Source organism: Adiantum capillus-veneris, chromosome 17, assembly GCF_014529385.1.
Source record: "Adiantum capillus-veneris isolate H3 chromosome 17, ASM1452938v2, whole genome shotgun sequence".
Lineage (NCBI taxonomy): Eukaryota > Viridiplantae > Streptophyta > Polypodiopsida > Polypodiales > Pteridaceae > Adiantum > Adiantum capillus-veneris.
Genome location: NC_140947.1, coordinates 2,412,069 through 2,700,426, shown reverse-complemented (window position 1 = coordinate 2,700,426; position 288,358 = coordinate 2,412,069). Strand labels below are relative to the sequence as shown.

At 42.0% G+C, this 288,358-nt stretch overlaps 1 protein-coding gene, 1 long non-coding RNA gene and 1 pseudogene across 2 annotated transcripts; 1 reads left to right on the top strand and 2 right to left on the bottom strand.

The window, feature by feature from the left end:
- Positions 1 to 76,030: 76,030 nt before the first annotated feature.
- On the top strand, positions 76,031 to 77,367 carry LOC147436722 (uncharacterized). Its single transcript, XR_015184701.1, has 2 exons — positions 76,031 to 76,288; positions 76,372 to 77,367. It is a non-coding gene; the product is annotated as an uncharacterized LOC147436722 (long non-coding RNA).
- Positions 77,368 to 97,911: 20,544 nt separating this feature from the next.
- On the bottom strand, positions 97,912 to 100,891 carry LOC147436721 (transcription factor MYC3-like). Its single transcript, XM_086486163.1, has one exon. It carries the CDS (start codon positions 100,595 to 100,597, stop codon positions 98,144 to 98,146), a length of 2,454 nt encoding a protein of 817 aa, XP_086342289.1. The 5' UTR covers positions 100,598 to 100,891; the 3' UTR covers positions 97,912 to 98,143.
- A 60,878-nt stretch (positions 100,892 to 161,769) lies between these two features.
- LOC147436720 (uncharacterized) lies at positions 161,770 to 288,092 on the bottom strand (annotated as a pseudogene).
- Between the last annotated feature and the right edge of the window lie 266 nt (positions 288,093 to 288,358).

The window sequence follows — 288,358 nt, the reverse complement described above, 5'->3', positions numbered from 1 at the left end:
GGGTTAATATAAATTATCAGGGCTCACTGATGCAGCAATAAGGGATGCACATCGTTGGTTCCTGGAGGCAATTTGGTTGCAAGCCAAAACTTATACAATTTTGGCCAAAGCACGCAATGTATTGCATTCGGCCAACTTTGGGCCGGTGGCTTGGGTAGCGATCATCAGGGAACGATTGCTAGCAAAATGCCAAAGAGTGGTGGGACAGATGGGGCGTAGCACCCCAGCAAATACCAAGGTCGGGCAGCTGCTTACTTTAGTGTTTCCCTTGAGGGAAGTTTTTTCGCTCACCCTTCGCCCTCTGTGCCACTTTGAAGATGATTGATTTGTAGTACGTGGTACTACGCAGTTGGCACAAACTCAAAGCCAGGAAGTGCCTGTTGTGAGGGTGTCTCAAACACCTGCTCGCATAGTGGATATGTCGGGTCCATCAATTGAAGTGGTCACAGGAGATGGCCATTGCAAGAACATCAAGCTGAAAGCGAGGATGGGAGGAAATCCTGTTTTTCACACACCTCGTCTTGCGACATCAACTTTGCCGGAGGATTCCGCTATTGCACGCTGGCGACACAGAATGCACGAGCGGGTGGCAACCTCCACTCCGGTTGGGATTGGCTCTGCGAGTGTGAATACTTCCTTGCAACCAAAAAATTCCGGTGTTACTATTGCGGCTGCTACGGCGGAAGGGACTCTTCCAATAGTTCTACCCTGGGAGACGACTGCCACAAACCCCTCTGATCAGCTCCAGGCATGCAGAACATTTTGCAGCGCATTGCGGAGTCATTGCATTCGACCTAGCCAGCTCCAATGACTAAGGCACGAGTCATCGAGCTTGAAACGCAGGTGACGGCTTTCCAGGCTAGCATCGCGGAATTGACAAGTCAAAATGCAGCATTGAATAATACAGCTCAGCAGTAAACTAAGGAAATCCAGGCACTAAGGGGGGCTAACTCTGCGTTTGTCGCTTCTATTCAAGAGAAATTTATTCAATTACGAAGGCAGAATAGCTTGGCCACTTATTTAGCATCTCATCCTGGTGATGTGATGATCAACATGAATGATCTTGATGCCTTAGCAGTGGAGATGCAGCAGGACCTGCACACTTTTTTGGAAACTCAAATGCAGAGTTGGAGATCAAGGCTATCTGTCGAGGTGATAACGCAGCAACCAACTCAACAGGTTGTAGTGAGGCAATCTGAGCTGCCAAATAATGACAGAGGTAAGAACATTGTGCAAGAAGGTTTTGATATTTCTGATTGGGTGAAAGCTACAGAAGAATGTGCTGAGGCCCTGGCTCATGTCTCTCATTTGCAGCGAGTGATTCATCACCTTTGTAAGGAGCTTCGTCGAGTCTGTTTTTTGGTGGAGACATTAGCTCATTCATTTTCACTCAGTCTTTTGCCATGTCCACCTTTTTGGCCTGCGCTAAACAGATATTTGTCTCGGTATTATCCTCTTCATACACCTCTTGCTCCTTTGCCACACGCACCTCAATTTGTTTCCTTGCCAACGCAATTCATTCCAAGAAATCCTTGGCTGGAGAAACCTGAGATAGATCCACAGCTGTTGGCAGAGGTGTATCGGGCTCATTGGCAAGATTTTCACGGGTTTGGCTACATCAATGTTTCCTCCTCACCGAACAGGACGAACAGCAACCGGAACCTTTGACACGGAGGGTCTAGAGCTGTGGGTTCGCACAATCCACCATGCGTACCACGTGTTACGGCATAAGCCTCACATTGCGGTCCTGCGGATGTCTGGACATTGAGGATTAGGAGTCATGTGGCTTTGGGACAATTCTTCATGGGATATCATGAAATAGGACGGGGTTTTGCAGCGTTCTCGATCTATGCTGGAGCAGCGGTTGTATATGGGGGGCATACCAGTCTTTGGGGATATCTCCAATGTCATGTCATCAATATATTTCCCTCTTGTACTCTGTGTTTGATTACATATCAATGAAGAAGACAGGGTTCCGTTTCTGTGACTTGTCTTCTATTCTACCTTCATGTGTTTTGATGTTTATATAATGTAAGGTAGTGTGAGGGTATTCATTCCCGTAATGCTTATTGCTCCTCTGCGAGGCAATAGACATTACACCAATTTTGAAACTTGCAACGTGTTCCTTGTTCAATGCTCTTTCCTTCAAGTATGTGCATTGTCGATTCTGCTGTGATTTTTGACTACACGTTAGTAGACTAAATCTGCTAATTTGAATGTGTTAATGAGTCTTTTATAAGATTCAACTATAGAAGAGTGTTCCTAGACCCTAGGGCGACCATTTTGATGTGTTTTGTTGCAATTTTTTAGACCTAAATTATGATGGATCGTGATTTTGGTACCTCCTTAAAATGCGACCGAACTTGGTAGGTTAGTGTCCCTGAGTGTCCTTGACCTCCTCCTAAAGTTTTATAGCATTTGGACTCCGTTCGAGTGCCAAAACAGGTTGATGATTGAGTGCCGTGATGTAGGACATAGTTACATTGCCAAGACTAAGAGCGAGAGATTTGCATGTGTTAGAGATAGAGTTATCCTGTCGGTTTACTTCTTGAAATTGACATCCTCAAGAGTCTCCGTGCCCCATCCGAGTCACTTCCCTGAGTATTGACATTAAGTTAGTGCCGGAAAGCTATGCTATAGACATTCGTCGCGGCGACCCGTTCTAACACGAGACTACAAAATAGAACATTCCAAACTACAACCAAGCTGGAGCATATGAGAGCATAGATCTTAAGATTTAAATGTTAGGTTTACATTAGTTAATGAAATTAAGTATATCGCATTTGGGAATCCAATAGATAGATCTTTATGAGAACAAGATCGGCTACTTGATTTTGCTCCCTTTCAAAATGCTTGATCTACACCACTTTAAAAAACTTCAACAGCTTCTTATGGAAAATAATCGATTCCATTAGGAAGAGAATGGGTTTGAGGAAAGCCTCTTTATTTGGAAGTTTAAAAGATTCATTTAGTATCAAGAAAGCAATCAAGGGACAAATTTTGAATTCAAATTTCTCCTAAAGAAAAATGTAATATCTGGCGGGTAAAACAATATCATGTAGTACATCTATGGAAAGAGATCATTGCATAATTTGCAGTTCTATAATCTCCACTCAAATCAAAGATTGTATGTTGGAGTTATAAAAAGTTGAAAGTCACAAAATTTTCCACCTCCTTTTTGGGGAAAAAAGTGTATCCTTTGAACACTTTTACACCTCTCTTACACACCCACCATTGTTGCACACATGGCGTGCATCTTTTAATCAAAATGTTAGTCACGTCCATAATCTCATGGCAATAAACAAGCCCTCTTAGACCCCATCCTCTTTGTTTGACCATTTGAACATATGTGTGTCCACCGCATTTTTGATATATGTGTACTCTATTAATTTTCCAGTAGCTATACTATGTGAATCTTAAATCGAGAGTAGCATATCTATTTTGTGACTTATAATTCTTTAATTATATTTATCAAGGCCCATGTGAACCTGGCCACTGACCATTTAGAAAGACCTAGGTATAGAAGAGAATAACCTTGTATGAAAGGGAGGCTTATTTTTTGAAAAACAAAGGAGCTTTGTGTACGTGCTCTCCAAGCAACCCTAACTTGTAATCGACTTTTCTAATGATTGAGTAATGCTATTTTGATTTTGAAATTAGAATTGTGTTCCGTGTCTCTTGAATTTTCATTTGAGTGTAAGCATTGTCGATTTTGTTGAAGTTTTTCATGAAGCATTTCTTGGATTTATCTTCAGATTTGAGTGCTTAAAACTCCATTTTATGTTTTTTCAATCATAGGGGGGTGATATTAGACCTTATGACCACCTGCTTGAATGCTTCTATTGTTGCAATTTTTATGACTTGGTTCATGAGGATCACGATTTTGTACCTGTCAAAATGTTGTCAAATTGTGTAGACTTGTCTCCTAAGACCTCATATAGCATTCCCTAAAGTTTCGTGGCTATTCACGATATTTAGTCAATGAAAACACATGATTATTGAAAAACGATGAGATAGGACACATTCAAATTTTTTTACCATTGATGTGATGATTAGCTTGTAGAGGCTAATTATATTGCTTATTAGGTTCATTTCTTGAGGTTGACACCTTCCAAGAGTCTTTGTGCCCCATCCGAGTGACTTCCATGAGTATTGGCATGAGTATATTAGTGGTTGTCATGCCTCTCAATCACCTATTGAGGTGGCCTCTTCACATAGACACAATGAGAGTGAGATGTACACAAAGCCCATGCAAGAGGCAGGTCCAGTTCACATAGAGCAAAATATTTTGAGCATCTTTCCCACAGGTTTGATAGTCTACATTTGTTTATCAATACTCATAGCATTATTTAACTATAAAATTTTCTTAGAGTTCTTTGTATGTAGGTACGAATGTCACCATAACACCATGTCACCTACCATTAGTGTGTAATGCTAAATTGAAACTGCATATAACTTTGACAAGTTAGATAGGTACAACAAGTGAGTAGTGCTCACTAGTATGTCTTTTTGCATTAGAAAGAGGATGGGGTCTAAGAGGGCCTCTTAATTTTCCAAATGATATTATGAAAGGGATTAACATATTAACAAATAGATGTTGGATATATGGCCTTTAGACTATTCCACAACATGTTGGTGTGTACCATCTCTACTTTATTCAACATCTAGTCAACAAGAATGAGAGGTCCCCAACCCAAACACTCTAAAGTTGTGATGGGGTCCTTGATGGAGATCTAGGCCTAATAAAAAGCAGTCACTAAGTAGGAAAAAAGCTAGGGAATAGGCCCTTACAATTGACAATGGTTTGAGTCTATAGCCCCAAAAAAAAGACATAGTTGTATCTCGCAAGCAGAGACCTGACAAAACCTAAAAGACCTAAAACCTTTTCAGCCCTATAACCTCTACAATTTGGCTAAGGAGTCCTCTTTCACCGCTTTTTTCCTTCTATTTGAGCAAGGACATTAGTCGATCTCCACTTACCAACCCGCACTCACACATGATTCTTTATTTTCTAATCATTACCACATTCTTTCAACACTTAAAATAATGGTTCCTTTCAATGTTTAACTGCAGTGATCCCTTAAAACAAATTTTTGAAAGGTATATTGAAAATATTCTTTATCAAACATACATCTTTAGACTTAAGACAAGGTATTGTCAACAAAACAATGATAATAACAAGCATGAAAAATACTCCTCTTGTCTCAAGATCACCTATACAGGGGTGAAAAACGACATTGATTTCTTTTTTCCAAAAACTAGGGTAGAAGAAGACATCACCCAAAAATTTAGGTGCCCATATATCCTACCTAGTTGCCCATACATCTAGGCGGCTCACATAGGATAAGAAAATGATATCCTAACTTATGTAGAAACATCAAGACGTGAAAATAGTAGAGACTCATTGTACATGAAAAGGCTGAAGTAAAAGTGGCCCTATAGCCATCACTGTTCATCACCTAAATAATAAAAATATATCAAGGAAACAGAGGTGATCTTGAGATGAGCTATCTCAAGGATGATCAATCATATCTTTCCTAGTTCATCCAGACTAACCAAAATATTTCTTTCATAGCTTAACAAACAAGTGCACGGTAACAAAATGCAATTTTATAACTTAAAAAAGACTTATACAAAATCATATAGATCAGTCGTGCAAATTAAGTTATAGACTTATACAAACAGATTAGTCTTGAAAAACTTGTACCCGAGTGAAATTAGGTCGCTATAGGCCGCCAAGTTGAGAGACGGGAGCAAGCAGAACAGAGTGTATCCAAATGAAACCATGTCGTAGCAGGTTGCCAAGCTGAGAAACGGGAGTAGAATGGGATCCAACAAGTGTAGAAATAGGACCAAGCGAGTGCACGAGTGTCACTGCACCTTCTACTTGACAAGGCAGTTCTCTGTCTAACCCCCTCCTAAGCGCATCGCCCCTACGCCCACATTGGAGTAGAGAGATCATGACATAAAGATTGCGCTAGGGTTGAGAGAGAGAGAGAGAGAGAGAGAGAGAGAGAGAGAGAGAGAGAGAGAGAGATCAAAGAGTAAGAAGTTGAAGAGAGATGGGGTGGTGGCAGAAGAGAGAGAGAGAGAGAGAGAGAGAGAGAGAGAGAGAGAGGTAGATCATTGTGTGTTTACGATGACTCTCTATTGATGGGTAGCAACATACAAAGGCAGGGAGAGAGTTTTAGAGAGAGAAAGAGAGGAGAGATCAAGAGAAAGAGCATTGTGTGTGTGGGTGTGCACTTGTACGAATGCACAATGGCTTTGGTCTACAAAAGGTGTCAATGAGGGGACACAACCATTGAGAACATAGGGGAGGGGTAGTTGACATTCATAATGAATGCTTCTTCCCTTTTTGTGGAAAAAAATCACTTTAACCATCTCCCCTCTCAAGAGGGGTTCTCTCATTTGGAGAGACAAGGTACCTAGAGCTCATTTATCATGACTTCATCTAATAGAGCCTCTCTCTCTCTCTCTCTCTCTCTCTCTCTCTCTCTCTCTCTCTCTCTCTCTCTCTCTCTCTCTCTCTCTCTCTCTCACACACACACACACACACACACACACACACACACACACACACACAATCCTGTACCACGTGAATCTTTGAGTAACCCCCCCCCCCCCCCCCCCCCCCCCCGCGCCCTCTCTCTCTCTCTCTTTCACACACATACATGCACACACACCCACACACAAACCCACATATTGTCACTCTACTACATCCATTCTACCTTTCCTTCAATCTGAACACTCACCTATGTAATGCAATTTTTGTCATGCTTTGGTGCCTACACTACTACAATGTTAAATGTCTCATGCGCATAACTCACGAATGAAGATGAATCATACTAGTATGTGACCTGCGCGATGCTACAGCCAAGAAGAGGATGCTACGATCTTGATAAATATCCCCCCCCCCCCCCCCAAAGGCGACATCCAAGTAGTCTCTATGTATGAGTGCTTCATTGTGAAGCTCATGAGATCAAAAATATTTTTGAGTGGTATTATGGTTTTCCATCGTCTATCGTATTTCTTTTAATCATTTAATCATTTGTAATGTAAATTCAACTTCTTATGCCGATGAAAAGTGCAAAGAAAATTGAACCACAACTAAAGTATGTGACCAACTATGGTACATAGCAGAAAATATTCCCATCAATGCCATTGAATCTCTTAAATCTATCGCGGAACTTTAGTTTTACTCACTCATTCATGCATACAAAGTACGCTAAAAAAGCATTTGTAATGGTTGCAATTTACAAAAGCATCTGTAGCACAAATATAAAAATCTAGAAGAAAAAGGCAATGCCTAATTTTGACATTCTCAATGTCTTTTTTGGAAACAAATAAGTCCAAATGTGATGCCAATAGACTTGCAAACAACAAAACATGTGATTCATACTGACATTGTATGTTCCATGCAAAATATCTTAGAGAACGAATGAAAGAGGCAGTGGCATATCATTATCATACAAAGGATGCCTTGGTGGAGTCGCAGTTGGTGGCAGATAATAACTGAACAATATCCAAATTCCCTATACCTATCATACATTGTCCACCCTTCTTGCAAACAAAATCCGTCAAACTCTATCGTCCACCATTCATTTGATTCTTCCACAAGGTTTACATCATATACGCCTTTTGAATGCACATCATAATGTTCAATGGACTGCTCCATGATTTTCAATGCAAAATGTTCCATAGGAGGAACTCTACTAGTTACAAACATTGTGAGGTCCCCAACCCCGAGAAGATAGGGGCAACTTGATAGATGGCCTTTCTTTATTCTCCTTTTCCATTGACGACACCCTACTCTATTTCCACAAAGTAGAGATACAAGCAACAGAAGAGAGGAAGTCCTCTATCCATTGTTTACATGGTTTTAATAAGAGTCATATGCCACAAGCCAGGTCAATAACTCTAGGATTCTAATGTAGTTGTTTCCTAATATAAAGATGAAATCCCATTGACATATTTAGAATCCATAAACAACGCCTTTTTTTCCACGTTTAAGAGGCATGGCCGCCATCCATAAACCATAAATATGATATGAGACTTAGTCTAAACTAAATAGTAATTTTATGTCATGTACATCTCGACTCTTGGCACAATGAGTCTCTAATTTCACTTCTCTTAATAAAAGGGAGTGGAGAGTTTCTCAACTAATCGAGACCACCCATCCTTGACTGGCAACCTAAACCAGCCCCAACTTTCCACCCCACACTCACACTTTTTACCACATTGTTTAACGTATACAAACAGTGTTCCTTAATTATTTCCAAACACAGGTTCTTTTATACAACTCTTTAAACAATTCAAACAAATCCTAATGAAGATAGCCCTATTATTCAACAAAAATAACTTCTCCAATTTCTCATGAGTTGTCGCTACCCGCGGACTTTCTGTGTCTAACCAATAGAGCCTTTGCAAAGGATTTATTCGCTAACCGCGATTGTGCAACCTTCCCATCTCGCTAACCGTGGGGCATCTTGCTAACCACCAGGCATCCCCCTACCCGTGAGGCATCCCGCTAACCACAATGTATCCCGCTACCCATGAGGCATCCCGCTAACTGCGAGGAACAAAAAACAGTCGATAACCTCAGCTTAATCTCCGCTAACAGTGGAATCATCTCGCTACCCGCGAGGAACAAAAGATATTCTTTCAACAATTCTTTCTTTAAATGATTCTTCAAACATGATCAATCAGTTCTTAATATCAAACAGAATCCACTTATCAACAATAAAAATTTGTTAAGCAATAACAATTCAACAAACAGTGATAATTTATCAAACAGTGCTTTCACAAATCTATGAAAACATATGCTTGTTTCTTGTGATATATCACATTTCTCGGACGGTTTAAGAAAATCCCTATGCTTAGCTTCCCAAGTCAACATAAATAGCAATGCAAAATTATAAATTTGTCTTATTGGATTAGCCACATGTTCGATTACCTCCCGTGTTTGAGGTTGGACGGCTTTGACTTCTTTCGCAACCAATACCTCCGCTTGAGCAACGTTTGGAGTAGTTGATGCCTTCCTTTGCACCTTCCTTGGAGGTGGAGCGACATGAGTGTCCTTCGAGCTTCGAGTCACTCGCTTCGGAGCCATCGTATCTCGAAAGAGAAGAGAGAAAGTGAGAAAGAGAACTCAAAAATTTGAAAGGTAATACGATGATGGTAGAGAAGAAGTTGGAGATGGAGATGGCTTGAGGGTAAGAGCTTGAGGGAGAGAAGTAACTCCGACGTAAAGGCAAGAGAGCTTTCGCTTCTGAGAGTGTGTGTCTGTGTCTTGAAAGTGAAGGGAGAGGGCTCTTTATATAGTCTCTCAAGGCCAGCTAAGAATAGAGGGATAAGTTCGCGTACGTTCGCGGCTCCCAAAAAAAAGTTTTTATTATTATTATTATTATTGCGGACACGGATTTCGATGCACGATTTCGGTTCTCCAATTTTTGAAGAAGCTTGGGCTCCAATACAGAACTCTAAACTTAACTCCCTCCTCTTTCTTTCCTAAAAATACTCCTCCTTTCTTAAAATTACTCCTTCTTTCCCAAGAGTCAACTCTTATCTCTAGATACAATCTTAAGTTTCCCATCAACCTTATTGTTTTCAAGTGAATAAGGGTCATAATTAATGGTTCTAAAGTCCGATTTTTTATCCGATCGTTCCATTAGAATGCTCTTTGACTTAATAAAATGCAAACCTCAAATATTTGCAAAGTAAATGAAATACTTTTATTGAAAAATGTTGGGTACATTACAATCTCCCCAACTTAGGGATTCGAGATGTCCTCATCTCGAGGAAAAGTGAGGATACTCCTACTATAATTACTAGCGACCATCATTATGTCAAAAAGGGTGATGTCTTTAGTCTACTTCACTTGCTACTGTTGCTCCATTAGTCAGTCGTGGATAAGTGTTCCGATAATGTCCCAACTCTCCACATTCAAAGCATCAAACATTCAAGCGTCGAGAATCTTGTGCAGTAGCGGCATAAACCCTTTGTGGTTGTCTATCGTTGAATCTTTGATTCTGTTCGATTCTTCTTGTAATCCCTTGTTCCTTCATCAAAGGTTAGTTCATAGTAAAGCATCTTGTACAGTGGTAGGCTTCACGGCTTCCAATCGCGAGGTAATTGGTTCTCTTAAACCTTGACAAAAGCTAGCTATCTGTTGCTCTATGGTCACTGATGGTGCGAACGTATAAGCCTTACAAACTTTGAGTAGTACTCTTCCAAGGATAAACTATATTGTTTCAAGCTAAAGAACTCATTCATCTTTATCGCTTCATCGGCAGGAGGTAAGTATCTTTCCTTCACCACTTGTTTGATTTCCCACCAACTCTAAGAGTTCTATAATACTCCCATATCACGACAATGTTGTTTCCACCATGATTTCGCTTCCCTTGAGAGACGAAACATCCCTAACATCGCTTGATTTACAGGTGTGGTCCTTGCAGCAGAGAAGTAATCATCTATAGCTTCAATCCATACTTCTGCATCTTTCTCAATATCATCACCCTCTCCTTTATAAGAAGGTGGTTGCATCTGTTTGAGCAACAATTTCTTCTCATGAATCTCCATATAGATAGCATCGTTCTGAGGATTTTCCAACGTAGAAGTGATTTGAGGATTCCCTTGAGTGTACATCAATGTTTATAATAATTCAAGTCAATATGGTACTTTCTAAACTTAGACTTATCCAACCCACTAAAAGCTCAATCGTATGACTTAATCAATTCTTACTTATCCGATTCATTAAAACACAATCACATGACCTAACCAATCTTGACTTAACCAGTCCATCAAAACTTAGTCACATGACTTATCCAGTCCGTCAAAACTCAACCATATGACTTAACCAGTCATGATTATCTCAATCACATGACTTAACCAGTCATGGTCATCCAATCACATGACTTAACCAATCATGGTTCATTCAATCCACACAAAAAAAAACTCACTTACATAACTTAACGAGTCAAACAATTTCTTTGTAGAAAAACAACTCAATCTTCTAATCATAAAGTCATCAAAATGTCATATAGGGGTCTAGAAAAGATCTCTCCAAGAGCAAACATAATAGAGGTTTCAACCATAACTATGGTACATGTCAATCGGCATAACGTAATATCTCTGCGAGTCAGGTAATGGGTATAGAAAACCATACACATGAGAAAGCTTAAAGTAGTCAATTTAATCTCTTTAACCTAGGCTTTGACACCAATTGTGAGGTCCCCAACCCCGAGAAGATTGGGGCGACTTGATAGATGGCCTTCCTTTATTATCCTTTTCCATTGACGATACCCTACTCTGCTTCCACAAAGTAGAGATACGAGCAACAGAAGAGAGGAAGTCCTCTATCCATTGTTTACGTGGTTATAAGGGTCATACGCCACAAGCCAGGTCGATAACTTTAGGATTCTAATGAAGTTGTTTCCTAACATAAAGATGAAATCCCATTGACATATTTAGAATCCATAAACAATGTTTTTTTTCCCACGTTTAAGTGGCACGGCCGCCATCCATAAACCATAAATATGATATAAGACTTAGTTTAAACTAAATAGTAATTTTATGTCACGTAGATTTGTGTCATCTCGACTCTTGGCACAATGAGTCTCTAATTTCACTTCTCTTAATAAGAGGGAGTGGAGAGTTTCTCGACTAATCGAGACCACCCATCTTTGACTGGCAACATGAGCCATCCCCCACTTTCCACCCCACACTCACACTTTTTACCACACTGTTTAACATATACAAACATTATTCCTTAATTAATTTCAAACAGAGGTTCTTTTATACAGCCCTTCAAACAATACCAAAACAATTCAAACAAGGCCTAATGAAGACAGCCCTATTATTCAACAAAAATAACTTTTCTAATTTCTCATGAGTTGCCGCTACCCGCGGACTTTCTGTGTCTAACCAACAAAGCCTTTGCAAAGGATTTATTCGCTAACCGCGAATTGCGCAACCTTCCCATCCCGATAACCGCGAGTCATCTTGCTAACCGCCAAGCATCTCGCTACCCGCAAGGAACAAAAGAGAGCCGATAACCTCAGCTTAATCTCCGCTAACCGCAGAATCATCTCGCTACGTGCGAGGAACAAAAGATATTCTTTCAACAATTCTTTTTTTTAAATGATTCTTCAAACATGATCAATCAATTCTTAATATCAATCAAAATCCACTTATCAACAATAACAATTTGTTAAGAAATAACAATTCAACAAACAGTGATAATTTATCAAACAGTTCTTTCACTAATCTATGAAGACATATGCTTGTTTCTTGTAATAAATCATGTTCCTCGGACGGTTTAAGGGAATCTTTATGCTTAGCTTCCCAAGTCAGCATGAATAGCAATACAGAATTATAAATTTGTCTTACCGGATTAGCGACATGTTCGATTACCTCTCGTGTTTGAGGTTGGACAGCTTCAACTTCTTCCGCAACCAATACCTCCGCTTAAGCAACGTTTGGAGTAGTTGATTCCTTCCTTTGCACCTTCCTTGGAGGTCTCCGGGAGCAACATAAGCGTCCTTCGAGCTTCGAGCCACTTGCTTTGGGGCCATCGTATTGCGAAAGAGAAGAGAGAAAGTGAGAAAGAGAACTCAAGAATTTGGAGGTAATACGATGATGGTAGAGAAGAAGTTGGAGATGGAGATGGCTTGAGGGTAAGAGCTTGAGGGAGAGAGGTTGAGGGGAAGAAGGTAACTCTGACGTAAAGGCAAGAGAGCTTCCGCTTCTGAGAGTGTGTGTCTGTACCTTGAAAGTGAGGGAAGAGGGGTCTTTATATACACTCTCAAGGCCAGCTAAGAATAGAGGGATAAGTTCGCGTACGTTTGCGGCTTCCAAAAAAATATTTTTATTTTATTTTTTTCTTTTTTGCGGACACGGATTCCGACGATTTCGGTTCTCCAATTTTCAAGAAGCTTGGGCTCCAAGACAAGACCTCTAAACTTAACTCCCTCCTCTTTCTTTCCTAAAAATACTCCTCCTTTCTTAAAATTACTCCTTCTTTCCCAAGAGTCAACTCTTATCTCTAGATACAATCTTGAGGCTTAAGTTTCCCATCAACCTTATTGTTTTCAAGTGAATAAGGGTCATAATTAATAGTTCTAAAGTCTGATTTTTTATCCGATTGTTCCATTAGAATGCTCTTTGACATAATAAAATGCAAATCTCAAATATTTGCAAAGTAAATATAATACTTTTATTGAAAAATGTTGGGTACATTACAAACATGAGACAAACTTCAACCATATACATATCATCATTGCACCCAAAGACCTACTAAAAATAATATAACATAAATTACCCTTGTCTGAAGTCGTCTACAATGGTCATGACAATCTCAAGGGGTTTGAAAGGCGCTACCCAATTATTTGGGACTGTAGAAAGCATACTAATTCTACAAAAGTAAGAAAATTTCTACCTGAAACCCAAAGACAAATGTTACAAAGAGATTCAAACAGTATAAAAAATAACCCAAGATCTGTCGAGCTTCTAAGTACGTCATCTCAACCCTGAAGCTTCCCCTACCAAAGAGTGCCATATCCTAGGTAGGCAAACCCAAAACAGTACTTGAAGCCTCTTTTTTATTGACCTTAAATTTTTCAACCCACAAAGGTAGTACTTCACATTGTTTTGATGCAAAGGTCATCTAAACCAAAACCTAAAATATCAAGTAAACTCTACACCTTTATGTCATGCACACAAAGCAACACAACCATAAAGCCAAACAAAAAAACATGGTCATTACATTACTCTACCAACACAATTCAACGCAATGTATGCTTTAGTACATCACACAAAAGTAAGTGCTTGAGTTACTCATAGTAGCCAAGAATGAAGGTACTTATATGGTACGGGCATCAAAAGCTAGAGCCATCTTTGTCATAAGCGCATTCATTCGGTTCAAGTGGACTTTGAGCTTTGTCACCTCTCCTTCAAGAGCACGAACTTGCTCCTTAAGTGCATCAATTTGTATTTGGCATTCCCTACCGGTCAAGTATGAGTATCGATTCAAATTGTTGTTGCTCTAGGTGTACCAGCATGTCAGACTGCATCTCTTCAATGTGATTCGTTCCATCATCAAAACACTATGTACATAAATGCACCTCATTTCGAAGTTGTACAAATTGTTGTCCATTGGTTTGTTGAGTCACATCCAAAAGAGCCTCTAAGTGGCTTTCAAATTCCAACCGTCTACACTCAACACGAGCAAAGAACTCCCACATTGCTACCAAGAGTTTCTCAATCCGATCATGTACCACTGGATCAGCAGAAGAAGATCCAACAGTGCGAGCACTTCTCTTTGCTGCTCGAACATTGGAAATCCTTGGAGGAGTGGCCTCAATTCCATCGGATCTAGTCTCAACGATGACGTTGGTATTAGTGTTTTCCATAACTATACCATTAAACATCACAATGCATACAAAAGGTAAACTATGTTTTAACTGCCACAAAGGGGGTAGACCATTGTGTAATATATGCTAAAAGCCCAACATTTAATCGTGCCAAAAGAAGCGTATACTACAAAATGTCCAAATCAAGTATAGCAAGAGTGGAGATACTTTCTAGTCTACCATATACGTCTTCGCAATGTACATGGTTCTCTCTCTCTCTCTCTCTCTCTCTCTCTCTCTCCCCCCCCCCCATAGCGATAGACTTCTCTACAAAATTGAGGATCAATGCATAAAATTGACATTCTTAAAAAACAATGTCTACAATAGGAACAAAATACTCTGTATTAGAGAACTAACATCTTTCAAAAAAAGACTCACTACATAGACAGCTAGAAAAGTCACAATAAGCATGAAGACCTTAACAAATTTATCAAGATATCTAAAGAAAAGTTTAATGACCATGGTTGAGTTCTCGATATAAGTGACAAAGAAACAAACTCATTGAGGGATACTATTGTGCCACAAAAATAATTTATGAAACAAAATTAAGGCAACTCGCTTCATCATGTAATTGACAATTGTCTTGAAGTTTCTCCATCCCTAGATTAAGGACCGTTTTACCATCCCAAGGCTGATTATCTCCTGAACAAAACAATGAAAGTAGTGAAAAAAGAAAGATTTTTTTCACACAATTCAATCAAAGCACCAAACTCTAACACTTTGTATGCACCAATTATTCTAGCCACGTATGGCAATGCTAAGTGTGCAAGTTGTTTAGGCAAGTAAATTTGGTAGATGAGCTCAGAGAATCTGGAACTTTGAAGGTATTCCCAATCATTGAAAATGGAGTATCCTTCGTACATCGCAAACCATTGAACGTCATCTCACTCATTGGAGGAGACACACTCCTTCCTAACTGAGTATGCACCGCACTCAATGTCGGATGAGTATGCCAAAATATGAAACATGAAAGCATCGATTGATGGAAGTTTCCTACAATTCACAACACATTAGAATGGATCAAAACCATTCATCTTACTTTATGGTTAGCCAATTCATAGTTTCATGTGCACACACCTCATCTTGTAGTGTTTGCGGATGGTCTTGAAAATTTTTGCGTGTGACAAAGGTGCACATGAATACAATAAACATCACACAATGATTTAATGGACAAAAACATACCAGGATATGTATCGTTTTCTATGTTTATATCAAAGGATACCTCAGAGATGTACTTGTATTGATCCATGACCTATGCAACAAAGTGGGGGAAAAAAAAGGCAATGAGAAGATGGGATGGAACACTCACATGACAGAGTATAATATGCCATGGAGCGAAAAGATAAAGTAATTCACAACATATAAATTGGAACACAAAATAGACAGCAATAAGGAGAAGGAATGGAGCCTTCACATAGCATTGTTCAATATCTCTTTGTATGCAATGTTCGTTGTTAATGCATTTATGCCATTTTCATCAAAGTTCCCCAAGAGAATCTTCACTCCAGTAGTTGAATGCACACGTGAGAGTGCAACGTATAATTGTCCATGAGTGAAGATTGGAGTCACCAAATAAAGACCCACCAATGAAATGCTTTGGCCCTGTGACTTATTTATTGTCATGCAAAAACCAATCTGACTGGAAACTGTCTCCATCTAAGAACAAATGGCAAATCTGTACCAGAGTACACAAAACATATTCTAGGAATAAAAACCCTGGTCCCAACATGCGTATCTATGATAACTTCTGTCTCTAAGACCCTGCCTTGAAATCCCTTGCACACCAATCATGTCCCATTGCATAGACCCCGACATGGATCAAGGTTTCGTAGAAAAATTATGGGTGTATTCATCTTTATCTCCAAGCAATGTGTTGGGAATCCACCACCCAAGGTGAAACTATTCAAAAACTCCACGGAGTATAAGGACGCATGTTGAGTGGAGTTTCCCATCACAGAGTCAGTGCTAAAATATGTCACAACATTACCTTTCATTGCGTACAGGGCCTTATCATTGAGACTATCAACCTCAAAGTTTTCTGGAGAAAGGATGGCACGCTCTTTGAAGTATTCAGCGTGATCCACATCTCTAACCATTTTTGAATAGATGCAACCTATCAATCCATCCACTGAAGATGAAGAAAGCACCATGTGATGGGGGATCACTATTCTATCTTCACCATCGCTTACCAAAGTCTCATTTCCTATATCTATCAGCCATTGTCTGTAGGCAGCATTTGCAACATCACCATCTCCCACACGCATGTTACATGTCAATCTGAGAATCTTCACAAATGGCCATAAGTGTGATCGACAAAGCGTAGCATCAACAATGTCAGCACGTGTTCCCTTGAACACCACTGGCAAGATTTGTCTAAAATCTCTCCTAAGAAGTATCACCTTGCCACCAACTGGCCTTTTGAACACATGATGTCTTGCAAAGACCTATCCAAAGCTTCAAAGGCATATCGATGCGCCATGGGAGCCTCATCCCACACAATGACCCTACATAGTCTAAGAAATTCAGCAAGCTGACCTTGAGCAGGGATATTGCATGTACTACAATTGTTTAACTCCAAGGTTGTTTTGAATCTAGAGTGAGTGGTGCGTCCATTTCATAATAGCAATGTTGCAATCCTTGAAGATGTTGTGGCCAATGCAACATCTCCTTGTCCACGCAATTGTGACAACAAACAGTTATACAAATATGTTTTTCCAGTCCCTGCAGACTCCAAGAAGAAAATAGCTCCACCATTAACAGTCAATGCATGCAAAACTGTCTCAAAAGCATTCCTTGATTTTCATTCAAACTCTGCTCCATTGCACGTGATGTGGAAAGCTCTTTCATGGCATAAAAGCATTGCTTGTGGAAAATCAAAGTATTATCATGAGGCGGCAAAAAGCGCTCATCAGGCATTGGAATTCCAGGATATTTGGATAACTTCGTCCAAATGTACTAAGAATGTTTTGCAAATCTCGTGATGCACACCCTTCTGCAACCTGTGCACATTCATCCAAGGACTCATATCTCCTCTCCAATCTGTGTCGATAGTCATCAGACAAAGACTTGTGAAATCTCTCCCATAAGAGATCAGGGGAGGAAGGCTCACAAAACAATACGATTGTCACAAACAAATTCCTCAACTACAAGCTTCCTCCATGCCAGCAAACCATTCCCCATCATCCTCCAGGATACCTCTTGCAATGCATGTTGCCTTGAAGGTAGGGAACAATACACCATTTAAAGAACACAAATCCTCAAATGATTTACATCCTTTACAAACAATCAAAAGCAGAAAAACATAATACCATTCACCTGCAGAGGACTGCACAAAAGACATTTAACCAATGGTGTCTCCACAGCATCTCCTTGTCCATTTTTTGGACCTCAAATTCCACATCCACTTCTGAGGAAAATCAACGTATAAAGTATCATTTGCATCAAGATTATTCGAGTTAAAGGTGAACCACTCTATTAGGGTGGTCTTCTCCGTGCCCTCCCTTTGCAAGACATTGTTAAGGTTGTCATTATCTCGAAATGTCATAGTTTGACCAATCGGAACATGCACGCGCAATCTCTGTACAACTGGTGCATCAATGTGTAAAGGAAAATCAAAAATCCTCTAGCAAGCCTCAGATGCAGATACATAGCGGACATCCATATACATATCTATCTCGTCAACATTCTCCCTTTTGACATCTTGCATTGATGTATGAAATCTTATAGTTGCCCTACCATGCCCCTTGTAGATGTACTTTACAGCTGAAATCATGGAGCATATCTCAACATTTATATATGCATTAAAAAGTGTCAACAATATAGGATTATATGGCACCACCCATCGATTATCAATAGTGGAACCGCTAACCTTGGCAGTGGAGCCATTGTTAGGTCGCACATAAATGGGGTAACCATTGTTATGTTGCTTGCTCACAAATTGGTCGTGGATATCTTCTGATGCATCGTCCGTCAACCATGCAAGGAGATGAAGTGTTGAACTCACCACATGGACCATGAATGTTACAGTTGACAATGATATCTTGTAGCAACGAAAATCGGTTCTTATCGGGTAACTCTGCACAAACCATCTTATCGTAGTCAAATGTTGATTGAGGCTTACATCAAGGATCTAGAATTAGCAGGGTGTGAGAATGTGGCAAGCCCCTCTTTTGGAACTCTACAATAGACATGTAAGCCACCACTTTCCCAAAAATTTCTTCTTTCAATATGTGCTTCATCATACTGGAGTGTTTCTGAAAGAAAACCTTGGTTGTTATGTCTGGTCGATCAGTGGAAGCCTGTCCTGGCAACAATGACTCATTTATTTCTTGCCAATTAGGGTTGCATGTGAACGTGATGAACAGGTCCCTTTGCACGCACAATCACCATTGCATCTTGATACAATTGGTACATGTGTCTAGGGCCACCTGTGAAAGATGAGGGCAAGACAATTCTTCGACCCACACATCGACCAAGGAGAGCATCATTCTCAGATGAATGCACCATGTCAACTAAGCCTATGTATAACTCTTCCTCAATGTTTGCCGATTGTTACAAACCCACGAAAGGCAACAATCCTCAATGGCACAATATGCATCGACCATAAATTACTGAAGTAAACGACCACCATGAAGCAAGCATAGTTCTGTATCAGCACAATACTGCCTAGAAGTATTTCTTTTCACAAATTGTTATTTTGATCTCGACACCAGGGCTATCACGTAACATTCTGCCAACATTATAAAAGGCATCCGCATATGGACTACATGATTGCATCATTACCATCAATGCATTAAGAGTAGACAAATCCAAACCATCCAAGGCATTTGTACGATTCTGAATCTCATGCTCAGTATTGTACACATACATCTATGCAAATTTTGGAGTACCTTGTCCATGTGGCATCAAAGAACCAATTCAATGGTACATGCCACCATGAATACAGAAACAATATGCACCAGATCTACCCGTCAATGTCTCATCAATGCTAGCCCCAAGAGAACTATTGTAACTCTTGATGTTCCTTTTGAAAGATCTACTTGAAGCATCATTATTATTGAGTAGTCTCTCCAATATATCCAGTGGTCTTGCAAGAGGAAAGAGAGAAACTTTCCCTCCCTTGCAACAATATTTTCCAATGGATGGTGTCACAACTTCCTTCATCTCACATTGCCAGAGGCGTGCACCACAAAACTCACAACATGATGACATAGTCCCTATACGTTCTGTATGTAAAGACACATGTGTCAACGGGAGCATGGAAGAATGAACTCCTGCTATACACGGGTAGGTATGTAGAATGCAAGCCATGCCTCCAAGTGAGCTATCATGTACATATGGGGTGTGCTCCTCAGTTTGATCATCTATGAGAGGACATAAGTGGCCATCATGTCGATGGCGTCGCACTCGTATACTGGAGGTTCGTTGCCTTGCCCGTTGTCGACGATATCTTCTCGTCGCATCCAAACATGAGAGAGTGTGTTTTCTTCTTCGATGATCTTGGAAGACAGTTGGCAAGTCTTGTGGACTGGTAACATCACCATGAAAACAACCCTCTACAAATGGAGAGGTCTCCCCTACCATGACCATGGCCATTTGTGGTGAATGGCACGTATGGAATGCGTTGTACAACAGCTTGCCGATGATAATGTCGTGCAACTTGTTGACGTGCACGTGTACGTGAGTGTTCACTCGAGGAGTTAGGAAGACAAAGGCATGTATCCCCTATCCTCATTGATGCTTTTGTTGAGCAAAAAACACCAATTATACAATAAGTACATTAGTTTTTTTTTTAAACCTCCAAAAGTAACCTCAAAATATTATCACCACATTACAATATTGTTGGACTATTACACACAAGGAAGAGAAGAGAAGGCACGGTGCACATAAATTAAGAATTATTAGAAACCTCCTTTCGTTAGGTTTAGTACACCTATCATTTCACGTGTTTCTCCATCTCTTCCTTAAGCAAGGGATATTGAGACCTCATAAGACAGTCTCTGACCATCTTCCTATTGGCAATCAAAACCACCCCTTTGATGGGGTTCTCTTAAAGACAGCATGCTTCAATGTAGTTAGAAAGGTTGAACAACCAAACTATGGCCCAAGTGTTAGGAGTTGCATGTGAAAGTTTTCCCCCCCAATTTGGCATATTCTCGCTTCGTCTTCCAATAAGCTAGGTTGTTTTCTCAAATGTCTAAGGAGAAGGATACATGTATAGGAGGGCAAACTAATTGGATAACTTGGATTTGTGCAAAAATCTAAGGTATTTACCGAGATCTCTACCAAAAATGCCCAAAGTGTGACTCTAAAACTTAATGTCCTATTGGATCATAGTCAGGATTTTCACCTTTAACTGTAAAAATTACTCCTTATCAAAGAGGGCTCCCAAAGACAGAGAGAGAGAGAGAGAGAGAGAGAGAGAGAGAGAGAGAGAGAGAGATTTCACTGACGTACTAATAACAAAAAAAGATGGGGAGAGAGTCTTATACTCAAGATGTAATAATGTAGAGAGAGAGAGAGAGAGAGAGAGAGATGATAGGGTAGAAACAATACCCGAATATGTAATTCAAAAAAGTAGGTTTTTAACATGCACAAAAGCGGGCTATGTGACACTTTCATGTGATCTAACATACATCGAAAATCGTGTTCAAGGTTTTCTTTTAATGATAAACAATGTAGAAGTTGGATCACATAGCGACTGGACGAAATTGGCAAGCAACGTTCTTTTTTGGCAATAAATATGAAATCAAAGCTTAAAATTGGCAAGCACCATTTCTTTTTTGCAGCAAATGTGAAATTGAAGAGTTCGGTACTTACCTTGTGCCTCGACAGTGACTCCCGCTTGCAAAGCGCACCCACCCTCACCCCTAGCTATGGTTTTAGGCTACCTCGGCTTGCCCGCAACACCAATTTTAGCATCCCTCGCCTTTTCTTAAAGTAATAAATACGGAATTAAAACGTAGAAATGGCAAGCAACATTCTTGTATTTGCAGTAAGTATAAAATCGAAACGTTTTGCGCTTACCTCGTGCTCCGAAAGTGAGTCCCACCTTGCAAAGACACTCGCCTTTGCTCCGATTGTGATTATATTCTTCTTTGCTTTTGCTCTCGCTCCACACCACCACCACGAGATTGAGTTAACATTGTTTGGAATCGGGCTCACTGCACAGGTACCTACTATGTCAAAGGTATAATCACAGAGGCAGACACACACACACACACACACACACTCCCAAGGTGAAACAATACAGTCTCTTGCAAAGCTTGAGCATGTGAAAATCTTTCTCTAAACTCTCTCTCTCTCTCTCTCTCTCTCTCTCTCACACACACACACATGTGTAATAGCACGGGTATGCTCATTGCCAATGGTGTATCTTTGTGGAGTGGAACCAATGGATTTACATGTAGAAGACATAATGGGGATAGTGTGATTGACTATATGCTACTCTGTGAAGCCATCATGTATCGCATAAAGAGTTTTATGTTTGGTCAATGGACCCCGGAATCCGACCATCGCACCTTATGTATTGACCTTTCATGTGGAGAAGCAACTAAGCATGATAATCTCATCCAAAGGAAAGAGAAGTTATCACTATGTATGGATTTCAAATGGGCACCAATGTACATTGAAATGGTTGAGCAAAAATTATGGATGACAAAGCTTCAATGTGATGCACCATTGGAAACTAAATGGGAAGCGTTCAAGAAAGCTATTTGTTCTTGTGCGGAAGAATGCTTTGCCATAAAGCATCTCCATGGTATCAACAAAGATAGATCACGCAAAAGGTGGTTTGATAAAGAATGTCAAGATGCTCGAAAGTCCTTGATAAAGCTTGATGCAACTATGGACAAAGACAACTATCAAAGTCATTTGCATACGTACAAGGCATTGATTCAAAAGAAGAGAAGAAGATGGGAAGTAAAGCAACAAGAATTTCAAGTCCAAGAAAAGGCACATGCATGTGGAAGATTTTGGAGAAACTTGAGAGGCAAGCGGGTTGAGAATTTTGGTAACTTGAGTCTAGTGGATATGTACACACATTGTAGGCAATTATATGAGCAAGAAAATACTGAAAAAATGCCATTTTATGGTTCACTCCCATGTATGCCGTCTTTTTTTACTATTGAGGATGTATGCGGTGGGCTTGAAAAGTTGGCCACTCGCAAAGCGGGAGATCTTCAAGGTATCAAGCCGGAGATGATCAAATGGACGGGAGATTTTACCCATGAGTGGATGTGTGATATGTTCAACCTTGCACTTCAACATGGTATGCCTTATGATTGGAGTACTAATTGGGTTAAGCCTTTGCATAAAGGAGGGGATGTAAAGAATGTAAGCAACTACCGGACTATAATGATTGGGTCTCTTATGGCAAAGTTGTTTGGATGCATAATGGAGATGAAATTGAGTGATTGGGCTGAAGAGAATGACAAGCGTGCAAAGGGACAAGCGGGTTTTCGTCGATGCCATAGCACCATTGATCATCTTGTCACTCTTCGTGTTCTCATGGAGGAAAGTCGGTTGAAAGGCAAGCGATTGTATTGTTGTTTGGTGGACTTTAAGAAAGCCTTTGATATGATTCCACGTAACAATTTGTGGAGAAGGATGGAAGAACTCCAAGTGCCAAGTGAGTTTATGCTTGCGGTTTCTCGAATCTATGAGAAGGTGATTTGTCAATTGCGCATGGGAAGAATTTCAGAAATTTTTGTAAGCACTATTGGGGTTAAACAAGGATGTCCATTGTCACCAACTCTCTTTGGTCTAAGCATCGATCAATTGGAACAAATGGTACTTGACTTTATGCAAGAAGAAGGCATTGAAGAGGTCACTATTTGCAATGCGGTAATCATGCTTTTGTTGTATGCGGATGATGTAGTGCTTCTAGCACACGCTTTAGAAGATGCACAAAAGCTTATGGTTGTCCTTGAGAACTTTTGCTTGCATAGTGGGTTGATTGTAAATGAATCCAAAACAAAGGTTATGCTTGTGAAAACCAACCATAAGGAGAAGCCATGCATTGTGTGCAACAACGAGACACTTGAAGTTGTTGAGAGCTTTAAGTACCTTGGCCTTGAGGTTCCATCCAATCACAAGTGGCATGAATGTGCTATGCGTCGTTTGGAAGCGGGAAAGAGAGCATATTATGCATTTGAGAACATGTGTAATGCGGGAAACATCAAGTGTTGGGTTCTCAAGAAGTATCTTTTTGATGCATTGGTGACACCGGTTCTTCTTTATGGAGTTGAAGTGTGGGGCGGGAGCATCTCAAAGTCCAAAAGCGATTACAAACTTTCTCCAAGTTAAGACACAAACACCATATATGCTCCTACTTTTTGAGTCGGGATCTCTTCCAATTGAGGTTATGGGCATGGAAAGGGTTGTGGAGTACATGATAAAGATGCGTCAAAACCCCTCACATCGACTTCCTACAATTGCATGGGAAGCAAGCAAAAAAGTTCAAAAGACGCATAAAAGCAAGATCTTGAGCACGGGATGGATGCAAGACATAAAGAAGTGGTTTGGGAGATGGGATGCATTACACTTGCTACATGATGCTTCAATTGACTCTCAAGTGAATGAAGCTTTTCTACAACGCCAATGTATTACGGCTTGGGAGAAATCCGGTGGGTCACGCTTCATATATTACACCACCTATATTGCCCCCAACTACAAAACCATGTTCTTCACTGAGAGAGGAAACCGTACTCACACTTACATGCTTGAGCCTATTCCCTTGTCCACGATACGCACTATCGCAGCAATTCGGCTTAGCTCCCATTTCCTTCGATGCGAGATAGGGCGTTGGGGCAATGGAGAAGAGTCAAATCGATTGTGCACATTATGCTCACTGCAAGTTCGAGAGTCTAAGTACCACACACTACTAGAGTGCTCAGCTTTTGATCACATCCGAACTTGCTTCTCTCACATTTTCAGCCATAACTTAGACCTACACACTTTCCTCTCTCAGCCAAAGTGTGGGCTCTCCATTGCGACTCTCATCACTACAATTTTGGAGCATCGAGAGTCACTCATCAGCCATACACATACTACATCACATGTAACTTTGGTCCCATATGTCATATTTGACCTCCGAGGACGATAATAAAATCTATCTATCTATCTCTCTCTCTCTCTCTCTCTCTCTCCCTCTCTCTCTCTCTCTCAACAATGGGCCAGTCACACTATTAGATCCACCAACATTGTAACAGTTTGGTCTCACAGGTTATTTTGGCCTTTTAAAGTTGTTTAATATAACATTTCATTTCATATATCTCTCTCTCTCCCTCCCTCCCTCTCTCTCTCTCTCTCTCTCTCTCTCTCTCTCTCTCTCTCTCTCTCTCTCTCTCTCTCTCTCTCTCTCTCTCTCGCACACACACACACACACACACACAGAGGTTTTGCGCTGAGTGAGGGGGAAATAGTTGCGAGCTGAGATGAGTTGCGGTTGCACGCGCGTGAGGCGACGAAGGTGGCAAAAACGCAGGATAGCAGGTTGTCGACGCGTGGTAGCGCTCAGCTTGCGAGTTTTATTGTGGTTCCTTGTCTGCCATACATTATGAAAGAAGAAGTATCTGACGATCTGAGTGCTGACGAGGAGTGCAGGACTACCTGAATTTTTACCTCCAAGGCATAGGTCAGTCTTGAAAAGGCTAATTTTCCATGTTCTCTGGACCCACTTGTATACTTTCCCTGCGAGGCCTTTTATGGTTGGGCAGTCCATGAATAGGTGGGCCAAATCTTCACTAGCTAACCTGCACCCCAAGCATCGATCTGACCCAATCCCTCTCTCCTGAATCTTCACCCCTGTCGGTAGAGCACCCCAAATAACCTTCCATAAGAAAACCTTCATGTACTGCGGAACCTTTGGCTTCCATATGTTCTCCATTACATGCTCCCACCTTTCCTCCGGCCATTGCTTTTTCCATAGCTTGTTAAGGGGGCTAGACCAATTCTTCTTTTGCATCATTATCTGATAAATGCTTTTAGTACGGGGTTTCCACAAGAGACTGCTTTCGGTCCATTTCCAGGCATTCCAGTCCAACTCCGACGAATCACAGATTGGCATCACTAGATTGTCAAGCTCTTTCATCACTTTGTGGATAAGCAAGACCTCCAAGCTATTAAGTTGGTACTAGGCAACCATAAGGTCAATGGTTTTCCAACTCTTATTGACACTGTCCCAAAAGTGCTCAAGTCGGTTCAGACCCTTATTATTTAGCTTCTTGGCTGTCTCAATCCAATAGGGAGTTTTCAAAACCTTGTAATTTTTTGGGCTGCTCAATATGATCCACTCACAATTGTGAGTTTTGAAAAAAAAGTTCAATAATAAAGTAGTATAGAAGTAGGCATCTAGAATGTGACACAAATTCCTTTTGGTAGGCTAAAGGCTTATTTTAGAAAGCCAAAAGAGTCAATCAAAGCTCCGAAATCGAAGGACCCATTTACGAAGGGATTTATTTTTCAAAGCTCATATGCAAAAGTTAGGCCCAAACAATCACCACAAACCAAACGGATGGCTAAAATGAATGGCTAAGAAGAAATATCCCTAACATACCTCCTATATATGTCCTTTTTTGCAAGCCAAAAGAATTGACTTATAAAAAAGTACTTAGCACCTCTCTTGACATTCACACTTCAGGGTCTCCTCTCTCCATTGGTACCCTTGGCTCTCCAAACTTGGAATGGGTTTCTTTAACCCTTTTTGGAGGGAGATTGCTCGGTAGGTAAGCAACAAAGGGATCTCTGAACTACACATTTGGGATGACAAAATCCTTTGCTAGAAGAATGTCGAGCTTTTAGTATTGCAGCATAATTTGAGTTTGTACGAAAGGCTTCTGGTCAGCAGACTCTTGGAAGTGTTGTCTTCATCTCCATCACTTGTCTTTGGGTCTGAGTTCGACTGGAAAGCCTCGCATTTGCCAAAGATAGAGTGTTCTTTCTCCCCAAGATCCAGGATACCTATAGTGAGCTGGTATACAAAGTGGATTGGCTTGCCCCACTCATCACAATATGGAAGAAAATTTGTCAAAAGAGCGTTGGCAGAGAAGTGTTACTACCATCTGGAAGATCAAAATGGCCTGCTTACATGAAGTTTTCTATCTGGAAGGTGATTTGGGGAGCCTTGTCGACTAGGGTTAAGGTTCGCACTAGAGGGATAGGCACTAACATCTGCTTTGGTTGTAGTTTGGCATTGGAGGATCCCCTACATCTGTTTAGCAAGTGCCCTGCCCTCGTGGGCTCTAGCTGCTAAAGTTTGCAAATGGGTATAGAAAACATGGAAGGGTATCTTCTTTATAGATGACCTGATCATAAGAGAACGTAGATCCAAAGCCAACCCGTTTTGGTGTGCACCAAAATCACCAAATTTTATTACCTTAATCAAGTTTGGAAGTCTAAGAACCTTGAGGTATTTGAAGCTAAACTGGTTGTGGCTTAATATGATGATATTGTGCATGTGAGCTCCTAACTTATTCATGGTGTAGGAGCTAAAAGAGGGTTAGTAGGTAGTGGTAAGGGATGGCTTCATGCACTAGGTTGCCTTGATTTCTCCAAAGGATCCTCATAGCACCCCTGTTTTGATTTTGGTTGTGGATGTGTGCTAAGCTCTGAATCGTTGCCACTCAAGGCACATGTTGTGCTCGAGGGCGATTGTATTCTTTTCAAGTTAATATAATTTTCTCCACTCACAATGGTGAGAATGGCACGAAAAAAAGTACTTAGCTTAGTGTGATTTGCTGAAGATTTTTGGCTTTACTAAAAGAAAGCTTAGAGGAGAAAAGAGTTTAAGTGGATATTTGAAATTTTAGTGAAGAAGTTTATATTAACTTAGCAAAGAATGTGCATAGAACCTCAAGCAAAACATGTGCCTTGAAAGGACAACTTTTCTAAAAGGGTATGTACAACTTTGATTTCCTACTTGTGCTACCATTATAATAATCCAAGAAAGTAAGGGGACGATCATCGTCATTGAGAATGAATCAAGATCGGAGGAATGGAATAAAACCATCAACATTGCTTTGGCTAACTTGCTTGGGTGAAGAGATGGACTCATTCCTTTCTCTTTGGTGGCTCCTCTATCAGCCGATGTAGTTATGTCTCGTAATAGTTATCATCGTTCGTCACAAGTATGACAAAAAATTGTAAATTTTTTGAGTCGTGATAATATGATCCACTCACAATTATAGTTTTGCAAAAAAAGGAAACTTTGATTTCCCTTGCCGTATACCAATTGTTTGTTCTCCCTTTAAGACCATATAACCCAAGTAATCGATACAATTTAATGCATGAGTCCATTCTTTGGCTATAGTGCTAGTTCCTGCTCTGGATTGTACTAAGTAAATAAGGTCAATACTTTCATACACGATTTCCTAGGATTGGCTATCAAGCTTTCCAAATATGTGCACGCTACTAATCAAGTACTTACATATGGAAGATTTGAAATTTTACTTTTTCTGTCTGGTACGATTTCGTTTTCAACGAATCAACCAAGATTCTACAAATCTTTGTGAATGAAAGAGGGAGGGAGATGAGTGCAGCTGCCGCGGAAAGCAATCCAACAAGGCGGGCAGTGCCAAGTGGTGAACCAGGGAGGACGAATCTCACACAGTAGCGCGTGAGGCCACGCACTGGCTTTGGGGAGGGCGTACTTGCTGTACTCCATTCCTGTTTAGGTGGAATTAAGGGAGATTCCACTTCTTTTACAGCCTTCATGTCAAGTCTGGGCCGATTATGTAGACAGCTATCGATCTCGAACTCATCGCTTTGGCCACTCGAAGAGCATTTTCCCGTGGGCCACATCTGGCGTGGGAGGCTACTTGTAGCGTATGTGCAACTCTCATTATTTAAAACAAGTGAAAGAGTCACGACGGCTTTCAAAAACCATAAGAAAGTGATAAAATTGTTAGGTTGAATTAAATTGGTATCAGTGTTTGAGAAAGGATTGCCTTAGCTCAGTCTTGAGCCGATTGGAAATCGAGACTAGCTAGCCGCAAACCATGGTAAACGGAAGAAAAACTGATAAAATATGTGAGAAAGTCGTCCAAAAGTTTTGCAAATCTTAAGATTTGTTTTCGGTTTTCTTCTGTGTGAGAAAAAAACTCGGTCAGTAGCCGCTTAATAAAAGAGACTTTCTCGAACGTTAACACTGATTTGAATCAAGCTATAAAATGAAAGAAATGTAAAATGATGTAAACTTGTGAAATGAAAGGTGAAATTAAAAGAACTAATTAATATATGTGTGTGTATAGAATTTATTAGAATTATGCAAGGTGAAGCTTCACTTTAACATTCTAAAACAATAGAATGCAAAAAAAAAAAAACATGTGTGTGTGTAAAATTTATTAAAATTATGCAAGGTGAAGCTTCACTTTATCATAATAAAATAGAATGCAAGAAAAGTAAAGACATGTCGTGATGTGAAATGAAAGGTAACCCAACACAACACTAAGGGTTTCTTTTAAAAAGCCAAAAATTGCATATGGGTATTTTTTTCTAATACGTGTCGATTGGATCTATCTTTTCGTGTGAATTAAATGATTTGTTTTTGTTTAATTTATCGATGAGTCTTTTCATTTCACACCCGAAATCACTTCTCAATAATGAAAAACTTGTTTTGTTTAAACTTCAGCTTGTCCATATTTCACTTCTGAAAATGACCAACTTGTTTTGTTCATTTTCAATGGGTCTTTTCATTTCACACCCAACTTTCTTTTCATTTTTGGCATGTTGAGAAAAGGCCTTAGTGTCTTGGGTTGGGTTGGGCGTACTTTGACGGATCGCATCCACGTGGATGGTCAGCATGTTTTTAGGTCTTTGGGTGAAGGCGGCAATTCACAGCAGGGACTGAGGGACGACATGACTCGGTGCGAGAGAGGAGGAAACGTGGGCAGGCCTGATGAGGTGTGCAACACTGTGGAGAAGGCATGCACGTGCAAGTTTGTGCTTAGAGTCCTCTGTGTTACTGCCTGACGATGTTCGCCTCGTGAGCTCCATCGCCAACTCACGTTTTGTTGCAGCACGTAGTAGCATTGCGAGTTTGTTCTTAGAGTCGTCTCCGATGTTGTGTTCCTGACGCTGTCCTCGCGAGTTCCATCAGCTCACGTTTTGTACAGCGTGCAGCGTTCGAGAAAATTCATTTTTCCAAGCATACAAACTTCCTATCTTTTCAGCTTTTCACACTATTTTTCTCGATTTTTGGGCAAAATTTCTCCCTTTTCTTTTGCCCTTAACCGGCATATTGGAAATTGAAACCGGCACGATATTAAGCTGAGAGTCAAGATACAATTTTTCACAAACACTGGTTGCAGGTGTTCATCGAATCAAAAAGGCACTTGGACCTCATTTACCCTTGCATCGACAGCGTTCGCACTTTTTGAAATTCCTTTCCTTCCAATGCTCAAGAAAAATCATTTTTCCAAGCATGCAAATTTGCTTTCCTTGAGTTTGCCAAGAGGAAATTTTAGAAAATTAGCGGTGTTTTTCAGGTTTTTACCCTATTTTTCTCTTTTTTGGGGAGGAAATTATCCTTTTCCCGTTGCACTCATCTGGTAATTTTGAAATTAGAAACGGCACGAGACTAACCTAAGGCACGTTTCACACTGTTTTCTTCAGGGGATATTTTAGGAAATTAGGGGCATTTTGTAGGGTTTTAGATTTTTTTTTTCTATTATGGGGTGGAATTTCTCCTTTTCGCCTTGCTCTCAACTACAAGTTTTGAAATTAGAATTGGCAAGCGATTAAATTGAGCCACATTTTCCTTGGCCATCATTTAGGCTTGCAACAGTGTTCGAGAAAAAATCATTTTTCCAAACATGCAGAATTGCTTCCCTTGAGTTTTCCAACAGGAACGTTTAGGAAAGTAGGGGTATTTATCAAGGTTTTACACTATTTTTCTCTATTGTGGGGTGGAGTTCTTTCTTTTCCCCTTACTCTCGAACGACGCTTTTGGGATCGGAAACGACACGTTCTTAAGCTCTTCCGAACACTACTTGGCAAAATGTGCAACACGGATCCCTCCCATTCCATACAGTGAGTTTGCAGAGTTGCTACGCTTGTAGTGGCTCACACCGTGCAAATGACTTGCTCGCCTTTCGCAAGACTCGCGAATATGCACCCTCTCTCTCTCTCTCTCTCTCTCTCTCTCTCTCTCTCTCTCTCTCTGATCTCGCTCGTTATTAGCTGTTTCTTTGGTTTTCAATGCATGAGCATGGTGGGAACCCTAGACCACCAACACACACTCTTGGGTCTGAATCAACTTGGCACCTCAAATTGCACAGTCCGTGGACAAGAAGAGTGTGAATAGGATAAAGTTGGGGTACCCTTTGTGATTGTTACCATATACATGTGGTAGTGATGTGTGTGAACACACTAGGACCGCCGAGGCATTTTTTCCCTCTTTAGGAGGTTTTTTCCCCGTGCATTGTATATACGCCCATCACTCTAGGGCTATCTATCTTTCCATTGCACACTAAGTAACATACTCTCTATTGTGTTCCTTGAGCTTCCTTTGTCTTCTCCAAGTTGTGTGTGTTTCTCTACAACCCTAATTCCAACAGTGATTGGTGTACCTTTGTCCACTAGTTCATTAATGCTTTTGAATTTGATGTTCTCTTGCATGTCTCTAAATATGTGTCAAATCCATTGAAAAGATGTGATAGGAGGTTAGCCTTAAGACTTTGTAAACATTGAGAAAGAGAAGGGAGGATTGTAGTATGTAAGTAGTGTTGCTCCTTGAAAAATCCCTCTCTCTTATTGATCTTAAGGTCCTGTGACTATGACTGTGACTGTGACTGTGACTGTGACTGTGACTGTGACTGTGACTATGACTATGACTATGACTGTGACTGTGACTGTGACTGTGACTGTGTGAAGTATTGTTTCTATGAACTTTTTTTTTTTGTAAAACTCACAATTGTGAGGTGGATTGTTTCTATGAACTTATTTACCATTTAGCTCTCTTTAGCTAAAGGATGTTCTTTTCCCTTTGCTTCTTTCAAACACGTCAAGTAATAGTTGTGTAATCATTATTTACCACTCTCTCTTAATATGGCTACCTCGTCCTCCTCGCAAAATCCACTCGATGAACATTATGATGGCAACGATGACAACATGGAACCTATGTGCAATGAATCTAGTGATGTTCGCTCCATGGAGTTTGAAGATGGTGATTCAATAGCTTGATATCTTATAGAAAATGCTCGATGTATGTTTGGTAATAATGCGATTTTGCTTTTTGTTTTTTCATAGTTGAACAAGATAGTGCATCGTGATGTGGTTGTTTCATTCTTGGAAGCCGATAGTAAGAGCACGTACACTTTTCAAGACTTGCGAGGAGACAACGGAACTAAGTAAGGCTTGCTTGCGTCACATAGATATTCTATTGTTGTGTCCATCCCTTGCAAGTTTTTTCTTTTGTTGTGGTAGCCAAACCTTGTATGGAGGGTCCACTGCCTGCAGCTACAAAAAACGAGAGCGTTACAAAGGGTTCCAAACTAGATGAGCATACTGCTATTGAGTGGTATCATGAGGATGTAATGCCCGCTAGTTTACCTTCTCTTGTGCCTTATATTCCCACTAAGATCCCTCTATTGAGCATTGTTGACATCACTAAGACTTGCCCTTGTATCCCATCGAGGGGTGCATATTGAACCGATATGGGACTTACAAACAAAGCCCAGAAGTCGTTGAGTATATGCGCTACCTTAAGGTAGACCTAGTTGATCCACTCAACACTGAAACCATCACTTGTGTTGTTAGAGATCAATTTATTGCACAATTCATTGACAATCTTACCATAGGAGACTTTGTGCACATTGAGAATGTGACTGTGAAAAAAAAAAAAAAAGTTAAATGGTTGCACATCTCCTTATGTACTATTTTTCAACGCTTCCACGGTTGTAGAGACAAAGCCTTTTGAAGTCAACCTTAGTTTCTACCCAGAGAGTAAAGTGCGTCAATTTTTGGATGAGGCACAATCCTTGCATGCACAGGGCACCCGTACGCACTTTGGAACTGTAGCTTTTGTTGTTATACAGGGCAATGTTAGCACTTCAAAAACTCTTGTTTCCCAAGGTGATCTTGTCGTTGCAGATGGCTTGCAGCTGAGGATCGTGTCACTGTAAGACTGCCTTATCTTTGCCATTTTATAGATTTGTTTCTTTCTAATATTTTCTCTTTCTTACCATCACAGCTTAGCTTCGTGAATTCACGCAAAGACGATTACCACACTATCGTTCGTGCTCTTGAGAGCGATGTGCATCCTATGTTTGTTGCACGAAAATAGGTTCCTTCACAGGCCGGAGAAATACAATCTTGGTCTTGGATATTACTACTAGCACGTGTCAAAAGTCTTCATCTCAAGCATCATTTGCAAGAAGCATATAAGCCCCATAATTCTTGATGTCGGTCACAATCAGGAAGTAAGTATTGCTCTTGCTTTTCCTTTTTCACCATAATAGCTCAAGAAAGCTCTAACTTGTCAAGTGGCTATACATAGGTGACTGGCACATTGCACTTTGTGAATGTGAATTCAATTTTGGTGGAACGTTTTTGTGGTCAATGAAAATCTACTAAGATTCATCACCAACAAGAGGCATACTTTTGCTCTATCTACTCAAAATCTACAACTATTGTTTTGGTGCCCAAGCTTGAAGGGACCAACAAAGCTTCCATAATTGATGTTTCCTTAGCGGGTGACACAGTGGACAAAGTGTTGCATCTTGACAAAAACTTTATTGATTTATATGCTTCTGATATACTAGATGCACGTGAGATGGTAGCCTCCCTTGTCCGAACTAGTAAATTCACTATCAACAAGTTAGGTCTTGTCACATCTTTTGTCGAAGAAACAAAGTAGCACTTCTCCTCTACAATATTCAAGGTCCATCATCTCCACGCAAAAAAATACTCTTTTTAATATATTGCTTTCATCCATTGCTCATCTCTCTCTCTCTCTCTCTCTCCTCTGTGTGTGTGTGTGTGTGTGTGTGTGTGTGTGTGTGTGTGTGTGTGTGTGTGTGTGTGCGCGCGCGCGCGCATGCGTGTTTCATTTACTTGTCTTCCTCCCTCCCCATAGCCCAAGGGGGGAAAAAATGCACGTACATGGGTTCCTCAAGCAACCAAAATGCATCTTTCGAACAACTCATTCAGAATTATATTGATAGTACGTTTCTAAATAGTCACCCATGGAATAATAATGTTGTCTTCGTGCTCAATAAAATAATAAAGTTGCGCTCGTCATTGCAAAAAGTTAACAAAATCATGGTAGACGTGGTGAGAGTATCATTGGAGTGAACGCCAATGATGACACTTTCTTTGGCGCGTTTGGCTTCTAGCAGACATGATTCCTCCATTTTGACCCAAGTATTGAATAGCCACATATCATCTTTTGGTATTGCACTTGATATTATCCATGTATTATCTTTTAGATTTAGATTGCACGTGACGTCCATATTTACGGTGTGCCAATACCTTCACCCAAAAGGACAACATTCAATAGTGGAGCCAATTTAACAACATTCCACAAAATCATCATTGTTGATAGAAGTGGTTGCCTATTTTTTTTCTTGGGGGACAACCAAGACTTGTGCAAATGCAAGTATCGTACCTGGGATAAAAAACAAATGAAATTATTGAAAGCTTTGCTTCTCTAGCAACCTAACAAACTCCCTATCTCCATCGCGAGGCAATTTGCTTGCTTGGGTGACAGAACCACCCTAGAAATAGGTGCAATAAGAACAAAAATTAAAAAACTTAAAAAGCAATAACATCCCACAGTTCCTTGAACATAATCATTGAACGAGCCTCCCCACGAAACAAAGTTATACAACATTATACAAAAACAGCAAACGATGTTCCTATATATCAATGTTCTACATGTGGATGTTTAATGATTTTCTCGCAATTAACTCAAAAAGTGCATAGGTCGGCACTTGGGATATCTAGAGATACATGAGAGCTATGTTTGCACTTCCTACGGTCGTAAAAGGCAAGACCATGGTGCATTGCTCACCCGATTGAACTCTATAGGATTTAACTCTCCCTTGGATACAATAGACAAGTTAAATCATTTAGAAAGCCGCCTTGTCAATGTCAGGCTACCTTTCGCCAAAATTAGGGAGCTTACATACGATGGTCAATTTGGATTACAAGGTAGCGTTGTTAACGTTTTGGCATCCTTGGGGAAAACTCAACAAATACTGTCGAGGTTTATTCATGACGAAGCCTCGATACTAGTGGGTATCAAGCGCCATCTACAGTACAACCATTGCTACCTTTTCGAAATTGTCCGTCCATTGCTTACAATGAAAGCCATTGCTTAACTATTGCAAACATCTTTATACAAGAACGAAAAAATTACTCTTAACAACGAGTGGCTCACCCATTTCCATAGCCTGCATTGCCCTTTGCCTAATGATTTTGTCGATGACAATCAACCACAAGAAGAAGATGATCTAGCCACAGATGTCATGCTTCATGGAATTGAGTCATCGCAACAAGTAGTGGATCACAATGACAAAGTCTTCTTTGTAGCTCCTACAGAGGGAAATAGTCCTTTGTGTATTTTCAAAGATGAATACTATGATGAACTTAGTTTCCCTACTATTTTCTACAGTGAGCCCTGTAAATACCATGCACTTGCTAAGCATAGATATCAACATGTGGCTTAATGGGAGCTTATGCACAGTGATAGAAGATTCTCACTAAATATAGAGTTTTTTTTTTCAAAATAGTCAAAGTAATGACTCAAAAAATCATAGGGTCCATTTGGATCCGTATGCACAAAGGCAAGCTGAATCGTAATACACTATTGGCTGCACAAGTTGTTGGAGGTACTAACATTGAGAAGGTCTTGTCTTTCGAGCTTAGATATCGTGACTTTGAGGCATTGCAAACATCACCTGACTACAAGGACAATTTGAAAAAAAATGCCTTTGCTATATTTACGTAGCTTGGCCCACTAACATTCTTTGTCACATTTTTTGCGGCTGAGAAACGTTGGAAACCTTTGACTGGAGCACTTGCTAAGCTCAACCCCATTGTGCGTGCAAGAACACAAACAAAATCATCATATATACGAGATTTGGTCATAATTGACCTTGTAACAACAGCCCGCTTTTACTTAAACTGGTTTAACGGGACGAAGAATATGGTAGCCAAGGGTATAACCATATTAGGAAAACTCAAAGATTACTTTTTCGTAATTGAGTTTCAAAACCGAGGTAGCCAGCATGATCATGGGCTACTATGGATAGAAAATGCTCCTATTTATGGAAAAGATCCCAACAAAGATATTGCAGATTTCATTGATAAGTATATAACAACTGATTAAGTGCTTCTTCCTATAGATTTACAAGAGATTCAAACACACAAGCATACAAAGTCTTGCTTCAGAAGACGAAAGGAATGCCGATTTGACTTTCCTCGCTACCCAATGCCTTTGACTATGATTTTAGAGCCTTGTTGTTCTCACCACACCAACATCCAATACAATAAAAATAAACACAAACAAATCAAAGATAATCTATTGCTACTAGATTATAAAGCAAATATTTCATTCAAACAATGGCTTCTATCTATGGACCTTCGCTTTGAGGAATACATCCAAGCTATAGCATCCACAATCTCATGCCTAACACTTCTGTTGAAAAGAAATATCGAAGATATTTACACAAATAATTTCAATCCAACAATTTCAAAGCTTTGGGATGCGAATTCAGATATACAATACATTTTAAATGCACATGGAGAAGCTACCTATTGCACCTCATATATAACAAAATTTGATAACACACTCATCAAAGCAATCAAAGATCGGTTCGACTCTTGCGTTCAAAACAATGCAACTACATTTGATAGAGTTGGAAAAGTAGGAAACACAATACTAAACACACAACAAACAAGCTCGCAACAAGCATTATATATTGCACTTTCTCTACCTCTCTACAGTGTGAGTTGAGAATTTATATTCATAAACACAAACCCTCCCCACGAGAGAACGATGCTTCTCAAGCGAAAACATCTCCTACAGCACATAGACCCGACTAGTATAGAAATCTTTTATGAGACAAGCATAGACAAATACCGTGTGCGTCCTGCCCAACTCAATGCCATATCATTGGTAGAATTTGCCTCCATATACACTACAACAAGCAACACATACAAAAAAGCGTACCAAACCAAAAAATATACGATATGTCAAATATACTTCCGCAAAGAACCCAGATAATTATTATAGAAAACAGTGTCTTCTGTTTCTACCATGGATAAATAATGAAAATCAGCATCTAACAAATGGACTCACATGGAAAAATGTATATAATCAAAAAATGAATCTAAATACAACAAAACCACAACAGTGAAAGACAACCTTAACACCAACTCATTAGATATCAATTCACCTTCGACATCTATGACACTCTGATATTTCCTCCCATATTCATGTTGACATCACACAAGACCTAAATATGCAACACCGCCAACTGCATGCACACACTATACCAGCCATAAAAATACTACTCCAACCAAAAGATATTTATTACAAGAGCATTTTACTACTTAATGGCCAACAAAGGCTAATATTCGATGAAATTATGCTGAAAAAACGTATATTTCCCACAAAAGCAATCCACATTTTCCTAACTGGAGGCACAGGCACAGGAAAAACTTTCACCCTTCTTTTGATTATCCAAGGGCTTCTATGTTCCTATAACCATAGATCACATTCCAGTTCAACAACAACAAAAGATTTGCTAATGGTATACACGGGAAGGCTACTTTTAACATTAGTGGAACCACTATCCACTCGGCCCTCCACTTGCCACTACTCACATCATCTAACACTTCCAAGTTCCCTATCACCTAGAGGCTGAATGAGCTACAACTGCTTTATCAAGACGTGCAGTTAGCCTTTTTTTTATGAAGTCTCCTTGATTGGAACCAACATCTTCGCTATGACAAACTCTCAGCTGCACGCAATAAAAAACAACTACGACCTGCCATTTAGTCAAGTACGTGACTCTTGGATTTTTTCTAGAAAACCTCAATTGCTCGAAGCTATCTCACCCTCTTTTTGGCATGGCCACATAATGTCCTATGAGTTAACAATCACCATGAGACAATCATCGACATACTCAACAAGATACGCGTTTCAAAACACACTTATGATGACATGTTGTTCCTCAACACGCATTACATGCGCATTGTACCTCATCCAGCCATGGTGTCCCACCTTTACTATGCGAACAAAGATAAAGACCTGCACAAGACACAACGGTAAAAACTTGCAGCACAACTATTCAAATACCAATAGATCCAAAGTTGACAGAAGATCTTCACAAAAAAATTCACTTAACCAAGCTTAATTGTGGAAATTTGTGCTGGAAATATTGACATTCTAGATGGCCTAGTCGATGGAGCCTACGGTATATTCAAAGCAGTATCACACAAATCCATGAACAAACCATCTGGATTCACTTTCAAGCCAATAAAGTAGGCCAAAAAACTAGATATGAAAACCAACAACTATATGATATATCAATAAACAAACAATGGACACCAATCCAAAAATAGCACTTGAGTTTCAAATAGGAAAGAACTTCCTAAACACTATTACTAGAACACAATTCCCAATTCAACCTAGAGCTGCTAGAGCCATACATCGTGCACAAGGCTTGACACTAGACACCTTGGCTTTCAATCCAACCAGCATTCAAAGTCACGATCTTGTATACACTGCCCTCTCTCGCGTAAGAGATCCTAGCAACCTTTACCTCTTGACAAAATTAACTTTTGCCCATATTAAAGTAGACCAAATAGTTCTAGATGAGCTGCACCGCTTCAAAACACATGCCACTTGGCAACCTTCACAGCTTGACCTCCGCTCTTTGTCCGGCAATCACTTGATAATACAATCTCCTAATATTGTGTCCCTTAAGAAACACTACAACAACCTTATTCATGATGATAACTTAATGGCTTCCCACATTCTTTGTCTCCAAGAAACAAAGCTACAACATGCTGATACAGTGGCAATGCACAGTTACACACACACACACTCAAACAACTGGCCCCATGGGAGTGTCCCGCTTCACATTAAAAAAAACCATACATCTACAACCCCACAACATCATTTCCACGAATGAGATAGAATGCATTACAATACTCCTCAGTACACCACATGGTCCACCAATAACCCTGATAACATTGTCCGCAGACCCTCAATTCTAGTTCCCTTGCTCCTAAAAACATTAACCACACTACTCACACCTCACCACTAGCACACCCCTACCATTTTACTCGGTGACTTCAATATCAATACTTCGGTATTTCTAGCCTTCTCTCCACACACAACATGACACAACATATAACCCACATCACAACAATCTACAATTCAACTTGGGACTACATTTGGACTACAAATTCCTTGATGGCATAACAACAAGCACTAACTTCTCATTTTGGTCAGACCGCTCCACTATTTACTTACTTATTGCTTCCACTAAACTGCAAAAACACATTCCAATGTCCCCCCTCTTGCTGCTTCCTGAGAACACCTTCAAGAATCCTTTCATTGGCATGCCCCCGTGATACCTTACCTTGTTAATGTGAGCTTCGTGATTCTCGGAGAGAGATGGGGGCTGAAAGGGAGCTAAAGGGAGGTGGTCTGAGACCTATTGAGTTGGAAAGCGATAAGCGATAGGGACTCAATTTTTTTGCTTGTAGATCTTGTGCAGCTGCAGGTTTAGGATTCTTGGCATCTTTTGCATCTTGGGCTTGCCTTTGTGTGGTAAGTGAAGTTTGAGGGGCCTTGGATCTCATGAGTGTGGACTAACTCAGAGTGTGTGCTCGCTACATCACATGTGCTGGTGTTGAATCTGCATACCTGGCAATTCCCATAGCACATAAACCACGACATATGAGAACAGAGAGAGACTGAGAGTGAGACAGAGCAAAAGAGCACATGTAGGCGCACCTCCTAGAGTGGAGTGCTACGCCATCATAACCAGAGAGAAGAGAGGAGAGGAGAGAAGAATAGACACGAGCACTGGGTGCAATCTCCCCCCGTGCAAGAGTCACCATTTCCCTCTTGCACGTATTTCATTTATAGATTTTTTGAATGGTCAAATTGAGTACAAACTGGCCGACCGGTCATAAATGGCCAAAGCTCATAAAAGAGCACTTTAATTGTACAATATATATATTTCCATTCGCATAAGCCTAGCTCGGTCCAGTATTTTCCACCTGTCAACTGCAATAAATAATAAAATATCAATTCCATAACATACCTCTCCGTTGGAAAGTAGCTGTCCTCAGTTGCAACAATAAAAATTTGCAAACAATACTTGTCAAAAACAAGGATTAGAAATCTGTATCAAATAGTAAAAGAAAAATCCATAAAATGAGAAAACATTGCTTATGCATGCCGTCATCCACATACTACCTATTCTAGTGTCCCATACCACTAGAATAAGCAGTATATGGCATACCCTGATGAATCGGGATATCATTGGCCACACTCATCATTCAATAATCAATTCTCATCAATCGCAAGTCCAATTCCATAAATACTGTCACGACAGAAAAGCATCATAGACCCATTCCAAATCCAAATATCCTTCATTTTGTATACGCGGGTAACAAAATCATACCAGTTATAATGGTGGTCAACCACTGTAGCATGGTTTTGTGATTGGAGTTGCCTAAATCAGTGAATCTACACCAATAAGACGTGCTGCCTAAATCAGTGAATCTGCACTAATGCTGCCTAAATTGGCGAATTTTCATTTAGATTTTTTTAAAATAATGAATTTGTATTTTATCGGTGTGCTGCTTAAATTGGTGGATCTACACAGACAATTGGTGTTGCCTAAATCGGCAAATCTACACCAGGATGAGTGTGTACACACTGCCTAAATCGGCGAATATGTGTGCTTGTGACCAATGGACTAGACAAGACATAAAGGAGAAAAACATTTATTATGTGTTAGATACCATTTTGGGTAGTATAACAAAGTATTTACAAATTGTTGTTCAGTATCTCAGAGCACCTTAGCTCACATGAGTAGCTGCATAGATTATAGACAAATCATCTCAAGAAAAATTCCTTTCAATACAATTAGAAGTGATGATCGTATAGCAGTGTTTGAGCATTCAGTATTGGCAGATGCGGAGAGGTACAAGTATGTCAACTAGCAAACGTATACCAAAGCATAGCGGACAGATCCAAAATGTGTTAGTCTGCGTTTAATAATTAGTCATGTAAACTTGCAATAATAACAACTACAACCAAGACAAGTGTGAGACAACTGAGCACAAAGAAAATTTCTACGGTTCTAATTTAATAGCATAAATCAACTAGTGCCACTAACCAAAATGTAAAAGATGTAAGGATGACATTTTGCTGGACTCATTACATGAATCGGATAACTCAATAGAAATACAAAACTACGTTGACTACTTACCAAAGTCAACTATGACTAGCATTGGAAACTATGTGTGTGTGTGTGTGTGTTTTTTAACACTTAGATTGTGTAAAAAGATTATGTAGCCATGTCTTGTATAAAAGTGTTAGTATACTCAATAGGATAAGCACCTTTGGCATTAATGGTATGCTTATAATGAACTTGAAAGGAAACAATGCTCATTATGGTATTCATACCTCTCTCTCTTTCTGATGGAACAAATAGGGAAAATAAGAAAACAATTAAAATGTGAAAATGGTGAGCAAAATCACGTGGGTCAAAGCTGGTTAGACATATAGTGATATTGCCCTAAAAATGTATGCATATAATTTAGATATCAAATGTTGTTTAGTTTCGACATTGTAGGATTGTTTCATGATGTTGCATACGCAGGGTCTTCAAGTAGCTTTGAGGTGAACCAACAGAAATATTTATGTATTTGAAATGCTACCCGCCATGAACATAATCAAGCATATAATCTTCACATAGTAAGGGAACCATACGATCTTGAACTTTATTAAGCTCTACATTTAAGCGGAAGCTGGTGTAAAAAACCAAAATCATGTGGCTTTTGCAATGGTCGAGCGACTATTACAAGAAGATAACTATATAACAAGGGAAATGATCACTGCCACATGAACAAAGCCTACTATGGCAATAACTGAGGCAATAATCATCAAAGCCAACGAAGAAAGAAAACTCGAGATCCATCCGTAAGATTGGACCTGATTCCAAACATGCTTCCATATTGACGTGTATAACTTGAGCTAACATGGCTTATAAGGTTATGCCAGGAGGAGTTGTTCTAATCAAAACTGAAGGGAAGTGATGCAAGGGTAGAGGGCTTCGAGAGGGCCAAAGTCGCGCTCCTTGTCAGTAGAAGAGGCCGTCACCATAGCTTCACACGATGCACCACCAAGATCGCAGCATAAGCTCACAAAACCTGTTCACTTTGGCTGTTGCAGGACAAAAATTGTGAGGATGATGAAAGGTGGTGAGATGGTATAGATTCGACGTTTGCTTAGTTTGTGAGGCCAAGGTTGGCAACCGATATCGACCTGTGTGAATAGTTGGAGAGGGACAGGAACTATGAATCTCATAGTAGAGAGAGAAAGAGAAAGAGAAAGTGGTTAGGTAGTAAATAGTGAATGGAAGTGCGATAGAAATTAGAGAAGGGTGTTGTCATGACAAAAAAGGGGGGGAGTCATGTGGGACTTTGAGGTTGTACGACGGTGAACTGGAAGCCGATGTGTGTCAAACAAAATAATGATAAACAAATTGAAGTCTGCATGGCTACCATAATCGGGAGATAGAGAGAAAGTAGGTGAAATAAGAAGCAATGGTTAAGAATGGTGGTTGTGAGGGCTGCTTAGATAGCCATGACCTGGTGTAGGCTCTACAGGAGGGAGTCACACACACACACACAGAGTTGTTTGTTACAGCAGGAGAGAGAGAGAGAGAGAGATGACAATTGTAGAGAGCAAGAGAGAGAGATAGTTCTAGTTCGGATGACAATTGTAGAGAGCCAAAGAGAGAGATAGTTCTAGTTCGGATGTTGGACGATTGGCAAGCATCGTCAACACAGTGCCAGAAAAGGAAAAAGGGGCAGTACCTAGTGGTTGGGAGGGGGTCGATGTAGATGGCCATTGAAAACTTGGCATGCGACTGTGGTTGGTGAGTATGGATGGCGGAGTGCATCACCAAAGGGAGAGAGAGTGATCCTTGGATGGTTGCATGAGGCTAAAAGAGAAAACCGGGTAGCTACTATGACATAAGAAGCAAATCAACTGGTTAAGAGAGAAAGATAAAGGGAAAACCAGTAGCCACATGGTGATTAGTGGGGGATTGGCTGCATAGAGCCGCAAAGGTTGGTGGGAGATTGGCTACATAGTTTGATGGTGCATGGTAGGAGGTGCGGTGTTTGGTCACTGGTAGACGTTGGTTACGTTGTGCATGTAGTTTGGCATGGCCAACTTCCGATAAGTGGAACTGAAAAGGGGTTGGGTAGCTGGCTATGAAAGTGATCCATCCCTTACTGCCGATTATGGCGGCTGCTGGTCCCTGCATTGTTGACATGGGGCTACAGATCCTGACGCGTTGCCGCCTTCATCCAATATCGCTCCTAGTGGTGCGTGAGAAGGGGCTTGGAGTGTTAATGAGTGGTAGTTGAGAAACACCCTTAGCGTCGTATGTAGATAACGTTTGCTTTGCGAGGATGAAAACACGTGGACGTTCAACGTCATGCAAAGCAGGATTGGCAACCCATGTTGTTGAATGGTGCTTCTTGCTCTGCCGGAAACAAAACTGTGTATGAAATGCGGCCTTCAATTAGCTTCTGCCGTATAGTCGAAAACAATTCTAGTGCTCAGCATGGTTGATTTGAACCCTATCCATACGATGCCCATTGTCGAAGATTTATTTTAAGTCCAATAGAGAATACTCTCCCAAAGGATTCTAGCAATTAGCAAGCTTTTTCTTTTTTTCCCTTCTTCTTCTTCTTCTGTACCTTCCTGTTTGAAAATCTACAAGGATTTCTCCCAATTCTATTCCCTTTTCTTTGCTTGCTCAATACTCAATATTCTACACATCATTCTAATGTCAAGAATTCTTTTCTTTTAACTTCTTCTATCAGGTGTCGATCTTCTTGATCTTATACATCTATCGCCATTAATGTATACCAAACTTCCCATGTGCCCATTCCTCAAATAATTATTCACGTGGATGATTTTGTAAATGAATTTAAATGCTAACTAATTATGTATTGATTCTAATATAGCTAGCCTTTGCTAATCATAAACAATTAATTTCTTCGTGATGCAGTTCAAGCAACGATGCATTGATGTAAAAAAAGAAAAACGTTTATTTTGAAAACATGATGCTACAAACTTAGCTTCGTTATTTGGAAGTGATATGACAATGACCATAGCCATAAGTTGGTTGCTACATCTTCCTTTTGTTGTTCTCCACAGCATGTAGGAGCGTTTCCTTGAGCTCTAATACCACTGCTACAAACGGAAACATGGCTCCCTTGCAAAATGCCCAAGATAACACAATATCTAGCATAAACTAACAAATCTGCATACCTGGCGATTCCCATAGCACATAAACCATGACATATGCGAACAGAGAGAGAGTGAGAGTGAGACAGAGCAAAAGAGCAAGTGTAGGCGCACCTCCTAGAGTGCAGTGCTACGCTAGCACAGCCAGAGAGAAGAGAGGAGAGAAGAATAGACACGAGCACAAGGTGCAATCTCCCCCCGTGCAAGAGTCACCATTTCCCTCTTGCACGCATTTCATTTATAGATTTCTTGAATGGTCAAATTGAGTACAAACTGGCCGACCGGTCACATAAATGGCCAAAGCTCATAAAAGAGCACTTAAATTGTACAATATATATATTTCCATTTTCATAAGCCTAGCTTGGTCCAATCTTTTCCACCTATCAAATGCAATAAATAATAAAATATCAATTCCATAACATCAACTTCTCAAGCATGGGGGTGCCATCAAAAGTACCACTTACCTCGCCAAGGGATTCTGCTCAATTAGATTCAAGGATGACTCTAATGTCTTGAAGATTCTTGAGAAAGGGTTTCTCATTTTCAACAAGACAATAGTGTGTGTGGTTCCATGGGAGCCAGTTTTTGACTCGACGGAGTCTCTCCAAGGAATCCATCCTGTCTGGGTCGAATTTGTTGGGTTGCCTAGTTGGCTCTGGGACAACATCAAGATGCTTTCTAGTCAGCTTAGAACCCCGCTCTTTGTTCCTAACAAGAGGTGTCTAGGTAGGTACTACAATCGGGTGTGTATAGGTTGGAACATTTCTAGATATCCACCTAAGAGTATGGTGATCAATGTGGGGGTTAGACTCATAACAATCCCTCTCAACTTCGGGACCTACTTTGGGGCTTGCTTTGAATGTAACAAATTTGGGCACTTTGCCAAGGACTGTCCCATGAAGGCTAAAGTAAATACCATTCCTAAAGTGCAAGAACCCAATCTTGAGGACATTAATCAAGTTCTTGTTAAGGGAAGAAACTAAGGAAGAGAGTGAGAAACAGACGAAGAAAAATGAAGAGACAAATGCACGGGAGGAAAAAGAGGTCATGCTTTGTGATAAAGAAGATACAAAAATGAAGGAGAAGTCGGTGCCCACGCCGCCTCTAGGCTTGACAGAATCCCGTCAATGCTTGCGATGAAGGTGATCTCAACAAAAAGACTATCAGATCACATGCCCTTACACATTCTACTCAAGAAAACTAAAGGGAAGGAACAGTCCCTGTAAGGGAGAAAAATATTCTTATAATAGGGACACACCTTTTCAGAGACTGCTTTTCCAAAAGCCTCACCAAGAAAGAATTGGGTAAGCTCAAGAAAGGTATGGATCTCAATAAGTCTAATGCTTGGGATCTTTTCACTCGAAGCATCCAAAAGCGATCAGAAGATCAGGCCCTCATAGTAAAAAATCCAGTGAGGCACACCTCAAGCATCTCTCACTGGAGGTGGCTCTCTATCCTCAAGAAAGGATGTTGGGCTAGCTACTGAGGATGAGCATAAGAGATGGCTCAAAGCTAAATCTAACCTGGATAATGAACAACTTGAGGAAATCAAGAAGGCAAGATTGCTCTTTAAGGAGACCTTCCCACAATCAGAAGCCTCTAATTAATCACATTTTTTTAGGGCTTTAAAAGTCAAGAAGATTCGAGGCAGTGTCCTCTCGCTCTATGATGAGATTGGGAATACAATGCAGAACCAAGATGAGATGGCTGGTCTAAGCCAGATTATTGGCTAGCCAGAGACCTAGTCCCAGGAAGTGGATGATGCCAGAGTGAATTTGCTTGAGAGTGTTGACAAGAAGGTTCCCCAATCGGAAGCCAATTGCTTGGAAGTGGCATTCTCCAAAGACAAATGTTCACTAGAATTACAAGCTCTTGGCAAGGATAAGTCCCCCGACTGGGATGGGCTGATGGCTGAATTCTTCAGAGAATCCCAGTCACATGGTTGGCTAACCAAGCCATCACCGAAGGGTCGTTGGATACGAGTGTGAAGAGATGGCTTATAAAACTCATCCCCAAACAAGTTTGCTACTCTCAACTAAAGCATTGACGCCCTATTACTATGATGTCAATAGATTACAAAATCAATGCCAAGGCAATCTAGCCCCCCTACTAAACAAGATCATCTCTCCCCATCCGCATGGATTCATTAAAGGAAGATCCATTTATGACGACATCTTGGCAGCAATGGTGGGCATCGAATACGCAGCTTCCACCAAGCAAGAGTGCATTCTGCTATAGCTAGACCTTGACAAGGCTTATGACAGAATAACGTGGTCAAATATAGAAGTTTTCATGGAAGATTTGGGCTTTGGGACTCGCCTTTGTCACCTCATTCACACTTTGGGTGCTAGCAGCCAGTCAGAGCTCTTGTTTAATGACAAAATTGTGGGCTCCTTTGAGGTCAAAAGGATATTAAGCAAGGATGCCCCCTAGCCCCCTTGTTTTTGCCATCGGATCACATCCTCTCATCACGATGCTTGAAGCCAATGTTGTGTGAGGGGAGAGACAAGGCTTGATTCTACCAGGAAATGACTAGCTCCTAGCAAAAGTGTTTGCAGATGACTCACTCCTCTTCTTGAAGGCGTGCCCCCAAGAAAGCTTTGGATATTGTGCAAACGTTTGCCATGGCCTCGGGATCCAAGTGTATATAGAGAAGTCGAGTCTGATCTCCTTGTTGAAAAACGACTCCTTTGACCCTTTTGACTGGACAGGGGAGATTGTCTCAAGCACCTGGGAGCCCCCTTGGGGGTGGAACAAATATTTCATTGGGTCCTTGAAATAGTCACAACAAAAATTAGAAGGTGGGAGTATGCTCTTCTCCCATTCTCGAGCGTGATAAATCATTTATGCTCCCTTATATTGCCTTCAATAGCCCACTTCTTAAGATGTGAAGTGTCACTAGAAATAATTCTTCACAACAGTAAAAAGATTTTTATGGAAAAACAACACAAAAACCTCTAGACCATGGCAGTGGGCCAAATGGAAATCAGTCACTCGACTAGTGGACCAAGGAGGTCTCAAAATTCTTAACTCAGTTGCCCATGATGTTGATGCCCTGTGTGCCAAATTTATGATCTCCTTGGCTCAACACAGGACCAAGTTTGGGCTGTCATGACCAAGGAGATGTTAGATGCATCTAATCTTGGTTTGAAAGGTGGGAAGTGGAAAGGGGTGAAGTTCCACGACAAACTCTTAGCCCCAACATGGTCTAGCCTAAGTCTAGGTGGCATCTCATGGGAACTCGTGAGGAAGTACAAAAGAGCAACTGGGGTATTGGAGTGGGGGGGGAAAACCAGGTATTTCAAGAACTCCATCTTGTACTGGTCCCCCTAGCTTGCTAAATTCATAGAACCACCACAAAGCCCCTATTGGATAGAAACTGCCAGGAAAGTGAATAATAAGGGTCTGCACCAGCTTGATCAATTTTGGGACGATAACAGTAAGAGCTGGAAAACCATTGACTTGGTGGCAACCCAATTTCAACTAAATGGCTTTGAGATATTGCCAGTCAATAGAGTAATAAAGAGCTGCACAAGATTGTAATGCCAATCTGTGAATAGAGTAATAAAGAGCTGCACAAGATTGTAATGCAGCTGGGGGGGGGGGGGGGGGGAGAGAGACAGAGAGAGAGAGAGAGAGAGAGAGAGAGAGAGAGAGAGAGAGAGAGAGAGAGAGAGAGAGAGAGAGAGAGAGACAAGTGCAACTATGATGATGTTCTTTCAATGATGGATGGGAGTTGGGCCATGGGTCCATGACATTCCCTTCTATTGAAAGACTCGGACGATGCATGGCGACATCGCAGCTGGGGGAGAGAGAGAGAGAGAGAGAGAGAGCATGTCTACTCTTTTTAGTCCATATCATACTTCCAAAATAGAGTGACAAGTTCTACCTGGTGTTTGGGAGACGTAGTCACCACAAACATGATCCTAAGTATGCAAAATTTGTGCACAAAACATAAAAAGAGAGTCTTATAAGACAAAAACATGGATCATTTAAAATGCATTTCTTTTACATTTGCTTACTCTTTTGTGTCATTGTAAGCATCATTAACAAGGTTCATATTATCCCTAAACTATGTTCTTTGCATGCATTTAGCATCTTTGAAAGGATAATTCTTAACTTAAATAAGGTATTGTCAGTAGTCTTACCATTTCTTAATACCTTGTGCTCGTGTCGAAGGATGAACTTGGGTTGGAGCTCGTTTGCTTCATCCTCGGTCTCTGATGGGTCTTCATTTATAACCTCTATTGCTGGCTCTTCCTTAATAAGGCTCAAATAGGCTCTCATGAAAAATGATATATATGAGCCAGTAGTTGGGCAACTTTAATTGATAAGCCATCTAATGAATGGGCTTGAAATTTTAGAAGGAGCCATAGTATCTTTGTGCTAACCTAGCATAATACCTTTAATGGCCCGTAGGATTCTTGTGTGTAATTTGCCTTAGATGAGCCTTGGGGAAGTTTTCTTTTAAGTAAGACCCAAAGAAAGATTTCTTTTTTTTAAAAGGATAAGGCTCTTTTGTGCCTAATGGCAGGAGCCTTTTTTTTCCTAGCTAATAGATGGATATAGCCTGTTTAATCTTCTAAAAAGATTCGTTTTGATCTCGGCTATACTCCTTTGCAATGAAGATCTTCCCAGGTACCTTAAGCTACAAGGGACTTTTGGATCTTCCGTCTTTAGCCTCGAAAGGTACTTTCCCATTAGAAGTGTGTTCATGTTATTAGAGACATATTGTTGTTAGGGTAAGTACTTCTCCCATTTTGAGCATTGATCTACTTTGAATCACAAGATTTTATTAGATCAAGGATCATTAGTTTTATGATTTTACTTTTGGCCATCCGTTGGAATAGTAGGCCAACATAAGAGGGTTACTCTAGTTCTGATAGAGACTCCATCAGTAATTAGTGGTCATGCGAGGATTTCTATCCGACACAATTAGATGTTGGCAAGCCATGGTCCTTCTATCATACTTCATCTTTTGGTATACCATACATTTTGAAACATACTCTTGTATGTTCTCGTTTCTTGGTAAGCCAATACAAGTATGTTTTTACTCCTAGCAGAGTAAATTTGAATTCCTCTTTGCCCCGCATATGGGAGGAGCATGGGAAGTAACGAAGATATAGCCTATTGAGGTATGGAAGATAACCATCCTCTAATGTGAGTGGTTCTTTTTTTCTTCCATTTGTAAAGGCTATTATCATATCCCTAAAGCTATTATCATATCCCTAAAGCCTGGGTTAGAAGAATTTTTAACTATCATAAAACATAGTTCATTGTAAGTTGCTATTGATACCCTATCTACCCTTGGCCATCGGGAAAGTGCATCGGCTACATGTTGTGCTTGCCAGCAATGTAAGCAATGTAAAATTTAAATTGCAAAAAGAAATTTTCCCACCTCATTTGATTGTCGAAGAGCTTGGTTCGTATCATGGATGGAGTCCGCAAGAAATACTTCCATGTGTCAACGGCATGTAAAACAGCTCGTAGTTCCTTTTGTATGTGTCCAACATTCGCTCATTGGATTTGAGTCTTTGAATCTTGTATTCTATGGTATTCCCTTCTTAAAGAAAATTTTTGCTTGAAGGCATGCATCCACGCATTACATTGGACCTCTAATAGCTTTGAGAGATCCCGTAGTGTAAGGATAAGTTGAGAGATAAGTTTCTCTTTGAACTTTTCAAAAGTATTTTTCTCTCTTTGTAGTCTCTGTACACTTAACGTTCTTTTTTGTTAAGTCATGTATTGGACGTGCTAGAAGCATGAATTTTTCCTATGAAGCATCTCTAGTATGCACTCATACCTTTAGAGCTTCGCAACTCATGTAGACTCCTTGTATTAGGCCATCTTTTTATTACCTCTACCTTTTGTGGATCCATACAAATACCACCTTTAGAGATAATGTGACCTAATTATTGAATCTCTTGAAAAAAACACTTTTCTTTTGGTTAGAGGAAAGCCTAACCTCTCTCAAAACTTACGAGTTCATGCTATTGCCTTTTGAAATCCTCTTGTGGAGCTTATAAAGCTCAATAAGGAGGCTTATTAGGCAGTGAGCTTTGTGGTAAAAGCTCCATTGCATGGTCATTGTCCCCTCATTGTGGAGATAGCTCACAGGGGTGTCATCAATAAAAACATTTTGGAATCCATTTAGGAATGTAGAAAATTCTAATTCCTCTTGATTCCCGTCTTTTTTTTAAATTGTTATTGGTTGAAACATTGAATTCATTTACAGACTTTTCAACAAAAATCATGTATATGAATATATAGATTTTCATTAACTTACGAAAAGCATGCATATTCACATGGTATAGGATGCTACCCGACTCATAAACATGTATGTACATATCTCCTAGCTTAGGGAAAACAAAAGCCTTTTTCTATGAGCATCCTCTTTTGGAGTTTCCAGCATAGAAACTCAAGGTGGCTTGTTGCATGCATTTCTTTGGGGACAAGCACGATAGACATGCCCTTGTTGTCCACACTTGTAGCATTTGTTATCCTTACGATAACACTCTAGCTCTGTTGGAGAGAGTCTATTCTTACCTTTGTAGACGCCTTTCTCCTTAGCTTTGTTATCGGTGTTGCTAGAGTTGCCTTTGGAGGAAGTTTGAGCATTATTCCTTCCTCTAGGCTCATTTTGATCCTTCACTTCCACGGGCTTAGAGTTTCTCTTAACTCCTTGTTGAAAATTGATTTGAGAAGCGACCATAGTATGGTGTATGACCGCCGATATGGCATTAGGCCTTTGTGAGTTAATATACTGGGCCATCTTGTCAAAAAGACCCGCACAAAATTGTTGCTTTCGCTCCTCAAAGCCTATCTTTTTGTAGACACTGGCTTTGAGAAGTAAATCCCAAAACTTATCTACATACTTCTGGATAGACTCGTAGGGAGAGAGTTTTAAGCTTTCCCATTCTGTAAGGACATTGTCTTTAGTGTTGCTTGCCAAAAATTGTTTCATGATGGAGGCTCTTAAAGCCTTCCATGTCCTTGGAGCTTTCCTTTGGGCTCGTAGGCTAGCCCACCATTCACGAGCGGAGCTCTGAAAATGCATAGATACCTGACGCAGTTTAGAGGACTCCATGAAGTCCTCATCACCAAAGGCCACATCAAACTGTTGGATGAAGGCCAAGATCTTGTCTGTAGCACCAAAGGTGCCATCATAGGTAAGAAAAGTGGTGTCCTTTCCTCCCTCCTTGAACTTCTTCAGCTTCTCTCCATACCGGATAGGACTTGCGATGGCCTTTCCTTTTGGGCTCTTTGAGAGAAGAGCCGCTACCTTCATTGGAATATGAGGAAGGTGATGAAGATGGAGAAGAGTGTGACCTCTTTCTCTCCTTTTCCTTCTTTTGGTACTTCTCTTCCTTTTCGTGATAACGAGGAGGAGGACTATGTGGAAATCTTTCCCTCTTGGGGGGAGTTGGAGATCGTTGAGGCTGTCGTCTTCTTGGAGCCACATCTTCGGAAGTATTGGGAGACTCACTTCTTTCTCCTTCCCTTGGTGAAGGGTCTATAGTAGAGACTTCACCTCTCTTCTTGGATGGAGGTAAGCCCGCTAGTAAACAACGCTTCGTATGGGTTCTCCTCTACTCTCACCATAGAGAGCCCTCTCTTGGAAATCTCTCGAAGAGACTTCTCAGGTGCTCTCTCTTTTGGGGGAGTTTGGAGAATCCCATAACTATGAAGTTGTTGGAAAACTTCACCTTGTAGGGATGGGTTTCCCATAGCTTGTTGCAGCTTAGAAACAAGACAATTGATAACCATGGGAGCATCATCATTAGCACCTTCATGTGCAAAATCAAAGTTATTAATGTTCATTCTACTCTCTTGATTATTGTCAGCCATGTTAACAAAATTTATGTATGTACTTAGTGTATGCTTTAGCAATTCAAAACCTTAGTTGCCACTCCTCTTAGCCTTTGAAAATTGGCTCTTAAGTATCTACACCCATGGCTCAAAGTGGTTAATTATAAAGAGTAGAGGAGTAGGTCTAACATAGCAGAGTTGCCGAGGGTTAGCTCCTTTTGGACTTCTTATGGCTCAATAATGGTAAAGCCGTAGGCAAGTCTAAAAAGACTCCATAATTAAGTCCAAAGCTCCCGAGGTGTGCACCATATCCCACATAGTGGGCTCAACAAAACCGATAATAAATCCCAGTTTCACTTACCCTAATATAATTAAAAACATCAACCATTTCTAGGCTACTTAAGGACCTCTCTTCTTAAGCAAGAAAAGAGAAACCAAATGCTCTGATACCAATGTAATGGAAATGGCCTATGAACTTAGAGAATAGCGGAATTAAGAGAATTAGAGTGAGCAACTTTGAGAGCATAGATGGTGGACTTAATTGGTAGTAGCAACTTAATCATGACACTTAATTAACTAGGCATGAGCAATAGCTTTGCGAGAGAGAGAGAGAGAGAGAGAGAGAGAGAGAGAGAGAGAGAGAGAGAGAGAGAGAGAGATTTTAGAGAATATCACAACAGTTGAGGACTGGATTTATGTGGAGCCGGTCCCCCCTCCAAAAGGCATTTGTATTATAGATTCTCTCATTAAGAGAAACTTGGTACAATACAATATTTGTGTTCCTTGAAACCTCTTTGGCAGTATGGAGATGGAAGCTTCATACACCAAGCTTTAGCATAATATCAACAATCAATCTTAGCTTGAAAATAGTCAAGAGCTCGTGAACATCATTAGTCTTTGTGTTCCCTAAATCATTTGAGTGCATGAAGATGTATCTTTTTATGCATCAACTTGTGCCTAAAGCAACAATTAATCTACCTTGCAATACAATTAATCTACTTGCATTAAGTAACTAATCTACTTGCAATAAACCATTAGCCTTCTTGCAATAAGCATAACATGCACTTTGTGGAAAGCATTAACTATCCCAAGCCTCAGTCCCAAGACCTCAAACACCTTCGAAGGTGGAGAGAGCTAGCAGGGAATGAGGGTAGGGAAGAGGAAGAAGAAGTATTCCATAGGAGAAAGAAATAATTCCTCACTTATCGTCACTCTTCTTGCTTAGCATACATAATAGCATAGTAATGAAGAAGGAGAAGATGGAAAGCTTAAGCATTGAAGCATAGCTCTTGGTTGGATTTGCATTCCATAGCCAAGAGTGTTGGTGTAGGCTCTCAACTTCTCAAGGAGCTTGGAGAAGGAGATGGAGCTCTTGCACCTTGACTAGCACACAATGAGAGTGTTTGTGAGTGTGTGTGGGTGAGTATACCTTGCAAGCAACCCCCCTCCTTGCTAGGTCGACCCCCTCTTCTAGCTCATCATTGAAGATCATTGGCTCATGCCAAGCCTAGCCAATCACAAGCTTGGGCCATTTCTAGCAATAGATGTAGTCTTGGGACAAGTGTCCCCCTTTCCCCTTAGAGAGAGAGGACTTGATAAATGCAAAAACAATTAGATAATTGTTGTAAATTATCATTGGACCCCTTTTAATCCTAGCCAATAGGGTTCAAGCACCTCATGGAGGTAACATGGGTAGGGGCTTGCCATGTGTCCCTGCTGCCTCTTTAAGCTTGGGATTTCCTTGAGAGTGTGTGTGTGTGTTCTCTCTCTAACCCCTAAGAAAAGGGCTGGCCCCCCTCTTTGTAGGGATCTTTTTGACCTTTGGTGCTCAAGCACCTTAGTCATCAAGCATGACTAAGCACTTGGACTAGGGGTGTTCCCACAAGCATCTCAGGTAAGCATGTCAAAGCACCTCAAGCACCTTAATCATGCAGCAGGTCAAGCACCTCAAACACATAATCATGCAATAGGTCAAGTACCTCAAGCACCTCAAGCACGACAAGCACTTCAAGCAGGACAAGCACCTCGAGCTTGGGCCGGGTTCCCACGGGTTCCCACCTCAAGCTCAGACCTTGACTATGGTCCTAGATCTAAGGACTTTTAACACACATTATTGGAGGTCTTCAATGAAGCTAACCCTAAGGTCTTATGCTCCATTGGTTAGCCTTGCTCTTTGATAGACCATCTCTCATTTGGGCTCCTTTACCATTGGGCCCGTGTTGAGATAGATCTATAAGCACATGTCTATATCTTAACCCTTGTTCCCGTTTATTCTCCCACATTAAGTGATCAGTTTAATATGAGAAAATCATTTGGGTTGGTTAGATATTAGTTTTTATGACAACAAAATGATACTCTAAACATCCGTGATGACAGGAATCTTCCATGTCAATTAACGTCAATGTGTACTCCACTAGGTAGAGCTGTTCGATCTTGAGAACAATCATTCAAGGAATACAAACAATTGGATCTTAGATTTAACAATGGCTCTTAGCCAACGTGTGTGGCTCATAGCCCTCATGGAAATTAGTGTTCAATCATCGAACCAATGAAGACTAATGTAGATGGCATCTTATCCAATTTCTAGCTGAGAGTTAGAGCATCTTGGCTCAGGAGGACTCACTAGTGAAACATGTAGCAAAAGCTTCTTAGAAGATTTTCATTATTCCCTTAAAGAGAGAGAGAAAGAGAATAAGAGCATGCTGGGCTGAGGAACTTTCCTTAAGGTTTTAGAGTGTGTACCCAAGCTATGTGCTCTTACGCATCTGATGCCTAAATTGCAGCTTATCGTATAAGCATTCCACAGTTTTTCGGTATGACTCTGTCATCGAGAGAGGTAACTGAAGAACAGAAAACTCATTGCCATCCACCTACCATACAGTGAGGATGACTTAGCATTGGCACTTTGCCCACCCGTCCATCCTTAGTCCGTCCTTGACAGAGTTGCAAGTGTGATAGCGGAGTGTAATGTATGAAGTGGTAGAATTGAATCCACCTCACTAGCATGCCTTGCATGCAGAATTGTAAGCCCTTGCGGAGAGTGATGGCATCAACCGTGAGAGCCAAAACCATAAGTGCCGTGCATAGTTTAGACTGGTAGGGGTTTTTGTGAGTGATATTCCCTATTTTTCCAGTTCCTTGAAGCCTTGCTTCATATAAAATTGCCAAAGCACTTTGGTTTTCACAATGACAGTAATTGCCAAGTAAGGTGTAAACAGGGAAAAACAAGAAAAACTTAGACTTGGCTAACCTGGTCGTCGTTGCTGCAACCAATTGTCCTGAAATTTGGAAGAAAAAACTCATTGAAAAACGGCCCATAGCCATATCTGCACAGATGCCTTCGTATATCCTATACACCCATATGGTACATAATGTTAAGTATGGAGCCTGATTTACCCTTGTAATTTTCTGTGGTAAAAGCGCACATTTGTAAGGCCCCCATTATGAGGAGAAGCCATCGTGCGTGAAGGAAAATCACTCACCGGAAACCAAAATTTTCACGGACAAGAATCAGGGGCAACTTTAAAGGCCTCGGGGGTGGAGGCCCCCGAGATTTTTTTATTCGCCGGAATAATCCTTTTCGCCGGAATATTATGGCCGGACGGCGGCCGAAAAGTGGTCGGAAAACAACCGGTCGGTTGGCCGGTGGTCAGAAGTCAATGGCCGGTGGTCGGTGGTCGAAAGTCAATGGCCGGTGGCCGAATTCAAAAGCGGACTTGTCTTCTCAAGGGCGAACACACATGGGCAGATTGGAGGGTCCGATTTGGACTTATTCGCACAAGGGCGGCTACACATGGTTGTCTCTCATAAGAGAGGGCAGCCCTTTTGGCCTATAAAAGGAGGCCATTTCTACACACATTTCATAGTGTGAAGTTGATGCAACAAGGTGAGTGTGAGGTGGTGAGAGTGAAGCAAGGCGGGAGCTCCATTAAGGGTATAATCCCTTTGTAAACTACTTCTTGTTTTGAAGTACTAAAGCCATTGAGTGGCTGCTTTCCCGTGGACGTAGCCCACATTGGGTGAACCACGTATATCGTGTGTACTCTCTCTCTCTCTCTCTACTCTATAATCTCGTGTATATAAATCTGTCTCTCTCCATTAAGTAATCTACTCAATTATCTATTTAGCTACGTCTTATTTCCTAACAATTGGTATCAGAGCAAGGTTTGCTCGTAGCTAAATTATCTCAAGGAAAGGATTCCTTGAATTGAGTGGGAGTTATGGCGGAGGAAGGGAAGCTCAAGATTGAGAAGTTCAACGGCAAAAACTACCAACATTGGAAGATGCAGATTGAAGACTATCTCTACCAGAAGGACCTCTATTTGCCACTGGGCGGTCTTGCGAAGAAGCCCGCAACAATGGCAGATGAAGCATGGATTGTCCTTGATCGAAAGGCACTGGGAACAATCCGGTTAAGCTTGGCGTCAATGGTGGCCTTCAATGTTTCGGAGATGAAGACCACGGAGGACTTGATGAAGTCACTTGACGACTTCTACGAGAAACCATCGGCATCCAATAAGGTATTTCTTATGAAGCGCTTGTTCAATCTAAAGATGGCAGAGAATGGTTCAGTTGCAGAACACCTAAATGACTTTAACACAAACATAAGTCAACTTCGATCAGTGAAAATCAATTTCGATGACGAAGTGCGAGCTCTCCTTATACTATCATCTCTACCAGATAGTTGGGACAGCCTTGTGATGGCTGTAAGTAATTCTATCTCTGGCACAAATACTCTTAAGTTTGATGATGTTGTGGGTGTTCTCCTAAGCGAGGAAATGTGAAGGAGAAGCACAGGAGAATCATCAAGTGCTGCACTATCAGTGGAAACAAGAGGAAGGCTTAAGGAGAGGTTCAAAAACCAAAAGGGTCGTGATCGCTCAAGGCGGAGCAAGTCACGCACAAAGTCAGTTCTTGAATGTTGGAACTGCGGCAAGAAGGGCCACGTCAAGAAGGATTGCTGGTCCAAGAAGAAGAAGGAGACAGAGTCTCAAGACAACAAGCCAACATCGGAGGCCAATGTGGCAGGTAAAGTAGAGCAAGATGCTCTAATTCTCTCATTAGACAATGTGTCTAATTCCTGGATAGTAGATTCCGGGGCTTCATTCCATGCGACACCACACAAGCAACATTTCCAAGACTACACCAAAGGTAATTTTGGGTATGTATACTTGGGAGATGATGAAGCTTGCGAGATTGTCGGCAAAGGTACAGTTTCTATCAAAACTGCTAACGGAAATGAATGGAAGCTTAAAGATGTTAGGCATGTTCCTTCTCTTCGCAAAAATTTGATCTCTACAGGACAATTGGACGATGAAGGTCACAACATTGCATTCGGAAACAAACGGTGGAAGATCTCAAAGGGATCTTTGGTGGTTGCCAAGGGTGAAAAAGTCGGTACACTTTACTTGTGTACTGTTAGCACACAACCTTCAGCTTGTGCAGCAACTACAGAAGTTGACAGCGCGGTGTGGCACTACCGACTTGGGCATATGAGTGCCAAAGGAATGCAAATCCTTCAAACAAACAAGCTTTTACCAGGTTTGAAAGAAGTGGACTTAGAGTTCTGTGAAGATTGTGTTTATGGTAAACAAAAGAGGGTAAAATTTCAAAAATCAAGAAATGAAAGAAAAAATAAAAAACTTGAGTTGGTTCATTCTGATGTTTGGGGTCCTGCAAGTACACCATCACTTGGTGGCTCATTGTACTATGTAACATTCATAGACGATGCGACTAGAAAAACATGGGTTTATGTCATGAAGAATAAATCCGATGTATTTTCCATATTTCAAAGGTGGAAAGCCTTTGTGGAGAATGAAACAGGTACCAAGGTTAAATGCCTCAGATCCGACAATGGAGGCGAATATTGCAGCCAAGCTTTTGAAAGCTTTTGTGCTAGCAATGGCATTCGGAGGCAAAGGACAACCCCAAGGACACCTCAACAAAATGGGATGGGGGAGTTCCAGAAGAGGCCTACCGCTTGAGCTTTGGGCGGAAGCTGTAAGTATGTCTGTGTACTTAATCAATCGGTCACCCTCAACGGCATTGGATGGGGGAGTTCCAGAAGAGGCATGGACAGGTAAACCGGTGAATTATGCATTTCTCAAAGTGTTTGGGTGTGAGGCTTTCATGCACATAGATAGAAGCCTAAGATCAAAGTTAGATGCAAAGTCCAAAAAGTGTTTCTTCATTGGCTATGGAGAAGGAGACTTTGGGTATCGCCTATGGAATCCTGAAGATGGTAAAATCTTAAGGAGTAGGGATGTAATTTTTAACGAACAAAATATGTACAAAGATTACTTGGAAAGAAAACAAACAAAAGAAACAGGTGATGAGTACATGGAGCTTGAGGACGGTGAAGACTCAAGGACTGCAAACGGTGACAATGTGCAACAACGTCAACCAAATGAGGAGCCTCAACCTATTCCCCGAAGATCTACAAGAGCAAGTAGACCTCCAGAAAGGTTTGTTCCTTCCTTCAACCATCTCTTGATCTCAGATTCTGGAGAGTCGGAATCATATGAAGAAGCTATGCAACATGAATCCAAAGAAGAATGGACGAAGAGCATGCAAGTGGAGATGGACTCACTACATCGCAACCAAACATGGGAGTTGGTTGAGTTGCCTAAAGGTAAGCGGGCACTTCAAAACAAATGGGTGTACAAGTTAAAGGAAGAAGAAGGTGGGAAGAAAAGGTACAAGTCTAGGCTTGTGGTAAAAGGTTTTTCTCAAAAGAAAGGTATTGACTTCAATGAAATATTTTCTCCTGTTGTAAAAATGAACTCAATTAGGCTTGTCTTAAGCCTTGTGGCTGCTCATGATCTAAATCTCGAGCAAATGGATGTAAATACGGCATTCCCTCACGGTGACTTAGAGGAGGAAATCTACATGCTTCAACCAAAGGGGTATGAAGTAAAAGGTAAGGAGAAAATGGTTTGCAGATTAAAGAAGAGCTTGTATGGTTTAAAGCAAGCATCAAGACAATGGTACTTGAAGTTTGATCGATGGATGTTGGATCATGGATTCACAAGATGCAACTCGGATCACTGCGCCTACACGGAGAATTTGGGAGATGGGAAATTCATCATCCTAATGTTGTATGTTGATGACATGTTGATTGCAAGTGCTAACATGCAGGACATCAAAGACCTAAAAGAGGAGCTGTCCAAATCTTTTTCAATGAAAGATTTAGGTGCTGCAAAGAGGATACTTGGTATGAAAATATCAAGGGACAGGACGAAGAAGACAATAAAGCTATCTCAAGAAGATTACATCAAGAAGGTACTAGAAAGGTTTGCAATGCAAAATGCAAAACCAGTTTCTACACCTTTGGCTGGTCATTTTAAACTAACGAAGGATATGTGTCCAAAGACACAAGAGGAGATAGCCTATATGTCTAAAGTTCCATATGCTGCAGCGGTAGGTTCTATAATGTATACTATGGTCTGGACAAGGCCAGACATTGCACATGCAGTGGGAGTTGTGAGTAGGTTCATGGACAACCCAGGTAAAGAGCATTGGCAAGCTGTGAAGTGGATACTTAGGTATCTAAAAGGGACAACAACAAATGCTTTGTATTTTAGAGGAACTGATATTTTTCTAGAAGGGTATGCTGATGCAGATATGGCAGGTGACAAAGATACTCGAAGGAGCACTACTGGCTATGTGTTCACGGTTGGAGGCACAACAGTAAGCTGGGCTTCAAAGTTGCAGAAAGTGGTTTCACTTTCTACCACAGAAGCAGAGTATGTAGCAATGACGGAGGCAAGCAAAGAAATTCTGTGGCTTCACAGATTCTTAGAAGAGCTTGGATTCAAACAAGACAATTGTGTCTTGTACAGTGATAGCCAAAGCGCTATCCATCTTGCGAAGAACTCAGCCTTTCATTCAAGGACAAAGCACATTGAGGTGAGATATCACTTCATACGCACTCTTTTGGAAGAGGGACAACTAAAGCTAGGAAAGGTGCATACAAGTGAAAATCCTGCAGACATGTTTACAAAGGTGGTCAACAAGGAGAAGTTGAGCTTTTGCTCATCTTCAATCGGCATTCAAGGATAAGAAGCCAGAATGGAAAGCAGTCACAGGTTTGGTTTGGAGATCAGTCTCCAAGTGGGAGATTGTTAAGTATGGAGCTTGATTTACCCTTGTAATTTTCTGTGGTAAAAGCGCACATTTGTAAGGCCCCCATTATGAGGAGAAGCCATCGTGCGTGAAGGAAAATCACTCACCGGAAACCAAAATTTTCATGGACAAGAATCAGGGGCAACTTTAAAGGCCTCGGGGGTGGAGGCCCCCGAGATTTTTTTATTCGCCGGAATAATCCTTTTCGCCGGAATATTATGGCCGGACGACGGCCGAAAAGTGGTCGGAAAACAACCGGTCGGTTGGCCGGTGGTCGAAAGTCAATGGCCGGTGGCCGGTTTCCGAATTCAATGGCCGGTGGCCGAATTCAAAAGCGGACTTGTCTTCTCAAGGGCGGCCACACATGGGCGGATTGGAGGGTCCGATTTGGACTTATTCGCACAAGGGCAGCTACACATGGCTGTCTCTCATAAGAGAGGGCAGCCCTTTTGGCCTATAAAAGGAGGCCATTTCTACACACATTTCATAGTGTGAAGTTGATGCAACAAGGTGAGTGTGAGGTGGTGAGAGTGAAGCAAGGCGGGAGCTCCATTAAGGGTATAATCCCTTTGTAAACTACTTCTTGTTTTGAAGTACTAAAGCCATTGAGTGGCTGCTTTCCCGTGGATGTAGCCCACATTGGGTGAACCACGTATATCGTGTGTACTCTCTCTCTCTCTCTCTACTCTATAATCTCGTGTATATAAATCTGTCTCTCTCCATTAAGTAATCTACTCAATTATCTATTTAGCTACGTCTTATTTCCTAACACATAATGAAATAACCTGCAAACACATTGCCTATTCCTTCCCAATTTTGTATGCTCATAGCACATGCCAAACGTGGCCTTGCATATAGATTTTTAAGCCCTTGGCGAACGTGATGGCCGCAAACGTGAGAGCCAAAACCATTAGTGCCTTGCACAGTCGAAACTGGTAGGGATTCTGTGAGCTTGTGTGTCATTGCCCGTGATTCCAAGTCAGTGGGCATTACCTTGGCACAAGGGAGAAGCCTTTCTTCATGGAAAATTGTCAAAGACTTTGCTTTGCCCCAAAGCATTAATTTCCAATGTAAATGTATAAACATGGAAAAATAAACAATATTGAACATGGTCTAACCTGATCATCCTGCTGTAACCAGTTGTCTGGAGATGTCGAAAAAAAAAACTCGTTCAAATGTAGTTCATAGCCGAAATGGAAGTCTTGCTTCCGATAAGTACTTTAGCGTCCTTGTAGACGGGGGATATTTCTGGGCGAGCAGTTTCCGGCGAGCGCTTTTTAGGAATCAGGTGAGCAGATTCCTAAAAAGATTCTCCCTTCCTCTTTGTGGACTATCTCTCTCTCTCTCTCTCTCTCTCTCTCTCTCTCTCAGAGAGAGAGAGAGAGAGAGAGAGAGATAACTATAGGTATGGAAGCTTGACAAATTGTTTCAAAAACAATATAGACAGGGGTACTTAAAATAAGAATTCCCATTAATAATAAAAAAGTTACATTTTATTAAACTTGCATTACATAAACAAGAAGTGTTCATCTGTTGGAAGGCCCGGTTTTAGTAGTTGATGTGCTACCTTCAATTGGCATATTAAGATTCACCACGTTGCTTAGCTGCTGCCTCATTTCCTCCTCATCCTCCTCTATGATGAGCCCAATTTTCTTCCAGCAAGAGAAAGCTAGTTGTCCCGTCTCTTTCAAATTGATTAAGCTCCGCATATTGAGTTCCTTGCGGCATTGATAGAGGCGATACACGGTGATCGTTGCCTTGAGAGCCTGACGAAACCAGTCGGCTCCATACAATGCCTCTCCATTTGGAATGGCTTCCATGGCATCCCAGGCAGACTTTATTTTACTCGCAAGATCGTCGGACATAGTGAAAGAAGGAGAGGTGTGCTAGGAAGCTAGTGGACGCTTTCACAAAAAATAACTCAAGTTATGGCAATTTATAGCCACTGTGGTAATATTATATTATTTTATACACGATTTGACACATAAACAACCAGTACTCAACCATGAAAAAAAGTTGCAAATGAATGTATCCCAATGTGACCATCCTAAGATAAAATTAGAAAGTAGTACAATTGTTTAGGTAAAGCATACTAAGAAGAAGTGAGCATTGTCAAATGCTATGCATCCATGCCTCGATAAGTCCGGCTTCGACTTAGTGCCCTGAAGATATCAACATCTGCCAGGATTGGTTGATGGATAAACATGTTCTCATTTTGGCTTAGCCCTAGCACACGCAGATAAATAAAATACAAATGTTTACATGCAAGATATGGTTTTTGCTTTGACACCCGTTCCATGAAGCCTGGGCATGTGCACGATGGCTGGTTTCTAATACAAAATTTGTACATCCCGACATGACCATCTTCACTGTTCGTCTCTAGTTTGAAGACCTCACTAACACCATCTGCTGCACATATCTCTTCTACGACCTTCGCTCTCAGGGCTAGTGCTAGACTGATCTTGCGAGCAGCATCCTCAGAAATGGAAGTCCGATACCGTACATGTAGACCATCTCGCATTGTGGCTCTTGCACTGCCTTCAGGAGTGAATGCATCTTTTGACTTGAAAGGAGAGTTTGTCATATTTTGTTTTTGAGCAACTGGCATTACATTACATACTCCTTCTTTGCTTAGCTCCACTTGATACCCCCCTTCATGCAATATTTGCACCTCATCCTCCGATAGGTTGGTGCCCACATGCACAGGCCAAGTGTGTGGTGGATGAAGAGGCTGCGGCTCAATGTTCTGGTCTACTATATGACAATGCAAGACATGATCCGGACAAAACCAAAACCATTGACGCACCACACCATTTGGATGTTTCCGATATCCTTCAAACGATGGGGCTAGTATACCAAGGCTAGAACCTGCTATACTGCATCCACACCTGCGTCCGCCTCTTGGTGTGCCACTACATGTGACCCTACTACCTTGTGGAGTTCGACGTATGGCCCACATTGCCTCATTGACCTTGCGCTCAACTACATACTGCCCACTAGAACCTATACTTCGTTTTGGGGTTTGTGATATCCCTTCTTCTGCAAAGTTGATCTTACGTGGTCTTCCACACTTCTTGCGATCTTTGGTGACCAAGTTGTACTCAGGCCTATGTGATGCATCATCTTCCACGTTGATAACCTCATTTGGCTTCCATTTTTGCCTTGATGTCTCCTTATCTCCTGTTAATGGAGTTGGTTGTTTATACATTGGAGTGCCCTCAGTAGCCACATTCATTGCTCTAATCACTTGGCTAGGACGTTTTTCATGGCGTTCCGTAAGCTTTTGTATTGATGGACCCTTCCCAATGTGTTTTCCATGGCTGTATGAAATGGCCTTTGTGCTCTGTAAGATGGAATTTGCAAGGTCGGTTGTACATGCATCATATAATGATATGCGTTTACGGAAACCCTCCCCTGCTAGCCAGCTGCCATGCTTGCTCTCCGCAAGGTTAGTGCGTGGAGTGTTTGGTCCATCACAGCTACTTTCTACGCATGTCATAATGCCACCCCAATGTGCAATACGAATTTCCCACCAACTAAGCCATGAATCCATGTATGGAATGTTACTGTCTATGCAATGACCGTTACGCCACCATTGACGTATCAGACGAGCCTCTGCTGCTGCAGCCTCTTTTGTTGGTGCTTGCCTCCACTTCTCACACATTTCTTTGTGTGTGTGTTGAGAAGCTTGCACCACATACTTCATTGTGTTTTGATTCAAGCTTTGCTTCCAATGGAAAAGACAAGAACGCTCTCGGCCGCTCATTGTATTGGTCTTGTCACCACCATTGAAAACAATTCGAACTGCATTCCAATTTGCTTGAGCTTCATCAGCCATGTAGCCAAAGAAATTTGCTTTGTCACACCCACATGATATCATTACATCATTAAGGCACTCCCAAAACAAACATTGCATTTCCATGTCTTCCTGTTTCATTTCACAAGTTGCAATAGTCAAAAGGTCCTGCATGCTGCAAACAAATTGTTTTAGAGAGAGTAAATGGAAATCCACAAAGCTCTTAAGATAGGCCATGTACCTTGGATCATAGACATGACAGGCCATAGTCACCCAATCGTTAACACGTCTGATGTGATCAAATTGGATCCACGCACGTCAAAGATCACCATCCCGGTCTTGTCTCATTCGGTTGACTAGGTCCACACCGGATGCTGGACCAATTGTGGACATTTTGAAGACATAACATTTCTCCCCCTCCATACCTTGACTAGGAAACCGGCTTCCATGGAAAAACTCATATGTGCAGTCTCGCTTCAGTTTTAGGAGTGCATCAATGCCAAAAGATTCTTTGTCAACCTCTCTACATAAAATAGATACTGACCTCCGAAACCTGTCAATGTTAAAAGTGTTTACATTAAAAAATAATTTAGCATAGAGTTTTGCATCAAAATAAGAATCTACGAAATGCTCATACCAGTTATCTTGCACCAACAGGCCCAACTCCTCAACGATTGCAAATAGCTGTTGCTCGCCTAAAATACCTTCGTTGGTGTTGTTGCGAAGAAGTGTTGTACTTATAATTTCTTTTGCCAAACACATTTGAACCTTCCTGGCTCCTGCGTGTGGGTCAACAGTCAAAATCCTTTGCACCATCAGCTTGGTGTTGTCCGTTAGTGTTTTGGATATGCCGCTGCGCACATCGTGTCGATGTGTGCCACGATGAATCATGACTCTAGTGGCAGTCTCATCGGATGGCATGACATAGTATACTACACAATCACATGTTGCAATACAAAAAGCAATTGCCTTACAATAATGGCATGTAAGGCTCTTATCTCCAATCTTACAATATTCCCCAGGTCCAGTTGCTTTTTGTATGTACCCGTTGAAATGACTTGTATTGGGAATATGGTAATTAACCAAGCGGACACATTGTTCATTCATGCACTTGAGAGATCCTATGCAATGACTAAGACGCACTACACCTGCAAATACAATATTGGATGTAGTAGGCTTCGACCACAAATGAGGATCATACTTATGCTCCATCGCATCCATATGGTGCAACTTTCCCATGGTAGGTGGAAATTCTAGAACGAGATCGCCATTGTAAGACCTTGGAATCTCTGTAACTTGTTCCACTACTTTGATTTGCATTAACAGCTTTGTCAATGTGACCTTCTTCTCGGCCTGTAAGAGCTTTTGTCTTGTACTCCTTTTGAAGCTATTTAAGGGAAAAACTCGAGGGGGGGTACATAGATCTATTAACTCCTTCGGACCGAATTGCATCTCTGACGGACTATCCACAATGGAAATAGGAATCATGCTAGGTGAGCCGGCATACTGTGTTTGATGAGATACGTTGACTTTGTATTTACGTGAAAGCTGCTCATCCAATACATAGATGAATTCACCCAAATTGTTGAGAGTCCTCTCAAGAGGCAAATTCATTTCAATATCACCTACTTCGATAACAGCATCTAAAGTTGTAAATTGCATTGGAGAAATTAATTCTAAAAGAAATAATTCAGATATTATGAATTTACCATTGTAAAAAGGATAAGAAAACTCTTTACCCAAGAAATATAAAGAGCAAGCCATAATAATATGCTAAGCAAATAATTAAGCACAAGATCACATTGTATCAGCTAAAACAAATTGATTATATACTCACGTCTAATAAGTAGCCGTTAAAAATTAAAAATTAATATTATTTTATTAAATATTTGTTTGTGACTGTGTGTGTGATCACGGGCTGGAGCGTTTTGCGTGGACGAAAGCACGACACTAACGCAAGATGGTCCTTTTGTTGTTGCATTCGCTTAGAAAGAGGCAAGGTTAGGCAACTTTATTTATGAAATGCTAGACAAGGTTAGGCAACTTTATTTATGAAATCCATCTACTGGTTGGAAAACTTGAGGGGGCGGGATGAGGCGGGGGCGGGCGGAGGCCGTAGGTTGGGTTTGGGGGGGGGGGCGTGGGTCCCCCGGAGGAGGCGGGGGGCGGGATGAGGCGGGGGCAGGCGGAGGCCGCAGGTTGGGTTGGGTTGGGGGGGGGGGGGGGGGGGGGGGGCTCGTGGGCGCAAGAGCGGAGGCGGGGGGGGAGGGGGAGGACTCGCCCACGGCCAGAGCGTTGGCCATGGGCGGGCACACGCTCCCGTGTGGAGCGTGTGCCCGCCCATGGCCAACGCGCTGGCCGTGGGCTCGTGGGCGCCCATGGGCGCCTCTGCCTCTGGCCACGTGTTGGCCAGAAGCAGAGGCGCCCGCGATCCCACGCGCGTGGCCATGGACACGCAACGGGGAGGACTCACCCATGGCCAGCGTGTTGGCCATGGGCGGACATACGCTCCACACGGGAGCGTGTGCCCGCCCATGGCCAACGCGCTGGCCGTGGGCGCCGATGGGCACCACTGCCTCTGGCCAACGCGTAGCCAGAGGCAGAGGCAGAGGCGCCCGCGGGCCCACGCGCGTCCACGTGGGCATGCAACGCAGGTAGCTGCGTGTCCACGTGGTTTGGCCACGTGTACCGTCGCCAACCGACGGTACACGTCGCCCGCCACGTGGTCACGTGCCCTGCCACGGAGGCAAAACCGACGGTACACGTCGCCCGCCAACCAACGGTACACGTCGCCCGCCACGTGGTCACGTGCCCTGCCACATGTATTGTCGCTTGGCAGGGCACGTGGCAGGACACGTGGCCACGGTTCTGCCTCCGTGGCAGGGCACGTGACCACGTGGCGGACACGTGTACCGTCGGTTGGCGACGGTACACGTGGACACGCAACGGCCACCTGCGTTGCGTGTCCACGTGGCTAGTTACGTGTGTGTCCACACACACACGCACAAAAAGCGTGTGTGTCCACACACACGCGCGCAAAAAGCGTGTGTGTGTGTGTGTGAACACACACACCAACTTAAACACGCACACGTGTGTGTGTACACACACACACGCTGGCGTGTGTGTGTGCACCACACACACGTGCCTCTGTGTAGCGTGTGTGTGTGTGGCGCACACACACGCGCCTGCACACACACACACACATGCTGCACAGACGCTGCACACACGCAAGCACGCACACACACACGCTGCACACACACACACGTGCACGCGCACGCGCACACGCTGCACACACATACGCTGCACATACACATACACACACACGCTGCACGTACACACAAAATCACACGCACACACGCACGGACATAGCAAAACACACACAAAGAGACACATTATTTTCTCTCACACACAGTCATTAAAAAAAAAAAAAAATTAATTAAAAAATTAAAAGCTTTATAAAGTGACCTTCTCTTCTTCATTTTTTTTCTTCTCTATTCTCTTGTGCTACACAGATCTCTCTCTGTCTCTCTCTCTCTCAAGTTCACATCTCAAACTTCCAACCTACAAATTCTCAAAAATCATCCTATATCTATTTCTTATACATTATTCTTCGTTCTTGCAACCATGAGAACAAGAAACCAAACAAAAAATACTAGTGCAATTGATGAGGTGGATGTTACTACCTCACAAGAAGTACCTCCGTTAGGCACACAGGATACCCAACAATCTCAGGCAATTAGTTCTTTGGATCGTATTGTATCCATTGTAACTGGAGTGGCTGGAACATCACAATCAAGCGCCGGACCCAGTCATCTTGTGGAAACAGGTACCGCTATTGAGAATGTCAAAGACGAAGTGTTTGGAAATGTTGTCGACAAACACATTTCTTTGGGTTGGGTGGATTCTCACAGAGTACCATACGATGGGAAACTTCCACGATTGCCTCTTTGTCGACTTCTCTCAAACCCCGCCATCCGCACGCATGATGACCATGTGACCGATTTGCAAATCTCTATTGCAAACAAAAGCTACCAACCAACGATGGCAAGATTTATTGTTAGTGAACGAATTCTTGGGGAGGATCACAAACAATTTACTCGCCGTGGTCACGCTGCGAGGGATCTTGCAATGTCATATGATTTGGATGAAGAGCTTCGCCAAATCCCGGAGCTTAGTCACATGGTCGAAAAGTACTTTGTGGTTTAGGATGGTAATCACCGATTGGAGGCATGGATGCGGTGGATGAACGAGAACGACATTCCAATTGAGAAAGCGCCAATGGTGGAGTGCGTTCTAGTCGACTTTCAGCCACATGAGGCAGCGGAGTTTCTATTGGTTTTGGGTATGATCAATAGGTGAGTCCTTTTTTTTTTCTAATGTAAATGCATCTTACTTGTAAACTATATAAATTACAATCGATTGTTAAACAGGGCCACGAGGGTTTCATACGACTGCTCATGATATTTTCATGATGAGAAAGCTAGGGTTGGCGGACCCTACATCACTTCTGCAAAAATTCCCCGAAAGAGCGCGTTTGGCAGCCGAAAGGGCTTTAAATTTTAGGGGTCCAAATAAGTCTAAGTGGCTAAAATTGCCAATGGCTGTCCTTGCGCAACTACTTTGGAAGGTATACTTCAAACCAATTGTATATGAGAATATGTTTTGATAACGAAATTTTATTAATTGTATTTTGATTGAGTCTTTTGAAAATAATAGGAAGAGTTCGATCATATGTTTAGTAGTAAAACGAAAGGGCTACCATCAAAAGGGAGTTTTGACTACGAGTTGGCACCTGACGCTTACGAGGAAAGCATCAATCTAGCGCTTTCTCAAACGCAGCAATACTTTACGCGCAAAGGGCTAGAGATAGCCACCATTGCAAATCCAAAAAATGGCAGCGATTTCTTCCAAAAATGTATTTCATTTATTGGTTGGGGCGAGAAGACCACGAAAATGATACCCTCGAGAGTGGCAGAGGTAGCGCGCACACGCATTGGCCCAACAGAGTAAGTAATAGTCGTTTAAATCATTGGATATATTTCTTTTTTTCATTATGTAACAATAAAAAATAAGTCTCGCGTTTCCTTTGATAGGAAGTGCCGAGTGCTTGATTTACTCCAAGCCGGTGATGCATCCTTGAAGGAGAAGGGCATCGGTTTGACGGAGAAGGCCTGGATCCAGTGGCTTCGATATCATGTTTACTGGTGGCAGTTGGAAAGGTTAGATTTCTCAAACATTTGCACCAGCTAGCAGTTTGTTATGTAACTTGTGACTTATTATTTGCTGTTGCAGGAGAGTGCTTGAGATGGCCGAGAAAATGGAGGCCGAGAATCATGATGTTGCTATCCAACATGAGAAGGCTGAAGGTAGGCATGGTTGCACGCTTGCCCACACATTATTGACATACAGACGCAAGCACTTTCAGAAGGCCTTCAAGAAGTGGAGTGCTCGGATCAAATCCACACATGAACCCGAAGAGCAACTCCATTTTGCTTGTACGGCACGACGCTTGTTGTACAGGTTGGACATCTTTAATTGACTAATTAAGACTGTAGTAGGATACACTAATCTTGTTCTATGCAAATGAAAACTTTGTGGTCTGTCTTATAGATGGTGGAGAGATGCTCTTGTCTTTCCCATTCCCGAGCACCCCAGTGATGCATGGTGCAGGTCGGAGAGAGAGGAGACGGGATTATATCCTGACGAGTGGATAGATGACTTGCGGCCAAAGGGAGCGTGGCTCAAGTGTCCTTGGTGGCTAGACTACCCGGACAAGGAGTACCCACCCGAAGAGGAAGAGCTATACATAGGTATGCCTCTATGTATTTTTTACCTTTGCCATGAAGCAATAGAATATGGGCTCAATAACTCTTCTTCTTTTAATTAATAGCGGAGCATAGTGCGTCACGGAAGAAAGCGGTTGTGATAGAAGATGCTCTATCTCCAAACACATCAAAGAAACCAGAGAGGAAGAAACAGACCTCAAGGAAAGACTCGCAAGCACAACAAGATGACAAGCAACGTGGGAAGAGAAAGAAGAGGGCTGTAGTTTCGAGCGACAGTGAGAGCGAGCATGTGGTTGTTGAGTATTCTGTAGAAGTCAGCGATAGTGCTCATAGCCTTGGTGCTATGAGTCACAGTGTACCGACACTATCCTTCACTCCCAAACCAGTGGGGGGCATCCAGGAGTCCCCTCCATGTTCACCATCACATGGTAGGGCTGCAGAGGACTTATCAGACATGGCCAGAGTTGTGGGAGATAACCATCCAGGTACGTGAAAATGCTTAATGTTGTGTTGTTCTCTTTAGCATTGCTTCAAAGATATATTTGATCTTATGTTGCTATATACAGATATGCATGTAGAGCCACGCCACCTTGCAGTGCATGCTAGTGCCAAAGAGTTGGCAAAAGCTATTCCAGATGTGTTGTGCAATGACAGGTAAGCCACACTTATTTACAATCATAGTTATGTGCACACTTATAGTGCTAACAAAAACTGCATGCAGTTCTATGCAGTCACTACGTAGATTCTTGGGCTCTCTATCAGGAACAGGGCAGATGAACCCCACCTTGAGATTGGGTGGTGTACGTTTGGTGTACATGGACTTTCCCTTACACACTAGGCCACATGCAGCTAGCACGGGTGGGGTTCCTATATGGAACCAATGGGATAGTGACCTTGTGGATGTTGCATTCCTTCTGGCATCCGAGTTTCTTTTGGTGGATGGCATGATTGTGGCGACATGTCGTGCAGAACATCTTTCCATCGTCACTTCGAAGGCAAAGGGAGCTGGTTTCCAGCTGTTGAGGATATTGTACTTACGGCTACCGGAGGCTAGTTGTACGACTGTTCATGACTATTTAGAGGGGGTATGTTGTTTTTTTATTTTGATAATGAATAGTAACTTCGATGTTCGTGGGTCAAAAAATAATGTTTTACTTGCTCCCCGCAGGTTGGTACTTTGTTGCTAGCCATTTTTTCACCCCCTAGAACTGGTGGGTGTCGGCTTCCGAGGTACGATCGAGAGGATGGAGAGATTGCAGCAAATGTACGTGGCTTCTCTGCAGATGACGACATGTTGTGGGAGAAGCTACCAGGATTAGTTTCCACACAGTGGACGCTTGATCGTATGGGTCGGCCTTTTCGTAGAGGTGTTGAGAGGAGTCCAGCGTTTGCCAGGTGGTAGAACTTTTTTGTTAGCTGTTTTTATTGTTCCTATAAAATTATAGATATAATAAATATTAACGTAACTTTTTTTGTGTAGATGTCTACTAGGTACCTTCACAGACATGGGAGATGCTGTGTTGGATTGTTTTGCAGGAGTTGGGACATTGGCAGCACAATGTTTACTACTACGTAGACATTGCATCAGTTGTGAGAAGGATTGGGCAGTTTTCAATGCTTGTTTGGAGCCAGCTCAGCGCCTACCTTCCGATTTAGGCTCGACATTGATGTTTCATAGGAGTGTCAGAGCTCAGGTAACTGAGAAACCGCAGCAGGTGTCCGAGCAGCTTCATCCGCTTGACCCACCGTTCCCGACACCACTCAGCAGTCAGGGCGGGGCAGTAGCAGCACCATATCCCACTTTCACAGCCCCATTTTTGGCATGGCGTGCAACTGGACCGTCTCCCACTACATTCATTGCCTCCACATCTGAGGCCCCACCCGGGGTTGATCCATTGCCTCTTTCACTACCTGCAGCCCCCCCACATATAGTTCACACCCTTTGCCATTTAGAGTAGTTCCCCCTCCATTTGGTGCACTGCCCCCGTTGGCACGACCTTTGTTTCCTCCCAGAGGATATGGCCCCCCACCGCCCTTCTTTCCTCCACGTCACCCATGATGTATCAACCCCCATATGTATTTACTTTGGATGCAATGGAACTCATAGATTTGAGGTTTGCTATTTGAAATAGACCGTAATTGTGTGTAAGGAACTTTCTCTTATTAATAGTGTATTGAATGATTCCATGGTGTTTTTTGTTTGAATGTAAGTTGGTCATGAAATGACAATCAAATTTTAGTTGGAGAGAGAGAGAGAGAGAGAGAGAGAGAGAGAGAGAGAGAGAGAGAGATGGGTAGATTGTCCCTTCTTTTGGGAATCCGCTCGCCCGATTCTTAAAAAGCCCTCGCCAGAAATTGCTCGCCCAGAAATTGCGTCCCTTGTAGACTGAGGTGTACGTGATAAACTGGAGCCCTTCTGGCTCATAGCCATGGCTTTCCGTAGATAATGAATGCCCCTTAGCTTCATGCATACTGAAAGATCCTCCATAAATACTTGCAAAGTTCCGTCATGTCAGCACTTGGAAAATCAATATGCGAGAGATCGAAAATCCCATCTACCGTCCGGCTGTTGCAAATGGTGACAAATAGTCGTCCATGCGGAACATATTTGGCATCATCAATCAAGCCTAGACGTGAGTAAAAGAGCTTTGTCGAGTCGACAAAGAAGCGACCATGCCAAACAACTTTGTACCCTCGAGCAGTAAGAGTTATCGGCTGTGCCAATCCCTGGAAGTATCAGTTCCTTTTGCATGGTTTGAATATTGTGTAGTCAAGCCATGCTTGATGTTGATCTCTCAACCAAACAGTGGCTCTTGTAAACAAACCAGTGGAAAAAAATTGACTACGTATGGAACTTGTCACAAGATGTGCTTGTGCCTGCATGCAAGAGCTCATAGCATGTTTGAAAGCGTAATCAAACCAAAACAACAGCTATTGCATACCTTGGCGATGATCTCCGTAGACTCTCGAGTCGTGCTTGAGGACTCGATTGCCGCCTTGTCGGGTGTTGTATATCTGTAATAAGCTTTGCTCACACAAAATTTTGATAACAAACTCTTAATTTACCTCAATCAACGCTTCTTGCATCAACCAATAACATCATCCTTGTCGTTGCATCAAAGATTAATCTTTGAAATGCTAACCATATAAGTCTGCAAAGTAAAATTTCACAGAGGAAACCCTCATAATTTAGGAAATTGCAAACCTGATTATTTTGTCAGTCGCCCGCTATTGATGCCTTATAGGAAATTTGCCATCCATGGTGACGTTGGAAGCCTTGCTTCCACAACATCATGGCGTACCCGTTCATTCTCTATTGCATTTCCTTGTTTGCCTCCATGCATGTTTTGGATCGTCCGTTCAATTCTGACATGGAGACGTTTTGAGAGATCGAGAGATTCCGATATAAATTAATTTTGTGTTCCTTCAAGTCGCAATTTCTTTTTTGTGCAGGAACGTCTCCATCTCTGCTGAAACCTGGCCGTCATGGTGCTACAAAGCGGCATGAGGACTCTACCTCAATGCATGCCTTGTAGCCGTGGGGCTTGGCCCTTACTAGTCCTAGGGTTGCCCCTTGGGCGCCCAAGGGCGGCCAAACATGAACATTTAAAAAAAAAAAAAAAAAACGTGTACCGTCATGGCGGCCGCCTGTTAGCAGGTGCGCCGAGGAAGAAGGCGACCTAGCCATCGCTACAAGCCCACCCAGGGCGACCTCTTGTGTCAAAAAGCGATTATCTCCCCAAGGCGCAACCATTGAACCCCTTAGCTCGCCGAATTAAGCAGGTAAAAAATAGTGGGTTTGTGTGTGTAAGACCCCCTTCCCGCGAGCTTCCATGTCGACCTTGCTCGGCTTTGCAAGGACCGTTTCTTGCGGCCGGGAGAGACAAAGAGACAGATAGAGGAAGATACCTTGCCATGCATGGCCATGCAACCATGACCCTACCTTTCCCCTCCATAGCTCTCTCTTCCCTGAGCTCTGATACCAATATAAAATCTAGGGGACTAAGACGTCGGATCCTCCTCCCTACCGCCCTTTATATAGGCCTAGCTCCTAGCTCTGGCCCTAAGCGGATCCCCAGTCCAGGCCCTTGGCCTAGGTCCCTGACTTCCTAGGTTGGGCCTTGCCCAGTAGGACCCTTGTCCTGACACTATATTTTTTTGATAAAAAGATTGACGCTACATGAGAAGCCCACTCATGTAGCTTCTCTCTGTCTCCATGATGAGTAGCGTTTTTGTGCTGGCTATGGGACCGTGGCATTGCTGGGTGCGCCAATCGTGCTTGCTGGCCCACTCGCCACTACTACCACCTCAAACAACCAGGAATCCTATTGCTGCCAGATGGTTGTGATTGACAAATGGAGCATTTCCGTTTGAAAGAAATTCGAACGAGCTTTAGATTCTAAAAAATTGGCCCACTAACTTTTGCATTATCTTTTCTACTCTATTATATTATATAATGTATTATATTAAATATATTTACCATATTATGGAGAAGCCTTTTCAGGAAATCCATGTGGTAGAAACCGGGGAGCAACGTGGTGGGCAGCCAGGAGGTTGACCAATGAGGAGGTGATGGCCGGGGAGCTGAAGAGGCACTATTGGAGCTGGAGAGAGAGAGAGAGAGAGAGAGAGAGAGAGAGAGAGAGAGAGAGAGAGAGAGAGAGAGAGAGAGAGAGAGAGAGAGAGAGAGAGAGAGAGGTGATGATCAAGATACATTTGTCCAAGGTTTCTTGAACTTGAATATGAGGTGCAACTAGTAGCAAGATGGGCGTCATCCAATGTAGCCACTGTGCCCCAAGAAGCAGCCCTAGGTGATGTCATAGGCCACAAGTAGACCCCGATCCATGACGCATTCACCCAAGTATCACATTTTACCTTCATGTTTTCCTCCATCAGTAGAAGATGAGCTCCTTCTGCATTAAAGGATTGGGGAGCGGGCCACTCAAAAGCTCAAGAAGTGGCATGTTGATGTTGTTAGCCCAGAGGCTGCACGGATAAAAGTCTTCCGATGATATTTGGGAAGAAGGTGAAGGCTTTGCAAGATCGTGAGTACAAGAGGTCCTCCTCACTTGGATGTTCTCCTTGAAATTTGAACATCAAGCAAGGATTTGTATATACCATAACGATGTAGTATGCAAACCTAATGGATAGAAGAAGGCATGACATCTTGCTAAGGAGGAAGAATCTTTGCCAATGAGCTACTTTTATGTGTTTCTCAAAAACTCCCTTGACATTTTGTATATATGCTGCTGACAAGCTTTTGTTGTGCTTTGTCTCTCTCCAAAAAAAAAAGAGAGAAAGAGATTAATGGCCCTCTGTCAGTTTTGCGAGTTTGTGCACGAGCAGCCAGCACCCCCCTTTGTTGGTGGGCAACAATTGGAGCCCCTAAGTAGTCTGTCTCTCTCTCTCTCTCTCTCTCTCTCTCTCTCTCTCTCTCTCTCTCTCTCTCTCTCTGTGCTATGGCCGGTTGTCATGTTGCCAAGTGGTGGGACTCCTTTTCTCTCTGTAGGTAGCAAACGTCTCAATCCAAATGTGCGTGTTCCACATCCAAGGCTTAGGCTCAATTAGCCACCCGCTATATTGCTTAATGCCTCACCACCCAAGGCTCAGACTCCATTAACCAGGAGGCATGCCAATGTCCCACCATGGCCAAGAGGCACGCCCAAAAGTCTGTGTGAGCCTACAACAAGGAAAGACATGCGTGTGGAAGGAGGTATATTGGCTAGCAGTAATCGCCAGCCTACAACTAGGGTTTGATCTCCTCTGTGTGTGTGTGTGTGTGTGGATGATTGGGGTCATGCATCGTCGCTCTATGGCATCAGTGGAACAGCTCGCGGAAACAAAAGTGCCAATGGCTCTCCTAGCAATGCAAGTGGCTACCATGATTGCGAAGCTCCACTTTATATGTGGAGAGTAGGCATTGCCAGGGTGGCTTAAAAGAACACAAGGACAATGATCATGGAATTTAGGAATTACCGAGGGTGAGGCTAGGACGTGGACATATGCAAAGGTTGAGGCCACGAGAAGAGAGGTGGACACATTGGTGGTGCTATTTGTGGCCAGCCATAGGCACCACTAGGGGATGGGATGGACGAGGTGATACAGGTAGGTAAGCACACACAAGGGACCTAAAGGAATAGCAGGAGTCGTAGTTGGTGGTGATGGGGCATGCAAAAAGTAATGGCATGATGGTTGACCTCGTGCTTGCAACAACACCTCCTCCTCCGCTTCCTCTACAACAATAGCTTTATCAACGTGTATTTTTAGTGGTGGCCTTTGTATGCTTGGAGACTCTCTCTCTCTCTCTCTCAACGTTCCAAATCTTGATATCCGTGCCACTACCTAGCTATGGTCAGACATATGACCAAATGTTATATAACAATATCTATACTATTCTATTGTGGAAGATGGGATTCAGGCATGCCATATGGCATAGGAAGAGGGTGAGCCGGTGGCTTTCCTACATCTATTTACTCTATTATGGAGAGTTGTATTCATGCAAGGTCATGTGGTTACAAATAGAGAAAAGCAGAAAAGTAGGTATGTACACATGTACATACTCACATGAGCGAGCTCCAAAAACTGTATGGGATTTCCCTGTTGGTAAGAGCGATCACGACCCACCGAAGGCGGGTCGTGTGAACTCGTAAATGTAGATATAGTGTGTATCCACCTATGGCACGCTGCCAAGTGGATGCACGAGAAAGATGGTGACTTTAATTCTTGTTAAAACGTTTTCTCAGCGCCGCTCCTATGCGTTTTTGAATGGTTTCGTCTGGAAAGAAACTGCTGCTGCTCCACCTCCACCTCCACCTCCTCCACATCATTTCAATCCAAGCAGGTATGCCTTCTACACCTCTGTTGCGAGGAAAGATTCCCGTGTCGGTCATCAAAGCATACCGTGTGTTGATTTTCATTTCTCAGAATTTGAGGCACACTTTGCCTGGAGATGTACATACTACAAAGACATATGGCCAAATGGTAACACGGTTTGGAGGTGCACTAAAAAATCTACAGCATCGATAGAGCCTACTCCAAAGAAGAGGTGTGAGGGATCTACACACAACTCACAGAGTTCTTCTAGGCAAAGGCTCAAGCTCTGTTTTTCTTTCTCTTTACATGGTGTCAAAGCCTTGTGATGGAGTGAGGAGATGCGATTAACAAGCAAGAGGAGGCAAAGGCATTGAGGGTAAGAGTTGCCTCCAAACTTGGGAGCTACTGGTATCTTCTCCTCATCATCTTCACCATGCTGAGAGCCATCATCCAATGTATCATCATGAGATCGTGCATCACTCTCCAAAACCTGAGGGACATGAATTGGAGAAGAAGGTTCATCATCCGAAGCGGAGGAATCATCATCTAGATCTCCACGAAGAGGCAAATCAGGGGTTCATGTGGAGCGGAAGCCCCTTCTGAAGCAATATGCTTGTCGAAGACCACATCTCGACTCACCACAATCTCCTTTCTCTCTAGATCCTAAAGTTGATAGCCCTTGAAAAGAGTATTGTACCTGAGAAAAATAATTCGGTTGGACTTAATATCAAACTTTCCTTGTTGCTTCTTTGGTACATGGATGTAGGGAACACTCCCAAAATTCTGAAAATGAGAGACATGTGTCTTTCTACTGAAATAAACGGAGTCAGTCAAGGAAGCGAAATTGTAGGAGACTGGTTGAGAGTATGAACTGCTTTCACAACTACCTCCACCCACAAGGTTTCTGGTAGATCTCTACGCTCGTGCATTGTTCGCGCCATCTTCACCATAATCCTATTCTTCCGCTCCACAACTCTATTCTCTGAGGGCAATTGAGTATTTGCAAGCTTCTGCTTAATGCTACTGTCCGCACGAAATTGTATAATGGCATTGGAGGTAAAATCTTCACCCTTGTTCGTACGAATTGTCTGCAACTCCTTTGCTGCACTCGCTTCTCCACAAGTGTACAATAATGCTTGAAAATCTCAAAAGTCTCATCCTTGTGCTTGAGAAGGTACATGCAAGTAAAATGGCCAAAATCAAATACCAGCACTTCAAAAAGACCATTGATAAAAGTTGCTCGCTACCAGCTGCTTCCACCTGCGCGCCCCTCTTCCCTTTGCCTCCCCCCCCTCCTTCGAGCTCCGCACTCCGCTCCCCATCTCTGCCCACCAGCCCCCCCCGTCTTCCCTGCTTGTGGGTTGTTCTCAGCTTGCTAGCATTCGCTCCAGCACCGTCGTCGTCCTCCTCAGCAGCAGACACAAATGGAAGCTCGCGCTCCGTCCCAGAGAGACTCATATGAAGCCCCCTCACCCGACCCCGCCGAGCTCACCAGCGCCTTCATGACACCTTTGTCAACTGCAAGATTATTGGCAGTCGTACCAGTCGTGGAAAGGTACGTGACCTTCTACAGGCCCGCCTTTTAGCAGAGGTAGGGAAGATCATTGTCATTCAGTTGCTCGGGCGAGGATACTATCAGAAGACTCCCGAGATGGATGCCAAGGTCATCTTGATGAGCCCGCTGGCCATCCCAGCAAGGCTCACTTCCGATAGTGGCGCCATGGTTTCGATCCAGCATTGGATGTTCTTTTTGACGCGGCAGACTTGCCTATTTCGGTCTGCTTTCCTGCCTGCGGAGGGAGTACATACCGCTTCTGTCCAGGATTGGTTCTGAGATCGGTACTGTCACAAGCCGGTGGGCACCACATGCCAATAGAAAAGAATAGACTAAACAGACTTTTAGCACTTCAATAACAACTGAACTGAAAAAGAAAGAGCACACGCGACACGGAGTGGTGGAATTCCATCCTAAAGAGTATTGGCCCCAAGCCTTGGTGCCCTTTTCGGTATTTCTTTATATTACTTTGAACTCAATACAATGCTGGTCCTCGCGCTCTGCACCTTCTCACTGAAGCGTGCCAGAGATTGAGCCCTATGCACTTATTTAAAGGCCCTTGGCCTATGAAAAGCAATTTACATGAAAAGCCTTCAAACTCAAAAGAATCTAGTCGAAAAGTAGATGCCCAAAAGCTGCAAGCGTGATTTACGAAAATCCGTACAACTGCCACGTCAGCATCGCAAATCGCGGAAATCCGTACAGGCTACCACGTCAGCATGTCAACGCAATTTGCGGAGCGTTCGTACTACTGCCACGTCACCAGCTGCGTTATTTTAATGTCTTTGGGTCACTTGGGCCCCATCAGACGAGGTCCCATAAGTTGGCAGGAACTTCTCTTTAAAAAAATAGTCCACTCAGCAAGACTTTGCAAGTTGATAAAACTTCTTCTGCTGCTTCTGCTTCTTCACTTAGGGTTTCGGCCCCTCGGCCGGGATCTGCAAGTCGGTTCTATTCTTAAGTGACTTGACACACCAACAATTTGTGACAGGGACAATCTTGGAGACCCCACGTACGGCAGCTTCACTTTCAGAGATTGTAACCAACACATCCACCCTACCCCACCCAATAGTATCATTGTCAAGCTCCTGAATGGCTAGGATAGGAACATTGATAGCAAGAAGCCTCGCCCTTCTGTGGGATTGATTTTCGATCTCATAGGAGAGTGTGACATGATACAATAGGAGAACCTTGCAGAGCTTGGGGACGAGTTCGTGACAAAGATACACTTATCTTCTTTGACTCGAGGTCCGCCAAAAACTTCATTTCTACTGACATGGCCGCTCGACGAGGAATTGACGAATACGCAAAAGACAACTCAATTGAAGCCCAGATGGCTACTGGCATTTACGGTTCTAGTACACCTTTGGTGGGCTCGCTCCGAGTCCATGTCCAAGGATTTTTGGATGCGGTTGATTTCTACATTATAGTGTTAGTAGGATGATGTGATGTTTTGTTGGGGATGCCTTGGTTCCATTAGTATGATGCTCTCCTTCGCGCTCGCGAAAGAGAGATCCTAGGTCCTCCTCCTCCATCCATTTCGCATTCAATGCCGGATACTTCTTATCTAAGAACCACCGTTTACTTTAGCTTTCTCTTTCTTTTTGAGTATCTGTTCTGGAATCAGTATCTCCTCGTTCTCTTCCACTTCAGGTTCACTCGAAGCTGTTACTGCTCCAAAATCATCATCGTCATCTCATTCTTAATCCTGTTATCTGTTCACAAATAGCAGATCCTTGTGTAGCCATCTCATCCCGCAGGAATTCTTGATGCACTCACCATAGTATCCAGTCATCTCATCCTTCAAATTCATTATTCTTATCTTGAACCGACAGATCCATTCTTGAGCTTCCGTTGCTCCCGATCTCACCATCTCATCCTGTAACAAACTTGGACACCCCAAGTCTAGATTCTGTCGCGAAACAACAAAGATTCACTTCAAAAATTCACAATTCAAGAAAGTAGACACGGCCCGGCCCGGGGCGTAGTTCCGTGCCAAGAGAGATTGGCCCCAAAGATTGGCGCCCCTTTTGGTTCTTTCCTTTTATATTAATCTCTGAGCAAAGTACAACTCCCGCGGGTGCTTGCTCTCAGACTCTGCGTCCAGATACTCTGAGAAGTGAGCCCCCTTGGGTCCTTATAAACATTACAAGGGGTGCTAAAAGCCGCTAAAAGCAGAGCTCCAAAAGCATGAAACTCAAAAGAAACTCAATCTCTAAAGTTTTAGGCCCAAAAACTGCCAAAAAGCAGCCAGCGTGATATTCAGAATTCTGTACAAGCTGCCACGTCATCAGCCAACGCGTTTTGTGGGGGTCCGTACTGTTGCCACATGGCATTGCTTTCGTACAGTCTGCCACGTCAGCATATCTGCTGTGTGTGTGTCCGGGCAGTGTTGCCACATCATCATTTTGTGACATGTAAAGTCCTCCCGATTCTACTCACAAAGGATAATATTTTCGAGGCTGACAAATTTGTCCAAGACTTAGATATTGCCTATTCGAAGGTTAAACAAGCTTTACATGTCACGTGACACATCCCAACCCTATGTGTCCGTGGACAAGCTACACCACAGCAGGGTTCAGTCAAGTCTAGATTAGCAGTGATCTGGCACTTTTGTGAGTCTATTCGTAGACCGTGCATGTCCAGTCACTTAGCATAGATGCATATCCTCCGGTTGCACACAGCATGATCATCGGAATTCCCATCAGAATCCATTAGCATCAGTTAGGGAATTTTCCAGTGCATTTAGCTTATTTTCCTATTTATTGGGATTTTCACTTATTATTTTTAAGTGACTTTCCTACAAAAGTAGGTAGGGCAATTTTGCTAAGTTTCTATATAAGCAAACCAAAGTTCACACTTTCTGGCAGAAGAGGCAGCAGGAGGTTCCCGCTCAACAGGCAACTTCTCAGCAGTACCCCCCTCAGCACCCCCAGCGTTTTTGGACCTCCATCATCGCGGGCAAGTTCCCATCCCTGGCGTTTTCCATAGCAGGCCATCGCCATCACCCTCAGCATCATAGCGACAGCAGATGCTCATGATTGCCATCAGAATTCCCAGATTTGATGGCGTTTTTCCCCAGATCAGCATGGGCGTTTTTGCAAGCATCATAGCGTTTTTGATTTGCAATTCCAGATCAGCACCAGCGTTTTGCTAAGCAGCAAGAAGCCTCAGCGTTTTTGATTTTCAGCCATACCGCAGCAGAAAATGCAGTTTTCAGCCTATGCACAGTAGCAGATCAGCCCCCAAGTTGGTTGCAGATGGTTCCCCATTTTCAGCCATAAAAACACAGCCCAAAACAGTCATTTTCAGCCACCGAAACAGTCCCCGAATTCAGCGATTAGAAGCCTACAGATTTCAGCTATCAAGTCGTCGTCGTCGTCGTCATCGGCATAGTCCCATTGCATCAGTCCATTGCATTAGCATTGTACACCTTTGTGCAATCAAGACATAGACCACTCTCGCCGACGAGAGTGGGGCCTTCGGAGGAGGGTTTTACAACCTCTCGGGTGTCGTATCTCTTCTCTCTCCTTCTCTCAGTCTCATTCACTTGCACGCACAATCCACTCACTTTGTTCGTGACCACAACACTCTACAAGACGGAAAGCTCTCTCTTTCCCTAAAGAACTAAAAGGAACCTTGAGCAATAAAGATCACTAATCTTGAGAAAATACAACATTCATTCCGCTGCACCTAACATTGGTATCAGAGCTTTGGAAGTGTTCTGCATTACTCAAGGAAAGAACCACAAGAACCACAAGAATTTTTTTGCTTGTTGCAATTGCACAAACCCAAGTTTACTTGGGCGTGGCGATTCCTAATCGTGTTTTGTTGAAGAGTGACAGGAATCCCAAGAAAGAAGGGCTTGTCCAGCCTCCCCTTGTGTCTCTTTTCACTCATTGAGAGCGGACCGTGCACTTAGCGGCCGGCCAATCGACGTGAGGTGGGAAAAAGCAACCTTGGTGTGAGCGCAAGGCCGCCAAGGGGTGCGCCCGCAGAAAAGGGTAGAACTCGGGTGAAGAGAAGATCCTTCTCAACGCGATTTGCAAGCGAAAGAAAACCTCAAGAACCCCAAGAACCCAAGACCCTCAAGAACCTCAAGAACCCTCGATTCTCACGAATCGAGGACCTCAAGAACCTCAAGGCCCTCAAGAACCCAAGTTCCTCGCGAACTTCAGAACCCAAGATTATAGTGCATGGTCGTTACCCGAAGCGGAATGGATACTTCACATACAGGTGATGAGCATGAGAGAGGCGGCGAAGATTTTTCCCCACCAGGAGACTTTTTCGACCCTCCCTCTTCGCCATCTACACCACGAGTCACTCCTATGTAGATGATGGTCAAGTCGATGTTGGACATGATGGCACAACAACAAGAAACGAATCGAGTTGCATTGGCACAACTCGCAAGCAAAGCAGAAGCACAAGAAGTTAAGGACCGCGAGCGCGATGACAATCGATTGCTCAAGAACGTGAGCGCATTGCTCTTGCCGCAAAACAAGAAGAAAATCGGCTTGCTTTCGAATGCGAGCGCGATGAACGAGAGGCTCAAAGGGAGATTCTTCATCAAGAATTTATTTCCCACATCCTAGCCTCGAAGACCGAACCACCCAAAGATCGTGGAAGTTCGTCAAGTGGCGGAAGCCACGATACGGATTCCAACCATCCAGTTACAGAAAAGTTGACTTTCAGTAAGTATGACGGTAAGATGGATGCTACAGTGATTCATTCTTGGTTGCATCAATTTAATGCTTATTTTGCGACAACTAAGAAGACAGGGAATAGCAAAGTATTGACGGCAGCTATGTACCTTGCCGGTGATGCCATCGATTGGTACCACGCATGGCAGGAGGCACAGCTAGCCGCGCACCTAAAGAATTCTTCTAGTGAATCTAAGGGTAAGGCTAACGCAATTGCTAAACCTAAGTTTACTCCAGATGAAAAGGTAGCACAAGGAATTGTAGGAGGTTACATCACTTCGGAAGAACAAAGCACTTATTCTAAGGAAGGTCGTTGTTTTCATTGTCACATTAAGGGTCACATAAAAAGAACATGTCCTAAGCTTGAATCGAATGAATCTAAAGAACCCACAACACCCACTACATCTGACAATGCAATGAATGATAACACGATTGTGCCCACAGTTTCTCAAGACTCTCCCATTGATGATTCTCTCATTAAATGTTATGGTCGTACGTCGGGGCACCGTTTTGTCATATTGTTTGACCCAAGTAGTATGCATGATGTGATCAGTCCCTCTCTTGTTGAGAGAGCCCGCCTCGAGGTTAGTCCGAGATCTCCTATCGAGGTCTCTGGCTTTTGTCCCGATATGGACGCTCTCATCACAGAGGAATGCCTTGATGTGTTGTTTGCAATTAAACAGACTGCCTTCACTAGAAGATTTGTTGTTTCTTCTCTCTCAGGATGTGATATGATTTTGGGCATTCGATGGTTTCGTGATAATGACGCTCTCATGGATTTTCTGACTAACACTATAACTCTCAATGCCAAAAGTGATTCTCCTATTGTCATTCATGGAGAGGACATTGCTCATTCTCCATCCCTCATTGCTACTATGCAGGACAAGGTTGAAAGGATTTGAGATAAGGAGACTCTCTTAGTCTCTTTTTCTCCACAGTATGACACACAGGATTTGCATGATGGTGTGAAGCATGATGATGATTTGATTGATAATGATTTGCATAATGATTTGGATGACAATCACAAGCATGATGAATTGCATGAAGAGAATGTGATTGTTCACAAGGATGATGTGTTAGTGGATGATTTTTCTAGCAGAGCTAACCTCGTTGTAGATTCGATCACCAATAATCGATCTTGGCTTTCGAGTCGAGATCCACAGATCCCCACAAGAAGATTCCATAGATCCCGAAGAAGCGATCTTGGCTCTCGAGCCTTGGTCCAAAGAACCATCACAGGAAGTATTATGTGTTCGCATGATTGATACACACGCATTGTTCGAGTGTTTCATTCGTGAAGGTTTCCTGTATTTTAGTCAGCATCGTTATGTGATCCCTTTTACTAGGCATGACATACTGTATGTTGAGCACGTTTCTCTCATGGATGAGCACGAATGTATGCGGATTGTTCATGAAAAGCTGAAAAGTTTGTATGTAAGGAAGTCGCATTCCATGTCTCTTCCTTGGCATGACACAGTTTTCGAACGAGCACATGATTGTATGAGCACCAAGCATGGGCATTTCCATTGTGATTTGCCACAGTTGATTGATTTCGATCAAACAGAAAAGATTCGACCTCATTGTTTGCATGTGTTTGATGAACGGGTTGTCACTCCGTCTCTATGTTTGTCTACATTGCATACACAGTCTTTAGAGAAGACAAGATTTATTTCCTTCACTTTACATGGAATGGGTATGTTCATGGTTTTGTGTTGGAGATGGTTTCAGGAATTTTCAGCCATGGAGATTCTTGAAGACGAAAGAAGCAGGACTCTAGACGAAGTTGAAGCAAGAAAGGAGATTCTGAAGACTTTGAGTCGCTTTCGGCGCGGCCCAAAGAAGCAAGCGTTGCAGACCTTTATGAAGTTCAAGTACTGCATGACCCACACATCAGAGTGGGCCAGCGAAGAGTCCCTTCCAGGATTCCAGATGCTGTTGGCGATCTCTCTCGACGCCATTAAGTTCGGTACCAGTACCTGGGATGTCACGTGACACATCCCAACCCTATGTGTCCGTGGACAAGCTACACCACAGCAGGGTTCAGTCAAGTCTAGATTAGCAGTGATCTGACACTTTTGTGAGTCTATTCGTAGACCGTGCATGCCCAGTCACTTAGCATAGATGCATATCCTCCGGTTGCACACAATATGATCATTGGAATTCCCATCAGAATCCATTAGCATCAGTTAGGGAAATTTTCCAGTGCATTTAGCCTATTTTCCTATTTATTGGGATTTTCACTTATTATTTTTAAGTGACTTTCCTACAAAAGTAGGTAGGGCAATTTTGCTAAGTTTCTATATAAGCAAACCAGAGTTCACAGTTTCTGGCAGAAGAGGCAGCAGGAGCTTCCCGCTCAACAGACAACTTCTCAGCAGTACTCCTCCTCAGTACCCCAGCGTTTTTGGACCTCCATCATCGCGGGCAAGTTCCCAGGCATGATTACGAAAAAAGAAAGGCAAAGAACAATTGTATCCGAAACTCACTCAACGATATAATTGTCAGTGGCCCAATCAAGGTCAATTAGAGTATTGATGATGTTTCTTTCCAATTAGAATTACCTTCTCATTGGAAAATCCACAATGCTTTCCATGTCGGCCTTCTTAAGCCATTCAAAGGAGGATTACCTACTGTGCCTTCAGATGACGCTCACCTAAAGGTAGAAGAGGCTAAAGAGATTTTGATCCTTGAATAGATTTTGGCTCATAGGGACCGCACCACTCGGGGAAAACAACACAAAGATTTTTGGTGAAGTTCAGAAACTATCCACCGATCGATGCTCAATGGATGAATTCCGTTATATCATGAGGTAGATGTTCACTTCATGTGACTCTCCACAGACTTTGGATGAACGATCGCATCCAAAGAGACATCAGTTGGGAACATTGTCACGTGACACATCCAACCCTATGTGTCCGTGACAAGCTATAGCATGATCAGGGTTCAGTTCAGTCAAGTCAGTCTAGAATAGAAAGTGATCTGGCACTTTTGTGAGTCTGTTCGCAGACCGTGCATGTCCAAGCACTTAGATTAGATGCATATCCTCCGGTTGCACACAACATGATTATCAGCATTCCCATCAGAATTCATCAAGGGAATTTTCCAATGCATTTAGCCTGTTTTCCCTATTTTTGACATTTTTCACTTGTTATTTTTAAGTGACTTTTGTTGGAAAGTAGGTAGGGCAATTTTACTAAGATAATGTATAAGCAACCCAGAGCTAGCACTTTCTGGCAGAAGAGGTAGCAGGAGCACCTTTCTCAACAGGCAACTTCTCAGCAAGACCAACCCCCCGCGACTACTCTGGCGTTTTCTACACAGAAGACCTAACGTTTTTGCATCAGATCAGCCTTGGCGAATGGTGCACAACAGATCAGCCCCGGTGCCGTCAAGACACAGTAGATCAGCCTAGCGTTTTGCATTTGCAAAACATCCAGCGACAGCAGCAGATTTTCAGCCCTTGCGTTTTTGCATCTGCATCACACCCTAGCGTTTTGCAGATTCTCCGCGACGGAACCTCAAGAACCATCAGCGTTTTCAGTTTTCAGCCCTTAGACATCGCAAATCAAGTCCCGAACCTTGCAGATCTCACCTTCCCGCAGCAGTTCCTCGTTGCACGGTCAGTTTCCGCAAGGTTTACAGTTTCAGCCCGGAAAACGCAGATTTCAGCATTTGCGTTTTCAGCGCGTCGTTGTCGCCATCGACATCGTCTCCAACACAGAGTCAGAATTCAGCAGATAGAAGATTTACAGATTTCAGCCATTAGCATTTTCAGTTGTCAGCCCGTCTCGTCGTCGTCCTCATCGTCGTCGACATTGTCGGCAAGTCCAAAGCATTGTAGAGATTTGTGCAATCATAAGTAGACTGCTCTTGCCATAGAGAGTGGGGCCTTCGGAGGAGGGTTTTACAATGTCTCTGGTGTCGTATTCTCTTCTCTATCTCTCAGTCTCATGCACTTTTATGCACAGTGTCCATTCACTTTGTTTGTGTCCATTGCACTCTCTCATTAAGAACGGAAGGCTCTTCCTTCCATAAGAACAAAAGGAACGTTGAGCACAGTTCGGAGCACTCATCTTGAGCAAAGTTCAAACATTCATTCCGTTGCACCTAACATTGGTATCAGAGCTTTGGCAGTGTTATGTATAACTCAAGGAAAAAACCACAAGAACCACATAATTTTTTTTGCTTGTTGAGGTCGCACGAACCCAAGTTCGCTTGGGCGTGTCGATTCCTAATCGTGTTTTTGAAGAGTGACAGGAATCCTAGGAAAGAAGGGCTTGTCCAGCCTCCCCTTGTGCCTCTTTTCACTCATTGCGAGCGGACTGTGCACTTAGTGGCCGGCCAATCAACGTGAGGTGGGAAAAAGCAACCTTGGTGTGAGCGCAAGGCCGCCAAGGGGTGCGTCCGTAGGAAGAGGATAGCTCGGGTGAAGAGAAGATCCTTCTCTAACACAGATTGCAAGCTAAAGAAGAACCTCAAGAACCTCAAGACCCTCAAGACCCGCAAGAACCTCAAGAACTCAAGAACCCCAAGAACCAAGATCCCCAAGAACCCAAGTTCCTCGTGAACTTAAGAACCCAATACCACAAGAACCCACAAGAACCCACGAACCCACGACTTCAGAATGGTCATCACTCGAAGCGGAATGGATACTTCGCTTAGAGGTGATAAGCATGAGAGAGGCAAAGAAGAATTTTCCCCATCAAGAGGTTTTTCCGACCCTCCCTCTTCCCCATCTACGTCAAGATTGCACCAACTCCTATGGATGCTTTCGACAAGATGGTGATGGACATGAAGTTAGACCGTGAAGCACGAAAAGCAGAAAGAGATGTAGAAAGAAAGGCCTACGAAGAAGAGATGGCAGCCATAGATCGTGACTACGAAGAAAGCGTGGCAGCCATAGAGCGTAAGTACGACTTGGAAGCCAAAGAAAGTCAAGCCAAATTGGATCGCGAGGACAACGAAAGAGAAGCAGAATTTGATCGCGAGAACAATGAAAGACAAGCAACATTTGATCGCGAGAACAAAGCAAGACAAGAACAGAGCGACCAACACATGAAAGAGTTCTTGCGACTCTTTTCTCAAGCGCAGGCGCACTTTGCACAGAATCAGGAAAAGGAAAAGGAGACTCTCTCAGTCTCTACTTCTCGCAAGCATGACACACAGGATTTGCATGATGATTTGAATGATAATGATGAGCATGATGATTTGGATGACAATGACACGCATGATGATTTGCATGATCAAGATGTGATTTCTCACAAACATCATGATTTGCATGAAGATGACGTGATTGTTCACAAGGATGATAAGTTAGTTGATGCTTTTTCTAGCGAAGCTAACCTCGTTGCAGATTCGATGAATCACGAAGGATCGATCTTGGCTCTCGAGCCTAGGTCCAAAGAACCCTCACAGGAAGTCCAAAGCATTGTAGAGATTTGTGCAATCATAAGTAGACCGCTCTCGCCATAGAGAGTGGGGCCTTCGGAGGAGGGTTTTACAACGTCTCTGGTGTCATATTCTCTTCTCTAACTCTCAGTCTCATGCACTTTCACGCACAATGTCCATTCACTTTGTTTGTGTCCATTGCACTCTCTCATTAAGAACTGAAGGCTCTCCCTTCCATAAGAACAAAAGGAACCTTGAGCATAGTTCGGAGCACTCATCTTGAGCAAAGTTCAATGTTAGGTGCAGTGGAATGATTGTTTGCGCTTTGCTCAAGATGAGTGCTCCGAACTGTGCTCAAGGTTCCTTTTAGTTCTTATGGAAGGGAGAGCCTTCCGTTCTTAATGGAAAGTGCTATGATCACGAACAAAGTGAATGGACAATGTGCGTGCAAGTGAATGAGACTGAGAGATAGAGAGAAGAGAGATACGACACCAAAGACGTTGTAAAACCCTCCTCCGAAGGCCCCACTCTCGTCGGCGAGAGTGGTCTACTTATGATTGCACAAAGTGGTACAATGGGTATGCAATGGACTGATGCAACTTGGACTATGCCGACGACGACGACGGTGATGACGACAACGACTTGATGGCTAGAGTGGTCTACTTATGATTGCACAAAGTGGTACAATGGGTATGCAATGGACTGATGCAACTTGGACTATGCCGATGACGACGATGGTGATGACGGCGACGACTTGATGGCTGAAATCTGTGGTCTTCTATCTGTTGAATTTCGGGACTGTTTCGGTGGCTGAAAATGACTGTTTTGGCTGCGTTTTCATGGGCTGAGAATGGGGGTTCTTCTGCAACCTATTCGGCTGAATCTGCTGCGTTTTCATCTGCTGAAAATCTGCGTTTTTATGGCTGTTGTCGAGGGCTGGAAACGCTTGCTTGTTGCAGATCTACTGCTGCGTTTTGTGGCTGAAAACGCTAATGGCTGACCTTGCTGACGACCAAAAACGCTGAGGATTGGAGGTTGCTGTAGGTGTACAAAAACGCTAATGAGACTGACTTCTGGCGATGGCTGCTGGTGGGAAAAACGCCAAGGATGGAGAGATATGGCGCTAGGTCTTGGATCTTGCTGAGAGAGGGAGGGAACACCTGTTGCTTGGAAAAGCATGCTGTGCTCCTTGCTCATCTGCCCAATTGTGTTAACTTGGGTTTGCTTATATATTAACTTAGCAAAATTGCCCTACCTACTTTTGTTGGAAAGTCACTTTAAAATAATAAGTGAAAATACCCAAAATAGGTTAAATGCACTGGAAAAATCCTCTAACTGATTCTAATGGATTCTGATGGGAATTTTGATGATCATGCTGTGTGCAACCAGAGGATATGCATCTATACTAAGTGACTGGGCATGCACGGTCTACGAATAGACTCTCAAAAGTGCCAGATCACTTCTAATGTAGACTGACTGGATTGACTGAACCCTGATCATGCTGTAGCTTGTCCACTGACACATAGGGTTGGATGTGTCACGTGACATCCCCTCCTTTTCAAAGTGAGGTACTGGTACCGAACTGTATGGCGTCGAGGGAGATCGCCAATAGCATCCGGAATCCTGGAAGGGACTCTTCGCTGGCCCACTCAGATGTGTGGGTCGTGCGGTACTTGAACTTCATAAAGGTCTGCAACGCTTGCTTCTTTGGCCCGCGCCGAAAGAGACACAAAGTCTTCTGTTGCTCCTTCCTTCCTTCAACTTCGTCTTGAGACCTGCTTCTTTCGTCTTCAAGAATCTCCATGGCTGAAAATTCCTGAAACCACTTCCAACACAAAACCATGAACATACCTATTCCATGTAAAGTGAATGGAAAAAATCTTGGCTTTCTCAAAGACTGCGCATGCAATGTGGATGAACAAATAGATGGAGTGCCAAACCGTTCACCACATACACGCAAACAATGAGATCGAATCTTTCTCTTATGATCTAGAGCAATCAACTGTGGCAATTCCCAACGGAAATGCCCAGGTTTGTTGCCCATACTTCCATGTGCTCGTTTGGAAACTGCGTCATGCCAAGGAAGAGACATGGAATGTGACGTCCTTGAATGCATACTTTTCAGCTTTTCATGAAAAATCCGCATACATTCGTGCTTATCCATGAGAGAAACGAGCTCAACATACAATATGTCATGCCTAGGAAAAGGGATCACATAACGATGTTGACTAAAATACAGGAAACGATCACGAATGAAACATTCGAACAATGGGTGCGTATCAATCATGCGAACGCATGGAACCATCGAATGCCCAAAATCATATCACATCCTGACAGAGGAGAAACAACAAATCTTTTAGTGAAGGCAGTCTGTTGAATTGCAAACAACACATCAAGGCACTCCTCCATGATGAGAGCGTCTATACCGGGACGAAAGCCAGAGACCTCGATAGGAGATCTCGGACTAACTTCGAGGCGGGCTCTCTCAACAAGAGAGGAACTGATCACATATGCATACTACCTGGGTCAAACAATATGACAAAACGGTGCCCCGACGTACGACCATAACGTTTAATGAGCGAATCATCAGTGGGAGGGTCCTGAGAAACTTGGGACACACTCGTGTTATCATTCATTGCATTGACAGAGGAAGTGGATGCTGTGGGTTCTTTAGATTCATTCGATTCAAGCTTAGGACATGTTCTTTTTATGTGACCTTTAATGTGATAATGAAAACAACGACCTTCCTTAGAATAAGTGCTTTGCTTTTTCGACGTGATGTATCCTCCTACAATTCCTTGTGCTACCTTTTCATCTGGAGTAAGCTTAGGTTTAGCAATTGTGTTAGCCTTACCCTTAGATTCATTGGAAGAATTCTTTGATGAGAGACTATTGGAAGATTGGTTAGAAGAGTTATCATTCTTACCATTCTTACCGTTCTGAGGGTTTTGAGAAGTCTGCGAGGTACTTGTGGAAGTCTTGTTCTCCTTAGGCTTTCCCTTGTTGTGCTTCATCTCTTGTGCGAGAGCAATCGCTACCGCCTTGTTGAGATCGATTGGATCGAGAACCTTGACATCGTACTTGATATACTCGTCCAATCCAAAGATAAAAGCCTCTTTGCGCTCATCATCCGATTTTCGTAATTGAGTACCTAGCTGCAAAACACGATTAGAAAAAGACATAACCGGCATACCATTTTGGTTGAGAGAGCGCCAATCGTCTTTCAATCGTGCGAGGTACTGAGGTGGCATAAACCGCGCCTTGAGCTTGTCTTGGAAATCAACTCAATCGAAGGAAAGGGGTGTGAATCCATCGGTTGCCTCTAGGTGCGCGGCTAGCTGTGCCTCTTGCCATGCGTGGTACCCATTGATGGCATCACCGGCAAGGTACATAGCTACCGTCAAAACTTTGCTGTTTCTTGTCTTCTTAGTTGTCGCAAAATAGGCATTAAATTGATGCAACCAAGAATGAATAACCGTAGCATCCATGTTACCGTCATACTTACTGAAAGTCAACTTCTCTGCGACTGGATGGTTGGAATCCGCATCGTGGCTTGCGCCACTTGATGAACTCCCACGATCTTTGGGTGGTTCGGTCTTCGAGGCTAGCACTTGGGAAATAATTTTTTGAGTGTGTAGCTCCCTTTGAGCTTCACGCTCGGCCTCCAAGGCCGCGCTTCGTGCTGCTGCTTCCTCCTTTCTTAGTTCTTTTCTTTCTTTTCTTGCGTCGCGTTCGCGTTCTAAAGCAAGGCGCTTGTCTTCTTGTTGTGTGGCAAGTCTGGCGTTTTTTTCGTCGCGCTCACGGTCCTTGGCTTTTTGTTCGGCGGCAATTCTTGCAATTCTGTCGTCACGCTCACGGTCCCTAGCTTCTTGTTGTTCTGCTTTGCTTGCGAGTTGTGCCAATGCAACTCGATTCGTTTCTTGTTGTTGTGCCATCATGTCCAACATCGACTTGACCATCATCTCCATAGGAGTGAGTACAACTCGTGGCGTAGATGGCGAGGGGGAGGGTCGAAAAAGTCTCTTGGTGGGGAAAAATCTTCGCCGCCTCTCTCATGCTCATCACCTATATGCAAAGTATCCATTCCGCTTTGGGTGACGACCATGCACTATGATCTTTGGTTCTTAAGTCCATGAGGAACTTGGGTTCTTGAGGGTCTTGGTTCTTGGGTTCTTGGGTTCTTGAGGATCTTGAGGTTCTTGAGGTTTTCTTTCGCTTGCAAATCGCGTTGGAGAAGGATCTTCTCTTCACCCGAGTTCTACTCTTTTCTGCGGGCGCACCCCTTGGCGGCCTTGCGCTCACACCAAGGTTGCTTTTTCCCACCTCACGTCGATTGGCCGGCCGCTAAGTGCACGGTCCGCTCTCAATGAGTGAAAAGAGACACAAGGGGAGGCTGGACAAGCCCTTCTTTCTTGGGATTCCTATCACTCTTCAACAAAACGCGATTAGGAATCGACACGCCCAAGTAAACTTGGGTTCGTGCGACCTCAACAAGCAAAAAAAATTCTTGTGGTTCTTGTGGCTCTTTCCTTCAGTGATACAGAACACTGCCAAAGCTCTGATACCAATGTTAGGTGCAGTCCGAACTGTGCTCAAGGTTCCTTTTAGTTCTTATGGAAGGGAGAGCCTTCCGTTCTTAATGGAAAGTGCTATGATCACGAACAAAGTGAATGGACAATGTGCCTGCAAGTGAATGAGACTGGGAGATAGAGAGAAGAGAGATACGACACCAGAGACGTTGTAAAACCCTCCTCCGAAGGCCCCACTCTCGTCGGCGAGAGTGGTCTAGTTATGATTGCACAAAGTGGTACAATGCGTATGCAATGGACTGATGCAACTTGGACTATGCGGATGACGACGACGACTTGATGGCTGAAATCTGTGGTCTTCTATTTGCTGAATTTCGGGACTGTTTCGGTGGCTGAAAATGACTGTTTTGGCTGCGTTTTCATGGGCTGAGAATGGGGGTTCTTCTGCAACCAATTCGGCTGAATCTGCTGCGTTTTCATCTGCTGAAAATCTGCGTTTTTATGGCTGATGTCGAGGGTTGGAAACGCTTGCCTGCAGATCTACTGCTGCGTTTTATGGCTGAAAACGCTGGGGTCAAAAACACTAATGGGCTGACCTTGCTGGCGACCAAAAAGGCTGAGGATTGGGGGCTGCTGTAGGTGTACAAAAACGCTAATGAGGCTGACTTTTGGCGATTGCTTCTGGTGGGAAAAACGCCAAGGATGGAGAGATATGGTGCTAGGTCTTGGATCTTGTTGAGAGAGGGAGGGAACACCTGTTGCTTGGAAAATCCTGCTGTGCTCCTTGCTCATCTGCCCAATTGTGTTAACTTGGGTTTGCTTATATATTAACTTAGCAAAATTGCCCTACCTACTTTTGTTGGAAAGTCACTTAAAAATAATAAGTGAAAATACTCAAAATAGAGAAAATAGGCTAAATGCACTGGAAAAATCCCCTAACTGATTTTAATGGATTCTGATGGGAATTTTGATGATCATGTTGTGTGCAACCAGAGGATATGCATCTATACTAAGTGACTGGGCATGCACGGTCTACGAATAGACTCACAAAAGTGCCAGATCACTTCTAATCTAGACTCACTGGATTGACTGAACCTTGATCATGCTGTAGCTTGTCCACTGACACATAGGGTTGGATGTGTCACGTGACATTCAAACATTCATTCCGCTGCACCTAACAAACATAACAGCCGTTAGAAATTTTCAAGAGGCAAAAACTCTAAGAGAGATGAGATTGCTAGAGAGAACATGTTGCGAGGAGAAAATGGTGGATAGAGGGTGCGATTGAGAAAAAAAACGCTAGAGAGTCGGAAACACTAGAGGGAGAGTATTCCGAATGTTGGCTATCACTATGCAATGCATTAGAATTGATACTATACAATGGGGGGGACGAAGGTCCCTGTATAGGGACCTCGGGGTCCACATAAAGAAACTACATTTGTTGCTGAACCCACAATAGAAACTCCACGGCCCAAAATAGGGAGGGGAAGGGGGGGGGGTTTGTCTTGGAAAAAAATTCCACATCCGCTAAAAGAGCTAACAAACTGGACCAAACCTAGTCCCTGACCGGATAAACTCAATAAAATTGCAGAAAACTGAGGATGTGAGCCCGGGAAACCCCAAGAACAGGGGATCCTTCCTCATGCCAGCCTAGCAGTTGGACATTATCATTTTTTGAGGTTTCAGGTATGTCTACTTGATCCCGGCCACTTTCCGGCGCTTAAATAGGTCCCTTAGTATGCCACATCATCACATTGTGATATGTGCCTAAGGACAGTCTATAGACGATGCTTTGATAATTGTTGCTAAATCAGTTTTATCTAAAGGAAATATAATTCTAAATGAATTATTGGATTTATAAGTGAGAGTTTTCTCTCTTGAGACATTTGAGTACAGATATTTCTAGTGCGTCATTCAGAGAAATTACAGGAGCTCACATTGGATGGGTTTCATAGAGCATCGAGAAGAAGGATTGGACCATCCAGAATGGACATCTCTGATGCATCATGGGATGGTGACAAGCGAAGGAGTTGTTCCATAAGTTTGGTCAGAAAGGACTAAGTGATGGGTATTCTTGATGCGGCACATGGTGGAAGATGGGAGCATAGAAAAGGGAATATTCCATAGCCAAGAGGTATTCAAAACGGAGATAGAATTGTGCACTAGAGATGAGACAAGCACTTGAATGAAGATGGGTTTAGCGGAAACTTTGAGGAAATGCAGTTGCTTTCTGAAAATGTGGGTTGCTTTTCGTATACCATATGCTTTCCCATAAAGAATTCTATGTCCGCATTGCATCTGTGCATGAGACTACGTTCAGGGACACTTGGGTTGTGATTTTGTATGCATGGTTTTCTGATTATAAGTTTTTATTGAGTTTTTAGCAAGTTCATACCATTTTTTTAAAGTGCCCGACCGCCCACATGATAAGTGGACAGCCCCATATAGAAAAAAGCAACAAAAAGGTGGCCCCATTCTCTCTCTTCTTAGCAGAAGGAAAAATCTCTCTCTCTCTCTCTCTCTCTCTCTCTCTCTCTCTCTCTCTCTAATTTAGGCACCTCCTCTCTACGCTAATTCTACTAAGGAGGACCCACTCTATTCTTGTCGGCTGCCGGAGGCTATGAAAGCCCCCTCTCTCTCTCAAGAAACAGAAAAGCCAGGACCAGAGGCAACCCATGCTGCTGCAGATTTGAGCCAAGACGATGATGTCACAAGGGAAGAAAAGCAAGGCACCAGTGTTACCCCCATGCTGCAGCAGATTTCAGCCGCCAAGATGATGTTGCCGATGACTCCTATGGCTTGCTAAGACCAAGTAGGTGAGTTCCATCGCGAAGAAGTGCCTTCAGAGATTGTTTCCGTCGCAACAAGATGCTGTTTTTCTATTTTCAGCCGATGAACGTCGTAGACGATGCTGATTTACGAGAAGGAACTCAAGAGCACACCTCTTCTGTGTGTAGGATTGGAAGAGAGGATTCTCTCCATAAAGATCTCTTCTGAGGAGCTGCTTTTCAGGAACGGAGTTGTGTTCCGAGTTTCGAGACTTCATAGGTGATGTTTTTCATGTTTTGATCTATGAGTGTTTGTTTGTGGGTGCACTTCCTCTACACGAGGAAGTAGGATAGTAGAGTTGATGCTAAGATTTCTATGGAAGGGGACTCTTGGAATAGAGTCGGAAAAGAGTTGTAGGGATGCCATGCCCTGAGTTTGGAAGGTGAGTTCCGAAGGTGAGTACCTTGGTTCTCGAGAAATTTGATAGAGGTCCCTAGGAATAGGAATTTTCCCTGAGAATAGGAAGTCGAGGCTTCTGAGTACTGTCGAGTGTTATTTAGAACGAATGTGGTAATATGTTCAGTCCAAGTGCTCGTATAAAGACTACTCCCTAGTAATAAAGATACCAATAGAGAGGGGGGGAGGGGGGGGGGGACAACCCATCTTCTGGTCCTGTACCATGTCGATCCTCTCTCTCTCTCTCTCTCTCTCTCTCTCTCTCTCTCTCTATTATATATATACAAGTTGGCTTCAATATTAAATGTTAAAGTCTATTTATCAAAGTATATTTGATATTCCTTTGTGACACAATCACTAATGGAAACATTGAAAGGCAATGTGAGAGAAAGGCAGTGTTGAAAAAGCTGCTATGACGATCAAAGAGAATTGCAACTCCGGGGTCGTTGAGAAAACGGTCTCTGTACTTTTCAAATCCTTCAAAATAACCCCATTATCCTTGACCATCATTCTGGGAGCAAGGCTGTTCCCATTGATAAAGGTAAAGCTAGTAGGGACTGCAATTTTTTTTAAAAGTGTTTTTTGAGCGGAATAAAGACAGCTTCGCCTTAATAAACAAAGGTACAAACTTCAGTTCTGTCTTGCATTGCCAATGGGACTCAATCTCTTTGCCTGCAATCCAGCATGCAGCTCCTCGCACTCTCTTGCCGCTCATTTGACACACTCACAGACCTCCCACAATTTGGTAGCATTGATGCAAATGGGAACACAGGGCAAAGAGGGGTGTGTGTGTGGGGGGGGCTTTTATAGCCGCTCACTAGCATAGGAAAGTGAAAATGCCATGGAAGCAATTGCAGATGGTGTCGCAGGCAAGAGTACCAACAAAAGCAGGAAGAAGCTTTGCTTGCTGTTGTTCATAGCGGAAGGGTAGGATTCTGAGAAAGCACATGTGCAGAGGAGGCACAAGCAGATGAGGGTGGATCATTGGATGAGGTACTGCAGCCAGATGCCGTTGGGAGGGAATATTCTTCAATAATAAATTCTTTTAAAGATGCGCGAGGTAGTAGTATGTGTTGTGGGCACGACGTCAAAAATGGGCTTCAATAGGGGGTATCTTACAAGATCCCCCTTGGTGATTGAAGAATGAAGCAAAACAAAAACGAGCTATGAGAGGGTGCTATGCAATGGTAGTGTGCATCTCAAGCACTTGAAAGTAAACACCCTTGGGAATGTTAATGGTATTGCCGCTAGCACATCAAGCCCAACTCAATGTGTGCCTGGACTCTGCTCTCTTAGTTAGTGGCCACAGCTCTTCGAAGTTCGCAACCTGGTCATCCCTAGCTAAGCAGAAAGACCAATATTGACCTTCTCATTGAGAGTTGGTGGCCAATGAATAAGACCCTGACATAAACGAAACTAGACTCAAAACAAACCACATATACATGGGGAAGGCAACACCAAATGTGCAATGAAAAATATTTATTGATATAGACACCCTAGCGAGACATACAGCTCAGCAAGGCCAATCGTACGAACAAGGCCCGTAACAGACATCCTATCCCTCTGAAGGCCATGGTCTCATAGTAACAGGGAATGGCCGTTTTCAGGTCTCCGTTCCCCGTTCCCATTCCAAGTTCCGGTTCCAAATCCCACCCGTAACAGGGAATGGCATTTTGTTCGGCGTTCCCGTTCCGGTTTCCCGTTCCTGGTAACTATGCGATGGTCTGAGGGGGATCCCCGCCTTTCATGATGTATTGGCAAACTCATAATATCATACCATTTGACGTTCAAATACTCATCGTTAAGGAGAAAACAAATAATTTCTCAACAATGGAAAAGTTGGCTTCGAGATTGTATCAAGTTAGGGGTGTAAAGAAAGTTAACAGAGTCCTTGGTATAGTGCCTTTGGTAAACTCCATGCCAGAAAGTGTCATTCTGTTCATCTATCCTCGCATTGTGTATGTGTGTTATCTGATTCTAATCTCTAGTCACAGGCACTTCCATATAACCAAACATGATTCCCAGATGAATGAGACCTTGGATTCCACTAGAGGTGCACATTTAAAAACAAAACCCTGAGGTGCACATTCCCCCCTGCGGAACTCACGTGGTATATTTACATGATTATACATTGGGACCCCGAGCCGAAATGATGACTACCATGCTTCCTCATCCTCAGGACTAAATAACACGGGGTCTTGAATGAAGACCCCATGATGGGATCTTCAGTAGCTACACACAAATGGTAAATAAGTAGATGAAAGAAAATCATCATTATCTTAAATACCTTACAACTGAAGCCGCTCATCTCACATGAAACAGACAGTTGCTAATCAAGGGTTTGTACAAGTACACGATACAAGCCAGTCAAGCATGGACACATTAAGCCTTCGCCTTTCTCTCGGCTTGAGATGATTCCTACTTTCCTAGGAGCCACAATGCTCTGTCATCTTTGCTCTTCCAAACGATCTTCCAATTCTAGAAATTCAGCAGCAATTTTCACAACTGCCCACAGAGCCTTTTGCTGCAATTGCATCTACAAGCTCTTCTTCTGAAAGGAATTGGGAGTCTGGAAGTTGCACTATTGTAGACTGATGCACACGAAGCCCGTCTCGAAGAGATACACTCGAATGGAGAACTTCAAGCTGTAACACCTTCAAAGCCATTGCAACCCTTGCTGCAGGATGATCTTGCCTTGAGCTCTCAATTTGGATCAAGGCCTCTCTTGAAGGGAGGAAATGGACTTTTATGTCCAAGCTTCGATGCAAGCAAGGAGGAGAGCTCAGCGCCTTCATTTCCAGGCTTGTAGATGCGTCCTGTTCCTTATCAGTGGTTGGTTCGTCTGCAGCAGCTGCCATGACCTCGGAAGAGCTGTCCTTGCTGTTGGGGTTTGCCCCATCAAGAATCTGCTTCTTCCCATGCTCTAGCTCCTGAACCTTGCTCTTGAGCTCCTCTATATATGCTACCGCATCACCAAGAAGTGAGGCTTTGTCCATCTTGGAGACATTTGGTACAACTGCCCTTAATGAATAGAAGCGTCTGTTCAATTTATCTCTTCGCTGTCGCTCAGCTTCCACATGAGTTAAGGGCTCCTCTCGGCCATTGGCAGGCTTCCTGCCTCGTTTACGAGGCTTGTGTTCAACAATTGGGATGCAAGTCTCGATATCTTTGAAAGACAACTCCATGTCTGAATGCTCTGACTCCCTACTAAAAGGGTGGGAACTGCTCAAGCGCATTCCTAGTAGGTCATCTCTCCTCCCATTACTGCTGACCACACCTTGTGAGGGCGCTTGTTGATGGATCTGGGCTGGATTCCCCATCCCCTGTGGCAAACAATTCATAGGAGGCCGAGTCTGACTAGAACTCTGATCAAGTGCATCAACCTTATGCGTGATGTCGCGCCTTTCAATACCTTGCGGAACAGGTTTGGGTTTCATAGAAATGCAATCTACTGAACTTACTGTGGACACGCTGATGCTTTGTGTAGAGTAAGAGGGGAATTGGGGTTTTCCGGACATGTTGTGAGGTTTCTGAGCTCCCATCTGTGGGGTTGTTATGGTAGCCATTCCATTGTTGAACATACGGGCTGATGTAACCATTGAAGTGAGTGGAAATGGCACAGCATTCCCTGAGTGGCTTCCCATGGATCGTGAATTCTCAGGGAAGCCCAGGCTCACCTGCTGGTAAGGATCACCCTTCAGCATGAGATTTGTGTCCAGGGGCTTGCTCACTTTGGACATCAGACAAGAGGAGCTTTCGTCTGAAAATGTGAGCTCACTTAAGGCTGAGAATCTGTCCTGATTATTCATCCTCTTACCTGAAGAAAGCAAGGATGTGAGTTGGACGCCGTTGTTAAGAGGTGCTTGAAGAGGGGCATTGAAATTGTGTCTCTGATTGGGCACCATTCCATTTGCAACAGAGCCACCATGCTTGCTAGGTGGAGAGGGATGCTGGCTAGGATAATTGCTCAGTTGAGGAGGCATAGAAGTGAATGGAGAATTCTTCACATGGCCTGTGGCATAGCTGCTTTGACCAGAGGAGACAGCATCTGTGAAGGAGGGTATGCAGCTGGTGCTGGAGACAGCAGATTCCCCTGTTCCACATGAAGGCGATGGCATAATACATGGACGGGACAAGGGCAGTGGTGGATGGAAGCGAGTGGAGAAGATGGATGTGATGCCACGAATCAGAGTTGGATCTTCGGTTAAGAGACTGGTAGATCCGAGCTCAACCACCCCATTGACGATGGGGATGCAAAGGATGGTCCGAATACCGAAGCGCTGGGCAAGCTGGGCCCTGGGGCAAGGACAGTCGGGGCGGCTTTGAGCGCCATGCAACCATACATGACCCGAGCTTGCGAAGGCCTTTCCAGGAGTTCCTATTCCAAGGGGGAAAGAGTAGAGCATTGAAACAAGATAAAACCATTCAGTATCAGTGACATCTGCATCAAGGGCATCGAAACCAGCAGCAGCCCCTCCATCGTCACCGACAATGGCTTGGAGCTCTCGCAGAATCTTCCTCCGCAGCTGCTGGTCAGCCTCACTTACAATTGTTTGGCTCTGCTCTTCCAATGGGTTGAAATAGCCATCGCCCCACCCCAACACCTGCTGTCCTTTGCCAGACACGGTGAGCTGCCAAAAGATGGCATAGGTCCATTGAGGCATGCAGCTTTCCACAACCAATTGGAGGCGCTGTTGGAAGCTGTTGTCTGCCAGGGCCACTGGTGCCCCGGGTGTCCTGGCTGTGCCCGCATCTGGGCGTGCAGCTGGTGAAGCAGATGGTGCGGGCACATTCACAGCAGGTGAGGATGAGTCCTCAGTGAAAATTGGGTCATCACAAGAGCCAATGAAGGCTTCAAGGAAGGCATGGTCATCGTCGCAGAGCTGGTCGAAGCCGGAGAAGAGATCAGGGGAGGCAAAGCATGCAGCAGCTGCTGCCATGGAGAGGTATAGTGCAAGGGAGGACTGAGAGTGGTGTGGATGGGGTAGGAAGGGGCATGGGAGGAAGGGAAAGTGGTTGTGAAATTTGGGGGAGAGAAGGGTGTGGGCGGAGAGGATATAGTTGGGGGGGGGTTGGTGTAGTGCAGGATCGATGGGTACCCTTTGGTACTGTTTCAGAGTGCGAGTGCGTGCGTCATTGCGTTTGCGATCATGTGGTTTTTGGTAATTTTTAATTGTATGTTTGTGTGTGTGACATGTGAGAGAGAGAGAGAGAGAGAGAGAACCCAAGGAGCGCGAGCGACAGAGATGGTGGTCTGCAGAACAGAGAGCAGAACAGCGTAAGGGAGCATTATATAATGTAAGCGTCATATCTCTCTCTCTCTCTCTCTCTCTCTCTCTCTGTTTTCTGTGGGTGATTTTGCGTGTTCACTGTTGTGTGATTTGTGGGCACTTATTGGAGCGTGAAGTGTAACTTCAGTTGCATTGTGTGGATTGCTGCTTTCAGTGCTTTCCCTTCTGTTGTGGGCCGCGGCCATTGGGGGAGAGAGAGAGAGAGTAACAGTGTCTGATTCGGACAGCGTCCAGGTGCTGTTCCGCTCTTTGCTGGAAAAGGCGCTCTCTCTGACTTTTGTTTTGCTTACGGAGTCGGGTAGCCGGGGTAGGGCACGCCCTGCCGCTCCCCTCGTACACCAAAAAAGGCGCTCTCTCTTACTCTCTCTCTCTCTCTCTCTATCGGTTCCCTCTCTTCATCTTCAACGCTGGCGACTCGCAGTGACGAGTGCTGGTTACAATAGGTTAATCACCGACGCTTATCACACCATCAAGCCATCTGAACGCAGTGCATAATACACATCGCTCTCTTTGTTGCTGGAAAAATCATTTGAGCTTGCTTTCATGTGCTAAGCCTCCGTGGATACGGACGTGGAGGCCAAACGCTACTTTGCCGACCTTAAACAGAATGGCTAAAAACCTGCTTGCCTTGCAAACAATAGACTTAAATGACTCCAAATAATGCATCGCAGGCTCCAAACATGATTGGCCAGGAGCCTGTTTACACTGCAGACGATATACTAAGAAGTAAAATGTGTAAAGGAACACGGGATTTTTGAGAAATACACCGGAGTTTCAAACAGTTGGGTCACATGTCAAAGCAATATACTGCAGAGTTCTCACCTGTGTGGGGATGTGCAATACATGTCATCCATTCCTCCAACTTAGTGCCTGGCTGTTTCTCTACTTTCTTGTACTCTCTGTGTGCTTAGCAACCTCATTATAGTTTATGTACAATACCTTTCATTATCCAAGACCAGACTCCACACTTTTGTTCCCCCCCCCCCCCCCCCCCCCCCAAAACCAATAAGGGCGAGAGCAGATTTATATTAAAGGAGTGAAATTACAAAAAGCTACCACACATGGTATTGTTCGGTCAATAATTACAAAACATAATTGATGTTCAAGATCCATTTTTAAGCTTTTGGTTTCACAATTCCTTGACACCTGGCTTTCATTAACTTGCTTTTCTTGATAAGTAGGCACAACAATGCATCATCCACGAGAAGGAAACTCGTTGGCGACCGTTGCGAGACCATTTTCATGTGTGCTTACAGTTGTAAAAACCCCTTAAATCATGGGGGAATCCCACGCCAAAGTCTCCATACAATGTTGTGGCGCCCAAGTCCCAATAATGGTCTCTCTTTTCTTTTGTTTGCGGTGTACACAACAAGAAGTTGAAAGATGCCTCTGGTTATCGAACCTAGGTCTTCATGCACCCACACATCCACTTTAACCACTAGGTTACCATCTTGTCGGTCGGTGACAACCTCTTGTCGTTTTCGTGCGTTTGTACAAAGAACTTGTGTTGTGTGTAGTCCATGGCTTCCCAACCTAGAAGTTATTAGCATCTTTCGATCTTTTGTGCCTCAATTTTTGTTGTAACAATGGGCTAGGTCGCGTGCGAGTTGCCCTCCAATGACCCTACATTGCCATCAAGTTACCCACAGGTGAAGGCCGCGTTATGATTGCAGTCAAAAGACAAGTCAAAAACCCAAAGTAACATCCCAAAAAATGCGTGCCGTTCAAAAACCTTGGCGGCTGTTGTAATAACGCATATTACAACACAAGAGTTTTCGATTTTTCTTTGGCTAATGCTCATTATATATTAGACGATAGGAGACCGTCGATAAAAGAAACAGGGTAGAGAGCTAGAGGATAGGGGCCATGTGACCTAGCCCTATTAGTTTCTCCATTAGAGTTACCATTTGAAAAGCATTGTGGACACCAGACTACCCTCGTCACTATATGGCACGGCTCTGGCTCAGAGGGGGTCTAGGGCCCAAATTTGGGGGGGCAAGGCGGTTTTAATCTCAGCCGTCGGATTATGCAGTGAACTGGGGATGAACTAGGGGTAGGTGAACTGTGGGTGAACTAGGGGCGGGTAAACTAGGGTGTGATCATGTGCCATGCCAACATGGGTAGCGACGTGTGCTAGCGTGGTGGTAGGACATTCGTGTGGCAACCGAGACGTCCCTGGTTCGACCCACACCCCTCGAGGCGGGTGAACTAGGAGTGAACTCGGGGCGCCATTTTTGCCCTGAGTTCACCCTTAGTTCACTCCCTAGTTCACCGGGTCGACGAACGATTCAATGACATAATTTGTTCTTCATACTTGAAGAGTGCTACGGGATTTTAGTATTTCATCGGGTAAAAATACAGTGGACCCAGTGCTAGCTCTCATCTCGATTTTAAGAAAACTAGCACGGCCCATCGTCTTCGGCGGCCTCTCCCTCTCTCTCTCCCTCTCTCTCTTTATCGCATGCACAAGGCCTTCTCTCAGTTTTGGAGTTTAGCCTTCATGTCGCAGATTTCGACACGTGTAAATGGCTCCCCCTTCTGTCATATTATGTTAGTTTAGATACATCTATAATATGTCTTAGTAAGTATACCATGGAAGCAACCTGAAACCCCCATAAAATATGCTTCAGAGAAGAGAGAAGATATGCTTCAGAGAAGAGATGCAACATGCTTCAGAGAAGAGAGAAGAGATAAAACATGCTTCAGAGAAGAGATAAAGGCTTGTAAATTTTTGAATGTCTTACTTTGTAAAAGTCCCTTCATTTCATTTCAGGGTTTTATAATGCCAATATGAGCTTTTACCACGATTAAGTTTAGACGTTGCTGTTCTTTTATACCAAGGTAACTTTTCTAGTGAAATTATATAAAAGTTGGCTGTACCTTAAACTTAGGCCCAAGGTTATGGTCACGCGAGGCTTAGCTATCAGTTATTTGAATAAATAACTAAGCTTCAATCTTGACCATACATAACAAGGAGCATTAAATGAATAACTATGCCAATTTTGGCACAATTGTGAAGTTCAAGGCATAGTTGGGAGGCTAAATGAATAACTAAGTCTCGTGTGAGCATTCAAGAGGCTTAGTTATTCATTAAATGCTCTGTCTCAGCATAGTTGGCATAGTTATCTATAATTGATAACTAAGCCTCGCGTGACCATAGCCTAATAAGAGAAAAAGCCCTTATAATAAGCATTCAACCTCCCCTCTAGAAGAGGAGACAATCCCTCCAACGTAGCTTAAGAAATGGTCTCGAGGGATCCATTTCTCAAAAATATTTATAGCACGTGCATTCAAAAGGTATTTATAAAACTCTTCCACGTACACATTTCACCATAAATTAAAAGACGTTTTTTTTTCATGAATTCATATATTTTTTCTAATACAACAATTTTTACATTATGTGAGATATTTTTATTAAGAAAAATAAGAAACATACAACATTGTCCATGCAAAGTTGTCTTGCCATGGGTACAAAGAGACCACACTTACCCTGCTTTTACATAGAGCCAACAACCTATACAACTATAAACTTAATAGACCAAAGGGATGATAACTACTTCTTTTTCTTCTTCTTTTTGACCAAACTGGTACTTGTAAAGGAACTAGGGACATCTATAAGATGACTAAGGAGATAGAGTTTTTTTCCCTTGAGTGGCTTCATCGATGATGTTGTGCATTAAATTTCCTCGATCGTCAAGACCTCATGCAAGGACCCTTTGAGCAGGGTCTGTTCCTTCAGGTGGCTAAGGAGGTCAATCTTTTGTCCAAACTTAATAGACCAAAGGGGTGGTAACTACTTCTTTTTTTTCTTCTTTTTGACCAAACTGGTACTTGTAAACAAACTAGGGACATCTATAAGATGACTAAGGAGATAGAGTTTTTTTCCCTTGAGTGGCTTCACCGATGATGTTGTGCATTGAATTTCCTCGATCGTCAAGACCTCATGCAAGGACCCTTTGAGCATGGTCTGTTCCTCCAGGTGGCTAAGGAGGTCAATCTTTTGTCCAAGTGGATCAATCCATTTGTTAGTTTTCTTTTGGGTTCACTGGCCAACAAGGCTTCATGGGAGGGCTTGTAGACTTTGTACTTTTCCTCCTCTGATCAAACCTGTAACTTTTTCATAAATTCTTTTCCTTAACCCCTCTTGTACATGTAATTTTTTAACTCTTTTGAATATAAAAAACCTTATATTTTGAGGTGGATCCCTCTGAAAAATAACATTGGATTGTTGATATTTGTAACGGGACAATTGTTGGATTTGTACTTCCGACTTTCCAATATGGCTTTGTTGTGATTCTGTTAGAAATATAAGCAAAGAAAGCCTCTTGCATTCCTGTTGTTGCTAACTTGCTAGTGGTCTTAGCGGCTCAACAAGCTTTATCACTTTATGATCATGACTCAGGTAGGACCCATCTTGAATTTTTACAAAATCAGTACTCTATGGTAATTCTTTTCTTTGAAAATCCAATGTTTTAGTATAATGCTAAGCGTTCTTGTTTTAACATCCAAGAATCGAACATGGAGGCTTTGACTCTTTGTAAAGTGGGGAGACAATAAAAGGGGATTGCTTGGGGAGGTGTTAATTTTCTCTTGTATTGTTGAACATGGTAATCCTCACGACTTCTATGGCAATGTGCATTGCCATACAAGGTGTTAGACTTTAGTTTTCTCTTGTAAATTGTTGAACATCGTAATCCTCATGAGTTCTATGGCAATGTGCATTGCTAAATCCTTTTCTCGATAGTCCCAACTTGAGGTTGAGTTTACTTACCTTTGTGCAAGGTTGTATGTATGTAGACTCCCTTTGACACTTATGAATCTTGACTCCTTTCTCTTGGGCTTTTTTATTTGTCCCTTTTTAAGAATGGTACATTGCATTTCAACCTGTATTCTTGTCTTTATGTTCAAGATTTAACTTATTCTTCAAAGAAATGCCCCTTTTAACACACATACTTGTCTTGAGTGATGAGGAACTTGTAAACTAGTTGAAGAGCACGATAAGATGCCACATCAGCCCTATTGTGTTGGAGGAATCGATAGAGAACTAGTATGTGCCCCGTGCGTTGCTGTGGTAATAAAATTTTAAAAGAAGAGTCGCAAAACCGTGGGTTTTTTAAGGGCTTTGTGGTTCTTAAAGCAAAGGCAAGGCTTCATGGCTTAGGTGTCTCTAACATTGTGGATTAGCAATAACTATAGAAAGCTGATTTTAGGACGTGATCACACGAGACTCAATTATAAGTAAGTTGGGCAAATAATTGAGTCTCCTGAGTGAAGCAACCGAGTTCTACTATGCCAAGACTGTTGTAAGTATTCAAAAATCGATATAGTTGCAAAGGCCTATCGCATGTACCTTATTTTTTTTGCTTTTTTAAAGCTTGCGCATTTTGATGACGTTGTGTGCACCTCTTTAAGAGAGAGAGAGAGAGAGAGAGAGAGAGAGAGAGAGAGAGAGAGAGTCGGTTACACGACCATGAAAACTGCAGCACATGCATAGCAAACATTTTTTCGTGAGGCGCATCCAAGGCCAACTATCGGCTTGTGGGTGGAGCTCAAACGCCAGGTGGCCGCAACGCAGGTTCAGTTTTGGCTCAGTCTTTTTGCGCGACCATGGAGTAGGCTCAATAATCATTGAATTTCTCAAAATAAAGCATAGTGGGCACAATTATCAATTACTGATAGTTGTGCCTCGCGTGACCACCACCTTAAAGGTGTGGCTTGCTCTATGAAATGTTGCTTAGGTAGTGTATATGAGGTTGGGACAGTCAAGGATTGTTTTGTATGTTGACCACATTTCGTGTGTGTGTGTGTGTGTGTGTGTGTGTGTGAGAGAGAGAGAGAGAGAGAGAGAGAGAGAGAGAGAGTAACAAATAACAGATTATGAGAGTTTAAATCTCTATGAGAGAAAGTTTAAATCTCTTTGAGAGAGAGAATAGAAATAACCAATTATGAGCATTAGTTTAAATCTCTTTGAGAGATAATAACAAATCTCTCTCTCTCTCTCTCTCTCTCTCTCTCTCTCACACACACACACACACACACACACACACACACACACACACACACACACTAGTATACTGGTCATAAGTCTTTAAAAGAAACCAACCCCCCCCCCCCCCCCCCCCCTCCCCCCAATTTCTTGCATAATAATGATACCCTTTTGCCATGCCAATGAAAACTGCCTTATAATGGGACATTACCCCCGCTTAATCAAAGCATGAAGAAATGAGTGCTATCATCACACGGGGTAGGCGGCCCCTGTCCACTATCTAGCGCCTTTCCCAGGCGATGGCACTTATAGGCTCGCGCAGTTGAGGGCGGCCGAATGCATTCAACCTACTGGCTCTGGGAGCGTGCACACCATCCTATATAAACTGAGGTGAGGGCACACTCTGGCCCTCACTTAGCCTTAGAGTAGGTCTTTTTTCTGCTTATTTTCGCCACTGTCTGAACTTGCTAAAGAAATGGAGCTTGCAGCTCAAGTAACACAGGTGTTATATTCTACCTTACTACAAGTTCCGGTTTTGGTTTGTTTGTTGTTACAGTACTATGCATGGTTGGTAAAGAGTGATGCCATCTGATTTATACACTGTTTATTAGTCATAAGCATAAAAAGGACAAATTATTGAGCCATGGCATAAATGGCTTAGGATTTGAGACGATTTATGGTTTTTCTGTTAAAGGGAATGCCTGCATGTAATCTGGGGGTCGGCTCTGTAAAAAGCCGCTGCAGAACTTCACCCCTGCATAAATTGATATATGGTTGTGTGTGAGTGTATGTAGGTGAGTATATGTATGCGCGAGTGTGATTGTTTGGCTTGGCCTGATGGCCGTTCTCAACATTTGCTACATCTGGACATGAATATTGCTGGACGAGGAACTGTTGTTTTGTCCCGACTGTGTAAATGGAAGCAACATTTTGTGATGGCCGATTGGTCGTAAGGCTCTCATTCTAACCGCTGCAGGGCTTTGCAAAAATCAGCATAATGACTGGTTTTCTTTGCAGTTTTAACTCGTTCTTTCTCATAGAGTCATTTGTTGGATGGTTACACAATATGGAAAAAATAAACTAAAGCCTTACACGAACTTGGCCGGATATTACCTGTCTTTGTTAAAAGGATGCCAATAGCTGGTATAATGAAATCATGGGTCTATTAATTCTGAAGGTAAGTATAGCTACTTTGGGCTCTTGGCATAATAACTGATCTACTGTTCTTAATTTCTTGGGATACTACTGTTCCGAAAAAGTGGTTAATGACTTATGGATATCTTGGGAAGATGAAGGTAAGTATATAGCTGGTTTTTTTTCGGCTTTGGTATAGCTTGCAAGCTATTGCTCTTAAAAATAAGGTTCCACATTGAGAAGAAGGAGTCTTGCTACTCTGCTGACCGGTTGTACTGGTATCTTATTTGGTTTTAAAAAAGAGGTAGTCATCACCCTCATCTGATACCTTTGGTTGACAAAAAGTAGTCGGATTTCACATCCCTTTGTCTAAAAGGGGTACCTTTGATACCATGGGATTGCTAAATTCTGCAGGTAAGTATATGATTACATAGCTACTGAGCTATGGCTCTCGAAATAGTTTGACTCGTAATGGACTTCACCATTTAGAAAGTAGACTGTAACACTCATTTGTGAAGTAATTAGAAAAGATTGCTAAACATACCAGGTCTAATGAATAACGTAGCTTGTCTAAAGTAACTAAAACCTATAAGATGGACATGGATAACAACTGATATGGTCCATTGATACCTGTAAAGCATATCCAAGGCTAACTGAATTGTTGTCTTGTTTGGATGGATGTAGGTAAGGGCTCTATCCTATCTTGGAGGGTTTTCTTTTCTTTGGCAAACAACCTTACTTTAATGAAGTACTCACTCAGGAATGGGGAAGGTCTTTTACTACTGGTCCCCGGGGGATTCACCATGGAAAACTTACCGCACCACGTAAGTGCAAGGGAGGGTTTTTTTTTTTACAAGTTGCATAAGCGTATAAGTTAGGAGTAGGCCCCCAATAATTTATCTTCCAAGCTTAAAAATAAGGGAGGGGGTATCATATTTAGGGGGGGGGGAGAAGCGAGAAAAGAGGCAAATGAGAGGAATTTTTGTGTTTCAAAATCATGGATTCCCAAAAGAGTCTGCTCTCAAACTTGTGAGTCAATAGCTACAAAGATACATGTTCATTGGTTGAGGGATGAAAGCTATAAAGACTCATTGTATAGATGCAAATTTACATGGAGAACCTAGCACAACTTTATAACCATGTTTTTTGTGTAATTTAGATAGATCAAAATTAGACGAGTATCTAGAGTGCAGGCTGAACGGGCACATAGTTTGAAATTCAAACTAAGACACATTGAGGGTACATCTAGTTATCAACAGATGTGGTTTCTTAGTATGTTGCCAGTCACTATGCTACACGATCTTTGAATAGTTTTACTCAGTTAGATAATGTGAGACCTAAATTTTATATGTAAGATAGGGGTATGATAGTTTTTTGCATTGATTGTCGTATAAGCGTAGAAAGAGGGGTCATATTCCATAATATGAGTCGTATATAGGGGTTTTATCAAAGTTGTCCGCTCGCAGGTGGCGTCCCGTTTTGTATATAGAGTGAATCCCCCGGGTACTGGTTTTATTGAAAGAGGATCTCTTTCCTACAATCATTGTACCTAAATAATTCTGATACTGAGTTATTTTTGTACATATCTGTTCATTATTCCTTGGCCAGCTGTCTTTGAATGTAAAAATTCAATTATGTTTTATTAGTTAAGATTTAAACAGCTACACACACATCCTATACATAAGGTTTTTCCTTTCCGAGGGAAATCGGGATGCTGGCCTAGGAAATTGTCTTAGGAATGGAGCTCTAATTTGGACCCACAGTCTATAAATCTTTTATTGATAGACTGGTGTTAGGTGACCCCTTTTAGACTCTTTTTCTGGTTCCCTGCTCATAGCTACCATAGTCTTTGACTTTGCCGGTTGAAGGTTTGCAGGACCAAGTATACATTACAATCTAGACACTTTGCTAATTTTTATGTCACCTCTGTTTCAGGATTGCTCAGGTTATAGAATGACAGTTCGCATGAGTACTAATCACAACCCTGAGAATCATACAAAGATTCTTGATTAGATTAAGCTTTACCTTAAAGACCATACACCAAAGAATGCCTTGGCTACTAGAACTAGACCTTTCCTTGCTAGGAAAGCCAAATTATGTATTACATACTATGGCAAGAAAAAGTAAACCTGACATCACTGTTTTTGCAGACTCTTGCTCTCTCTCAAGGATTGGAACTAACCTCGGAGCCCCTCTCTGTGGCCTCCTCTCTTGTCCTCAGATGTATTAGTAGCTTGGATGCTTCACAGCTTATTTATGATTCGGCACTTGCCTCTGATAAAAAACTATCTGTCTTGCATATGTTGTCATTTAATGACTGGGTTAAATTTTGGCTACATTGGACAAAGACCCCCTAGAAGGTGTTAATTTGTTGTCTCAATATATTGCCCAACTTCCTGTCCTTGCTTCACAATATCAGCAAGATCTTGCCCTGTTCTCCTCATCTGGAGCTGAGTTGTCTAACTTTCTTAAAAAAACTATGTGGGCTTAACCCCTCGTTTGTCTGCACTCCAAATACCCCCTCCATCCCTCCAACTGGTGGCATCTTCTGTCGAGATAGTGCAGCACTAGAAGCAGTAAACGAATTTCAAAATAATCTTTGCTCTCTCAATGATGTTAACCTCCTTGAGATGGTACCAAAAATCTCTCAAGTTTTTCCTGTCTTACTAGTAAGACAAATAGAAATTGAATCTCTCGGAGTTGACCATCAATTGTGGGTTCTTCCAAACAAAGCCTTCCTCGCTCTTATTCTTAGTGAAACCTGGGTGTACCTGGCTAACCTTCCTGCCTCAACTGTGGAAGACTGTAAACTCAAGATTCTTAAAGGTGGACAGTTCTTGGACAAAGGGGAACTGATTAAAGCACCCTTTAACCTTCATCTCATTGACCACTCCAAATGCCCCTCAAATGTAGGATTGTACATACGTACTAAGGGTAGCATGGAATTTGCTAAAGTAACCCGGATTTCTACACTGAGTCCATCTGGAATATCTTCCATCCCTATGTGAAATGTGCTTGCAGATTTCTTGACCCCAAAGCTTCCTGTGAATCAAGCATTATGTGGTTTGATCATGCAATATGGTTTATCCTCAACCATATGGATTTATTATTCCCAGAGAAACCAGTCGACTTTCATCTATCCCTCATCTGCTCATGGCTAGGTGGACATGCTAAGTAGATTGTGATTGCACAAATTTCCTTTAATATATTCCGTGGTCTTATGTATGATATTCTGAAAGAGCTTAAAGTAGATGAACCCGGTCTATACCTCACCACTTATGCTAACTTTAAAGAGGTCAAGTTCATCACTAATCTGCTTAAACCTTGTATTGAAGATGATGATTCTCCTGCCCTAAAAAGATCTAACTCCTTGACTACTCCCAACTCTTTCACCTCGTTTTTTACACCTAGCTCCTCATCTAATTGAGAAAAAACTCGTAGCTTTACAAGAGGGAGAGGCAGAGTCCCTGCTATCAGAAACTTCCCTGAAATCTAACCCATGAATATATTGCAGGTCTCTACAAACCCGTGTGGAAGAAGAATTCTCAGCAGAGAAGATAAGAAATGTGGTGCTATCTACATACACTGTCTCTTTCACAATGTACTTCTCGATTGGATTCCATCAAAAAATCTTTTTTGTGAGTGCTTTGACTTACTTTTTGGGAATCATAAACTGCTTGACAATATTCTCATAGGATGGAAATATCACCATCCTATAAAAGGATTAGTTTTAAATAATGACTTTCTTAGACAAGAAACAATCCCTTCTTATACATGCATTCATTTTGCCTCATTCTGCAGGAATTTTGAAGGAATTGGTAACCATGTATATACCCAGGATCTCAGCATTATTGATAATGTCACAATACGTAAGTTATTGGCCAAAGGGCTCAATCACATACCTAACTATCCAAAAAACCCTTACCTTGCCCTATCAGCTTTACTTAGCTGCCTCACTGACCTTGTCAATGCTCTCCGACTGGAGATGACAGTCCTACCGGACTTAAAGGAATTAGTGAAGGAAGGCTTCCTTCATAAAATTTCTCTACTTCCTAGGAAGTGGCTTTCTTCTGATAGCTATTGGCTTACATCTCAACTAGCTCTTGATTTTCAACTAATCTCGGATAAATGGTTTGTGGTCGGGCTTGACAAAAGCTCCAACTATCCTTTTGTTATGTGCAAATACCTGGCTTGGAAAGCAGCTTGGGATCGAGTATCCGGTAAAGAATTATGTCATACTCACAATACGCCGCAAAATATCTCTAACAAGATTTCTAAACATTTAGGACAACTTGGGTACTCAATTAGTAACACCAGGTTACCAGTACTATTTCCTACATATAAATTCCACAAGCATAAGTTCAGATGGATATCTAATGCCTCCAACTGTATCTTCTCACATATCACCAAAGATATTACTCTTTGCCTTGATCTTATTCTCATAGAAGTTGAGCTCATTTGTGCAGAGAAGCAGAGAATTTGCAAGGATTTCCTAAATATCCAATATAATTCCTTTTGGTTAACAAAAAACGCTACAGAAGTCACACTTAACCTTCCTCAACATATCTTCCACGTCTTTACAACTGATATTACACAATGCTACGAAAACATTTCACTTAATAGGGATCTCGGCCTTAAGACTATTTTAGCCAAGGTTTTTAATTTAGCCTTTACCAATGCTAAAAAGATAAAGTATCGTTTTATCTCCCTATCTAAGAAACCTAGATGGATTCAAGCATCTCACTCCGTACACCCTCTACACTTCAATGAAACAAAACTTTGCTCCTATATTTCTTGGCTGTTGAATAACTGCACTATTATTTCAGGCGGTTGCTACTTTAACCAATGCCTTGGCATCCCTATGGGCTTCTCTTGCTCACCACTTATGTGCAATATCTACCTAGCTTTCTTTGAATACAGATGGTGTCTTAAGAACATGGAAACTAACCATAAAAAACTTCCACTATTTAATTATACTTTTAGATATATGGATGAACTGCTTAGTATTAACAATAGACTGTTCTCTAATGAGATTGATCTAATTTACCCCCACTGCCTAAAGATTGAGCCTATTTCCCTCCCAGATAATTCGACTTTTTTTGGGGAATTTTGCAAATCAGTCCTATTTCTTAACCTTTCAATATCCCTTCACTCCCCAATATCCCTTCACTCCCCATATACAGGTGGATATGACCTTAGATTTATCTGGAGAAAGGATCTTCTTAAGCTACCTGACGTAGAATTCATTAAAAGAAATAGCAATAGGCCATACAAAGCCTCTATTTGCTCCTGTATTGGCCTTCTTTACTTAATCTGCTACTCTTCATCTACCCCCTCTTTGGCCTGGGAAGAGATATCTGTACTAGTTAAAAAATATTGCTATAACGGATTTAATCAGAATCCGATTCGAAACACTCATACAAGCTTTCATTCGGCATAACTGGCATGGACTATTATTTCAGAAAGAGAGTCTCACCTCTCTCATAAGGTAGTAGGCCCATACCCAATGGGCCTACTACCGACCCATTGTGTGTGGTGTCTGGGCTAGGGCGGGTACACACACACACACACACACACACACACACACACACACACACACACACACACACACACACACACACACACACACACACACACACACACACACACACACTAGTATACTATTCATAAGTCTTTAAAAAAAACCAACCCCCCCCCCCCCCCCCCCATTTTTTTCATAATAATGATACCCTTTTGCCATGCCAATGAAAACTGCCTTATAATGGGACATTACCCCCGCTTAATCAAAGCGTGAAGAAAGGAGTGCTATCATCACACGGGGTAGGCAGCCCCTGTCCACTCTCTATCGCCTTCCCCAGGCGATGGCACTTATAGGCTCGCGCAGTTGAGGGCGGCCGAATGCATTCAACCTACTGGCTCTGGGAGCGTGCACACCATCCTATATAAACTGAGGTGAGGGCATACTCTGGCCCTCACTTAGCCTTAGAGTAGGTCTTTTTTCTGCTTATTTTCGCCACTGTCTGAACTTGCTAAAGAAATGGAGCTTGCAGCTTAAGTAACACAGGTGTTATATTCTACCTTACTACAAGTTCCGGTTTTGGTTTGTTTGTTGTTATAGTACTATGCATGGTTGGTAAAGAGTGATGCCATCTGATTTATACACTGTTTATTAGTCATAAGCATAAAAAGGACAAACTATTGAGCCATGGCATAAATGGCTTAAGATTTGAGACGATTTATGGTTTCTCTGTTAAAGGGAATGCCTGCATGTAATCTGGGGGTCGGGTCTGTAAAAAGCCACTGCAGAACTTCACCCCTGCATAAATTGATATATGGTTGTGTGTGAGTGTATGTAGGTGTGTATATGTGTGTATATGTATGCATGAGTGTGATTGTTTGGCTTGGCCTGATGGCCGTTCTCAACATTTGCTACATTTGGACATGAATATTGCTTGACGAGGAACTGTTGTTTTGTCCCGACTGTGTAAATGGAAGCAACATTTTGTGATGGCCGATTGGTCGTAAGGCTCTCATTCTAACCGCTGCAGGGCTTTGCAAAAATCAGCATAATGACTGGTTTTCTTTGCAGTTTTAACTCGTTCTTTCTCATAGAGTCATTTGTTGGATGGTTACACAATATGGAAAAAATAAACTAAAGCCTTACACGAACTTGGCCGGATATTACCTGTCTTTGTTTAAAAGGATGCCAATAGCTGGTATAATGAAATCATGGGTCTATTAATTCTGAAGGTAAGTATAGCTACTTTGGGCTCTTGGCATAATAACTGATCTACTGTTCTTAATTTCTTGGGATACTACTGTTCCGAAAAAGTGGTTAATGACTTATGGATATCTTGGGAAGATGAAGGTAAGTATATAGCTGGTTTTTTTTCGGCTTTGGTATAGCTTGCAAGCTATTGCTCTTAAAAATAAGGTTCCACATTGAGAAGAAGGAGTCTTGCTACTCTGCTGACCGGTTGTACTGGTATCTTATTTGGTTTTAAAAAAGAGGTAGTCATCACCCTCATCTGATACCTTTGGTTGACAAAAAGTAGTCGGATTTCACATTCCTTTGTTTAAAAGGGGTACCTTTGATACCATGGGATTGCTAAATTCTGCAGGTAAGTATATGGTTACATAGCTACTGAGCTATGGCTCCCGAAATAGTGTGACTTGTAATGGACTTCACCATTTAGAAAGTAGACTGTAACACTCATTTGTGAAGTAATTAGAAAAGATTGCTAAACATACCAGGTCTAATGAATAACCTAGCTTGTCTAAAGTAACTAAAACCTATAAGATGGACATGGATAACAACTGATATGGTCCATTGATACCTGTAAAACACATCCAAGGCTAACTGAATTGTTGTCTTGTTTGGATGGATGTAGGTAAGGACTCTATCCTATCTAGTAGGGTTTTCTTTTCTTTGGCAAGCAACCTTACTTTAATGAAGTATTTACTGAGGAACGGGGAAGGTATTTTACTATTGGTGTTACTGAAAGAGGATCTCTTTCCTACAATCATTGTACCTAAATAATTCTGATACTGAGGTATTTTTGTACATATCTTTTCATTATTCCTTGGCCAGCTGTCTTTTGAATGTATTCAATTATGTCTTATTAGTTAAAATTTAAACAACTACACACACACACACACACACACACACACACACACACACACACACACACACACACCCCAAAAGTGTTGCAATGATTGCTTCAATGAGAGCACCTTGGTTGGCATGGGCGGTCATCACATTTGTGATAAATGGGCCATGTTTTGGTAAACAAGTAAGCTTTTGATGGTGTGTATCATGTCAATGCCAAGGGGTTAATGCATGCTATTTCTCTATGCTCTCACTTTACACCATTGCAATAAGTTCAATGCAATGGGTAATGCAAAAAAAGAAAAACATGTCTCCGTATTTTTATAAGAACCACTATGAAACTTGTCAACTATGCTGTTTAATAGCAAAGAAAGACGATGAGCAAGAGAAAAAGGTATTTTTAGAGGGTTGGATGCCCTTATTATATTGTCAATATCTATGAATAACATATTCTTTTATATGATTCATATATGAATGGTAGAGTTTAGCGGTCTACTCTTTTTTAAGCATACATTAAGTCACAACCTATGATCCTTCGTAGCTTATCCAAACTCCAGATTCCCACCAGCTTATCTGATTCATGCATGTTATTGCAATGCCAAGAATATTCTAAACCTTCCTTAAAGTATGTACATTTTGATCTCAATATAGTAGCTTTGATAAGCAACAAACACAAACTTTATCAGCTTGCCACCATTTCTCCTTTGTGAGTTTGTCTTTGCCTCCATCCATTGTATGGATTGTACTCAATCTTTATGGCTATATAGACATGCACATCCACACTTTGCTACAATTTACTCCATTTTGATTTTATCCGCAAATCTACTTTGCCATAGGTTTTCCCTCTTATGCCTGCATCAAAATGCATTGGCCTCACTATTGGCTTGAATATGTCACCATGCCTCACATGGACCCCTTACATATTGTTATAACCGATAGCGAAATCCTTCTTATTCTTCCATATATTGACATAGTGCCATATGAGGTATCTTTTTGGTTAGCTTCCTACCTTACCTAGTCCTCTATCCCTTTTACTCAGTTCCCTTTTATACATACACGAGCTTAAAATTATCTTTGAGTTATCTTCCCCTTTCTTGAGATAGTACCTACGTGTAGGCACCAAACTTGGTTTTTCACTTAAATATTGAGCTCATAGTCCTTAGTTTGTAAACAATTCCAAGTTCTTTAAAATAAATTTCAGATCCCAACAGAGTCTAAACTCACTCTTCATTATATGTGTTTTTTCTTTTAGGGCTTTCTATACCATCAAGGCCCGATCTTTCTATCGTGGTAACACATAGACACTTTCCTATCTTGCTTCCACTTCTAAACAGGTGTCTTTTGCCTTGGGAATAGTATAGATGTCAAAGTATTATATTTGAGGGCTGGAGTTTCTTCATGGCCTTCAAAAGAAAAAGTAGAGTAACCCTTTAAGTGACACATGGATGCCTCTAGGGCTCATCTCTCTCTCTCTCTCTCTCTCTCTAACACACACACACCCCAGTGCCCCATGCAAGGGTGTAGCAGATTTTCAATAGATGTGCTAGGGGTGGTTAGAGAGTGTTGGAATTAGGGTTGCAGAGAAATGCACACAGCTTAGAGAAGACGAAGGAAGCTCAAGGCACACAATAGAGAGTGTGTTTCTTAGTGTGCAATGGAAAGATAGATAGCCCGTATATGCAATGCACGAGGAAAAAAACCTCCTAAAGAGGGAAAAAATACCCCGGCGGTACTAGTGTGTTCACACACATCACTACCACATGTATATGGTAACAAATCCCCCCTGGAGTGATGAGGTGAACGAGAGCTGGCACATGAATAAAGGGAAGTGCCATGCCCTGAGGACACGATCAGCCCACAAAGGGGAGTAAGCCCAAAGCTTTGTGGAAAGCTTCAAGCTTCTCACGAGACAATGCCTTTGTGAAAAGATCTGCAAGGTTGTCCTGTGTTGGCACATAAGCCAAGCCGATCTCTCCTGCTGAGAGTCTCTCCCTGACATAGTGGTAATGCACCTCAATGTGCTTTGTGCAAGCATGAAAAACTGGTTTCCTCGCAACTGCCAATGCGCTCTGACTGTCAATGTAGATAGTGTTGGCAGTGTCCTCCAACACCCAAATCAGCCATAAGGCGTCTGAGCCATACACACTCAACCGTAGCTGTGAAGACTGCCATGTACTCAGCTTCACAAATAGAAGTGGCCACAATAGGTTGCTTCTTGATCAACCATGATATACATGAACTACCAAGCATGAAACAAAAACCACTTGTGGATACTCGCGTGTCAAAACAACCAGCCTAATTTGAGTCCCAAAAAGCATGTAAGTCTGGTGGCAATGATCCCCCCTTGGGATAAAACAAGCCAAGACGTAAAGTGACACTAAGGTAGTGGAAAATCCTCTTGACAGCCTGCCAATGCTTAGACCCTGGGCTATGCATAAATCTGCTGACCTGTGAGACTGCAAACTGAATATCTGGCCTCGTGTTGCATACATAAATGAGGCATCCAACATCAGTTTGGTAAAGAGTGACATCAGCAGGATCACCAGCGTCATGAAGAATCAATTTTAAACCTCTTTCCATGGAAGTGGCAATAGGTTTGCAATCCTCAAGTCCAAAATTACATAGCAATGTCTCTATGGAACTTTTCTGACACAAGGCAATACCACCATCACACTGCTTAAACCGTATACCCAAGTAATGATGGAATAGCCCCAAATCTTTTATCTTGAAAGTAGCATTCAAATCAGCTTTAAATTCAGCAATATGTCTCTCATTTGGTCCAGTGATCAGCAAATCATCTACACAAAAAACCACAATGAGAAGCACATCACCCTCATGCTTTCTGTTGGATTGTTACGAAAGCCTTGTTTGACCAAATGAGTGTCAACTTTCTCATACCAAGCACGAGGAGATTACTTCAACCCATACAAAGCCTTCTTACATATGCACACTTTGTCCTCTTGTCCTTTCTTGACAAAACCACGAGGCTGCATTACATAAACTTTCTCAAATATGTCACCATTCAAGCAAGAAGTAACAATGTCTGATTGATGTACATTCCAACCAAAATGAGCTGCCAATGCACATAGAAAAACGCACAGTAGTCATACGACAAGTGGGAACAAAAGTTTATTCATAATCTATGTCTTTTTGCTGTGCATAACCCTTTGCAACAAGTCGAGCCTTATGGCAATCAACCTCACCATCCAGCTTGCGTTTCAACTTGTAAACCCGCTTTGTACCAATGGCCTTTTTGCTAGGAGGCAAATCACATAAAGTCCATATGTCATTTTCTATAAGTGCATCATATTCTGATTGCATGATGGCAGCCATCCAATTTTCTGAATTTTGTGCTTCATCAAAAGACAAAGGTTCCTCAAATCATGTAAGATAGACACAGCCAAATCATAACAATGTGATGCATAAGATGCATGGCAAGAGCCTGAACGAGTACGACTAGACAAAGGTGCATCCAGTTTACTGTCATGTAAAGTGTGCACTAGCCACTTTGGCATAGCTCTAGCCTGCTCATTTTCAAGCCTTTCCTCATCAAGTACATCATGTACATCTGCATCAGTAATAGGCTGACCTATAACATTTTCGGAGACCCCCATAAGCTGTACATTTGCCTCATTGGAATTTACATTCGAACTTCCACCACTGAAAAGAGGCAACAAAGTGTCATAAATGTCCTGTGAGATTACATTACTGTCTCTAGTAAATGACAGCAAGGGCTGAACAAAATCTTCCACAAACACTACATCCCGTGAAACCAAAATACGCTTTGTTTGCGGATGATACAACCTATAACCTTTTCTTTCAGCATTATAACAAAAAAAAAACATTTGACAGCCTTATCATCCAATTTTTTGAGTTGCACTTGTGGCACTAAACCACAAGCCAAACAACCAAAAACATGCATGTGCTTAATAGATGGCTTCCTATCATGCCATTCTTCATATGGAGTCATAGACTGCAACGCTTTTGTAGGACACCTGTTGAGTACATAAGCGGCACACATGACAGCTTCGAGCCAAAATGAGTGTGGTAAAGCTTGACTCTTGACCATACATCTTGCCATTTCCGTAAGAGACCTGTTTTTCCTCTCAGCAACACCATTTTGCTGAGGCGTATATGGCACTGTACATTGGTGTTTTATCCCACGACTAGCGAGAAATGCATTGAATTCATGAGACATATACTCCCCCCCTCGATCGGAACGGAGGGTGCCCATAGTACATTTCGATACATTTTCAGCCATAGCCAGAAATTGTTTGAAGCACATAAAAACTTCGGACTTCGCTTTAAGCAGAAATACCCATGCATGCCTGGAGTAATCATTAATGAAAGTCACGAAGTACATGTAATTGCCCAAGGACGGAGTTTGGATGGGCCCACAAACATCACTATGCACAAGCTGCAACTTGCATGTGGCCCTAATTGAACCATCCTTTGGAAACTTAGAATGCTGCATTTTACCCAAAATATAGCCTTCACAAACATGTTTGATAGGTCTTCAAGAGGCGGCAGAGAAGCAACCATAACAGATTTCTGCAAACGCAGCAAACTGGCAAAATTCAGATGCTCAAAACGTGCATGCCAAAGTTTTGCATATGAAATAGCCCTTGAATCTGCATTTGCAAAATTTTGTCCACACTTGTCATACAAAGTGAGCTTATACAGCCCACGGCACAAAAGGCCAGATGCAACAATTTCATCACCAAAACTGAGATCATGAACTGTAGATCTGTCATCTAGAAATTTGACTACAAGTCCAAGTCTAGCAAGTGCGGATATAGACAAAACATTCTTCTTGATCCCAGGTACATAAAGTTCATCAACAAGTGTGAAAGAACTGCCATTTGCAGCAGTAAGCACAATATTTTCAACCCACTGAACCGGATAAGAGGCATTGTTGGCATAAGTGACTGAATTCCCATGAGAGACAACAGACTCAAGAGAGGTGAACAATTCACGATGTGAGGTAATGTGCTTTGTAGCACCGCTATCGAAATACCACACATATGAATATGTAGCAACTGACAAGCATGCATCATGAACAACAGGATTGTAAGTGCACTCTGCACTAAAAGCCCATCCTGCATCAATATCAGCATCATAGTCTCCTTTTACAGAAGACTCAACCAACATTTGTAGTGGAACCACCCTCTTTCTTCTTAGCCTCTTTGGCCTTCAACTTAGGACATTGCTTGATCAAATGATCATTAGCCCTACAATAATGGCAACGCATCTTCTTTTTGCCCTTATCACCAGAATTTCCAGACGAGTTGCTGCCAGCAGAAGCATTAGGAACAAAAGTTTTGCCACTCGCAGTAGAACCATAAGAAGTGGTTGCATTGCTGTTACCACCCTTTCTTTGAGAAGCAATAAAAGACTGTTCAATTGCACGTCGCCTAGTCCTGTTTTTTCACGAAAGTGACTCTTGCAACAACAATGTGCATAATGCATCAAACTTGACAACTTCAGGATTTCCTTTGTTCATTAGTCTCCAGTACTAGCAAAAGTCCGGTATGAATTTGATAAGGTATCAAAAACTTGACAACTTGAGGATTTCCTTTGTTCATTAGTCTCCAGTACTAGCAAAAGTCTGGTATGAATTTGATAAGGTATCAAAAACAGTCTGCACAAGGGAATTGTCTGAAATGACTTCACCTGCAGAAATAAGTTGCTCATTGATATCCTTAACACCAGCAAGGAAACTGTCCATATCATCTTCCTCATGCATAATCTTCGATTCCAACTCTTTACACAACAAAGCAATTTTAGCCTCATTGTGGCTTGCATAAAGACCTGCTAGAATATCCCAAGCCTGTTTTGTAGATTTTCTTGAACGAATGAGGAACAATGGTGTGCTTCACAGACAACGCAATCAGTGCATGAGCCTGCGCATCCTTTTACATCCCAACGAGATTGTTCTGCCGTAGGCAAAACAACTCTAATAGCAGTAATTCTTGCAGCAAGACCTACAACATCCTCAACATCGCCTGCATCCTCAGAACTAGGACGTACATCAATGCCTTGCACAATATTCCAAACACCCTTTGGCACAAGAACATGTTGCATCATGTAAGCCCACATAGGGTAATTGTCCCTATCCAATCTGTCCCCAAGAACAAACATCTTGAACACATCTGTGTTCTTGTCAGCCATGGTAAATGCTGCACCTGATGTGAAAACTGCCCGAAAAGAGGAGAAAAGAAGCGGGAACAACACATGCTATATAGCACAAACCGAAGAAGATTGTTAGGCACCTGTTATGCAGAAAATGACACTGACAGAATTTTTGCACGAAATGACGAAATAGCCTATGTAGTACTACCTGTAGTGGAAACGGAGGCATGAGCCCGAATCAGAAATCTGAGCAGGCTAAGCACTATGAGCACTCTCGAAATTTTTGTCGACTTGTGAACGCTCGCCAGAGCTCACAGAAATCGGAGAAAGTGAGCAGGCGTGTGCTGGAGCTGCTGACGGCTGAGCCCGAGAGGACGCAACCTGCTCTGATACAATTTGTTCGAATTAGGGTTGTAGAGAAATTCACACAGCTTGGAGAAGACGAAGGAAGCTCAAGGCACACAATAGAGAGTGTGTTTCTTAGTGTGCAATGGAAAGATAGATAGCCCTAGAGTGATGGGCGTATATACAATGCACGGGGGGAAAAACCTCGTAAAGAGGAAAAAAATGCCCGAGCGGTCCTAGTGTGTTCACACACATCACTACCACATGTATATGGTAACAAAGAGTGATCATGGATGTATTGGGCATTCAACTTTTCTATGTCTATCATGCTCTTCTAATTTGGGCTCATGCTGTCCCACATAAGGTGTAGGTAGTGCTAATCGATCCCGAGATCATTCGACTTTGACCCTTTGTGCAAAGTTACAACATGCAATGTGCACATTCTCAGGGCTAGAAGGAAATTATACATGAAGGTGCCAAGTGCGAGATTTTAGCTCAACACTATACAATGCGTGAAATCTTTGAAAGTTCTACATTCTTTGAAGCTCAAGTATAAATTTCAAGATTAGAAAGAAAAAGCTCCGCACACTCTAGCCCGAGGACATCCCAATGGGATCGACACTGGGGGTCATTCGAACCGTCAAATTTGGATTGTCGAGTAAATTCAAGGCAAAAAAGTAAAGTTGGGCTAGTAAGTAAATTTGAGCTAGTCAAAGCTGACTCACACCTTGCACATCAAAGCCACGACTTGCCCTATTCAAGGCATGGGCTCTAACCACCACGCTCACATGCTTTCACTGAAGATCATGGTACTCCTATGCATTACATTGTAAGTGCAGACTAATTTGTAAATTTGGGTGCCGATCACATGGTCTACAATGCATGCATGTCATGATCTATCACCTCCACCCTTGATCCCATTTAACCATGCCCATGCCATATAGTGTTCGGTGTTCTTTACGACCTTCAAAATGCAAAGTAGAGCCACCCTTTACAAAAACAAAAGTATTCAATCTTAAAAATTGAAGGCTGGAGTGAAACTCCATGGCCTTGCTAAAGAGTTTAAATAATATAAATATAGCTATAGTACTAAGTACTGTGACTTTGTGACTTTTTGACTGAGAAGTCAAAACTAAGTTTTTCCATTTTCTACCATAGAGTACTTGCTACTTATCCTTCACTTTTAGATTTCAAACCAAATGTTTTTTAAGGTTCTTGAAATGAATGAGAGAGTGACACATAGATGCCCTCCATTGCTTGAAAATTTTGACCTCAGTTATATATAGTATAGATGGTTGCTTTAAAATGCCACCATTACTTTGAGAAGAATTGTGTCTCTCTTTGAGCCTAAGGTATTCTTGCCTAAGTGGAGTTATAGGCAAAGTGTTGTACCAAATAGTTACAACTACTTCAACTTGATTTCCTAGCCCATGCTTTCTTGTACTTTAAGACATTAGTCTATTTGAAGGGCAGTTGATTTGCGGGTGGCAGCGGTGGATCAATTGGTGGCAACCTGCGGCTTTCTTGTCCTCCGGTCGATGGTGTGAGGCTTGCCAGAATAGCCCGTTTGCTGTTGGTCTTTTGCATGTTGGTGATTTGGTGTCTAACGTCTTTTGTTTCCTTATTCAGGTTCCATATCGGCGTTTGAAGGTGGTTTTCCCAGGGCATGAAAGGGCTAGTGATAGTGGCAATGGCATGGTGACACCTCAAGTAGCCCCTTGGTGATGGGGACTTTGCCCCCCCCAACAATCGGCTTTATCTACAGGTTGTCACGATTGTGACTATATTACATTATTACATCTACTCCTAGTTGTAGATACGCAAAGTACAATGCCAAGGAGAACCCCTACGCTTGGATGGTCACGACCCTTCGCTCAAGAGACGCGTTGACGTCCCTCTTCGCCAAAAGCCACACTCCTTCGACGATTGGTCACACCCCTTCGCTCTACGGTTGTGACTCTTCGCCCAATGGTTGCAGCTCTTCGCCGAAAGGATATGTCTTTACATCTAAAGTCGCGTCTTTTCACCATGAGATGTGTCTTTTCATTTGTGTCTCTTCGTCTCCTATATAAGGAGCCCATTGTACTCAATTTTGAGGCATTCATTCAATCAATTAAACACACATTCAATCTCTTGAATCTCAATTTGATCTTAAGTATGAAGTTTTAAGTCTTAATTATAAAATTAGCACCACTAATCTTCATAGTTGTATCAGAGCAATTTGTTTTTCCGAGACCCGAGGGTTGTGAGCCTCTCACCCTCGCCATTACACGCTACCTCTCTTTGCTCCTTCTTATGATGGTCTTGTTTTTCATCTACAGCTTTATGTATCCTAGTGATGGTTTGATGGTAAAAGGGATTGTGTATTCTCCTAAGTGACAACCTACTTTGGTTGTTTAGTGGTGGTCTACCTTGTCCCTAATTTGTTTTGTACTTCGGTTAGGCCTCCGTGTAAAAATCCGTGAAGTGGTGTTGGTCTTTGATTCTATGATGCCATGGCTCATTATGATCATTATGAGCATGGCTACTCATGTAATGGTTTTTGGTAGATTTATATATATACTGCTCACTATTGCGAGTAGTGAAAAAAAAAAACATTAGTCTATTTGGAATCCAAACTTTAGCTCTCTACTTATTTCACCTTGGTACTATGCGTTAGGGGGCCCTAGACAAGGTGGGGTGGGATTAATTGTTATGAGTTAACCCCTTCCTCTCTCCACTGAGTGCACCTCAAAAGCATCCAATTAGACTTGGGTTTCTTAGCGCCCCCCCCCCCCCCCCCCCCCCCCCCCCCCCCCCCCCAAAAAAAAAAACCAAAGGGGAAAAGAAGGGTGAAGGGGTGGGGTGGGGGTGCAGGTGTAGCGATGCAAAAGTCTAGCAACACTTCTATGAGGTGTAGTTATTTGAGGGGAGGGGGGTAACTAAAAGCAATTACCCCCTCCTCGTGTGGGGGTTCCCTTACCGCCTCCTGATCCTCGTTTGTGTCACTTGAATGTCAATCAATCTACGTTTGCAACTTACCTTGCCCCTGTGGGATACCTTAGTTTCTCCCTCAATTAGCAACTTCAGCTACAATCAAATAAGTTTCATAGATTACTCTCTAGAGAGTTTACCTTGAAACCATGGATGGTTGTCTCAAACTCAAAAGCATGGTCACACCATGACATTTCACACCTATTGGAGTTAATAGTCTTAGATAATGGGAAGTATCAAACACAGAAAAAGCACCAAAAGTAAGTTGTTGTAGGAAAGTCATTTTTAAATAAAGATGTGGTTCTATTGACTAACATATGCATAGTAAGAGCTACAATATTGAGGGCAGTATGGGAGTCCAAAAATGTGTTACTTTTTAAAGAAAAAGTGTGAGCCTATGGACACAAATTCTTTTATGGAGTCATGTTGGTGGAATCTCTTTTATAGAAGGAATAAAAATTTCAATCCTAACAAATAACAGTAGTTGAGGAAGTGCGTCCTTTTTTTTATGGAGTTCCCTCTGCAAAGGATATGTCACGGTTGTTTGTAACTTTTTGTGATTAATGCAATTCAAGCTCTGAAAAAAACTCTCTACATAAAATCACCTATAGGTTGCCATACCTTGCACACTACAAGAAATAGACCATACCTCTAAAACCACAACTTCAAAGGGGTCACTTTAAATCCTCCAAAAATATCTACAACTTTTGCAACAAAAGTATTATGCGCGGCCAACTTTGAATATACACAGCTATTAGCATTATTTATGCAAGCAAAAGGCTGCACTGACAGGACTACATATAGAGCGAGCAAGATGTACTTGCTCATTACAGAATGGTTACTCTGTGCGAGAAGCGTCTCAAATAACAGACATACGAGGACATACAATGACCTACCAACAAACGCTATAGAAGCGAATTTCTTTTATGTACATATGCTTATTGAAGCAACATAAAAAGCGCATAGAAAGATACCCCAAACACTCATGAGTCAATCCAAATCAAATCCATTTGTGCAAATTTATTAAAAATCTAGGGTCTGAAAGTGCGTGCAACAAATGAAAAGAAATTAAAATGCCTTACGTTTTGGATTGTCATAACGATACCACTATCTATAAATGATAAGGTAGAACCAATAGCAAGGTCGCATCTAAAGAAGGAAGTTTTCAGATGTATGGACATCCACCTACAAAAAATGCTAGTGAAGTTTTTGATTTCGAGACATTTCCACAGTAGGTGTGTGAGGGTTTCATTCGGGTGCTTGCATCTAACACAAGTACCTTCGGCTAGCCCTCTTGCTTTTGCTTTATCTCCGGTTGGCACACATCCAAAAAGAACCTTCCAAAGGAAGGCTCTCTCTCTCTCTCTCTCTCTCTCTCTCTCTCTCTCTCTCTTCGCATTTGGCTTTCCATATATTTCCCATTACTTGAGACCATCTGCTTGCAGACCACTTTTTAGACGAGATCGTGTTTAGGTGTTCAATCCAAGCCTCTGAAGAGCAAAGATTTTCATAAATCGATTTAGTTTTGGGCGAGCAAAACATTCTTTCTCGAGGCCACTTCAAGCTTTCCAATCCAATGGTGTGGAGCACGGAGGAAGGGTTTTATGTAGAGAGAGTTTTGAAAGCTTGCATGTATTGTGGAAGATATATGATTTCAAATGATATTAGGAAGGTGACTCGTGAAGGAGTTTCTTTTTTTCTTGAGGTGTGGGTGATTGACATTAAATTCCCAAGGGGTTGATTGAGTTATCATTTTTGCAAAGAGGATTTGTGGAGTCTTTTGTTAAATAGAAGGATTTTTTGTGTTTGGATAACATCGATATAGAGGGGTCACAATTGTTTGTTTACCCTAAAGTGTTTTGGGGTCCGAAGAGGAGATGTGCAATAAGTACGTAATACGCACAAGGAGTTCTCACATCATGCCATCCTTGTTGTTTATGTGAATTGATGGTGCTACACATGCCAAAGATGATCAGTCTAGCAAGGTTGATGTTAATGAGAAGGAAAAGAATGTTATCAAGGTTCCCATTAAACGTGCATGGGGATAATTGAGATGTGATTGCCCTTGTTGATGATTCAATGTATAAAAATTGAAAGAAGAGCATGCGTTTGATTCTAAAGTGGACGTTGAGTGTCCGTTCCCTAGGTAGATATGTGAATGAGGGTGAGACTGACGAATTTTCTCAAGTGCATGTTATGATTGAGTCTATATCAAAGAGTGATGATGTTACTAAGCATGTTTGTTGACCTTGTCATTGAGGAGGTGTTGGACGGATACGCCGCGACGGACGTCAACACAACGAGAACTCACCTAACAAGTAATGTCAGCTCAGGACGAAGCTCGACCCGCAGGCGCGTGGAAGCAAGCATAAGGTGTCAACCTACACTCGACCGACTCCTAACTAATTCCTACAAAGAGGTCCCTACCAATTGTCTAAGCCACATTCTTCAAAAGTGCAAAAGAGGAATCTTCTTACAACGCTTGCTAGAGCTGAACACCCATCAAACGCTTTCGAAACACCATAGAACTTGAAGGAGACCCTACTAATACCTATAGGCCGCTCTCCCTAAGGTCTATAAACCAAAATCACGACCCAAAACACCCGGTGCAGAAACACGTAGGATGTCTGGCCGAAATCTGCAAGTCTTTGTTTTCGAAATCTGAAGTGCCTAATGTGTAGCTCTACTCAATGTGAACGCGTGGATATGCTGCAATGCGAAATCAGATAACGTATGCTCACCCAAACAACCTATGAAGCTCATAGAAGGATCTCCCAAAGCCGGATCGTACGCGCGCAATGTTGGTATCGGCTCGTAGCTCTAGTCGGGGGGAACACGCTGCACTCTTCCACACCCGATTCCGACCACTGTAGCACACGTAGCGTCAAGACGAAGCTCACACTCTCTCTCACGTACACAGTACGCTCACTCACAGACTTAAAACTTGTTTAAAATGACAAAAAGGTTTCTCATTAAGGTCAAAAAGTGGTATATATACCTTACAACTTCTCAAACCCTAAAGTTCCAAAATCAACCATCTACTCAATCTAACTATCAAAACTGGGATACAATCTGGAAACTTTTGTAAGTCCCAATATGTACAATGTGAAAAATCGGGTTTTCCTCAATGAATGAATAATTACAAAAATAATAGTCCGCCGAGTAGTTAGATGCGGTGGGGTGTGTCCAGCTTCTAATATCCCCCTCCTCCTTGTTCATGTCGTCCTCGACATGGCCTTGATCTTTTGCTTCATCTTATGGTCTCCCGCATCTTTAGCAGTGATTCGTACCGTGCATGTAGATTTAGCATTGTTGGGCCAAAGATATCTGTATGCATGGTGAAGAACCCCGTGTAGAATGCTTCTTCAAAAGCTTGGAGGTGATAGGATGGTAGAAATATAATTCTTTGATACAACGCATGTATCACCTCCTTGGAAGGCTGACCTGACATATCATAAGCACATCTTTATGTATTCTGGAAGAAGAATATGCTGTCAGTCACCTGGCCTGGCTTGAAGGTCTCGAACACTGCTAGGATGGTTCTGCAGATCTTTCTCATCATAATGCATGTAAGGTCAGGAGAGATAGTGAACAACTTTATGGCGCCCGTTAGGGTTTTCACCATGTATTGTACACTTATTCTCTCACCTGCCTTTACACCCGGCAGCTTTGGGTAGTTCAGCCAAGTGGGTTGGCTTCTTTGTAAGATTTCTTGTGCTTTCCACATCTTAACCCTTGGTAGAGGAGAGAAGCTGAGGCTGTCTCTGATGTGTTTAGGTGCCTCTACCAAGTGTATTAGGTATTGCGGGTACTTGGTAAGCGAAGCCTTCCTCCACTTTGGCTGAGAATCCACTATGAGCTTTACTCCCTCTGGCCTCGAGGTGTCTGCGTTGTAGAGAGGGACCGTTGGCTCTTCTTTGATTCGCCTGTTTATTATTGCCGCCTCATATTTCAGCAATGGATATGGGAGAGAGGGTTGAAGCCATTCACGTCTGAGATTGCTGGCGTCGATTTTCTGAATTGTCATAGATTTGAAAACCCTCTGTTCCCATTCCAAGGCTTCTTTTGTGCTTTCTCTGAGCTCTGCCTCTATTGCTTTACGCAATTTTTCCTCCTCTTCTTGTGTTAGATCCTGTGGCTCTTGAGAGGATCCTGCTGTGCTTTCCTTTGGCATGGGTGTGTCCACAGGTTCTGTCACATTGTCGAGGTCGATGCCCTCATTGGCAGCTGGCCCTGAGCTTTCTGCTTCTGCTTGTTGCTGGCCTTTCAACTCCTCAATTTTCTTGAGGAGTGTCTGCTTTTCCGCTTCGGCTTCTCCGCCCATAGTCACGAGGAGGTCATTGAGTTCATCGTTTACTTTTTCAGCTTCCTCGAGCTTTATCTTTATGCTCTCCAATTCTTCTTATAGGGCTTTTTGGCTGTCCTCCATTCTGGTTTGCATTGCGATAGAACCTTCAGCCATCATCAACCTTTGCTTCTTCTCGAGAGTCAGCTCCTTCTAGAGTTCTTACATCTGCTCTTCATATATTTGACTCTCGAAAATGATTTGAGTCGAGCTCATAGCTCTAACTCTAGCGGGTGATGCTCGCAGCCTCTAGATGGTTTGATCTTTGACTTTTAATTGGTCCTTGAGCTCAAGGACTTCATCCAGGCTTGCTTCTTGTTCTATCGCCGCCTTTTCCTTGGCATTCCTCTTGGCCTCTACTTCTTTATTTTCTTCAGCTAGCTGGAGCGTTAGATTATCCCGTTCTTTTTCGGCATCTCGCAATGACTTGCTGAGTTGCAGACACTCTTCCTCAGCTGCTTGTAATCTTTTTGCTGCTGCCTCATTTGCTTCTTCCTTTGCTTGGCAGTTTTGTAGAGCCGTTGCCAAGCTGGCCTGGAGGTCAGCTTCTCTCTCTTTTTGTCCTTGGCTTTGTGCATGCAGAGTATCCCTTTCCATCTTGGTCTTTTCTTCGGTGGCCTTTAGAGTTATCAAATGTTCGTCTGATGCCACAGATTGTGCTCTTATTCCAGCTAGCATTGTCATCACCACGTCCCAATCATTAGAGGGCGGGTGCAGGTCTACCGTGTCTGTAGTCATTTCCTTTAGCTCAACTAGCCGGATGCCTTGCATTTGTTCTTTATGCCTTGTCCTTGCCAAGTCGAATGCGACTATGGCGGCTTCTTCCCTTGTATAGCCTGCAGCTAGCAGGTCCAAAAATGCATAATATGCCTCATCTAGTCCTTTTTGCTCAGACGCAGGCTTGGCCTCTTCTTTGGGCTCAAGTTCTTGCCTTTGCTCTTGCTCCTCAGCCTGGTGTTCTTCTTGATTGTCCTCAGCCTCCTTATCTTCTGGTGGAGGGCTGCTAGGAGGTGGTGATGGCTGTAGGTTGGGTTTAGGGCTATCTGGTAAAGCTGCAGGTTTGCCCTTTAAGTCTTTGTCTGCTTTCGTTTTTCTTTCCCTTTCTTGGCTTTCTTGTTCATCTAGCAATGTCTGCCTTATGTGCTCCACTTCTTCCTCGGTGAAAGGGACATGGGGAATGTTTTCCGCTGCAGCATCAAGAATCTCGAAGTTCTTGATATAGTCTTCAAAGCGGTCTCTCTGCACTCTTCTGGATGATCCGGACATAGACTCGAGAGATGGCTTCCATAGTTCGTTTAAATCACCCTTGAGGGCTCTTTCTGCTTGGAAACTCTCCATCAGCCTCTCGAGTCTAGCCGCTTTTTGTGATCTTGTCTCTTTGGCCGGCACTTGAGCAGATTCCTTTTTTCCTTTCTTCTGCTCAGGTTGCTCCTCTGCAACTGGCTCTAGCCGTCTCTTCAACCTCGTAGCCACCCTTGGTGCTCGTTGTGGCTCGTCTTCTTTATCTTCCTTTACCCTTAGCCAATCATTCTGAGATGGGGGGTCAGGCCACCTTCCTTTGGCGTGTAGTGCTGCATAAATTACTTTGGTTATCATTTCTCCTGGCACTATGTAGGTTGGCTTTTTGTTGCCCATTTTTACCAAGCTGTCATGTATGTATGTCGCATAGTTGATTATCTTTGGGGTGCCTTTTGTCATTGCCCAAGTAAACGTTGTGGCAATTGCACCTGGCGGCATCCTGTACTTCTGTGGCCTCTTCGTGCACATGTGGAAGTACTGGTTGTACAATTGGCTCATGATCGCCACCTTTGGGTTGGCGATGTCTTCAAAGGTGTAATTGGCCTTTTTCTCTTTGTACACCTTGAATTCATCCCTTCTTTTTGTCACACTGTCTCCCTGATTGGAGAGATCTAGTGCATGGGCTACAACCCGCTTCGTGATAATGATCTCTGTATCGGGTCTGCCGTGCAAATCTGTCACCTTGGCCACTCCATCCTCTTTTATGCTTGTTACAAATTCCCATACTCTTTTGACGTCCACCCCTGCTGGTATTGCTTCGAAATAGTTATGGAGGTCAATTTTCTCCAAGTAGCCGGCCATTTTGCTTCGGACAAATTCATTGAGCTCTCTTGGCAGCATTGGCAGCTCCATTACATTGCCTTCATTGTCTTTGAACACCCCCTGGTAGATCTTTAGGTCGTTTGACTCTAACAGATCTTTCTGTATCCAGGTGCTGGTGGGCTTTAGTGTTCCCTCTGGAATGACAAAGGGTCCACCTCGTCCAGGTAATATTTGATTGTCATTCTCTTCTTCTTTGCCGGTGAGATCCTGTTGCACTCAGCAGTCCAAAGTTAGCGTTTTTTTCCATGTCAGCTGCTAAACTGAGTTTTACTTATCCAAATGACTTGAAAATTGAAATTATAGCTTAAAAGGAACTTGTGAAGCTGTGCATATGCTCACAGTGCAAATCTGGCCAAAAAATTCCATCTAGACATCCTACGCGTAGGATGTCTTTTTCTTCAGAATTGGTTCATACTTGACATGCAGGTAGTGTAAGGCTCATGGAACATGGTTATAAGCTTGGGTTTGAATTTGGATGACAAAAAGTGGATTTTTGGGCTGATTTAGGCTTTAGGTCACAATTTGGGTAGATTGTCCATCATGGGTAGCAATTGATGTCCAAATGGGTTGAAAATTGGTATCTGGGCTCAATGCATCATGGTATTGGCTCCTATGATGTCATTTCTTGCACAGAAGGATAAATTTATGCTGAAGATATCCTACGCGTAGGATGTATTTTTCATCAGAATTGCATGAAACTTGTTCTCTGGGTTGTCCTTGGCCTATGGAACATGGCCATGTTCTTGGATTTGAATTTGGATAAGATTTGATGCCTGTAGGACTCTGTGAGGTGTTTTTGGGCTCAAAAAGTGTATCTTGAAGGTGTTGGGGATCAAAAGTCATTAGAATGGCTTCAAACTTGACATATGGGCTCTTGCTGATGAGGTAATTAAATCTGGAATGACAAAGCTTTCCTTCCATGCCAAAAAGGTCCATTAGACATCCTACGCGTAGGATGTCTAATTCATCATTTTTACTCCCTGACCACATAGATGGTTTGGTGATGTGTATGTGAATGTGTTGTGCAAGTTTCATGAGATTTGGTAGGTCAATGGCCCATTATTGCCTCTATGCCCTAACTTTGCGTTTTTTCCATGCATATGAGGTCAAATCTGATCCAAATGTGATGAAACTTGGTGTAGGGCTTGCAAATGTCATTCAGAACATGTGCATGACAAAAATTGTTGGGTTTTGTGCCAAAAAGTGCCCTTGAGACATCCTACGCGTAGGATGTCTCCTGATGATTTTTTCAGTGTTAGTGCTCCCAGTGCTTGCCCTTTGCCCCCTTAAGTCCCTTTTTTAGCCTAATTTCAACAAAAAAGTCAAATGGATAGAGTATAACTCCCTGTGTGGACTTCAGGGCCTCCGAGCCGTTTTCTGACTTTTGGAGTGATTTTTGGCGATGAAATTTCTCGATGTTGGTCTCCATAGCTTCCCAATCCCTTGGGGTTCCTTGCCGTATGGTTTTTGTCGACTTTGGCTTCACCGGAGCTTCATTTGGCAATTTGTCGCTCTAGAAGCACCTGTGATTATGTTTACATACCTTTGATGATTTGTGGTGGTCTACCACCATAGGACTTGGTTGTTGATGGTCTAGGAAAGCCGCTCGTGAAGTTTGGTAGCAAACGGACTTGTGGTTTGGCCGCAAGTGCATTTTGACGCTTTGTGTGTCTGATGCTGTTTCTGAGGTTTAGTGCCGCTTCGGGTCTTTTTTTGGTCATGCAGATCATATGGACTTGTCGAGCATGTTGAGATGCTCCTACCCATAAATTTTGGTAGCATTTGGTCGCCGTTTTGCCGATTTTCCATTTGGTGGCCTCTTGCGGGTTTCTGGGAATTAGGGTTTTTCCGGTGGTCTCCCACTGCCTTTGGCTATCCAGGACTGGTCTCCTAGACTAGGGTAAGTTGCCGATGAAGTCTTGTTGCTTTCGGGTTAGCCGTTAGGCCGCCGTCTCTACTTGCAGGTCTCTACCGCTCGCTTTGTGTGTGGCCTCTACGTTAGTTTTCGCGACATAATGACAAACATGCGCGAAAAGCTCAAGGTGGTGAGCCTACCTCTCATTTTTGGAGCTGGTCGGGTAGACGTGCGCGTCGTAGAAGCTGCTGGAAGGTCGATCCGCTCTAGGTGGCAGAAGCTCTCTCCACAAGGTCAATAGTGAGAATGAGCTAAAAATGGGGTGGAAATTTCTTATAATGGAGGTCCCCGAACCATTTTTCATGAAATTTGACATGTGGTTCTATCTTTTTGCGAGATGCAGTTTAGGCTCAAAAATTTCTTGATTTGGACTCCATTTGCCCTGTTTACCAGAAATTTGTCATTTCGGTCAAAACCTGGCCAAAACACGCTTTCCGTTCCAGTCTCATAATTGCACCCCCACTGTACCATAGGTTTTCCTTTAGTAACTGGTCATCCCCATATTTTTTGTTTTTCATTACGACTGTTTTTCACCTGCTTTTTGTATTTTTGAAGTTTTTCTGCCGAAAATTAGAAAAATTAAAAGGAAATAGCAAATCAAACCCAGAAAATTCCCAAAAATCATAATAGATCACAAACATCACCGCAACACATTATATACACTCACATGCAATTTTTATGGCCGGATTTCTCCGTTTTACCAATATTTTGCCTGAAAAATGGCTATTTCTACTTATATACACACACCTAGGGGCTTGATTTGGCGTTTGGCTCCCTATACCTATAGCTTCATGCTGTATGTGGGCATCTATACTTGGGTTACTCCAGAAAATTTCACAATCAAACGTCAACCCTTAAAATAGTCGAAAATCATGCCCTTTTTTGCTATTTTTGTTATTGGTTCCGCATTGAGAATGCCTCCCCCCCTCCTAGCCGGAGTTCTCCTGGACTACAAGGGTTCGCGTCGGAGTATGTGCCGTGCATAGGTTGAAAAAGTTGTGCTAATGCCTGGCCGATTAATGTGGCCCTATTTTATGCATACTCGGTCAGTGCATGGAAAAATTAATGCTGTGCAAGAGAAGGAAATAAGCAAGATGCTTATTGGCATTCGCCGTCGAGGCTTCCTGCTTTCTTTGCAAGTAGCAGCTGTAACTCTACTGCTCTCTATTTAATTGTCTTTTTGGCAAGAGGCAATTGCTTTGCCGACACGGTTAATGGAGTCGTAGCTGTTTCTGAGGATAGAATTGGCTGGGATGTGATAGCTATGGGCCTTATGGCCTTGGCTTTCCATTGGTAGTTTGGTGCTGCCAACTTTTGTAGATGGTTTGGCACTTTCTTCTTTGCCACTGGTTTGTCTGTCATCGGCATCCACATATATCGGTTCTCCTTGTTGACCTGCAGATGTCTGCTTTCCATTGTTGCTTGTACCGTAGGGATTTCCTTTGGCTTTTGCTTTGGTATCGAAATGTGATTGACAATTTGGTTATGGCTAAGCAGTTTCTTTGGGATCCATATCTGTTTTATGACCTTGGTTTTGGGTTGCACTGTCTGCTTTGTTGGAGTCCGGTTGTTACATTGTTTTTTTTCCGCCATTGCATTTCTATCCTTCCGCATCCATACTCGTTTACCTTGTTTTGGTAGTCTAGATTTTTGCATTGTGGCCAGTGACTTCAGCTGTCTGTGATTAGCATGGTTGGCTTTTACCTGGTTATTGGTCTCAGGTTTCCTCGTGGTCTTTGTTCTTTTGTCTCTGTTGCCACTGATTGCATGACTTGCAGTTGATCATGATGGTATTTCTGAGCAAAAGCTATCACCTGTTGTTCATGTTCGTGCTAAATTTTGACCGCCTGTGTTTTCTTGTCTATCTAGAGATTGTATGCTTTTTGCCAAGGTTGCCCTAGCATCATTGGGTGTTGTGTGCTTTCATCTGTCACCACATAGAATTTGTGTGGGTAAATATATTGATGTAGCTGTACATGCAATATAGTCCATCCTAATGTTTTCAATGGGCGTGATGTGCTACTTTCCAGCACTTGGGGGGTAGGGTGAAGTTGATCTGTGACTTTGAGCTATTGGTATAATCCGTAAGAGATCAAATTTGCTTGAGCACCCGAATCAAGCAAGGCTGTTGATTCAACTTGATTGTTGCCCACTTTGACTGTAATTATTGGCTCTACTGTTTCCTCCTCCAAGTTCATCAGTCGAATGGCATTGATTCTCAATGGTGGTTTACTTTGTTGTTGTTGTCGCAGAAGCCGTCTTTTTGTAATGCGTTCTTGTGCTTCGGCTTGAGCTTCCTCCCGTACTCTCTCTTTTTCCTTCATTCTTTGCTTTTCTTGATGAATTTGTTGGAGCATCTCCTGTGTGAGGGGTAGAAGATATCTCCTCAGTCGACACCCACTTATCCAGTTTGGTATTTCTTCACCTGCTAATGTAGCAAGCTTGACAACTCCACTTTGTGATAGATCGTGAATCACAAATGGTCCCATCCCTCGCTTTTTAAGTTTCTTGGCATGGTGCTTCAAGGTATAAACAAGTACGTAATCACCTGTTTTGAACTCTTTGGTACGCACATGTTTGTCAAAAAATTCCTTTTGTCTTCTCTTTTTAGCATAGATTGAAGCGACAGCTCGTAAGCGGAGTTTATCTAGCTTTTCAAGATCATTAATTCTTGAAGAGAGTTCATGCCCTGTCCATTCCAAACTTGTTGCTACTCGTAGAGTTGGGATTAAAAACTCTATGGGTAGTATAGCATTTAGCCCAAACACCATGTTGTATGGTGCTGTTTCTATTGATGTTTTGTAAGCTACCTTGTATGCCCATAGTGTTGAGTGTAGTTGCTGATCCCAATCGGTTCTTGATTCTGACACTATTTTAGTGAGAACCGTGCATAGTGTTTTATTTGTGGCCTCAGCTTGCCCATTGGCCTGTGGATGGTATGGTGCTGATTTCCTATGTATGACCATGAATTCCTCTAGTAGATATTCAATGACTTCATTGAGGAAGTGTGTTCCACGGTCACTGACAATTTCTATTGGTAACCCGTAACGTACAAAAACATTCTCATACAAAAATTGAGCCGTGGTGCGTGCATCAGCTTTTTGTGTTGCTTTGGCTTCGACCCATTTTGTGAGATAGTCCGTAGCCACAATGAATAATTGGGTATGGGTACGATATGGCAGGACGGTGATATAGGTCCCACAAAATCGATGCCCCATTTTGCAAATGCTCTTGCCCCCATCATTGGCTGTAATGGCATTTCATCTCTTTTTATTGGTATCTTGGTGCGTTGACATGCATCACAACGCTTTACAAACTCATCGGCATCCATGTGCAATGTAGGCCACCAAATTCCTGCGGTTAAGACAATTTTTGTTGTCTTATCGCCCAAAAAATGGCCTCCACTTACTCCGCTATGTGCATGTTCTAGAATCAGCAGGTATTCGAAGTTGATTGTCATTTTCCCGCTTATAGAGTTGATTTCCAATTATCTGAAAGTCACGAGCTTCCAGCTCTATAGCTTTTTCTCGTGCTCTTGTAATGTTCTCAGGGAACGTTCTAGTGGTTAGGAAGTCAATGATATATTGACTCCATGCAGGTGCTATGTTCACCCGAAACAAATTTGCGTGATTCACTGGTCATTTGGCACTACATATTGTACAATTGGTAACATAAGAATGTGTATCCGCATACATAGTTGGCCAATAAACCCCTAATTGTTTCAGTCTCTGGTGTGTTTTCATTGTCAAACAATGAAGTGCACAACCCTGAACATGTGCCTCTTCAAGGTAGCACTCGAATTCTTCCGGATTTATACATAATTGTAGGATTAGGTCAGATTCAAGATGATACAGTCGTCTTGCTATCAGCTAGAAGTTTTTTGTTTGTCGAATTGTTTGCTGTTTGGATCTACTTCCTATATTATCAAACTCACTTCCAAAGGAGAGAATGCTAACTATTTCCTGAGACCATTTGGGTACCATTTCAATGTTGAAAAGATAAGCATCTGGTATGTCATAATCTACCCCTTGAGGAGCTTTCCCCGTTGTGTATTCTTGAAAGATGATCAGCTCGCAGATGGGTTTTACCCTTTTTGACCACCACTGTGAAGTCAAATTCTAGCAATATAATAAACCAGCGTACGATTATCCCTGTATCGCAAGGTTTATTTACTAGGTACAAAAGAGCTTGATGATGTGTGAAGAACACAAATTTGTTTGCAAGCAAATAATGCCGAAATTTCTCCACCGCATAAATCATTCCTAACCCTTCCCTCTCGGTGGTTGTGTAGTTCTTTTCTGCACTGTTTAATTGTCGACTCGCATAGCAAACCGGAAAGTCCATTGTTCCGTCTCCAGGTTGAGCTAGAATACTTCCAATGGCATATGCTGAAGCATCAATGTGCACATGGAATATCTTTTTCCAATCTGGTGCCTTTAATACATGTGCTGATATAAGGTTTTCCTTCAGCCTTTGGAATGAAGTTTCACACTCCTTGGTCCATTCAAAATTGACTAGCAAACGATACAGAGGTTGTGCGATAACCGCATACATGTATATGAATCTTCGATAATATCCGAAGTGCCCCATGAAGGATTGCACTTGTTTCGCATTAGTAGGCCTGGGCAGGTCTACAATGACTTTGATTTTTTCTAGGTCTGTGGTTATGCCGTTTCTTGAGACAATGTGTCCTAAGATTCGTCCTTGCTTAACCATAAATACACACTTTTTCGGGTTTAGACAGATTCGATATGTTCTACACTTTTCAAAGACCTTTTGCAAATGGTCAATATGTTCCTCTCGCAGAAGAGAGTGTACACACAGGTCATCCATGTAAATTTCTAAGAATATTCTTAGGTATTTCTTGAAAGCGTGAGTCATTAACCTCTGGCAAGTGGCTGGTGCATTTGTTAAGCCAAATGGCATAACTCGATATGCATAAATCCCCCATTCTGTGGCAAAAGCTATTTTGTGTTGATCCTCCCTTGCTATTGCCAGTTGGTTGTATCTTGAAAACCCATCCAGAAAGGAATAAGCCCGTTTCGCGGCCACTCGCTCAAGGACATGTTTTGTAATTGGCAAGGGATAATTATCCCTTATGGTTTCTGCATTCACCTTTTTGAGGTTTACACACACCCGCAATTTTCCATTCTTCTTGGGAACTACCACAATGGGTGACACCCAATCTGTATGTTCAATTTCATAGATGAACTCTGCTTCCATCAGTTTATCAATCTCTTCTTTGATTCGTTTGGCAAATGTGTCATTATATGTATAAGGACGTTGTTTGCTAGGTTTTGCATCCGATTTCAAAGGAATTGTATGTTGGCATATCAATGGATCAACTCCTTTGAGGTCTTTATAGGACCAAGCGAACACATCTTTATACTTCGTGAGAAGTTGTTTTAGTTGTGCTTCCTCCTCAGGTTCTAAATCGTTAGCTATATAAACCGGCTGAGGCTTTTTACCTGGTTCTGTGAGGTCTATTCTCTTTGCATTTTCAGGCCCATCGTAAGATTCTTGGTTGGTCCTCTCCCTGATTGGTGGTGTCATGATGATTTTTCTATCTTGGATAGTAAATTTCCGATAGTGTGCTAGTACGTTCATGTTGCCCTTTTCTGACTCCCCTTTACCATCACTATCTTCTTCAGTAGTCCATATCTCTCTCAAAGACCTTTTCAGTTCTTGGTATTTCTGTTTACGCTCCAGTTGGTCCACTCTTGGTCTTTTGTTGTTTCTTTTTTTGATTTTTCAGATTTTTGTGATTTTGTTTCAGTTTTAACTTTTCTTACCTGTTTTATTTCTTCTCGCGTTCGTTCTTTTCTATTTTCTGAGAATTTCCCCGATATTTGATCCTTCACACAATCCTCTGCTTTTACAAGCATCAAATAGTGAGTTTTACCTTTTATCCTGGGCATCAATTCTCTCTCGCTTTCCTTCCTGCTCTTTTCCTCCTATAGCGTTCTTGGTGTCTATGGTATTGATTAGCAAAATCATAAAACTTGATATTCTCGGCTTCATTCTCACGCTCACTTGAGGTGTCTGAACACTCATTATCTGCCTCATCATTTACTTCCAATTGTTCAGAGGAGTTGTAAAACTCTTCGTGTTCTGGAGGTTCTACCGTCTCTTTCTCTGGTATAACGCTTACCATGTAATAGGGTAGCACGTCGTAGCCATCCTTATCACAAAATTTTGTTGTTGGACTGTCGGTAATGGTACAGACATCTAATGTTGCCAGTATGTGTTCCCATTCTAGAGGTTCCAAGGCATCTTCAGGGAAAGGTTCCGGAATATACTCCTTGTCCTCAATTGCTCTTTCTAAGACGCATTCCTCTTTTCTTAAGCTTCCACAATGTGAAGCTCCGCACATCCATAGCTGTTTTGGTTGCCCTAACCATGCTGGTAGTTCTGATCCTGCTATTGTATCCGAATCAAACTCTTCCACTGGTGTTTGGTTTACATCTTTGTAACTATGGTCTTTCAGATGTATTTTAGTTGTCGTCTCGCCATGTCTGAGGTATATGTGGTCATAACCCCAATCTTGGACCATCTTCAGTTGTCGCATGAATGGTCGTCCCAAGATTATCTCATAATTGTTCTTTTTGTCAAAATCGACTATTGCAAATGTATGCTCGTACTCGATTCCGCACGAAGTGACAATTACTTTTTCTAAGAGTCCTAGAGGCTTCTCCATGAACCCATCTGCCAACCGCAGCTTCATTCTGGTAGCCCTCAAAGCTGGTTTTCTCCATTTTTTCCAAATTTCCTTGGTGGCGATAGCAACTCCTGCTCCACTGTCAAGAATAGCTTTGGAAACTACTCCTTGGAATTCTACCGGTAGCGTCGTGTTTCCGTCTTCTCCCTCGCAATATTCTCCAACCTTATTCAATGGTACCGGCCTAGTGTTAGGCCTGTCCAACTCCTTGATTCCTTCTTGTAGCTTCAAGGTGGGGTCTTTCACTCCAAATTTTTCTAGGCATTTTCCTACTAGGGTCCATATGTTTGGCCTTAACCTTAGGAGTTCTGCTAATGTGATTGTGCATGCCACCGGGGTGGATAACAGCTCAATCAATCCTTGTGAATCCATCACCTTGTTAGAAGAAAGTCTTTGAGATGGGATTGCTCTCACTTCCGACTTAGCTTCATATTCTCCCAGGTAAGAGGGTAAAGTTCTCAAAGAGTCTGGTTGGCTGTGCCCCAAACTAATAGATCCTTGGTCTCCCCCTTGTGAATGTATCTCAAAGTTCAGTTGTGATCTTGCCTCGAATTGTTCAATAGGAGGTAAGATCACGTTCTTTTCTTTTCTCGTGCTATTCATGTGGTGTCTCATCATGGACCCCGTCACTTGCCTCATCGGTGGTATTTGGCACTATGATAGGCTCTCCTCTGGACTCATAATCATTAGTGAGTCTTTTCTTTTTTTCTTCATGTTTCTCTAACGTTGGTTGGATAGAGGTTGGAGATGGTGCATCATGACAATTTGCCAGTTTACCCAATGGGTCTTCCATCAATGATTGAGCCGTCTCGATCATCTTTTTACACATATCCAACCTTTGTTTTTCTATTTCTGCATACGGATAAGTCATCCACCTTTGCTCCTGGGTTTGGTTTTTTTAAAGTCGAGCTTCATAAGATTTTAGAAGCGCATCTAGCTCCTCGTTTACCTTGTCTGCCAGTACAGATCCTCCTGATCCTGCACTTTTGGGCTCTGCTATTTCCTTGGGTGCTATGGCTGCTGTGGTGTGTGAGCTTAAGCTAGCTAGATCTTTTAACCGCTCCAATCTGTTCTTTGTATGTTTCAACTCATCGGATAGGGCTGTTTGCTCTAGTTCTTTCCTGGCTTTCCTACGTGTCTTTCTCGATTTCCAAGTGCTTCTCTGATTTTTCGTTTCTGAACCTTGGGCATCTGTTTTTGGTTCTTCTATTATGGGTTCGTTCGTCGTTCTTTGGGCTTGTGCTCGTGTTACCGCCTGAATAGGTATGATTGTTTCATTTTCCGGTCCTCCACTGGAAGGTACTGTTTCCAACAGGTTCAAGGTGGTTTTTGCTCCTTTGCTCGGGTGTTTAGGGCAATCTGGAATCAAATGAGTAATTCCACATTCTGGGCAATACACATTGACTCTAATGATTTCATCATGAGGACAATCTCTCAGCCAATGGTCTCCGCTACACTTGTAACAGGGGCCCTTGGGTTGTTGAGGTGCTCCTTGAGCCCCTCTTTGCTGGTAAGCCTGTCTCTGTCCGCCCATGCCTCCATTGGCTATGAACAACAATGTTCGTTCATCTAAGCTATATCTTCCTTCTCCTACGGCCTGTGCAGCAGTTGGAGGTCCTTGATTCCCTATCATGCTCCATAGTTCTGGTGTCGAAGGTTCTTCCGGTGGATAATAGACAGGGTTTGCCACATATCCATTGGGATCTTCATAATATGCATGCATAGGCACCAAAGCCTTTTCCTCTGATTCAGTTACCATTGGTGTGTATCTTATACCAACTGGTGGTAAACTTGGTAGGGGTGGTTGTTGCCCCAACACCGGTTGTGGTCTTTCTACACCTACAGGTCTAGGCAAGTTGCCTGCTTGATATCTAGGGATCGGTGGAACTTGAGAGGAAGCTACAGGAGCTTGGGGAGCATAAGGCCTCTCCCTCACATATCCCTTGTTATAGTAACATTCCTCGGTCCCATGGTTTGTCCATTTTTGTTCAATAGCACACCACTTGGGCTGTTTAGCCTGGGGTTTGACGTACAAGTTGATCTTTTTTAGCACCTCATCTACGAGCTGCTCCTGGTTTACCGCTATTTCTCCTTTCAGTGTTGTCTTGGAAGACTTGCTCCCACTTTGCTGTGAAGATGAATCGTCATCAAGGTCCTTGAACTCCCCTTCTTTGTAGACCGCACAATTGTCCACAAGGTACAGAGCCTCCTTGGTCAACTCATTCAACGTCGTGCTCCTCTTCATATGTAAGTCTTTCTGGAGATCTGCATTCCTTAGTTCTTGGATGAATATCAGCATAAGTCTGGACTGAGTGGCAGTTCTTCAACAGGACAGAACTTAACATATCTTTTTAGTCTTAGGGCTGCCTTTCGTACAGATTCTCCATCTTTTTGTTTGAATTTATGGATTTGTGAGACGGTATTATGAGCTATTCCCCTTTGAGAGAATTCCTCAATAAACTCGTTAAACGCTCCTCCATCAACTCAAAGTCTCTACGCTCCACAGAGTCAAACCAAGTTGCAGTATCATCCTCTAGGGTTAGTCCAAACCCTGCAAATTGGGTAGGAAAGTCTAACACCTCTTTTGCTCTAATTACACGCACAAAGGCTGCTACATGATCTCTTGGGTCTCTGTTTCCTGTGTATTTCTTGTTTACCCATTTTTGCACTTGAGAAGGTCTAATTCTGCGATGGTCTACAAACCTCATCATTGGGTCACCCCGTCCAAATATATACACCTCCTCAGGCCTTCTGTAATAGGCTGGTTCCCCTCCCAACAGTGCTCCTAAGCCATAATTTCTAACGGTTCTCGCTGGAGGTGGTTCTTCTCTTCGAACTCGTTCGATGGGTGGTCCTCCAAGCTTGGTCGACCCTTGTGTCTTTGGCTGACTCTCTACTTGATACCTTGAATAGTGTGGTGGTTCTTGCAAATCCCTGAGCCCTCATACATCTTGATAACCATCTCGGTTTTGGTCTGGTTGCATTGTTGCACTCTGTCAAAGCCATGCCTCCAATGATGGCTGGTTTGCTGGTTGGTCTTGGTTGTTGAATGCTTGCTGTCTGGTGGAATGTGAGGTAGTGTCATACTCATCTGAAAATGGATTTGTTGACTTGCTTGGGGTGTGGGCGGCTCTCGACATTTCCTCAGGGGCATATGCTGATGCTCCTGGACCTGTTGCTCTTTCTACTTCCTCTGGGAGAATACGTTGGTATTCTCGCCCGTATCTATTAACAAAAACTATGCCCTTCTCCGTAGCAATTTCATAAGAGAATAAGTAAAGAACCTTGTCTTTGCTTAGTTCGTTTACGTATGGTTCTTTGCTGCGAAAGTAAGAGACAATACCCTCGCTCTCGTTTTTGTAGATTCCCACATTCTCGTTATAAGTTGGAATCCTGATTGTTTTCTTATCGTACATAAAAATAGCTCCGTGCCGATCAATGTTTGGTGGCGGCTCTTGAGTTTCTGAAACCATTTTCCCTTTAGCCACGTTATCTCCATATCTGTTGTAATCTTCAAGGTTGCTAACTATTAAATAATGGTTCCCCTTTTTGTCTCGGAATCTATCTCCATTATCATACACGCGGATTATCTCCAATCTTTGTGCTGGCCTCTCTTCGATACAAATGCACTTGTGGCCTCGATAGTCAGAATAGACTAGGGCTCCTCTTGAGTTTGTTCCCTCTAAGAAGATCACCGTAAGCCTGGAATCATTCAAAGGATTTTGGGAGGTGCTTCCTCCTCGCATAGGTCCATCATAGGTGAAACCTCCTGGCTGTTGACTACCCATCATGAAGAAAGATTTGTCTGACGAAGTGTCAGTATCACTACCTTCCTCAATAATCGGTGCTAGCGGATCTAGCCTTGCCTGAGTTACACTCTCTTCAGTGGACACTAAGCTACCTTGGTCACCTGCCACCTTCTGGTCTCTATCTTCCTGATCTTAAATTCATCAAACTTATCAATGCAACTTATCACAAATTCAACCACTCACCTGGCAACGGATCAGTTTTTGCACAACTTCTTGCTTTGTTGCTGAATATACCTGTACACAAGAGTTTTAATTTCGGCAATTGAATCAAAGCATTTATCTGCTAGAGGTTATCTTAGTAATGATTGGTATAACTGGAGAGTTAATCTCAACCACTACTGTATTTTATACACTGCTGAAGTTCTGGATTAGGTTGCTAATTTGAAATGGTACTTCTCTCTGATGTTGGCCAATTTACGTGAAAAAGTCTGAATTCAGTCTTTGCTCTGTCAAATGGGCAACCAAGGTCCAAATTCACTTCTGAAAGAAGTTCTGGAACCCTTAAGCCAAATGCAACCTCACTGTCTAGGCCAGGTCAAATTTTCTCTGCAGTATGCCCCAATAGACATCCTACGCGTAGGATGTCTCCTGCTGTATTTTGCCTGGATTTTTGTCCTGTTGTTTCCCTTTGTTGTGCTAAGCTTACAACTGCTTTTACTTTTTGATTTGGACTTCTATAAGTTGGTCAATGAGTCAGAAATCTGTTCCGACGGTCCGTTGATGGTATTGTTTAGTCTAATCAACTCCAAATTGGACCAAAATTGACTAGCAGGCTTGCCTTAGGCCATATAACACCTTACAATGCTCAAAGTCAAATTCTGGCTTTATTTTCTTGCATTAGACATACTACGCGTAGGATGTCTTTTTCATCAGAATGGCTTTAAACTCAAGGCTTAAGCTCCCCTTGAGTTGCTAATCACCTTAGTATACTCAGATTTCAGTTTGGAGTCCCCAATCACTCAGAAGACATCCTACGCGTAGGATGTCTTTTTGGCCTGTTTGACCCCAGATTTTTTCCACAGCTTCCCCTTGATGTCAGTATCCCAGTGGTATGCTTAGATTTTGATTTGGATGTCAAAAGTCCCAAACTTCATCTGTTTTTGCTTTTTTAGTCAAAAGCGCTAAAGTCCACTTTGAACCCAATTTTCTTACCCAAAGGAGGTGAAACCCTTTTGAGTCACTCAATATATCATGCAAGACACACTCATGCAGCCATCTTATGGTTTTGGTCTCAAGTTAATGTTTTGGTACTATTTCGGTAGGATGTCTTGCAATTTCAGTCTATCTGGACTTATCTTGTCAAGATATAGCCAAATTTCCACTTTCCAGTTGAAATTAGGGTAAATCCTACCTTCTAAACACACTGGTCAACTCAAAATCCCAAAATTCCTTCCAGATTGGCCTGTAGACATCCTACGCGTAGGATGTCTCCTGGCTTAAAATTAAAATTTTTTCTGACAGGAATGCCCTTGATGCTCTGAAGACCTATCAGAAACACTCACCGTAACTTTTGGACTTCAATTAGGCTTTCCACCACACTTTTGCGTCTTTTACAAACTTGTAATGATTCTACCAAGCAAGTGTACATGCATGGAATGCTCTAGAACTGAATCATGATGTCCTACTTACTCTACTCCTACCTATCATGAAGAAATGGTGATAATGGTGTTTTTGGTTTCTTTTTGGCCTCTCCAGACTCTCAAGCTCACCTCTCACTGCTTCTACCACTCCAACTCCTACTCTAGAACTCAACTACTACCTAAAACTACCTAAGTCTACCTCCTCTACCTAAGTCGAAGGATCTAGGTCAGACACACGCTTCCTAAACTCCCTCTAAGACCTAGAGATCCTGTCTAAATGTAAAGCGAGACTCTTGGCAAGCCAAAAATCCCAATCCTCAAGGATTAGTCTCGGTCACCTACCTAAGGTTTTCGTCCTCGGCAGCAGCACCAATGTTGGACGGATACGTCGCGACGGACGTCAGCACAGCGAGAACTCACCTAACAAGTAATGTCAGCTAAGGATGAAGCTCGACCCACAGGCGCGTGGAAGCAAGCATAAGGTGTTGATCCGAGCCTATCACAAATTTTTGTTTATCATATTTTGTTGGTTTTCCTTGCTTCTAGAGGTTTACAATAAAAGAAAGAGTGAGAACAACCTCTTGGAAAAATTTAAAAAAAATGATTTTTTCTTGACTAGTTCACCGGAGGTGAAAGGTAGAGGGAGAACCTAGTGGTAAAGAGAAGGGAAAATATGTAAATGTGAAAAGAAAAGATATGATGTGGTTGTGGAGCCATGCACCCATGATTCAAGGGTCATGAGTGGCTCATATCATCATGGCTTTGGAGCCATATGATGATTCAAACAAATGGGACCCAAGTGGAAGACTTGGTAAAGGAAGAAACCAGGCACATGATTTTGTTGAATTTTTAAAAAATACTTTCACTCCGATCCAAGAAAAGTTGTCTTCATCAAAGTTGTAACTGACGAGCTGAAGATTTTGGCCATATTTTTTTTATAATTTTTGCATCTACGGTCTAGGAGATATGGCCAAAATGGTGGACGGCAGTTTTTTCAACTGTGGTGGAGACCACCCCCCTACCTTTACACACACACACCCTTCCTTTTCCACATTGAGACCTTCTTTTAAATCAGCCATTAGTCTTCTCACCCTCCTCTCCTTCCTTCTCTCTCTCAAGCTCAAAAACCCATCAAAGTTCCTCTTCTAATCACCTCTCAAGTCATGCTTAATCTTGTTGTAATTCATAAGTTCTCACTCAACCCCTTTCTATTATTACTAGATATGTATTGATTTTATGTAGATTCTTTACATTTTAAAATAAGGAAGCTCTTGGACTCAAGCTATGGAGGAAGGAGTGAAGACAACACAAGTGATGATGGAGCTAATTGGTCAACAAATCACTTGGAAGGAGCTTCTTCATTGGTTGAATGTCCCTAATCAAGCTTCATTTGTACAAATTACACTTGTATCTTAACCTCACTCCTAATCACTCTCTTTCCTATATAAAGAGGCCTTCCCCTTTGTAATTTCAAGCCTCCCTCAGCCCATTGAGCCTTTGTATCACTCACCATGAGCCCATAAGCTCATTCATTCACTCTATTCTTGCACATCCTAGAGTGCAAATTGTTTCATGCTAGTAACCTCTCCTCCTCTTACTTGTGTTAATTAAGTGAAACGTTGTATATGCGTGTGAGGGTGCTTGATGTGATCTTGGCTAATCCTTGAGTGATTGTTTGGTAATCTATATGCTATTTGTATTGGGAGTGTTTGAAGTCATCCATTCCTTGTGCACACACCACGGTTAATGCTTCATTCATAGTGCTCTCTCTCTCTCTCTCTCTCTCTCTCTCTCTCTCTCTCTCTCTCTCTTTGTGTGGCGGTCCTAGTCCACGCTTCCAAGACTAAGTGGTGCCCTCATCTCATTTCCCTTGTGGCGCAATGGAGTTTGTTTTGGTGTAGAGGCCGCCATTCCAAATTTCCTTCGTCATAAATTGGTGCCCCCACGGAGGAGTTCTCAAGCAGCGCTCTATCAATCCTATGAAGGAAGATCCATCAAATTCTCCAAGACTTCCACTATGGTCTCCCCAAGAAGCTCGAGAAAAGAAGCGTCTTTATCTACAAACGGCACGTATGCGGGTAAAGAGAGTTAACTACACACACCCTTCTTTGCTTCAAGGAAAATCTTGTAATCATCAAGTCCCTAGGTCAAAAAACTGTGTTGAGTGCTTTGTGGCTAGTGTGAAGACACTTCCTTTGAAGCCTCGACTTCAGGTGGTGAAAGCACTCTCAAATTCGGGTATTAACAAGTTTTTGGAGGGGGAGCTACACATCAATGGGGTGCGGTACTGGCAAGAGGCTACATATGGTGATGCACTCCAACTACTACTAGCAAGAAGGCTCAAGGTGGTTGAGAGGGTAGCCATCGAACCCTATGAACTCTACAAAGCTGAAGATGGTCACACCAAAGCTAGGCTAATCACCGGTGAGCAAATTCTTCGCATCTCTCAAATGGTGGGATCCAAGAGAGCTCAACTTCAATGAAGTGCTTCATGGAAGGTTGTAATTAATGCACCAATGAATAACCCCATTTTCCACAACTTTCAATCAGTTCAGAATATTAGGGTGAATGTGCGCATTGATAGGAAGATTTTTTTCCAACAAAGATTGGTCTTCTATTTTGGAGCTGAGAGGTTGAGAGAGATATTGTTGTCCCCTGACCCTATAATATTTCCTATTTTGGAGTATAATGTATCTTTTGATGTTCACATCTTCATCTTGCTTTAAGCATACTCCATGAATCATAGGGATTTATATGGACCTTTCCAACCTCTTGCTAGACAAACTGTGCATATAATAGCTAGCACAAAGCTTAGGTTCCAAAACATCATAAGGGACTTACTAGGCCCTCATCGTCTAGCTGAGATTAATGCATCTATCAATCCATTTATTCTACCCTTAATAAGATATGATTTGGGCCTAGACGTTTTCATCTTTGTGCTATATTGAGAGGAAGGCAACCCACTTTTATGATGGCTTTCCCAAATTTTTTCGGGCGTAGTGGGGAAAATGCTGGGGATTTTTTGGATAACTTGGAGATGGCTTTCCTTGTCTCCGGGAGGGATGACGAAGCATTGAAATTGAGAGCTTTTCCTTTGGTGCTCAAAGAAGAAGCTAGGGTATGGTTCTAGGCTCTAGATCCAACCCAAAGAATTGATTGGGAGGGATTGAAGGTGGCTTTCCTACGAAGATTTCAACGAGCCAATTCGGCAGAAGAACTATGGCAACGACTTCTGTCCCTTCATCAAGTTGACCCTCATGGTTATGCAACCTATGAGGAAGGTTTTCTGAAACTTTGGGGGCAATGGTCAGACTCACTAAACCCTGGTGAGCGAGCTCCCAATTGCCTCCAAAAGGATCGATTTATCTCAGGTTTGTACCCCTTGCTAAGGGAGAAGGTAAAGGGCAAATTTCCAAATGCTTTTGAAGATGCCTTAAGAATTGCTAGGGAAAAGAATAGAAAGATTCTCTATCAAGCCCAAGCTGGCCAGCTAGCTTTGGGAGGCAATATCACAACTATGGAAGCTTCTCACATACCTCCAAATGTGCCTAATGCACCAGACCTCAATAGAGGTCAACAAGAAGATATGCTCCAACAAATAAACAATCTCACAAACCAGCTAGAGGGGTTGAGAGTAAATCTTGTGCAGGGTGTAAGGAGGCCTATTGAGGGAAATGGTGGGAATCGGCCACCAATGCGACGTCAAGCAAGGGAAATGTTGTGTTACAATTGTGGGGAAATTGGCCACGGCATGTATAATTGCCCTCATCCCAGAAGATATGACTACCCTGTCAGAGGTCCTCGACAACAAGTAAGTCCACCCCGTGCTAGAGCTCAAGCACAAGAGCAACCGCAACCTCAAATTTTGCAGCCACCTCGTGCTCAAGCTCAAGCCCCTGCTACTCAACCAAATGTGAGCATCATAAGGATGGAGGAGGTCCTCAAGGGCAGAAGCAACCAGGAAGAAATAGCTAAAGGGAAGATGAAGATAGATGAAGTGGCTACAATGCCTATCAAACGTGTGCGTGTCCAAGATGAAGTAGGTAAAGAAACAAGCAAGGATGCAAGCAATGAAGCAAGTACATCTCGGGCAACTAAAGATGAAGCCAAGAAGAGAAAGACCCGTACTAGGTCTCAAATTGACATCTCTGATTTCCCTATGGGATCTCGGACACAACCTTATGACTTGACAGCTGATGTGAGTTCTCAAGGACCAAAGATTACTTGGCCACAACTACTTCATATCTCCCCAAAGCTTCGACGACAATGGTCAAAAATGGTGAGCACGAGGGCAAAGCGAAGTAAGCTAGTAAGTGTAATCAAAGCATATGGTCTCAAGGATATAGTGCCTTTGGTGGAGGCTCAAATCAAGGGACAACGGATTCCAAAAACTTACATTGACAGTGGAGCAGAGGTTTGTGTCATGACAGAAAAGCTAATGCATCAATTGGGTTTAGAGGTAATGGAATCATCAAACTTTAGGGCAAAAATGGCCAATAATGTCTCTATCACTTGTGTGGGTGTAGTGAAAGCTTTGAGAATTTCTGTTTTTGGAATCACTACAGAGGTTGATGCTTATGTGATGCCAGTAAAGGGAGAAGGATACCCCCTTATTTTAGGACGACCTTGGCTCATGGGTATAGGAGCTAGGCAAGATTGGGCAACAGGAGACTTGGAGTTGAGGCCTCGCATGGGTGGCCATAGTCGGAAGGTGGTTTATAACCTAAAGAATGGGCGACAAGAGAACCTTGAACTAGAGACGTCAGCTGATGAGTGGAGCTCAAGTGGATGCTCCTCATCCATGGACGAGGAAGAGAGTTCAAGTGAAGAAAGTGATAGCACTCTCGAAGTCATGGGCGTCACCATAAAGGAAACTACCTCACCAGAAGACAACCCAAGGATCCAAATGGAGAATGTGTGGGATGCCAGCCTAGAGGAGATGTTATCCAAGGATATAAAGGAAGAAGAAAAGGAGGGTTATGTAAATGTTCTCAAGAAGCATGCATCATTGTTTATTTCTGATTACACTCACATTACAGGTGTCACTGCAGTGAAGCATCATATCCATCTAAAAGAAGGGAGCAAGCCAGTGGTACAAAAACTAAGAAGATTAGGAGTTGTGCAACAAAATGCACTGTTGTCTGAGGTGAAGAGACTCTTAGAAGCAGGATTCATATACCCAGTAGAAGATTCAGAATGGGTCTCCCCAGTAGTGGTGAGGCCAAAGAAGAATGGTAAATGGCGAGTGTGCGTGGATTACAAGCCACTAAATGCTGCAACAAAGAGGGACCACTTCCCTCTCCCATTTCAAGATGAGATTCTAAATGAAGTAGCAGGCCATGAGAGATACACAGTGTGTGATGGCTACTCTGGCTACTTTCAAATACGCATTGCAGAGGAGGACCAGAAGAAGACTACTTTCATCACACCATGGGGATGTTTTGCATTTCGAGTCATGCCTTTTGGTCTCACCAACGCTCCAGCCACCTTTCAACGATTCATGAACATGGTCTTCCAACCTTACTTTGGTAAGTCCATAAGGGTTTTCATAGATGACTTTTGTATTTACAGCTCCAAAAGTATGCATCTCGGCAAGATTGATGAAGGATTTACTCGTTTAGCTAAGCTGGGTGGACAACTAAACAAGGACAAATGTCACATTGGGGAAAGCAAGGTTACACTATTAGGGCATGTAGTGTCCATTGATGGAATCGAGGTAGATCCTGAAAAGATAGAAACATTGCTAAATCTACCTTCCCCAACTTCCATCAAACAATTAATCTCCTTCTTGCAAAAGCTAAGATATTTGAGTAGATTCATACACTTACTCTCCCAAGTGATATTTCCTCTACAACAGCTGACTCGTCAAGAGACGCTTGTTTGGAGTGAAGAAAGTGAAGGGCATTTTAGAGAGATTAAAAAAATGTTAGGGTCACTCCCTGTAATCCTCCAACCTTGTTGGGAAGAAACATTCTTTGTAAACCCTAGTGTGGGAGAAGAAGCCATTGGTGCTGCCCTCCTACAAAAAGATCCAAAAACCTCCTTTATGAGGCCTGTGTATTTTGCTAGCCGCCTCATGGAGAACACAGAGAAGGCCTACACCCTAATGGAACAACTAGTGTTAGCTCTCATGTTTGCGGTAACCAAATTTCGGCCATACTTGCTGCCGAAGAGGTTGGTAATTATCACTGTGGAGGATATGTTTCCCTATGCACTACAACACATGGAAATCTCTAACAAAATAGCAAAGTGGGTGGTGCGACTTCAAGAGTTTGATTATACAATACAGGTTGAAAGAACAACTCGAGCATGCTTAGCCGACATTTTAACAAACAAGTGCTATGAAAAAGTTTGCCATTTGAAGAGAAAGGAACTTCCGCCACCTCCAGCTCTAGAGGCTTTGGTCAATGCTTATAGCCTCTACTTTGATGGAGCATACAAGAGAACCAAGGATAAGGCAGCTGCAGGCATCGTGGTCTTATCCCCATTGGGAGAGAGGATCCATGGTGAAGGGATCACTCTAGAAGATGTCCACTCCAACAATGAAGCAGAATATCATGCTCTAATTCATGGCCTTTGTTGGTGCCTCGATAATTCAATTAAGAGATTAAACGCTTTTGGTGACTCCATGCTTTTGGTAAGGCAAATGCAAGGTACATGGGCTTGCAAAAATGCCCGTCTCTCTACTAAAATGAGAGAAGCAAAAGCTCTTATGAGGAGATTTAGGGAGGCACAAGTACATCATGTACCAAGAGACCAGAACAAGGATGCAGACCACCTAGCATCATCAAAGTTAAACGAATCAATAGTGGGAGCAGTGGCCATCAAACTTCCACTTCAGCAAGGCAAGGAGGACTTGGAAGATATTATGCACATTCTGGAGCAAGGAGAGGCTCCTAAACACTTGAATGCAGGGGAAAGGCGATGGTTAGCTAGGAAGGCTACCAGGTATCGCATAGTAAATGATGACTTGTATTGTCTTGGTAAGGATAGTGTGCTTAGGAGAGTTCCTTTGAAGAGTGAAATTGAAGAGATTTTAAAAGCTTGTCACGATGATATGTGCGGAGGACACTTTGCACACGACGTCACTAGTAGAAAGGTTCTACAAGCTGGGTTTACTTGGCCAAGTCTTCATCGTGATGTCAAATATTGGTGTCAAACATGTGATGAATGTCAGAAAGCAGGACCACGACGGCTCATAGCTGAACCTCAGAACCCAATAAAGGTATATGGGCCCTTTGAGAAGTGGGGAATTGATGCCATAGGGCCTCTACCACGCACTCAGTCAGGTAAAGAGTACATCATCATGGGAGTAGACTACATGACTAGATGGGCTGAGGCTATGCCGACCAATAGAATTACTGCTAAGGATGTGAGTCAGTTCATCTTTGACCACATCTGTTGCCGGTTTGGCACCCCTCTTGAAATACTATCTGATAGAGGACCAGGGTTTAGAGCAGACTTGGTAGGAGAACTCATGAAGAAGCTAAATATTCAGCATCAACACTCTACTCCTTACTACCCTCAGTGCAATGGTTTGGTGGAAAAGGTAAATGGAATCATTTGCAAAATTCTCACCAAACAGGTACAGGCCAGGCGCCAAGATTGGGACAAACACCTGAATGGAGCTCTATGGGCCTATAGAACCTCCTTCAAAACCACATTAGGGTACACACCCTTTCATTTGGTTTATGGAAAGGAGGCGCTTTTGCCCATTGAAGTCAAGTTAACAAGTCTTCGAATATTGGGTAGCCAGGTAGGCTCTCAAAAGGAGAAAGTACATCAAAGGATCATGGATCTAGAGAGGCTGCAATTGGATCGTGAAGAAGCCATCAACCACTATTCTCAAGAAGCAGAGAAGCGCAGAGAAAAGTTCAACAAAAAGCTAGCATCCAAAGACATCAAAAAGGGATCTCTGGTGCTTCGTTATGACAATCGCTTCGACACTCGTAAGGATGGAAAGTTTCTTTTCCGATGGGAAGGCCCGTTCTTGGTCACCAAAAAGTTCAAAAATGGCTCTTACAGACTTCAAGACATTGATGGTAAAGTGCACAAGACCAGGACAAATGGATGGCGTCTAAAGCCTTATCACATCAGGATAAGGTCAGCTCAAGATCAAAGAAAGTAGGCTAGAGGCATAAATACCCCTAGCCAGGTTTGGGGGGGCTATGATCCGAGCCTATCACAAATTTTTGTTTATCATATTTTGTTGGTTTTCCTTGCTTCTAGAGGTTTACAATAAAAGAAAGAGTGAGAACAACCTCTTGGAAAAATTTTAAAAAAATGATTTTTTCTTGACTAGTTCACCGGAGGTGAAAGGTAGAGGGAGAACCTAGTGGTAAAGGGAAGGGAAAATATGTAAATGTGAAAAGAAAAGATATGATGTGGTTGTGGAGCCATGCACCCATGATTCAAGGGTCATGAGTGGCTCATATCATCATGGCTTTGGAGCCATATGATGATTCAAACAAATGGGACCCAAGTGGAAGACTTGGTAAAGGAAGAAACCAGGCACATGATTTTGTTGAATTTTTAAAAAATACTTCCACTCCGATCCAAGAAAAGTTGTCTTCATCAAAGTTGTAACTGACGAGCTGAAGATTCTGGCCATATTTTTTTTATAATTTTTGCATCTACGGTCTAGGAGATATGGCCAAAATGGTGGACGGCAGTTTTTTCAACTGTGGTGGAGACCACCCCCCTACCTTTACACACACACACCCTTCCTTTTCCACATTGAGCCCTTCTTTTAAATCAGCCATTAGTCTTCTCACCCTCCTCTCCTTCCTTCTCTCTCTCAAGCTCAAAAACCCATCAAAGTTCCTCTTCTAATCACCTCTCAAGTCATGCTTAATCTTGTTGTAATTCATAAGTTCTCACTCAACCCCTTTCTATTATTACTAGATATGTATTGATTTTATGTAGATTCTTTACATTTTAAAATAAGGAAGCTCTTGGACTCAAGCTATGGAGGAAGGAGTGAAGACAACACAAGTGATGATGGAGCTAATTGGTCAACAAATCACTTGGAAGGAGCTTCTTCATTGGTTGAATGTCCCTAATCAAGCTTCATTTGTACAAATTACACTTGTATCTTAACCTCACTCCTAATCACTCTCTTTCCTATATAAAGAGGCCTTCCCCTTTGTAATTTCAAGCCTCCCTCAGCCCATTGAGCCTTTGTATCACTCACCATGAGCCCATAAGCTCATTCATTCACTCTATTCTTGCACATCCTAGAGTGCAAATTGTTTCATGCTAGTAACCTCTCCTCCTCTTACTTGTGTTAATTAAGTGAAACGTTGTATATGCGTGTGAGGGTGCTTGATGTGATCTTGACTAATCCTTGAGTGATTGTTTGGTAATCTATATGCTATTTGTATTGGGAGTGTTTGAAGTCATCCATTCCTTGTGCACACACCACGGTTAATGCTTCATTCATAGTGCTCTCTCTCTCTCTCTCTCTCTCTCTCTCTCTCTCTCTCTCTTTGTGTGGCGGTCCTAGTCCACGCTTCCAAGACTAGGTGGTGCCCTCATCTCATTTCCCTTGTGGCGCAATGGAGTTTGTTTTGGTGTAGAGGCCGCCATTCCAAATTTCCTTCGTCAGTGTCAACCTACACTCGACCGACTCCTAACTAATTCCTACAGAGGTCCCTACCAATTGTCTAAGTCACATTCTTCAAAAGTGCAAAAGAGGAATCTTCCTACAACGCTTGCTAGAGCCGAACGCCCATCAAACGCTTTCAAAACACCATAGAACTTGAAGGAGACCCTACTAATACCTATAGGCTGCTCTCCCTAAGGTCTATAAACCAAAATCATGACCCAAAACACCCGGTGCAGAAACACGTAGGATGTCTGGCCGAAATCTGCAGGTCTTTGTTTCCGAAATCTGAAGTGCCTAATGTGTAGCTCTACTCAATGTGAACGCGTGGATATGATGCAATGCGAAATCAGATAACGTATGCTCACCCAAACAACCGATGAAGCTCGTAGAAGGAGCTCCCAAAGCCGGATCGTACGGGCACAATGTTGGTATCGGCTCGTAGCTCTAGTCGGGGGGAACACGCTGCACTCTTCCACACTCTATTCCGACCACCGTAGCACATGTAGCGTCAAGACGAAGCTCACACTCTCTCTCACGTACACAGTACGCTCACTCACAGACTTAAAACTTGTTTAAAATGACAAAAAGGTTTCTCATTAAGGTCAAAAAGTGGTATATATACCTTACAACTTCTCAAACCCTAAAGTTCCAAAATCAACCATCTACTCAATCTAACTATCAAAACTGGGATACAATCTGGAAACTTCTGTAAGTCCTAATATGTACAATGTAAAAAATTGAGTTTTCCTCAATGAATGAATAATTACAAAAATAACAGTCCGCCGAGTAGTTAGATGCCGTGGGGTGTGTCCAACTTCTAACAGGAGATCATCTCTAAGGGATGTTATGATTGCATCTATGATGATATATGTAGCCATGCCTTGATTGATGAAGTGAATAAGGAGGTTTTTGAGGCTGTAGATAGCCATGGAGTGTGAAGAATGATATGCAAATATTTGAGGATATAAAAATGGCTGAGATGAAGGTAAGTGGTTTCTTGGAAATATTCTAAAGGGTTAATTGCACGACATGGCAGTGGAAGAGCCTATATTTGGTATTCAAGGGGAATTAAGGGGAACTCTTATTCTTGAAAGAAGATTAAGTGGTACATATGATGCATGATTTCTCCTATGAAGTTGGATCTTGTGTTCTATGGCCTTTTGATCGAGATGAATGATCACTTTCGATGCTTCTTGCTACTGCTTAATGCACTAGTTGATAATGTGGGTTTTGCAAATTATGTTTGCATGAATTTTGAATGCCTGTAAATATGGGCATGTCTTGAAGGAATTAAAATAGTGTTTGACGTATTCATTTTGTGGGATTTCTATCTTGCTTTTAGCAAACACATGTACATACAAGGCAAGTCACATATGTAGTGGAAACTGGTGGGTACTTTGTGTTCTTTACTTCTATTGTTTGAGGTGCCATTGTTACAGGTTTTGGTTGTCAGTTCTCCCTCTCCTTCTTTGATGATAGTTTGGCCTCTTGCCTTGTCCTCTCTTCCCGTTGTGGTGGCAGGACAACTTCCTATTTGTGGAAATTTTGCACATAGTTGTGTGAAAAATCAAAATTGAGCATGGTCGTAGATCTAATTTTGAATTTAGCTTTGATGTGTTCTATGTGGAGCTTTGATGAAAAAGATAGGGCTAGTTGCTTGCAACGTTCACTATATGACTGTTTTGGAGCGCGTACATGAAAATTGAGAGGGAGAGATGGTTTTCAGGTGTGGAATGCTTGAATATATGAGGAGTCAATCTTGAGCATGTTTAGAGGTTTTTTTGGTGATTTTTTGAAGTTTTTCTCAAACTCTAAGTGTTCCATTTGGAGCTATGATGCACAAGATATGGTTTGTTTCTTACTGAGTTCACTCCATGGAAGCTTCGAAGGTGTTATGTGTAGCACGTGGTGTGTGCCTATGCAAGAAAATTGAGGAAAATATGTTGTGGAAAAATTGTTTAGGTTGTTGAGTTGTTATTTAGGCATGCTTTTTGGATTGGAGAAGGCCTTAGTAGAGGGTTTTATTTTGAGTGCAATTGTGGACCATTGGATAAAGCTTGCTGATTATTTCCAATAGAGTAGAATGCTATATTTGTGAGTGGGTTAATGAATGTCACGTTTGTGCTTTCTTGTTACTACACATAAAGCCTCTCAATGCTTTATTCGAGATAGATAATTTGGACAATTGAGATTTATGCAACTATCTATTGAACAATAGATGTAACTAAAATACCAAAATTTGGACCTTGAAATCCAAAATGGAATATGTGTGCACTATTTACAACACAACTTTTGGGTAAATCATAACAAACACTTTTTTCTAATAGCAATACTCACAACAAGTCAATATGACCACAATTCTGAGAAAAGCCTTTTAGAGGCAAATCTTTAAAAAGGATTACAAAGGCAGCCATGCTAGACTCTAGCCATGGCATCCCATAGCATCCATAACCTGGCTACAAAGGGAGCCAAATAGATAGACACAGGTAAGTCATACCACAGACTTAATATGAAAAATTTATTGTGACTACTCCAACATGTTCCGTTCTTGCATCAAAGATGTTGTCACAATTTTTGTTGTCACACTCATTTGTACCTTTCGTACATCTACATGTTTGTCTACATTGAGGACTCGTGCAACCATTTCTTTGGTTTTATCAGTGAGTCTTTTGCACATATAATCCCTTATGTCATGTTGGTGATTCCCCAAGCCATGCTTCTCTTTTTGGTTTGGCATAAAAGCACAAAAATTGCTTCTCTTTTGGGTGAACTCCAAAAGGGCCCTCATTACAATAACCTTCTGTAAACCATACATCCTGTAAAAATGCATACCCCACAAACTTTATTTAGGTAAGAGTCCACCCATGCATTAAAAAAAAGGTCCCCTACCAACATAGCTTGTGAATGCATGTGAAAGGCAGTCAACTGTTTGTGAAAGGGATTGGACATGCTATTAGTCAATGGAAAGTGGAGGGATTTCATATTACTATAAAAAAAACACTGTAACCGCAGAGGTTACAATATGAGCTTTCAAAAGTTTCCTTAGTCCAATAATATATTGATAATATAATATACTCACAATTGTGAGTTTTGGAAAAAAATAACCCCAAAAAAAGCAACTTATGCCCCTTTTTTTCTGGCTTCCGTATGTAAATTAGTTGGCCGGCTCAAAAAGGCCGTAAAGAACAAGGGACTAACAAGTGCATTCATTCATAGGCAACCTCAAGCTCTTGCTTTGTCTTCATTGCAAAAACTGTGGGTGACAATGAGCCTTAGGGAGCATACCCCAGTTATTAAATTTATGGGAAATATGGAAAATGAGGAAAATTTTGATTGGACTGTGCATGTGAAGGATCTATGATGATGCACGCTTTGGATCCTTCGAAGGAGGGCAAAGATTTTTAACGACACCTTAACACACTATATTATTTTCTCGAACCTCTTTACACCACAATATGTGACGGTACTATGGCACACTTGCACGAAATGCTGTCTCCTTATGTGTAGCACACCGACGTTGTTTTACTAACTTGCAATGTGACTTGTTCTTCTTGACAAGAATTGCTACAACCGATGACCTCGACACCACCACCACCCCCGCCCCGCCCCGCCCCGCCCCCCCCCCCCAATGACAAGTAAACTCATGCCACATTGACATTAGATTTTCACAAAGTTAGATAAGAATTCTCTTTAGAATAACAACAAATCATAAATGATAGCTTCTCAAGATCTAACCCACCTTAATTATTGCGGGCATTGCATACTATTTTCATACAACTAACATAAAAACTACTTTATTTTTGGATATATTAATTCAAATAATTATGCCATGCATGTTATCATCGTACACTTTTAAAAATGCACACAAAAATGTGAATTTGGGTTTAATGAAAAAAAATTAACTTAAGTTGACTCTTTACACTTAAAGCATATGTTTTGATATGCCATGAGTGAGACTCATGCCACCTACGGTCGCAAACGAGAGAAGCTTTTTCAAAAGAGAGTACATCATGACTCGGATGATTGGATTTGGGCAGCACAAGCCATTTGATCAAAGCCTTTATGGTTGTAAAGTCTGATGTAATATCCGCCTCTCAAGGCTCGGTCTGGGTTTAAAATTGATCTGTAATTTTCTGTTCTCTTTTTAATACAATCACTCACAATTGTGAGTTTTGCCAAAGAAAAAAGAAAAAAAAAGAAAATAATTATAAAATTATATTTCTAAAAACCAATAGGGGGTACCAACTTAGATAAATTCAAGAAATGGTGTATTAGTGTGGAAAGGAAAGAGGAAGGGCTTAGAGGCAAAAGAAAAGGGAAGGGAAGCGTGTAGGAAAAAGAGGGGGTAGGCCACATGGAGACCATGTGCCTCTCTTTTTGTTTTCATATCTCTCTCTCTCTCTCTCTCACAGGTTGCTCACCTCTCGCTCTCGTCTCTCTCAGCTTGCTATCACAAAGGCTTCTTGCACACGACCTCTGCAAGAGAGAATATTCTCTCTCTCTCTCTCTCTCTCTCAACTTTGTGCTGATACAGTTCATGATCAACGTTGCAGGTGGGGAGTTAACGCAAGAGAATGCGGCTCAAGGAGACGAGTTGGTGAAGGGTGGGGAGCTGAGTCACTGACATATGATGGGGAGCGAATTAGAGGCTGTTGAGAGAGAGAAGGGGTTCGACTGCATGGCGAGAGTAGAGGATACAAGAGGTGTTGCAGACAGAGGGGCTAAGCGAAGGGGAGAGTAGGGGGTGTTTGTTTGTTTTTAATGCTTAAATAGTGTGAATCTTTAGAGTAACTAAAGATTTTATTTTAAGTCTCCTAGTAGTAGTTCTAAGTAACCATTAAGTCTCAAAAAACTAAAAATTCTTTCAAAACATGTTAAGTGCATAACTGAAGGGTGAGTTTAGGAAATGAAACGACTGAAGGGTGAGTTTAGGAAATGAAACGACGGGTGAAGGGTGAGAATGAAGGTGGAAATTCAAAAGACCTTTTGTGTCGATATAAAGACGTGTTTCTTTTTTTTTATTTTCTTTGTAGTGTTTTCTTCTTTTTAAAGTGTTTTCTCTCTCTCTCTCTCTCTCTCTCTCTCTCTCTTTTTCTCTCTCTCTCTCTCTCACACACACACACACTCACACACACACACACACAATTGTATTCATCTTTTTTAGCTAATACTATTACAAATCTACGTGCTTCGCCATTGTCTGTTGTTACGTGCTATAGTCGAGCGTATCGTTTTTGTTGTTGTTGAGAGAATCTTTGAATTAAGAAAAAAAAGGAATACCTTTTAATTTTTTTGAAGCCATTAGGAAAACCATAACCTTCATCCACCATTGCACTTAAATTGTACAACAATTCCTCTTCTTCGAGAGTTTTAATTATAAACTATAAACTTCTTCAAGGGTTTTAATTATAATCCTTGAGATGAACGAAACCCAAATATACAAATTTGTATGTATATGTATATATAGATGTACGGTAAATAGATTGTATATTTTTTATTTTTATTAAGTCTATCTTTTCTAAGTATCACATAGATCTTGTTTATTCTCATCTCATAATCTTTATTTACATTTTGTTCTATTTCACATAATATGAGTTTACTTGTCTTTTCTCTTTATAACTTTTTTTTTCACAAAGCTTGAAAAAACTTCTTGGAGGGAGAGAGAAGAAGAAGAAGAAGGAGTCCCAACATTTTCCTTCTCACAAAAAATCCTTACAAAATAGAGTTGTGAGTGAGAGAGAGAGAGAGAGAGAGAGAGAGAGAGAGAGAGAGAGAGTTTTCTTCCTTATTTGCTTTGAGAAAGATGCTCCCTCACTTTCTTCTTCTTTGAAAGGGGTGGGAGATGGCCACCTTCAAGAGCTTTGCAAGCCTTGCTCTAGGTGCCATGGGTGCTTTCTCAAGCTCTAAAATGCATCTGCTTAGCTTTTACGACTACTTTGCCTTTGGTATCTCCCTCTATACCTCTTCCGAGATTGTTTGCAAGTTTGTTTTGCGACGCCCATCACTAAAAGTGATTGAATGGTGGAATTCGAGAGCTATCACAAAAACAAGGTGAGATTTCACGATGGCTTTCCAAAAAGGAAATCAAAATATGAGGGAAATAAAAATACTATATATATATATATATATATATATATATATAGAGAGAGAGAGAGAGAGAGAGAGAGAGAGAGAGAGAGAGAGTCACAATCACTTGTTCTTGTGAAAAAAGCTCTTTACTCTTTAAAAGCTTTAAAAATAAAAAGGTACACAAAATAAAAGCAATGTAGTCCTATCTTAAGAAAAAAGAACAAGTATAAATTGTGTGTTCATGTTGAAAATAATATAAGATAAGCAAGTACAAAAAAATAAACAAGGCAAAGTCTTAAAAAGCCTTGTGAGGCTATGAAATGAAAGGGACCCATTTGACAAACTCCATCAACATTTAAGATGAGTCTCCATTGTTGGCACTGAAAACATTGGAAGGATGCCTAACTCGACTCAACACTAAGGCTTCTTTTAGAAAGCCAAAAAACAATGTGAACACCCCCCTTGCAAACTTCCATCATTAGTCCTGGATAAACATGCAATACACAAGAAACAAAATTAAACAGATTGAAGTGATTGAGTAAATGCTCAACGTGTATCACATGTACTCCTAGTTTTGTTAAGGCATCTCAAGCTCATTGGGATTGCAAAATCATTGAGAATTTCCCAACGCTTTTGCTATTTTTACTTATACCTACATGTAGATCTCCATCCATTTTGTGTACTCATCTTGTCTTATCTTAAAAATCTCTCCTCGTGCTCTTGTAGCTCTTTTTCATCTTCTCTTCATGATCATGCCTTTCCACCCATCACCTAGTGCATGAGCAAATGTCCCAAGTGATACATGCTTAGGCTCCTTCACTTTTGTGATCTTACTCTTAGTACCAAAACCTCACTGATGTATTGAACCGTTGTACCATTGCTTCTCTCCCTAGTTATGCCACCTAACTCCCCATCCTTGTCTACATCCACCTACCGCTCCGTCTTACCATCTCCCTTGCCATCCACCTCAAGGGTTTGTGAGCCTAAACTATCAAATGCTCCTAGCGTGCCTACACAACGTGGCATTGCTTACCATAAGGTGTCAAGAAACTCAAAATTCTCCAAAGTGGACCTCATCCCTCCTATGGCAATTGTCTTCTTCTCTTTTTTATATCTTTTTTGCAAAGTGTCTATTTTGTTCTTTACTTGCTCACAATTGTATTCCATCTCAACCTCTTTGCTCAATTGGTTCGTTACCTCATCCCAATCTTTTGGTCTCAGAGTACCTTTCCTTACATGCACCCACCACTCTTTGTAATGCTTAATGCATGTTGCGGTAGCAACATCTGTACACTTTGCATCGACTTTGTGGGGCCTCTTTCCCTTGTTTTGTGACCTAGCACTATCCGAAGGTGCTATGCTTTGACCAGACATGGGAGCAACTGAGGAGGGTCTAACACTAGGAGGAGGTACTATGGGTGCACTAGAAACTCCCGCAACATGAGGTGGAGTTGCTACAACATGGGATGCAATACCAAGCTGTGCATTCGGACATCCACTACCAACAATAGAAGGCCTAATTGATGCACTAGTAACAGAAGGCCAAATGGAAGCACTAGCAAACAGTAAAGGGCTCCCTCCAATAACTTGAACATAATAGCCCGATTACCCACCAACTAGGAAGGCCTAAGAGGTAAGCTTTTGTCATTGGGAGCACTTATTTGCAGTTGAGGCGGTTGACCAAAAGTGGCAACCATAGGAAAGGTTTGGGGCTCAATAAAGTTTACACTATGGTTTTGGGATCTGGAAATGGTCTTGTTAACCTAAGATTCCATCCAGTTTTAGCCTGACGCATACTCAAGAAATTATCATCACTCCCCAATTGTGTACCGAAGACTATGTCTTCATCATGAAACTCTCTCTCTTCAACCCTATCAGGCCTGGCTCCCACCTGGTGCACGTTTTGGTATGTGAACATTGAAATGGCTCATTGATAACCTTGGCCATCCACACATGCGTCCAAGTCACAAGGTGTTAGGGTTTAATTAAACATCTCTTATCGTGTGTGTGTGTGTGTGTGTGTGAGAACACCTATATGTGTGAGCATATGGGGCATAGCCACCCTAAAAAAGCTTGGCAAACTTTGGTAATATAGTGTGTGGGTGTGGCTATGAATGGAACCATTCAATGATAGCATGCGTGAACATTTCTATATTAGGTTTTGAAGGAAAAATGACATAGGTATGCTTGTTTAATTGTGTGTTTGTGTTTAGAATGCTTAATAATTTGACCTTGAATGACCAACATGAGAATGGAAAACTTTATGAGAACATTAGAATGGAAAAGCATTAAAACATTCAATGAAAGGAGTAAACCCTCATTTTGCAACAACGATGAATCTAGAGAGAGAGAGAGAGAGAGAGAGAGAGAGAGAGAGGAATAAAAATTCAAGATAAAAACCTAAAATAAAAAAAGAGAGATAAATACATAATAAAAAGAAGAGAGATAAACATAGCCCCGGATTGGAGAAAAGATGGATACTTGATTTAGGTGAGGGTTGGAGCCAATTTCAGCACCTTGCTTAATGCCACAACCATTTGAGATGTAAGCATAGTCTTTGAGACCAAAGCATAAGTGATTTCATCTTTTTTCCCATGTAGGCATCTTGCATAATGGCCCATCCCTTCAAGATGTAAGCATAGCCTTCAAGACCAAAGCTTAGGTAATTTGATCTAGAGAGACACCCTCCACATTATTATAGAAAAACACATTGGTACTGGTGATAGTGAAAATCGATGCACTATGTACATGTTGTCCTCCCTATACACAAGTGGGCAATGGGAAATCCTTTATTCGATGCACCATGCATGGGTATTACATATACGTAATCACTTCTTCCAAAAAACTCTAACATAATTTGCCCATCCCCTAGCTTGCTAGATCATTCATGATCAGCAACAAAAAAAAGAACTATGAGACTCGCTGCGTCACAGGTCTCCTTATCCCTCACATGCATTACTTAATCTGCAGACAGCTCATCTTGCTCCACCGTCATCAATCTAGCATGTTTAAGATGCAATCCATTTACCCTTGACTTATGTAAAATCCCATCCAGGTTAGCCAACTGATATGTACCATTCGAAAAATACTCCACTACCTTGAAAGGGCCTTCCCACTTAATTTGAAACTTCTTTTGGAATGTCTTATCCAGCTTACTGTTGTAGTGTGCGCTCCTTGCCGCACTATCGAAGCAAGGGACTTGCCTAACACTGTGTGCGAGCCACAGACGGCTCCATGCACACAACTAGCTTAACTAGTAAGCTCAAAAGAGGGCAATGGTGTGTCACTCACCGCTCTATGCTCCTGTCGTGGAGGATTCCTCGTCGCGAAGAAGAAGGAGACGCTGCTACGTCGCGCTCAACCGCTTCACCGCCGTCGTGCCGCCACAATGCTCGATCGCACTCTCTCTCTCTTTCTCTCTCTCTCTCTCTCTCTCTCTCACATACACACACACACAAGGAGGTGAAGAAGAAGAAGATGGAGATGGAGATAGAGCAAGAGCACTCTTCTATTGCACAAATGAGAGAATGCCTGAATTTTAGGTTTAGTTGGCTTTTATATGAGCTCACCCCATTCACACTTGGGCGCCCATGCTTAGCCAACTAATCCCTTGAATGTCCCAGTTAGAGTGTGTTTCTCATCTGCGATCACTCTTACCCTTTTCCTATTGGACCGACAAGCCATGTACCTGACTCTACCAAATAAATAATACAATGTCCACCGTAGGTTACAACGTCCGTCTCGTAGGTGATAGGGTGTCCGTGAGCCATGAGGGTTAACATGCCCCCCTTCCTGATGTAGATTCCGTCCTCGGAAGCCATTGAGTTGAAGCTCGTTGGTCGAGGTGGAAGAGCATTTGAGATGAATGTCCTTATCCTTCTTCAGTCACTGTAAAATCAAACAACATTGCATTCTCATAAGCGATTAAAAAGCATATGCAATTTTAGGCAGCCAATTGATTGGTAATAGAATTTTAAACAATTTGTCAGCAATAAGCATTAAATTGCAATGTAATCAAATGCATAAACAGATGTAAAGGTAAAAAATTAAACAAGTTTGGGGTCGCTAATTTAACGGTCGAAAGGCACTAGAGATCGACTATTAATACCATGGGTAAGCTTCTTAATTTTCTCTGGTTAATTAAGTTGTTTAATGGCGAGAGCCAAGTATTTCATGTTTGAGGGCTGACTAGAGGCTATACCTAAAGGACCTTGTAGTTAAGCTACGATAAAAGGAATTTCTCATGAAATCATCACCTGACTGATTACCTTTGCTTTGACCCCCCAAAGTCTTTTCACAGTGATTCAATTTTGATGTGTGTGCCTATTTTGTATGCCTTAGGTTTTTTGATTTTCAAGGAAAAGCGCCCACACTGGGAACCTCTAGGGCTCTAGTACCATAGGCGATACATGTGAGTGGAGTACCAATTTAAGCAGGGATTTCTCTTCCAGCTTAAAGTTTTACATTGTGGCACTTTGATATTTTTTTGTGTTGTTTGTTTTCATCATTTTAATTTTGTAGCTTTGGGGGGTCATATAACTCTGATACACCTCCCCAGGCTCATCACACTAGTAAACTCCCTTTATAATACTTAAGCTAAAGGTCAATAGGGTCAAGCCCACTAGAAACCCCTAGTACATTTCACACAATGCTTCCTAAATCGGATTAAGAACCTAAGCAACCATTGCTTATTAGGAAGGCATTCCCCATGGTATTAAGAGAAGATTTTTAACACCTAGCTTGGTCAAACTAGCTTAGTCGGACTGCTTGATTTTTAAACCTAGACAAGTGATTATGACAAAAAATTACATTGAATTAAATGTTTGATACTAAGCAAATGCGGTGAATATTAGGCTACCAATCACAATTAAAGCAGACAAACATGGATGCAAAATAGATAGGGGCAATGCTAATGGGCAAGAAACACCTGTTTATGTCGATGGTCGCGCTTGATTTGAAGAGTGAGTTGAGATAAAGATTCCATGAAGGTCCAAATCCTACCAATAGCAACATGCTCCTGTACACACTCGGAAACAAAAGGAATACCTCCAGGAGGCACATTAGTGGAAAAAGGTACCAACACTTATTGAGCACAACAAAAAACATAAGGAACCCTAACCTAATTATTTGCACTCCCCCTAGAGAGTCAAGGGAATAGGATATTGTAGCGGTTGGGGGGAAACCCTAATGCTAAACCCCTATCCTCGTCGTCGAGATAAACAAAGTCATCATCCATGAGACCATATGTGCCATTTGTGTAGTCCTGTAAATTTTCTTCTTCATCATAGGTGCCCATGTTTACTAAGAAGGTCACTAGACGCCTATAGTCATCTTGGTCAAAAGGGTAGGCTTGTGCAATGGGAGAAAGGCTCTCTACTAAGTATGGATCAGACGTGGTCAAGAGACGTATCAGCCATTCTAACTCCTCAAAATTCCTCTCACATGCTAGCGTACCTATCAAATCCCATTCACATGCAAGCACTGGAAAGACCATGTGAAATATTTGTGAAAATTAACGAGGGTACCTCTCACCCAAGGCAGGAGTGGATGACTCTAGCGTACTAGCCATATCTGTACACGCAAATAGATGATGGTTAGAGTGCAAATATTACAAGGGTCGTGTTCTTGTGCATAATTTGTTTTTATGATTTGTGTTATGGCTCTTGCTCTTTTACTTTTTTATCTTGTTTTTGTGAGTATAAGGCTTTATATATACATTCCATAAGATTGGAGATTAAGAGGTCAGGGAGAAAGGTTGAGAGGGAAGCAAGTGAATAATGGATGTCCACAAACACTCCCCCCTTCCTTGGGTAGATCATATCGTTTGAAATGATGTCGTCACCCTTTGAAACCAGTTGTTCCAAGTTGTTATAAGTGAAGATTTTTGCCAGTAGTTTTCTATTACCTTAGTTGCCTCGTCGAGTTGCAAGGGTGGTAAGGTACTCTCCCAGGATCGAACTTGAAGTGGTTCATCAGGTGATTCTTGAACACTGGAAGGTGTGGATTCCTTTGTAGCTTCATGGAGGTCCACTATTGTAGGTGGAGGTTATGTAGAAGCTTTTACCTCTATGGATGTATTACATGAGGAGCTAGAAGCTTCATGGAACTCCCCCCTTCCTGAGCTAGGTGGAATAAATTGGTTTTGCCTTGGAGCCCAAACTAGCTCTGGACTAGGTGTGTAGCATTTTGTGATCTTTCCCTTCCCACGGTCTACCATTGGCTTTAGCGTTACACTGTTTGACTCATATGGGTTTGTTGTCGATAGGGAAGGACACATTTTACGTTTAAGTACCCAAATTTGCTCATTTCCATCATAGTAGCCTTGGGCTTCTAATAGTCGTTTTGGAATCCATCGTGATTTGGTCTTGACTCTCCTAGAACGCGCTCTTGGTTTTCCAGGGAAATTTTTTCTTGGAATGGATGGGAGGGTTGAGGTAGTTGGAAGTAAGGCCTTGGGGACCCATTGATATGTACTCTTAGGTCGTGCAGGTTGAGTACTTGCAATATTACTGCTTGCTGCAACTACAAGTATTGAAGTGCTAGGTTCATGGGTAGCAGGCAAAGACGAGTTAACCACCTTGGATTGTGAATGTTGGCTATCCTTCAACTTTGCTAGAGTTTGCAACGTAGGTGACTTTGCTTGAATGATAGGGGTAAGAGTCGGTGGTCGCGTCGTGACACTACCAGTATCCCAATCAATAGTGCATTTGGTTGCCAACATCCATGTGCGTCCCAGGTTTACGTTGCCTTCCATAGCTCCCGCGGGCATGACTAGAAACCTCTGCACTATGCTTCCATTGTCATAGACAACAGGGGTTTGAAGGACTCCAAGAATAGCAGTTTTCTTTTTATTAATGCCCTTGACTTGCATCGTACTCGGGGATAGGGTCGGTTTCCCTAATTGACACCAAACTCCATAGGATAACAAATTGTGTTTAGCTCCCATATCTAATAAGGCATTGTATAGTACTTTCCCATAGGAGTTATTTAGCTCAATTGGGTATCGTAGGGGTGGCTCAGATTCTAATGAGTCGTCATCTGTGTCCTCGAAAAATGTTGCGTGATTCCCAGATTAGCCTCTCGTTGGCGTCTAAGACGTTGTTGTCGTTCTCGAGCCTCAACTCTTGCTTCGATTTTTCTAAGCTCTGCTTGTTCCTTGGCAGCCTTCTTTTGATGGATGGCTTGCAACTCTTCCTGGCTTAGAGGATCATAATATCTTTTGAATTTACTCCGATTAAGGAATCCAATGGTTTCAACTCCATCTAGAGTCTCCACACGAATGGTACCTTGCGGGGTAATTTCACACACTCGATATGGTCCCTTACCAACGTATTTCAATTTCTTCTTTTCATTACGTACCCCGTGCATAAGAACTTTATCACCAACCTTGATGTCTTTATCCTTTAAATGGCTATCAAACCACTTCTTTCTCCTATCCTTCTCCACTAGAGCATTTCGCACAGCTAATTGCCTCTCTTCATCTAGCCTTTCCAGGATATATAATCGCTCCACTAAGGGGTTACCATCCCAACCTTCTTGAGAAGCTACTCGAAGACTAGGAATGACAAACTCCCATGGCATAACTGTTTCTTGGCCATACACCATCTTAAACGGTGTGCAATTAATAGCAACTTTATACGCAGTACGATAAGCCCATAAAGCTGATGTAAGCTTTAGGTCCCAATCAGTGCAATGAGCCTCAACTGTCTTTGTCAAAATGGAGATGAGAGTTTTGCTGGTACTCTGAGCTTGGCCATTTGCTTGGGGATAATAGGGTGTAAACTTGTGGTGAGATATCATGAAGTTTGGTGTGAGTTCTTTTATTACTTCATTTATAAAATGAGTTCCATTGTCACTCACAAGTTAAAAGGGGCATCCAAAACGTGTGATAATGTTCTCAAAGAGGAACTTAGCTGTTGTTTTTGCATACGCCTTTCGTGTTGCTTTTGCTTCAGCCCATTTGGTTACATAGTCAGTAGCCACAATGATATATCGTGATTGCGTGTTACGTGCAGCTGGACTAATCGGTCCTACAAAGTCTAAGCCCCACTTTTCAAATGGTTGGGTTACCTTGATGGGATGTAGAGGCATCCTATCCCCTCTTTGTGGCTTCTTGAAGCGTTGGCATTCATCACATCCCTTTGCAAAAAGTGATGCATCCTTAAACAGAGTGGGCCACCAATAGCTTGACTGTAAGATCTTTCGGGTAGTTAACTTTCCTGAAAAGTGACCACCAGCTACGCCCATGTGTGCCTCTTGTAGAATATATAAATACTCATCCTCGCGGGCACAGCGTCTAAGAACATCATCTTTTCCTCTCTTATAGAGAGTTCCAGCCAGTAAGCAATAGGGTTCACATTCCTTGATTAATTTTCGAGCTATATCTTTTCGCAGCTCTTTGGGTGGAAAACCATTAACTAAGAAGTTAACAATCTTTTCACTCCATTCAGGCATTGTCTCAACAATGAACAAAGGAGTATCAGGCAATTCATCATCAACCCCCGTAGGAGCTTCGCCATTAGGGATAAGAGATAAATGATCCGCCATGACATGTTTCCTCCCAGGACTCACAACAACGGTGAAGTCAAACTCAAGAAGAATTAACAACCATCGTGTAATTCGACCTGTGGAACACGGCTTGTTTACCAAATATAGCAATGCTTGATGATCAACATAAAACAAAAACTTGGTAGCAAGAAGGTAATAGCGAAATTTCTTTACTGCGTAAATCATAGCTAGACCTTCGCGCTTTGTAGTAGTGTAGCTCATCTCGACATCATTTAATTGGCGACTTGCAAAGCTAATAGGGTAGTCCAATTTATGTTCTCCTGGTTGAGTTAGAACACACCCAATAGAAAAGTTTGATGCATCAATATGCACATGAAAAGGTACATTCCAATCAGGTGGTCGCAGGATTGGAGCACTTGTTAGGGCCTTCTTTAATAACTCATAAGATTGATGACATTCGTTCGTCCAGTGAAACTTGATAAGAAGCTTGTACAATGGACGCGCTATCTCAGCAAAGTTTAAAATAAACCTTTTATAATAACCAACATGGCCCATAAATCTTTGAACTCCTTTATAGTTCGTAGGTGGTGGCAAATCGGCAATGGCTTTAATCTTACTCTCATCTGTGGATATCCCGTTCTTGGACACTATATGCCCTAGAATGACTCCATGCTTAACCCAAAATTGGCATTTGAAAGGGTTCAATGAGATGCGATAAAATCTGCACCTTTCAAATATTTTTCGTAGATATAACAAATGCTTCTCCCAAGAAGAATAAACACAAAGTTCGTCTAGGAAAGCTTCACAAAACTCCCTTAGAAATTCTTTAAACGCAGTGTTTATTAATCGTTGGAATGTAGCAGGGGCATCTGTTAAGCCAAAAGCCATAACACGAAATGCAAACACTCCAAACTCTGTGATAAAAGCAGTTTTAGCTTGGTACTCTAATGCAATTGTGATTTGATTGTAACCAGAGTACCCATCTAAAAAGCTATAAGCTTCCTTGCCCACAACTCTTTCAAGCACATGTTCCGAATATGGCAAGGGATAATGATATCTTCTAGTGGCTGCATTAACTTTCTTGAGGTCCACACACTCTCTTAGTTTCCCATTTCTTTTTGGCACAATGACTATTGGAGAAACCCATTCTGAGTGCTCAATAGGGTATATGAATCCACATTGGATAAGTTTTTCAATCTCCTCTTGTACAATTTTGGCGTACTTAGGATTCATTGGATAGGGTCGTTGCTGGACGGGTTTAGCAATGTTGATCATGGGAATTGTATGTTGCACCACAGAAGGTGGAACGCCCTTCATGTCATGATATGTCCAAGCAAAGATAGCTCCTTAAGTACAGCCTCTTCAGTTTCGATAAGGTCTTGAGCAATAAAGACTGGTTTAGACTCCTCACCTGGTTCTGCTAATTCTATCTGTTTAACTACCGCTGGACCATCATAGACTCCACTGCTTCCATTGGTAGTTATTCGTTGGGCTTTGGCATACACAACCTTTTGCTCCCCCGTGGTATAAGATTTAAAATGCTCAGGAGCCGTATGTAAGTCAGCAGGCTCTTGTCCTGACAGAGACCTTTCTTTTAGTTCTGCCTCCTTTTGTTGTTGTGCTAACTCTCGGTTTTGACGTCTTCTTATAGTTCGACTCAATTTTGGCTCTGTAACCTCCAATTGAGCGAGGTCAATGGGTCGCAGGCTGCACCACATGACACTCTGGAGATGTTCACCCCAATTGTCTACTAGCTTTCGATGAGCATCACATGCCCCTAGATAGCTAAGCCATTCTGTAGTAGATCTTTCCTTGTTTATCCTAGCTCTCACATTTGCTCGATATCGTCGTCTCTTATATGACCTTTGTTTCTTGTTAAGGTTTTGATTTTGGTAAATGTTTGAACTCGACTCGCCTGATAGGTCTTCGCTTGTATCTTCTTCACTCTCATATAAATTACCATAAATGGTCGTACAAGGCCTTGAGTGTTTAGTTTCTATACTTGGTTCACTCGATGTTTTCTCAGGTTCTGAAGCCATTTCTCCCTGAGATTCCGTTTTTGATGTGTATTGGCCTGAAGCCTTTGAGGAATCATCGGTTTCACTCTTAGGTAGGTGTGCCTCTTTCTTATCATTGGATGTTACATGCGCTACACCTAACATGTTTACTGGTGCAATGTGTGGTATCTCTTCCCCATCTGGTGTTACCGAGGTTGTTCCTCTAGCTCCCCATGTATCTATAGTTGCCGCTAGGTGTACCCAATCGACATTGTCTGACTCGGCCATTCTGGGTAGGATATCCATATAAGGAGAGTTCTCCCCAATATCCGTGTCTTCGTTACACGTGTAACAATACTGTAATGGAGCTGAGTGAATTGTTGTGTCTGATCGATTATCAATGATGAATTTATTTCCTAGAGGATGCGTTCGACCACTTAAAAGATCAACTCGAATGACAGAGTCTTGGAACTGTAAGTAGACGTGGTTTTTGGACCAGTCATGCACCATTTTTGCTTCCCTCATGAATGGACGCCCTAAGATCATCTCAAATGACATAGGATGCTTGGAAAAATCCATAACAATGAAAGTCTGCCTTACCTTGTGTCCCAAGACCTTGATTCTGAGATCCTTTAGCATTCCAATAGGCGTAACAATAGATCCATTAGCCATTTTTACCACTACGCTTGTGGCTTCAAGGTGAGGTCTCCCCATAGACTCCCAACAACTCTTTGTCACCATGCCGACTCCCGCACCACCGTCAAGGACCCCCTTTATAGTTAATCCTTTAGTAGTGATTGGTAGAGTAGCATTAGATTCATCACCTTCAAAGTATTGCCCCAACTTGTTAACAGGTATTTCAATTACAGATTCATGTCCCGCTAGGTCAGATGGTGGTGCTAAATGTTCCTCATCATTCATTACCGAGTCAGGTTTGTTCATATGTGCAAACTGTGGTAATCCAGCCTGTAATTCTCCATTGAGGAAGGCTCGAAGAGCTGAGACTAGCTCGGGGTCTTTATATAGTTTGGACATGATGGTGGTTCTAACTTCTGAAGACATGAAATCCATCAATTTGGCAATGTTTAACGGCACCTTTTGGCCTTGAGTCCCTTGACGTGGGAAAGATGGGATCTCCATTTCTTCGATAGGATCAGGTAGTCCCTCTGTAAACATTCTTTCCATCAAGAATTGAGTACGCCCACTTTCCCATGACTTTAAGTCACTTTCTTCTTGGATGACACTAGGTATGTCCAAGGGTCTATGGACTTGGTGAGGTTGTTGTTGTGTAGGGAACACGGTGTCTGTAATCTGGATCTTCCTAGGTGCTGGTTCTAGATCCCTTTGGGTATCTTCTACCAAACTCCTTAAATGCTTGACTCGCTCAATCTCCTCTGTAGGGTTTGGGTAAGTTCCTATCTTCTTTTTGGATCCTGGCCATTGTGGCTCATGAAGATCTTCCTTGTTGGTTTCTATGTTAGTGGTCGTTTTGGTCTCCATGGTTCAACCTGAATCAAAATCTTCTTCAGCGTCGTTCATATATACGGGGTCATCACCAGTCCCTATGTTGGTCTTTGAGCTGGGGTTTGACTTCACTGCTTTTTGCGATCTCTTTCTTCGAGTTATTTTCTTTTTCTGAGATTGGGCAATTGATGCTGTGTCTCTTTCCTCAAGAATATAATTTTGTTTTTGGAGCATCGATCGTGTGAGTGCGTTTATAGTTGGTGGTGTCCCATCAACAATCTCTATTAAGTTCAATGGTGTGATTTTCGGTGCGTTTGGATTGTTAGGACACTGTGCGATCAAATGATCTATGCCACAACAATTACAAGTGAGTATTGGCATTGCCAATGCACTCCCTTGACTTGTTTGCATTAGTGCAGCATTCTTTTGCATTCTAATGGGGCACTCAGCTACTCGATGTGGTCCACCACATTCGTAGCACTGAAGAGGTGGTCTCCTGGCAAAACTATTAATGTTTTGGCCTCTTGCTGCTAGCGCAGTAGCTTGATATACCGGTTTGATTTGTCCCCAATGGTCTTCCATATAGTACATGGGACACTCCTCAAGCATGTCGACTCCATAGGTGATACTAGAGTCTATGTCCTCTTTGCAATCTACATAAGTACTAGATGACTCACAACCTATTTGGTTCATAGGTGTAACTCTTGGATGAGGGGGTTGCGGTCCTAGCACTGGAGGTGGCAACGGTGTGGTTTGGACCACATTTTGGGTTCTAGGGACCATGTGCTTTAATGGCAACTGTTGCTCCATGGGTGGGGTAGGCATCAATGCAGGAACTCGAGGTGAGTCTGCCCAAGCAATAGGCGGTCTATTTTCCATGATGCGTTTAAGAATTAGGCAATCCTTCGCTTGATGGCCATACCTACCACACACGTTACAAGTCCCGTTAAACTTTACTCTGAAAGTAGGGCATTCACTCGTAGTATGTGGACCCAAGCAAATTGAGCACCATTGTTGCTCCCTTCTTGGATACATATGAGTGTTTTGTGGAGCACGATTACCCCTAAGGCTTTCTTGGATGGCCTTGGTGAGGTCTGCCAAATTCATCTCAGATATCGTTTGCTCTTTCACGATTGGCTTTATCTTCATTGGCTCATGCCCTGACGCTTGCGAGCTACTAGACTTCGGCTCGACAGACACTCTTTCTCCTGCAATCATTAAATTATCCTCCAATTGGATTGCATTCATGGTGACTGCTTCCCAAGTAGTGATACCTCTAATGACTAGGCCATTATAGATACTTTCATGTCGTAGTCCCCTAATGAATCTATCGAGCAATTGGTTGTTGTTGAATCGCTCGTTTGGATTGCATCGAGAATTCAAATTCTTTAGGCGACTAATGAAGTCTCTCACGGATTCACCTTCTTCTTGTTGGGCTTTCTGGAGCTGAGAGGCTACACCCCAAAGTACTCCCTCTCGTATGTGCTCTTTCAAGAACAATCTCCTAAGAGTAGAGTAGATCGTTTTCTCTTCTACTCTTAAGGTTCTATACCAATCTCCAGCCTTTCTGCTTAGGGTCAAACTCAAAGCCTTACACTTATGTAGCTCATTGTGCTCTTCCAAGGAATCACACACATGTTCAAAGACTTCCATATGCTTTCTAGCATCTCTGTCTCCACTGAATTTATGTGTGAGCTTAGCTACTTGAACTGCCTTGCTCCTAGGCTCTCTATCAGGTGCACTACGCATGTTTTCTGCAATAGAGCGATCGATAGTTTGAGCAAATGCTGCCAAATCTCCTATTTGAGTAGGTATAATGGGTTTATGTGCTCCTGGAACCACATGTGAGATGGGAGTTGGCCTTGGACTTGGCATACGCGCGGCTCTTGGGTCCCATATTTCGTATGGTGGTGTACCAGACGGTGGTCCAAAGTTTACAGGCGTGGCCCTAGGCATAGGGGGTGCCTGATATGGCATGTTATTATTAAATGGCATGGCTCCACTTGTATAAGCCCTTGGATAATGCCATTGTGGATTGTAAGCTCTTGGAATAATCGGAGGCGTAGGAGCTACATGAGGCTGAGGTACGACAGTTGCACATGATTGATACATACATGTAGGTATAGTTGGGGGCACTGTGCTACTAGGCATCGGCGCAGTGTTAACAAATGAACTCCATGGTGTACTTCTTGTCATGCTCACCACTGGGATATGCATGGTAGCCGTAGTGTCATTAAGAGAAAGATGAGCTAGATCTGGGAAGGTAAAGCTGCCACTTGTGGGCTCAGATTGTACTAAGGCTCTTGGCGAAACAACATATGGAGGATCAATGGGGCTCACTGAGAGAGTCTCCATTTGTGATAGGGTTGGTTGGTTGGCCTTTCCCGTATCCAAGAATCTCATTAGGCCTGTTGAAGGCATGTTGATCCCTGTGTTGTGTCTTTCTAACTCGACAATCCTATGGAGGACATCACAGACTTTCTGTTGTTGCTCATCTATGCTAGTAGCACCCGATGTGGATTGTAGAACATCTAACCAACCCACATGATAGGTGTGTCTTGTGTACCAATCAATTAAAGCTTCTGCTTGTAGGTCATACTCCCAATTTTCGTTTAGGAATATCCCATCTAGGCCTGGCGTACTGGAGGTTTCCCTCGAAGTGGAAGCATTATTGCTCCCCATCGCTTGCCCCTCCGTGACTGCTACCTTGGGAGCACTCAGTTGCTCGGCTGGCATGATTGTTGTCATAGGAGCCTTTGCTTTCAGGGCTCGACTTTGTTCTAGCCTTCGTAGGTTCTCAATTTCCCTCTCCCTTGTTGCTTGCATATAGCGTTCGATCTCTTGTACTTCGGCAAGACTCCTACAATCGGGTAGTAGAACCTCAGAGGGAGATAGTCCTAAAGGATCAGGAGGTGTAGTGGATGGAACATTCACATGCACACTCTCAAGAAGCATAGGGTCTATTTTAGACATGAATGACGAATGTACTTCCCCACTCCCTTCATTTATTTCATTAACCGCATGTTCGGAGCGAGTAGCTCTACTAAGGGTCTCTTTTAAGCGGCTAAACACGCTGGACCCGGGCCGTGGGCCCATGGCATGCATGTCTTGACTTGAACTATCAGGGTTTGGTGTAGGATACCCCTCCATGACTTCGTAGTCAGAGGAAGAATCACTAGACGCGATATGAGGATCTTGGGTCGCGCTACCTTGAGTCCCGGCCGAAGGTCCAAAACCTAGGGTGGAGGAATAATGGGTGCCCGCGTAAATGGAGGCACTACCAATATGCTCGTGCTCTAACACTCATCCAGAGCGTAGGTTCATATTACTTGGATCCCCTAGAAGTGTTAGTGAGTGCCCGTGAAGGCTGCTCACCTAGTATTTTTGGGTGTTTTGCAACCCAAGTCTTTTCTTAATTTTTTTTATTTTTTTGGTTTTTTGGTCCTTTTTTTTCAGACCCAGCTATAGAATAGAACGTATGATAGCTCAAAACGAGCGCCTCGATCAGAGGGACGTGCTGTGCTTTACAGCCCTCCGTTTGGTCACTTTATGCCCTCCGAATCCCTAAAACTGTCAATTTCTAGTAGGGAACTAGGCCCAAATTAGGAAGTCTAAGGGTGCAAGTGGGAAGAGAAGGGAGGAGAGTGGAGGACTTGCCCCACATGCTCTCATTCCCTCTTGAGGGGGTAGGGTATATAAGAGTGAGTCTAGTATATATCATAGGACTGAGGCCTGGGCTTGGGCTTGGGCTTGGGGAAATGATCCCCATCCCGATCAAAATTTTAGTGTAGCCCCCCAGTCACTCACGCTTAAATATTTTTATTATTTTTTTTAAAATTTTATTATTATTATTATTATTATTTTTAGGCGACGACCGCGCACGGTTTAGGTGACCCTTTCTTGGCCACACACACTGTCAACACCTACCTAACCTCTCTGTCAACAGCTCACAGACAGCTCACTACCTTATCTACTTACTAACAGTGTTGCTAACCACTAACTAATCTACTAACTAATTTGTTAACCACTCTGCTAGCTGCTTACTGACAGTGAGCTAACTGTCCACCTACTTCCTCTCTCACTACCTTACTGTGCAAAGATTGTGTGCAGGCAAACCTTAACAGAAAACTGTGTACAGACTGTGTGCAAACAGAAATTGCTAACTGTCTACCTACTTACTCATTCACTGCAAACAAGCTAACGACTACTAATTGTGCAAAGACTGAGATTATGCAGAAATCAAAGAACTTGCAGACAATACAGAAATTAACAACTTGCAAAAAAATAACTCATTCCTCTTCCTCTTCCTCTTCTTTCCTACTACAAACAACTCATAGAAGAAGCACAAAGTGCCTCTTGGGCTTAGTGCAGGGCGATTCCCCGGCAGCGGCGCCAAAAATGTGCGCTCCTTGTCGCACTGTTGAAGCAAGGGACTTGCCTAACACTGTGTGCGAGCCACAGACGGCTCCAAGCACACAACTAGCTTAACTAGTAAGCTCAAAAGAGGGCAATGGTGTGTCACTCACCGCTCTATGCTCCTGCCGTGGAGGATTCCTCGCCGCGAAGAAGAAGGAGATGCTGCTACGTCGCGCTCAACCGCTTCACCACCGTCGTGCCGCCACAATGCTCGATCGCACTCTCTCTCTCTTTCTCTCTCTCTCTCTCACATACACACACACATAAGGAGGTGAAGAAGAAGAAGATGGAGATGGAGATGGAGCAAGAGCACTATTCTATTGCACAAATGAGAGAATGCCTGAATTTTAGGTTTAGTTGGCTTTTATATGAGCTCACCCCATTCACACTTGGGCGCCCATGCTTAGCCAACTAAGCCCTTGAATGTCCTAGTTAGAGTGCGCCTCTCATTGGCGATCACTCTTACCCTTTTCCTATTGGACCGACAAGCCCGGTACCTGACTCTACCAAATAAATAATACAATGTCCACCGTAGGTTACAACGTCCGTCTCCTAGGTGATAGGGTGTCCGTGAGCCGTGAGGGTTAACATGTAGCGCAAAACCAAGTCATGTTTCTTGATACCCTTACTTTTGACCTTTTCATTTATCTTTTCTAAAGCCTTATCTTGCATCTGCCCATAATGTGCCCATGCGCTCATCCAATCCAACTGAACCTCTAGTAATTGTAAGAGCCTCTCTTTGAATGCATCACTAGGCGGCCCAAGAAACTTCTCTAGCATCTTGACCGCATGCAACTCTACTTCCACAGGCAATAGTGCTTCCTTTCCATATACCAAATGAAATGGAGTAAACCCTGTACTTGTATTTACCGAAGTACGGTAAGCCCATAATGCACTAGGCAATTCCAAATCCCAATTCTTTCCTTGGTGCTCTGTCACTTTTGAAATAATTTGTACCAACTCACCATTGAGTCTTTCATTTAAGACATTACATTGAGGATAATAAGGAGTGGTATGCTGGTGTCTAATCTTCATCTTCGCGCATAAAAAGTTCAATAGTTTAGCTGTAAAGCCTGGCCCCTTATCCAAAAGTAGCTCCAATGGCACCCCAAACTTGCAATATATTTCATCATACACAAATTTTGCCACATCCTTTGCAGTGATTTGTTTTACTGCTATAGCCTCTACCCATCTAGAGAGATAGTCCACTGCAATCAAAATATAGCTTTTGCCCCTGCTTGTGATAGGTAATGGGCCTATTGCATCAATCCCCTACTTTTCAAACACATCAAACGCCATAATGGTTTTTTGTATCTCTGGCTTCAACACTCTCTTCCCAAATGCTTGACACCTATTGCAAGACCTACACCAATGATGAACATCCTTGTGCAAACTAGGCCATACATACCCCTCTTGCAAGATCTTATGCAAAGTGATCTTTAGAGAAAAATTTCCACCACATGCGCTTTCATGATTCTCTTCCAACACTCTATAAAGATCCTCCCGCCAAGGTACATGTCTCAACACGAGATCAGCCCCTTTCATGTACAAAACATCACCAATCAATTTGTACCTGGATGCTCTACGCACAAAACCATACTTCTTAGACTTGTGAATGCACTTTCGAATGATTCCTATTAGCAAAAACTCCTCTTCTTGAGCGAAACTTTCCCGGCCATGATAAAGAGGTAAAGTGGTCCTCAATACAAATAGCTCCCCAATCATGCTTTGAGTTGCTTTATGTAGCTCTCCATTTAGAGCACGTTCAATGTGTCTAATGCTCCATGCTTTGAGCTTTTTTAACAGGCCTCTAATTTTGAAACACATTTCCTTCAATGAGGTGTTCCTGCTCTTCCACACACCCATCACTGGCTTCACAACTAACAAGGCATCACCTTTTATGCTCAACCTTCTAATCCCATGCTTCAAGAAAATGTGTATTCCGGCTTCCAATGTAGCATATTCAGCCTCATTGTTAGTATGAGCATCCAATTTGAACCCTCTCTTGCATACTAGCTTCCCCTTTGTATCATAAAGTGCTATACCCCCTGAAGCCGCATCATGGCTCTTTTTGTATGAGCCATCAAAGAACAACACATGTGCATTGCTGATATGTGGCACTTCTTCAACTACCCTTCTCACCACCTCTTCCTTAACAATGAGGGGATTCTCCCTGTAAGTCAACAAATCAGCTAGGGTTGCTCTTGTACTGTCTTCCATTGAAAAAGAGAACTCAAACTCTTGCAGCTCAATTACCTGTTTCTTGACCACATTTGACATGTTAGTGCCATTTATTAACTGTGGAAAAAAGGCATAACTTGTTAAGAAAACAAAAGGTCGTGGTACAAGTAATGATGAAATCGTCGACAAGAATATATTACACTGGCCATCACTAGCTCTACTTCCAACAAATTTCTTTCTTCTACCAACATCACTCGGCTTGCATAATACACTGGCCTCATCTAATGGCTGCCGTTCCCCTTTTGCAATAGCATGGCTCCAATGTCATCATCCCCTACTGATGGATTTACATAAAACACTTGCTCCCAATTAGCAGCCTGCATGGCTGACAACCCCCCTAACACCTCTTTCACCTCTTGAAACACTTCTTCACACTTGTCATCCCATTGCAATGGATCATGCTTTGCCACTTGTTGTAATGGATAAAGGAGGTGTGAAGACAATGGAATAAACCGCGCCATGTACTTCACTTTGTGAATAAAAGTTGCCAATTGCTTCATACTTGTAGGTGATGGAAGAAGAATAATAGACTTAACCTTGTCTGGATCAGCCTCAATGCCATTTTCTGGCACCATATGGCCCAATAACGTTACCCCGGTTGTGCTAGATGACATTTCTTTGGATTTAATTGTCCTCCACATTCATCACATCGAGCCAATACCATTTGCAACTTCTCATCGTGTTCAGCACTACTCCTATAGACACAAAAGTCATCCATAAAAGCTTTAACACAACTACCAATGAATGGTTCAAATACCCAATTGGCTCTCTCTTGATAGAAGGATGGTCCATTTGTTAACCCGAATGGCAATACCGTGTAAGAATAACAACCCCATGGCGTCATGAAATTTGTCTTTGTTCGGTCTTTAAAAGCAATCTTCAATTGAAAATAGCCTGAAAAACCATCACACACACTGTACCTATCAAAACCTGCCATTGAATCCAAGATCTGATTAATGAATGGAAGAGGATATCTGTCATCATAATCAACATCTAATTCTCCTAAATGATTTTCTCATGTTAAAACGATCATTTAATATGGGAAAGTGCCAGGGGAGAAAAAGCTAGAATATTAGTTAAGCTAGCAGACCGGCCATAGTAGAGATCCAAAGGAGGGAAAATAGGGATCCAAAGGGGGGGCCATCTGCAAAAGAGCTATGTGCAACAATGGGCTCAAAAGACCCTAAGGTTCAGCCCATTAAGACTTCCAAAATGATAAGGTTCCAAAATTCAAAGGTTGTGTCCAAAGGTCAAACATTAGGGGAATTGGATGCTTTGTGTGTGTCCCAAAAAGTCTTTGTCAAGCCCTACATAGGAGGGGGCGAGCCCAAGAAGTAGGGGATGAGAGATAAATACCCCCCCATAGACACAAGCTCCCTTTGTACACAAGGGGAAAGAGGGACACATGCCAGCTCCCTAGGCCAGATGCCCACAAGGTGTACTCAAATCCTATTGGATGGCCATGGAGTTGGACCAATGAGAATTAGGCTTGAGTCAATCTAGTTTAATTAATTTAAAAACACTTAATTAAATAATCGATAAGAGCTAAGCTCTCTAGAAGACTATTGGACAGTCTCCCAAGGGGACCAATGAGCATTCAACAGCCCAATGGCTTGCTTGATTCCTATTGGCCAGGAGGTAAAGGGGTCCAATGAGAGTTTAGTTGCATTTACTAATTACCTAAGCTCTCACAAAAGGGGAAGGGGGACACATGTCAGAAGGATATCACTTATGCTGCTTACTTTCCATTGGCTAAGGCTGGGGAGGTCCAATAGGGCTGTAGCATGAGTAATTAGCAAGGTGGGTCGACCAAGAGAGAGAGGGGGCTGATTTTTGCAAGGCATTATCACACAGACCCTCACACAATCTCATGTGTGAAGCAAAGAAGATTCTCTCTCCTTCTCAAGCTTTAATGGAAAGCTTACCACCTACTCCAAGCTTGTGAGAAGGGAGGCCTACACCAACAACTCTTGGATTTGTGATGAAAATCCAACCAAGAGCCAAGCTTCAATGCATGCTCATCTCCTCTACCATGCTAATTACTAAGCTAAGCTATGCAAATATGAGTGATTATGTGAGGAGATGTACATATTTCTAGTAAGAATACTCCTTCTTCCTCTCAAGATACTCTCATACCCCGCTAGCTCTCACCATCTTCGAAGGTGTGTGAGGTCTTGGGTCTTAGACTGTGAGGGAATTGATGTTGTGTTTGATAAGTGTTTTGCGTAGTGCATGAAGTTTACATCTTCATTGCACTAGCTAGTATTGAAGGAACACAAGAAATTGTATTGTAAAATGTCTTTCTTGATGGGAGAAACCATAATACAAAGCTTTTTGGAGGGGGGACCGGCTCCATGCAAATCCGGTCCTCAACTATTGTCAATTGCTTAATTTCGCTCTCTTTTGAAGTATTGTTCATGCTATCTAACTAGGTGTTATGCTTTTTGTTGCTCTCTCCACCCAAGGACTCTTGTTAATCTCATTCAAAATCTATCCTAATGAAATGCTTACTGTGTTTATGCTATTTTCTGCTACACACAAGTTACTAGGCCATTAAATGTTACATTGGTATCAGAGCACAAGGTTTCTCTTTTCGTGCTCAAGAAGGGAGGTCCTCGCTATAAATGGTTGGTACTATTGATTGCATGTGAGTAAGTAGAATAGGGATTTTTCAGCCTCGTAGTGCGCATGCCTTTGTGCAGTTAACGGGGCATCACCGTCGAGAGCTATGGTCTTTATAGTGGAGTCTTACGGGGCTTGCCTACGGCTTAATCACTATTGAGCTATTAGAAGCTTGACAGGAGCCGGTGCTGTTTTGGTATTGAACGACCCTCTCTTCTATTCCTTGCAATTAATGGTAGCTTGAGTGATTTTTCTAAAGGGGTAAAGAGGAGTAGCAACTAGGGCTTGAAATGCCAAAGTACACCTAAACGTTGTTAGAATGGATGAAAATAGTAAAGAGAGTGAAATTAATGTTGATAACTTTGATTTTGCTAATGAGCAAGCTACTAATGATGCCGCAATGCTTGTTAACTATCTTGTTTCTAGGCTTCAAAAAGCCATGGGCAATCCATCCCTCCAAAGTGAAGTGCAACGACAGCTTCGTGCTCATGGGATTCTTCAAGCTCCCCACCATGACGAGAGAACACCTAGGACGCCTCCTTGCGAGACTTCGAAAAGAGGTCTCTCTCCGATTCGGGAAGAAGAAGAGGATCCCTATGAAGGGCTCAAAAATTTGCTCCTTGATGATGCATCTCCTTCTCAAAGGATAACTCAAGAGCCTCCACCAAGAAGTGAGTCTCTCGCCACCTTGGAGGAGATGGCTCCACGAAGAGGGTGGGCTAAACGCTCTCCATCGCCTCCAAAACGGAGAAGACCATCGCATACTTCTCCACACCATACTTCAAAGAGGGATGACAAAAAGCAAGATAACGATAACTCAAGAGCCTCCACCAAGAAGTGAGTTTCTCGCCACCTTGGCGGAGATGGCTCCACAAAGAGGGCGGGCTAAACGCTCTCCATCGCCTCCAAAACAGAGAAGACCATCGCATACTTCTCCACACCATACTTCAAAGAGGGATGAAAAAAAGCAAGAGAAGAAAAAGGCAAGAAAGAGGACACCTTCTTCTCCATCTTCTTCATCCTCTTCCTCTTATGAAAGTGATGGTGAAGACAACGAAGATCAAGGCAAGAAAAAGGCGAGAAAGAGGTCACCCTCTTCTCCATCTTCCTCAAATTCTTCATCTTCTGAAGAAAGTGATGGTGAAACCTTTGAACCATCAAAAAGAAGAGGCCATAGGAAATCCTATGCTGCGTGGAAGAGGTCATCCAAGCTCAAGAAGTTCAAAGAGGGAGGGAAGAGCATCTCTTTCCTTACCTACGATGGCACTTTTGGTGCTACGGACAAAGTCTTGGCCTTTATCCAACAATTCGATGCGGCGTATGGAGATGAGGACTTCACGGAGTCCTTTAAGCTACACCATGTAGCTATGCACTTTTAAAAGTCCATCAGGCAATGGTAGTCTAGCCTATGGGCCAACGGTGAAGCTCCACGAACATGGAAAGCTATAAGAGCTTTCATTATGAAGCAGTTTTTGGCCACCGATGCCAAAGACAAAGTAGTCACTGAATGGCTAAGCTTAAATCTCTCTCCTTACAAATCCATTCACAAATATGCAGACAAGTTTTGGAACCTACAACTCAAAGCCACTGTCTTCAAAAAGTTGGATTTTGGAGAGCAAAAGCAACAATTTTGTGCAAGCTTAACTAAAGAAATGGTGGAGTATGTCAACTCCCAAAGGCCACGCAACATATTGGCGGTTATACACCATACTATGGTGGCCTCTCGAATCAATTTCCAAACTGGGGCTAAAAGAAATTCTAAGCCCACGGAAAACAAGGGTTCCAATGAGCCTAAGGGGATGGACAATGTCCAAACGTCTCCTAAGTGCAACCCCAACAAAGCTAAAGAGAAGGGAGTTTATAAAGGTAGAAATAAACTCTCTCTTGAAGAGCTTGAGCGTTATCGCAAGGATAACCGTTGTTTCAAGTGCGGCGAGCAAGGGCATGCGTACCGCACTTGTCCCCAAAAGAACACCCGCCATGAACCTCCTAGAACTACCTTGGTTGAAATCCAAGAGGAGGAATTCACCACAAAGGATATCCTCTATGCCATGCTTGGGGAAAGGTAAGAGAACATGATGCTTTTATTCTCTTTGACCCTGGTTCTACTCACAAGTTTATATCTATAGAGTTGGCCATTAAGCTAGGCATACAAGCCTACAAGATGGGAGATGTCCTACCTGCAGACGGTGCTTTCGAGGGGCAAGACGCTTTAGTCACTCCCCTAATCGGGAAATTGAGGCTCCATGTCCAAAGCTATGTGGACAAAGAGGACTTCTTTATCTCTCCTCTCAAGCATGAGGATGTAATCCTAGGGTCACCATGGTTTGATGGCATGGCTGCCAATGTTAAATTCCCTGAAAGGAGAATCTCCTTTAAGTTTATGGAAAAAGATATGTATATAGATGCTAAGGAAATGGGTAACACTATACCCATTGTACATACACAAGCTTTCAACAAGTCATAAAGAGCTCTATTTCTGTGTACATGATTTTTGTTAAAGATTCTCAAAATGAACCTAATGTTTTAGCAAAAGAAAATATACACAATCAAAAGGAATTAGAGTTATCCAATTTTCTCAAGGGATTTCAAGATGTCTTTATTGACGACATGCCTTGTGAGCTACCTCCTAAACAAGGTAATGATGACCATGCAATTGAACTTCTTCCAGGAAGCTCACCGCCTAACAAACCTCCTTATAGAGTTCTCAAGCTCAACAAGAGGAGATTATGCGGCAAGTGCATGAGTTAGTTGAGAAGGGCGTGGTTAGGCCTAGCTCATCTCCATTTTGTTCTCTTGTGCTACTAGTGCAAAAGAAAGACGGCACATATCACATGTGTGTCGACTATAGAGCACTAAATAGGATCACTATCAAGAATAGGTTTCCCGTTCCACGGGTAGAAGACCTAGTATTTGATAAGCTACAAGGGTCCACCTACTTCAGTAGGATTGACCTAAAAAGTGGCTATCATCAAATAAGGATAGTTGATCAAGACATTGTAAAGACTGCATTTTGCACTACGTTTGGTCTTTATGAATACATTGTCATGCCTTTTGTCTTGACCAATGCACCAACCACATTCAACCGTTTGATGGAGAAGCTATTCAGGCCTCACCGAACCTTTATTGGAGTGTTCTTTGATGATATCATCATCTACTCTAATTCATTAGATGAACACAAGTGACACCTCTAGGTAATATTACAAGTTCTAAGAGAGAATAAACTTTATGTTAATTGAAAGAAAAGTGATTTTTTCTTACAAGAGATCCAGTATTTAGGTCACATTATCTCTCAAGATGGCATCCAAATGGATCCATCAAAGTTATAGGTAATAAAAGGATGGCCTAAACCAAGGAATCTTCATGAGTTAAGAAGCTTTATAGGTATGTGCGCTTACTATAAACGCTTCATAGAAAAGTTCTCACTAATAGCAGGACCATTACATGACCTAACAAAGAAAAACGTTAGGTACACATGGCTGCCAAGGAGAACAATGCTTTTGAAAAGCTTATCTCTCAACTTGTGCTTACATTACCGGATCTTTCAAAGCCATTTGAGGTCCAATTTTATGCTTGTGGTGATTGCCTTGGAGCTGTTTTGCTTTAAGAAGGGCACCCCATAGGCTATGAAAGTCGAAGGCTCGACCCTGTTGAGCAAGCTCTAGGCATATCTGAAAAGGAATTCCTTGCAGTTCTACATGCCTTAGACTCATGGAAGCACTATTTATTGGGGACTCCTTTCATTCTGCAAACAGATCACCAAAGTCTTAAGTACTTCATGACGCAGACCAAGCTCTCCGACAAACAAATTGGGAAAATTTCCTTTCTCAATTTCATTTTCATATTGCTAACATTGCTGGCAAGCATAATCAAGTAGCCGATGCACTCTCAAGACGGCCGAGAGTGAATGCGGTTTCCATAGCAACTCACAATTATCTATCTTCTATGATAGATGAGTATGCTATTGATCATGATTTTAGAGATGTAATTTCAGCCCTTGCACTAGAGAAGAAAGAGGAACCATTTAATTTACAAGATGGTTATCTTAGACTATGCGTTACTAGCTCACTACGTGAGAAAGTAATGTATGAATCTCATGCTCCTCCTTATGCAGGGCATAGAGGGATTTAGTCTACCCTAAAGGGGATTGAAACATATTTCTATTGGCCTACCATGAAAGCAAACATACAAGAGTATGTTTCTAAATGTGTAGTATGCCAAAAGACGAAGTTTGATAGAGGGAAACAACTTGGATTGCTTCAATCTTTGCCAATCCCTAATTCACCATGGGAGAGCATATCCATGGATTTTATCTTTGGATTGCCTAAGTCTATTCATGGGAATATGGGAATATGGATGATAGTACACATGTTCAGTAAACAAGCTCATTTATACTTGTCAAAAAGACTATCAAGGCCCATCAAATGGCAACCCTCTTCATTTTACAAATATTCAAGTACCATGGCTTGACAATGTCCATAGTGTCGGATAGAGATCCTAGAATGAGCAGTAATTTCTGGAAGGGTCTCTTTGAGAATTTAGGAACAAGGCTAAACTTCTCTTCGGCCTATCACCCGCAAACGGATGGCCAAATTGAAATAGATAACCTAACAATTCTCAATCTACTAAAAGCCTATGTAACGGAAGTAGATCAAAGATCCCAATGGGAGAAGTACTTACCCTTAGTGGAGTATGCCTACAATAACATTGAACATAATTCCACGGGAAAAGCACCTTTTGAGGTAATTGAGGGAAGATCAAAAAGTCCCTTGCTACTTAAGGTACAAGGGAAGATCTTCGCTGCAGATGAGTATAGCCGAAGCCTACAAGAATCTTTCCAAAAGATTAAGAATGTTATCTCTATCTCATAGCAAAGTCAAAAGGTTGCCGCTGACAAGCAGAGAAGAGCCCAAGCCTTTAAAGAAAATTATTGGGTCTTACTCAAATTTCCCAAGGCTTGATTAAGGCACACCACAGGCAAGAATCCTATGGGACACCAAAAGTACTATGCTAAGTTAGCAAAAAGGTACTATGGTCCCTTCCAGATTCTTAGGCCAATCAATGAGATGGCCTATCAACTCAAGTTGCCCAGTCATTGGCTTATACACAATGCTTTCCATGTGAGCCTATTAAAGCCTTACAAAGGAGAGCCACCTCAAGAACCAACTATTGAAGAGCCACCGGAGATCGAGGACCAAGAAGACGTGCTGCAGCCCGAGTCCATTCTCCGACATGAAGACAAGGTACTAAGAGGCGGTCAGACTATCCAATGATATCTTATTAAGTTTAAAAATTATCCTTTTGAAGATGCTAGATGGATGCAAGGCATACAATTAAAGGATAACCTTGTCAATGCTTACAATGCTTCCCTTAGAGTAAGCAAATGTAAAAATGTTAAAAATGAAAAAAGTTTTTGTCTTATAAGACTCTCTTTTTCTTTATTGTGCACAAAAATAAAGTAGTATGCGTGCTTAGATCAAGTTTGTGGAGACGACGTCTCCCGAACACCAAGTAGACCTTGTCACTCTACTATGGAAGATTGATAGGACTAATGTGCAGACATGCTTGCGGTAGCTTAGGCTCTCAAGCGCCAAATGGACTCATCATCCATTCTGGAACGATGTCGTACGGTAACATAGGGATCCTCTACCCACTATAAACAAGGACTAATGAATATGCTTTATCTTCTCTACCTCATAGTCGAGGACGACTATGATTTCAAGAGAGAGGTAATGTCATAATAATCAATATCTAGTTCTCCTAAATGATTTTCTCATGTTAAACTGATCATTTAATATGGGGAAGTGCTAAGGGAGAAAAAGCAAGAATATTGGTTAAGCTAGCAGACGGGCCACAGTAGAGATCCAAAGGAGGGAAACTAGGGATCCAAAGGGGGGGACATCTGCAAAAGAGATATGTGCAACAATGGGCTCAAAAGACCCTAAGGTTCAGCCCATTAAGACTTCCAAAATGCTAAGGTTCCAAAATTCAAAGGTTGTGTCCAAAGGTCAAACATTAGGGAATTGGATGCTTTGTGTGTGTCCCAAAAAGTCTTTGTCAAGCCCTACATAGGAGGGGGTGAACCCAAGAAGTAGAGGATGAGAGAGAAACACCGGGCCACACACACACAAGCTCCCTTTGTACACAAGGGGAAAGAGGGACACATGTCAGCTCCCTAGGCCAGATGCCCACAAGGTGTACTCAAATCCTATTGGGTGGCCATGGAGGTGGACCAATGAGAATTAGGCTAGAGTAAATCTAGTTTAATTAATTTAAAAACACTTAATAAAAGAACCAATAAGAATTAAGCTCTCTAGAAGACTATTGGACAGTCTCCCAAGGGGACCAATGAGCACTCAACAGCCCAATGGCTTACTTGATTCCTATTGGCCAGGAGGCAAAGGGGTCCAATGAGAGATTAGCTGCATTTACTAATTACCTAAAGCTCTCACAAAAGGGGAAAGTGGGACACATGTCAGAAGGCTATCACTTATGCTGCTTAATTTCCATTGGCTGAGGCTGGGGAGGTCCAATAGGACTGTACCATGAGTAATTAGCAAGGGGGTCGACCAAGAGAGAGAGGGGGCTGATTTTTGCAAGGCATTATCACACAGACGCTCACACAATCTTATGTGTGAAGCAAACAAGACTCTCTCTCCTTCTCAAGCTTTAATGGAAAGCTTACCACTTACTCCAACCTTGTGAGAAGGGAGGCCTACACCAACAACTCTTGGCTTTGTGATGCAAATCCAACCAAGAACCAAGCTTCAATGCATGCTCATCTCCTCTACCATGCTAATTACTAAGCTAAGATATGCTAATATGAGTGATTATGTGAGGGGATGTACATCTTTCTCGTAAGAATACTCCTTCTTCTGCTCAATCTACTCTCATACCCCGCTAGCTCTCACTATCTTCGAAGGTGTGTGAGGTCTTGGGTCTGAGACCGTGAGGGATAAGTGTTTTGTGTAGTGCATGAAGTTTCAATACTCATTGCACTAGCTAGTATTGAAGGAACACAAGAAATTGTATTGTAAAATGTCTCTCTTGATGGGAGAAACCATAATACAAAGCCTTTTGGAGGGGGGACCGGCTCCATGCAAATCCGGTCCTCAACTGTTGTCAATTTCTTAATTCCTCTCTCTTTTGAAGTATTGTTCATGCTATCTAACTAGGTGTTATGATTTTTGTTGCTCTCTCCACCCAAGCACTCTTGTTAATCTCATTCGGAATCTATCCTAATGAAATGCTCACTATGTTCATGCTATTTTCCGCTACACACAAGTTACTAGGCCATGAAATGTTACAATATGGGTTCTTCTTAGTGGATGCATTGAAGGGCTTAAAATCTACACAAAGCCTCCACTTTCTATCCTTCTTTGGCCTGACTACAACAAGACTCACCCATTCTGTGGTTTCCACTGGGACTATGAACCTTGCCTTCAATAGCTTGTCTACCTCTTCCCGCAAGGCTTCCATCTGCTCTTCACCCATCCTTCTTAGCCTTTGCAGCACTTTCTTAGCACCTTCTTTCAGCTCTATATGCATCTCTTTTCCTTTGAACCCTCTAATCTCTTCATATGAAGTAATGAACAAATCAGGAAAAGTAGCCTGCATGTGCAAATATATCTCCTTCTCCATAGTTGAGAGGTCTCCACTGATCATTTGTGTCATCAATTCCTGCTTCTTTGACAATTCAACCTTGGTTTGCTTCAGCCCTTCAATCACTTCATAAGGCCCTTCACTTTCATCCTCAATCTCATTTGCAAATGCAACTAAACCAGACTCCTGGATTTCTTTGTCCATCAAAAGAAATGCAACACAACATCCTCATCACTGCTGGTAGTACTATGACTGTCCTCTTCAGTCAATGTGGAATAGTCTTCATCACTTGAATCATCCTCATTTTCATAAAGCTCTTACAATACTTTCCTTGTGTCCATATTATATAGCTTCTTGGCACCTGTCTTTCCATAGAGGAAAATTGTACCACATCGCCAATCTTGAACAACTCCCACTGCATGTAACCATGGTCTACCCATTACAATAGGATATGCTCCCAACCCCGCTGGCATCACATGAAAATCAACCACCGTCTTTGCATCATACGCCTCCACTTCTAAGATCTTTACAACACCCAAACATTTTACTTTTTGATGGTTTGCCAATCTGATTCAAAAGCCTGACACCCCAGTCACTGTAAGATCCATCTTCTCAACGCATGAGTGTGTTATGACACATATTTGGGCTCTGCCATCAACATAACCTTGTCCCAAATTTTTTCTTGTACCACAGCATAACCTTGTCCCAGATTTTTCTTGTACCACACATCTACTATTGGACCTCTTTCTGGTTCTTTCTCTATTGGGTTAACCATCCTCTTCCACTGTCACTTTAGCTTAGGCACCATCTCAATGAGCTGCCCAGAAGTAACATCTGCTTTCCTGGTTGTCAAATCTTCCTTCACGTCATAGCTTAATTGCCCATCCCCTAGTGGAAAATCTGAAACATGAAACTTGCGACGAGCTTCTTTTCCTCTTGGCCTTAACATCCTCATGTTCATGGCTCTTTTCCTTCTTCTTACTAGGACCTGGGGAACTTCTTCCTTCCTTATCTTGTGTGGTCCTCTTCCCAATAGGCATCACTAATGTATCCTCCAGCTTTGCTGCCTTCTCCAAGGTGACCACGCTTATCACTTTTGTCTTTCCCTTTTCCTCTTGGGTTAATCCACTGGTTCCTTCTTCTCCCTTATTCAATGCCATAATCATTTTACCTAATTAGCACCTGCCTTGGCAATGGATACATGTCTCCCCCCATCCTTGGTGGCTTATCACATTGCGGGCTGATGTGGCCCAAATCTCCACAATTATAACACGTGGGTGTTTGCCTCCAGAACCTACCATTGCTTTGTCCAACACCATTCCTAGGTCTTTCTTCACCTCCTGGCTGATTTGCAAACCTCCCCCGACCTCGATTATTTCCCACATTACCTAGTATGTTTAGGCTGAAACTCTTCATTAAATCTACCACTTGTCTCATGTCTTGCCTTAGCCCATCATCTTGCACATCTATAGTGACCAGTGCTGGCATAACTTGAGGAGTAACAGAAACCATTGGTTCATGATGAACCCCTGGCATGCGACCTTGCGAAGAATCCATAGGCTGGAACTCAGACCTCCTGGGCAAAGACTCTACTCCTAGCGGGCTCATTCTTCTCAGCTTCCTCTCTTTGTTCCTAGCTACATCTAGTGCATTTTCATATGTCCTAGGATTCTTTAGCTCCACTTTCCAATGTATATTCTCCCAAAGACCAGCCAAGAACCTGTCCTCCTTCATCATGTTAGGTGGAGGTACTTGTGGTGCTAAGGCCTTGCAAATCCTCTCCCATGTCATTGAAAACTTACGTATGTATGCATCTACTGGCTCACCTTCCCTTTGCACCAAACCCTATACTTCTTGCCACACTTTGTCAAGATCTTCTATCTTTACAAACTCCACTTCAAATCCACACCTTAGATTGTCCCAACTTAATCTCACAGGTGGATCGGCCACATGCAACTCCTCTTCAAATGCTTTGGACCAAACTCGTGCATCACTCTTCAAACAAATTTGGAGAAGACGTAACATCTGTGCAGGATCATGAATCTGATTTTTAATGCAGGCTACCTACATCTTTTCCAAAAAGTCTTCCACATCTTCATCACTTCTTCCATGAAACTCCGAATAAGAGAAACGCATGGCTACTCAATTTTTAATGCGTTCAAAACCCCTTTTAACACATGTGCAAGAACCCAAAACGTCTTACTGACCTAATCCCCAGAAACTTTAATGGAGCTTAACTTTAGATAAGGACAAACACATGCACATCAAATGAGTTTTCATAGTTAATCATCGGAATTACAACAGGCAAAGGGCATTCCAGTATCTCTCTTATTCTTCTTGGCCCAAACATAAAGACTATGCGCTGCTGGAAAAAAATCTCCCAGACACATGAACATTTATTTGGATTCTTCGTGTTAAATAAAAAGGAGTGAATTGAGGTCCGTTTTGATCATCCATTAAAGCCAACCATGCAGCTCCCAAGAAGGCACACCTGACTTATCTTCTGACTTTGCCAGAATCAGCAGCATAACAACATAAATGGCTCAAAAGACCAAAAAACCAGCCATCACAAAATTTTGACAGAGTTTCCCCAGAAGTAGAGCGGTAAGAACCCAAAATATAGATTGTATATGTATGCATAACCTGCCAGCAATAGAACCCGAGCATCAAGTAGGAATCACTAGTACATAGCCTATGGTGAGGTCACGAAAAGGGTGCTCCAGCCACCTGTATCACCGAAAGGATCTCACATTTGAGAATCCCCTAGCTCAATAAAACCTCAGGCTATCGACCCTTTCACAAAAGCTTATGCAAACCTTGTATAGTCAAGTCTCAGAAATGAATATCTTCCAGACCAACTCTTAGAAATAACTGGGACTGCCAAATAAAATCAAGTATGGCTCCACAAAGGCATACAATGGCAGTATCCACAAGTGACGTATAATACAAGACAATGCGCTCAAACAGGCGCCAATTGATGTATACCCACGACAACTCCAAGTGACTCCCACTTGCCAGTATATCACTCTACTCCAACTACTTGTACCTGTTACCTGTAAACATGTAACCTGTAACATGTAACCTGTAATCCCGAATCCCGAATCCCGAATCTCAAAGCTGAAGGTACTCGAAGAAGATCCTCCATGGGGGCGCCAAAAGAATGTGAGCGGGATAGAAACACACACAACGCCTCTATAATCACCCGGCTCACACTCTTGGAATGATACACACACACTATGGGGCACCACTCGGCTTACACAACCCACCTGGCCGAGACAGGGAACACACCGATGGAGTGAGAGGAGAGAGACTATCCATTTTCCCACTCAACACAGAGGGAGACACACACACACACACACACACACACACACACACACACACACACACACACACACACACACACACACACACACACACACACACACACACACACACACACACACACACACACACACACACACACACACACACACACACACACACACACACACACACACACACACACACCCAAAAACTCAGCTCAAAAGAGGATAATTTTTGATGTTTGGATACAATTGATCTTGGGCCAACACCAATGGGGCAAATAGCTCACACAATATGGATGAAATATGCCAGATACAATCATAAATTTGAACAGAGGCTTCGCTCATCACACAGGAGAAACTTACACAGCAAAACACAGCAGGAAAAAGTGAGGAATTTGGAAAAATGGACAGTACCATTGCGTCTAGAGCGGCCAAAAACCCCAGTTCATAGTATCAAAGTGCTCAAATCCGACCTTGGATGAGCAGTTTATGGCCAAAACAGGCTCCAAAAACAACAAAAATTGAGTTGCGGTTGTTCCTCCTCTTCTCTCCATGTTTTGTTGGTCTTTTTCTCTGGTTTTTTCAGTGTCCACACTTCACTTTATCACTTGGGCACCTTTGGCCTTTGGATTGACCTCAAACGGACCCTGAACAGGTCAAAAACTGGCCACATTGTGCATTTTTTTCACCCTTCTACATCCATCCGTACACTTGGCACTCAAATTTTCCCAATAATGCATCTCGCAACCACGTGAAGTGGCCCCAAAATATAGTTCTCATGATGAAATTTTTGCATAATTATCACAAGAAAACACCAACGTTGTGTCCGTACTTATCCACATGCAAGTATTGACCCCATTCGACCTCCTGACGCCACTAGATGCCATCTGACGCACCTGATTACCTATGGCGTCAGCCGGCTGATAGCTTACTTGAGAAGTTTTTGCACTATCAATTCCTCATTATTATAGGAAAAACACACTGGTACTGGTGATAGTGAAAATCAATGCACTATGTACATGCTGTCCTACCTGTACAAATGTGGGCCCCACGTAACCACCTAGCTCTGGAAAATGGGCAATCCTTTTATTCGATGCACCATGCATGGGTATGTACATATGTGCAATCACTTCTTTCAAAGAACTCCTAACAATGCCACATGCCTTGAAAATGGAAGCACAGGTAATTGCCTCCAAAGAGATGTCCTCACTTTGCATCCTCTAAAATAAGCCCAAAGCTTCCTGGCCCTGTCCCTATTGGGCATGTCTTGCAATCAGAACACTCTAAGAGAGGACATCTCAAATAGGCAGCTCCTCAAGAAACTTTTGTGCTTTTTGAAGTGCACCATATTTGTCATACATGTTGACCAAGGAATTTCCAAGCATGATATTTTTTCTCAATAGCCCCTCAGTAGCAGGGTGAAAGCATATTAACCTGTCGCGCTTTTTGTGCTAGTTAGCAGATTCAAGTTAGCACATCTTCAAAATTTGGGTGTCTGATAAATTTTTTTACAAATAATATCAAAATTTGTCGGAGGTTGTACATTTGGATTCCTTGTTTCAAGTGCGTTCTATTGATGTATCATATGTCATAGATCTTGGAGATGTAGCTCAAGTTATTGTACTAGTTAGCATATGTCAAAATTGTGCTAGTTAGCATTGTCCAGGACATGCAAAAGCATGACAGGTTAACATGCTTTCACCCAGCAATATCATCGTGAATTCTTTTACCGATATCACTATCTTGCGTAGTGCCACATGCCTTCAAAATGCAAGCATAGGTTATTGAACCGCAAGAGATGTCCTCACTTTGCATCCTTTGAAAAAAACACGGAGCTTCCTGGCACTGCCCGTGTTGGGAATATCCCACAATCAAACACTCCAAGAAAGGGCATATGGGACAAGAAACTCAAGCAGTTTTTTTGGATTTTCTGAAGTAGATGAAATTTGGCAATTATGTTGGCTAGGGCATTGCAAAGCACAAGCTTTTCTTTCAACAGCCTTTGACCAATACTATGATCTTGAATCCTTTTGCACATATAAATGTCTTGCGTAGTGCTACATGTCTTCAAGACAAAAGTGTAGGTATATCTATGGTTTCTTTCAGCAACCCCTGACTAACAATCTCATCCTGAATGATTTTGCCCATATGTTGAGTGGTGGCACACACCTTCAAGATGCAAGCATAAATGATTGAGTCTAGAGAGATGCCGTTGCTTTTCATCTGCTAGAATTTGCTTAGAGCTTCTTGGTCTTGTCCCCATTTGGCATATCATATCATGCAATCAATGAATTCCAAAAGACAACACCCCAAAAAAGTGTCTCCTCAAGCATTCTTTGTGCTTTCTGAAGGATATCACATTTAGCATACATATCAACCAAGGCAGTGCAAAGCACAACGTTTTCTTTCAATTGCTCTTGACTAAGGTGAATTCTTTTTCCCATATCAACATCTTGAGTGGTGGCACACACCTTCAAGATGCAAGCGTAACTGATTGCATCTAGAGAGATACCCTTGACTTGCATCTAGATAGTTATCTCCTCTAGAACTTTCTGTGCGTTTTGAAGGAAACCATAATTGGCATACATGTTGACCAAGGCATTGCCAAGCACGATGTTTTCTTTCAATAGCCAATTGGTTCAATGATCGTAACAAACTCACGCCTATGGCTATCCTCCTCCAGTACCACACTTCCATCCACAAATAATATTAGCCTCTTCTTCTTCACATTTTTCTCCCCTATATTTGGCCTCTTTATCTCTCGACTTTGCAAATCCATTTATGCCATCGAGGAATGAGTGAGATCGATCAAATTTCTAGTAGTGTAGGTACAAGATGATTGATTTAATAATCTTTGGGCAAGGCTTGTATATCAGGTCCATTGCTTCATTCACACACTTTAGTGCTTTAAAAAAAACCTAAGTTTAGTGCAATCCCTCCTATAGATTTTGAGATTTACCTCTAAATTTTAAATTTGAGGGTGAGAAAACCTACAAATTTTGAAGAAATATAGTGTAAGGACCAAGTCCACCCAAGGTGAGTGGGGGAAGGCCACCCTCTAATTGCAGAAAAGGAGAAAAGCATGGCAACAATTTTGAATGGAAATTTTACACCTACTAGCACTATGAAAAAAGGTAGGGAATATGTTATGTTTTCGGGAGGGCTTTCCCCTCCTCGCTTGCAGGATGCACTCTGCAAATCCAAAGTTGGCACATGGCCCTCATTCAACCCTTAAGAATCTCCTTTATTAAAGGAGAGAAGAGGTGTAACCTGTGATCTTAGAGCCTCATCCCACCTAGGGGATCTGGCAGCTATAGTGGCTATAAGCGCTATTCACGAGCTATCACACACCAAAAAGCTCAGTGCTCCTAGAGCATACAAAGCCTGCAACATGCATTGTGGGCCCTGGAAGAATTCCACATTTAGGAAATTCTTGATGCGTATCAAATGTGAAAACACTGAGCCAGAGTAGGGGATGGGTTATGGTAGATCACATAACCTAATTTAGATATTGCGTTGTTGCTGAGCCGAGTTTCCCACATGAAGTTGTAAGTTGAAGGTGTTGAAAGGGTTTATTAAATGCTAACTTATGGTGCCTTAGCTTATGGTGTGACGAGGCTCTTATTTTTTCCCCACTCCTCCCACTACAATGGGCCCAACTCAGATCTAATATAGTGTAAAAACCTTCAAATTTAGTCAATTTTCCTTTAGTATTCTTCATACGTAGGTTTGTCAAATTTTTGGAAAGAAAGAATTACCAAAAAACCCCTTTAATTTGTGGAAATTCCCAAAATACCCCTCGACTTCCGAGAATTCCAAGAATACCCCCAATATTTTGTCATAAATTCCCAAAATGCTCTTCAAATTTTCCAAAATTCCCAAAATACCCCACACACAGAGTGTATTCGGGTAGCGAGCAGAACTTGAGGCCAAGCAGGGGCAGAGTTGGGGCTGCAACGAGCTTGGGAATTGAACATTGAAGCTGCAGGGGAGGGGAAATGTATATGGTTGTGTAGTGCACGCACGCACGCACATGTGCACGTGCACACACACATACACACACACACAGAAGATATTCTGAGCACCAGTGTATATACAGGCAGCACTGCTAGTGCTAGCGAGTCGAGCAGTGAAAAGGAGGAGCAGACTTGGGATACACACACACACTCTCTGTGAGAGGCAATTCCAGTGCAAGCGCTAGTTATGGAGTGGGTAGTAGAATCCGAGCAATCAATTAAGGGGAATTTCGGGCAGCACTGAAGCTTGGGGGAAGCGGAGCAAGGAAAGCCTTGGAGCTTGAGAGCCTGAGCAGTACCAAGAAATCAAGGAAGCAATCGGCGCTCCCAAGTAATAGAGCCCGCAACTCTGCAGCGTTGACAGAGTCTTACTGAATAGCTTTCACATGTACTGAATCATGAGCAAATGCTTGGGGACAGGAAAAGGAGGCCGAGAGCTGCCATTAGATAAGAGTAGTAAACTACGCGACTGGGAGCATGGAAATATAGGAGAAAGCACTAGCCTGGGAGTGTCACAGGGAGCGGTGGAGAGAATAAGTTGGCGAGATGGCCACATGCACAGGAGAGTGCTGAGTGCTAGAGAGAAGGGGCGCATGTCCTTAGCAAATCTCAGCAGGGGTGCGTGACTCCACTGCCTACGCATGGAGGGAGGGGGACGCCGGGGGGGGGGGGGATTGCTTGTCAAGGTGCAGGGGCAAAGTCGAGGTGCCGCACCACTAATATTAGTTTTATTGCTAAGGATTGCAGTTTTTGCCAGCTTGTCTGGGTCATTATCGAATACGTTGCTATCATTTTTAAATGGTAGGAGAGAGAGGATAAGAAAGTACTCCTTGGAAGGAGAGAATTGTATTCTGAGGCATCTGATGAAGAAATGAATAAAAGTAGAACCTCCCAAAACAATGGCATCTTCCTCTTAGCGAAAACGAACAGGTTTGGCTTCATCAACAATTAGATGCGGACTACAGGGTTCCACAAGTACAGCAATAAATTATTCAATAAAAGCATCAACATCATTTTGGCTGGCATCAGAGTGGGCATCATAATCTACTTAAAATAGTTCTTAATTTAGAGAGAGAAACACCTCAAGGACATCATGGGTAGGATCGATTCTAATTGGAGGGACAAGTGGTTCACCAGAAGTTTTCCATCCTCAAGATTTTCTAGATAAGCACTACAACATTTGGAAGAGGCAAGACCACCGTGGTGCCAATCAAAGAAGAAAGAATGTCCGCGGAGGCATAGGGCCTACCTCACAAGGTACCTGTTCCATGATCAGGGCAAGTTTGAAGCCATTGGTGTAGTAAAATGGTGCACCCACATAAGGAATGTTAATTAGTTGGTTAGCAATAGAAGAAATGGCTTCATTTGCATTCACATTCCTCCGTGTCATTTGAAAAATAGATCATTGCATGCACCTTTTCCTGAGCAACAAGAGCAACAGGAGCATCCGCAAGGCAAAGGGTAAAGGATTGAGCAAGAAGAATGAAGCCTTGCTGGGTGTTTGGATAGGGGCAAACACATCATCATTAAAGGGGTATCATGAGGGACTTGCACGGATTTGCAGATTCTATTTTCATCTACACACGTGACTCCTTATAGTTTGTAGGGGCATGATATAGTGAGAGAGGGACATTCGCCAAGGCTTGCAAGAAATTTCTTGCTAATGTAGGTTGCTTCTTCATCAATTCCATTACAACCTACTCCATGGTAACGAGATAGCAGGGGCGCTACCCGACAAATGATACCATGTAGAAGTGAAAGGACGGGTGGCCTCTCACTGCACAAACTCATAGAAGAAGCATTAGGTTGTCGTACACACATACAGAGAGATATCAAATAGAGAATAAGATAGAGGAAATGGAGAGAGAGAGAGAGAGAGAGAGAGAGAGAGAGAGAGAGAGAGAGAGAGAGAGAGAGAGAGAGAGAGAGAGAGAGAGAGAGAGAGAGAGAGAGAGATCCTCACAGTTAGTTGGTAGACGGGTTTGTATTGATTGATTTTGGTTACTTAGGGGTGATTTAAATAGAATGCGAGAAGGCGTGATTTGAAGGTTTTCTCATGCATTTTGGTATCATGAAACACGAGGATGGATTTATTTATTTATTTATTCCAACACGGGAGGGGCGGACAACCCCGTGTCAGTTGTTGATAGGTAGTCACAACATGCAGATGATGATGCAAGGGAGCAACCCATCCTTAGGGTCCACCATCTCCATTCATCATCATCCTCTCTCTCGTTAGTATTGTCATCAATATCCTCTCTCTATTGAGCCTACAACTCATGATTCTCAATTACTAGAATCAAGTTATTGAGTATTTTTTTAATTGCATGAGTTGCAACCCCACGTGGTATTTACTATGGAGAAATTATTACTCATTACGTGTGATTTGGAGAATTACTCCAAATCACATGCCCAAAGAATTACTCTTAATCACATCACCCTATTGTATACCAAAGTACTGTGGACAACTCTGGGATAAACTACCTTTGGCTTGCATAAAGTGTCTACATCTCCTCCCTAAACGAAAGAAATAAAGACACATGATGGGCACACTTAATAATTCTTCTGGTTTATAGGTAAAATTGGAAGGATTTGATGGTAGTTATACTAAAACTTTTAAGATTTTACTGGTTTTCTTCAAGACAAGCTCCAAGCTAGATACTGTTTTCCTCATGTTTGTGCGAGGGGCTAGAGATAGCTCCTAGCCCCCTTTTTTTTGTCAACATTTCTCTTGGTTGATGACTGATGAGTTGTAGGTACCTTTTCCATAGGTTTCATTGACATGTTGTGCACTTGCTATGCCATAATCTGATTCAATTTTGCTTCATTATAATAATAACTCCTCGCATATTATTGCTAGAAAGAGATTTTCATTTGTCCAACTTTTGGGGGACTCTAACACATTTTATATCTTTGCATAATTCTTGATGCATGGCTATTTGTGGGGACTGCATTGCTATAATGCTTAACTTTACAATGGGTGTGAACCATTTGGCTTGGATCCCCATTAATGAGAAAATGACTCAAGCACTTTTTGATAGATCTTTTTGCATTCTCATTCACGGTGGCATATGTAAGACCATTTTAATGATTAATAACCTTATCTTTTTTAGTTTTCTCTTTAATACATACCACTTGACCTCCACTATTGTGCCTCATTTTGGGACCTTTTCATAGATGATCATGTTGAAGATATCATCCATCTTGCATACGCAACCTTGGGAATCTTTTGATGGCTCTTATTCATACCCTCTCTACAAAGCTTGAATCAAATACATGTTCAAAACATGGAATAAAATGTAAGCAGAACATCTATAGCATATATAGCAAACATGGATAGATGCCATTTAGATATTCGCTCGGGTTTTATTTCTCTCGAGAAATCTCGCTTGGGCTATGGTAAGACTCGCCTTGCCCCCATTTGGCATATTTTGTAATCAATGAATTCCAGGAGACAACATCAAAGACAAATAACTCCTCAAGAACTTTCTAGCAATTTTAAAGGACACTACATTTGGCATGCATGTCGGCCCTTTGCATTGCACTCCCTCTTTGTCTCTTTGGTTGGCAAGCCTCTATCGAGCACGGTGCATCTGCACCCCATCCTCTTGTCGACCTCCATGTCTGCAACCCATCCTCTGGCTGAGCTCCAATTGCAGCCCCCGTGGGTATTGGAAGCTGGGCATGCAAACACACGCACAAAAGAGAGAGAGAGAGAGAGAGAGAGAGAGAGAGAGAGAGAGAGAGAGAGAGAGAGAGAGAGAGAGAGAGAGAGAGAGAGAGAGAGAGAGCATGTTGCTGTAGGGAGACATCCCGTGGCTAACAATCTCATTGTGAATTCCTTTGCGGGTATTAGCATCTTGAGTGGTGACATATGCCTTCTAGATACAAGCGTAAGTGATTGGATGTGTAGACATGCCCTCGCTTTGCATATTCTAAAAACACCCTAGAGCTTTTGAGACTTGCCTCTGTTCAACATATCCTACAATCAATGAATTGCAAGACGCATCATCCCCGATAGGTAGCTCTTCGAGTGAGTTTTTAAAGACACCACATTTGGCATACGTGTCGACCAAGTCATTGCCAAGCATGGTGTTTTATTTCATCAGTCCCTAACTAACAATACCATGGTAAATTCTTTTGCCCGTATCAGCATCTTGAGTGGTGGCACACTCTTTCAAAACAAGATGCAAGTATAAGTGATTGCATCTTGAGAGATGCCTTTGATTTGCATTGCATTAGTTGAAAATAGCCTAGAGCTTCCTGTCCTTGCCCCCGTTTGTCATATTCTATAATCAATGAATTCCAGGAGACAACATCATAGAGAAATAGCTCCTGAAGCACTTTTTATGTGTTTTGAAGGACACTACATTTTGGTGTGCATGTCGGTCAATGCATTGCACTCCCTCTTTGTCTCTCTTGCTCGCTATTTCTCTTACTGCTTTGCTCACTTGCATCATCACCATGTCTATCAAGAGTCTTTAACTCATAATATCGACGTGAATTATTTTTCCCATATAAGTTTTTTGTGTAGTGTCACATGCCTTTCAAATGCAAGCCTAGGTAATTGCATCTATAGAGAATTTCTTGCTTCCCATGCTTTGAAAATAGCCCAAAGCTTAGTGGCCCTACCACTATTTGGCGTATCCCGCAATTAAAACATTACAAGAGAGGGCATTTTGAACAGGCAGCTGCTCAAGAACTTTTTATGTTTTGTGAAGTAGGAAGATATTTGGCATAGATGTTGACCAAATATGATCGTGAATTTCATGTCTTTCTTCAAAACAAAAGTGTAGGTAATTTCATTTATGTTAGTAACAATATCATTGCGAACTATTTTTCCCATATCGAAATCTTGAGTGATGCGACATGCCTTGAAAATGGAAGCATAAGTGATTGCATTTTTAGAGATGCCCTCACTTTGCATCCTCTAAAATCAGCCCAGAGCTTGCATATCCCGCAATCATAACACTCTAAGAGAGGGCATCTTGGAGAGGTAGTTCCTCAAACACTTTTTGTGCTTCTTAGCCTTGCCCCTATTCAACATATATATATATATATATCTTATAATCAATAAAGTCCAAGAGACACCATCCTAAAAAGGCATCTCCTCAAGCATTGTTTGTGCTTTTTGAAATACACTGCATTTGCTATACATGTCAACCAAGGCATTGACAAGAACGACGTCTTCCAAGAGCCTTTGACTAATATTGAATTATTTTTCCCATATAAGTGTCTTGCATAGTGCCACATGCCTTTCAATTGCAAGGGTAGGTAATTGCATCTAGAGAGAAGCCCATAGCTTTCTGGCCCTACCCTTATTGTCTTGCCTTGCACAAACACACCATTTCCAAAAAAAGTTCTTGAGAGTCGTTAAAAGAAGGCATGCCTTCTTCTTCTTCTATCATTTAGAAAGCCATGTAATGTGACACTCATGTGTGATAATATGTCAAATCAATGTATAGGAGAGGGGTGTGATGTAGCTTTGGTAGAATCTATAAGAAATTTAGAATGAATCGTCAATAAAAGAAAAACATCATGAATCTTTTTTTCTCCTTTTGTTGATCAAATTGCAAAGAAGAAACATTAAAAAAATAAATTCTTTCAGTGATGGAAAATCCTTTCAATACATTAAGAATTTCAGATGCTTTTGTCAGCGAACCTTTGATCCCAATGAGGTTATCTTATCAACCCCTCCAAGGCATGCTAATGTAAGAGATGCAAAGCAACTTGCATGCTCAAGGGACCAAATCCAAGGTGCAAACTACTCCAGAGATTGAGTTAAGGATACAAAGATGATATTTTTGACAATTTAAGAAGCAATTTTTTTTTTGTTATAGACATTGATAGCCCTTTCAATTCTTCCCTAGGTATTGTTGCTGAAGGACCACACAATTCCAATGAGGTCATCATCATGCCAATGCTTCCCAAGCATAATACTATCAGGAATGTAAAGCAACTTGCACGCTCTAAGAGTCAAGATCAAACTAAAGATTCTTCAAGATGTTTAAGGATGATTTGTTTCCCACGTTGAAAACCAACTCCAATGCAAAGGTTATTTGGAGGATATTCAACAAGAAAGCCAAGGATCTCATGTTAGCAATGATGAAAGTCTTTAGACTTTGAGAGGAGATAATTTGCTCTATGAAGGACACAAAGAAAGATATTATTTGATTGGGAGAAAATCAACGTGACCTTTTTTCTTTGCAAGAATTTCAAAAACAAGTCTATCGAACACTTCTCTATGTGTTCCATAGAGCATAATCAGGATGTTGTGGCATTAAAGGAGCAAGTTACTACTCTAAAGAGTGATCTTAGAGCTTTGAGGATGGCCGTTAATTGATTAAATGCCATAGAAAAGAGGCTAAGTCATTTGGCTATGCCAAAGCCTTTGCCGAACTAGAGAAAAATTACCATGGTTGTTTCTCTTTTGTGGACAATCTATCGATATGGTCTAGGTGATTCTCATGTGACAAATTTAAACTTTCTATGCTTTATTGCCACTAAATTAAAATAATTTTTTGTTTATACTGGCTTTATCTATCAATTTAGCAATTATTTGCTTATCAGTTTTTGTGAAGTTGAACCTAGCTGGTTCTCAATCTCATCTCATGTTGTTGTGAGCTTCTCAATCGATCTCATCTCAACTTTGAGCTTTCAAGTGTTCCTACCACTAATTGGAGTCAATTTCCACATTGTCACTTCTCTCGCTTATTCCTTAAAAAAAAGATACATGCCAAAATTTGCATTTTCTCTTTGTCTTGCATCTTCTCTTATTCATTTGCTTGTAGTTAATGTTGGGCTTTCTCTCTCACTTGCACCTGCTGTTTCAAGATTGTCCCCTCCTAGGTTTCTTATGTGGAAAATTTTGGATTCTCCATTTTGTGGGCATACTTATAAGGTAGAAGAGGGATATAAAAGATATGAATATATACACTTTACTAGATGTAGGTTTTACATGGCTACAAAAATGTATGAAGTTATAAGGAAACTTTTTTTTTGAGGTTTTTTTATAAGAACTGCACTTTAATAATCATAGATAGAGAAAGAGAGTTACCATATACATGTGGTAGTGATGTGTGTGAACACACTAGGACCGCCGGGGCATTTTTTCCCTCTTTAGGAGGTTTTTTCCCCCGTGCATTGTATATATGCCCATCACTCTAGGGCTATCTATCTTTCCATTGCACACTAAGTAACACACTCTCTATTGTGTGCCTTGAGCTTCCTTCGTCTTCTCCAAGCTGTGTGTGTTTCTCTGCAACCCTAATTCCAACAATTGGTATCAGAGCAGGTCACGTCCATCGGGGCTTAGTCGCCAGCTGCTCCAACACACGCCTGCTCACCTTCTCCGATTTCAGTGAGCTTTGGCGAGCGTTCGCAGGTCGACAAAATTTTTGGGAGAGCTCGACGAGCTTGGTCTGCTCAGAATTTTGATTTGGGCTCATTTCGGCCTCCGTTTCCACTACAGGCAGTACTGCAAAGGCTATTTCATCATTTTGTGCAGAATTTCTGTCAGTGCCGTTTTCTGCATAACAGGTGCCTTATAGTCTTCTACGGTTTGTGCTATATAGCACAGGTTGTTCCCGCTCCGTTTCTCCTATTTTCGGGCAGTTTTCACATCAGGTGCAGCATTTACCATGGCTGACAACAACAACACAGATGTGTTCAAGATGTTTGATGCTGAGGACAGGTTGGATGGGGACAACTACCCTATGTGGGCTTATATGATGCAACATGTTCTTGTGTCAAAGGGTGTCTGGAACATTGTGCAGGGCATTGATGTACGTCCTGGTTCTGAGGATGTAGGCGATGTTGAGGATGTTGCAGGTCTTGCTGCAAGGATTGTAGCTGTTAGAGTTGTTTTGCCTACGACAGAACAAGCTCGTTGGGATGTTAAGGATGCGCAGGCTCATGCATTGATTGCGTTGTCTATGAAGCGCACCATTGTTCCTCACATCCGTTCTGCAAAATCTGTAAAACAGCCTTGGGATATTCTAGCAGGTCTTTATGCAAGCCGCAATGAGGCTAAGATTGCTTTGCTGCGTAAAGAACTGGAGTCGAAGATTATGCATGAGGAAGATGATATGGACACTTTCCTTGCTAGTGTCAAGCATATCAATGAGAAACTTATTTCTGCAGGTGAAGTCATTTCAGACAGTTCCCTTGTGCAGACTATTCTTGATGCCTTACCAGATTCCTACCAAACTTTTGCTAGTATTTGGAGACTTATGACCCAAGGAAATCCAGAAGTTGTCAAGTTTGATGCATTATGCACATTGCTGTTGCAAGAGTCACTGTCCAGAAAAAATAGGACTAGACAGTGTGCAGTTGAACAGGCTTTTATTGCTTCTCAAAGAAAGGGTGGTAACAGTAATGCAGCCACTTCTTATGGTTCTGCTGCGAGTGGCAAAAATTATGTTCCTAATGCTTCTGCTGGTAGCACTTCGTCTGGAAATTCTGGTGATAAGGGCAAAAAGAAGATGCGTTGCCATTATTGTAAAGCCAATGATCACTTGATCAAGTCATGTCCTAAGTTGAAGGCCAAAGAAGCTAAGAAGAAAGAGGGTGGTTCCACTGCAAATGCTGGTTCCACTACAAATGCAGCTATTGTTGAGTCTTCTGTGAAAGGAGACTGTGTTGCTGATGTTGATGCAGAATGGGCTTTTAGCGTAGAGTGTACTTACAATCTTGTTGTCCATGATGCATGCTTGTCAGTTGCTGCAGATTCACATGTGTGGTATTTCGACAGTGGTGCTACAAAGCACATTACCTCACATCGTGAATTGTTTACCTCTCTCGAGTCTGTCCCTCATGGGAATTCAGTCACTTGTGCCAACAATGCCTCTTATCCAGTTCAGGGAGTTGGAAAGATTGTGCTCACTGTTGCTAATGGCAGTTCCTTCACACTTGTTGATACACTTTATGTACCTGGGATCAAGAAGAATCTCTTGTCTGTATCCGCACTTGCTAGACTTGGACTTGTAGTCAAATTTGTGGATGACAGATGTACAGTTCATGATCTCAGATTTGGTGATGAAATTGTTGCATCTGGCCTTTTATGCCGTGGGCTGTATAAGCTCACTTTGTATGACAAGTGTGGACAAAATTTTGCAAATGTTGTTGCAGATTCAAGGGCTATTTCAGATGCAAAACTTTGGCATGCACGTTTTGGTCATCTGAATTTTGCCAGTTTGCTGCGTTTGCAGAAATCTGATATGGTTGCTTCTTTGCCGCCTCTTGAAGCACCTGTCAAACATGTCTGTGGAGGCTGTATTTTGGGTAAGATACAGCGTTCCAAATTTCCAAAGGATGGGTCAGTTCGGGCCACATGCAGGTTGCAGCTTGTGCATAGTGATGTTTGTGGGCCCATGCAAACTCCGTCCTTGGGCAATTACCTGTACTTCGTGACTTTCATTGATGATTACTCTAGGCATGCATGGGTATTTCCGCTTAAAGCGCAGTCCAAAGTTTTTAGGTGCTTCAAACAATTTCTGGCTATGGCTGAAAATGTCTCGAAATGTACTATGGACACCCTCCGTTTCGATCGAGGGGGGGAGTATATGTCTCATGAATTTAATGCATTTCCGGCTAGTCGTGGGATAAAACACCAATGTACAGTGCCTTATACACCTCAGCAAAATGGTGTTGCTGAGAGGAAAAACAGGTCACTGACGGAAATGGCACGATGTATGGTCAAAAGTCAAGCTTTACCGCATTCTTTTTGGCTTGAGGCCATCATGTGTGCCACTTATGTACTTAACAGGTGTCCTACAAAAGCTTTGCAGTCTATTACTCCATATGAAGCATGGCATGATAGAAAGCCTTCTATTGAGCACTTGCGTGTTTTTGGCTGTTTGGCATATGCTTTGGTGCCACAAGTGCAGCGCAGAAAATTGGATGATAAGGCTGTCAAATGTATTTTTGTTGGTTATAATGCTGAAAGCAAAGGTTACAGGTTGTATCATCCGCAAACAAAACGTATTCTGGTTTCTCGAGATGTAGTGTTTGTGGAAGATTCTGTTCAGCCCTTGTTGTCATGTACTAGAGACAGTAATGTAAGCTCACAGGACATTTATGACACTTTGTTGCCTCTTTTCAGTGGTGGAAATACGAATGTAAGCTCGAATGAGGCAAATGTACAACCTATGGGGGTTTCTGAAAATGTTTTAGATCAGCCTATTACTGATGCATATGTACATGATGTACTTGATGAGGAAAGGGCTGAAAATGAGCAGGCTAGAGGTATGCCAAAATGGCTGGTGCACACTTTGCGTGACAGTAAATTGGATGCACCTTTGTCTAGTCGTACTCGTTCAGGCTCTCGCCATGCATCTTATGCATCAGATTGTTATGCTTTGGCTGTGTCTAGCTTACATGATGTTGAGGAGCCTCTGTCTTTTGATGAAGCAAAGAATTCAGAAAATTGGATGGCTGCCATGCAATATGAATATGATGCACTTATAGAAAATGACACATGGACTTTGTGTGATTTGCCTCCTGGCAAAAAGGCCATTGGTACGAAGTGGGTTTACAAGTTAAAACGCAAGCCGGATGGTGAGATCGATCGCCATAAGGCTCGACTTGTTGCAAAGGTTTATGCACAGCAAAAAGGCATAGATTATGAAGAGACTTTTGCTCCCAGTTGTCGTATGACTACTGTGCGTTTTCTATGTGCATTGGCAGCTCATTGACATATTTAAGGAAGTTTATGTAACGCAGCCTCGTGGTTTTGTCATAAAAGGACAAGAGGACAAAGTGTGAAAATGTAACAAGGCTTTGTATGGGTTGAAGCAATCTCCTCGTGCTTGGTATGAGAAAGCTGACACTCATTTGGTCAAACAAGGCTTTCGTAACAGTCCAACAGAAAGCACATTGTATGTGAACGTGAGGGTGATGTACTTCTCATTGTGGTTCTTTATGTTGATGATTTGCTGATCACTGGACCAAATGAGAGACATATTGCTGAATTTAAGGCTGATTTGAATGCTATTTTCAAGATGAAAGATTTGGGGCTGTTGCATCATTACTTGGGTATACAGTTTAAGCAGTGTGATGGTGGTATTTCCTTGTTTCAAAAAAGTTATATAGAGACATTGCTATGTAAGTTTGGACTTGAGGATTGCAAACCTATTGCCACTCCCATGGAAACAGGTTTGAAGTTGAGTCTACATGATGCTGGAAATCTTGTTGATGTCACTCTTTACCAAACTGCTGTTGGCTGCCTCATTTATGTATGCAGCACGAGGCCAGATATTTAGTTTGCAGTCTCACAGGTCAGCAGATTTATGCATAGCCTAGGGTCTAAGCATTGACCGGCTGTCAAGAGGATTTTCCGCTATCTTAGTGGCACATTACATCTTGGTTTGTTTTATCCCAAGGGGGGATCATTGCTGCCAAACTTACATGCTTTTTCGGACTCAGATTGGGCTGGTTGTTTTGACACGCGAGTGTCCACAAGTGGTTTTTGTTTCATGCTTGGCAGTTCATGTATATCATGGTTGTGCAAGAAGCAACCTACTGTGGCCACTTCGAGTTGTGAGGCTGAGTACAGGGCAGTCTTCATAGCTACGGTTGAGTGTGTATGGCCCAGATGCCTTATGGCTGATTTGGATGTTGGACAGGACAATGCCATAACTATCTACACTGGCAGTTAGAGCGCATTGGCAGTTGCGAGGAACCCAGTTTTCATGCTCGCACAAAGCACATTGAGGTGCATTACCACTATGTCAGGGAGAGGCTCTCCGCAGGAGAGATCAGCTTGGCTTATGTGCCAACACAGGACAACCTTGCAGACAAGCTTATTTTCGCAAAGCTTTGGGCTTACTCCCCTTCGTGGACTGATCCTGTCCTCAGAGCATGGCACTTCTCTTTACTTATGTTCCAGCTCTCGTTCACCGCAACACTCCAGGGGGGATTTGTTACCATATACATGTGGTAGTGATGTGTGTGAACACACTAGGACCGTCGGGGCATTTTTTCCCTCTTTAGGAGGTTTTTTACCCCGTGCATTGTATATACGCCCATCACTCTAGGGCTATCTATCTTTCCATTGCACACTAAGAAACACACTCTCTATTGTGTGCCTTGAGCTTCCTTCATCTTCTCCAAGCTGTGTGTGTTTCTCTGCAACCCTAATTCCAACACTAGTGCCAAAGAGAACTATCTCTACCCATGGAGACGTTGCGTGAACCTCCAGTACACATTGTGAACTTATCAACATGATAAGCCTCATTGCAATCTGAATATGATGCACTTATAGAAAATGACACATGGACTTTGTGTGATTTGCCTCCTGGCAAAAAGGCCATTGGTACAAAGTGGGTTTACAAGTTAAAACGCAAGCCGGATGGTGAGATCGATCGCCATAAGGCTCGACTTGTTGCAAAGGTTTATGCACAGCAAAAAGGCATAGATTATGAAGAGACTTTTGCTCCCACTTGTCGTATGACTACTGTGATTTTTCTATGTGCATTGGCAGCTCATTTGGGTTGGGATGTACATCAATCAGACATTGTTACTGCTTTCTTGAATGGTGACATATTTGAGGAAGTTTATGTAACGCAGCCTCGCGGTTTTGTCATAAAAGGACAAGAGGACAAAGTGTACAAATGTAACAAGGCTTTGTATGGGTTGAAGCAATCTCCTCGTGCTTGGTATGAGAAAGCTGACACTCATTTGGTCAAACAAGGCTTTCGTAACAGTCCAGTAGAAAGCACATTGTATGTAAAGCGTGAGGGTGATGTATTTCTCATCGTGGTTCTTTATGTCGATGATTTGCTGATCACTGGAACAAATGAGAGACATATTGCTGAATTTAAGGCTGATTTGAATGGTACTTTCAAGATGAAAGATTTGGGGCTGTTGCATCATTACTTGGGTATACAGTTTAAGCAATGTGATGGTGGTATTGCCTTGTGTCAGAAAAGTTACATAGAGACATTGCTATGTAAGTTTGGACTTGAGGATTGCAAACCTATTGCCACTCCCATGGAACAGGTTTGAAGTTGAGTCTACATGATGCTGGCAATCTTGCTGATGTCACTCTTTACCAAACTGCTGTTGGCTGCGTCATTTATGTATGCAACATGAGGCCGGATATTCAGTTTGCAGTCTCACAGGTCAATAGATTTATGCATAGCCCAGAGTCTAAGCATTGGCAGGCTGTCAAGAGGATTTTCCGCTATCTTAGTGGCACTTTACATCTTGGTTTGTTTTATCCCAAGGGGGGATCATTGCCGCCAGACTTACATGCTTTTTCGGACTCAGATTGGGCTGGTTGTTTTGACACGGGAGTGTCCACAAGTGGTTTTTGTTTCATGCTTGGCAGTTCATGTATATCATGGTTGAGCAAGAAGCAACCTCCTGTGGCCACTTCGAGTTGTGAGGCTGAGTACAGGGCAGTCTTCACAGCTACGGTTGAGTGTGTATGGCTCAGACGCCTTATGGCTGATTTGGGTGTTGGACAGGACATTGCCAACACTATCTACACTGACAGTTAGAGCGCATTGCCAGTTGCGAGGAACCCAGTTTTTCATGCTCGCACAAAGCACATTGAGGTGCATTACCACTATGTCAGGGAGAGGCTCTCAGCAGGAGAGATCGGCTTGGCTTATGTGCCAACACAGGACAACCTTGCAGATCTTTTCACAAAGGCATTGTCTCGTGAGAATCTTGAAGCTTTCCGCAAAGCTTTGGGCTTACTCCCCTTTGTGGACTGATCCTGTCCTCATGGCATGGCACTTCCCTTTACTCATGTGCCAGCTCTTGTTCACCGCATCACTCCAGTGGGGATTTGTTACCATATACATGTGGTAGTGATGTGTGTGAACACACTAGGACCGCCGGGGCATTTTTTCCCTCTTTAGGAGGTTTTTTCCCCCGTGCATTGTATATACACCCATCACTCTAGGGCTATCTATCTTTCCATTGCACACTAAGTAACACACTCTCTATTGTGTGCCTTGAGCTTCCTTCGTCTTCTCCAAGCTGTGTGTGTTTCTCTGCAACCCTAATTCCAACAAAGAGAACACTTCCTTTTCTTTTACTAAATCTTATTTCTGAAAATGTTTGTCGTTCAATTACAGCATCAAGTATGGCCCCTCCTAGGTTTCTTACCGGAACTCGAGTTCAACGGTTAAAAAATTTGAGTGTAAGATAAGATACACATGACAAACCAAAGGAGATGCAATACACCATAGCAGTGCACAAGATAAGATATACATGACAAACCAAAGGAGATGCAATGCATTAAATATGGAAAACTATCACAGGACATTTGAGGGTGGGACTTTAGAACAAATGGGAGCAACACATACAAACAACTTCGGTGGTCAAAGAAACAATGTGAATGCAAGCCAGAGAGAAATCACAAATCCTACTACTTTTGTGGTGGGTGATGCATGTGCAATATGAGTTGGATGTGGCTCTATCTTACGCCATATAAATTCTCACAGAGTTGAAAATCATCATCCATTATTTTTTGGTGATTGTAGTCTACACCATATGGATAGCATGATTTTTTAGTGTTGTTTTTTTAATGCATATCTATGGAAGTGTGAGGTAGAAAGTACCTCTCAAGATGTAGGTAGGTATTTTTGTTCAAAGGGAAAAGTTCCCTTGCCTCCTTTGCACAACCCTCTAGAGGTTTTGGAAGATCTTTTGAGTAGTGATGATGAGCACATCAAGACATTTAGACGAAATATACGAGCATACAATAACTCCTTATCTTTTGTATCCTTGGCTGCTCATGTAGATGACCAAGTCACTAGAGGTGGGGGTGTTTATACATTGCAGATCAATGGGTTAACATTTCATCGCATTGGATCTCTATTGCCTAATGCACCACAACAACATTGTCCAAGGTATGCACAACTATACGTGCATGTTATAGATCATGAATTGAATAACAGGAGTTTTTTCATTAGATTCTCGAGTAATGCATCAATTACAACAGATGATGCATGTATATAATCCATATGCACGTGTAATTTCTACTGTAAGAGACCATCTAGCAGTGACACCACATATCAATTTAAGGATGGTTATTGTTGAGACTCGAGCCACCTCTAGACAATATTCTGTTCCAATTGCAAGTGAAGTTGCAGCCATCATGCCTGGTCAAGGTGATGACCTTGATATTGGTCATCGAGATATTTAAATCTTTACGCATAGTAGGGTTGTTAAGAGAATTTCAAATTTGCATAGGTCATATATGCCGTTGATGTATGTTATATTGTTCCCAAATGGAGAAGATGGATGGCATATAAGGATTCCTCTTTGTGGAGGAGATACAAGACAAACGATTACTCAACGTGAGTTTTATACGTTTACACTCCAAGTGCAAGAAGATAGCAACAAATGTCTTCTTTGTGGAGGAAGATTGCTACAACAATATATAGTAGATGCTTATAGTAATATTGAAGAGTGTAGATTAGTATGGGTATGCGATCATCAATCAACACTACGTGTTGAAGTGTACGAAGGTCTTGTTGACATGCTTAATGTTCATGATGTTCCAAGAAATGTATTTGATAGAGATGCAGGAAGAAGAGTTGTTTTGCCCTCTTCTTACACTGGAGGTCCAAGATTTATGCATCAACTTTATCAAGATTCAATGGAAATTGTTAGAAGAATGGGAAAACCTAATTTTTTTATAACCTTCACTTGCAATCCAAAGTGGGATGAGATCATTGATGCATTGCTACCAGGGCAAACTTCTCAAGATTCACCGAATTTGACTACACGTGTCTTTTATGCAAAATTTAAAGACTTGATGGCATTGCTAGCCAAGTGGTCCTTCTTTGGAGTGGTATCTGGATATGTATCTGTAATTGAATTTCATAAGAGAGGTCTTCCACATGCTCACATACTTCTAATATTGCAAAGCTGCTTCAAGCATGTTGATGTGGCACATTATGATAGATTTGTGTGCGCAGAGCTACCCAATAAAATAGTTTTTCCTAATCTATATAATGTGGTGTGCCACTAAAATATTCATGGGCCATGTGGTGCATTCAATAGAAATGCTCCTTGCATGTTGGATGGAAAATGTAAACACCATTGTTAAACGATTCTCACCTACAACTAGAGTTGATGAGGATGGATATCGTGATGCAAAAACAATGGTACCGTAATAGTCAGAGGAAACATACTGGATTGTAGATGGATCGTGCCCTATAATCCTTTTTTTTCCTTGAGATATAAGGCCCACATAAATGTTGAAGTTTTATCAACAAGCTGTCAAATACCTCTATAAATATGTGTACAAGGGACATGATAGAGCCATTATGCACTTTCAAGATTCAGAGGGTATCGTGGATGAGATTAATTTTTACTTGAAGGGGGTATGCATAGTGAACAACCAGCGGTACAAAGGTTACAGGTCCATTTACCTTTGCAAAATAATGTGGTTTTCAATGATGGAGACAATTTGCAGGATGTGCTAAGAGAAGACAGAAATCAAAGAACCACTCTAACAGAATGGTTCAAAACTAATGAATTGCATGAAGATGCACGATCATTAGTATATGGTGATTTTCCATGCAAGCGGGTTTGGAAAGCATGGAGCAAGGAATGGAAAAGAAGGCAAAGAGGAAATGTTATTGGACGTATGTACAACATTTGTCCCAATGCTGGTGAAAAGTATTATTTACATATGTTATTCACAGTTTGCAAAGCATGTAGATCTTTTGAGGAGTTGTGTACTCTTGATGGATATGTATACTCTTTGTTCAAAGAGGCTTGCCTTGCTCGAGGACTAAGTGATGAGGAGTGGAGTGCATGCTTGAGAGAAACTGCATCACAACAAATAGGTGCTCAATTAAGAAATTTATTTGTCATTATTTTAATATTTTGTGCTCCATTGCATCCTGGGGAACTTTGGGATAGATTTTTTAGAGAACCAAAGACTATGCTTATCGCCACATGCACTTGGGGTCAACTCATGCAAAAGACTTGGCATTGTTGAACATTGAGGAGATCTTGTAGCAATATGGAAAGCATCTACATGACATTGAAGGCATGCCTATGCCAAACATATCAGTATCAATAAGCAGACATAATGGATTTTTGGACAAAGAGATGGAATTTGACGTGTCAGAACAAACAACGTTAAGTGCCCGCATGGAAAGGACATTAAATGATAGCCAAAAAAGAGCCTATGACACTATATTGGATGCAGTTCATGATAGTAATGGTGGAGTTCTCTTTTTGGATGGTCCTGGTGGATCAAGTAAAACATATCTTTATAATGCTTTACTCTCGCATTTATGTGGTGAAGGTTTTGTGGCTTTGGCATGTGCATCCTCAGGTATAGCATCTCTCTTGCTATCTAAAGGTTAAACTGCTCACTCTCGATTTAAGATTCCACTCAATTTTAATTCTTCCAACACATGTAATATTAGCGTAAATAGTCCTCATGCGGCAGAGGTTATAAGGCTGGCACGGTTGATAATATGGGATGAGGCAGACAAATACTTCCAGCCATAGTCCAAGGTTCACGAGACGAATTGTTGATGCAGCATTTCCGATCGAGGCTTTGGTCACATGTAAAATTTCTCTCTTTGACTCAAAATATGCGTGTACTTCAAGGTCAAGCCAATAGCTGTGAGCAAGAATTTTTCCAGTGACTTTTGAATATTGAAAATGGTTCTACAAAGGGAAATCAACACAACGAGGAAGTGACATTAACTGAGCAGATTCTATTAGTGAACTGTGGATTGCAGGATCTGATTTCTTATGTTTATAGAGGGGTAAATGTAAATTGATCATGTCAATTTTTTAAAGGAGCGTGCTATTCTTGCACCTTGCAATCAAGAGGTTGATGAGATAAATGAGTGTGCTTTGCATTTGTTGTCGGGAAGCCCAGTGGAATATCTTAGTGCAGACTCTATTGTACCTACCTCAAATGGAATTTCCCTCTCTACACAATATATCAATAGCTTGAATTTTGGTGGTGGTTTTCCTCCTCACTGATTGGTCTTGAAGCCCAATGCACCTATTATGTTTCTTAGAAATTTGGACCCTCAACAAGGCTTATGTAATGGAACTAGAAAAAACTTCATTCAAAGGTCATAGAAGCACCGATAATTACAGGTGATAAGTGTGGTGATAGAGTATTTCTCCCAAGAATTACATTTATTCCACCTTCACATCAACTTCCTTTTGACATGCGGCGACGACAATTTCATGTACGCTTGGCCTTTGGGATGACAATAAACAAGGCTCAAGGGTAGACTCTCAAGGTATTGGGCCTTTACTTGCATACATCTGTGTTTTTACATGGACAATTATATGTTGCTTTGTCATGAGTAAGATCATATAGAGCTTTGAAAGTGCATGTAAGGAACGATGCAACAATGCAAGTGGGTGGCGATCCAAGACATAGGTTTGATGTTACTCAAAGTATTGTATACAAGGAGGTTTTGTAGATGTCAATGTAGACTACAATGGCGTGAACTGCAAGCACATGTATTCTTGCATTGGCATGTATATTGTTTCATTGAGGTGCCTCAAATGATTAGACAAGCATGTATCTATACAATTGCAATTGGTAATGAGTCTAGAGATGAAGCAAGCTCTACTCAAAAAAGATTTAAATAAGGAATTTTCCATAGAAAGTAACGTCATGTAGATTACATTGAGGCGAACAATGATAGTTTTGTATGGAAAGGAATGCATTGCTCAAATAGCAATCAAATTGTGGAAATATTTGAAGGTCCATGTAAATAAAATGAAAGTCAGTAATCATGTATGTATAAGTTATTATCCAAAAGTTGTATATACAATGGTTGTATAAATGGACACTTAGTGTACTTTTGTCTTTCTATATGTTTTTGGCTCATATCTTAGTATTAACATGAGTCAACATAGACATGAGTCAACATATGTTAATACTTGACTTTTTCTAAAATGTAATTATAGCTCATGTTTGCCCATGTGGCACCAAAAAAGTTAGCGTGCATTGATTGGATTGGTTCTGAGTTATAAATTTCATTTTTAAGTTACTAAGTTTAAACTCAAGGGCTTACCAGACTTTTAAGTCTAAGGATAGGTTTTATGACATACTTACAACAAGGATAAATAGGTGTGTCTTGAGAAATATTTGCATCATTAGAAAGGGATGGTCGAGCTTTAAATATGAGCCAAAGATGGAATTTGGGAACTATGTCAACCTTCACAACTTGGAAAAGCTAAACAACTATTTATTTCTTTCATTATGAAAATTTTATAGGTTTCCTTCAAGTAAGCTCAAACCACAGTGCATTACTCTTTCTGCTCCTCTCTCTCCCTAAAGTGCCTAGCATAGTTGATCCTTTGCATCCAATATTTGACTCATGACTAAACATATGTTGATTTATTACACTTCACATTGCGTTCATGTATATATTGTTACATTTCTTATCTTTTTAGAAAGATGATTGCTACTTAGAAATGTTATGTTGACAAGCCACAAAGATAGCTAACAATGCATTCTCTTTGTCTCTCTTGATCATTGTTTCTCTCACTCCTCTGCTCAATTGCACTGCCATGCCGGTCATCCCTCGTCGGCCGAAGGACGGGTCACACGTCTTAAGAGTAAAATGAAATCACAATCTTTACCAAAATATGACTTTTTCTAACATGTAATTATAGAAAAAAAACCAATAGCTCATGCTTGGCCACGTGGCACAAAAAAGGTTAGCGTGCATTGATTGGACTGGTTCTAAGTTTTAAATTTCATTTTCAAGTTAGTAAGTTTAAACTTAGGGGCTTACCAGACTTTAAGTCTGAGGATAGGTTTTATGACATTTACTTACAGGAAGGATAAACAGGTGTGTCTTGAGAAATATTTGCAGCAATAGAAAGGGATGGTCCAACTTTAAATATGAGCCCAAGATGGAATTTGGGAACTATGTCAACCTTCACAACTTGGGGAAGGACTATACAAAAAACCCAAAAAGGTCATTTCTTTTTGTAATTATTATGTATATGTTTTTTTCTTTAGAATTTGATTGATAAAGCTTTTTTTTTTGTGCAAAACTCACAATTGTGAGTGGATAGTATCAAAAGTATACACCAATCCTCAAGCTCATACCGAGCCTTGAGGGTCAAAGGATTACAAGTTTTCTACTTGACAGAGAAACCACTACTACTCCTAGGCTTTACTTATTACAAGATGTTATGTATTGTTCTAGACCAATCCTCTCAGGCTTGTTTGCCTTCGATCATGTGGATCGTCACTTTGCTCTCTTGTATGATTTCACAAAAGCTTGCCACAACCATATCCCCCTCAAACACACGGGGATTTCTTGCTTGCCAAATATGGTGAAAGAAGTAGTACCTGATTACTTGGGTGCAGACGAGAAGAGCAGGACTTCCCAGCCTGTTACTACCAAAGAACAGATCATTCTTGAAGAACTTAATTTTCTATATCCTTTGAATCCACTTGCATATTTTTCGAGCCATGCCCCTCATTTCCTGGCATCCCATGAAAAGGTGGGCTAGGTCTTCACTAGCTATTCTTCACCCCGAGCAACGATCGAACCCGATGCCTCTTTCTTGTATCTTTACGCCTGTCCGGCAGAGCACCCCACATCACTTTCCACAGAAATATCTTCATATACTGAGGCCACCTTGGCTCCCAGATGTTCTCCATCACTATTTATTTCTTTTGTTATGAAATTTCTATAGGTTTTCTTCAAGTGAAGCTCAAAGCATAGTGTGATACTCTTCCTCACTCTTTGCCTCCCGCTCTCGGCGTTTTGCTCCTCTCTCTCTCCTCAAAGTGCCCCCCCGCCATCGTGATATCTCTATGAGCATAGTTGCTCGTTTGCATCCAATATTTGACTCATGACTAAACATATGCTGATTTAATACACTATACATTGTGCTCATTTAATGAATTGTTACATTTCTTATCTTTTTAAAAAGATGGATTACTACTTAGAAAAGTGTATGTCGGCAAGCCAAAAAGATAGCTAGCGATGCAGTCTCTTTGTCTCTTTCTCGCACTCCTTTGCTCAATTGCATCGCCATGCCAGTCATCCCTTGTCGTCCGAAAGACGGTCCACACACTCGTCTATTTAAAGACCGCCCTTCCTCACGGGGTCTTTTTATCAAAATATGCAAATGGGTACTGCTCTCCTTTAGGAATGACTTGGTTGTGGGAGGGAGAAGGTTTCATAACCAAGCAATTTGACTATGCAGGTAAACAACTAGATACTACTACTTGAAGCCGATTTGAAAATCTCAGAATCTTTTAAAGAAAACTAGTGAAAGCTCAATTTGATGATATCGCGAGCGAGAGCACTGAGCTCATCTATTTAATAAGGTCAAGATTTGGATAGATAAGGAAAATTGGGAATCTATATATGAATTGTTCAGTCTTCTTTTTGAAAAAAGTTGTCCCCTTTGGTCACATGTAGTGCATGAGGTTCATTGTACATTCTTTGCTGAGTTAATATGGCACAAACGAAAAAAGATACCTCGCTTAAAAGGGTCCTTATATGAGTGATTGATCGCTATTTCTTTTTTTGGGGGATCCATACTCACAATTGTGAGTGGAGATGTTATATCAGCTTTGAAAAGAATATGCAATCAGCCTCAAGCACTGCATGTGCCTTAAGGGGGACATTGTTTCCAAAAGGGGGCGTGAACAAAAATGCAGCAGAAGATGCACAAAGAGCTCTAAGTATTAACACTCAAGTAAGCGATGCAACTAAGTGGATATTTTCGTTTTGTCACAATTGTCCTCTCTTTGATCCTACAATATAAATTAGCTTTGTACTCTCACTCACAACTTCTTTGAGCTGAGCTACAACATATTATCCCTCAAAGATGCAAAGGATCTTGGCCTTCTATATCTTTTTCTCTTTAAGTGAAGTATCTTGTAGGAAGACCATTGCCATTTGTAGACATTATTTGAAAGAGAACCCTTACTATTTGTAGACAGATATGGGCGTTAATCCATGGTAGTTCATTATATAAACCTAAGGCTTTGTACTATTCCTGGACGTATATACTAGCAGTGCTCGAAAAAAACCTAGGTTTAGTGTAATCCCACTTGTAGATTTTGAATTTTACCTCTAAATTTCATGTTTGAAGGTGAGAAAACCTACAAAAGTTTGAAAAAAATAGTGTAACTAGGTGTAAAAACCTTCAAATTTTGTCAATTTACCTCTGTTGTTTCACATACGTAGGTTTTTTTAGAGCACTGGTATATAGTAACAAAAATGGTGTCCAACTTTGAAGGAATGCCACTAGCCAAAAGGACAAAAGGAGATCTAGAGCATAAAATGATTGACAGGAGTTAAAAGCACGTGTTCAAAAGAGAGGAAAAGTACAGTAAATAGATTTTAGAGTGCCTTTTCTCCCTTTTCTTCACATGACTTTGGAGTTTGGACTCTTGGATACTCGGAGTACATGCAAGAGATGCTCATTGCTCCCTGTCCTTCTTAGAAATTAGGAGGGTACAAGCTTTCACAGGATGTGGCTAAAACCTCCCTCACTCACTCACACTCTCTCTCTCTCTCTCTCGTGGTGCCTATGTCTCACACAAGTCCCCCCCCCCCCCCCCCCCCCCAAAAAAAAAAAAAAAAAAAAAAAAAAAAACCAATGAAAGGGTCAAGGTGGCTTTCTAAAACAATAACAAAGTGATAAAATCATTAGATTAAGTTTAGTTGGAATCAATGTTTGGGAGAGGATTGCCTCTACTTAGCCTTGAGCCGGTTGAAAATTGAGACTAGTTGGTTGCAAACCATGGTAAAGGAAGGAACAACCGGTAAAATATGTGAGAAAATAGTTCAAAAATCTTGCAAATTTCAAAATTTCTATTAGTATTGTTTATTTGCTTCTTTGCAAAGAAAACTCGACGGATCGTCGCTTAATATAAGAGATTTTCTCGAGCACTGATTAGAATTAAGCTATATAATGCAAGAAGAAAACTCTAGCCATGTGAGACTGTGAAATGAAAGGTGAAATAAAAAGAATTAACACATATATATATATATATATATGTAAATAAAAACAAAAAAAATAATTTATGTATGTATAGAATTTACTTGAATTATTCAAGATGAAGCTTCACTTCTATACTCTTTATAATGCAGCATAAAATTTTTGAGAAAGGAGAAGGCCTCCACGCGTCGAGTTCTCCAGGCCTTGCATGGACTCCATCGCTTTTCAGCCTCGTTGTTGATCGCAACCATCCATGCGATATCTATACTCTTTATAATGCAGTATAATTTTTTTGAGAAAGGAGACGGCCTCCACGCGTCGAGTTCTCCTGGCTTTGCATGGACTTCATCGCTTTCAGCCTTCCTCGTTGTTGACCGTAGCCATCCATGCGATATTATATGCTTTTCCAAGCGTCGCGTACAACTACGCGTGGCCTTGAAGGTACTTTGTTTTTCAATCCTACAGACATGCAGTAGCCCAAAGGCCTATAAGAGAGAGGTTTTACTTGTTGTAGGTGCTCGCATGCTTACAACGCGCGCGCGTGTGTGTGTGTGTGTGTCACACACACACACACACACACACACACACAGAGGGTGACAAACAGTGTGTATGCATTTGTTTGGATGCCATTACTGTGCACTGAAGACAGAGAGAGGGGAAGAGAGAAAGCGATTGGGAGTCAATACTTGAAAAAAAAATCCAAAATTTTGAAAAACCTACAAGCAAGTATTGCTCTACAGCGAACAGTGGCAACGAGGCGGTGAAGCCATGCATACATGGACGGAGACGAGGCTGTCACAAAGGTGAAAATTGGCAAGTTGTAGGAGACGGGGATTCGGCATGCTAAAAAGCTAGGCATAAATGCGCGGAGGGGGGCGGTTGTAGAGGCAATATTGGTAGGTAGCAAGAGATGGGGACTAGGCATGCATTAGAGATTGTTGAAGGTGAAATATAGGTGGAGGTGTAGTATATCAAACATGGCTAATTAGCTGCGGAGCAGGGCTTGCGAGCAATGGATTGTGGAAGCTGCTCAGGAGCAAAAGTAGCTCGAGGTCAGAGTAGACTTGACCTGGGTGCATCACCGAATATGATGTGAGCGTGCAGATGCCACTGCACATGGGCACCCAAGGAAGAAAAGATAAGGCAAAAACAGAGAGAGAGAGAGAGAGAGAGAGAGAGAGAGAGAGAGAGAGAGAGAGAGAGAGAGAGGTTGCTAGGTAAGGAGGGTGGGAAAAAATGTGGGTAGAGAGTAGGAAGAGAGAAAATGAGGAGGAAAAGGAGAGAGATAGAGAGAGTTATTCCATTCAATGAAGGCCAATGGTTGAAAAAGAGACTGACATGTATTTAACTATACTTTATCTTAAAGATCGTGAGGAAATGCCCAACTCTCATGCTTCCAAGTGTTGGACAATGCTAAATCAACAGCATCGCATTGAGCACCTCCACACGTTTATCTTGCTAGCCTTGAGGATGTGATGTAGCTTCACACAAAGAGATAGAGTAGGATGGTCTGGGAGTCAAAACTAGCACTATCTATGCCTCACGTGGGACAACATGAGCATGTGAAGAGAGAGAGAGAGAGAGAGAGAGAGAGGGGTCTTGAACAAGGCTTTACATTTTCCCTAATCAAGATAATTTCTAGGTAAGTAAGGGCAGAGATAAAACTCTTTTTGTTTTAAGGTCAACATTTGAAGAATCTGTCCATATTTATACTAAAGCGGGAGAATTTTAACAATTTTTTTCAAGGAAAGCTTGGAATGTACCTAAGTTTTGCAATTTTGGGAAGTTTTTAAAATAACTAGACTCCAATTTTCTAAGATCATTGGAAGTAAATAAGGGCACATTTGAAACTCTTCGAGTGTTTAGGTCAAAATTTGAGAGTTTGCACGTGCCAGTTTTTTTTCAACTAAAGCTTGGAATCGAAAACTCTTCTACTTTAATAAACTCTTCTGGTCTCAAGTAGCCCAAAATGGAAGGACATGATGGATGTAAAAAAGTTGGATGCTTAGTACATCTACGATCACTATCTCGCCACCCGGGAGACATGCTCTACAAAGAGAGGATGGATGCACCTATCGAAAATATATTACGCCCTCGTATGAAGCACCGACGAGAGAGAGAGAGAGAGAGAGAGAGAGAGAGAGAGAGAGATTCCTCAGCAACTTGGTAGCTCTCCAAAAGCAACCACAGACCGTTTCACAAAAAAAGGGAGTCAGAAGTTCTACGATGAGAAATCCTTTATCTACCTAGCACTCACTACTTTGGCTTTCACTATTGCAGAAGATGAAAGAGTGTTGGCATTAGAGTTTGTAGACATGCCAATCTTGCAAAGGAAATATTATGAAAAACCAAAGATGAAGTATCTTGACCGTACGATATCAGAGTTTGGATAACATCTCAAGGACTTGAGGTTGACCACCAAAAGAGCGAAGTGAAATTGTGACCACCAAAAGAGGGTAGTGAATTGTGGTGGTGGATTGATCCGTTAAACTATTGGCTATTATGGTTGTATTTTTGAGACCTTCAACAAAGCAAATTTAATTGAGGGAAATGAGAAGTATTGTTTGGAAATTCGGCTTGGACTCGCATGAGCTTAGGTGGTGTGCGTAGGATTATATTACCACTGAACTTGGATATCCAAATAACGATTTCAATAGGAAAGGCCCAAAGCTTTAACTTTCTTAGGGTAGAGGGCGTTTGCATTTGTGTTGCAGAACTAGGATCTGATTCATAAGACATTGCCTTTTACATAGAACTCATGAAGATTTCTTCCACATAAAGGCGTCAAATGTGTGAACAATTTATCTCAAGATTTCTTCCCTATAGGGTCATCAAGGCCATGCAATTGAGCATATCTTGACTAAAAAAGATATCATAACATTGTTCAGCAAGGACCATGTATAGAGAGAGAGAGAGAGAGAGAGAGAGAGAGAGAGAGAGAGAGAGAGAGAGAGAACCTAACCAACGAGTCTTCAATCAAGAAGTGAGAGAAGCGGAAAGAAATATAATCACTAGAGAGGAATAAGAGAATTTTTTTCTTTGTTGGAGGATGTCCAACACAGCACTAAAGCTCTGCCCAATGAGTATTGAGCACGAGACTTCATGTGAGAGAGAGAGAGAGAGAGAGAAGAGTTTTGACCTCGTAGACACAATCTCAAGCAAAGTCTTGAAATGAAGGCATGTTTATTCAAGAGGGAACTATAATAACAAATTAGAAAGGTTATTCTAACACCAACTTCTTATTTTGTGTGTGAGAGAGAGAAAGTTGCAACTCCTTACCGGCTTGCATTTGCCCATAAGGAGAGAACGATTGATGGAGGGAGAAAAAGAGGGGAACTAAGGGCTAAACTCCTCTGTGTGTGTGTGTGCGCGCGTGCGCGCGTGAGAGAGACAGAGAGAGAGAGGTTTTAATGTCACATGAACACATCAAGAGGCCGCAAAGACGAGTCTTGAACTTAAGACCCCGTATTTCAGAGGGAACTATGATGACCAATCTACCACACTCAAAGTTTATTCTAGTTTCCTCTTCTTGTTCAGTAAGGAAGTTTTCAAAGATCTACCCAACAAGTCTTGAACTAAAAACTTTGTGTGTGTGTGTGTGTGTGTGTGTGTGTGTGTGTGTGTGTGTGTGTGTGAGAGAGAGAGAGAGAGAGAGAGAGAGAGAGAGAATTTTCATCTTCTTGGAGTGATTATAAGGACTAAAATCCACCCTCCTCGCTTGCATGCATGCACACACACACACCTCCAAATGTGTGTGTGTGTGTGTGTGTGTGTGTGCGTGCGTGTGACCTAATGGCCATGTGTTCCTTGGCCGTAGCAACGCGCGAGTTGAACACTAGTTAGTATTCTAAAACAATAGAATGCAAGAAAATTTCAGACATGTCATGATGTGAAATGAATGGTGAAAAAAAATAAATCTTTTCAATATTTAAAACCAAAATAGCATTCAAGGTAAGTCTCAATCATAACATCCCAGTGATGTTATGATTGAGACTTACCTTGAATGCTATTTTGGTTTAAATATTGAAAAGATCTGGTGACTCTCAGGGAAGCTGATGAGGAAGTGCAAAAGAGCTGCTAAGGCTTTGGAATGGGGGGAAGTAAAGATACTTTAAGAACTCCATATTGCGCTGGTCCCCTTGGCTCTCTAAAATATTGGGGCCGCTGCAAAGCCCTTACTGGATAGAAAGAGCCAGGAAGGTGAATAATAAGGGAGTCGTTCGACTATAGAAATTTTGGGATGGCAACAAGAAGTGCTGGAAAAGTGTTGACTCTTTATCCATCCAATTTCAACTGGATGGCTTTGAGATCTTACTAGTCTATAGGGTGATTAAAAGCCTCAGTATATGAAGATATTCTGTGGAAAGTGATGTGGGGTGCTCTGCCGACGTTCGTAAAGATACAAGAAAGAGGCATCGGGTCCGATCATTGCTCAGGGTGTAGAATTGCCAGTGAAGACCTAGCCCACCTTTTCATGGGATGCCAGGCAATTAGGGGCATGGCTGGGAAAATATGCAAGTGGATTCAAAGGACATGGCAAATTAAGTTCTTCAAGAATGATCTGTTCTTTGGTAGTAACAGGATGGGAAGTCCTGCTCTTCTCGTTTGCACTCAATTAATCATGTACTACTTCTTGCACCATATTTGGCAAGCAAGGAACCACCGCGTGTTTGAGGGAGATCTAGCTGTGGCAAGCTTTTGTGAATCATGCAAGAGAGCAGAGTGATGATCCACATGATCAGAGGCAAACAAGCCTCAGAATACTGGTTTAGAACAATACATAACATCTTGTAATAAGTAAAGCTGGTGAGTAGGAGTGGTTTCTCTGCCAAGCAGATAGCTTGTAATCCTTTGACCCTCAAGGCTCGGTCTGAGCTCGAGGATTAGTGTATATTTCTGTTCTTAATACTATCCACTCACAATTGTGAGTTTTGCCCAAAAAAAAAATAAAAATCTCAATCATAACATAGATGAAAACATTGAAAGTATGTCTAACTCAACTCTCCTCTAATGCAGCTTTTAGAAAGACAAAAAAAAAAAAAAAAAACCCCACCTTGGGAGAGCGCTCACACACAAACTACATGTTGATATTGTAAGACGTTAAGAGATGCTCTCTTTCCTCCTTAGAAATTAGGAGGGTAGTCTGACAGTGCTCGAAAAAAACCTAGGTTTAGTGTAATCCCACCTACAAATTTTAAAATTTACCTCTAAATTTTATATTTAAAGGTGAGAAAACCTACAAAATTTTGAAAAAATTAGTGTAATTTGGTATAAAAACCTTCAAATTTTGTCAAGTTACCTCTGTTGTTTTCACTTATGTAGGTTTGCCAAGTTTTTGGGAAAAAGTTTTTTTCGAGCACTGAGGGTAGATATTGTAGGACGTTAAGAGATGCTCTCTTTCCTCAGAAATTACGAGGGTACAAGCTTTGACAAGACTCAATGCAAGAGATGCTCTCTTTCCTCCTTAGAATTAGGAGGGTACAAGTTTTCACAAGATGGGACCGAACCTTGTTTTTTACTTACTCTCTCTCTCTCTCTCTCTCTCTCATATCTTTCACAAAGGTGCCCCCCCTCGCCGCGTCCCCCAAACATATGCACACACACCTCATCCAAAGAGAGGTAGCAAGCTAGTACAGTAGGGTGTTAAGCTTTCTTGTCACAACAATGATCTAATAATAGCCTCACCATCATGTGAAACTGGATACTATTGTTCTTTACCTGCAATAGCATAGGGTATCATTGGGTCTCTTTTCTTGGTATCTCTATGAGCATAGTTGCTCCTTTGCATCCAATATTTGACTCATGACTAAACATATGTTGATTTAATACACTATACATTGCTACATTGCGCTCATTTAATGAATTGTTACATTTCTTATCTTTTTAGAAAGATGGATTACTACTTAGAAAAGTGTTATGTCAGCAAGCCAAAAAGATAGCTAACGATGCAATCTCTTTGTCTCTTTCTCGCACTCCTTTGCTCAATTGCATCGCCATGCCAATCATCCCCTGCCGTCCGCCGGACGGACCACACACTCGTCTATTTAAAGACCGCCCTTCCTCGCGGGGTCTTTTCGTCAAAATATGCAAATGGGTATAAAAGACATGGAAGGTGCTCTCCTTTAGGTATGACTTGGTTGTGGGAGGGAGAAGGTTTCATAACCAACCAATTCCACTATGCAGGCACAAAACTAGATACTACTACTTGAAGCCGATTTGAAAAGCTCAGAATCTTTTAAAGAAAACTAGTGAAAGCTCAATTTGATGATATCGTGAGTGAGAGCACTGAGCTGATCTATTTAATAGAGTCAAGATCTGGATAGATAAGGAAAAATGGGAATCTATATATGAATTGTTCAGTCTTCTTTTTGAAAAATGTTGTCCCCTTTGGTCACATGTAGTGCATAAGGTTCATTGTACATTCTTTGCTGAGTTAATATGGCACAAACGAAAAAAGATACCTCACTTAAAAGGGTCCTTATATCGGAGTGATTGATCGCTACTTCTTTTTTTGGGGGGGCCATACTCACAATTGTGAGTGGAGATGTTATATCAACTTTGAAAAGGATATGCAATCAACCTCAAACACTGCATGTGCCTTAAGGGGGACAATGTTTCCAAAAGGGGGCGTGAACAAAAATGCAGCAGAAGATGCACAAAGAGCTCTAAGTATTAACACTCAAGTAAGCGATGCAACTAAGTGCATATTTCCATTCTGTCACAATTGTCCTCTCTTTGATCCTACAGTATAAATTAGCTTTGTACTCTCACTCACAACTTCTTTGAGCTGAGCCACAACATATTATCCCTCAAAGATGCAAAGGATCTTGGCCTTCTATATCTTTTTCTCTTTAAGTGAAGTATCTTGTAGGAAGACCATTGCCATTTGTAGACATTATTTGAAAGAGAACCCTTACTATTTGTAGACAGATATGGGCGTTAATCCATGGTACTTCATTATATAAACCCAAGGCTTTTTACTATTCCTGTACGTATATACTAGCAATGCTCGAAAAAAACCTAGGTTTAGTGTAATCCCACCTACAGATTTTGAAATTTACCTCTAAATTTCATATGTGAAGGTGAGAAAACCTACAAAATTTTGAAAAATTAGTGTAACTCGGTGTAAAGACCTTGAAATTTTGTCAATTTACCTCTGTTGTTTCACATATGTAGGTTTGCGAAGTTTTTGGAAAAAAGTTTTTTTAGAGCACTGGTATATAGTAACAAAAATGGTGTCCAACTTTGAAGGAATGCCACTAGCCAAAAGGACAAAAGGAGATCTAGAGCATAAAATGATTGAAAGGAGTTAAAAGCACGTGTTCAAAAGAGAGGAAAAGTACAGTAAATAGATTTTAGAGTCCCTTTCCTGCCTTTTTTTTACATGACTTTGGAGTTTGGACTCTTGGTCCAAATCACCTCAACCGTAGATCCCATTTGAAGCTGCCCGTGCGAGATAGTGTGGAGGGTGGTCAACCTCAAGTCCTTGAGATGTTATCCAAACTCTGATATCCTACAACCGTAGATCCCATTTGAAGCTGCCCGTGCGAGATAGTGTGGAGGGTGGTCAACCTCAAGTCCTTAAGATGTTATCCAAACTCTGATATCCTACACTCAACATAATTCGTCTTTGGTTTTTCATAATATTTCCTTTGCAAGACTGGCATGTCTACAAAATTTAATGCCAACACTCTTTCATCTTGTGCAACATTGAAAGCCAAAGTAGTGAGTGCTAGGTAGATAAAGGATTTCTCATCGTAGAACTCCAGACTCCCTTTTTTTGTGAAACGGTCTGTGGTTGCTTTTGGAGAGCTACCAAGTTGCCGAGGAAATTCTCTCTCTCTCTCTCTCTCTCTCTCTCTCTCTCATGTCGATGCTTCACGCGAGGGTGTAACATATTTCCGACTGGTGCGTCCCTCCTCTCTTTGCAGAGCATGTCCCCCGGCGGGTGGCGAGATAGTGATCGTGGATCCAACTTTTCTACATCCATCATGTCCTTCCATTTTGGGCTATTTGAGACCGGAGGAGTTTATAAAAGTAGAAGAGTTTTCGATTACAAGCTTTAGTTGAAGAAAACTCGCACGTACAAATTCTTCAAATTTTGACCTGAAAACTCAAAGAGTTTCAAATGTGCCCTTATTTACTTCCAATGATCTTAGAAAATTGGAGTTAAATTTTTAAAAAAACTTCCCAAAATTGTAAAATCTTGGCTACATTCCAAGCTTTCCTTGAAGAAAATTGGTAAAATTTTCCCGCTTTTAGTGTAAATATCGGCAAATTCTTCAAATTTTGACCTTAAAACGGGAAGAGTTTTATCTCTACCCTTACTTACCTTGTTAGAGTTTTATCTCTAACCTTGTTCAAGACCCCCCTCTCTCTCTCTCTCTCTCTCTCTCTCTCTCTCTCTCTTTTGTCACATGCTCATGTTGTCCCACGCGAGGCATATATAGTGCTAGTTTACTTCGAGACCATCCTACTCTATCTCTTTGTGTGAAGCTACATCACATCCTCAAGGCTAGCAAGATAAACATGTGGAGGTGCTCAACGCGATGTTGTTGATTTAGCATTGTCCAATGCTCGGAAGCATGAGAGTTGGACATTTCCTCAAGATCTTTAAGATAAAGTATAGTTAAATACATGTCTGTCTCTTTTTCAACCATTGGCCTTCATTGAATGAAATAACTCTCTCTATCTCTCTCCTTTTCCTTCTCATTTTCTCTTTTCCTACTTTATACCCACATTTTGTCCCACCCTCCTTACCTAGCAACCTCTCTCTCTCTCTCTCTCTCTCTCTCTCTCTCTCTCTCTCTCTATATATATATATATATATATATATATATATCTATCTATCTATCTTTGCCTTATCTTTTTTTCCTTGGGTGCGGTGCCCATGTGCAGCGGCATCTGCACGCTCATACCGTATTTGGTGACGCACCCTGGTCAAGTCTACTCTGACCTCGAGCTACTTCTGCTCCTGAGCAGCTTTGACAATCCATTGCTTGCAGGGCCTGGTCCACAGCTAATTAGCCATGTTTGATATACTACACCTCCACCTCTATTTCGCCTTCAGTAATCTCTAATGCATGCCTAGTCCCCATCTCTTGCTACCTACCAATTTTTGCCTCTGCAAAACAGCCTCCCCTCCGCGCATTTATGCCTAGCTTTTTAGCATGCCCAATCCCCATGTCCTACAACTTGCCAATTTTCACCTTTGCGGCAACCTCGTCTCCGTCCATGTATGCATGGTTTTACCGCCTCATCACCACTGTTCACTGCAGAGCAATACTCGCTTGTAGGTTTTTCAAAATTTTGGATTTTTGTTTCAAGTATTGACTCCCAATCGCTTTTTCTCTCCCCCACTCTCTGTCTTCGGTGCACAGTAATGGCATCCAAACAAATGCATACACACTGTTTGTCACCCTCTGTGTGTCTCTCTCTCCCTCTCTCTCTCTCTCTCTCTCTCTCTCTCTCTCTCTCTCTCTCTCACTCACACACACACACACACATTGTACGCATGCGAGCACCTACAACCAATAGGACCTCTCTCTTGTAGGCCTTTGGGCTACTGCCGGTCTCTAGGATTGAAAAACAAAGTACCTTCAAGGCCACGCGTAGTTGTACGTGACGCTTGGAAAAGCATATAATATCGCATGGATGGCTGCGGTCAACAACGAGGAAGGCTGAAAGCGATGGAGCCCATGCAAAGCCAGGAGAATTCGACGCGTCGAGGTGTTCTCCTTTCTCAAAAAATTTACGTTGCATTATAAAGAGTATAGATATCGCATGGATGGCTTTGGTCAACAGCGAGGAAGGCTAAAAAGCGATGGAGTCCATGCAAGGATTGGAGAACTCGAGGCGTGGAGGCCTTCTCCTTTCTCAAAAATTTTACGCTGCATTATAGAGAGTATAGAAGTGAAGCTTCACCTTGGATAATTCTAGTAAATTCTAAACATACATAAATTTATTTATTTTTATGTTTATTTTTATTTACATATATATATATATATATATGTATATATATGTTAATTCTTTTTATTTACCTTTCACTTCATAGCCTTACATGGCTTGAGTTTTCTTGCATTATATAGCTTAATTCTAATCAGTGTTCGAGAAAGTCTCTTAGATTAAGTGGGGATCCGTCGAGTTTTCTTTCTCAAAGAAGCAAATAAAAAATACTAATAGAAATTTGAAATTTGCTTTTTGAGCTATTTTCTCACATATTTTACCGGTTGTTCTTTCCTTTACCATGGTTTGCAACCAACTAGTCTCAGTTTTCAACCGGCTCAAGGCTAAGTGAGGGGGATCGGGGAGCACCACAGACGGAGAGTGAGCGAGAGAAGGAGACACGCGACACACAGATATGGGTAGGGAGACTCAAAAGAGTGAGCAGCCCCCTATACACTTATGCTATGTATAAGGTATACAAGTCAGTGGGCGCCCAGACTCTGGGCGGCCGGGCAAGGCATAGGCGCCTATACCCCAACAACCTCCCACTTAAAGGCGGCTGTGCCTTTAAGCAAGGGAACCTAGTCTAAAGACTACAAAAGGTGAGAGAAAACCGCTCTCAACCGATGCCCACTGGCTGGCTGTGATCGTGTGCATCCGGCTGTCCTGCTCCCGTGTGAGTCCATACACCACCAGACGTACCACACACGTACTGCAAGTATGTACGCAATACCTGCATATCTCCCTCGTGCACTATTCCATCATTAGTCAACAAACGACTGACAACCCCAACTGCAAATTCTCCCACTACAGCTGCGATATCCGGTCTCAAGATCAGCATCTCATACATGAGACCACCGAATGCCGATGCAATGCTAGCGGGCCCTGCTAGCTCTACGGAGCATGCATCAACATATATATCCCTGGCAATAGGCATCTCTGACTGACAAGGCGTGTCAGCCACATGCATCTCCTGATTGTCCACAAAAGACGCATCAACATGTCGTGCAACCTCATAGCAAACTAGCTGCTCTAGATGTCTGCTGGAAGACATATCCTGCACAACTATATCCCCATGCTCACAGTCGAGCATAGAAAGGAATGACTGCATAATCACTGGCATCTCAGTGTCCTCTGCAATCATCCACTGCAAACATGACCACTCAATCTGTTGTGACTCACTAGAGCTCTCATGCTCTAACTCCGTATGCATAGACTCTTGCACAACGTCCTCCTGTCGTGACTCACTAGAGCAAGACCGCTCTACCTGTCTATCCTGCATAGAAGTATCTAGCACAACTGAGTCTCTGCTTTGCTCAGACACTAGCAAAGCATGCATGTTTGACTCTGTCACCTCTCTATGTGACTGCTCAAGTCGTGCCCCAACTGTGTGCACAACGAGCTCACTACTCTGCACTCCATGCAAAGCATCCTGCAACCCACAAGCAAAAGAGACTCGCCTGCTCTCTCGCTCTCTACCTGGTTGCGTGATCACAGAGACAACACCGTCTCTCGCATGATCCACATGCAATGGGCAACCTGTACCACTCCTGGCACCTCTCGCAATCACTAGCGAACCCAAATGCATCACAAAATCTCTCTCTCGTAGCGAAATCTGACATCCACAATCTCTAAGCTGACCAATCGAGATCAAACTCACTGTCAAATCTGGTACATAGCGCACATGTCGTAACAAGTAAGATGCACCACTAGGTAATGACAGTCTCACATCTCCTGCACCTGCTATCGCATGCACCGATCCATCGGTCAAACGTACACTGCCAAGCATCCCGCTAGAACAGCTACAAAACCATTCACGATGCGGCGTGACATGAAACATAGCATCTGCGTCTAGCAACCACTGCGAAGGGAGTGCACTATCCACATGTATAGCATCTCGTGCATAGCTCGAGGTAAAAGTGACATCCCCGTCACTAGTATACTCCGTCACTACATCTGCCTCAACTGTCAAAGCAACTGAGTCCATGGCATCACTACATACATCTCTGAGACTGCCATGTCTCCTACGATGTCGCATACGACGAAAACAGCGCCGTCTAACGTGTCTAGAATGACCACAATACCAACATATCACCGCGGAAACGGGGCCGCGCTGGCTCACCTGCGATGCAAACGGGACCTGCAGGCAAGCGAACGCACATACAAGAACTCAACTTGAAAACTGAACGCAAGAGGGACACGAGAATGAGGGACGCGAACGAATGATCAATTTCATAAGAAAGTGCCGAATACAAGGGACGCAAGTAATCACTTGAAAACGGGGCTGGAAAGTTGGGGGAAGTGGCACATACTTCTGTCGGCGTACTCGTGAATGTACATGTCTCACACGAGTCCTTGATGACTCAGATCTATCATACATATCATGTAATCTGCGCCAAAGTTCTCTCGAAGTAGTCTCATACATAACAAGAGCATATACAGATTCCGCAAGGTGCAAAGAGAGTGTAGATAGTGCCATCTCCTCTAGCTCCTGCCACTGATCGTCAGACATGTTTGAAGGTCTACCTACATCACCACTCAATGGTCGATGCAACCCTCGCTGTGTCAATGCATCAAGCATACACTCTCTCCATGCCACAAAGTTTGACCCATCAAACATGCGCATTTCGGAGAGATCATAATCTGAGCAATCACCTATCTCTGCCATGAGCACAATGTAGCAAACTAGAAAGCAAAATCACCTCACCAACAACACCTGGAAACTGTCTACAAATATGGCCAGAAACACAATGTAAAACCTGTGAGACACACTCCAAAATAGAGCTCCTGCGATGTCAATACAAGCCTCCTCTGGTATCACACTGCAATCTGTGAGCTAATCACCAAGCCAACACTGTGCGGTATCGATGCATACACACGCACAAATCTCCCACCTGCAGAGAACACCGCACGCAAATGCTGAGTACAACATGCAATCTCTACCTAGATCGCATAAATGATACGCGTAAAACTCCTGGGAAAATTTCGTCAGAGTTTCGTCAGTAAAACGGCCACAAAACCAATAACCAAACTGACTGCAGCAGATTTCCCCTTGGGACAATCCTTTTTGCCATGGCCTCTTCCTAAACATTGAAAACATAGCTTCTCTTTCTTGGCTTTATCAAAATCCTCAGGAGAGAGAGGACCCCTGGACCCCTTGGGTTTTTTAGATGCATCCGAATTAGCAACTAGAAATTTTCTTTTATTTTGCCCGTACTGAGTGCGTGTATTACCATGTATACTAGCAGGCACGTTACTATTATGTGTTTTCTTATCATCAGGGTCATCATGAATATGTGCTTTCACTATGGCTTCCTCAAATGTTTTAGGGTCTTGGGTCTTGACATACTTCTTAAGTTTTGGAGTCAGACCTTGTATGAACCCTCGTACTTGTTGAAAGGTATCGAATCCTTCCAACTTGAGGATGACGTCCCGATAGTGAGAGATATATTCAAGGAGTGATGGATATTGGCGCATGGAACATGTGTCCCAAGCGGTCCAATTCCGATCGGCCTTGTTTGTAGGCAAAAATTCCTTGCTAAACATTGATTCAAAGGCTGCCCAACTCTTTGGTATGATGTTCTTCTCCTTGAGAGACATCCACCATTTGTAGGCCTTGCTTTCCAGAGTTAAGCTCGTTTGCAAAGCTCTGACTGCATCCGGAGTACACCGTAAGGCGTGAATTCCATCCCATTTACTGAGAAAGATGTTCGCTGCATCCTTATTTCGGTCTCGATCTTCGCCCTTGAAAACTGGTGGTTTAAAGTTCTTTAACAAGTCATCTACCTTTTTAGCAGTGAGAGTATGCAGTGTTTCATTAATTGGGCCTTGCCCTTGTGTTCCAACGTGCTCATGCATGTGGGTGTCAGCAGGACTCTTAGTCTGCTGTTGCATTAATTGAATGACTAATGTGGAAAGTTTAGTAACATTTTCATTTAAAGCTTTAAAATTCAAAGTCTTATCTTTTGCGAGTTATGAAATGCTGCGGATTATGGCTATAAACATCATTTGTAATGAGTAGTTATTCTAGTTTCAGAAGCCGGGGTGCAATGGCACTTCCAGATTGTAAATACAAAGCCATTTGACCCTTTCAACCCCATTTTTGGTTAAACCTAAGGTAGCCTTATTATATAAGGTACCTAGGTCATTTTGTAAGGAAGACTTTTTATCATAATCAAAACTTAGCGCTGCTGTCTACTGTGTGTGAGAGAGAAAGAGAGTGAGCGTGAGCTTCATCCTCTCGCTACGCTCCGCTCGCTCAACACATTGGAGATCCGACTGCACCATTGCTGTAGGCTCGAGGAGAGCTACGCGACAATGCCAAGCATTCCACGCGAGACGAAGCACACACGCCGACGCATCTACGAGCTATTTGTGGACGTAAGTGTATCAAACGATGTCTGTTTTCTGCGTGCTAGTAGTCTATAGAATCGTGGCGACATAAGCTACGCATAGGTACTCATAAATTTCAGTTTCAGGCACTTTCAAAATTCAGCTCTGTCATCCTTCGCGTTTTCCGCAGATGGGTTTAGAGTGAGGGTTTTGAGTGTGGAAGCTTAGGGACAGGTGTATCCTAGTGAGGAGATGGTGTTCCTTAAGTTTCGTATGAATCTGGCATGATTAGGTGAGTTACCTTCCGCATGTGTGTATGTGGCTAGGTGGTGTAGTTGAGAGCAGTGAGGTTCTTGATTGTGGTTTAGTTGGACTTCCAGAGTGTTGTATGTGTAGGATGGTCTCAGCCTGACAAGCTTAAGAGATTTCCTCCATGTGCCTATCGTGCCATCTGTGTCCTCGATTGACATTATGTTGATCTAGGTAGTGTTTGCATGCACTTCATGGGTGTGTGAGTCGCTCCCGTCCAACAGAAGTACTCAGAAAAAAAAACCTGATGTTGGTAGCACTTGCCAAGTATAGGTAACTCCACTTGTGCGTCGTAGCACCTGACCGTCAAAAAAAGAAGAATTTGCACAAGCGGCGTAAAAAAACGAACTCCGCAAAATCGCGCGTGGTTCACAAGATGACTCAAATCTTGTAGTGGAGATGGTCGAATTGTCACCATTGTGAAGAAGCTTGATTGTTGAAAGCTTTCTTAATTGGCGAATGATTATGTTGCACAAACTCCAATGGAAATTGTCGCAAATATAAAAATATGCAAAAATCTTGAATTTTTTGCAATAGTTGAGCGGAACCGTAAGTCGTGAGGCTCGAGGGAAAGCCGACACAGCTTGCTTCTTGCACCAAGTACGGAGGTCGAGGCTTGTGGGAGTTACCTTGCTTGTGGGAAGGACCACCAAGAAAGTCCAAGGCTCAAAATCGTGTTTCAATTGGCCATGCCATATGAAAACAACCGATTTTTTTGAGGCAAATACCGCAGGCAGCGTGGAGCAGATAGCGCGAGCATACACAAGTTGTGTGCGGCTTGCTCAGGCAGGTAGTGGCCACTAGCTCTTGTAAGCACACCCCCTTCTCCAGGGCGCTCCTGTCAAGCCCAAGAGCACGCAGTTTTGTGCACCACACCTCCTCTTCCAAAACGAGAAACATACCCGATTTAGGCGAGCCCCTTTAATAAATTTGGTAGAAGCCCTAAAAAAGCCACGGTTCTCACCTCAAGGCCCTATTTTTAGGAGAAAATAGTGACCACGCCTAGAGAGAGAGTGAAAGAGAGACTTCCTAGCTACCTAAGCTTTGATACCAGTGTAAGAACTAGGGGAAACTAGACTGAAGATCCTCCTCCCAACCTCCCATTATATAGGCGGGCTCCTAGCCCCTTGCCCTAGACGGATCCCCTGTCCACATTGTCTAGCCCGACCCTTGGCCGTAGTCCATGACCATCCTAGTTCTTAGGTTACAGGACCCTTGTACTGACATTGATGATGTGAGGTAATGTGCTTTGTAGCACCACTATCAAAATACCACACATGTGAATCTACAGCAACTGACAAGCATGCATCATGGACAACAGGATTGTAAGTGCACTCTGCGCTAAAAGCCCATTCTACATCAACATCAACAACACAATCTCCTTTCACAGAAGACTCAACAATGGCTGCATTTGTAGTGGAGCCAGCATTTGCAGTGGAACCACCCTCTTTCTTCTTAGCCTCTTTGGCCTTCAACTTAGGACACGACTTGATCAAGTGATCATTAGCTTTATAATAATGGCAACGCATCTTATTTTTGACCTTATCACCAAAATTACCAGACGAAGTGCTGCCAGCAGAAGCATTAGGAATAGAAGTTTTGCCACTCGCAGCAGAACCATAAGAAGTGTTTGCATTGTTGTTACCACCCTTTTTTTGAGAAGGAATAAAAGCTTGTTCAACTGCACACTGTCTAGTCCTATTTTTTCTGGAAACTGACTCTTGCAATAGCAATGTGCATAATGCATCAAAATTGACAACTTCTGGATTTCCTTGGGTCATAAGTCTCCAAGTACTAGCAAAAGTCTGGTAAGAATCTGGTAAGGCATCAAGAACAGTCTGCACAAGGGAACTGTCTGAAATGACTTCACCTGCAAAAATAAGTTGCTCGCTGATATCATTGAAACTAGCAAGGAAAGTGTCCATATCATCTTCCTGATGCATAATCTTCGACTCCAGCTCTTTACGCAACAAAGCAATTTTAGCCTCATTGCGACTTGCATAAAGACCAACCAAAATATCCCAAGCTTGTTTTGCAAATTTTGTTGAACATATGTGAGGAACAATGGTGCGCTTCATAGACAACATAATCAATGCATGAGCCTGTGCATCCTTTAAATCCCAACGAGCTTGTTCTGCCATAGGCAAAACAACTCTAATAGCAGCAATCCTTGCAGCAAGACCTGCAACATTCTCAACATCGCCTACATCGTTATAACCAAGATGTACATCAATGCCCTGCACAATATTCCAAACGCCCTTTGACACAAGAACGTATTGCATCATATAAGCCCACATAGGTTAATTTTCCCCATCCAACCTATCCTTAGCAGCAAATGTCTTGAAGACATCTGTGTTGTTGTCATCCATGGTAAATGTTGCACCTGTTGTGAAAAATGCTCGAAAATAGGAGAAATGGAGCGGGAACAACACGTGCTATATAGCAGAAACCGTAGAAGACTGTGAGGGACCTGTTATGCAGAAAATGGCACTGACAAAAATTCTGCACAAAATGACAAAATTGCTTGTGCAGACCTGCTTGTAGTGGAAACGGGGGTCGAAATGAGCCCGAATCAAAAATCTGAGCAGGCGTGTACTAGAGCTACTGGTGACTAAGCCCGGGAGGACGTAACCTTCTCTGATACCAATTGTTGGAATTAGGGTTGCAAAAAAACAGACACAGCTTGGAGAAGACGAAGGAAGCTCAAGGCACACAATAGAGAGTGTGTTACTTAGTGTGCAATGGAAAGATAGATAGCCCTAGAGTGATGGGCGTATATACAATGCTCAGGGGAAAAACCTCATAAAGAGGGAAAAAATGCCCCGGCGGTCCTAGTGTGTTCACGCACATCACTACCACATGTGTTCACTACCTCATGTATGACTTCACTTAGGCAAAGGATCATAAATAGTTTGTATATGCAAAAGAGAAATGATTTTCAATGTTATGTAACATCTCTTCATGTACTTTTATTTTGCATAAACCTTGTAAATGTTTTAAAGAGTTCTCTTCAAAATCCATTTTTACATTTTAAAAGTTCTTAATAATATCAATGCTCGTACACATAACCCTAACATCAAATCACATTTATATATAAGCCAAAAACATATAGAAAGACAAAAGCACACTAAGTGTCCATTTATACAACCATTGTATATACAACTTTTGGATAATAATTGATATATGTCTACATGATTATTGACTTTCATTTTAATAACATGGACCTTCAAATATTTCCACAATTTCATTGATATTTGAGCAATGTATACCTTTCCATACAAAACTATCATTGTTCGCCTCAGTGTAATCTGCATGACGTTACTTTCTATGGAAAATTCCTTATCTAAAATCTTTTTTGAGTAGAGCTTGCTTCATCTCTAGACTCATTACCAATTGCAATTTTATAGATACATGCTTGTCTCATCATTTGAAGCACCTCAATGAAACATTATACATGCCCGTGCAAGAATACATGTGCTTGCAGTTCACGCCATCGTAGTCTACATTGACATCTGTAAAACCTCCTTGTATACAATCTTTTGAGTAACATCAAACCTATCTCTTGGATCGCCACCCACTTGCATTGTTGCATTGTTCCTTACATGCACTTTCAAAGCTCTATATGATCTTACTCGTGACAAAGCAACATATAATTGTCCATGCAAAAACACATGTGTAATGCAAGTAAAGGCCCAATACATTGAGAGTCTGCCCTTGAGTGTTGTTTATTGTCATCCCAAAGGCCAAGCGTACAGGAAATTGTCGTCGCCGCATGTCAAAAGGAAGTTGACGTGAAGGTGGAATAAATGTAATTCTTGGGAGAAATACTCTATCACCATACTTATCCCCTGTAATTATCTGTGCTTCTATGACCTTTGAATTGAAGTTTTTGCAAATCAATCTAGTTCCATTACATAAGCCTCGTCGAGGGTCCAAATTTCTAAGCAACATAATAGGTGCATTGTGATTCAAGACCAATCAATGAGGAGGAAAACCACCACCAAAATTCAAGCTATTGATATATTCTATTGTGTAGAGAGGGCAATTCCATTTGAGATAGGTACAATAGAGTTTGCACTAAGATATTCCACTGGGCTTCCCCGCAACAAATGCAAAGCACACTCATTTATCTCATCAACCTCTTGACTATGAGGTGCAAGAATAGCACGCTCCGTAAAAACATTTGACATGATCAATATTTACATTTACCCCTCTATAAACCCAAGAAATCAAATCTTGCAATCCACTGTTCACTAATAGCATCTACTCAGGTAATGTCACTTCCTCGCTGTGTTGATTTCCCTTGGTAGAACCATTTCCAATATTCAAAAGCCACTGGCAGAATTCTTTCTCGCAGCTATTGGCTTGACCTTGAAGTACACGCATATTTAGAGTCAAAGAGAGAAATTTTACATGTGACCAAAGCCTCAATTGGCACAATGTTGCATCAACAATATCTTCTCGTGAACCTTTGACTATGACTGGAAGTATTTGTCTAAAATCTTCTCCAAACAATATCACTTTTCCACCAAAGGTATTTTGATTGTGCATTATATCACATAGAGTCCTATCCAGTGCCTCAAATGCATAACGATGTGTCATTGGTGCCTCATCCCATATTATCAACCGTGCAAGCCTCATAACCTCTGCCTAAGGACTATTTACACTAAATTTTACATGTGCTGGGAGCATTCAAATTGAGTGGAATCTTAAATCGAGAGTGGGCAGTTTGACCTTTAGATAGCAAGAGAGATGCTATACTTGCCAAAGCCACAAAACCTTCACCATGTAAATGCGATAGTAAATCATTATAAAGATACGTTTTACCTGATCCACCAGGACCATTCAAAAAGAAAACTCAACCATTACCATCATGAACTGCATCCAATATAGTGTCATAGGCTCTTTTTTGGCTATCATTTAAGGTCCTTTCCATGCGGGCACTTAACGATGTTTGTTCTGACACGTCAAATGCCATCTCTTCGTCCAAAAATCCGATTTGTCTACTTATTGATACTAATATGTTTGGCATAGGCATGCCTTCAAAGTCATGTAGAAAGACATATTTAAGAATTATGGGAAAAATGCACAAAAAAGGGACAATTCTTCTCTTCTCTATTTCTTGAGGAGAGGTAAACAATGTTTTAAATGTTCAATGTCTGTATGTAGTTTTTAGTGGTTTGCATGCACTAGAAAGATCACATATGATGTTACGCTTTTGATTCTCAAAAATAAAAACTTGTTCAGAATTGAGTAAAGAGAGCCTTCGTCCTCAAATATGATTCTCTAGGAGTAGACATTGTGTCAAAACACAACTTCAAGCCCAAACTCTAACTTAAGACTTTCAAAATGCACATGGTATTGAAATTTATGGCTATCCTTGTCATGCTGAGAAAGACAAAAGAAGAAGTCTTACAATACATAGTCGTGGGGATTAGCTTTTACACAGTGTAGGCATTATTATCGATGACAAAAATCCACATTTCAATCCTCCTATTGTTTAGAACCAAATTGTTGTGACAAAAAAGTATGAGCCTCTGCCTCAAACTTGAGATGAAGGGCCATTATATAAGCACTCTGGAGTGGAAAGTCCAAAGTCCAAATCATGGTCCCACATTTTAGAGTCCAAAGGCCACATGATACTCCTCTAGTTGAAGGGTAAGGCTGGGTTCAGATTGCATGGGACGTGGGTCTGTGAAGGGTCGACATGGAAATAAGTTCTCGAGGAGCACTATTGGTTTCTTTTCCAAATCTACACCACGAGCTTGGGTGGCCTCAACCGTTGAAACATGACTATGTCCAAGGCCTTTGTCAGCTAAAAACACATATGGTTGGTGATCTCGTGATCTGTAGCTTTTGAGAGCGGTGATGTAGCCCGTTCTTGATTTTGTTTTTTTGTATGAACTATGCGTATTTACAAAAATGAGCATTGAACACCTTGTGTGAATTGTAGTAGAAAAGCTTGGGGCTGGCATACAACACTGAGCAATGTGAAGTTTGAACCTGCCCTAATACTTGCTCTTTCGAACTTGAGGTTGATCCCTTTCAAAAATTAAACATGATTGAAAGCTTGAGCTGATCTGCAATGTAGGAAAATGTGAAATTCAAACCTGCCCTAAAGCTTGCTCGTTTGAACTTGAGACTGAGCCCTTTCAAAAAAATCTTGTGTGAATTGTAGTGAAAAAGCTTGAGCTAACATGTAACGCAGGGCAATGTGAAGTTTGAACCCTCCCTAAGGCTTGCTGCTTTGAGCTTGAGGCCGAGCCCTTTCAAAAAATAAACACAATATTAGAAAGCTTGACCTGGCATGCAACACAGAGCAATGTGAATTTTGAACCCGCACAATTCGAACTTGAGATCGAACCCTTTAAAAAAAAAGCATGTGTGAATTGTAGTGAAAAAGGTTGAGCTAGCATGCAACACAGAGCAATGTGAAGTTTGAATGCTTGCTTGTTCAAACTTGAGGCCAAGCCCTTTCAAAAAATAAACACGAGGAATAGAGGTAAAGGCATATGGGGACGCGGCTTTAATTTGAATTTCAAATATGACGATCGGGAGCAGGGATTGCCGTCATTGCTTGACCTGATCCCATGCCTCACCAAGGGGTGACTGAAGCTTCTGATCACGTTCTAGCAAGCTCTTCCTACTCGCAGAGCATGCGAACTGCATGATGCGAGCTTTTTTATCCTACTTGTGTGTTTGCCCTTGTGTCAAATGCTGAGAACACTGAGAGGGCTTACAAGAGCTTGAATGTGAAGGTTGGATCATCTGCGAGCTCTTTCATTGATCTTCTCACAAAGAAGCCTCTCATGCCAAGAGCTCTCACAAAGGTGCAACCTTATGCAGCCTGAACATGGTGCATGAGGCCATCGCAGGTAGAGAGTGCCACAACTATACCTCATGTGAGTTGGAGCTGGGCCTAACGAGTCCTTCTTCCACCATCTAAACTGCAAAGCCATCTAGTCTGTGCGCAGGAGTCTGTTGGTGTAGTTGGCATGGTGCTTGAAAGCGTCACAGTCGAAGCATTTGCATGGAGTCAGCAAGAGATGCTTGCGAAAGCCATTGATCTCGTCTTCCACAACATTCACTGTAAAGCCAGCCTACTTCAGCCGGATTCGGCACTGCAGCCCCTCGCCATGAAATGGATACTATACAATATACTACTGCAGCCGGATTGGGCCACTACTGCAGCCCCTCGCCATGAAATGGATACTATACAATATACTATATCTTTAAGGTCTGTTGGGATAGTTTCCTACGATGTTAAAATTTATCTTCCTCTCTTCTTCTTCATGTACTACCATTTCTATTATTATAGCATATACTATACTACAATCCAATCACTCTATAGAACACGAGCTTGGATCGGAAGGTTTTAATAGGTGTAAGGGACACTAGCTTGAGGAGAATCACAATATGCAGGCCACTTTATGGACTCTTTGTGAATGGATCACACCAAGGGTTTGGTTTTCTACCAATGCTTGTCATGCATTCCATGCCCAATGTCTAAGGCTTTGTATCACATGCTCTCGCCTTGCTTCTTAGATAGCGTGCACAATTGGAAAGAATATCAACTACCTCATCTTGACTTGAGCTTCTCACATGCTTGCACTCATATTGGATGAGAGACCATGTTTCACTTAGCAAATTACCCAGGAAACTAATCATCTATTTCATATTACCATTTATATATCTAGCAAGGACAGAGGCTCGAACTTAAGTATGAGCCTCCATGCCTTCTTCTATTTAGTAGGGGTTTAGCCTCTACCATTTTTGTATCTAGCAAAGGAAGAGGCTCAAACTTTAGTTCAAGTCTTCGTGAATTCTTTTATTTGGTAGAGGTTTAGTGTCTACCATTTTTATATCTAGCTACGTTACAGGCTCGAACTTAAGTTCGAGCCTCCATGCCTTCTTCTATTTTGTAGACGTTTAGCTTCTATCATTTTTGTACCTAGCCATGGTAGAGGTTCGGAATCAAGTTTGAGATAAATGCATCTAGAGGCTCGAGCGTGCACACCTTTTTGTACATACCATGATAGAGGCTCAATATTTTTGAAAGTGCTTGTCATATCCAAAACCTCTATGCTAGATAGCTTGGTTTCTGTGTACAAATTCATGTTTTCACCTCTAATTGGGAACAAATGTGTGTTTTTTCCCTCCAAAAGGGCCACTAGTTTTAACAAAAAGTCTTAACTTTATATATAATTTTTTTAAAAAAAGAGGAGTTATAATTAGACGTGACAAGCATCTAATTCCTTCCAATAGACCTCCAAGTGCCCTAAATTGAAATGATTAACTAGCATCAAACTCCTTCTAGCTAACCTCCAAGTGCCCTAAAGTTCTCATTATATCATGACTAGAGTAGAGTTCAACACATTATTTAGAGAATATTATTAAGTGATGGGTTTCTTCAAATAGCTTAAGTATATCAAAATGAAGGTGATATCTATCAAAAAGGGAATTTGATTGAGTGTGCCCACAAAAATATAATAGATCAAACTACACAAAAATATTAAGTTTTCAAGCAACATTAGAAAAAATGGGACTTGAATAATTCCCAAAATTCCTAAATATGTCTTTAGATGCTTTCCATATTGCTACAAGATCTCCTCAATGTTCAACAATGCCAAGTCCTTTGCATGAGTTGACCCCAAGTGCATGTGGCGATGAGCATAGTCTTTGGAAAGTTCGCTAGAAAGTCTATCCCAAAGTTCCCCAGGACGCAATGGAGCACAAAAATATTAAAATAATCACGAATAAAGTTCTTAATTGAGCACCTGTTTGATGTAATGCAGTTTCTCTCAAGCATGCACTCCACTCCTCATCACTTTCCAGCAATTGTTGAGCAAGGCAAGCCTCTTTGAACAAAGAGTATACATATCCATCAAGAGTACGCAACTCCTCAAAAGATCTACATGCCTTGCAAAATATCAATAACATATGTAAATAGTACTTTTCATCAGCACTAGGACAAATGTTGTACACACGTCCAATAACATTTCCTCGTTGCCTTCTTTTCCATTTCTTGCTCCCTGCTTTCCAACACTCACATGGAAAATCACCATATAAAAAGGATATCCATTCTCATCAACTCTAGTTGTAGGTGAGAATCATTTAAAACAATGGTGTTAACATTTTCCATCCACCATGCAAGGGGCATTTCTATTGAATGCACCACATGGCCCACGAATATTTGAGTGGCACACCACATTATACAGATCAGGAAAAACTATTTTATTGGGTAGCTTTGCACACACAAATCTATCATAATGTGCCACATCAACAGGCTTGAAGCAGCTTTGCAATATCAGAAGTATGTGAGCATGTGGAAGACCTCTCTTTTGAAACTCAATTACAGATACATATCCAGATACCACTCCAAATAAGGACCTCTTGGTTAGAAATGCCATCAGGTCTTTAAATTTTACATAAAAGACACGTGTAGTCAAATTCGGTCAATCTTGAGCAGTTTGCCCTGGTAGCAATGCATCAGTGATCTCATCCCACTTTGGATTGCAAGTGAAGGTTATAAACAAATCAAGTTTTCCCATTCTTCTAACAATTGCCATTGAATCTTAATAAAGTCGATGCATAAATCTTGGACCTCCAGTGTAAGAAGAGGGCAAACCAACTCTTCTTTGTGCATCTCTACCAAATACATTTCTTGGAACATCATGAACATTAAGCATGTTAGCAAGACCTTGGTACAATTCAATACGTAGTGCTGATTGATGATCACATACCCATACTAATCTACACCCTTCAATACTACTATAAGCATCTACTATATATTGTTGTAGCAATCTTCCTCCATGAAGAAGACATTTGTTGCTATCTTGTCGCACTTGAAGTCTAACCACATAAAAGTCACGTTGAGTAATCATTTGTCTCGTATATCGTCCACAAAGAGGAATCCCTATATGCCATCCATCTTCTCCATTTGGGAACAATATAACATACATCAATGGCATATATGACCTGTGAAAATTTGAAATTCTCTTAACAACCCTACTATGTGTAAAGATTTGAATATCTCGATGAACAATATTAAGGTCATCACCTTGACTAGGTATGATGGCTGCAACTTCACTTGCAATTGGAACAGAATATTGTCTAGAAGTGGCTCGAGTCTCAACAGTAACCATCCTTAAATTGATATGTGGTGTCACTGCTAGATGGTCTCTTAAAGTAGAAAGTCCATGTGCATATGGATTATATACATGCATCATCTGTTGTAATTGATGCATTTCGCAAGAATCTAATGAAAAAACTCCTTGTAACCTGTTATTCAATTCATGATCTATAACATGCACGTATAGTTGTGCATACCTTGGACAATGTTGTTGTGGTGCATTAGGCAATAGAGATCCAATGCGATGAAATGTTAACCCATTGATCTGCAATGTATAAACACCCCCACCTCTAGTGACTTGGTCATCTACATGAGCATCCAAGGACACAAAAGATAAGGAGTTATTGTATGCTCGTATATTTCGTCTAAATGTCTTGATGTGCTCATCATCACTACTCAAAAGATCTTCCAAAACCTCTAGAGGGTTGTGCAAAGGAGGCAAGGAAATTTTTTTGTTTGAACAACAATACCTACCTACAAATCCCTGAGAGGTACTTTCTACCTCACACTTCCATAGGTATGCATTACAAAAACAACACTAAAAAATCATGCTATCCATATGGTGTAGACTACAATTACCAAAAAGCAATGGAAAAGTAAACGGATGATGATTTTCAACTGTGTGTGAGTTTATATGGCGTAAGATAGAGCCACATCCAACTCATATTGCAGATACCTCACCCACCATAAAAGTAGTAGGATTTGTGATTTCTCTCTGGCTTGCATTCACATTGTTTCTTTGACCACCAAAGTCGTTTGTATGTGCTGCTCCCATTTGCTCTAAAGTCCCACCCTCAAATGTCATGTGATAGTTTTCCATATTTAATGCATTGCATCTCCTTTGCTTTGTCATGTATATCTTATCTTGTGCGTGGCTACGGCGTACACTCAAATTTTTTAACTGTTGAGCTTGAGTTCTAGTAAGAAACCTAGGAGGGGCCATACCTGATGTTGTAATTGAACAACAAACGTTTTAAGAAATAATGTGTAGTAAAAGAAAATGAAGTATTCTCTTTCTCTATCTATAATTATTAAAGTGTAGCTCTTATAAAAACACCTCAACAAAAAAGTTGCCTTATAAGCTTCATACATTTTTGTAGCCATGTAAAACCTACATCTAGTAAAGTGTATATATTCATATCTTTTATATTAAAGTGTAGCTCTCATAAAAACACCTCAACAAAAAAGTTGCCTTATAAGCTTCATACATTTTTGTAGCCATGTAAAACCTACATCTAGTAAAGTGTATATATTCATATCTTTTATATCCCTCTTCTATCTTAGAAGTATCATGAAGGAACATGAAAAGTGCAAGCAAAGGAGACAGTGTATGTGCAAGCATTATAGAAAATGTTGATTTAGAGGCAAGGGTAGGTTTACAAATAGATCAGAGAAGTGGCAACATGGTAGTCAACCTCAAACAACATTAGAAATACTTCAACTTCAAAGCTTCAAAGCTTCAAAGTCAAGATGTAATTGAGAAGTTTAGGTTAACATGACGTGGCATTGAGAAACACCTTAGATCCAATTGCCACCAATAAATAAGCATATTATTGCTATAAATATGGGAGACAACATCAATACATATAAAAATTCTTTTGATTTAATGAGTATAATATGCCCACAAAATGGAGAATCCAAAATTTTCCACATAAGAAACCTAGGAGGGGCCAATCTTGATACCACAAAAACCTAGAAATGTACATTAAAGAGCAGGTGAAAGTGAGAGCATCCAATATTAAGTGCAAGAAAAGGAGAAAGAGCAGGTGCAAGTGGAGAGAAAGCCCAACATTAACTGCAAGCAAATGAATAAGAGAAGATGCAAGTCAAAGAGAAAATGCAAATTTTGGCATATATCTTCTTTTAAGGAATAAGAGAGAGAAGTGACAATGTGGAAATTGACTCCAATTAGTGGTAGGAACACTTGAAAGCTGAAAGTTGAGATGAGATCTATTGAGAAGCTCACAATAACATAAGATGAGATTGAGAACCAGCTAGGTTCAACTTCACAAAAATTGATAAGCAAATAATTGCTAAATTGATAGACAAAGCGAGTATAAACAAAAAATTTGTCACATGAGAATCACCTAGACTATATCGATAGATTTTTCACAAAAAAGAAACCATGGTTATTTTTTTCTAGTTCGGCAAGGCTTTGGCATAGCCAAATGACTTAGCCTCTTTTCTATGGAATTTAATCGATTAATGGGCATCCTCAAAGCTCTAAGATCACTCTCTAGAGTAGTAACTTGCTCCTTTAATGCCACAACATCCTGATTATGCTCTATGGAACACATAGAGAAGTGTTCGATAGACTTGTTTTGAAATTCTTGCATCAAAGAAAAAAGGTCGCGTTGATTTTCTCCCAATTGAATAATATCTTTCTTCATGTCCTTCAAAGATGAAATTATCTCCTCTCCAAAACTTTCTTCATTGATAACATGAGATCCTTGGCCTTCTTGTTGAATATCCTCCAAATAACCTTTGCATTGGAGTTAGTTTTCAACGTGGAAAAAAAGTTGTCTTCAATCATCCTTAAACATCTTGAAGAATATTTAGTTTGATCTTAACTCTTAGAGCGTGCAAGTTGCTTTACATTCCTGATAGTATTATGCTTGGGAAGCATTGGCATGATGATGACTTCATTGGAATTTTGTGTGGCCCTTCAGCAACAATACCTAGGGAGGAATTGAAAGGGCTATCAATGTCTATAACCAAAAAAAAAGCTTCTTAAATTGTCAAAAATATCATCTTTATATCCTTAACTCAATATTGGAGTAGTTTTCACCTTAGATTTGGTCCCTTCAGCATGCAAGGTACTTTGCATCTCCTACATTAGCATGCCTTGGAGGGGTTGATAAGATAACCTCATTGGGATCAAAGGTTCGTTGACAAAAGTAGCTAAAATTCTTGATGTATTGAAATGATTTTCCATCATTGAAAGAACTTTTTTTTTTTAATGATTCTTCTTCGCAATTTGATAAACAAAAGGAAATAAAAAGATCATGATGTTTTTCTTTTATTAACAATTCATTCTAAATTTCTTATAGATTCTACCAAATCTACATCACACCCCTTTCCTATACATTGATTCCTCATATTATCACACATGGGTGTCACATTACATGGCTTTCTAGATGATAGCGGAAGAAGAAGGCATACCTTCTTTTAACGACTCTCAAGAAATTTTCTTGGAAATGGTGTGTTTGTGCAAGGCAAGACAATAAGGGTAGGGCCAGAAAGCTATGGGCTTCTCTCCAGATGCAATTACCTACCCTTGCATTTGAAATGCATGTGGCACTCTGCAAGACACTTACATGGAAAAATAATTTATTATTATTAGTCAAAGGCTCTTGAAAGAAGACGTCGTTCTTGCCAATGCCTTGGTTGACATGTATACCAAATGCGGTGTACTTCAAAAAGCACAAAAAATGCTTGAGGAGATGCCTTTTTAGGATGGTGTCTCTTGGACTTTATTGATTATAAGATATATATATATATATATTGAATAGGGGCAAGGCTAAGAAGCACAAAAAGTGTTTGAGGAACTACCTCTCCAAGATGCCCTCTCTTAGAGTGTTATGACTACGGTATATGCAAGCTCTGGGCTGATTTTAGAGGATGCAAAGTGAGGGCATCTCTAAAAATGCAATCACTTACACTTCCATCTTCAAGGCATGTCGCATCACTCAAAATTTCGATATGGGAAAAATAGTTCGCAATGATATTGTTACTAACGTAGATGAAATTACCTACACTTTTGTTTTGAAGAAAGACATGAAATTCGTGGTCATACTTGGTCAACATGTATGCCAAATATCTTCCTAGTTCAAAAAACATAAAAAGGTTCTTGAGGAGCTGCCTGTTCAAAATGCCCTCTCTTGTAATGTTTTAATTGTAGGATATGCACAACAATGGTAGGGCCAGTAAGCTCTGGGCTATTTTCAAATCATGTGAAGCAAGGAATTCTCTATAGATGCAATTACCTAGGCTTGCATTTGAAAGGCATGTTACACTACGTAAAACACTTATATGGGCAAAATAATTCAGGTTGATATTATGAGTCAAAGACTCTTGACAGACATGGTGATGAAAGTGAGCAAAGCAGTAAGAGAAATAGCGAGCAAGAGAGACAAAGAGGGAGTGCAATGCATTGACCGACATGCATGCCAAATGTAGTGTCCTTCAAAACTCATAAAGGGTGCTTGAGGAGCTATTTCTCTGTGATGTTGTCTCTTGGAATTCATTGATTATAGAATATTCCAAACGGGGGCAAGGCGAGGAAGCTCTAGCGTATTTTCAATTGATGCAATGCAAAGCAAAGGCATATCTTGAGATGCAATCACTTATACTTGCATCTTGTTTTGAAAGAGTGTGCCACCACTCAAGATGCTGATACGGGGAAAAGATTCACCATGATATTGTTAGTTAGGGACTGATCAAATAAAACTTCATGCTTGGCAATGACTTGGTCGAAATGTATGCCAAATGTGGTGTCTTTCAAAACTCACTCGAAGAGCTACCTATCTTGGATGATGAGTCTTGCAATTCATTGATTGCAGGATATGTCGAACAAAGGCAAGTCTCAAAAGCTCTAGGGTGTTTTCAAAATATGCAAAGCGAGGGCATGTCTCCACATGCAATCACTTAAGCTTGTATCTAGAAGGAATATGTCACCACTCAAGATGCTTATAACGACAAAGGAATTCACAATGAGATTGTTAGCCAGGGGATGTCTCCCTGCAACAACATGCTCTCTCTCTCTCTCTCTCTCCTCTGTGCATGCCCAACTTCCAATACCCACGGGCTGCTCTCTCTCTCTCTCTCTATGTGTGTGTGTGTGTGTGTGTGTGTGTGTGTGTGTGTGTGTGTGTGTGTGTGTGTGTGTGTGTGTGTGTGTGTGTGTGTGTGTGTGCGTGCATGCCCAGCTTCCAATACCCACGGGCTGCAGTTGGAGCTCGGCCAAAGGATGGGCTGCAGACATGGAGGTCGACAAGAGGATGGGCTACAGATGCACTGCGCTCGATAGAGGCTTGCCAACCAGAGAGACAAAGAGGGAGTGCAATGCAAAGGGCCGACATGCATGCCAAATGTAGTGTCCTTTAAAATTGCTAGAAAGTTCTTGAGGAGTTATTTGTCTTTGATGTTGTCTCCTAGAATTCATTGATTACAAAATATGCCAAATGGGGGGAAGGCTAGGAAGCTCTAGGCTATTTTCAACGAAAGCAAAGTGAAGGCATCTCTCGAGAGGCAATCAATTATACTTGCATCTTGAAGGCACCTGTCACCACTCAAGATGTTGATACAGGAAAAAGAATTCACCATATTATTGTTAGTCAGGGACTAATGAAATAAAACGTCGTGCTTGGCAATGCCTTGGTCGACATGGATGCCAAATGTGGTGTCCTTCAAAACTCACTCGAAGAGTTACCTATCCAGGATGATTTTTCTTGGAATTCATTGGTTGTGGGATATGTCAAAAAGAGGCAAGGCTCGAAAGCTCTAGGGTGTTTCTAGAATATGAAAAGCAAGGGCATCTCTCCACATGCAATCACTTATGCTTGTATCTGAAAGGCATGTGTCACCACTCAAGATGCTAATACCGGCAAAGGAATTAAATGAGATTGTTAGGTAGGGGCTGTTGAAAGAAAACATCGTGCTTGGCAATGCCTTGGTCAACATGTATGCCAATTATGGTGTCCTTCAAAATGCACAGAATGTTCTAGAGGAGATAACTATCTAGATGTTGTCTCTTGGAATTCACTGGTTGTAGGATATGCCAAATGGGAGCAAGGTCAGGAATCTCTGGGCTATTTTCAATAGATGCAAATCAAGAGTATCTCTCTAGATACAACCATTTACGCTTGCATCTTGAAGGTGTGTGCCACCACTCACGATGTTGATACAGGAAAAATAATTCACGTTAGTCAAGAGCAATTGAAAGAAAACGTTGTGCTTTGCACTGCCTTGGTTGATATGTATTCTAAATGTGGTATCCTTCAGAAAGCACAAAAAATGCTTGAGGAGACACTTATTTGGGCTGTTGTCTTTTGGAATTCATTGATTGCATGATATGATATGACAAATGGGGGAGATACCAAGAAGCTCTAAGCAGATTCTAGTAAATGCAAAGCAAGGACATCTCTCTAGCCGCAATCACTTACACTTGCATCTTGAAGGCGTGTGCCACCGCTCAACATACGGGAAAATCATTCACGATGAGATTGTTAGTCAGGGGTTGTTGAAAGAAACCGTAGATATACCTACGCTTTTGTCTTGAAGACATGTAGCACTACGCAAGACATTTATATGTGCAAAAGAATTCAGAATCATAGTATTAGTCAGGGGCTATTGAAAGAAAAGCTTGTGCTTTGCAATGCCCTAGCCAACATAATTGCCAAATATCATTTACATCAAAAATCCAAAAAAATTGCTTGAGTTGCTTGTCCCATATGCCCAACAGGGGTAGTGCCAGGAAGCTCCGTGTTTTTTTCAAAGGATGCAAAGTGAGGACATCTCTTGCGATTCAATAACCTATCCTTGCATTTTGAAGGCATGTGGCACTATGCAAGATAGTGATATCGGCAAAATAATTCACGATGATATTGCTACTGAGGGGATGCAAAGTGAGGGTGTCTCTCCAGATCAAATTACTTATGCTTTGTTTTTTAAGGCTATGCTTACATCTTGAAGGGATGGGCCATTATGCAAGATGCCTACATGGGAAAAAAGATGAAATCACCTATGCTTTGGTCTCAAAGACTATGCTTCAATCTCAAATGGTAGTGGCATTACGCAAGGTGCTGAAACTGGCTCATCCCTCACCTAAATCAAGTATCCATGTTTTTTCCAATCCGGGGCTATGTTTATATCTCTCCTTTTTATTATGTATTTATCTTTTTTTTTAATTTTAGGCTTTTATCTTGAATTTTTATTCATCTCTCTCTCTCTCTCTCTCTCTCTCTCTCTCTCTCCAATTGGGTTAACACTAGAATGGTTAACAGGACACTTTTGTGTCCTGTTAAGTGACCATTTTGCTTGAATTATTTAAAGAGTATGAAAATTAATTTCTAGGTGCTATATATCCACAAAGTTGCCTTATGAGCTGAAAAAAACTTAGCATTTTTTCTTGAGTATCGATCTCACCATTAACCTTACTCTTGCACAACATTTTTGAACCTAAACTGTGTGAAAAAACGGGTCCTGTTTTTGGCTTTTTTTCAATTTTTGGCAACTATACCACTCTAAACTTCATGTTTGTGAGGTTTAGATGGCTAGAGGTTAGGCCTTCATAGTTCTCAACATGTTTTGATGCTTGTAGGGAGAGCTAAGTGTTAAAATTGAAAGTTATGACCAATTTACAAGAAGTGCATAATCCTGTTTTTTGGCCAAAATTAGCACTTTTATTATTTTTTTGGTGGCTTTCTTGATATCCAAATTGTGTAAGTGTAATGTATAACATAAAGCTAATCTTCCTTGAGTTTTGGGGGACCTAATATGCTATATAGCATAGTATATGATGATGGTTGAGTTTTTTGATTGCTGAAGAATACGATACATTTTAGAGTAGCAAGTATAACTTTCTCAATATTGCTAGTTTCTTAGGCCAATTGTGTGTATTTTATAGGTAGTGATCATATCTAATCATAGACTACAAACTTGGCTAGATATTGAGTAGTTTCTATGGGTTTCTAAAGGTCATAATGCTAAACCCATTTTTTTCATGTTTGCTGTATTTAGCACTTCATCATTGCCCCCAAGGTTCCAATTGTAAGAGATCCATTATCCTTTTGACATGCTCCATGGCTCCTTTTGAATCCAGAGGCCCAAAGGGAACTAAGAAAACATGTATATAGTATCTATATTGAGCGTGACTGTAGAAACTTTGATGATAGGTCTGCGAATGGCAAAAATGCAACTTTTTTGTACCTATTTTTTGCCCAAAAAAAATTTAGTGAGGTAAAAGCAACCATATGTTTTGGTCACCAACCCATAGAAGTTAACGGGGCATTTTATCTCATGTCCTACAAAAATCTCCACTCTTATTTATATGCAATCAACCGTAAGAAACTGCTGTTTTGGGCAAAATGCACTGGTCCATCAACTTTGGAGGCTTGTAGTGACCAAGGGATGAGAAAAATTACAAGTTTCACATTTTTTCCATATGTAGTAGTTATTGAACTATAAGCTCATGAAAGGATTTTTCAAAATGAGTGGATCTACTATGGTTTTGGAATTTTTCCCAAAACCCTGAAAGGACACTTTTATGTCCTGTTAGGTTACCATTCTAGTGTTAAGCCTTTGCATAAAGGAGGGGATGTAAAGAATGTAAACAACTACCGGACTATAATGATTGGGTTTCTTATGGGGAAGTTGTTTGGGTGCATAATTGATATGAAATTGAGTGATTGGGCTGAAGATAATGACAAGCGTGCAAAGGGACAAGTGGGTTTTTGTCGATGCCATAGCACCATTGATCATCTTGTCACTCTTCGTGTTCTCATGGAGGAAAGTAGGTTGAAAGGCAAGTGATCGTATTGTTGTTTTTCGGACTTAAGAAAGCCTTTGATATGATTCCATGTAACAATTTGTGGAGAAGGATGGAAGAACTTCAAGTGCCAAGTGAGTTTATGCTTGCGGTTTCTCGAATCTATGAGAAGGTGATTTGTCAATTGCGAATGGGAAGAGAAATTTCAAAATTTTTTGTAAGCACTATTGGGGTTAAACAAGGATGTCTGTTGTCACCAACTCTCTTTGGTCTATGCATCGATCAATTGGAACAAATGGTACTTGACTTTATGCAAGAAGAAGGCATTGAAAAGGTCACTATTTGCAATGCATTAATCATGCTTTTGTTGTATGCGGATGATGTAGTGCTTCTAGAACACACTTTAGAAGATGCACAAAAGCTCATGGTTGTCCTTGAGAACTTTTGCTTGCATAGTGGGCTATTTGTGAGCGAATCCAAGACAAAGGTTATGCTTGTGAAAACCAACCATAAGGAGAAGCCATGCATTGTGTGCAACAATGAGACACTTGAAGTTGTTGAGAGATTTAAGTACCTTGGCCTTGAGGTTCCGTCCAATCACAAGTGGCATGAATGTGCTATGCATCGTTTGGAAGCGGAAAAGAGAGCATATTATGCATTTGAGAACATGTGTAATGCGGGAAATATCAAGTGTTGGGTTCTCAAGAAGTATCTTTTTGATACATTGGTGACATCGGTTCTTCTTGATGGAGTTGAAGTGTGGGGCGGGAGCATCTCAAAGTCTACTTGGAAAGAGTTTGAGAATGTCCAAAAGCATATTCTCACAAACTTTCCCCAAGTGAAGACACAAACACCATATATGCTCCTACTCCTTGAGTCGGGATGTCTTCCAATTGAGGTTATGGGCATGGAAAGGGTTGTGGAGTACATGATAAAGATGCATCAAAACCCCTCACATCGACTTCCTACAATTTCATGGGAAGCAAGCAAAAAAGTTCAAAAGATGCATAAAAGCAAGATCTTGAGCATGGGATGGATGCAAGACATAAAGAAGTGGTTTGGGAGATGGGATGCATTACACTTGGTACATGATGCTTTGACTCCCAAGTGATCATGAATGAATCTTTTCTACAATGCCAATGTATTACGGCTTGGGAGAAATCCGGTGGGTCACGCTTCATACATTACACCACCCATATTGCCCCCAACTACAAAACCATGTTCTTCATTGAAAGAGGAAACCGTACTCACAGTTACATGCTTGAGCATATCCCCTTATCGGCGATACGCACTATCCCATATTGCCCCCAACTACAAAACCATGTTCTTCGCTGAAAGAGAAAACCTTACTCACAGTTACATGCTTGAGCCTATCCCCTTGTTGGCGATACGGACTATCGCAGCCATTCGGCTTGGCTCTCATTTCCTTCGATGCGAGATAGGGTGTTGGGGCAATGGAGAAGAGTCAAATCGATTGTGCACATTATGGTCACTGCAAGTTCGAGAGTCTGAGTACCACACACTACTAGAGTGCTCAGCTTTCGGTCACCTCACACTTGCTTCTCTCACATTTTCAGCCATAACTTAGACGTGCACACTTTCCTCTCCCAATCAAAGTGTGGGCTCTCCATTGTGACTCTCATCACCACAATTTTGGAGCATCGAGAGTCATTCATCGGCCATACACATACTACATCATATGTAACTTTGGTCCCATAGGTCACATTTGACCTCTGAGAACGATAATAAAATCTCTCTCTCTCTCTCTCTCTCAATCGCATTCTATTTCTCTACCATTTTCCTCTTGAATAAGAGCTCTTGAGTTCAGCTCTCCTCGTCAGATAGATCTTTAAGGTCTCTTGGATAGTTTCCTACGATGTTAAAATACTCTACTTCTTCTTCGTCTTCTACTTGTCTTTTGTTTTTCTTTTTTAATCTCTCTCTCTCTCTCTCTCTCTCTCTCTCTCTCTCTCTCTCTCTCAAAATCTAGAGTCTGTTTAGAATTTGTAAAGTGAGGGCAAAATAATTCAAGATGATATTGTTAATCAACGTCAGTGATTATTTAAGAAAAAAATGTTTTCTTGTCAATTCCTGTATGCATGCATGCCAAATGTGGTGTACTTCAAAAACAACATGCGAATTGTGTTGTACTTCAAAAACCATGTGCAACGACACTGCAGCCCACCATTTTTTATTTATAATAAAAGCTTACCAAACAATTGCCACTTGAGCAGCGCTACGTATGACACCTCTGGTTGGTAGCTACTGGCCGCTCTCTTATTCGAACCATGCCCACACCACGTTTGCTGCAGCAACCCATTGCAAGTGCATAGAGCAAGAAACATCTCTCTCTCTCTCTCTCTCTCACTCACACACACACACACACACACACACACACACACCTGGTGGTCCTTTTAGCCTATAGCTACTGAGAGCAAGACTTCCACGACCTGCAACTGGAGCTAGGCACAAGCTCGGCCAGACGATGGTCTGCAGATACTTGTCGATAGAGCTAGGCCTGCACAACCATATTGAAACAGATCTCTCTTTCTCTCTCTCTCTCTCTCATGCTCACCTTTACTGGAGGGAATAGTAGGTACCATAGTCAAGCACTACAAGGAATGGCAACTACCGCAATCAAGCGTTGGATGGAATTCACTGGGTAGAGCCTCGAGCAATGATGGCAATGGGCAAAGCCTCAGGCGATAGCTTTAGTGTAGAAGATGATGTCAATGGGTAGAGCCTTAGGCAATGATGGAAATGGGCAAAGCCTAGCTGTAGAATGTAGAGGATTTTTTGGCGACATATGTATATGTATATATATATATATATATATAGAGAGAGAGAGAGAGAGAGAGAGAGAGAGAGAGAGAGAGAGAGAGACCCTGAGCAAATTACCCCTTTTTTTGCTATAATGGGCTTTCTCACCACTCCTTCAATGCTCCTTGGTGCCCACACTCATTCAAATCTCCTTCGTACCTTGTTCCAGTGCAGCCATGCAAGGTGCAAAGGGCTTGGGGGCAAACGGGCTCCACCCACATCGTGCTTGTGTTCTCTCTCTCGTGCTTTGTTCTCTCTCTCTCTCTCTCTCTCTCTCTCTCACACACACACACACACACACACACACATACACACACACACACACACATTCAACAAAAAACACATCCGTTTTTAGACCTAGTAGACAGAAGTTCACTCTTTTGATTATAACTTCTTCATCCAAACTCCGATTTGGTGATCTATACCCTCAATCGATGAGCACGACGCCCTCTACACATAAGGGATGTAAATGCTCTCTTGTGGATCTGAATGCTTTGAAAGAATTCATGAACAAAGTAGAGCATGACCATGTATTGAAAGAGGAGAAATTTGACACCATGACCCGGGATGTATGCGACATGAAAAATGTATGCACAAACAAGTCTTGGGCTGATGTATATGGTAACAATGTGGTTCTTAATTCCTCGTTCATGCAAGCTATGGTTCAAACAAAGAATGTTGAGAATGTGGACGTGGAGGAGTTGAAGGAATGGGAACCACGTTCCAAGAACATTGTTATTCGTGGAATTCCCGAAGAGAAGTTACATATACCTCCTTCTCTTGCCATTGTTATCGAAGATTTCTTCAAAACCCACTTTGGCATGTCCGGAGTTATGGTCTATGGAGCACATAGAGCGGGGAAGCAAGGAGCTCCTCGCTCAGGAGAACAGCCAATTGTATGCACCATGCCGGATGAGACCAAATGAAAGATTATCCTTGATAATAGTTGGATCTATTTGAGGGATACAAAATGTTTTGTATGTGAAGATCACAATATTAAGCAACAAAATATGTGTCGCAAAGCATATGAGAAAAAGAATAAGAAAATCAAGGAGATCTCTCACGAAAAAAATGTGCCCAAGCAGGAGGCAAGTCCCTTGAGCAAATAGGGATGAATGATCTATGAGACCGAGTTACAATTGAAAATATGCTTTTGAAATTGTAATGGATACCCATGGAATGCGGGGGTTGGAACAAATGGATGTGACGGATGTTGTTGCAATAGTGTAAGTTATGTTCTATCTTCTTCCCTCTTTTTGACAATGATAGGGAGCATATGGAGAGAAAGAGAGACAATGAGAAAGGAAGAGAGAGAGAGAGAGAGAGAGAGAGAGAGAGAGAGAGAGAGAGAGAGAGAGAGAGAGAGAGAGACAAGGTATGCATTGTAAAGCTAACCTCCACATAAATTTTGCATTGCAAAATCAATTGAGAATATAGGACAAACTTTATAGCTTATCCGTCCCCTCAATCACAAGCACCATGTCATCATTAATTTCTTTGACATCTGAACATTCCGGATCAATATCTTTTGGGTTCCATTCCATTTCATCATCAGAGTTGAGCTCATTTGCAATTGCTTTGTGTGTTTGAAAGCGCCCGAAGCTTTCTTCTGTAGCACATGTGGCTAATGTTTCTGGCTTATGCATAAGTCGCATGTTACAAAGACATACACAATAATTATCAGTGAGGTAATTCCAAATCCTCACTGAGAGCTCCACTCACATCGTGCTCATGTTCTGTGTGTGTGTGTGTGTGTGTGTGTGTGTGTGTGTGTGTGTGTGTGTGTCAGGTCAAGGGCCACCCTAGAGGTCAAGGACCTCGCCAAGGGCCGGCTCTATAAAAGGGAGGTTAGGTGGAGGATTCAGACACGATAGTTACCAGGGTTTTACATTGGTATTAGAGCAAGGTGGAGAGGAAGGAGAAGAACGAGCTATGGATGAGAGGGGAAAGGCTTGCATGACTTTGCATGTTTTGCATGTTATCTCTCTCTCTCTCTCTCTCTCTCTCTCTCTCTCTCTCTCTCTCTCTCTCTCTCTCTCTCTCACACACACACACACACACACACACACACACACAAGCCATCATGGCGTGGTGGATGTCGTGGGCTGGAGCCCTTAGCAGTTGAGGACGCGAACGAGGTCGAAGACCCCGTGCACAGCCTCTTGAGGTGAAGGAAGGAGAAGGGTGTGTGCAGCTCCTTGCCAGGCGACCAAGATGCTGTGTGTGCAGAGTCCCTTGCGGCGAGGGGGGTGATTTGTTGCGCACGGTGAAACACAGCGAGGAAAGGCTCAATTAGAGCGCGAGGCCAGGGGGGAAAATTCCTGTCACAGGGACTCGACCCGAGAGACAGCAGAACACCATCTCTCTCTCTCTCTCTCTCTCTCTCTCTCTCTCTCTCTCTCTCTCTCTCTCTCTCTCTCTCTCTCTCTCTCTATGGCACCCTCGACGGCTTGCTCGCCATCCCCAAGGTTGAATCTTGTTATTTTCACACTATACGCCTAATGGCCATTGGCCTTAGGGAAATCACAAAATAAAATGAGGGCAGGTGCCCACGGGAAAACACCACTCTCCCACCCTTGTCTACCAAAGATGATTATAGTAGGATAAGTCTTCGATTTGATGGGGATTTCCATTGCTGTTGCAGCAATTTCTTATTGTGAAATCGGGAAATGTGACCAAATGCAAAGCAAGGCCTAAAGCATTTAAAGCTCGATAGCAAGGAGCAGAAATTGCATTTGCTAAATGTTTGAGGCAAGAAGCAATTGCAAAAAGTACGAAGCGAGTAAGCAGTTGTCAAGGCAATGAATAAGGGCAACGACGACTGATGTAGCTTTCGGATGACATGACTACAATTTGTCTCTGACCTTCAAAGGTAAGGTATGCATAGCTTTGGTTTTCGTTTGCCAAAATTTTTGAGTCATGCCGTGAAACTCTTGTATGCACTAGACGTGTAAGTGCATCCACAAGCAAGGCTTGTACCATGCACAAGGTGCTTCTGTGGTTAGCATGCACTAGACGTGTAAGTGCATCCACAAGCAAGGCTTGAACCACACACGTGCGTCTGTGGTTACCATAAGCATAGCCAGGCACAATCGGATGTATTCCGTCAATAAGGATTTGCAACAGATAATCCATGTAGCAGCAAATACTTTCAGATATGCTTTGTCTGCGCATTAGGATGCTTGTACTTTATTGTCATCTGCATAAGTTGTTACACAATTCTTGTCGTATGTCTACATAAGGTAATGTATGAGACTGGCATGAGGCACTTAGCATACATCTTTTGATCGTCGACCACAAATTGATGTGATAACAACAGGACTCTCAATTGGTTACGAGGATTTTCTCTACATGGAGCATGTATCACCTCTATTGCGTATCTCTAACATGCATCAAAGGTTGTGCACTTTCTCCACTCCAAGTATAGGCACGGCTTGTGATATATGTTTTAAGCATTACGATCTTGTTGGATTGAACCAATGCTTAACCTGCCACCTTGCCTCAAGCATGGCTTGTATACTTGCAGCCTTGATGTGTTGCACAGATCATCAGCAGTTCAATTTTGATGCCCATGGAATCTCAAGGAGATCGGCACACTCTGTGGCTTGACTTCATGAAGGGTGCACAAAGCTTAACATGGCCGACTTCTTGTCAGTGCTTCCATAAGCCGGCAAAGATTCTCACCACACAGCACTAGCCAATTTCATTTGAGCCTGCTTGACAAGGTCAATTCTCGTTTACGGTGACCTTTGTACGTCGGTACTAGCATCTGTTGGCCAACCCTAACATACTTATATGAAGCAAGGCTTCCATTTTGGCATCTTGCATTTTGATTATCCCCGTTTTGATTATGCTATGAGCATAGAAATTTGGAGGGATTTATCAATTTGCCTGCATTTAATTCATTAGATGCCAAGAAGGTGTATATGATACACACAACAACTCTCTATTGCACAACAAACTAGGATGGGAACGAGTTCTTCCATCAAAAGTTCAGGACACCTAATTACAACAGAATGATCCGGTTAGACGCTTTTAAGTTTTACTTGTTTTTCCATGTTTTCACGTTTACTTTGGAAAATATTGTATGTTGTGCAAGGAAAAGTGCTTTGACATTTTCACATGAAGCATGGCTTCTGAATTGTGCCAAGAGAATGCCCATTGATCCAACATTAAGGGCATCACCACGCAAGTTTGGGGAACGGGCAAAATAGGGAATATCAACTCATAGAACCGGAACCCCTACCAGTCTAGACTGTGCAAGGCACTTATGGTTTTGGCTCTCACATTTGAAGCCATAATTTTTGCCAAGGGCTTACAATTTTCCATGCACAGCATGCTAGCTAGGCGGATTCAATTCTACCGACTCATGAAATACGCTTCCGCTATACAGTTACGACCCCTACACGGTAGGTCGGTCTCGATGTGATTTCTTTTACCTCTCTTGATGACAGCATCACACAGGCAGATTGTTTCATGTTTATAGGATAAGCTTCACACTAGGCATCCAATGCACACGAGCAGGGGCACCAACTATACACGTCATAAATGCTTAAGGAAAGTTCCTTAGCCCAGCATGCTCTCTTCTCTCTCTTTCTTATTTCTCTCAAAGAATAATGAAAAATTTCTTCGAAGCTTTTGAGCATGTTTGTTTGGGAGTCAGTCTGAACCAAGGTTCTCTAACTCTCAACTAGAAATAGGGCAAGACACCATCTCAATTAGTCTTCATCGGTTCGTTGATTGAACACTAATTTCCATAAGGGCTATGAGCCACACAAGCTGGCAAAGAGTCCTTGTCAGATCTCGGGTAAGATCCAACTGTTGGCATTCCTTGGGTGATTGTTCTTAAGATTGAACAGATTGGGTGGAGTACACATCAAACACATTAACGTTAATGGACAAGCCCGAGTCTTGTCATTACGGATGTTTAGGGTGTCATTTTTGCACTACATGTTTTTAGTGCGACGCTCAAGTTGAGTTTTTGATAATCTTAAACTCACATTAGCTGATCTATACCACGGAGTCTAGAGGCAGCAAGCAGTTGAGATAGCATGGCTGTTCATACAAGCTAGGCATCTCACTTGTGTGGATCTCATGCTCTCTCTATAGCACTACGAGTGTCTATGGCATCACAGTTTTGGGATAAGACCCAGCGGGTGTTTACTAAATCACACCATAGGCATTGAGGATCACAGTTTGATCTATCCCAGTTGTACTTTCAAGGAAATAAGTCCGCAATCTACCAGGGGATAGTGGACAAACTCAATTTTTCAAGTTGATTCCAATCATTTTTATGCACGGTCAACTATGTTGGTTACCGTTACCTACTAGTTGAGCAGATTCTATAAAGGGTCTTACCAAGGGTTTTGACTACGTAGATTATAACCAAAGGGTTTGGATTACAACGGCAGCACCCAGGGTACCTAGTGCAATGTTGCTTTTTTTTTTCACAGGTGGGAGATGTGCTCCTGTGCATTTGAATACGGGTAAGTGAACATATAGTTCAACCCAAGTACACATCTATTGATTTGGTGTTATTCCATTTTTTAGTATGATTTGTTGATTTTTTCAACTCGTATAAATACGATTGAATGTTTCGAAGACATGCCAAGTGCATGTCGGAACAAAGTATTTTGGGTCGTAGTATACATTTCTGCATTATGCTATTATGAACCCACTTGTAGGGTTCGCTTTGGCACATGTGTCACATGGGATACAACATGGTCTAGGAACTCAAGGAGTTCAGTTTAGCCAGTGTGGAGCAATGATAATGAGGGTCCCTCTCACTCTTGTGGTAGAGTGTTTTGCAGTTACCTCCACACACAAGTACATCTTGTACTTGATGGATGTGTCTTTTTTTGCCATCCTTATTTGCGACATATTCCACATGTGGAGAATGAGTCTTTGGGACTGACACTGGCGCCTAACTCCTTATGATGTGTCGCAACGACGTCCCTACGTGCTCGTCGCATCCTTTTATTAGACCATTTGGAGCACACCGTATCAGGTACAATTTCACTGTGCCAGAAATTGTCGGGTACTAAGTACAGACTTGTTTCGATTACATGTGTTGTGAAACCACCTTAATGGAGGGTCGTTTCTACATATAGCCAAGTATACTACGTTCATGAGAATGTCCCATGGTTGGTACCTAGGTGTGACTGGGTTGTCACATTCTGTTATGGTCCAACTTTTGTTGCTAGGCTTTCCCGTATGTACCGTGGAAAGACTCGTCATGGAATTGCGGCTTGGATAAGTTTGTGTTAAATGCATGCACACTAGGTGTTATGGGCCCTAGTGTTTAACACTGATTTATTTGGAGCGGCATGCAAATTCATGGACTTTATTCTTTTTGCACCTTTTTGCACTGCAAGTGCAATCTCTACTGTAGATTTATTATGAGTTTACAATTGTCTGTAAGTGGTTGGGGGAAAGCACCTCACTTTTACTGCTGCTATTCATCCAGTGTTGGATGGACATCTTACAAGTATTTTTTGCTAAAGGATATTCTAAGAGTATACGTTAGCACAATGCATTCTAAATGGGCGATTCTCTCCCTATTCTAGAATTTTCTTAAGTAAGGTTTTCAACTTTGAACACCTGTTCTAATGGGGTTGGATACCGTTGGTACATCCAAACTGTGTCGATCTATAGAAGTGCAGGAAGTCGAGGCATGGCAGTTTGCAGGCAAGTGGCAAAGACCTTGAGCAGATATTTGATGGAGCTAAGAGCCAGGTACACCGAGTTGCAGCACTCGTTAGTCAAAACTACAAGTTTCTATCACATATGAAAGGAGCATATGCTTATATCACAAGGTTGGGAACGAGGCAAGGGGTGCTGGATGTAGGTGTCATGAAGTTTATGCTATAGGATTTGGAGCGAGATGTCTATAAGAGACACTACTTGCCAGGGTATGTATGCTAAATGTGGAGTTTAGAAAGGTCAAAGATGTTTTTCCAACTCAACTGGTCGGAGAGCACTTCGACCAATTGAGAGTTATGGTGGCGCAGTCTAATCAATGGCATATCAGTCACCACCTCTCTGGGCGAAGATCTTGGCACCCGAGGACAATTCTTGTGGAACGGTCCTTGTTTCTTGACGGCCAGGAAGCTGAAGTTTTGTGTTGATGATGCTAAGGCGAACTACATTGAAGTTTCTTTGCAGGGAAGTTCGTTGATCGGGTCCATGCAGTGTATGTGAAAGGAGGCCAACCTCAAATTTTTTAAAAGATGAAGTTCAACTGGGACAAAAAAAGATAATGATGCATGGCCGTGTGAAGGGCCACGTGTGGTGTTTTTATATATATACAAAAAGGAATACAAAGTTGCCCGGCAGTAGACGAGCAGAGCGGGATGGAAGGTCGACACTTGGAGATTGCATGCAGAGGGTGGTGGCGCCACATGGGTGAAGCCATATGGAGTTGCATTAAACGGGGGAGTCGGGCCAGTTTATGGGGGAGAGGCCTGTTCATAGAGGAAGCGACCAATAGCGAGGTCGCTATTGGCCTAGCAGAGGAGGAAGGTAAGGGGCCGCCAATTGAGGTGGCAGGCAGGAGAAGGCTGTAGAGCCAGGAGGCAAAGGCATGGTTGGTTGACGAGGGGGGCTCGTAGGAGCACTAGACAGCAGGGGGGCTGAAGGAAACGGCGTGGGGAGTCGCTACAGAGGAGCCACCTATGGTGCCAGAGGGTAAGCAGGTGAAGAGAAGGTCCCTTGGGCCTTGCAGGGGTAAGATGCAGCCAAGAGCAAGGGCGTCAGAGCATGGGGTGGCAGCCAATTGAAAGGAGGAGACCGCTAGAAGGGGTGACGACCTGATATACAGAGAGTGGTGGCCGGCTATGGATGGTATAACAAGAAGGATTGGCACAGCTTGTGAGATGTGGCTTGGAGTTGCTGAGCGGGGACGCTGTTTTGAGGGAGACCCGGCAGGAAAGATGAGCTTGTGAGCGCTGCTGAGGGTGGCCTGTAATGGACAAGGGAAAGCCGCTTTGAGATGGCGGGTCATCGACTGAAAGGGGATGGCTTGGAACAAGGGATGGTGCCCATGGTGGCGGTGATTGGAGTCACAAGAGGCTGGCCGAGCAAGTGAGTAAAGGAGGTGGCGGTGATTGGAGTCACGAGAGGCTGGCCGAGCAAGTGAGTACAGGAGCTGGGCGGCCTTGTTGACCACGCAATTGCTTGGTGTGTCCGGGACCGACTCACAAGGGGCATGCCATATCAGGTGAAGATGATCGAAAGCGAAGGAGGCAGGGAGTCAATCGAGCACTGAAAGTGGGAGATCATCAGCGTGTTTGGAGCATCATACACCTTTTCCTAAAGAGTTTGCCTTGATATTTGTCCACTCTATTCTCAAATTAGTGTTAAATCTTCTCTCTCGCTTTTGAGTCTAATTGTATGTCGGGCATGGGTGTGCTTCCGATGGGTGTTGAGTGTGTGCTCTCTATAAGGATGTTAGTGTGTTCAAATCCACAAGCTTGAAGGGAAACGGGTGCTTGCCAAAGATTTGATTGGGGTTTTTTAGTGTCGATTGTTATTGGACTGCCTATATGTCACATGGTGCTCTACAGTGTTATAGAAGGAGGCTATCTGAACCTACTTTGCAATCGGATCTATCTAGTCAGGGTTGGTCGGGTACGGGCTTGGACAGTAATTGTTTGCAGATTGCGTATCAAGGTGTGTGTTAAATAGGGGATAGGGGTGCTGTGAGATCACTAGGCTATAGAGAGCATTTATACTGTGTGATGGTGGTTTTCCCATTTCCCCCTTTCCACCGTTTCAATAGTTTTATAAGTCACAGACTTAATAGGTGTGCTGACAAAGTATGTTGGCAGGTAACCTTCATTAGGGGTGAACATGTAGTTCTGTGTGTTCCAAAACATTCAGAAGTCTAACATGAGGACACTCCCTATTCTGTCCCTCAATAACTATGAGCTTTTCTAGATACTCATGTGAGTTGGGAATCTGGTTCAGTTGCTCTTGGTTTCATTGAACCTCCTCACTGCACCAAGTATCATATGGACAATTGGTTCGTGTATGGGATGCCAGTAAGGAAAACATCTTTGTTCTTACAAAGATACTACCACTCCTTTTCTCAAGGACGAGAACGCTTCTCCAAAGGGGGAGTAATGTCAGGCCCTTGAGGCCAAGGGCCACCGTGGAGGTCAAGGACCTGGCCAAGGGCGGCCGACTGTCCAGTGGAGAAGGGATCCTAGGGCTAGGACGCTATAAAAGGGAGTTTGGGCGGAGGATTCAGACACGGTAGTTACCAAGGTTTTACACTCCACACACACACACACACACATGCACCGCATTTGCACACTCTTCATACGGGTTGTTGGATCCCTTTAAAAGCCAGTAACATTTAGTCCAGAAGTCCCCATGGTAAGCTATTTTGGATGGCTAAGATTGCACCTTTCTATTTTTCTATTAAGACATATGCCACAATAGGGTAATGTGGGTTGGGAAAAACATGGCCATCCTCAATAATAAAAAAGAAGCCCATCAACTCATGATTGAGAGGCAAAAAAATGAAAGGTCATCCTTGATTATAACTTTGTAGACAACATTACTTAAACCTCTTTTTTTTTTGCCAAACTCACAATGATGTATTAAATTACTCCAGAAGAAATGTACAATGCAACCTCAACCTTGTGATGAGCCTTGATGGATATCGTGATACATCAAAGAGCTATATGGACCCAGTGTCATGTTGCTCTGCTCCCATGACAAGAAAATGAGCAAAGGAATGTTGAACAAGAGTATTTGAATCCTGCATGGTTAATCAGCAGTTAAGGGCTTGCTAACAAGCCAATTTTAAGCTGAAAGTGTGCCAGATGCAGCTCTAAAGGTCAGAAGATGTCTTGATAATGGTAAACAGTGAGTATTCTTGAAGTGGTCATAGCTGGGATTTTATTAATCCAAGTTGAATTACTCAAAAAGCTCTACATGCCTGTCTTTACAGCTCGTCAATCGGAGCTACGGGTAAGAATTTATGACAGTTTTAAGTTGAGTCAGTAGTAGATCTGTACTGGATTGGGCAACTGCAGCTGAGGGGGCAAAAATGAAATGAATGCGTCGGACTGAAGTGCTCACTTTGTGGAGCGCATCGATTGTTTCTGATCGGTGATCGGATTTACGGTTGCCAAGTTATTGTCTATTAAAGATTTATCGGGGGCCGGTTCCGTACCAGTCTGGTCTACTCGATCGAAGTGCTATCTGGGAATTTTTGTCATTGACCAAGTTTTGGGACGTCATGCAGCAATGGTTTGGTTGATATCTTGAGCTTGACAAGAATTATTTACTGGAGTTTGCTTATAGCAGGAAATTTCCAACACAGCTATGGCTTTAGCAGATACGAAGTCGAGGGTTTTTGCATCTTAATGGCTTGCGGCAAGGTCTGCAACATTAAAATGAGCAATAAAATTCATGATGATATTGTCATTAAAAACCAGTTGTCGTGCTTGGCAATGCGGTGCCTGGCAATGCTTTGCCAATGTGTATGCTTAATGGGGTGTCAACCCAAAGCAAAGCCGCCCAATGAAGGAAGATATACTGCTTGGAATTGCCTTGGCTGATATGTTTGCCAAATGTGATGCCCATAAAGGCCAGCCGCCCAAGGAGTTAAGCAAAAGACCGCCCAAGGTGAATTAAATTGGCTGCCCATTTGGTAAGGGGTTTATTTTGAACCTAATGTGAAGGGAATTAAAAAAGAGAGGAGGAGGATATGGCAACAAGCAGCGCAGAAGGCGCATGAGGCAAAGATCTACTTGCGCTGGGCGCTAGATTGCTCGGATGAGCTCGACACAGAATCGAAACACTCAAAAACCCATCGCGCGCAGGTTTGGTGCCAGCCGCTTCACATTTGGAGCTGTCTGAAAATTGGCTGCCACGTCATCAAGCAGCCATTCCCATTAGCGATGTCGCTAATGGGATGGCTAAAAATAGAAATCTCATGCACAAAAGGGGAACGGCTCTTGGGGACTCATTCTTCTTCATCTTTTGGTGGTTGAGTTCCTCTCTCCGAAGGGGGAAGCCAAGGCCTATGTAAGCTCTCTTAACCTACTTGAAGAAAGCTTTTGAATCATAAGCTCTCAAGCTCGTTAAGCTCGGGAGCCTTCTCCTCATCATCAGGGTGTTTCCTTCTCTGGATATCTTCAAGCTCGGGAATTCTTAAGCTCCGGATAATCTCAAGCTCCTTAAGCTCGGAAGCTCCCTCCTCATGCCTTTAAAGTCAAGCTCCACATAAGCGGGTAATCTTCATGCTCATAATCCTGGTAATCCTAAAATCTTAAGCTCGCTTAATTAAGTTCTTAAGCTCGCTTGATTAAGTTCTTAAGCTCCTGATATCCTCAAGCCTAAGCTCATAAACTTCCAATAACCTACTCTCTAAGCGCTCTTAAACCAAATTAAGCCTATTAACTCAAAGCCATAAGCCAAGATCTGATATCAAGCCTACTCTAAACTGGATTAGCCATCTTAAACCTCGAGGATCATAACCTCTAATCTCTCGAGCCAAAACCAAGCGAAGTAATCAAAATCTTCTGAGCTATAATCCTCAATCATAAGCCAAGCTTGATCTCTAATATCGCTTAAGCCCAAGCTTTGATTCTGAACCTCATAAGTCAATTTTATAAACCGAGCCTAAGCTCTCATAACCAGAGCTAATCTTATTATCCTTAAGCCAAGCTGAGCTTCTAAGCCATCATTAACCATTCGAATCAGGAAGCGGAAGCCAAATCGGATGGCCATTGGAAGAGGAAGTTCCTAAGCCATAACGGGAAGAAGCAAAAGGCAGAGTTAAGCAGGTCATTATCACTTTCTTGATTAGCACCTGGATTAAGCAAGGTTTCATCTTGTAAGGAGCATTAAGCCTCCATTAATGATTGATTAATGATGATTACGGTTGATTAACTGGAATTAAGAGAATTGTTTGTTTTGAGCACTGTTGCTGCTAATTGTGCCTGTTGCACCTCTTTTCCCGCACCTCTCACAGCAAGGGGCCCGGTGCCTTCCCGGCTCACCATTCGCACAATTATCCCTCGACACCAGACATAGGCGACCCGTAACCCATGAACTCATTAAAGCATTTTTGTCATTACAGTGCCAATTGTCCTATTTCACTCTTTAGAGTTCTTCCTTTTACCAATGGCAAAACAATCACTTCACTTTCTTGTACAACCTTCGTGAATCTAGTTGTTGCAAGGCCATTCTCAAAAACCTGACAATTCATGGCCTTCAATACTTTCTTAATGTAACATATTCTAACAATTTGCATACAGATAAGCAATGCTTGGCTTTTTATCACCTTCCTTCCTAGGAGAAGATCATTCTTCTTAGGTCTTTTGAATCCATTTGTGGATTTTGTGCACTCCTTGAATAAGTAAGGGGGGTCCGCAATAGCTGCTCTACAACCTGAGAATTTATCTAGACCAATATCTCTGGCTAGAACATTCACGCCTGTCGGCAAGGCCCTCCATAGTACCTTGCATAAAAAGATCTTCATCACATGTGACCATTGTGGGCACCAGAGGTTATTCCCTACTGACACCCATCTTGATTCTGGCCATGCTTTCCCCACTACTTGTTCAAGGGGGAAAACCAATCCATCAATATCATTAAACATCCTTGGTTTGTAGTTTATGTCTGCTCTTGGGCGACCACCAAGATTTCCACTTGAACTTGGACTTACATACACGCAAAGAGAATCTACCTAGCCCTTCTATATCTTTGTGAATCAATAGTCTTTTAGTCCCATTGAGGTGGAACTAGGTAGTTGGTCTCCTCCTTTCCAACTTCCAATGTCATTCTTCCAAAAATGGTATAGTTTTCATAGTCCTTTGTTATTTATCTTTGTGGAAATTTCTCTCAAGAACGGGTTCAATAAGATGCTTCTTGCTTTAGATAGCCAAGGGGACCAGCCAGTTATATAGTTTTGAAAATAACTTGATATCACTCCCCATTCCAAAGCCTCCATTGCTCTATTGCACTTCTGTACTAGCTATCATGTTGTACCACCAAGTATTAGGCTAGACCACCAAGGGGCAAGCAGTTTGTCATGCACTTGAAGCTCTTTCCATTGGCCACCTTGAGAGCAAATTTTTTCCTTGTCAATCATGTCCTTTTTTAGAATAGCCCATACTTGATCTTGCTTTGCAATTGCAAAGCAAGATCAAGTATGGATAGTAGGGTTCAGGACCGTAATTGCAACCACAAACTTGGCATGAATAGTAGGGTTCAGGACCGTAATAGCACCTTGCTCCATTGGTCTCGTGTGACGGACTCCCATCTAGCCCACTCCTAGGGTGTCAAGTCTTTTGTGTTATTTTTCCATAAGAATATTTTCATCAATTTCAATAATTCTTTCCAGTTGATTTAGTTAACTTGAGTAGCAGACCAGTGAAGGCTATGTACAAGAGCATAAACAAATTAATAACTTTCACCTTGCTCAAGAAGGGGAGCAACACATAATCCCACCTTTGTATCTTTCTCCTTATCTTATCCAAGACCCACAAGAATCTTTCCTTGTGCATTACATCAACCCCCCGAGCAAAGCTCCGAGGTGCTGGAATACCTTTCCTTTTGACCTATTTCTTCAGTCCACATTGACGGATTGAATGAGTAATTCTTTGAAGTAAACTTGCAAAGGCCTACGTCATGCAACATTGTAAAAAGCCCAAAACTACAAGTAAAGATCTAGGGAAAGAAATCTCATTGGTTCTCTCTCCTCAAAAATCTTTGAGGAAAGAAATGGCCGGAGGCAAGGTGGATGGTGGTAAAAATTAACATTTGGAAGCCATAATGGCCTCTGACAATGAAGATCTTTCTTTGGCAGGTTCTCTGGGAGGCTATGTCAACATGAGTAAAGATTTCTGTCAGAGGGATTGGATATGATAGATGTTTGGGTTGCAAAGTGGCTAGTGAGGACCTCACTCATCTCTTCAAGGAGTGCCTGACTAGAAGTGGCCTTACAGAGAAGACAAGCAAATCGGTGCAAAAAAACTCAAAAATAGGGTTCTACAAGAACGACGTATTCCTTGGAGTGATGGTGATGAAAAGACAAGTCTTAGTGGTTTGTATGCAAATTATTATTTTGCTACTTTAAGCAAACAAGGAAGGCCAAGAGCTGTAGGGTCTTTGAAAGTATTCTTTCTTTTGCTAGTTTCATGGAGATCGTGCAAGAAAGAAGGAAATTGATTGTATCCATTTGTAAAACCAAGGGCATGGATGAGTGGTATATAGCCATTAACGTCGTTTTGATGAATGAGGGCTACCCTAAGTAGGGGTAAGTTTTTGCCTCTTGGTGAGGCCTCATTGTGGCGAACCTTGAGGGATTTTGTATTACATTGACAAACTAGCTTGAGACCATGTTGTACATTTATTTTGAAAATACAATACATCCACTTACAATTGTGTGTTTGGCAAAGAAAAAAACCCCCAAAACTACAAGTAAAAATCCCACTTCCCAAACAACCTTCTATGTTTGATTGTCTCTCCAACTAGTTGTTCAAATGCAAGAGAACCACCATTCTGCTCTCTTCACCCTCACAAGCTTTCCAAACTTTCTCACTAGTTTTGACTCCAACCTCACAAGCTTTCTCACCATTTTTACTCTAGCTAGAAGCTCATTAAGTTGTTCCATATGGACATCAAGCTCCACCAAGTGTAAGCAGCCACGAGGGTTGTGTATCAAAGTCTTCTTATACATGCGAATAAGTCTCAAAAATTACAAATCCAAGGGAACAAGCAAATGGTTATGGATAGAAGGCAACTTGCATCTTATGGACCAAACAACTAGAAGGTAGCAATCTACATTTTCATGCACTTTTGGTTTGAATAGATTTCATGGAGATGGGTTTGATAACTTATAAGCTATCTTAAGCATGCATTCACCATGCACATTACATTCATGACCTTCAAACCAGCTTATCTCTAAATGGAACATGACTATTAAAGATTCTAAAGATAAACTATATTCTTTGACATAGGACAAATACAATAGCACAGCCTTTAAAAAACAACAATACGATTCAAAACACTAGTCGAGTCAGTTAGAGAAGTTCAGAACTTGACCCAAAATTCGGACAAAGGAAGAAAAGTTTGACAATGTCTAATAGCAACAAGTGAACCATATCTTAGGCTTTGAAATGTCTTACAGTTCTTAGGAAAAATTAGTATTCCTAAATGAGCTAATGTGTTGATAACATAAATAAAAAATACAGATGAATGGCAGCTTTGTATATGTGGGGTCCCAAAACAAATTAATCATGTATGTATTGTAGGAGAGAACTAGAATAAGAGGATGGGTTGCGGGATATAAAGTAGGAAAGCTACCATCTAAGATGACAAAGTGAATGTTTCTAACTCTATCCCTCATCTCTTATGTTTTGGATGCAGAGATTAGTATCTTGGATAAATGGATTTTTCTTCATCTAGATTTTGCATACTCTATTAAGCCAACAACACTTGTAGATGAGAAAATGGACAAATGTGAAGCCTTACTATGAAAAAATATTCAATAGTGGCCATGTGCATTTGGAGAAGGATCCAAATATTTCTAAAAGAACAGGAAATGTTTTGGAAGATGCTTCAACGAGAGGTACAAAACCCAAAAGATTCACTTAATTTTCTCTAATTTGACAATTGAATCTCATGATAAGCAATAACAATTTTATTTCTTGTATCATTTACTCTAGCAACCATTGGCCCACCTCGATGGAGGCACAAATCAACAACTAAAGATCCTTGCAATATTCTCAACATGAGGGTGTAGAAGCCACATCAAAGAAGGTCCTTAACTACAATCCTAAGAATTAGGCTTGCTTAGACTATGGAATTTTCCTATGCATTACATCATTTTTTTATCACAAGCTTGTGTACTTTTTTTTCCATACTCACAATTTTGAGTAGTAGAGTTAAATTATCTCAGAAGGAAATGTACAATAAGCCTCAAACACCATATGTGCCTTGAGGAGCCAAAAGATACAAAAGAGTAAAGATTGTTTCCTTTTCAAAGACACTTACATAGTTTCAAATCTGGTAGCCCACATTTAGCATTAGTTGAGTATATAGTGTTAGTTTAATTTCTCATTAGAGTCCTTGTATTTTCCACCAATAGAGAGATTCGGTTCCCTATACCTTCTTGTATGATTTCTGCAAATCTGGTCATCATAGAGTTTCTTTCAAAACAAAGCTTTCTTCATTTCCAATTTTGTTTGAGAAAGTAGAAGCAAAAAAATTGTGTGCAAACCAGAATTGTCTAGTTCTGAAAACCTTTCTTCTTAGGATCGGACTATTATTGATGAATCTTCCTTTGTACCCATTTGTAGATTTTACCCCCACTTTACATTTTGAGCAGAGGTTTGTGCCCATCCCTCAAGATCCCCCCCCCCCCCAATAGCACCATCCAACGGAAGACCTTCATTATGCTAGGCCATTATTCTTTTCAACTACCACCCATTATTTCCCCCCATAGGACCTTCCAAAGGAAGATCTTCATTATGATAGGCCATTATTGTTTGCAATTACCACCCATTTTGACTTAGGCCACAACAACCACCACAATTTATTGAGTGGAGAGAACCAATTTTCTTTGTAAGGAAGTTTGTTGTATGCTCCTCTTATTTGAGGTAGAGCAAAATTTTTGTTTGTGCTAGTGCAAGCCTTTCCAATCCAATTATGTCTTGCAAATAGGTTCTAGAACATTACTCAAACTTTTGATCACTCTGTTGACCACTATAATTTCATTTTTGTTGAGGTTTTCTTGGGTAGCTAGCTAGTATGCTTCTTTCCAACTTAGGCTTCATTGTCCAAGAATTGAGAAATGTATTAATACTTTTGTTGTTTCTTTTCTTGGCTTCTTCTCTCTCGAAGGGCCTTAGTGAAACACCACCAATCTAAGAGATAAAGGGGGAGTGAGGCTGATAGATTTGTTGAAATATGTAACTATCTCCCCCCATTCTAGTGATTTTAATGATTTGGTACATTTGCATACTAGTTTTCCCGGGTTTTTGCCAAGGTGGTGGGAGCAGCTTGTCATGAGAACCTACCTCTTTCAATGGGCCCCCTTGGGAGTAGAGCTTTACCTTGTCTATCATATCCCATGCCACGATCACCTAGGCTTGATCTTGGTTTTCTATCGATGCCAAAGCCTTGGTACATGGGGTCTTTGCATGTATCATGAGTATCCCAACTCCACCCTACTCTTTGGGTCAAGAAACCCACTCCCATTTTCCCCACTACCATGGTGTAGTTGGTGCAAACAATCTCTGATCTACTTTAGAGAGATGCCTTGCACTAGTCCTCTCTAGAGACTCCAGCTTGAGGATTTCCAAAGTTACCTTGAGGCTTTCCAAATCTACCACTAGAGATAGATGACACATGAAGGTGCAAAAGAGAAGTTCTATATTGTATGACTATAAAGAATAGTTAGAACCCAGTGCCAAAACCTATAAATAGGCCACGTTAATCTCATTTTAGTGTCTTTGCTTCTTGAGATTGTTGAATTTTATATCTTGTAACTCTAGAGCCTAGGAGAAGAGTTTACTAGCAGTCTCACTACTGCTCAGTTGTATCACTAAACTTTGAAACCCAAAACCTAATTTCAAGTCTTCAATCAAACACATATAGAGGCTAAACTATTTGTATCTAGTTGTACTTTCTAGCTAGATTTTAATTTGAAATACTTTTTGAGTTTTCTTCATTCATTGTGTCATAATTCAAACTATCTATTTCATTTTAGTCTAGTCGTTCATTTGAAGTTTGATGTCAAGTCATCTGAAGTCTAAGTTTGACACTTGAATTCATATGAAGTTTGAGTCCATCATTGGAATTCATCTGAATTTTGAGTTTGTCATGTGTTCATGTGGTCATCTAAACCTATTTAGTTAATTTGAGCCTAACTCTAGAATAGCTATCAAGCCTCTAGCTTATTCCATTTTTGCAATCACAATGGTGAGCTAAAGCTCTTGACATGATTCACTCTCTCAAGTTCAAATTCAAAGTTACTCCACCATTCACAATGCTTGTACAATGCCCATCACGAGTAAGGAGAGCCACAACAATGGTTGGTAAGAATCCGGATCATATCAGCACTATTTTGAAAAATTGGAGCACCAGTCAGATGATCTTTAGCCATGTTCTCAAGGTGAGGAGAGAGAAGCAAACCTAGGCATGCCACAGTCAGTACAATAGGCATTTACTTAAGTGTTCTCCGTCTGAGGACATTATTTGACCAAGTGGTTGTCATGGATTTTGTGAAACTCTAATTGAGGATCTTCTTCTTGCATTTCCTCTTGGTTGTAAACAAGCTTTGACCTTGCTAAGCCTCTATTCACAATGAACCGCAATGTCCTTTCTTCCATCTCGTACCTTCTTTCATCAGGTCAGAATGCAGGAGGTGGAGGTTGTACATGCCTCACCACTCCATGTGTTTCTCTCATCTTCTATCGCTTTGAAGGACAGTATCTGCTTTGGTTGTTATGTCATAAAAACTAATATCTAATACTCCCAAATGACTTTCTCATGTTAAACTGATCAAATTATTTTGGGAAGTACCAGGGGAGTAAAAGCTAGAATATTGGTAAGGTTTCCAGACCGGTCTCTGTCAGGGATCCAAAGGAGGGAAAAATAGGGATCCAAAGGGGGACAGTCTGCAAAAGATCAATGGGATTCAATGGGGATTAAAAGAACTAAGGTTCAGCTCCATTACGACTTCCATAGACTAAAGTTCCTAAATTTAATTCAATTGTCTAATGGCCAATAGTTGGATGATCATGGGAAGACTAAAAGGTCTTCCCACATCCCTAGGAAGGAGGGGGCGAGCGCTAATAGTAGGGGATGAGAGAGAAACACACACACACACACACACACACACACACTCCCAAGCTCTCCCCAAAGGGAGGAATGGACACATGGCCAACTCCTAGGCCAGTTGCCCCCAATTTTCCCTCAAATCCTATTGGATGGCCATAGAGGTGGACCAATGAGAATTAGGCTAGAGTAAAATTATTCTAATCAATTTAAAAATTCTTGATAAAAGAACCAATAGAAATTAAGCTCCCTAGAAGACTATTGGATAGTCTACCAAGGGGTCCAATGAGCAGCCAGCAGCCCAAAGGCTTGCATGATTCCTATTGTCCAGAAGACTAAAAGGTCCAATGAGAGTTTAAATGAATTATTTAATTACCTAAAGCTCTCACAAAAGGGGAAAGGGGGACACATGTCACAAGGCTATCAATTATTCTTCTAAATTGTGATTGGCTAAGCTTTGCAGGAGCCAATGGGAATCCAACATGAGTAAATAGAAAGAGGGGTCAACCAAGAAGAGAGAAAGGGCTGCATTTTAGTCTAGCACAATGCTACACACACACACACACACACACACACACACACACACACACAACTCATGTGTGCAAGAAGAACTCCATCTCCTTCTCCAAGCATTGGGAAGTAGAGGCATCCACCCACAACTCTTGGCTATGGAATGCAAATCCAACCAAGAGGCAAGCTTCATTGGCATGCTCATCTCCTCTACCCAACTAATTACTAAGCTAAGCTATGCTATTAGAGTGATTATGTGATGAGGATACTTCTTTCTCATAAGATACATCTTTTTTCTCTCAATCTATCCTCATTCCCTGCTAGCTCTCACCATTTTTGAAGGTGTGTGAGGTCTTGGGACAGAGGCTAGGGACACTAGGTGTGTTTTTCAAGCATAATCTGGTGCATGAAGATTTTATCTTCATTGCACCAACTAGTTTTTTCAAGGAACACAAAGATTGTATTGTACAAAAGTTTCCTTTGATGGGAGAAGCTATAATACAAAGCCTTTATGGAGGGGGGACCGGCTCCATGTAAATCCGGTCCTCAAGTGTTGTCAATTGTTCTATTTCTCTCTCTTTTCAAGTATTGTCAATGCCATATTAGCTAGGTGTAAATTTCTATGTTGCTTTCTCAAATTAAGTACTCTCTCTATGCTCATTAGGAGCTTGTTATTAATGAAATGCTCAATAGTTATCAATTTCCGCTACACACAAGTTACTAGTGCATTAAATGTTACATGTTATAACACATTGTAGTTGGTACTAGCGCTTGTTTGTTAGATGCTTTTATTATCATCATGTATCTCATTTCTAGCACCTAACAACGAAGGTTGTTGTTCTAAGATAGGCTATGGTCTTGAAACTTCTACTCGACCTATCGCATTCCCCGCAACGTATCTAGTTGGAGTAGGTGCTACTAGAATAGGTTGTACATACCGCTCCCTAACATATTCCATGCTATAGTAACACTCTATGATTTGTCCATTTTCTCTTAATTTTGCACCACTTAAGCTCCCTCATATCAAACTTTACAAGAGGAGTTAACTTCTTGACCATTTCATTGATAAATGTTTCTTGATTGATGGGTGTCGCTGGTTTCTCAATGGACTCACTCATTTATGAATCATTATGCTAAGAGGAGGTTTCGTCCTCTTGACTCTTACGATGATGGGTGTCGTTGGTTTCTCAATGGACTCACTCATTTATGAATCATTATGCTAAGAGGAGGTTTCGTCCCCTTGACTCTTACGATCCTTTTCTTTATACTCCTCACAGTTATCCACCAGATAAAGAGCTTTTTTGATTAATTCATTTAGCATCAAACTCCTTATGATTTGCAGATCCTTCTGAAGACCCGCATGTCTCATTCCCTAGATAAAGATCAGCATCAATCATGCTTGCATGGATAGTTATGCTCTTGGATAGAGCTTGACATATCTCTTGAGCTGCAACGCCGCTTTGTGCAATGATTCACCCTCTTTCTATTTGAATATGTGGAATTGTGAGACCGTATTGTGAGTTATGCCTTTCTTCAAGAATTCTTCAATGAATTTCTCAAATAGCTCGTCTAGAGTCTCGAAGTCCCGTATTTCCACTGAGTCAAACCATGTAGCCGCTTCATCTTCAAGAGTCAATCCGAATCCAACAAACTATGCTACAAAATCCAAAACTTCCTTTGCTCTAGTTACTCTTCTGAAAGCCGCTACGTGATCTCTCGGATCTTTATCTTTGGAATATTTCTTGTTTACCCATTTCTGGGTCTGGGATGGTCTAACCTGTCGATTGTTGACAAGTCTAACCATAGACTCTCCCAATACTTCTCTCGCTTCAGGCCTTCTACTATGGCTAGTTTCTTCTTCAAAGGGATTGGTCATTCTGTTGGAGATTGGTCTATTAGGGAGATTCACTTGAGGAGGCATGTCTTCCATCTTTGTGATCATTTCATCTCTTGTTATCGCTCTAGAAGGGAATTTGGGTGGCTCCCTCTTTGGAATTCTTGTAGGAATTCCCATGCCATGGTGGAGGTATTTGTGGCCCTTCATTGACCAAATATCCACCTATTTCTAATTCATTTTGTGGATTTTTGCTTTTTACAACGTTGTATTGTCATCCATACTTGTCAACAACTATAGATTTTCATTGATATAGTCGACTCTGTATGTATAGACATCAAAGAGCTTGTAATCCGCCATCTCTTCTAGGTATGGCTCTGAGCACCTGTAAAGGTTGACCTCACTGTCGTCAATGTCATTAGGAAGAGGATGGGGTCCATGAGGGGTTGCCCTAAATCTTGTAGAGCTACTCTAGAGATTCATTTTGATATAAAAAAAGTTTTTGAATCCGATATCTGAAGCTCAAGTTATGCCCAAAATAATCAATCTATGCCTGGAGACTTCATATGCGTATGATGTCTACTGACTCGGATTTGCTCCAAACTTCAATTGTAGACTCTACTTGATGTACTCTAACCACTTCAAGTCTGAGTTTGTGATTATGACACTTTTAGACGTATCTATCACTCCTTTTTTCGTATGGTGGATTGCAACTCCCCTGAGAGGTGAACTAAGATAAAAGTGATTTAAATTGAATGAAATTTGGTCTCTAGTCCTATCTTGTGATGGCAAACACTTTTGTGAGCGTATGATATCTTTTGTGCCAGAATGAAGTGAATTTTATCCCAAAGACTCTCTATCACTCAAGCAACTCTCAACAACTTTCAGAATTCAGTTTGAACACTTTTTGTGCAAGTTATGATCAATACACTTTTTTTGCAAGTTATGATCTTTTGGCCTTTGCAAGCCCAAATGTGCTCCAAATGCAATGAAATTTGGCCTATGTGCTTCCTAAATGCTCTAGATCACAAGGGGTGCAACTTACTTGTGACTTTTGACCCAAAATCTGGCCTCTAAGACATCATACGCATATTATGTCTAAGAGATCAGAATGGACTTCTGCTTGGTACCCCTTGGTATGTAGAACTTGAATATGTGCTCACGTCGAATTTTGGAACTCAAAAGCCATAATTCATTCACAAGAATCCAATAGTCCTCAGCACTGGTTTTCAAGCACTTCTACCAATTTTCATACAAAAATGTTCTTAGAATCACAATTTTTTCTTTTTTTCGTTTCAGACACTTCGTCTTTTGTCTTTTGGGTGTCAAGAGTTGGTCAAAACTCTAGTCTCAATGTGTACTTCTGGTAAAATCCCCCTTCTTAACACTGGTGTGCAGTCAAATTTTTCAAATTTGGTCTCCAGATGCCTCTTGAGACATCATACGTGTATGATGTCCAAGTCTACAAAATTGTAGTTTTTGTACACAGAACCCTTGCACATGGTCTCTTATATGCACAATACCAACCAGTCATGCAAAAATGTCAACAGAAACTTTTTTATTGCATATTTTTCTCAAAAGAATACTTTTTTGTGATTTTAAATTCAAACAAGCAATTTAGCAAATAAATCAATGATGGATAGCTCTAGATCAAAATCGAATCACTTACCTAAAGCTACTCCTACACATCATATGGGGTTTTGCATCTATGAGTAGAACTTAAACGCTTCATTTCCTCGCATGGACTAGCAAACGCTTTTATCACCTCACAAATCACCCGAACACCTACAACTACTCTAATGTACAACTAATACTACAAATCCTAACTAAATCTACCTAGTCACAGACCCTCAGCAAGACACACGCTTCTTGGCTATCCACTTGATCTCGGAATAACCTCTTCCGGGCCCACTTAAGAAAAATGCTTTCTTTAGCCAAAACTAAAGCAAGCAACCATCACACAAGTCTTAGTAGGATTATCTACTCAAGTCCTTGTGTCCTCAGCAACGACGCCAATGTTATGGGAGCGAATCACACCACTATAAAGTGCATGCAACACAACATAGATCAACATAATATCAATCGCGGACACAGATGACACGATAGGTGCACGAAGGCAATCTCTTTAGCTTGTCAGGCTGAGACCATCCCACGCATACAACACTCTGGAAGGCTAACTAAACCACAATCTAGAATCTCACTACTCTCAACTACAACATCCAACCACATAGATACAAACAGAAGGAAACTCACTAAACCATACTAGAATCGTATGAAACTTAAGGAATGCCATCCCCTCACTAGGATACACCCAGCCCAAAGCCTCTACAATCAAAATCCTCACTCTAGACCCATCTGCGAGAAAAACTTGTATGAAGACAGAGCTAAAATTTTGAAGTTCCCAAACGTGAAATCTTTGAGTACCTATGTGTAGCTTATGTCGTCACGATTTTAATGACTACTTGCACATAGAGAATAGACATCGTTTGAGATGCTTACGACCACAAATAGCTCGTAGATGCATCAATGCACGTGCTCTGTCTTGTATGGAATGCTTGGCGTTGATGCGTAGCTCTTTTCGAGCCTGTCCGATGGTGCAGTTAGATCTTCAATGTGATGAATGAGCGGGGAGTAGTGGCAGGATGAAGCTCGCGCTCTCTCTCTTTCTCTCTCACACACAATCAATGACAGCTTAAAAACTTGATTATGATTAAAGCTCTCTTTACAAAATCACCTAGGTACCTTATATACTAAGGCCACCATACGTTAAACCTAAAATAGAGTTCAAAGGGTAAAATGGATTTGTATTTACAATCTGGAAATTCCATTGCACCCTGGCTTCTACAACTAGACTAGCTACTCATTACAAATGACGTTTTAACCATAGTCCGTAGCATTTCATAACTCTCAGAAAATAAGGCTTTGTTGATGTTCATACTAAAACTTGTAAAATTCACACTAAAACTTGTGAAATTCTGTCAATTTTCTTGATTGCAAGCTCAGAATCTCGCCAAGATTTTCTCGACAAAAAAAGGTAGACAATGCATACACAATTAGCCTCTCTTGCAAAATAGGTTACGCATCTCTATCTCTGGAAATGGCAGAGGAGCGAAGCATGGACACACCTCTCTCTCTCTCTCTCTCTCTCTCTCTCTCTCTCTCTCTCTCTACACTCAATTGGCGATGCACTTTGGCTACATACTCAAGCTAGCTGAGTGAAGAGCTACATCTCATGGGTAAAAAAAGGGAGCCAACACGATGACATGCCACTTGGCCTACTGCACGCACCAAGCTAGCAAATAGGGTAGCCCACAGTATGATGACCAGCCCTGCCACTCTCGGTACCAATGAACGCCAATTGCCCACCCCTAGGATTGCTTGCTTGACTCATGCAAGATGGATCGCCCACGTGAGCACTGGCCAAGCTCACGAGGGAGAGCACCTAGTGTCTGAATGGTTCCTACGCGAACTATTTCTCTTTTACAATCCAACTTAATGACACATGTGTGTGTGTGTGTATGTTCTCCCCCTCCCCCCCAACACACACATGCACACACACATGCTTCACTTGGCGTGTGCTACCATGTTTGCAACTGATGTCGAGAAACTTAGTCTCTCTCTCTCTCTCTCTCTCTCTCTCTCTCTCTCTCTCTCTCTCTACATGTTTTGATTGGCGTGTGCTGCCATGTTTGCAACTGACGCCGTAAGCATCTCTCTCTCTCTCTCTCTCTCTCTCTCTCTCTCTCTCTCTCTCTTCTTTGTCGCATGGCATAGCTAAGAGCTTGACAATTTCATAAAGAAATGGAATACAACTATTTACTTTAAGATTATTTTGATCAAGAAAAAAAAATTTGGCACTCTTTTTGAAATCTCTCTCTCTCTCTCTGTCTCTCTCTCTCTCTCACACACACACATACACTCTCTTCCATTTTGAGTCTATTTGAAATCAATATTCGAATAAAATTGAGGTTTGGTGTATTAATTGTAAAATTTTAACTAAATTCAAGTTTGCCTTTAAGTAAATTGACAAAATTTTTATAGTGTACATAGAAACAATTTCTCAAATGCTAAACTTTTATGGCCATTGGCTTTCCAAAAACAAAATTGAGCCACCCTTCAATTGGCTTTCAAAAGGAAAAGTAAAGTATAGAAAAGTATAAAAAAGAGACATTTTATTAGATTTCTTTCAAGCTAAGCAGAGAGTGATACATGAATGCCTTCTCCTTTCTCAAAAAAATTAAGTTGCTTCATATATAGTATAGATGTCAATCGTTAGATCCTCATTGTCAATGCGTCTAGATCCCATAGCAAGGTCACGTCTAAAGAAGGGAGTTTTTAAATGTGTGTACACCCATTTGCAGACTGTGCCTGAAGACTCTAATTTTTGGACATCCCTAGAACCTGTGTTAGATGCAAGACCCGAAGGTAGTCCTTTTTTTTTCCCATACTCACAATTGTGTGTAGATGTATTGTATTGAGCCAGGAAGAACCCTTCGCACACCAGAACTACAAGATAGATAAATTTGTGAATTGGTTGATACCAGGCAGAGGAATGTAGTTGGCGAAACAACTGAATCCTTAGGTCGCTGGATTGGATCCGCTTGACAAGTTGGAACCCCTTCAAAAAGGCAAACACGACAAGATGGCTATTATGAGCGTTCAATGTTTCCATGGCGAAGGCGATTGGCTAGCTTGGACAGCTCATTGAATACACCTACAGTGGTGAGAGTTCAAGACTCCAAGCCCACTTTACCAGAATTTCAAAGGTAATTGTGCTCATGCCGATCCGAGACATCAATCGTTTTCCATATAAAACAAGACTATCACACATGGCAAATTTGTACCAAGGAAGAGCTTGCTTATGTGGTGGAGCTTGCTTATGTGGTGTGGCCGGTATATAGTATTTTGTCCCTGTGGTGTAGTACTGAAAGGGGAAAGTGCCCCAATCTGCATCACTGCTTTTGTGGCCCGCCTACTAATAATAATAATCAACTGGTTCTTTTTCTTTTAAATTTTGTTGGTTACGATGGGACACCACCAATAAGAGCATTAGCATAGTAGTAGGAAGTAGTGGTGACCTCACATCTGATGGAAGCCCCCACAGTTTAAAGTCTCTTGGGCCTTGGCTTTGACAATGAAAGGTACCTTTTGTACATCGAGACTTGAGTCAAATTTATTCCGACTCTTTAGTACCAATTTCCAAAGAAAATCAACATGGATTGTACCCAAAAAGGGCACTTGGAAGTTAGATTATTATGGCTTTCCCTTTCCAGTTTGAAAATTCCACATAGATTGTGCTTTACCTTTCTTTTTCTAGGAAAAAAATAATAATCCACATTTTTACAAGTATTATGCTACGCATGTTTTTGTCAATTTTTCTCATCAACTGCAAGATTAAAAGACCCGTGCACTTTTCAGCACCACCCGTAGGCTACATGAACACAAATTGACGAGATTTATGAACGTGAACGTTCATCGATTACTTTAGAAATAAAAAATACTCATGCGAATGCACGATTATAGCACCAACCAGGGCTCTGACACGGTTCCGTACCCCTTTCACCCCTTCATGATAAGCTTGAGAAAAAAAAATTACTTCTCAACTAAACATATTGAAATTTGAGCCATTTGAGCCGGCCTCAAATCCTTGGACAATGGACCTTGGTCCTTCTTGCAAAATTTTGAGATGACCATTTTTGGCTTTCTAAAAGAAACCTTAGAGATGAATTGAGTTAGGCCATTTACCAGACATAAATGGCCATAGCTCATAAAGAACATTTAAATAATGAGATGTCCAAAAATGTGCTATCCTTCGTATGACGCTTAGCTTTTTCCACCTGCCAATTGCACTAAATAACAAAATATCAATTTTCATTACACCAAATGGTAATAATTTTTCTTCACCTTAAACAAAGAGAATATACTACAACCTTAGCTACAAAGAAGATTGGTTCTCACCGCTTAATAAGCAATAGAGGCTGCTATGGCATTAGGTAACATCTGAGATCTTCCATGGCCTAGCATAATGAAGTCCTTTGTCTATAAGGCATTCTGGGGGACACTACCAACATGGATCAAAGCAAAAGAGCAAGGGATAGGCATAGACTTGTGTTCACGTTGTAAAGTGACAATCAAAGATCCCCTCCATCTATTCAAAGACTACTTGACCACCGGGGGGGGGGGGGAGAGGAGACTCGCATCTCCCTCGTGTGAAAAATTTGCAAATGGGTTCAAAATACTTGGAAGATATGCTTGTACATGAATGATATAATTTTTGGTGGAAAGATTGTCAAGATTCAAGATACATTTGTTTGTACCTAGATTATTCTCTTTTTTGTTATCTCAAACAAACCTAGAAATCAAGAAACCTTTTGTAAGCATTCAAAGGAAACTCTGTAGGAGCTAAGTATGAAGAGATTGTACACAAGAGTAGGGAATGGATTCTCTCTATTGGGAAGCACAACAAGCATGAAGATTGGAAGCAAGGACGTCTAGATGTGAGAGGAAGTGCAAACTATAGACCTCTCGCTATCATCTGTATTACAACTTAAATAAGCTTTGTAGAAGTGGCTAAATAAAAGCTTTAAGCACTGCTTACAAAGCATTTAAGTTGTCAGGTTTTTTAAAAGATCCTGCATGCGGGCGACCAGACATATCCCATTGCTATGTAGCCTTCGTAGCCTTTCAAAGTCCATCCTGCATTCATCAAGCATCCTCTGTAGGTGTGTGTATGATCCATCAAGGAGAATTGTGTTGACGATCACCCCAAAATGTTTTGTAATTATCTCTGAATGTAAATCGGTGCTATCGGATCATATGGAAGCAACATTTTGTAAAGCCCTACAATATAATTTTGTTCTCTACTTAATATAACGCTCTCGCGCCCTTTATGGTAAAAAAAAAAGCTTTAGGCACCCTTGTGTATCTCTTGGCTCCTCAAGGCACAAAATGTGCCTGAGGCTTTTTTTTTTTGCATAGCTCACAATGCTCATTGAATTATATTACCAAAACCTAGAAATTGCAAATTCTAGTCATGCTCGTGACAAGCCATGATGTCAACCTCGCAACCATAGATACATTGGCTAAGGCTTAATGTGTATTTTTACTATGAGTATGTTGGTCTAATTTTGCAAGCAAGTCTAGTTAAGGAGAATCTACAACGATGCTCTTTAGCTTTGAGGAGGAAAATTCGCTAGATTGCATGTGGAGAAAGAGACAGAGAGAGCGCTCCCATGCGTCAAGTGAACTACGAAGAGAGAGAGAGAGAGAAACAGAGAGATTCCATCATAATGAGGAGCAGGTAGGAGATCTTTTGTGTGTGAGAAGCCAAGTGTGTGCGTACCCTGTCGGGGAAGAAAACGCAGGGAGCGTTGTAGGGCACCGTTGCGAGTGGGAAACAAGGAATCTCTCTCTCTCTCTCTCTCTCTCTCTCTCTCTCTCTCTCTCTCTCTCTCTCTCTCTCTCTCTCTCTCTCTCTCTCTCTCTCTGTGTGGCGACGGCGGCGGCGGCTGGCTACATGGATTATCGACGGCAGGACCGAGAGCTGCCCTTCAATGCCTTCAAGCCTGCAATATCAACTAGATGGAGCAAGATTTCTACCTCGAGGACCTCAGAAATGGAGGAGCGATCATAGGTCCTGGATCGCACTCTGCCATCGTCTAAAAAGAAAAGGCATGGTCACCGCATGGAAGGGGGGACATGGTTGAGAGAGAGAGAGAGAGAGAGAGAGAGAGAGAGAGAGAGAGAGAGAGAGAGAGAGAGAGAGGCAGAGAGAGAAACTTGCAGCTCTCAATGGTCGCGTTGTTGTTATCGTCGTGCAGAACACGCAGGGTGTGGAAGGGTAGAAGTATGCAGACAGTGTGCGTGTGTTCGTTGGAATTCACCCACATGCAGCGTATGAGACGCATGGGGAACGACGCAGGCGATGGGTCCGTGCACAAGGGGAGATGGGCCGGAGGGACTAGAGGTCGTAGGAGCTCCCTTGCAGGCGTCCTCGCGCGTGCACTGGATCCAAGTGAGGCATTGGATTTAACAGTTGAGGTCCAGGCAACTTAGACCCAATATGTCCCTATAATCTTTTTTGAGCGGCTTAATAATGGGAATCCCAATTAATTAATGAAGGCAACTTAGACCCAAATATGTCCCTATAATCTTTTTTGAGCGGCTTAATAATGGGAATCCCATTGGATTCCCTTGTCGCTTAAGAGAAAGAGGAAGAAAGGTGGCACGTGGACAGACCAGAAAAAGGTTGGAGCACAGAGAGAGAGAGAGAGAGAGAGAGAGAGAGAGAGAGAGAGAGAGAGAGAGAGAGAGAGATTTTCTACGGTCTGGCTCTATGGTTGCGCGACATACAGCGGAAGAGGTGTGCGAGCCAAGTCGCAGCAAGAGAGGGAGGGAGGGAGAGAAAGGAACATTGCATGCGTCTGTGTAAGCATTACGCCTGCACATTCCTCCTCGACAGACTCTTCCTCCAGCTGCTTGTCACGCTAGCGCTGACGGACACTCCTCAAAGAGGTTCTTGCTGTGCATATTTTCTAGAATTGTGTTCGCTTGAGAGTCATTCTCTCTCTCTCTCTCTCTCTCTCTCTCTCTCTCTCTCTCTCTCTCTCTCTCTCTCTCTCTCTCTCTCTCTCTCTCTCTTGCTTGTCTGGATGGCATAGATTGCCTTGCAGGGGCTACAATATCAGTGAGAGTACGCTTAAGGCACAATGGAGAGGCTACTTTAGCTACCTGTGTGCTGCCAGAGATCCCAAATCCATTGCAGAAGAAATCTTCACGCATCGAATAAACCCCCGTGGGTGCTTCGAAGGTGGAGACCACTCGTTGGTGTATTGCAATGGTGGATGAGGCCATGCACTGCGTGAGGTTGAGGCTAGATTGGCGGTAGAGCACAACTCTGGTGAGGGAGGGAGACAGATGCAAGAAGGGCGAAAGGTGGAGGGGCAACTGCGGCAAGGGGAGGGTCTGCGTCGAACTTTTCCTTTTAGTGATCTTGGGTAAGGAATCTTGGGCTTTAATTAACTAATGAACTGAGAATAGACCCAAATAGGTCCTGCCAATCTCTTTTAAGGTGCTTGATTAAGCGGAATCTGGAGAGATGCTTTGCATGGCTTTGAAGGCAAAAGACGCCAGATCACACGTGGAGGAGAGAAATTAAAAAAGAAGAAAAAATCTTTTCTAATGTGGAAAGGGTACGCAGTGTCTGCCTCTTTCTCAGTCTGCGTCTCACTTGCTGCGTGTGAAGGAGATTTGTTGCTATGCATCTGTGAGGTCGAAGGCGACAGAGATAGAGGGAGATTTTTCCCTCTCAAACGTTGGCGCAGGAACCAGATGGAGAGAGAGAGAGAGAGAGAGAGAGAGAGAGAGAGAGAGAGAGAGAGAGAGAGAGAGAGAGAGAGAGAGAGAGAGAGAGAGAGAGAGAGATGATAAGACGAAGGTTGAATGGCGGAAACGAAGCGATTTTTGTGTTTTTGCTGTGATTTTTGTGTTAATGGATTTGTCAACGTAGACCCATTGGTGATGGATCATGGAATAGCTCTTGGGTATATTGTGCAAGGCAGAGCACCAATGGCATGTGGGTAAAGGAGTGAAGGATGCAGAGTGGCTGAGGTAGACACCGTGTACAGAGATGGAGCGAAACAGGGAGCAATTTTCTTGGTCTCATAGACAAGGCGAGCTCGCAGGGACAGAGGGAGGTGGAATGCCATACGAGCACACCTGACCTATGAGGGCCAAGGCGGAGGGTCAGAGGAAGACAGTAGGTGCGTGGTCGTCCATGACAGAGGCCGTCGGAGGGAGAGCAGTGAGCATTGAGCAGGGCGCATGCCCTATGTGAGGGCGACGGCGCAAAGGCAGAGGCGGATACGAACATAATGAAGCATACAGTACAGAGTCAAGATGGAGAGGAAGAGACGACTAAGAGGATGATCATCGTCCACGGGAACCGGTGCCAAGAGCTGATGGTGACATGTTCAGGCTTCTTTTGCTTGCAAATTTTCTTGGTTCTTTCCTCATATGCTTTGCGACGTACATTTTGTTGCATAAGAGTGCGATCATCATATACATTACAACCCGTACCTTTGAGGTAGATCCAAATATTGTCAAGGATTATCTTTCTCTTTACCTTATCACCCATGATACATACAATAGGTCTTTCTCCCGAGCGAGGGACTCCTTGTTTTCCAACTCGATTTAGTCCTACGGAGAAGTGTGTGTGTATATTTCTGTTTGAAAGAGAGAGAGAGAGAGAGAGAGAAAGAGTGCCATTGATTGGCCTTGATGTTTGATAAAAAATGCCCCCCCCACCCCCCCCCCCCCCCCCCCCCCCCCCCCCCGATCATGAACACAACCCAACACTTACTTCATGTACAACTTCTCAAATGTTTCCGCAAGAGGCCTCATGTAGTCTCCTCTATCAACAGCCATGGCTGCCAACAACTGATCCTCCACGAGCCCCAGACCCTGATACAACCTCAATCCTCTATTGGCCAGGATGCCAAGACTTTGGATCCAATACATGTCCCACTCGCCACAAAGCGCTTGTTGAGCCACCTACTCCTCTACCACTGCATGTCCGCCACCCTTCCTGATGAGCTCCATTTTTGCCTAGCTCCTCCACACCACGAGAGAGAGAGAGAGAGAGAGAGAGAGAGAGAGAGAGAGAGAGAGAGAGAGAGAGAGAGAGAGAGTCCCACATCCGTCTCCATAATTTCTTCGTCTTTTTTTGGCCAATCAGTGGATGCTACAATGTTGAGAGCTCCAACGAGACCATTCAAGCTTTTTAG

Excerpts from the sequence above, each read along its gene's own strand:
- LOC147436721 (XM_086486163.1), bottom strand. The coding sequence starts at position 100,597 with ATGGCAGCAGCTGCTGCATGCTTTGCCTCCCCTGATCTCTTCTCCGGC.